The sequence below is a fragment of the Idiotropiscis lumnitzeri genome, unplaced genomic scaffold, assembly GCF_059441095.1.
Source record: "Idiotropiscis lumnitzeri isolate Australia: NSW breed Sydney's pygmy pipehorse unplaced genomic scaffold, RoL_Ilum_1.0 HiC_scaffold_175, whole genome shotgun sequence".
NCBI classification, from domain to species: domain Eukaryota; kingdom Metazoa; phylum Chordata; class Actinopteri; order Syngnathiformes; family Syngnathidae; genus Idiotropiscis; species Idiotropiscis lumnitzeri.
This window is the reverse complement of record NW_028283713.1, coordinates 26,291-314,648: the sequence shown is the minus strand read 5'-3', so window position 1 is coordinate 314,648 and position 288,358 is coordinate 26,291. Positions and strand designations below refer to the sequence as shown.

At 42.5% G+C, this 288,358-nt stretch overlaps 2 long non-coding RNA genes across 4 annotated transcripts; both read right to left on the bottom strand.

The window, feature by feature from the left end:
- Positions 1-98,839: 98,839 nt before the first annotated feature.
- Positions 98,840-105,698, bottom strand: LOC148314963 (uncharacterized). 2 transcript variants are annotated; one of them, XR_015841380.1, is made up of 7 exons: positions 105,534-105,698; positions 104,756-104,875; positions 104,021-104,155; positions 102,583-102,771; positions 100,188-100,283; positions 99,074-99,290; positions 98,840-98,969 (listed from the first exon to the last, which is right to left on the bottom strand). It is a non-coding gene; the product is annotated as an uncharacterized LOC148314963 (long non-coding RNA). The 2 variants fall into 2 exon arrangements; XR_015841379.1 differs by having other exon boundaries at positions 99,074-99,226; positions 105,534-105,696.
- A 143,513-nt stretch (positions 105,699-249,211) lies between these two features.
- On the bottom strand, positions 249,212-250,485 carry LOC148314962 (uncharacterized). Of its 2 annotated transcripts, XR_015841378.1 has the most exons (3): positions 250,251-250,485; positions 250,107-250,173; positions 249,212-249,573 (listed from the first exon to the last, which is right to left on the bottom strand). It is a non-coding gene; the product is annotated as an uncharacterized LOC148314962 (long non-coding RNA). The 2 variants fall into 2 exon arrangements; XR_015841377.1 differs by having other exon boundaries at positions 250,107-250,485.
- Between the last annotated feature and the right edge of the window lie 37,873 nt (positions 250,486-288,358).

Sequence of the window (288,358 nt, the reverse complement as noted above, 5' to 3'; positions counted from 1 at the left end):
TTACATTGGAAACGTTTGGTTTAGCTGTTATAAAAGTTTGGGTTTTTAGTCCTGTAAATGCATTTTCAGCTCGCGCTGTACACATTTGCTATGAGAGGCATTATCTCATAAGGGAAATATTGGACAATCAAATTAATGACTGCCCAGGCTTCAGGATGTCTTTTTACACTATATAAAGGTGGAAATTTACATTGGAAACGTTTAGTTTAGCTGTTATAAAAGTTTGTTTTTTTAGTGCTGAAAATGCATTTTCATATCGCACTGTACACATTTGCTATGTGAGGCATTATCTCATAAGGGAAATACTGGACAATCAAATTAATGACTTCCCAGGCTTCAGGATGCCTTTTTACACTCTATAAATGTGGAAATTTACATTGGAAACGTTTGGTTTAGCTGTTAATGAAGTTTCGTTTTTTTAGTGCTGAAAATTCATTGTCTGCTGGCTCTGTACACTTTTTCTAAGTGTTGCAATATCTCATGAAGGAAATACTGGACAATCAAATTAATGACTTTCCAGGCTTCAGGATGCCTTTCTACACTATATAAAGGTGGAAATTTACATTGGAAACGTTTGGTTTAGCTGTTATAAAAGTTTGTTTTTTTAGTGCTGTAAATGCATTTTCAGCTCGCGCTGTACACATTTGCTATGAGAGGCATTATATCATAAGGGAAATATTGGACAATCAAATTAATGACTGCCCAGGCTTCAGGATGTCTTTTTACACTATATAAAGGTGGAAATTTACATTGGAAACGTTTAGTTTAGCTGTAATGAAGTTTCGTTTTTTTAGTGCTGAAAATTCATTGTCTGCTGGCGCTGTACACTTTTTCTAAGTGTTGCAATATCTCATGAAGGAAATACTGGACAATCAAATTAATGACTTTCCAGGCTTCAGGATGCCTTTCTACACTATATAAAGGTGGAAATTTACATTGGAAACGTTTGGTTTAGCTGTTATAAAAGTTTGGTTTTTTAGTGCTGTAAATGCATTTTCAGCTCGCGCTGTACACATTTGCTATGAGAGGCATTATCTCATAAGGGAAATATTGGACAATCAAATTAATGGCTGCCCAGGCTTCAGGATGTCTTTTTACACTATATAAATGTGGAAATTTACATTGGAAACGTTTGGTTTAGCTGTTAATGAAGTTTCGTTTTTTTAGTGCTGAAAATTCATTGTCTGCTGGCGCTGTACACTTTTTCTAAGTGTTGCAATATCTCATGAAGGAAATACTGGACAATCAAATTAATGAGTTTCCAGGCTTCAGGATGCCTTTCTACACTATATAAAGGTGGAAATTTACATTGGAAACGTTTGGTTTAGCTGTTATAAAAGTTTGTTTTTTTAGTGCTGTAAATGCATTTTCAGCTCGCGCTGTACACATTTGCTATGAGAGGCATTATCTCATAAGGGAAATATTGGACAATCAAATTAATGACTGCCCAGGCTTCAGGATGTCTTTTTACACTATATAAAGGTGGAAATTTACATTGGAAACGTTTAGTTTAGCTGTTATAAAAGTTTGTTTTTTTAGTGCTGTAAATGCATTTTCAGCTCGCGCTGTACACATTTGCTATGTGAGGCATTATCTCATAAGGGAAATACTGGACAATCAAATTAATGACTGCCCAGGCTTCAGGATGTCTTTTTACACTATATAAAGGTGGAAATTTACATTGGAAACGTTTGGTTTAGCTGTTATAAAAGTTTGGTTTTTTAGTGCTGAAAATGCATTTTCAGCTCGCACTGTACACATTTGCTATGTGAGGCATTATCTCATAAGGGAAATACTGGACAATCAAATTAATGACTTCCCAGGCTTCAGGATGCCCTTTTACACTCTATAAATGTGGAAATTTACATTGGAAACGTTTGGTTTAGCTGTTAATGAAGTTTCGTTTTTTTAGTGCTGAAAATTCATTGTCTGCTGGCGCTGTACACTTTTTCTAAGTGTTGCAATATCTCATGAAGGAAATACTGGACAATCAAATTAATGACTTTCCAGGCTTCAGGATGCCTTTCTACACTATATAAATGTGGAAATTTACATTGGAAACGTTTGGTTTAGCTGTTATAAAAGTTTGGTTTTTTAGTGCTGTAAATGCATTTTCAGCTCGCGCTGTACACATTTGCTATGAGAGGCATTATCTCATAAGGGAAGTATTGGACAATCAAATTAATGACTGCCCAGGCTTCAGGATGTCTTTTTACACTATATAAACGTGGAAATTTACATTGGAAACGTTTAGTTTAGCTGTTAATGAAGTTTCGTTTTTTTAGTGCTGAAAATTCATTGTCTGCTGGCGCTGTGCACTTTTTCTAAGTGTTGCAATATCTCATGAAGGAAATACTGGACAATCAAATTAATGACTTTCCAGGCTTCAGGATGCCTTTCTACACTATATAAAGGTAGAAATTTACATTGGAAACGTTTGGTTTAGCTGTTATAAAAGTTTGGTTTTTTAGTGCTGTAAATGCATTTTCAGCTCGCGCTGTACACATTTGCTATGAGAGGCATTATCTCATAAGGGAAATATTGGACAATCAAATTAATGACTGCCCAGGCTTCAGGATGTCTTTTTACACTATATAAAGGTGGAAATTTACATTGGAAACGTTTGGTTTAGCTGTTATAAAAGTTTGGTTTTTTAGTGCTGTAAATGCATTTTCAGCTCGCGCTGTACACATTTGCTATGAGAGGCATTATCTCATGAGGGAAATATTGGACAATCAAATTAATGGCTGCCCAGGCTTCAGGATGTCTTTTTACACTATATAAAGGTGGAAATTTACATTGGAAACGTTTAGTTTAGCTGTTAATGAAGTTTCGGTTTTTTAGTGCTGAAAATTCATTGTCTCCTGGCGCTGTACACTTTTTCTAAGTGTTGCAATATCTCATGAAGGAAATACTGGACAATCAAATTAATGACTTTCCAGGCTTCAGGATGCCTTTCTACACTATATAAAGGTGGAAATTTACATTGGAAACGTTTGGTTTAGCTGTTATAAAAGTTTGGTTTTTTAGTGCTGTAAATGCATTTTCAGCTCGCGCTGTACACATTTGCTATGAGAGGCATTATCTCATAAGGGAAATATTGGACAATCAAATTAATGACTGCCCAGGCTTCAGGATGTCTTTTTACACTATATAAAGGTGGAATTTACATTGGAAACGTTTGGTTTAGCTGTTATAAAAGTTTGGTTTTTTAGTGCTGAAAATGCATTTTCAGCTCGCACTGTACACATTTGCTATGTGAGGCATTATCTCATGAAGGAAATACTGGACAATCAAATTAATGACTTTCCAGGCTTCAGGATGCCTTTTTACACTATATAAAGGTGGAAATTTACATTGGAAACGTTTGGTTTAGCTGTTATAAAAGTTTGGTTTTTTAGTGCTGTAAATGCATTTTCAGCTCGCGCTGTACACATTTGCTATGAGAGGCATTATCTCATAAAGGAAATATTGGACAATCGAATTAATTACTGCCCAGGCTTCAGGATGTCTTTTTACACTATATAAAGGTGGAAATTTACATTGGAAACGTTTGGTTTAGCTGTTATAAAAGTTTGGTTTTTTAGTGCTGAAAATGCATTTTCAGCTCGCACTGTACACATTTGCTATGTGAGGCATTATCTCATAAGGGAAATACTGGACAATCAAATTAATGACTTCCCAGGCTTCAGTATGCCTTTTTACACTCTATAAATGTGGAAATTTACATTGGAAACGTTTGGTTTAGCTGTTAATGAAGTTTCGTTTTTTTAGTGCTGAAAATTCATTGTCTGCTGGCGCTGTACACCTTTTCTAAGTGTTACAATATCTCATGAAGGAAATACTGGACAATCAAATTAATGACTTTCCAGGCTTCAAGATGCCTTTCTACACTATATAAAGGTGGAAATTTACATTGGAAACGTTTGGTTTAGCTGTTATAAAAGTTTGGGTTTTTAGTCCTGTAAATGCATTTTCAGCTCGCGCTGTACACATTTGCTATGAGAGGCATTATCTCATAAGGGAAATATTGGACAATCAAATTAATGACTGCCCAGGCTTCAGGATGTCTTTTTACACTATATAAAGGTGGAAATTTACATTGGAAACGTTTAGTTTAGCTGTTATAAAAGTTTGTTTTTTTAGTGCTGTAAATGCATTTTCAGCTCGCGCTGTACACATTTGCTATGTGAGGCATTATCTCATAAGGGAAATACTGGACAATCAAATTAATGACTTCCCAGGCTTCAGGATGCCCTTTTACACTCTATAAATGTGGAAATTTACATTGGAAACGTTTGGTTTAGCTGTTAATGAAGTTTCGTTTTTTTAGTGCTGAAAATTCATTGTCTGCTGGCGCTGTACACTTTTTCTAAGTGTTGCAATATCTCATGAAGGAAATACTGGACAATCAAATTAATGACTTTCCAGGCTTCAGGATGCCTTTCTACACTATATAAATGTGGAAATTTACATTGGAAACGTTTGGTTTAGCTGTTATAAAAGTTTGGTTTTTTAGTGCTGTAAATGCATTTTCAGCTCGCGCTGTACACATTTGCTATGAGAGGCATTATCTCATAAGGGAAATATTGGACAATCAAATTAATGACTGCCCAGGCTTCAGGATGTCTTTTTACACTATATAAAGGTGGAAATTTACATTGGAAACGTTTAGTTTAGCTGTTAATGAAGTTTCGTTTTTTTAGTGCTGAAAATTCATTGTCTGCTGGCGCTGTGCACTTTTTCTAAGTGTTGCAATATCTCATGAAGGAAATACTGGACAATCAAATTAATGACTTTCCAGGCTTCAGGATGCCTTTCTACACTATATAAAGGTAGAAATTTACATTGGAAACGTTTGGTTTAGCTGTTATAAAAGTTTGGTTTTTTAGTGCTGTAAATGCATTTTCAGCTCGCGCTGTACACATTTGCTATGAGAGGCATTATCTCATAAGGGAAATATTGGACAATCAAATTAATGACTGCCCAGGCTTCAGGATGTCTTTTTACACTATATAAAGGTGGAAATTTACATTGGAAACGTTTGGTTTAGCTGTTATAAAAGTTTGGTTTTTTAGTGCTGTAAATGCATTTTCAGCTCGCGCTGTACACATTTGCTATGAGAGGCATTATCTCATGAGGGAAATATTGGACAATCAAATTAATGGCTGCCCAGGCTTCAGGATGTCTTTTTACACTATATAAAGGTGGAAATTTACATTGGAAACGTTTAGTTTAGCTGTTAATGAAGTTTCGGTTTTTTAGTGCTGAAAATTCATTGTCTCCTGGCGCTGTACACTTTTTCTAAGTGTTGCAATATCTCATGAAGGAAATACTGGACAATCAAATTAATGACTTTCCAGGCTTCAGGATGCCTTTCTACACTATATAAAGGTGGAAATTTACATTGGAAACGTTTGGTTTAGCTGTTATAAAAGTTTGGTTTTTTAGTGCTGTAAATGCATTTTCAGCTCGCGCTGTACACATTTGCTATGAGAGGCATTATCTCATAAGGGAAATATTGGACAATCAAATTAATGACTGCCCAGGCTTCAGGATGTCTTTTTACACTATATAAAGGTGGAATTTACATTGGAAACGTTTGGTTTAGCTGTTATAAAAGTTTGGTTTTTTAGTGCTGAAAATGCATTTTCAGCTCGCACTGTACACATTTGCTATGTGAGGCATTATCTCATGAAGGAAATACTGGACAATCAAATTAATGACTTTCCAGGCTTCAGGATGCCTTTTTACACTATATAAAGGTGGAAATTTACATTGGAAACGTTTGGTTTAGCTGTTATAAAAGTTTGGTTTTTTAGTGCTGTAAATGCATTTTCAGCTCGCGCTGTACACATTTGCTATGAGAGGCATTATCTCATAAAGGAAATATTGGACAATCGAATTAATGACTGCCCAGGCTTCAGGATGTCTTTTTACACTATATAAAGGTGGAAATTTACATTGGAAACGTTTGGTTTAGCTGTTATAAAAGTTTGGTTTTTTAGTGCTGAAAATGCATTTTCAGCTCGCACTGTACACATTTGCTATGTGAGGCATTATCTCATAAGGGAAATACTGGACAATCAAATTAATGACTTCCCAGGCTTCAGTATGCCTTTTTACACTCTATAAATGTGGAAATTTACATTGGAAACGTTTGGTTTAGCTGTTAATGAAGTTTCGTTTTTTTAGTGCTGAAAATTCATTGTCTGCTGGCGCTGTACACCTTTTCTAAGTGTTACAATATCTCATGAAGGAAATACTGGACAATCAAATTAATGACTTTCCAGGCTTCAAGATGCCTTTCTACACTATATAAAGGTGGAAATTTACATTGGAAACGTTTGGTTTAGCTGTTATAAAAGTTTGGGTTTTTAGTCCTGTAAATGCATTTTCAGCTCGCGCTGTACACATTTGCTATGAGAGGCATTATCTCATAAGGGAAATATTGGACAATCAAATTAATGACTGCCCAGGCTTCAGGATGTCTTTTTACACTATATAAAGGTGGAAATTTACATTGGAAACGTTTAGTTTAGCTGTTATAAAAGTTTGTTTTTTTAGTGCTGTAAATGCATTTTCAGCTCGCGCTGTACACATTTGCTATGTGAGGCATTATTCTCATAAGGGAAATACTGGACAATCAAATTAATGACTGCCCAGGCTTCAGGATGCCTTTTTACACTCTATAAATGTGGAAATTTACATTGGAAACGTTTGGTTTAGCTGTTAATGAAGTTTCGTTTTTTTAGTGCTGAAAATTCATTGTCTGCTGGCGCTGTACACTTTTTCTAAGTGTTGCAATATCTCATGAAGGAAATACTGGAAAATCAAATTAATGACTTTCCAGGCTTCAGGATGCCTTTCTACACTATATAAAGGTGGAAATTTACATTGGAAACGTTTGGTTTAGCTGTTATAAAAGTTTGTTTTTTTAGTGCTGTAAATGCATTTTCAGCTCGCGCTGTACACATTTGCTATGAGAGGCATTATATCATAAGGGAAATATTGGACAATCAAATTAATGACTGCCCAGGCTTCAGGATGTCTTTTTACACTATATAAAGGTGGAAATTTACATTGGAAACGTTTAGTTTAGCTGTAATGAAGTTTCGTTTTTTTAGTGCTGAAAATTCATTGTCTGCTGGCGCTGTACACTTTTTCTAAGTGTTGCAATAACTCATGAAGGAAATACTGGACAATCAAATTAATGACTTTCCAGGCTTCAGGATGCCTTTCTACACTATATAAAGGTAGAAATTTACATTGGAAACGTTTGGTTTAGCTGTTATAAAAGTTTGGTTTTTTAGTGCTGTAAATGCATTTTCAGCTCGCGCTGTACACATTTGCTATGAGAGGCATTATCTCATAAGGGAAATATTGGACAATCAAATTAATGACTGCCCAGGCTTCAGGATGTCTTTTTACACTATATAAAGGTGGAAATTTACATTGGAAACGTTTGGTTTAGCTGTTATAAAAGTTTGGTTTTTTAGTGCTGTAAATGCATTTTCAGCTCGCGCTGTACACATTTGCTATGAGAGGCATTATCTCATAAGGGAAATATTGGACAATCAAATTAATGGCTGCCCAGGCTTCAGGATGTCTTTTTACACTATATAAATGTGGAAATTTACATTGGAAACGTTTGGTTTAGCTGTTAATGAAGTTTCGTTTTTTTAGTGCTGAAAATTCATTGTCTGCTGGCGCTGTACACTTTTTCTAAGTGTTGCAATATCTCATGAAGGAAATACTGGACAATCAAATTAATGAGTTTCCAGGCTTCAGGATGCCTTTCTACACTATATAAAGGTGGAAATTTACATTGGAAACGTTTGGTTTAGCTGTTATAAAAGTTTGTTTTTTTAGTGCTGTAAATGCATTTTCAGCTCGCGCTGTACACATTTGCTATGAGAGGCATTATCTCATAAGGGAAATATTGGACAATTAAATTAATGACTGCCCAGGCTTCAGGATGTCTTTTTACACTATATAAAGGTGGAAATTTACATTGGAAACGTTTGGTTTAGCTGTTATAAAAGTTTGGTTTTTTAGTGCTGAAAATGCATTTTCAGCTCGCACTGTACACATTTGCTATGTGAGGCATTATCTCATAAGGGAAATACTGGACAATCAAATTAATGACTTCCCAGGCTTCAGGATGCCCTTTTACACTCTATAAATGTGGAAATTTACATTGGAAACGTTTGGTTTAGCTGTTAATGAAGTTTCGTTTTTTTAGTGCTGAAAATTCATTGTCTGCTGGCGCTGTACACTTTTTCTAAGTGTTGCAATATCTCATGAAGGAAATACTGGACAATCAAATTAATGACTTTCCAGGCTTCAGGATGCCTTTCTACACTATATAAATGTGGAAATTTACATTGGAAACGTTTGGTTTAGCTGTTATAAAAGTTTGGTTTTTTAGTGCTGTAAATGCATTTTCAGCTCGCGCTGTACACATTTGCTATGAGAGGCATTATCTCATAAGGGAAATATTGGACAATCAAATTAATGACTGCCCAGGCTTCAGCATGTCTTTTTACACTATATAAAGGTGGAAATTTACATTGGAAACGTTTAGTTTAGCTGTTAATGAAGTTTCGTTTTTTTAGTGCTGAAAATTCATTGTCTGCTGGCGCTGTACACTTTTTCTAAGTGTTGCAATATCTCATGAAGGAAATACTGGACAATCAAATTAATGACTTTCCAGGCTTCAGGATGCCTTTCTACACTATATAAAGGTAGAAATTTACATTGGAAACGTTTGGTTTAGCTGTTATAAAAGTTTGGTTTTTTAGTGCTGTAAATGCATTTTCAGCTCGCGCTGTACACATTTGCTATGAGAGGCATTATCTCATAAGGGAAATATTGGACAATCAAATTAATGACTGCCCAGGCTTCAGGATGTCTTTTTACACTATATAAAGGTGGAAATTTACATTGGAAACGTTTGGTTTAGCTGTTATAAAAGTTTGGTTTTTTAGTGCTGTAAATGCATTTTCAGCTCGCGCTGTACACATTTGCTATGAGAGGCATTATCTCATGAGGGAAATATTGGACAATCAAATTAATGGCTGCCCAGGCTTCAGGATGTCTTTTTACACTATATAAAGGTGGAAATTTACATTGGAAACGTTTAGTTTAGCTGTTAATGAAGTTTCGGTTTTTTAGTGCTGAAAATTCATTGTCTCCTGGCGCTGTACACTTTTTCTAAGTGTTGCAATATCTCATGAAGGAAATACTGGACAATCAAATTAATGACTTTCCAGGCTTCAGGATGCCTTTCTACACTATATAAAGGTGGAAATTTACATTGGAAACGTTTGGTTTAGCTGTTATAAAAGTTTGGTTTTTTAGTGCTGTAAATGCATTTTCAGCTCGCGCTGTACACATTTGCTATGAGAGGCATTATCTCATAAGGGAAATATTGGACAATCAAATTAATGACTGCCCAGGCTTCAGGATGTCTTTTTACACTATATAAAGGTGGAATTTACATTGGAAACGTTTGGTTTAGCTGTTATAAAAGTTTGGTTTTTTAGTGCTGAAAATGCATTTTCAGCTCGCACTGTACACATTTGCTATGTGAGGCATTATCTCATGAAGGAAATACTGGACAATCAAATTAATGACTTTCCAGGCTTCAGGATGCCTTTTTACACTATATAAAGGTGGAAATTTACATTGGAAACGTTTGGTTTAGCTGTTATAAAAGTTTGGTTTTTTAGTGCTGTAAATGCATTTTCAGCTCGCGCTGTACACATTTGCTATGAGAGGCATTATCTCATAAAGGAAATATTGGACAATCGAATTAATGACTGCCCAGGCTTCAGGATGTCTTTTTACACTATATAAAGGTGGAAATTTACATTGGAAACGTTTGGTTTAGCTGTTATAAAAGTTTGTTTTTTTAGTGCTGAAAATGCATTTTCAGCTCGCACTGTACACATTTGCTATGTGAGGCATTATCTCATAAGGGAAATACTGGACAATCAAATTAATGACTTCCCAGGCTTCAGGATGCCTTTTTACACTCTATAAATGTGGAAATTTACATTGGAAACGTTTGGTTTAGCTGTTATAAAAGTTTGGTTTTTTAGTGCTGTAAATGCATTTTCAGCTCGCGCTGTACACATTTGCTATGAGAGGCATTATCTCATAAGGGAAATATTGGACAATCAAATTAATGACTGCCCAGGCTTCAGGATGTCTTTTTACACTATATAAAGGTGGAAATTTACATTGGAAACGTTTGGTTTAGCTGTTATAAAAGTTTGGTTTTTTAGTGCTGTAAATGCATTTTCAGCTCGCGCTGTACACATTTGCTATGAGAGGCATTATCTCATAAGGGAAATATTGGACAATCAAATTAATGACTGCCCAGGCTTCAGGATGTCTTTTTACACTATATAAAGGTGGAATTTACATTGGAAACGTTTGGTTTAGCTGTTATAAAAGTTTGGTTTTTTAGTGCTGAAAATGCATTTTCAGCTCGCACTGTACACATTTGCTATGTGAGGCATTATCTCATGAAGGAAATACTGGACAATCAAATTAATGACTTTCCAGGCTTCAGGATGCCTTTTTACACTATATAAAGGTGGAAATTTACATTGGAAACGTTTGGTTTAGCTGTTATAAAAGTTTGGTTTTTTAGTGCTGTAAATGCATTTTCAGCTCGCGCTGTACACATTTGCTATGAGAGGCATTATCTCATAAAGGAAATATTGGACAATCGAATTAATGACTGCCCAGGCTTCAGGATGTCTTTTTACACTATATAAAGGTGGAAATTTACATTGGAAACGTTTGGTTTAGCTGTTATAAAAGTTTGGTTTTTTAGTGCTGAAAATGCATTTTCAGCTCGCACTGTACACATTTGCTATGTGAGGCATTATCTCATAAGGGAAATACTGGACAATCAAATTAATGACTTCCCAGGCTTCAGGATGCCTTTTTACACTCTATAAATGTGGAAATTTACATTGGAAACGTTTGGTTTAGCTGTTAATGAAGTTTCGTTTTTTTAGTGCTGAAAATTCATTGTCTGCTGGCGCTGTACACCTTTTCTAAGTGTTACAATATCTCATGAAGGAAATACTGGACAATCAAATTAATGACTTTCCAGGCTTCAAGATGCCTTTCTACACTATATAAAGGTGGAAATTTACATTGGAAACGTTTGGTTTAGCTGTTATAAAAGTTTGGGTTTTTAGTCCTGTAAATGCATTTTCAGCTCGCGCTGTACACATTTGCTATGAGAGGCATTATCTCATAAGGGAAATATTGGACAATCAAATTAATGACTGCCCAGGCTTCAGGATGTCTTTTTACACTATATAAAGGTGGAAATTTACATTGGAAACGTTTAGTTTAGCTGTTATAAAAGTTTGTTTTTTTAGTGCTGTAAATGCATTTTCAGCTCGCGCTGTACACATTTGCTATGTGAGGCATTATTCTCATAAGGGAAATACTGGACAATCAAATTAATGACTGCCCAGGCTTCAGGATGTCTTTTTACACTATATAAAGGTGGAAATTTACATTGGAAACGTTTGGTTTAGCTGTTATAAAAGTTTGGTTTTTTAGTGCTGTAAATGCATTTTCAGCTCGCGCTGTACACATTTGCTATGAGAGGCATTATCTCATAAGGGAAATATTGGACAATCAAATTAATGACTGCCCAGGCTTCAGGATGTCTTTTTACACTATATAAAGGTGGAATTTACATTGGAAACGTTTGGTTTAGCTGTTATAAAAGTTTGTTTTTTTAGTGCTGAAAATGCATTTTCAGCTCGCACTGTACACATTTGCTATGTGAGGCATTATCTCATGAAGGAAATACTGGACAATCAAATTAATGACTTTCCAGGCTTCAGGATGCCTTTTTACACTATATAAAGGTGGAAATTTACATTGGAAACGTTTGGTTTAGCTGTTATAAAAGTTTGGTTTTTTAGTGCTGTAAATGCATTTTCAGCTCGCGCTGTACACATTTGCTATGAGAGGCATTATCTCATAAAGGAAATATTGGACAATCGAATTAATGACTGCCCAGGCTTCAGGATGTCTTTTTACACTATATAAAGGTGGAAATTTACATTGGAAACGTTTGGTTTAGCTGTTATAAAAGTTTGTTTTTTTAGTGCTGAAAATGCATTTTCAGCTCGCACTGTACACATTTGCTATGTGAGGCATTATCTCATAAGGGAAATACTGGACAATCAAATTAATGACTTCCCAGGCTTCAGGATGCCTTTTTACACTCTATAAATGTGGAAATTTACATTGGAAACGTTTGGTTTAGCTGTTAATGAAGTTTCGTTTTTTTAGTGCTGAAAATTCATTGTCTGCTGGCGCTGTACACCTTTTCTAAGTGTTGCAATATCTCATGAAGGAAATACTGGACAATCAAATTAATGACTTTCCAGGCTTCAGGATGCCTTTCTACACTATATAAAGGTGGAAATTTACATTGGAAACGTTTGGTTTAGCTGTTATAAAAGTTTGGTTTTTTAGTGCTGTAAATGCATTTTCAGCTCGCGCTGTACACATTTGCTATGAGAGGCATTATCTCATAAGGGAAATATTGGACAATCAAATTAATGACTGCCCAGGCTTCAGGATGTCTTTTTACACTATATAAAGGTGGAAATTTACATTGGAAACGTTTGGTTTAGCTGTTATAAAAGTTTGGTTTTTTAGTGCTGTAAATGCATTTTCAGCTCGCGCTGTACACATTTGCTTGAGAGGCATTATCTCATAAGGGAAATATTGGACAATCAAATTAATGACTGCCCAGGCTTCAGGATGTCTTTTTACACTATATAAAGGTGGAATTTACATTGGAAACGTTTGGTTTAGCTGTTATAAAAGTTTGGTTTTTTAGTGCTGAAAATGCATTTTCAGCTCGCACTGTACACATTTGCTATGTGAGGCATTATCTCATGAAGGAAATACTGGACAATCAAATTAATGACTTTCCAGGCTTCAGGATGCCTTTTTACACTATATAAAGGTGGAAATTTACATTGGAAACGTTTGGTTTAGCTGTTATAAAAGTTTGGTTTTTTAGTGCTGTAAATGCATTTTCAGCTCGCGCTGTACACATTTGCTATGAGAGGCATTATCTCATAAAGGAAATATTAGACAATCGAATTAATGACTGTCCAGGCTTCAGGATGTCTTTTTACACTATATAAAGGTGGAAATTTACATTGGAAACGTTTGGTTTAGCTGTTATAAAAGTTTGGTTTTTTAGTGCTGAAAATGCATTTTCAGCTCGCACTGTACACATTTGCTATGTGAGGCATTATCTCATAAGGGAAATACTGGACAATCAAATTAATGACTTCCCAGGCTTCAGGATGCCTTTTTACACTCTATAAATGTGGAAATTTACATTGGAAACGTTTGGTTTAGCTGTTAATGAAGTTTCGTTTTTTTAGTGCTGAAAATTCATTGTCTGCTGGCGCTGTACACCTTTTCTAAGTGTTGCAATATCTCATGAAGGAAATACTGGACAATCAAATTAATGACTTTCCAGGCTTCAAGATGCCTTTCTACACTATATAAAGGTGGAAATTTACATTGGAAACGTTTGGTTTAGCTGTTATAAAAGTTTGGGTTTTTAGTCCTGTAAATGCATTTTCAGCTCGCGCTGTACACATTTGCTATGAGAGGCATTATCTCATAAGGGAAATATTGGACAATCAAATTAATGACTGCCCAGGCTTCAGGATGTCTTTTTACACTATATAAAGGTGGAAATTTACATTGGAAACGTTTAGTTTAGCTGTTATAAAAGTTTGTTTTTTTAGTGCTGTAAATGCATTTTCAGCTCGCGCTGTACACATTTGCTATGTGAGGCATTATTCTCATAAGGGAAATACTGGACAATCAAATTAATGACTGCCCAGGCTTCAGGATGTCTTTTTACACTATATAAAGGTGGAAATTTACATTGGAAACGTTTGGTTTAGCTGTTAATGAAGTTTCGTTTTTTTAGTGCTGAAAATTCATTGTCTGCTGGCGCTGTACACTTTTTCTAAGTGTTGCAATATCTCATGAAGGAAATACTGGACAATAAAATTAATGACTTTCCAGGCTTCAGGATGCCTTTCTACACTATATAAATGTGGAAATTTACATTGGAAACGTTTGGTTTAGCTGTTATAAAAGTTTGTTTTTTTAGTGCTGTAAATGCATTTTCAGCTCGCGCTGTACACATTTGCTATGAGAGGCATTATCTCATAAGGGAAATATTGGACAATCAAATTAATGACTGCCCAGGCTTCAGGATGTCTTTTTACACTATATAAAGGTGGAAATTTACATTGGAAACGTTTGGTTTAGCTGTGATAAAAGTTTGGTTTTTTTAGTGCTGAAATGCATTTTCAGCTCGCACTGTACACATTTGCTATGTGAGGCATTATCTCATAAGGGAAATACTGGACAATCAAATTAATGACTGCCCAGGCTTCAGGATGTCTTTTTACACTATCTAAAGGTGGAAATTTACATTGGAAACGTTTGGTTTAGCTGTTATAAAAGTTTGGTTTTTTAGTGCTGTAAATGCATTTTCAGCTCGCGCTGTACACATTTGCTATGAGAGGCATTATCTCATAAGGGAAATATTGGACAATCAAATTAATGACTGCCCAGGCTTCAGGATGTCTTTTTACACTATATAAAGGTGGAAATTTACATTGGAAACGTTTAGTTTAGCTGTTATAAAAGTTTGGTTTTTTAGTGCTGTAAATGCATTTTCAGCTCGCGCTGTACACATTTGCTATGTGAGGCATTATCTCATAAGGGAAATACTGGACAATCAAATTAATGACTGCCCAGGCTTCAGGATGTCTTTTTACACTATATAAAGGTGGAAATTTACATTGGAAACGTTTGGTTTAGCTGTTATAAAAGTTTGGTTTTTTAGTGCTGAAAATGCATTTTCAGCTCGCACTGTACACATTTGCTATGTGAGGCATTATCTCATAAGGGAAATACTGGACAATCAAATTAATGACTTCCCAGGCTTCAGAATGCCCTTTTACACTCTATAAATGTGGAAATTTACATTGGAAACGTTTGGTTTAGCTGTTAATGAAGTTTCGTTTTTTTAGTGCTGAAAATTCATTGTCTGCTGGCGCTGTACACTTTTTCTAAGTGTTGCAATATCTCATGAAGGAAATACTGGACAATCAAATTAATGACTTTCCAGGCTTCAGGATGCCTTTCTACACTATATAAATGTGGAAATTTACATTGGAAACGTTTGGTTTAGCTGTTATAAAAGTTTGGTTTTTTAGTGCTGTAAATGCATTTTCAGCTCGCGCTGTACACATTTGCTATGAGAGGCATTATCTCATAAGGGAAATATTGGACAATCAAATTAATGACTGCCCAGGCTTCAGGATGTCTTTTTACACTATATAAAGGTGGAAATTTACATTGGAAACCTTTAGTTTAGCTGTTAATGAAGTTTCGTTTTTTTAGTGCTGAAAATTCATTGTCTGCTGGCGCTGTACACTTTTTCTAAGTGTTGCAATATCTCATGAAGGAAATACTGGACAATCAAATTAATGACTTTCCAGGCTTCAGGATGCCTTTCTACACTATATAAAGGTAGAAATTTACATTGGAAACGTTTGGTTTAGCTGTTATAAAAGTTTGGTTTTTTAGTGCTGTAAATGCATTTTCAGCTCGCGCTGTACACATTTGCTATGAGAGGCATTATCTCATGAGGGAAATATTGGACAATCAAATTAATGGCTGCCCAGGCTTCAGGATGTCTTTTTACACTATATAAAGGTGGAAATTTACATTGGAAACGTTTAGTTTAGCTGTTAATGAAGTTTCGGTTTTTTAGTGCTGAAAATTCATTGTCTCCTGGCGCTGTACACTTTTTCTAAGTGTTGCAATATCTCATGAAGGAAATACTGGACAATCAAATTAATGACTTTCCAGGCTTCAGGATGCCTTTCTACACTATATAAAGGTGGAAATTTACATTGGAAACGTTTGGTTTAGCTGTTATAAAAGTTTGGTTTTTTAGTGCTGTAAATGCATTTTCAGCTCGCGCTGTACACATTTGCTATGAGAGGCATTATCTCATAAGGGAAATATTGGACAATCAAATTAATGACTGCCCAGGCTTCAGGATGTCTTTTTACACTATATAAAGGTGGAATTTACATTGGAAACGTTTGGTTTAGCTGTTATAAAAGTTTGTTTTTTTAGTGCTGAAAATGCATTTTCAGCTCGCACTGTACACATTTGCTATGTGAGGCATTATCTCATGAAGGAAATACTGGACAATCAAATTAATGACTTTCCAGGCTTCAGGATGCCTTTTTACACTATATAAAGGTGGAAATTTACATTGGAAACGTTTGGTTTAGCTGTTATAAAAGTTTGGTTTTTTAGTGCTGTAAATGCATTTTCAGCTCGCGCTGTACACATTTGCTATGAGAGGCATTATCTCATAAAGGAAATATTGGACAATCGAATTAATGACTGCCCAGGCTTCAGGATGTCTTTTTACACTATATAAAGGTGGAGATTTACATTGGAAACGTTTGGTTTAGCTGTTATAAAAGTTTGTTTTTTTAGTGCTGAAAATGCATTTTCAGCTCGCACTGTACACATTTGCTATGTGAGGCATTATCTCATAAGGGAAATACTGGACAATCAAATTAATGACTTCCCAGGCTTCAGGATGCCTTTTTACACTCTATAAATGTGGAAATTTACATTGGAAACGTTTGGTTTAGCTGTTAATGAAGTTTCGTTTTTTTAGTGCTGAAAATTCATTGTCTGCTGGCGCTGTACACCTTTTCTAAGTGTTGCAATATCTCATGAAGGAAATACTGGACAATCAAATTAATGACTTTCCAGGCTTCAGGATGCCTTTCTACACTATATAAAGGTGGAAATTTACATTGGAAACGTTTGGTTTAGCTGTTATAAAAGTTTGGTTTTTTAGTGCTGTAAATGCATTTTCAGCTCGCGCTGTACACATTTGCTTGAGAGGCATTATCTCATAAGGGAAATATTGGACAATCAAATTAATGACTGCCCAGGCTTCAGGATGTCTTTTTACACTATATAAAGGTGGAATTTACATTGGAAACGTTTGGTTTAGCTGTTATAAAAGTTTGGTTTTTTAGTGCTGAAAATGCATTTTCAGCTCGCACTGTACACATTTGCTATGTGAGGCATTATCTCATGAAGGAAATACTGGACAATCAAATTAATGACTTTCCAGGCTTCAGGATGCCTTTTTACACTATATAAAGGTGGAAATTTACATTGGAAACGTTTGGTTTAGCTGTTATAAAAGTTTGGTTTTTTAGTGCTGTAAATGCATTTTCAGCTCGCGCTGTACACATTTGCTATGAGAGGCATTATCTCATAAAGGAAATATTAGACAATCGAATTAATGACTGTCCAGGCTTCAGGATGTCTTTTTACACTATATAAAGGTGGAAATTTACATTGGAAACGTTTGGTTTAGCTGTTATAAAAGTTTGGTTTTTTAGTGCTGAAAATGCATTTTCAGCTCGCACTGTACACATTTGCTATGTGAGGCATTATCTCATAAGGGAAATACTGGACAATCAAATTAATGACTTCCCAGGCTTCAGGATGCCTTTTTACACTCTATAAATGTGGAAATTTACATTGGAAACGTTTGGTTTAGCTGTTAATGAAGTTTCGTTTTTTTAGTGCTGAAAATTCATTGTCTGCTGGCGCTGTACACCTTTTCTAAGTGTTGCAATATCTCATGAAGGAAATACTGGACAATCAAATTAATGACTTTCCAGGCTTCAAGATGCCTTTCTACACTATATAAAGGTGGAAATTTACATTGGAAACGTTTGGTTTAGCTGTTATAAAAGTTTGGGTTTTTAGTCCTGTAAATGCATTTTCAGCTCGCGCTGTACACATTTGCTATGAGAGGCATTATCTCATAAGGGAAATATTGGACAATCAAATTAATGACTGCCCAGGCTTCAGGATGTCTTTTTACACTATATAAAGGTGGAAATTTACATTGGAAACGTTTAGTTTAGCTGTTATAAAAGTTTGTTTTTTTAGTGCTGTAAATGCATTTTCAGCTCGCGCTGTACACATTTGCTATGTGAGGCATTATTCTCATAAGGGAAATACTGGACAATCAAATTAATGACTGCCCAGGCTTCAGGATGTCTTTTTACACTATATAAAGGTGGAAATTTACATTGGAAACGTTTGGTTTAGCTGTTATAAAAGTTTGGTTTTTTAGTGCTGAAAATGCATTTTCAGCTCGCACTGTACACATTTGCTATGTGAGGCATTATCTCATAAGGGAAATACTGGACAATCAAATTAATGACTTCCCAGGCTTCAGGATGCCTTTTTACACTCTATAAATGTGGAAATTTACATTGGAAACGTTTGGTTTAGCTGTTAATGAAGTTTCGTTTTTTTAGTGCTGAAAATTCATTGTCTGCTGGCGCTGTACACTTTTTCTAAGTGTTGCAATATCTCATGAAGGAAATACTGGACAATAAAATTAATGACTTTCCAGGCTTCAGGATGCCTTTCTACACTATATAAATGTGGAAATTTACATTGGAAACGTTTGGTTTAGCTGTTATAAAAGTTTGTTTTTTTAGTGCTGTAAATGCATTTTCAGCTCGCGCTGTACACATTTGCTATGAGAGGCATTATCTCATAAGGGAAATATTGGACAATCAAATTAATGACTGCCCAGGCTTCAGGATGTCTTTTTACACTATATAAAGGTGGAAATTTACATTGGAAACGTTTGGTTTAGCTGTGATAAAAGTTTGGTTTTTTTAGTGCTGAAATGCATTTTCAGCTCGCACTGTACACATTTGCTATGTGAGGCATTATCTCATAAGGGAAATACTGGACAATCAAATTAATGACTGCCCAGGCTTCAGGATGTCTTTTTACACTATCTAAAGGTGGAAATTTACATTGGAAACGTTTGGTTTAGCTGTTATAAAAGTTTGGTTTTTTAGTGCTGTAAATGCATTTTCAGCTCGCGCTGTACACATTTGCTATGAGAGGCATTATCTCATAAGGGAAATATTGGACAATCAAATTAATGACTGCCCAGGCTTCAGGATGTCTTTTTACACTATATAAAGGTGGAAATTTACATTGGAAACGTTTAGTTTAGCTGTTATAAAAGTTTGTTTTTTTAGTGCTGTAAATGCATTTTCAGCTCGCGCTGTACACATTTGCTATGTGAGGCATTATCTCATAAGGGAAATACTGGACAATCAAATTAATGACTGCCCAGGCTTCAGGATGTCTTTTTACACTATATAAAGGTGGAAATTTACATTGGAAACGTTTGGTTTAGCTGTTATAAAAGTTTGGTTTTTTAGTGCTGAAAATGCATTTTCAGCTCGCACTGTACACATTTGCTATGTGAGGCATTATCTCATAAGGGAAATACTGGACAATCAAATTAATGACTTCCCAGGCTTCAGAATGCCCTTTTACACTCTATAAATGTGGAAATTTACATTGGAAACGTTTGGTTTAGCTGTTAATGAAGTTTCGTTTTTTTAGTGCTGAAAATTCATTGTCTGCTGGCGCTGTACACTTTTTCTAAGTGTTGCAATATCTCATGAAGGAAATACTGGACAATCAAATTAATGACTTTCCAGGCTTCAGGATGCCTTTCTACACTATATAAATGTGGAAATTTACATTGGAAACGTTTGGTTTAGCTGTTATAAAAGTTTGGTTTTTTAGTGCTGTAAATGCATTTTCAGCTCGCGCTGTACACATTTGCTATGAGAGGCATTATCTCATAAGGGAAATATTGGACAATCAAATTAATGACTGCCCAGGCTTCAGGATGTCTTTTTACACTATATAAAGGTGGAAATTTACATTGGAAACGTTTAGTTTAGCTGTTAATGAAGTTTCGTTTTTTTAGTGCTGAAAATTCATTGTCTGCTGGCGCTGTACACTTTTTCTAAGTGTTGCAATATCTCATGAAGGAAATACTGGACAATCAAATTAATGACTTTCCAGGCTTCAGGATGCCTTTCTACACTATATAAAGGTAGAAATTTACATTGGAAACGTTTGGTTTAGCTGTTATAAAAGTTTGGTTTTTTAGTGCTGTAAATGCATTTTCAGCTCGCGCTGTACACATTTGCTATGAGAGGCATTATCTCATGAGGGAAATATTGGACAATCAAATTAATGGCTGCCCAGGCTTCAGGATGTCTTTTTACACTATATAAAGGTGGAAATTTACATTGGAAACGTTTAGTTTAGCTGTTAATGAAGTTTCGGTTTTTTAGTGCTGAAAATTCATTGTCTCCTGGCGCTGTACACTTTTTCTAAGTGTTGCAATATCTCATGAAGGAAATACTGGACAATCAAATTAATGACTTTCCAGGCTTCAGGATGCCTTTCTACACTATATAAAGGTGGAAATTTACATTGGAAACGTTTGGTTTAGCTGTTATAAAAGTTTGGTTTTTTAGTGCTGTAAATGCATTTTCAGCTCGCGCTGTACACATTTGCTATGAGAGGCATTATCTCATAAGGGAAATATTGGACAATCAAATTAATGACTGCCCAGGCTTCAGGATGTCTTTTTACACTATATAAAGGTGGAATTTACATTGGAAACGTTTGGTTTAGCTGTTATAAAAGTTTGTTTTTTTAGTGCTGAAAATGCATTTTCAGCTCGCACTGTACACATTTGCTATGTGAGGCATTATCTCATGAAGGAAATACTGGACAATCAAATTAATGACTTTCCAGGCTTCAGGATGCCTTTTTACACTATATAAAGGTGGAAATTTACATTGGAAACGTTTGGTTTAGCTGTTATAAAAGTTTGGTTTTTTAGTGCTGTAAATGCATTTTCAGCTCGCGCTGTACACATTTGCTATGAGAGGCATTATCTCATAAAGGAAATATTGGACAATCGAATTAATGACTGCCCAGGCTTCAGGATGTCTTTTTACACTATATAAAGGTGGAAATTTACATTGGAAACGTTTGGTTTAGCTGTTATAAAAGTTTGTTTTTTTAGTGCTGAAAATGCATTTTCAGCTCGCACTGTACACATTTGCTATGTGAGGCATTATCTCATAAGGGAAATACTGGACAATCAAATTAATGACTTCCCAGGCTTCAGGATGCCTTTTTACACTCTATAAATGTGGAAATTTACATTGGAAACGTTTGGTTTAGCTGTTAATGAAGTTTCGTTTTTTTAGTGCTGAAAATTCATTGTCTGCTGGCGCTGTACACCTTTTCTAAGTGTTGCAATATCTCATGAAGGAAATACTGGACAATCAAATTAATGACTTTCCAGGCTTCAGGATGCCTTTCTACACTATATAAAGGTGGAAATTTACATTGGAAACGTTTGGTTTAGCTGTTATAAAAGTTTGGTTTTTTAGTGCTGTAAATGCATTTTCAGCTCGCGCTGTACACATTTGCTATGAGAGGCATTATCTCATAAGGGAAATATTGGACAATCAAATTAATGACTGCCCAGGCTTCAGGATGTCTTTTTACACTATATAAAGGTGGAAATTTACATTGGAAACGTTTGGTTTAGCTGTTATAAAAGTTTGGTTTTTTAGTGCTGTAAATGCATTTTCAGCTCGCGCTGTACACATTTGCTTGAGAGGCATTATCTCATAAGGGAAATATTGGACAATCAAATTAATGACTGCCCAGGCTTCAGGATGTCTTTTTACACTATATAAAGGTGGAATTTACATTGGAAACGTTTGGTTTAGCTGTTATAAAAGTTTGGTTTTTTAGTGCTGAAAATGCATTTTCAGCTCGCACTGTACACATTTGCTATGTGAGGCATTATCTCATGAAGGAAATACTGGACAATCAAATTAATGACTTTCCAGGCTTCAGGATGCCTTTTTACACTATATAAAGGTGGAAATTTACATTGGAAACGTTTGGTTTAGCTGTTATAAAAGTTTGGTTTTTTAGTGCTGTAAATGCATTTTCAGCTCGCGCTGTACACATTTGCTATGAGAGGCATTATCTCATAAAGGAAATATTAGACAATCGAATTAATGACTGTCCAGGCTTCAGGATGTCTTTTTACACTATATAAAGGTGGAAATTTACATTGGAAACGTTTGGTTTAGCTGTTATAAAAGTTTGGTTTTTTAGTGCTGAAAATGCATTTTCAGCTCGCACTGTACACATTTGCTATGTGAGGCATTATCTCATAAGGGAAATACTGGACAATCAAATTAATGACTTCCCAGGCTTCAGGATGCCTTTTTACACTCTATAAATGTGGAAATTTACATTGGAAACGTTTGGTTTAGCTGTTAATGAAGTTTCGTTTTTTTAGTGCTGAAAATTCATTGTCTGCTGGCGCTGTACACCTTTTCTAAGTGTTGCAATATCTCATGAAGGAAATACTGGACAATCAAATTAATGACTTTCCAGGCTTCAAGATGCCTTTCTACACTATATAAAGGTGGAAATTTACATTGGAAACGTTTGGTTTAGCTGTTATAAAAGTTTGGGTTTTTAGTCCTGTAAATGCATTTTCAGCTCGCGCTGTACACATTTGCTATGAGAGGCATTATCTCATAAGGGAAATATTGGACAATCAAATTAATGACTGCCCAGGCTTCAGGATGTCTTTTTACACTATATAAAGGTGGAAATTTACATTGGAAACGTTTAGTTTAGCTGTTATAAAAGTTTGTTTTTTTAGTGCTGTAAATGCATTTTCAGCTCGCGCTGTACACATTTGCTATGTGAGGCATTATTCTCATAAGGGAAATACTGGACAATCAAATTAATGACTGCCCAGGCTTCAGGATGTCTTTTTACACTATATAAAGGTGGAAATTTACATTGGAAACGTTTGGTTTAGCTGTTATAAAAGTTTGGTTTTTTAGTGCTGAAAATGCATTTTCAGCTCGCACTGTACACATTTGCTATGTGAGGCATTATCTCATAAGGGAAATACTGGACAATCAAATTAATGACTTCCCAGGCTTCAGGATGCCTTTTTACACTCTATAAATGTGGAAATTTACATTGGAAACGTTTGGTTTAGCTGTTAATGAAGTTTCGTTTTTTTAGTGCTGAAAATTCATTGTCTGCTGGCGCTGTACACTTTTTCTAAGTGTTGCAATATCTCATGAAGGAAATACTGGACAATCAAATTAATGACTTTCCAGGCTTCAGGATGCCTTTCTACACTATATAAAGGTGGAAATTTACATTGGAAACGTTTGGTTTAGCTGTTATAAAAGTTTGGTTTTTTAGTGCTGTAAATGCATTTTCAGCTCGCGCTGTACACATTTGCTATGAGAGGCATTATATCATAAGGGAAATATTGGACAATCAAATTAATGACTGCCCAGACTTCAGGATGTCTTTTTACACTATATAAAGGTGGAAATTTACATTGGAAACGTTTAGTTTAGCTGTTAATAAAGTTTCGTTTTTTTAGTGCTGAAAATTCATTGTCTGCTGGCGCTGTACACTTTTTCTAAGTGTTGCAATATCTCATGAAGGAAATACTGGACAATCAAATTAATGACTTTCCAGGCTTCAGGATGCCTTTCTACACTATATAAAGGTAGAAATTTACATTGGAAACGTTTGGTTTAGCTGTTATAAAAGTTTGGTTTTTTAGTGCTGTAAATGCATTTTCAGCTCGCGCTGTACACATTTGCTATGAGAGGCATTATCTCATAAGGGAAATATTGGACAATCAAATTAATGACTGCCCAGGCTTCAGGATGTCTTTTTACACTATATAAAGGTGGAAATTTACATTGGAAACGTTTGGTTTAGCTGTTATAAAAGTTTGGTTTTTTAGTGCTGTAAATGCATTTTCAGCTCGCGCTGTACACATTTGCTATGAGAGGCCTTATCTCATAAGGGAAATATTGGACAATCAAATTAATGGCTGCCCAGGCTTCAGGATGTCTTTTTACACTATATAAATGTGGAAATTTACATTGGAAACGTTTGGTTTAGCTGTTAATGAAGTTTCGTTTTTTTAGTGCTGAAAATTCATTGTCTGCTGGCGCTGTACACTTTTTCTAAGTGTTGCAATATCTCATGAAGGAAATACTGGACAATCAAATTAATGACTTTCCAGGCTTCAGGATGCCTTTCTACACTATATAAAGGTGGAAATTTACATTGGAAACGTTTGGTTTAGCTGTTATAAAAGTTTGTTTTTTTAGTGCTGTAAATGCATTTTCAGCTCGCGCTGTACACATTTGCTATGAGAGGCATTATCTCATCAGGGAAATATTGGACAATCAAATTAATGACTGCCCAGGCTTCAGGATGTCTTTTTACACTATATAAAGGTGGAAATTTACATTGGAAACGTTTAGTTTAGCTGTTATAAAAGTTTGTTTTTTTAGTGCTGTAAATGCATTTTCAGCTCGCGCTGTACACATTTGCTATGTGAGGCATTATCTCATAAGGGAAATACTGGACAATCAAATTAATGACTGCCCAGGCTTCAGGATGTCTTTTTACACTATATAAAGGTGGAAATTTACATTGGAAACGTTTGGTTTAGCTGTTATAAAAGTTTGGTTTTTTAGTGCTGAAAATGCATTTTCAGCTCGCACTGTACACATTTGCTATGTGAGGCATTATCTCATAAGGGAAATACTGGACAATCAAATTAATGACTTCCCAGGCTTCAGGATGCCCTTTTACACTCTATAAATGTGGAAATTTACATTGGAAACGTTTGGTTTAGCTGTTAATGAAGTTTCGTTTTTTTAGTGCTGAAAATTCATTGTCTGCTGGCGCTGTACACTTTTTCTAAGTGTTGCAATATCTCATGAAGGAAATACTGGACAATAAAATTAATGACTTTCCAGGCTTCAGGATGCCTTTCTACACTATATAAATGTGGAAATTTACATTGGAAACGTTTGGTTTAGCTGTTATAAAAGTTTGGTTTTTTAGTGCTGTAAATGCATTTTCAGCTCGCGCTGTACACATTTGCTATGAGAGGCATTATCTCATAAGGGAAATATTGGACAATCAAATTAATGACTGCCCAGGCTTCAGGATGTCTTTTTACACTATATAAAGGTGGAAATTTACATTGGAAACGTTTAGTTTAGCTGTTAATGAAGTTTCGTTTTTTAGTGCTGAAAATTCATTGTCTGCTGGCGCTGTACACTTTTTCTAAGTGTTGCAATATCTCATGAAGGAAATACTGGACAATCAAATTAATGACTTTCCAGGCTTCAGGATGCCTTTCTACACTATATAAAGGTAGAAATTTACATTGGAAACGTTTGGTTTAGCTGTTATAAAAGTTTGGTTTTTTAGTGCTGTAAATGCATTTTCAGCTCGCGCTGTACACATTTGCTATGTGAGGCATTATCTCATAAGGGAAATACTGGACAATCAAATTAATGACTTCCCAGGCTTCAGGATGTCTTTTTACACTATATAAAGGTGGAAATTTACATTGGAAACGTTTGGTTTAGCTGTTATAAAAGTTTGTTTTTTTAGTGCTGAAAATGCATTTTCAGCTCGCACTGTACACATTTGCTATGTGAGGCATTATCTCATAAGGGAAATACTGGACAATCAAATTAATGACTTCCCAGGCTTCAGGATGCCTTTTTACACTCTATAAATGTGGAAATTTACATTGGAAACGTTTGGTTTAGCTGTTAATGAAGTTTCGTTTTTTTAGTGCTGAAAATTCATTGTCTGCTGGCGCTGTACACTTTTTCTAAGTGTTGCAATATCTCATGAAGGAAATACTGGACAATCAAATTAATGACTTTCCAGGCTTCAGTATGCCTTTCTACACTATATAAAGGTGGAAATTTACATTGGAAACGTTTGGTTTAGCTGTTATAAAAGTTTGGTTTTTTAGTGCTGAAAATGCATTTTCAGCTCGCACTGTACACATTTGCTATGTGAGGCATTATCTCATAAGGGAAATACTGGACAATCAAATTAATGACTTCCCAGGCTTCAGGATGCCTTTTTACACTCTATAAATGTGGAAATTTACATTGGAAACGTTTGGTTTAGCTGTTAATGAAGTTTCGTTTTTTTAGTGCTGAAAATTCATTGTCTGCTAGCGCTGTACACTTTTTCTAAGTGTTGCAATATCTCATGAAGGAAATACTGGACAATCAAATTAATGACTTCCCAGGCTTCAGGATGCCTTTATACACTATATAAAGGTGGAAATTTACATTGGAAACGTTTGGTTTAGCTGTTATAAAAGTTTGGTTTTTTAGTGCTGTAAATGCATTTTCAGCTCGCGCTGTACACATTTGCTATGAGAGGCATTATCTCATAAGGGAAATATTGGACAATCAAATTAATGACTGCCCAGGCTTCAGGATGTCTTTTTACACTATATAAAGGTGGAAATTTACATTGGAAACGTTTGGTTTAGCTGTGATAAAAGTTTGGTTTTTTTAGTGCTGAAAATGCATTTTCAGCTCGCACTGTACACATTTGCTATGTGAGGCATTATCTCATAAGGGAAATACTGGACAATCAAATTAATGACTGCCCAGGCTTCAGGATGTCTTTTTACACTATCTAAAGGTGGAAATTTACATTGGAAACGTTTGGTTTAGCTGTTATAAAAGTTTGGTTTTTTAGTGCTGAAAATGCATTTTCAGCTCGCACTGTACACATTTGCTATGTGAGGCATTATCTCATAAGGGAAATACTGGACAATCAAATTAATGACTTACCAGGCTTCAGGATGCCTTTTTACACTCTATAAATGTGGAAATTTACATTGGAAACGTTTGGTTTAGCTGTTAATGAAGTTTCGTTTTTTAAGTGCTGAAAATTCATTGTCTGCTGGCGCTGTACACTTTTTCTAAGTGTTGCAATATCTCATGAAGGAAATACTGGACAATCAAATTAATGACTTTCCAGGCTTCAGGATGCCTTTCTACACTATATAAAGGTGGAAATTTACATTGGAAACGTTTGGTTTAGCTGTTATAAAAGTTTGGTTTTTTAGTGCTGTAAATGCATTTTCAGCTCGCGCTGTACACATTTGCTATGAGAGGCATTATCTCATAAGGGAAATATTGGACAATCAAATTAATGACTGCCCAGGCTTCAGGATGTCTTTTTACACTATATAAAGGTGGAAATTTACATTGGAAACGTTTGGTTTAGCTGTTATAAAAGTTTGGTTTTTTAGTGCTGTAAATGCATTTTCAGCTCGCGCTGTACACATTTGCTATGAGAGGCATTATCTCATAAGGGAAATATTGGACAATCAAATGAATGACTGCCCAGGCTTCAGGATGTCTTTCTACACTATATAAAGGTGGAAATTTACATTGGAAACGTTTGGTTTAGCTGTTATAAAAGTTTGGTTTTTTAGTGCTGAAAATGCATTTTCAGCTCGCACTGTACACATTTGCTATGTGAGGCATTATCTCATAAGGGAAATACTGGACAATCAAATTAATGACTTCCCAGGCTTCAGGATACCTTTTTACACTCTATAAATGTGGAAATTTACATTGGAAACGTTTGGTTTAGCTGTTAATGAAGTTTCGTTTTTTTAGTGCTGAAAATTCATTGTCTGCTAGCGCTGTACACTTTTTCTAAGTGTTGCAATATCTCATGAAGGAAATACTGGACAATCAAATTAATGACTTTCCAGGCTTCAGGATGCCTTTCTACACTATATAAAGGTGGAAATTTACATTGGAAACGTTTGGTTTAGCTGTTATAAAAGTTTGGTTTTTTAGTGCTGTAAATGCATTTTCAGCTCGCGCTGTACACATTTGCTATGAGAGGCATTATCTCATAAGGGAAATATTGGACAATCAAATTAATGACTGCCCAGGCTTCAGGATGTCTTTTTACACTATATAAAGGTGGAAATTTACATTGGAAACGTTTGGTTTAGCTGTGATAAAAGTTTGGTTTTTTTAGTGCTGAAAATGCATTTTCAGCTCGCACTGTACACATTTGCTATGTGAGGCATTATCTCATAAGGGAAATACTGGACAATCAAATTAATGACTGCCCAGGCTTCAGGATGTCTTTTTACACTATCTAAAGGTGGAAATTTACATTGGAAACGTTTGGTTTAGCTGTTATAAAAGTTTGGTTTTTTAGTGCTGAAAATGCATTTTCAGCTCGCACTGTACACATTTGCTATGTGAGGCATTATCTCATAAGGGAAATACTGGACAATCAAATTAATGACTTACCAGGCTTCAGGATGCCTTTTTACACTCTATAAATGTGGAAATTTACATTGGAAACGTTTGGTTTAGCTGTTAATGAAGTTTCGTTTTTTAAGTGCTGAAAATTCATTGTCTGCTGGCGCTGTACACTTTTTCTAAGTGTTGCAATATCTCATGAAGGAAATACTGGACAATCAAATTAATGACTTTCCAGGCTTCAGGATGCCTTTCTACACTATATAAAGGTGGAAATTTACATTTGAAACGTTTGGTTTAGCTGTTATAAAAGTTTGGTTTTTTAGTGCTGTAAATGCATTTTCAGCTCGCGCTGTACACATTTGCTATGAGAGGCATTATCTCATAAGGGAAATATTGGACAATCAAATTAATGACTGCCCAGGCTTCAGGATGTCTTTTTACACTATATAAAGGTGGAAATATACATTGGAAACGTTTAGTTTAGCTGTTAATGAAGTTTCGTTTTTTTAGTGCTGAAAATTCATTGTCTGCTGGCGCTGTACACTTTTTCTAAGTGTTGCAATATCTCATGAAGGAAATACTGGACAATCAAATTAATGACTTTCCAGGCTTCAGGATGCCTTTCTACACTATATAAAGGTGGAAATTTACATTGGAAACGTTTGGTTTAGCTGTTATAAAAGTTTGGTTTTTTAGTGCTGTAAATGCATTTTCAGCTCGCGCTGTACACATTTTCTATGAGAGGCATTATCTCATAAGGGAAATATTGGACAATCAAATTAATGACTGCCCAGGCTTCAGGATGTCTTTTTACACTATATAAAGGTGGAAATTTACATTGGAAACGTTTGGTTTAGCTGTTATAAAAGTTTGGTTTTTTAGTGCTGTAAATGCATTTTCAGCTCGCGCTGTACACATTTGCTATGAGAGGCATTATCTCATAAGGGAAATATTGGACAATCAAATGAATGACTGCCCAGGCTTCAGGATGTCTTTCTACACTATATAAAGGTGGAAATTTACATTGGAAACGTTTGGTTTAGCTGTTATAAAAGTTTGGTTTTTTAGTGCTGAAAATGCATTTTCAGCTCGCACTGTACACATTTGCTATGTGAGGCATTATCTCATAAGGGAAATACTGGACAATCAAATTAATGACTTCCCAGGCTTCAGGATACCTTTTTACACTCTATAAATGTGGAAATTTACATTGGAAACGTTTGGTTTAGCTGTTAATGAAGTTTCGTTTTTTTAGTGCTGAAAATTCATTGTCTGCTAGCGCTGTACACTTTTTCTAAGTGTTGCAATATCTCATGAAGGAAATACTGGACAATCAAATTAATGACTTTCCAGGCTTCAGGATGCCTTTCTACACTATATAAAGGTGGAAATTTACATTGGAAACGTTTGGTTTAGCTGTTATAAAAGTTTGGTTTTTTAGTGCTGTAAATGCATTTTCAGCTCGCGCTGTACACATTTGCTATGAGAGGCATTATCTCATAAGGGAAATATTGGACAATCAAATTAATGACTGCCCAGGCTTCAGGATGTCTTTTTACACTATATAAAGGTGGAAATTTACATTGGAAACGTTTGGTTTAGCTGTGATAAAAGTTTGGTTTTTTTAGTGCTGAAAATGCATTTTCAGCTCGCACTGTACACATTTGCTATGTGAGGCATTATCTCATAAGGGAAATACTGGACAATCAAATTAATGACTGCCCAGGCTTCAGGATGTCTTTTTACACTATCTAAAGGTGGAAATTTACATTGGAAACGTTTGGTTTAGCTGTTATAAAAGTTTGGTTTTTTAGTGCTGAAAATGCATTTTCAGCTCGCACTGTACACATTTGCTATGTGAGGCATTATCTCATAAGGGAAATACTGGACAATCAAATTAATGACTTACCAGGCTTCAGGATGCCTTTTTACACTCTATAAATGTGGAAATTTACATTGGAAACGTTTGGTTTAGCTGTTAATGAAGTTTCGTTTTTTAAGTGCTGAAAATTCATTGTCTGCTGGCGCTGTACACTTTTTCTAAGTGTTGCAATATCTCATGAAGGAAATACTGGACAATCAAATTAATGACTTTCCAGGCTTCAGGATGCCTTTCTACACTATATAAAGGTGGAAATTTACATTTGAAACGTTTGGTTTAGCTGTTATAAAAGTTTGGTTTTTTTAGTGCTGTAAATGCATTTTCAGCTCGCGCTGTACACATTTGCTATGAGAGGCATTATCTCATAAGGGAAATATTGGACAATCAAATTAATGACTGCCCAGGCTTCAGGATGTCTTTTTACACTATATAAAGGTGGAAATATACATTGGAAACGTTTAGTTTAGCTGTTAATGAAGTTTCGTTTTTTTAGTGCTGAAAATTCATTGTCTGCTGGCGCTGTACACTTTTTCTAAGTGTTGCAATATCTCATGAAGGAAATACTGGACAATCAAATTAATGACTTTCCAGGCTTCAGGATGCCTTTCTACACTATATAAAGGTGGAAATTTACATTGGAAACGTTTGGTTTAGCTGTTATAAAAGTTTGGTTTTTTAGTGCTGTAAATGCATTTTCAGCTCGCGCTGTACACATTTGCTATGAGAGGCATTATCTCATAAGGGAAATATTGGACAATCAAATTAATGACTGCCCAGGCTTCAGGATGTCTTTTTACACTATATAAAGGTGGAAATTTACATTGGAAACGTTTGGTTTAGCTGTTATAAAAGTTTGGTTTTTTAGTGCTGTAAATGCATTTTCAGCTCGCGCTGTACACATTTGCTATGAGAGGCATTATCTCATAAGGGAAATATTGGACAATCAAATGAATGACTGCCCAGGCTTCAGGATGTCTTTTTACACTATATAAAGGTGGAAATTTACATTGGAAACGTTTGGTTTAGCTGTTATAAAAGTTTGGTTTTTTAGTGCTGAAAATGCATTTTCAGCTCGCACTGTACACATTTGCTATGTGAGGCATTATCTCATAAGGGAAATACTGGACAATCAAATTAATGACTTCCCAGGCTTCAGGATGCCTTTTTACACTCTATAAATGTGGAAATTTACATTGGAAACGTTTGGTTTAGCTGTTAATGAAGTTTCGTTTTTTAGTGCTGAAAATTCATTGTCTGCTGGCGCTGTACACTTTTTCTAAGTGTTGCAATATCTCATGAAGGAAATACTGGACAATCAAATTAATGACTTTCCAGGCTTCAGGATGCCTTTTTACACTATATAAAGGTGGAAATTTACATTGGAAACGTTTGGTTTAGCTGTTATAAAAGTTTGGTTTTTTAGTGCTGTAAATGCATTTTCAGCTCGCGCTGTACACATTTGCTATGAGAGGCATTATCTCATAAGGGAAATATTGGACAATCAAATTAATGACTGCCCAGGCTTCAGGATGTCTTTTTACACTATATAAAGGTGGAAATTTACATTGGAAACGTTTGGTTTAGCTGTGATAAAAGTTTGGTTTTTTTAGTGCTGAAATGCATTTTCAGCTCGCACTGTACACATTTGCTATGTGAGGCATTATCTCATAAGGGAAATACTGGACAATCAAATTAATGACTGCCCAGGCTTCAGGATGTCTTTTTACACTATCTAAAGGTGGAAATTTACATTGGAAACGTTTGGTTTAGCTGTTATAAAAGTTTGGTTTTTTAGTGCTGTAAATGCATTTTCAGCTCGCGCTGTACACATTTGCTATGAGAGGCATTATCTCATAAGGGAAATATTGGACAATCAAATTAATGACTGCCCAGGCTTCAGGATGTCTTTTTACACTATATAAAGGTGGAAATTTACATTGGAAACGTTTAGTTTAGCTGTTATAAAAGTTTGTTTTTTTAGTGCTGTAAATGCATTTTCAGCTCGCGCTGTACACATTTGCTATGTGAGGCATTATCTCATAAGGGAAATACTGGACAATCAAATTAATGACTGCCCAGGCTTCAGGATGTCTTTTTACACTATATAAAGGTGGAAATTTACATTGGAAACGTTTGGTTTAGCTGTTATAAAAGTTTGGTTTTTTAGTGCTGAAAATGCATTTTCAGCTCGCACTGTACACATTTGCTATGTGAGGCATTATCTCATAAGGGAAATACTGGACAATCAAATTAATGACTTCCCAGGCTTCAGAATGCCCTTTTACACTCTATAAATGTGGAAATTTACATTGGAAACGTTTGGTTTAGCTGTTAATGAAGTTTCGTTTTTTTAGTGCTGAAAATTCATTGTCTGCTGGCGCTGTACACTTTTTCTAAGTGTTGCAATATCTCATGAAGGAAATACTGGACAATCAAATTAATGACTTTCCAGGCTTCAGGATGCCTTTCTACACTATATAAATGTGGAAATTTACATTGGAAACGTTTGGTTTAGCTGTTATAAAAGTTTGGTTTTTTAGTGCTGTAAATGCATTTTCAGCTCGCGCTGTACACATTTGCTATGAGAGGCATTATCTCATAAGGGAAATATTGGACAATCAAATTAATGACTGCCCAGGCTTCAGGATGTCTTTTTACACTATATAAAGGTGGAAATTTACATTGGAAACGTTTAGTTTAGCTGTTAATGAAGTTTCGTTTTTTTAGTGCTGAAAATTCATTGTCTGCTGGCGCTGTACACTTTTTCTAAGTGTTGCAATATCTCATGAAGGAAATACTGGACAATCAAATTAATGACTTTCCAGGCTTCAGGATGCCTTTCTACACTATATAAAGGTAGAAATTTACATTGGAAACGTTTGGTTTAGCTGTTATAAAAGTTTGGTTTTTTAGTGCTGTAAATGCATTTTCAGCTCGCGCTGTACACATTTGCTATGAGAGGCATTATCTCATAAGGGAAATATTGGACAATCAAATTAATGACTGCCCAGGCTTCAGGATGTCTTTTTACACTATATAAAGGTGGAAATTTACATTGGAAACGTTTGGTTTAGCTGTTATAAAAGTTTGGTTTTTTAGTGCTGTAAATGCATTTTCAGCTCGCGCTGTACACATTTGCTATGAGAGGCATTATCTCATGAGGGAAATATTGGACAATCAAATTAATGGCTGCCCAGGCTTCAGGATGTCTTTTTACACTATATAAAGGTGGAAATTTACATTGGAAACGTTTAGTTTAGCTGTTAATGAAGTTTCGGTTTTTTAGTGCTGAAAATTCATTGTCTCCTGGCGCTGTACACTTTTTCTAAGTGTTGCAATATCTCATGAAGGAAATACTGGACAATCAAATTAATGACTTTCCAGGCTTCAGGATGCCTTTCTACACTATATAAAGGTGGAAATTTACATTGGAAACGTTTGGTTTAGCTGTTATAAAAGTTTGGTTTTTTAGTGCTGTAAATGCATTTTCAGCTCGCGCTGTACACATTTGCTATGAGAGGCATTATCTCATAAGGGAAATATTGGACAATCAAATTAATGACTGCCCAGGCTTCAGGATGTCTTTTTACACTATATAAAGGTGGAATTTACATTGGAAACGTTTGGTTTAGCTGTTATAAAAGTTTGTTTTTTTAGTGCTGAAAATGCATTTTCAGCTCGCACTGTACACATTTGCTATGTGAGGCATTATCTCATGAAGGAAATACTGGACAATCAAATTAATGACTTTCCAGGCTTCAGGATGCCTTTTTACACTATATAAAGGTGGAAATTTACATTGGAAACGTTTGGTTTAGCTGTTATAAAAGTTTGGTTTTTTAGTGCTGTAAATGCATTTTCAGCTCGCGCTGTACACATTTGCTATGAGAGGCATTATCTCATAAAGGAAATATTGGACAATCGAATTAATGACTGCCCAGGCTTCAGGATGTCTTTTTACACTATATAAAGGTGGAAATTTACATTGGAAACGTTTGGTTTAGCTGTTATAAAAGTTTGTTTTTTTAGTGCTGAAAATGCATTTTCAGCTCGCACTGTACACATTTGCTATGTGAGGCATTATCTCATAAGGGAAATACTGGACAATCAAATTAATGACTTCCCAGGCTTCAGGATGCCTTTTTACACTCTATAAATGTGGAAATTTACATTGGAAACGTTTGGTTTAGCTGTTAATGAAGTTTCGTTTTTTTAGTGCTGAAAATTCATTGTCTGCTGGCGCTGTACACCTTTTCTAAGTGTTGCAATATCTCATGAAGGAAATACTGGACAATCAAATTAATGACTTTCCAGGCTTCAGGATGCCTTTCTACACTATATAAAGGTGGAAATTTACATTGGAAACGTTTGGTTTAGCTGTTATAAAAATTTGGTTTTTTAGTGCTGTAAATGCATTTTCAGCTCGCGCTGTACACATTTGCTATGAGAGGCATTATCTCATAAGGGAAATATTGGACAATCAAATTAATGACTGCCCAGGCTTCAGGATGTCTTTTTACACTATATAAAGGTGGAAATTTACATTGGAAACGTTTGGTTTAGCTGTTATAAAAGTTTGGTTTTTTAGTGCTGTAAATGCATTTTCAGCTCGCGCTGTACACATTTGCTTGAGAGGCATTATCTCATAAGGGAAATATTGGACAATCAAATTAATGACTGCCCAGGCTTCAGGATGTCTTTTTACACTATATAAAGGTGGAATTTACATTGGAAACGTTTGGTTTAGCTGTTATAAAAGTTTGGTTTTTTAGTGCTGAAAATGCATTTTCAGCTCGCACTGTACACATTTGCTATGTGAGGCATTATCTCATGAAGGAAATACTGGACAATCAAATTAATGACTTTCCAGGCTTCAGGATGCCTTTTTACACTATATAAAGGTGGAAATTTACATTGGAAACGTTTGGTTTAGCTGTTATAAAAGTTTGGTTTTTTAGTGCTGTAAATGCATTTTCAGCTCGCGCTGTACACATTTGCTATGAGAGGCATTATCTCATAAAGGAAATATTAGACAATCGAATTAATGACTGCCCAGGCTTCAGGATGTCTTTTTACACTATATAAAGGTGGAAATTTACATTGGAAACGTTTGGTTTAGCTGTTATAAAAGTTTGGTTTTTTAGTGCTGAAAATGCATTTTCAGCTCGCACTGTACATATTTGCTATGTGAGGCATTATCTCATAAGGGAAATACTGGACAATCAAATTAATGACTTCCCAGGCTTCAGGATGCCTTTTTACACTCTATAAATGTGGAAATTTACATTGGAAACGTTTGGTTTAGCTGTTAATGAAGTTTCGTTTTTTTAGTGCTGAAAATTCATTGTCTGCTGGCGCTGTACACCTTTTCTAAGTGTTGCAATATCTCATGAAGGAAATACTGGACAATCAAATTAATGACTTTCCAGGCTTCAAGATGCCTTTCTACACTATATAAAGGTGGAAATTTACATTGGAAACGTTTGGTTTAGCTGTTATAAAAGTTTGGGTTTTTAGTCCTGTAAATGCATTTTCAGCTCGCGCTGTACACATTTGCTATGAGAGGCATTATCTCATAAGGGAAATATTGGACAATCAAATTAATGACTGCCCAGGCTTCAGGATGTCTTTTTACACTATATAAAGGTGGAAATTTACATTGGAAACGTTTAGTTTAGCTGTTATAAAAGTTTGTTTTTTTAGTGCTGTAAATGCATTTTCAGCTCGCGCTGTACACATTTGCTATGTGAGGCATTATTCTCATAAGGGAAATACTGGACAATCAAATTAATGACTGCCCAGGCTTCAGGATGTCTTTTTACACTATATAAAGGTGGAAATTTACATTGGAAACGTTTGGTTTAGCTGTTATAAAAGTTTGGTTTTTTAGTGCTGAAAATGCATTTTCAGCTCGCACTGTACACATTTGCTATGTGAGGCATTATCTCATAAGGGAAATACTGGACAATCAAATTAATGACTTCCCAGGCTTCAGGATGCCTTTTTACACTCTATAAATGTGGAAATTTACATTGGAAACGTTTGGTTTAGCTGTTAATGAAGTTTCGTTTTTTTAGTGCTGAAAATTCATTGTCTGCTGGCGCTGTACACTTTTTCTAAGTGTTGCAATATCTCATGAAGGAAATACTGGACAATCAAATTAATGACTTTCCAGGCTTCAGGATGCCTTTCTACACTATATAAAGGTGGAAATTTACATTGGAAACGTTTGGTTTAGCTGTTATAAAAGTTTGGTTTTTTAGTGCTGTAAATGCATTTTCAGCTCGCGCTGTACACATTTGCTATGAGAGGCATTATATCATAAGGGAAATATTGGACAATCAAATTAATGACTGCCCAGACTTCAGGATGTCTTTTTACACTATATAAAGGTGGAAATTTACATTGGAAACGTTTAGTTTAGCTGTTAATAAAGTTTCGTTTTTTTAGTGCTGAAAATTCATTGTCTGCTGGCGCTGTACACTTTTTCTAAGTGTTGCAATATCTCATGAAGGAAATACTGGACAATCAAATTAATGACTTTCCAGGCTTCAGGATGCCTTTCTACACTATATAAAGGTAGAAATTTACATTGGAAACGTTTGGTTTAGCTGTTATAAAAGTTTGGTTTTTTAGTGCTGTAAATGCATTTTCAGCTCGCGCTGTACACATTTGCTATGAGAGGCATTATCTCATAAGGGAAATATTGGACAATCAAATTAATGACTGCCCAGGCTTCAGGATGTCTTTTTACACTATATAAAGGTGGAAATTTACATTGGAAACGTTTGGTTTAGCTGTTATAAAAGTTTGGTTTTTTAGTGCTGTAAATGCATTTTCAGCTCGCGCTGTACACATTTGCTATGAGAGGCCTTATCTCATAAGGGAAATATTGGACAATCAAATTAATGGCTGCCCAGGCTTCAGGATGTCTTTTTACACTATATAAATGTGGAAATTTACATTGGAAACGTTTGGTTTAGCTGTTAATGAAGTTTCGTTTTTTAGTGCTGAAAATTCATTGTCTGCTGGCGCTGTACACTTTTTCTAAGTGTTGCAATATCTCATGAAGGAAATACTGGACAATCAAATTAATGACTTTCCAGGCTTCAGGATGCCTTTCTACACTATATAAAGGTGGACATTTACATTGGAAACGTTTGGTTTACCTGTTATAAAAGTTTGTTTTTTTAGTGCTGTAAATGCATTTTCAGCTCGCGCTGTACACATTTGCTATGAGAGGCATTATCTCATAAGGGAAATATTGGACAATCAAATTAATGACTGCCCAGGCTTCAGGATGTCTTTTTACACTATATAAAGGTGGAAATATACATTGGAAACGTTTAGTTTAGCTGTTAATGAAGTTTCGTTTTTTTAGTGCTGAAAATTCATTTGTCTGCTGGCGCTGTACACTTTTTCTAAGTGTTGCAATATCTCATGAAGGAAATACTGGACAATCAAATTAATGACTTTCCAGGCTTCAGTATGCCTTTCTACACTATATAAAGGTGGAAATTTACATTGGAAACGTTTGGTTTAGCTGTTATAAAAGTTTGGTTTTTTAGTGCTGAAAATGCATTTTCAGCTCGCACTGTACACATTTGCTATGTGAGGCATTATCTCATAAGGGAAATACTGGACAATCAAATTAATGACTTCCCAGGCTTCAGGATGCCTTTTTACACTCTATAAATGTGGAAATTTACATTGGAAACGTTTGGTTTAGCTGTTAATGAAGTTTCGTTTTTTTAGTGCTGAAAATTCATTGTCTGCTAGCGCTGTACACTTTTTCTAAGTGTTGCAATATCTCATGAAGGAAATACTGGACAATCAAATTAATGACTTTCCAGGCTTCAGGATGCCTTTATACACTATATAAAGGTGGAAATTTACATTGGAAACGTTTGGTTTAGCTGTTATAAAAGTTTGGTTTTTTAGTGCTGTAAATGCATTTTCAGCTCGCGCTGTACACATTTGCTATGAGAGGCATTATCTCATAAGGGAAATATTGGACAATCAAATTAATGACTGCCCAGGCTTCGGGATGTCTTTTTACACTATATAAAGGTGGAAATTTACATTGGAAACGTTTGGTTTAGCTGTGATAAAAGTTTGGTTTTTTTAGTGCTGAAAATGCATTTTCAGCTCGCACTGTACACATTTGCTATGTGAGGCATTATCTCATAAGGGAAATACTGGACAATCAAATTAATGACTGCCCAGGCTTCAGGATGTCTTTTTACACTATCTAAAGGTGGAAATTTACATTGGAAACGTTTGGTTTAGCTGTTATAAAAGTTTGGTTTTTTAGTGCTGAAAATGCATTTTCAGCTCGCACTGTACACATTTGCTATGTGAGGCATTATCTCATAAGGGAAATACTGGACAATCAAATTAATGACTTACCAGGCTTCAGGATGCCTTTTTACACTCTATAAATGTGGAAATTTACATTGGAAACGTTTGGTTTAGCTGTTAATGAAGTTTCGTTTTTTAAGTGCTGAAAATTCATTGTCTGCTGGCGCTGTACACTTTTTCTAAGTGTTGCAATATCTCATGAAGGAAATACTGGACAATCAAATTAATGACTTTCCAGGCTTCAGGATGCCTTTCTACACTATATAAAGGTGGAAATTTACATTTGAAACGTTTGGTTTAGCTGTTATAAAAGTTTGGTTTTTTAGTGCTGTAAATGCATTTTCAGCTCGCGCTGTACACATTTGCTATGAGAGGCATTATCTCATAAGGGAAATATTGGACAATCAAATTAATGACTGCCCAGGCTTCAGGATGTCTTTTTACACTATATAAAGGTGGAAATATACATTGGAAACGTTTAGTTTAGCTGTTAATGAAGTTTCGTTTTTTTAGTGCTGAAAATTCATTGTCTGCTGGCGCTGTACACTTTTTCTAAGTGTTGCAATATCTCATGAAGGAAATACTGGACAATCAAATTAATGACTTTCCAGGCTTCAGGATGCCTTTCTACACTATATAAAGGTGGAAATTTACATTGGAAACGTTTGGTTTAGCTGTTATAAAAGTTTGGTTTTTTAGTGCTGTAAATGCATTTTCAGCTCGCGCTGTACACATTTGCTATGAGAGGCATTATCTCATAAGGGAAATATTGGACAATCAAATTAATGACTGCCCAGGCTTCAGGATGTCTTTTTACACTATATAAAGGTGGAAATTTACATTGGAAACGTTTGGTTTAGCTGTTATAAAAGTTTGGTTTTTTAGTGCTGTAAATGCATTTTCAGCTCGCGCTGTACACATTTGCTATGAGAGGCATTATCTCATAAGGGAAATATTGGACAATCAAATGAATGACTGCCCAGGCTTCAGGATGTCTTTCTACACTATATAAAGGTGGAAATTTACATTGGAAACGTTTGGTTTAGCTGTTATAAAAGTTTGGTTTTTTAGTGCTGAAAATGCATTTTCAGCTCGCACTGTACACATTTGCTATGTGAGGCATTATCTCATAAGGGAAATACTGGACAATCAAATTAATGACTTCCCAGGCTTCAGGATACCTTTTTACACTCTATAAATGTGGAAATTTACATTGGAAACGTTTGGTTTAGCTGTTAATGAAGTTTCGTTTTTTTAGTGCTGAAAATTCATTGTCTGCTAGCGCTGTACACTTTTTCTAAGTGTTGCAATATCTCATGAAGGAAATACTGGACAATCAAATTAATGACTTTCCAGGCTTCAGGATGCCTTTCTACACTATATAAAGGTGGAAATTTACATTGGAAACGTTTGGTTTAGCTGTTATAAAAGTTTGGTTTTTTAGTGCTGTAAATGCATTTTCAGCTCGCGCTGTACACATTTGCTATGAGAGGCATTATCTCATAAGGGAAATACTGGACAATCAAATTAATGACTTCCCAGGCTTCAGGATGCCTTTTTACACTCTATAAATGTGGAAATTTACATTGGAAACGTTTGGTTTAGCTGTTAATGAAGTTTCGTTTTTTTAGTGCTGAAAATTCATTGTCTGCTGGCGCTGTACACCTTTTCTAAGTGTTGCAATATCTCATGAAGGAAATACTGGACAATCAAATTAATGACTTTCCAGGCTTCAGGATGCCTTTCTACACTATATAAAGGTGGAAATTTACATTGGAAACGTTTGGTTTAGCTGTTATAAAAATTTGGTTTTTTAGTGCTGTAAATGCATTTTCAGCTCGCGCTGTACACATTTGCTATGAGAGGCATTATCTCATAAGGGAAATATTGGACAATCAAATTAATGACTGCCCAGGCTTCAGGATGTCTTTTTACACTATATAAAGGTGGAAATTTACATTGGAAACGTTTGGTTTAGCTGTTATAAAAGTTTGGTTTTTTAGTGCTGTAAATGCATTTTCAGCTCGCGCTGTACACATTTGCTTGAGAGGCATTATCTCATAAGGGAAATATTGGACAATCAAATTAATGACTGCCCAGGCTTCAGGATGTCTTTTTACACTATATAAAGGTGGAATTTACATTGGAAACGTTTGGTTTAGCTGTTATAAAAGTTTGGTTTTTTAGTGCTGAAAATGCATTTTCAGCTCGCACTGTACACATTTGCTATGTGAGGCATTATCTCATGAAGGAAATACTGGACAATCAAATTAATGACTTTCCAGGCTTCAGGATGCCTTTTTACACTATATAAAGGTGGAAATTTACATTGGAAACGTTTGGTTTAGCTGTTATAAAAGTTTGGTTTTTTAGTGCTGTAAATGCATTTTCAGCTCGCGCTGTACACATTTGCTATGAGAGGCATTATCTCATAAAGGAAATATTAGACAATCGAATTAATGACTGCCCAGGCTTCAGGATGTCTTTTTACACTATATAAAGGTGGAAATTTACATTGGAAACGTTTGGTTTAGCTGTTATAAAAGTTTGGTTTTTTAGTGCTGAAAATGCATTTTCAGCTCGCACTGTACATATTTGCTATGTGAGGCATTATCTCATAAGGGAAATACTGGACAATCAAATTAATGACTTCCCAGGCTTCAGGATGCCTTTTTACACTCTATAAATGTGGAAATTTACATTGGAAACGTTTGGTTTAGCTGTTAATGAAGTTTCGTTTTTTTAGTGCTGAAAATTCATTGTCTGCTGGCGCTGTACACCTTTTCTAAGTGTTGCAATATCTCATGAAGGAAATACTGGACAATCAAATTAATGACTTTCCAGGCTTCAAGATGCCTTTCTACACTATATAAAGGTGGAAATTTACATTGGAAACGTTTGGTTTAGCTGTTATAAAAGTTTGGGTTTTTAGTCCTGTAAATGCATTTTCAGCTCGCGCTGTACACATTTGCTATGAGAGGCATTATCTCATAAGGGAAATATTGGACAATCAAATTAATGACTGCCCAGGCTTCAGGATGTCTTTTTACACTATATAAAGGTGGAAATTTACATTGGAAACGTTTAGTTTAGCTGTTATAAAAGTTTGTTTTTTTAGTGCTGTAAATGCATTTTCAGCTCGCGCTGTACACATTTGCTATGTGAGGCATTATTCTCATAAGGGAAATACTGGACAATCAAATTAATGACTGCCCAGGCTTCAGGATGTCTTTTTACACTATATAAAGGTGGAAATTTACATTGGAAACGTTTGGTTTAGCTGTTATAAAAGTTTGGTTTTTTAGTGCTGAAAATGCATTTTCAGCTCGCACTGTACACATTTGCTATGTGAGGCATTATCTCATAAGGGAAATACTGGACAATCAAATTAATGACTTCCCAGGCTTCAGGATGCCTTTTTACACTCTATAAATGTGGAAATTTACATTGGAAACGTTTGGTTTAGCTGTTAATGAAGTTTCGTTTTTTTAGTGCTGAAAATTCATTGTCTGCTGGCGCTGTACACTTTTTCTAAGTGTTGCAATATCTCATGAAGGAAATACTGGACAATCAAATTAATGACTTTCCAGGCTTCAGGATGCCTTTCTACACTATATAAAGGTGGAAATTTACATTGGAAACGTTTGGTTTAGCTGTTATAAAAGTTTGGTTTTTTAGTGCTGTAAATGCATTTTCAGCTCGCGCTGTACACATTTGCTATGAGAGGCATTATATCATAAGGGAAATATTGGACAATCAAATTAATGACTGCCCAGACTTCAGGATGTCTTTTTACACTATATAAAGGTGGAAATTTACATTGGAAACGTTTAGTTTAGCTGTTAATAAAGTTTCGTTTTTTTAGTGCTGAAAATTCATTGTCTGCTGGCGCTGTACACTTTTTCTAAGTGTTGCAATATCTCATGAAGGAAATACTGGACAATCAAATTAATGACTTTCCAGGCTTCAGGATGCCTTTCTACACTATATAAAGGTAGAAATTTACATTGGAAACGTTTGGTTTAGCTGTTATAAAAGTTTGGTTTTTTAGTGCTGTAAATGCATTTTCAGCTCGCGCTGTACACATTTGCTATGAGAGGCATTATCTCATAAGGGAAATATTGGACAATCAAATTAATGACTGCCCAGGCTTCAGGATGTCTTTTTACACTATATAAAGGTGGAAATTTACATTGGAAACGTTTGGTTTAGCTGTTATAAAAGTTTGGTTTTTTAGTGCTGTAAATGCATTTTCAGCTCGCGCTGTACACATTTGCTATGAGAGGCCTTATCTCATAAGGGAAATATTGGACAATCAAATTAATGGCTGCCCAGGCTTCAGGATGTCTTTTTACACTATATAAATGTGGAAATTTACATTGGAAACGTTTGGTTTAGCTGTTAATGAAGTTTCGTTTTTTAGTGCTGAAAATTCATTGTCTGCTGGCGCTGTACACTTTTTCTAAGTGTTGCAATATCTCATGAAGGAAATACTGGACAATCAAATTAATGACTTTCCAGGCTTCAGGATGCCTTTCTACACTATATAAAGGTGGACATTTACATTGGAAACGTTTGGTTTACCTGTTATAAAAGTTTGTTTTTTTAGTGCTGTAAATGCATTTTCAGCTCGCGCTGTACACATTTGCTATGAGAGGCATTATCTCATAAGGGAAATATTGGACAATCAAATTAATGACTGCCCAGGCTTCAGGATGTCTTTTTACACTATATAAAGGTGGAAATATACATTGGAAACGTTTAGTTTAGCTGTTAATGAAGTTTCGTTTTTTTAGTGCTGAAAATTCATTTGTCTGCTGGCGCTGTACACTTTTTCTAAGTGTTGCAATATCTCATGAAGGAAATACTGGACAATCAAATTAATGACTTTCCAGGCTTCAGTATGCCTTTCTACACTATATAAAGGTGGAAATTTACATTGGAAACGTTTGGTTTAGCTGTTATAAAAGTTTGGTTTTTTAGTGCTGAAAATGCATTTTCAGCTCGCACTGTACACATTTGCTATGTGAGGCATTATCTCATAAGGGAAATACTGGACAATCAAATTAATGACTTCCCAGGCTTCAGGATGCCTTTTTACACTCTATAAATGTGGAAATTTACATTGGAAACGTTTGGTTTAGCTGTTAATGAAGTTTCGTTTTTTTAGTGCTGAAAATTCATTGTCTGCTAGCGCTGTACACTTTTTCTAAGTGTTGCAATATCTCATGAAGGAAATACTGGACAATCAAATTAATGACTTTCCAGGCTTCAGGATGCCTTTATACACTATATAAAGGTGGAAATTTACATTGGAAACGTTTGGTTTAGCTGTTATAAAAGTTTGGTTTTTTAGTGCTGTAAATGCATTTTCAGCTCGCGCTGTACACATTTGCTATGAGAGGCATTATCTCATAAGGGAAATATTGGACAATCAAATTAATGACTGCCCAGGCTTCGGGATGTCTTTTTACACTATATAAAGGTGGAAATTTACATTGGAAACGTTTGGTTTAGCTGTGATAAAAGTTTGGTTTTTTTAGTGCTGAAAATGCATTTTCAGCTCGCACTGTACACATTTGCTATGTGAGGCATTATCTCATAAGGGAAATACTGGACAATCAAATTAATGACTGCCCAGGCTTCAGGATGTCTTTTTACACTATCTAAAGGTGGAAATTTACATTGGAAACGTTTGGTTTAGCTGTTATAAAAGTTTGGTTTTTTAGTGCTGAAAATGCATTTTCAGCTCGCACTGTACACATTTGCTATGTGAGGCATTATCTCATAAGGGAAATACTGGACAATCAAATTAATGACTTACCAGGCTTCAGGATGCCTTTTTACACTCTATAAATGTGGAAATTTACATTGGAAACGTTTGGTTTAGCTGTTAATGAAGTTTCGTTTTTTAAGTGCTGAAAATTCATTGTCTGCTGGCGCTGTACACTTTTTCTAAGTGTTGCAATATCTCATGAAGGAAATACTGGACAATCAAATTAATGACTTTCCAGGCTTCAGGATGCCTTTCTACACTATATAAAGGTGGAAATTTACATTTGAAACGTTTGGTTTAGCTGTTATAAAAGTTTGGTTTTTTAGTGCTGTAAATGCATTTTCAGCTCGCGCTGTACACATTTGCTATGAGAGGCATTATCTCATAAGGGAAATATTGGACAATCAAATTAATGACTGCCCAGGCTTCAGGATGTCTTTTTACACTATATAAAGGTGGAAATATACATTGGAAACGTTTAGTTTAGCTGTTAATGAAGTTTCGTTTTTTTAGTGCTGAAAATTCATTGTCTGCTGGCGCTGTACACTTTTTCTAAGTGTTGCAATATCTCATGAAGGAAATACTGGACAATCAAATTAATGACTTTCCAGGCTTCAGGATGCCTTTCTACACTATATAAAGGTGGAAATTTACATTGGAAACGTTTGGTTTAGCTGTTATAAAAGTTTGGTTTTTTAGTGCTGTAAATGCATTTTCAGCTCGCGCTGTACACATTTGCTATGAGAGGCATTATCTCATAAGGGAAATATTGGACAATCAAATTAATGACTGCCCAGGCTTCAGGATGTCTTTTTACACTATATAAAGGTGGAAATTTACATTGGAAACGTTTGGTTTAGCTGTTATAAAAGTTTGGTTTTTTAGTGCTGTAAATGCATTTTCAGCTCGCGCTGTACACATTTGCTATGAGAGGCATTATCTCATAAGGGAAATATTGGACAATCAAATGAATGACTGCCCAGGCTTCAGGATGTCTTTCTACACTATATAAAGGTGGAAATTTACATTGGAAACGTTTGGTTTAGCTGTTATAAAAGTTTGGTTTTTTAGTGCTGAAAATGCATTTTCAGCTCGCACTGTACACATTTGCTATGTGAGGCATTATCTCATAAGGGAAATACTGGACAATCAAATTAATGACTTCCCAGGCTTCAGGATACCTTTTTACACTCTATAAATGTGGAAATTTACATTGGAAACGTTTGGTTTAGCTGTTAATGAAGTTTCGTTTTTTTAGTGCTGAAAATTCATTGTCTGCTAGCGCTGTACACTTTTTCTAAGTGTTGCAATATCTCATGAAGGAAATACTGGACAATCAAATTAATGACTTTCCAGGCTTCAGGATGCCTTTCTACACTATATAAAGGTGGAAATTTACATTGGAAACGTTTGGTTTAGCTGTTATAAAAGTTTGGTTTTTTAGTGCTGTAAATGCATTTTCAGCTCGCGCTGTACACATTTGCTATGAGAGGCATTATCTCATAAGGGAAATATTGGACAATCAAATTAATGACTGCCCAGGCTTCAGGATGTCTTTTTACACTATATAAAGGTGGAAATTTACATTGGAAACGTTTGGTTTAGCTGTGATAAAAGTTTGGTTTTTTTAGTGCTGAAAATGCATTTTCAGCTCGCACTGTACACATTTGCTATGTGAGGCATTATCTCATAAGGGAAATACTGGACAATCAAATTAATGACTGCCCAGGCTTCAGGATGTCTTTTTACACTATCTAAAGGTGGAAATTTACATTGGAAACGTTTGGTTTAGCTGTTATAAAAGTTTGGTTTTTTAGTGCTGAAAATGCATTTTCAGCTCGCACTGTACACATTTGCTATGTGAGGCATTATCTCATAAGGGAAATACTGGACAATCAAATTAATGACTTACCAGGCTTCAGGATGCCTTTTTACACTCTATAAATGTGGAAATTTACATTGGAAACGTTTGGTTTAGCTGTTAATGAAGTTTCGTTTTTTAAGTGCTGAAAATTCATTGTCTGCTGGCGCTGTACACTTTTTCTAAGTGTTGCAATATCTCATGAAGGAAATACTGGACAATCAAATTAATGACTTTCCAGGCTTCAGGATGCCTTTCTACACTATATAAAGGTGGAAATTTACATTTGAAACGTTTGGTTTAGCTGTTATAAAAGTTTGGTTTTTTAGTGCTGTCTATGAGAGGCATTATCTCATAAGGGAAATATTGGACAATCAAATTAATGACTGCCCAGGCTTCAGGATGTCTTTTTACACTATATAAAGGTGGAAATATACATTGGAAACGTTTAGTTTAGCTGTTAATGAAGTTTCGTTTTTTTAGTGCTGAAAATTCATTGTCTGCTGGCGCTGTACACTTTTTCTAAGTGTTGCAATATCTCATGAAGGAAATACTGGACAATCAAATTAATGACTTTCCAGGCTTCAGGATGCCTTTCTACACTATATAAAGGTGGAAATTTACATTGGAAACGTTTGGTTTAGCTGTTATAAAAGTTTGGTTTTTTAGTGCTGTAAATGCATTTTCAGCTCGCGCTGTACACATTTGCTATGAGAGGCATTATCTCATAAGGGAAATATTGGACAATCAAATTAATGACTGCCCAGGCTTCAGGATGTCTTTTTACACTATATAAAGGTGGAAATTTACATTGGAAACGTTTGGTTTAGCTGTTATAAAAGTTTGGTTTTTTAGTGCTGTAAATGCATTTTCAGCTCGCGCTGTACACATTTGCTATGAGAGGCATTATCTCATAAGGGAAATATTGGACAATCAAATGAATGACTGCCCAGGCTTCAGGATGTCTTTCTACACTATATAAAGGTGGAAATTTACATTGGAAACGTTTGGTTTAGCTGTTATAAAAGTTTGGTTTTTTAGTGCTGAAAATGCATTTTCAGCTCGCACTGTACACATTTGCTATGTGAGGCATTATCTCATAAGGGAAATACTGGACAATCAAATTAATGACTTCCCAGGCTTCAGGATACCTTTTTACACTCTATAAATGTGGAAATTTACATTGGAAACGTTTGGTTTAGCTGTTAATGAAGTTTCGTTTTTTTAGTGCTGAAAATTCATTGTCTGCTAGCGCTGTACACTTTTTCTAAGTGTTGCAATATCTCATGAAGGAAATACTGGACAATCAAATTAATGACTTTCCAGGCTTCAGGATGCCTTTCTACACTATATAAAGGTGGAAATTTACATTGGAAACGTTTGGTTTAGCTGTTATAAAAGTTTGGTTTTTTAGTGCTGTAAATGCATTTTCAGCTCGCGCTGTACACATTTGCTATGAGAGGCATTATCTCATAAGGGAAATATTGGACAATCAAATTAATGACTGCCCAGGCTTCAGGATGTCTTTTTACACTATATAAAGGTGGAAATTTACATTGGAAACGTTTGGTTTAGCTGTGATAAAAGTTTGGTTTTTTTAGTGCTGAAAATGCATTTTCAGCTCGCACTGTACACATTTGCTATGTGAGGCATTATCTCATAAGGGAAATACTGGACAATCAAATTAATGACTGCCCAGGCTTCAGGATGTCTTTTTACACTATCTAAAGGTGGAAATTTACATTGGAAACGTTTGGTTTAGCTGTTATAAAAGTTTGGTTTTTTAGTGCTGAAAATGCATTTTCAGCTCGCACTGTACACATTTGCTATGTGAGGCATTATCTCATAAGGGAAATACTGGACAATCAAATTAATGACTTACCAGGCTTCAGGATGCCTTTTTACACTCTATAAATGTGGAAATTTACATTGGAAACGTTTGGTTTAGCTGTTAATGAAGTTTCGTTTTTTAAGTGCTGAAAATTCATTGTCTGCTGGCGCTGTACACTTTTTCTAAGTGTTGCAATATCTCATGAAGGAAATACTGGACAATCAAATTAATGACTTTCCAGGCTTCAGGATGCCTTTCTACACTATATAAAGGTGGAAATTTACATTTGAAACGTTTGGTTTAGCTGTTATAAAAGTTTGGTTTTTTTAGTGCTGTAAATGCATTTTCAGCTCGCGCTGTACACATTTGCTATGAGAGGCATTATCTCATAAGGGAAATATTGGACAATCAAATTAATGACTGCCCAGGCTTCAGGATGTCTTTTTACACTATATAAAGGTGGAAATATACATTGGAAACGTTTAGTTTAGCTGTTAATGAAGTTTCGTTTTTTTAGTGCTGAAAATTCATTGTCTGCTGGCGCTGTACACTTTTTCTAAGTGTTGCAATATCTCATGAAGGAAATACTGGACAATCAAATTAATGACTTTCCAGGCTTCAGGATGCCTTTCTACACTATATAAAGGTGGAAATTTACATTGGAAACGTTTGGTTTAGCTGTTATAAAAGTTTGGTTTTTTAGTGCTGTAAATGCATTTTCAGCTCGCGCTGTACACATTTGCTATGAGAGGCATTATCTCATAAGGGAAATATTGGACAATCAAATTAATGACTGCCCAGGCTTCAGGATGTCTTTTTACACTATATAAAGGTGGAAATTTACATTGGAAACGTTTGGTTTAGCTGTTATAAAAGTTTGGTTTTTTAGTGCTGTAAATGCATTTTCAGCTCGCGCTGTACACATTTGCTATGAGAGGCATTATCTCATAAGGGAAATATTGGACAATCAAATGAATGACTGCCCAGGCTTCAGGATGTCTTTTTACACTATATAAAGGTGGAAATTTACATTGGAAACGTTTGGTTTAGCTGTTATAAAAGTTTGGTTTTTTAGTGCTGAAAATGCATTTTCAGCTCGCACTGTACACATTTGCTATGTGAGGCATTATCTCATAAGGGAAATACTGGACAATCAAATTAATGACTTCCCAGGCTTCAGGATGCCTTTTTACACTCTATAAATGTGGAAATTTACATTGGAAACGTTTGGTTTAGCTGTTAATGAAGTTTCGTTTTTTAGTGCTGAAAATTCATTGTCTGCTGGCGCTGTACACTTTTTCTAAGTGTTGCAATATCTCATGAAGGAAATACTGGACAATCAAATTAATGACTTTCCAGGCTTCAGGATGCCTTTTTACACTATATAAAGGTGGAAATTTACATTGGAAACGTTTGGTTTAGCTGTTATAAAAGTTTGGTTTTTTAGTGCTGTAAATGCATTTTCAGCTCGCGCTGTACACATTTGCTATGAGAGGCATTATCTCATAAGGGAAATATTGGACAATCAAATTAATGACTGCCCAGGCTTCAGGATGTCTTTTTACACTATATAAAGGTGGAAATTTACATTGGAAACGTTTAGTTTAGCTGTTATAAAAGTTTGTTTTTTTAGTGCTGTAAATGCATTTTCAGCACTAAAAAAACATACTTTTATAACAGCTAAACCAAACGTTTCCAATGTAAATTTCCACCTTTATATAGTGTAAAAAGACATCCTGAAGCCTGGGCAGTCATTAATTTGATTGTCCAATATTTCCCTTATGAGATAATGCCTCTCATAGAAAATGTGTACAGCGCGAGCTGAAAATGCATTTACAGCACTAAAAAACCAAACTTTTATAACAGCTAAACCAAACGTTTCCAATGTAAATTTCCACCTTTATATAGTGTAAAAAAACATCCTGAAGCCTGGGCAGTCATTAATTTGATTGTCCAATATTTCCCTTATGAGATAATGCCTCTCATAGCAAATGTGTACAGCGCGAGCTGAAAATGCATTTACAGCACTAAAAAACCAAACTTTTATAACAGCTAAACCAAACGTTTCCAATGTAAATTTCCACCTTTATATAGTGTAGAAAGGCATCCTGAAGCCTGGAAAGTCATTAATTTGATTGTCCAGTATTTCCTACATGAGATATTGCAACACTTAGAAAAAGTGTACAGCGCCAGCAGACAATGAATTTGCAGCACTAAAAAAACGAAACTTCATTTACAGCTAAACCAAACGTTTCCAATGTAAATTTCCACATTTATATAGTGTAAAAAGGCATCCTGAAGCCTGGGAAGTCATTAATTTGATTATCCAGTATTTCCCTTATGAGATAATGCCTCACATAGCAAATGTGTACAGCGCGAGCTGAAAATGCATTTACAGCACTAAAAAAACAAACTTTTATAACAGCTAAACTAAACGTTTCCAATGTAAATTTTCACCTTTATATAGTGTAAAAAGACATCCTGAAGCCTGGGCAGTCATTAATTTGATTGTCCAATATTTTCCTTATGAGATAATGCCTCTCATAGCAAATGTGTACAGCGCGAGCTGAAAATGCATTTACAGCACTAAAAAACCAAACTTTTATAACAGCTAAACCAAACGTTTCCAATGTAAATTTCCACAATTATATAGTGTAAAAAGGTCTCCTGAAGCCTGGGAAGTCATTAATTTGATTGTCCAGCATTTCCATTATGAGATAATGTCTCACATAGCAAATGTGTACAGCGCGAGCTGAAAATGCATTTACAGCACTAAAAAACCAAACTTTTATAACAGCTAAACCAAACGTTTACAATGTAAATTTCCACCTTTATACAGTGTAAAAAGGCATCCTGAAGCCTGGAAAGTCATTAATTTGATTGTCCAGTATTTCCTTCATGAGAAAATGCAACACTTAGAAAAAGTGTACAGCGCCAGCAGACAATGAATTTGCAGCACTAAAAAAACGAAACTTCATTAACAGCTAAACCAAACGTTTCCAATGTAAATTTCCACATTTATATAGTGTAAAAAGGCATCCTGAAGCCTGGGAAGTCATTAATTTGATTGTCCATTATTTCCCTTATGAGATAATGCCTCACATAGCAAATGTGTACAGCGCGAGCTGAAAATGCATTTACAGCACTAAAAAAACAAACTTTTATAACAGCTAAACTAAACGTTTCCAATGTAAATTTCCACCTCTATATAGTGTAAAAAGGTCTCCTGAAGCCTGGTAAGTCATTAATTTGATTGTCCAGTATTTCCCTTATGGGATAATGCCTCACATAGCAAATGTGTACAGCGCGAGCTGAAAATGCATTTACAGCACTAAAAAAACAAACGTTTATAACAGCTAAACCAAACGTTTCCAATGTAAATTTCCACCTTTATATAGTGTAAAAAGGCATCCTGAAGCCTGGAAAGTCATTAATTTGATTGTCCAGTATTTCCTTCATGAGATATTGCAACACTTAGAAAAAGTGTACAGCACCAGCAGACAATGAATTTGCAGCACTAAAAAAACGAAACTTCATTAACAGCTAAACCAAACGTTTCCAATGTAAATTTCCACATTTATATCGTGTAAAAAGGCATCCTGAAGCCTGGGAAGTCATTAATTTGATTGTCCAGTATTTCCCTTATGAGATAATGCCTCACATAGCAAATGTGTACAGCGCGAGCTGAAAATGCATTTACAGCACTAAAAAAACTAACTTTTATAACAGCTAAACTAAACGTTTCCAATGTAAATTTCCACCTTTATATAGTGTAAAAAAGACATCCTGAAGCCTGGGCAGTCATTAATTTGATTGTCCAATATTTCCCTTATGAGATAATGCCTCACATAGCATTTACAGCACTAAAAAACCAAACTTTTATAACAGCTAAACCAAACGTGTCCAATGTAAATTTCCACCTTTATATAGTGTAGAAAGGCATCCTGAAGCCTGGAAAGTCATGAATTTGATTGTCCAGTATTTCCTTCATGAGATATTGCAACACTTAGAAAAAGTGTCCAGCGCCAGCAGACAATGAATTTGCAGCACTAAAAAAACGAAACTTCATTTCCAGCTAAACCAAACGTTTCCAATGTAAATTTCCACATTTATATAGTGTAAAAAGGCATCCTGAAGCCTGGGAAGTCATTAATTTGATTGTCCAGTATTTCCCTTATGAGATAATGCCTCACATAGCAAATGTGTACAGCGCGAGCTGAAAATGCATTTACAGCACTAAAAAAACAAACTTTTATAACAGCTAAACTAAACGTTTCCAATGTAAATTTTCACCTTTATATAGTGTAAAAAGACATCCTGAAGCCTGGGCAGTCATTAATTTGATTGTCCAATATTTCCCTTATGAGATAATGCCTCTCATAGCAAATATGTACAGCGCGAGCTGAAAATGCATTTACAGCACTAAAAAACCAAACTTTTATAACAGCTAAACCAAACGTTTCCAATGTAAATTTCCACCTTTATAGAGTGTAGAAAGGCATCCTGAAGCCTGGAAAGTCATTAATTTGATTGTCCAGTATTTCCTTCATGAGATATTGCAACACTTAGAAAAAGTGTACAGCGCCAGCAGACAATGAATTTGCAGCACTAAAAAAACGAAACTTCATTAACAGCTAAACCAAACGTTTCCAATGTAAATTTCCACCTTTATATAGTGTAGAAAGGCATCCTGAAGCCTGGGCAGTCATTAATTTGATTGTCCAATATTTCCCTTATGAGATAATGCCTCTCATAGCAAATGTGTACAGCGTGAGCTGAAAATGCATTTACAGCACAAAAAAAACAAACTTTTATAACAGCTAAACCAAACGTTTCCAATGTAAATTTCCACCTTTATATAGTGTAAAAAGACATCCTGAAGCCTGGGAAGTCATTAATTTGATTGACCAGTATTTCCCTTATGAGATAATGCCTCACCATAGCAAATGTGTACAGCGCGAGCTGAAAATGCATTTACAGCACTAAAAAACCAAACTTTTATAACAGCTAAACCAAACGTTTCCAATGTAAATTTCCACCTTTATACAGTGTAAAAAGGCATCCTGAAGCCTGGGAAGTCATTAATTTGATTGTCCAGTATTTCCCTTTTGAGATAATGCCTCACATAGCAAATGTGTACAGCGCGAGCTGAAAATGCATTTACAGCACTAAAAAACCAAACTTTTATAACAGCTAAACCAAACGTTTCCAATGTAAATTTCCACCTTTATATAGTGTAAAAAGGCATCCTGAAGCCTGGGAAGTCATTAATTTGATTGTCCAGTATTTCCCTTATGAGATAATGCCTCACATAGCAAATGTGTACAGCGCGAGCTGAGAATGCATTTACAGCACTAAAAAAACAAAATTTTATAACAGCTAAACCAAACGTTTCCAATGTAAATTTCCACCTTTATATAGTGTAGAAAGGCATCCTGAAGCCTGGAAAGTCATTAATTTGATTGTCCAGTATTTCCTTCATGAGATATTGCAACACTTAGAAAAAGTGTACAGCGCCAGCAGACAATGAATTTGCAGCACTAAAAAAACGAAACTTCATTAACAGCTAAACCAAACGTTTCCAATGTAAATTTCCACATTTATATAGTGTAAAAAGGCATCCTGAAGCCTGGGAAGTCATTAATTTGATTGTCCAGTATTTCCTTCATGAGATATTGCAACACTTAGAAAAAGTGTACAGCGCCAGCAGACAATGAATTTGCAGCACTAAAAAAACGAAACTTCATTAACAGCTAAACCAAACGTTTCCAATGTAAATTTCCACATTTATATAGTGTAAAAATGCATCCTGAAGCCTGGGAAGTCATTAATTTCTTTGTCCAGTATTTCCTTCATGAGATACAGCAACACTTAGAAAAAGTCTGTGTGACAGCCTGGAGAGACTGCTGACAGGAGGGAATAGACCCCACTGGGGCTGACATGGGCTAGCTACCCATGCTGGCAGTCTCTGACACTGTGTTCAGTTTGTTGGAGACACCCGCCAAGTGCTACAGAAAGTCTACAAAGAATGACACCCCTACAGCCTGCGAGAGCGGGGGCGCAAGATGGCTCAATGACTGACCACACGGTTACAGACCTAGGAACAAACATGACTACGAGCAAGAACACGGTGCATGAGACAATGGCAGCAGGACACTCACTTCAGGTCTGCACCTGTGGCTGGGCAAAAGTAACATCAGTTACAGGGTTGAAGATCCACCAAGGAAAGAAGCGGTGTTTGGGAAAGCCGAGTCAAGGGCCTCGCATTGACCAATACTTCTTACGAAGTAATGCGTCAAATCAGTCGAGTGAAGCACAGCGACGGGAAAAAACCCAAAGTTCGCAGAGCATCAGCCCCCCTGTCACTGAGGAGGGTATTATAAACACAGAATTGCAGGAGGTAGAACCCACCCAGCCACAGAGACCTCCCAAAGAGAACAAGATCAAAGGGCACAGACAGAGTGTGAGGTGGCCCAAAACTATTGAGAAGAGAGAGTGGGAAACCGTCAATAACGACCTGGTGAAAATGTTGGAGCAACAAGTGGGCACTGCAGAGAGAAAGCTGGAACACATCGGTGACATCATCTACCACTATGGAGAGGAGCGCTTTGGAGTGAACAGCTGGAAAACCACCAACAAAATACCACCACCAACCAAACCTAGGAGGCAACAAGAGATAGAGAGACTGATCAGGGAAAGAAGGGACCTGCGGAAACAGTGGAGAAAAGCCTCTGATCCAGAGAGAGAAGGTCTCATGCTGCTCCATGGGGACATCAAGCTCCGGTTGAAAACCTTACGAAGAGCAGAGAACTTGAGGAAACTTCGCAGGAAGAAGGAACACACAAGAACCCTGTTCTATAAAAATCCCTTCAAGTTTGTCAAAGATCTCTTCGCTAAGGACAAAAGCGGGTTCCTGCAAACTTCAAAGAAGGAACTTGAAGAGCACCTGGAAAAGGTCTACCAAGACACGAAAAGGCATGAACAGCTAGCCATCCCACATGATATCCCCCCCATTCGACCACCAGAGGTCAACATCGAGACCGGCCCTCCAAAATGGAAAGAAGTGGAGAACATGGTGGGCGTGCAAGATCAGGATCTGCACCAGGACCAAATGGAGTGTCATATAAGCTCTACAAGAACTCACCAGATGTCCTACGCTATCTTTGGAGGCTAATGAGAATCGTCTGGCAGAAGGGGATAATACCAAAGGCATGGCGAAGGGCTGGAGGTGTACTAATTCCAAAAGAGAAGGACGCAGATATCAGTCAATTTCGGCCAATCAGCCTTCTCAACGTTGAAGGGAAAATCTTTTTCAGCGTCTTGACACACACCACCTACCTGGAGAAAAAACGAGTACATTGACACATCCGTACAAAAGGCTGGAATTTCTGGATTCTCTGGCTGCTTGGAGCACACCAGTATGATCTGGCATCAGATTCAAGCAGCGAAGAAGAACAAAGGGGATCTTCATGTCATCTTTCTCGACCTAGCCAATGCCTTTGGTTCAGTTCCGCATAGCCTTCTCTGGGAGTCCTTCAACTTCTTCCGCGTTCCAACATCCATCACTACCTTGGTAAAATCCTACTTTGAAGACCTGCAGCTGTGCTTCACAACACCCGACTTCAAAACATCATGGCAGCAAGTAGAAGTAGGCATCATGGCAGGTTGCACGATCTCACCCCTGGCCTTTACAATGGCCATGGAGGTCATCATCAGGGCCTCAAAATGGGTGGCGGGGTGAGCGAACCAGGAACGGGATCCGCCTTCCACCGTCCGAGTATATATGGACGACATGACCACTCTGACCACCACTGCAGCTTGCACCAGGCGGCTACTTGGTAAGCTGCAGGAAAACATCAGCTGGGCCCGGATGAAAATCAAGCCGAACAAGTCACGTAGCATCTCGATAATCAAGGGAGAGCTAAAAGACGTGAAGTTCTGCATTGGTGACGAACCAATACCAACGGTGGCAGAACAACCTGTCAAAAGCCTGGGCAGATGGTATGACTCAAGTCTTAAGGATAAAAACCAGGTGCAGCAGCTAAGACAGGATATCATCAACGACCTGAACAACATCAACAAGACTCCACTACCAGGGAAGCTCAAGCTCTGGTGTCTGCAATTTGGGCTTCTCCCTCTCGTGATGTGGCCACTCACTGTCTACGAGGTCCCACTAACAACTGTGGAGAAGATGGAGCGAGCCATCACAGTATATGTGAAACAGTGGCTTGGTGTCCCACGCTGTCTGAATAACATCAGCCTCTATGGCAAAGGAGTCCTCGAACTGCCCATCACAAGTCTCACTGAAGAATACAAGTGCTCTAAAGTGAGACTACAGATGACGCTGACGGACTCCAGAGACCGGACCATCAGTGAAACGGCACCACCCCTGTCAACTGCACGGAAATGGACACCATCCAGTGCAGTGCAGCATGCCACAGCAGCCCTGAGGCACAGCGATATTGTGGGACACGTCCAGAGGGGAAGAGGAGGCTTTGGCCTTACAGCAAGCAAACCAACTTGGTGTAAGGCCTCAACCGTAGAGAGGAAAAAAATGGTCGTGGAGGAGGTGCGCCGCCAGGAAGAGGCTGAAAGGTCTGCAAAGGCTGTCTCACTTGCCAAGCAGGGACAGTGGATGAGGTGGGAAGGCCTGGAGAAAAGAAAGCTTGGCTGGAGGGATCTCTGGGAGATGGAAGCTAGCAACATCAGCTTCATCATCAGAGCTACCAATGACGTGCTGCCATCCCCAAAAAACCTCCACCAGTGGTATGGCGAAGATCCAACCTGTGCCCTCTGCCCAACACCAGCAACTCTCAAACACATCCTGACTGGTTGTAAGACCAGCCTCACACAAGGCCGCTATACCTGGAGGCACAACCAGGTCCTCAAGAGCTTGGCAGCAGTGCTTGAAAGCAGGAGAACTACCATCAACTCCTTGCCCTTAAGAGCCACCACTACCATTACAGCACCAAAATTTGTCCGAGAGGGACAGGAAAAGCCCAACCATCCTTTTCTCAAGCCAGAAGTTGGTCAGCTAACCAAGGCTCGGGATTGGAAGATGCTGGTCGATATAGGTCAGCAACTAATCTTCCCAGCAGAGATTGCAACCACCACCCTAAGGCCAGACTTAGTGCTGTGGTCCCATTCATTGAAGACTGTCTACATTGCAGAGCTCACAGTCCCGTGGGAAAATGCAGTTGAAGAGGCCTATGAGCGTAAGAAGTTGCGCTACACTGAACTGGCGGCGGACGCACAACAACGAGGGTGGAAAGCCAAGGTCTATCCCGTCGAAGTTGGATGCAGAGGGTTTCTGGCCTCATCAACCATCAAGCTGCTGAAAGACCTGGGAATCCATGGACAGGCTCTGCGGCACACAGTCAGATCGCTCTCTAAAGCGGCTGAAAGAAGCAGCCAGTGGATCTGGATGAAGAGGAAGGACCCCTACTGGGCTCATAGATCAGCAACATGACCCCCGTCCCCCCTCCCCATCCCACCACTAATCTGCGTCATCCCACTTGAGTACCCAGGGCAGAACCATCCACCACAGTTAATTGGGCATGGGACATAAGCGCGGGCGTGATCAACCGGCCGCTGGCCACCATCGATGAGGGTGTCTAGTGATAAAGGCCGAAACACCCAGTGATTTGATGGAACACTACTGACGATGTGTCCCAAATTGACATCTTTCCCATTCCAACCATGAGACACAACCCCCATGCCACTCTCCATAGCAAGCCTAACCTCATGAGAATACCATCTATCGGCACAATGGACAGTTTACCATCACGTCCATGTTTTTATGATTCTGCTATGTGAGGCATTATCTCATAAGGGAAATACTGGACAATCAAATTAATGACTGTCCAGGCTTCAGGATGTCTTTTTCCACGATATAAAGGTGGAATCTTTTATTGGAAACGTTTGGTTTAGCTGTTATAGAAGTTTGGGTTTTTATTGTGCTGCAAATGCATTTTCAGCTTGCGCTGTGCACATTTGCAAAGTGAGGCAATATCTCATAAGGGAAATACTGGACAATCAAATTAATGACTGTCCAGTCTTCAGTATGTCAGTTTACACTATATAAAGGAAGAAATTTACATTGGAAACGTTGAATTAAGCTGTTATAGAAATGTGGTAGTTTAGTACTGCAAATGCATTTTCAGCTCGCGCTGTACACATTTTCTAAGTGAAGCATTATCTCATGAGGGAAAGACTGGACAATCAAATTAATGACTGTCCAGTCTTCAGTATGTCAGTTTACACTATTGTTAGGTTGAAGATATATTTTATCCCATATTTTACTCTATTAGTATTGCAAAAGAATTGTTCCACAGCGTGACCTATGTTTGACCATATGGATGAGAAGACTTCAAGAGAAGCGGATGCCTGAAGACAGGATGAACGTCTACAACATCAAAGGAGGTGTGCCGAGACACACCTCTGAACCAAAAGGACTGAGACTTTAGTGCCAGAGCACTAAAAGGCATATCTGCCTTTTCAATCAGTAAATGACTGCCATTGATGTCTGTCTTTCCTCTTGTGTCTGAAATGTTTACATGTTCCTGCTGGTGCTCCCCCCTTCGTTCCTTAGTGCAAATACATTGTATTGTTTAGGGACTTCCCAAATAAAATAGAGGGCTCGGCGGAGTGTGCTCCAGAACGAAGTTGGAGATGTAACTGAGCACACCTCCGTTCGTTCTCCTCGCGAGTAAAAGATCAACTCTTGTCTTCCTTTCATTCATTTTGCCTTTGTTCAGTGAATGCTTAGGTGATTGAACCTGACATTATTTTGGTCCTTCGAGCGGGAAGCCAAGATACCTGAGGATTCCAGCGGGTGTGGTGAACTCCAGAAAGACCATGGCCATGGCAGGCTCACTAGAGAGAGCCTAAAAATCCTTTTCCAGGACTGGACCTCACCCCACCAGCTGGGATCTGACGGTTGACGGCGATCCAATGGAGGGAAGACAACAGTGGTGAGATATTTTTTTTTAGGGGGGAAGTGACTGACTGGAGGTCATTGCGCGTTAAGAATAAATAAATAAGTGTTCAGAATAAATAAATGAGCATTAAGAATAAATAAATAAAAATAAAACATAAAAAAGAAAAAAAAGCAAAGAAAGACATGAAGTAGAGATGAAATAAGAAAAGAGAAAGAAAGAAAGATAGAGAAAAGAGAAAGAAATTGTGTATAGATAAGAAATCCTGTGCATACTAGTCGATGGCAGGTCCATGAAGGACAGTGGAGTGAGAAATAAAAAAACCCTGTGAATACTAGTCAATGGCAGGTATATGACGGCGGAGTCCGAGAAATTCCGTGGAGAAAGTAGGACGGCGGAGTCTGTGTGTACACTTAAATTCCGTGTGTGAATGTTTGCGCAAACCGTATGTAAAGTGAGTGAACGGTGTGATTGGGGATTACAAATACCACTTGGTATTTTATCCGATGTAATACAGTAGGGTTGTACACAGCAGACTGGTGTGGATGCAAAGGCAATAATTCTCCACCTGAAAAGGTTGAATTGAGAATTACCACAACAGGAAATTTGAGTTGCTGTCCTACTGATGAGAAACCAGTTTTTAGAACACCTTAGGTGTTGACAAACTGGTCCAAATTTTCTAAAATGGGGATATTAGGTAGTAAAATAAAACCCAGGGATACGCTGCAGTGTAGAGATTGGAAGTTCATCGAAAAACAGGATCCTGATAAAACTCAGTATTTAGATACATGGATAACTGAACATGGCTTTAATGGTCAGTTAAATACACAAAAAATAGCCGCATTGCAGGGATCAATCATAGGAAAGACGAAAAAGACCCCAAAAAGATGAAGAAAAATGGCTTTGAGGAAACAGAATATTGGATGAGGGTAGCCTTAAAAAGAGAAGAGGGATACAGGAAACAAAAAGAGAATGAAAACAAAATAAGCAAAGGAAAGGAATGCGAAAAGTCAGATAGAGCAAATTACACTGAAATAGGAAGAGTAAAACAAAAGGATGATGAGACTTTTGAGCAACACAAAGTGAGAATGACAGCTGTGTTTAAAAATCACAGCGGGCTACAGGAAAATGGTAATGTAAATGGGCCATTTCAACAGCAGTTGAAGAATGCTTTACATGCAGGCTCAAGAGAGGTAATTCATAAGTGGGTAAATAAACATTTCATTTGCCTGCCAACAGGTACCCTGGAGGAGTATGTAAATCACGCCCTCCATGCTGAGAAGATAGAAAATAAAAAGAAGCAGAGGTCTATAGACAGGACAGGTCAGGTAGGACAGGTAGGACAGGAGGTCTTTTATCGAGGTGGAAAGGGCCTAGGTAGCTTTAGAGGACAAAGGGGCAGACGACAGAAAGGAGGAAGAATAGGAAGAGGAGCAAACAGGCAAAATACATCAGGCTGCTGGCGTTGTGGTAAAGAAGGCCATATAGCAAGAGATTGCCCTGAGAAAAAGCAACCTTCAGCATGACTAGGATAGGAAGCATCTAAACAGGATTTAGAGGCTGATCAAGGAACAGATGAGTTTCTAGATGAAGAGGTCCTCCTAAATTTACAAGAGATATTGGCCTTTGATGAAATAACTGAGCTGAAATAACCTTATTGGTAAATGGGTCACCAATTACCTTTTTATGTGACACTGGTGCATGTAGGATTGCTTGTAATAAATTAATTCCAAATGATAGAGCAAGAGAAATGTGTCATAGTCAGATTTGCAAGTGGAAAACTGTCTAGAGTAACAGAATTAGAACCTGCGTGGTTGAGGGACCCAGAAGGACACTGAGTTGGTTGCATGAATTGAAATTAGGTTTACTTTTACAGAACAATGAGAGCCCAAGTTGTGGGGATGTGATTAATTTACAGAAAAAGATTATTGATGGCACAATTTATACTTACATGATCCGACAGACAAGGTATATCATTCTGATGATGGGTTTTACTTAATTGTATACTTGTGTCTTTTTCAGAAAGAGAGGAGTAGGTGTTGTGAAATCTTAATTGAATGAAGAAGTGAGCATGAGAAACCCTTGTAGGAGCATAGGTGTTTCCTGATTTTGTAGTTTTTGATTTGATACCTTGATAGTTTTGAGTGGCTTTGGTAAGGCTACAGTGAATTTGGAAAATTAAAAAAAAAAAAGGAGTGAGGAAAGTTTGACAGAGGGCAATGGGTATTGGTGTAATCGTAACTCATGAGTGTGCTGTAACAAAGAGTTAACAGCTCTTTGAAGTTAGATGCTCGTTCCCAAGTAGGGGGAGGAAGTCAGAGAGAGAGTTTGGTGATTGAAGAAGGTGTGACTTGAACAAATGAATAAGGATAAGAATTAGGTTCTGCTGTAAGGATGATTTGAAGAAATAAATATGTTATGTTTCATACTTCAGTTGATGATCTTTCTATTAAGGTAACTGTAGTTAGTAACTGGAATGAAATGCACAGATGGAAATGACACGGGAAAAAAAGATGGTAATTTGATAAGAAGGGCTAGTATTTACATTAGAAATAGAAATAGAAATAGAAATAGAAATCCCTTTATTGTCATTGTACTCAAGTGTGCAACGAGATTAGAGGGCTCCCCTCTCCAGTGCAATACAACAATAATACAGACAAATATATAAATTAGATAAATAAATAAGACTGAATAGGGCATATAGAAACACATCACAATGCTGTTTTGCAAGGTTAGGGTGGTCTCGTGTGTGTGTGAGAGTTCAGTATGGAGATGGCTCTCGGAAAGAAACTGTTTCTCAGTCTATTGGTCCTTGATTTGATGCATCTGTAGCGCCTGCCAGAGGGCAACAGGTCGAACAGGTGTGAGTTTGGGTGGGTATTGTCTTTGACGATGTTGAGAGCCCTTCTGAGGCACCGGGCGGTGTAGATGTCCGACAGCGAGGGGAGAGGGCAGCCAATAATCCTTTGCGCTGTTTTGACTGTCCTCTGGAGCCTCACTCTGTCCGCCTCAGTGCAGCCGCTGTACCAGGTGGAGACAGAGTACGTCAGCAGGCTCTCGATGGACGAGTGGTAGAAGGCCAGCAGCAGCTTCCTGTCCAGGTTGAATTTCCTGAGGACTCTCAGGAAGTGCAGACGTTGGCGGACCTTCTTTACCACTGCTGTGGTGTTGTGACTCCAAGAAAGGTCATCGGAGATCTGTACTCCCAGGAACTTGAACGTGTGGACCCTCTCCACACACACGCCTTCGATGCAGAGGGGGGGCGGCAGCGTCTTGTTCCTCCTGAAGTCGACGACAATCTCCTTTGTTTTAGCAGAGTTAAGGTGCAGTCTGTTGTCCTTGCACCAAGTTGTCAGTCTCTTTACCTCCTCTCTGTAGGCTGTCTCGTAACCTTCCGAGATCAGACCGACCACTGTCGTGTCGTCAGCAAACTTGACGATGGTGTTGTTGCCGTGGGCCGGGCTGCAGTCGTAGGTGTAGAGGGCGTACAGGAGAGGGCTCAGCACGCATCCTTGGGGGGAACCGGTGCTCAGCATGAGGGTGGAGGACGTGTAGGGGCCGAGCAACACAGTCTGGGGTCTGTTGGTCAGAAAGTCCTTAATCCAGATGCGTGTGAGGGCAGGGAGGCCGAGAGTGTCCAGTTTGGCGACGAGGATGTCTGGGATGATCGTGTTGAATGCCGAGCTGTAGTCCACAAAGAGCATCCTTGCATAGCTCCGCTGTTGTTCCAGGTGGCCCAGTACACCATGCAGAGCAGTGTCGATGGCGTCCTCAGTGGATCTGTTAGCCCGGTATGCAAACTGGTAGGGGTCCAGAGTGGGAGGAAGGCAGTCCCTGATGTGCTGGAGAACCAGCCTCTCGAAGCACTTCATAATGACTGGTGTGAGAGCAACAGGACGGTAGTCATTCAGGTGGACGGCTGGTGACTTTTTGGGGACAGGAATAATGGTGGAGGTTTTCAAGCAGGAGGGGATGACTGCCTGAGCCAGGGAGCGGTTGAAGATCCTGCAGAAAACATGTGACAGTTGGTGGGCACATGCTCTGAGGACCTTGCCTGGTATTCCGTCGGATCCAGTAGCTTTTCCTGGGGTTGACCGTGTTCCTCTACGATGAGTGGGGGGGAGTTGGAGCTTGAAGTGCGGGGGTGTGATGGTTGGGGCGAGTCAAAGCGAGCGAAGAAGCAGTTAAGCTCCTCTGCCAGCGATGCACTCGGGTCTACAGAGGTCGTGCTGCTGCCACGGAAGTTGGTGATGCTCCGTAGACCCTGCCACACCTCCCGTGGTCTGTTACTGGCAAGGTGGGCCTCCAGCCTCCCCTTGTAGGTTGCCTTTGCTAGCTTGATGCCTTTGCTCAGGTCAGCACGAGCCACCCTGTACTGGGCTTTGTCGCCTGACCTGAAGGCAGCGTCACGGGCCTAGAGGAGAGCGCGAACCCTGCTGGACATCCAGGGCTTCGCATTTGGGAAGGTCCGTATAGTCTTTTGTTGGGACACAGTTTCCATGCAGAACTTGATGTAGTCCAGTACACAATGCGTGTAGACATCAAGGTCCTGATGATCAAAGAGGTCCCAGTTTGTGTCATGAAAGCAGTCCTGTAATTCACTCATGGCGTCGTCACGCCAGGTTTTCACAGTCTTTGTGGTAGGCCTGAATCTGCGCCTGAGAGGGGTGTACGCAGGTGCGAGCTGCAAGGACAGGTGGTCTGACTGGCCGAGGGGGGCGAGTGGGAGGGCTCTGTATGCGTGCTTGATGTTCGAGTACACATGGTCGAGAGTGTTGTCTCCCCTCGTCGGGCACTTGACATGCTGGTGAAACTCTGGGAGTACAGTCTTTAAATTGGCCTTATTAAAGTCTCCCGCTACAATGTGACCGCCATCAGGGTGCGCCCGCTGTTTATTGATGACGCACGCGAGTAGCGAGAGCGCCGTGCTAGTGCTAGCGTCGGGAGGGATGTAAACAGCTGTGAGAATCACTACCGTTAGCTCCCTCGGGAGAAAATAAGGCCGGCATTTAACGGACATGAACTCGATGTCGGGGGAAGAGTGCTTCTCGACGATCGTGCTATCGCCGCACCAGTTCTCATGCACGTAAACACAGAGCCCCCCGCCCCTCCTCTTACCGGTGTCCCTCGTCCGATCCGCGCGATGTAGCGAGCGCCCGGCCAGCTGGATGCTAGCGTCGGGGACGTCTGCGTGCAGCCAGGTTTCCGTGACGACGATCACACTGCTATCGCGCACATAGCGGTTTCCCAGGATTTGTAATCCCAGGTCGTCGATTTTGTGGACCACGGATCTGGCGTTGGTGAGGTGCAGACTCGGTAGTGGTTGCCTATGGGGCTGCCGTCGCAGCCGTTGCAAGACACCGGACCTGCAGCCTCGCTTCTGCTTCCTCTCTCTGCGTCGCCTGCGCCGCCTCCCGGTCCCGATGACCAGCCACGGTGAGCCGGGCAGCCTCGCCAGTTCGTTCGGAATTTTGCGATCATAGCAAAATTCCTCTGTGATGGTTATTTCGCATCGATATCCAATGTTCACGATGTCCTGGCGGGTATATCGATGTTGTGCCTCAGTTGATGCCAATAAGAGCAAGCAAACACTAATAAAAAGTAATAAGGAGCACTGTGAGGGGGAGCTGTTAGCCGCTGCGTCCATGCGCGCCGCCATCTTAACATCCAAGGAATTAAAGCAGAGAAGAAATTAGAGACTACAAATAACATTGATGTGTACTTGTTCACTTTGAGGTAGAACTGGTTGAAGTAAAATGAGTCATAAAGTTAGAAAAATAGGAAATAAAAATAAAATTAACATGCTTAAGATTAACAAATTATTGTAAAGTCTGAGTTCCAAATTATGCAGAAATTACTGTGCCACTGAGTAAAATGATGAATGAGGAAAACCTCTAAATGACATTGTCCTTACACTGGACTGATAAAGCATATTCAGCTTTTGTGAAAGGAAACAAGTGTTCGTATTAAGTATGGCACTGACCCTTTGTCCAGATGCAAAAGGCCTTAGTTTTAGTGTAGAAACATGGAGATAAGATGAAACCAATCGCATACTTCTATTCCAAACTAGACAACGTAGAATGTGCATTGAAGCACTGCATGAGAACAGTTAATGCAGTATCTATTGCTGTAGATATAAGATTAAGATAAAGATGGTCTTTTATTAGTCCCACAATCTGGAAATTGCAGAAACAAGTGCAACCATAGTTTTGTTCCATCCTCTGGTTTTGAGAGTACCACGTGCGGTTTCTGCATTGCTTTTGCTGATGAACATGACGTTTTTGTCACCGGCGGGACATTTATAGTGTATGAATACATTGTTATCAAAACCACATCTGATTATAGAGAGATGTACAACATTAAACCCGGCTGTCATTATTATGTCAGGAGGATGGTACAAAACTAGATTGTTATGAGTTAGTAGAAAAAAGTAACCAAAAGTAAAGGCATCAAAAAGATTCGCCTTCAGAAAACGGAGAAGTGCTATTTGTAGATGGAAATAAATAAATAAATAAATAAATAAAATACTGTAGTTGTATCAAATGACACTGGGAAAAAGAACTTAGCAGTTACTCCTCAAATTACTCAGCTCATGCAACAGAATTAGTATCTTAAACAAAAGCGTGTAAACTAAAGAGAGTAAATTGTGTTACTATTTACACATATAGTCGTCTTAAAATGTGTAGCGCATACATTGCATAAGTGTTTTCCTTGAATACACATTGCAGACAATACAGCTAAAGAAGCTGTTGCGGACATACACGTTTTAGTGATAGAAGTCCCAAAGTTAAACAAAGGCTTTGGAGGAAAATGGTGTAACATCGCTACGTGATCTCTGTATGACCAAACAATAATCTTTACAAATGGGCTGCTATATTGAGTCATGGGATAACACATGTCTCAACAGGGGAAATGGTGCATCAGATATTACGTTATTATACGGCTTACGGCTTTAATGCTTATTCGAAACATTTTTGTAGGGCATGTTTAACGTGTGCGAAACACAATTCACAAGGTAATTTGAGTCCACGCAGAGGACGCTTTCCTACACCACAATATCCATTTCAAATTATTCATATGGACTTATTTGATAAAAACCAAAGTGAAGAAAAAAAATAAAATAAATGTTTGGTCATCATAGATGTGAATTCGAAATGGTTAGAACTCTTTCTAACCAACAAATCCAGATGCATTGACAGTGGCAAAAGTACTTTGTAAGGATATCATTCCGAGATATGGTATTCCTGAAAATAATAAACAGTGATAATAGTACCCATTTTGTTAACTAACTTGTGAAAGAGATAGGAATGTTTCACGTTGATTTGAAAGATAATTGTGCTTACCACCCTCAAAGCTCTGGATTGGTGAAAAGAATGAACAAAAAAAAAAAAAGTGAAAAGGCTAAGCATTGAGGAAACGGGGAGGCAGTGGACACAGTGTATGGAAATTAGTAAAACTGTTTGTAAAAACGACAAGCACTGTGACTTTCCATTGAATGTTATGCGAGTCGCCTCTCTGTCCACTTTTAAACCTCGCTTGAAGATGAATATTCGGGCCTTTGACTCAGCATGAGACTGTTGCTGTTCTGTTGTTTTTCTGGTATCTACTGTAAATGTGTTTATGTGAGTTAATTTGAGTTATATACAGAGAGTTGCACTGTATTGTATTTCATTGTATTTAGGACCGAGACGTTGTAAAACATTGCTTGGAAGGCCTTATAGAATACCTCAAATTTAAGAACAAATGGGAAATAGATGCTGAAGCAACTTTAGCTGACTACATGTGAAAAGTGTTAGAAAAACAAAGACAGGCACAAATTTAGAGTGGTGAGGATCTTTCTGTCTCCTAGCAGGGCACTAAACTAGTGGAGCCAGGAGACTGGATGCTTGAAAGAAGTTTGAAGATAAGACATATGTAATTACCCAAGGGGGAATGCCATGTTTAGTTTTATTGACAGCTCTCACAGCTGTAAATATAGTAGAAGAGTCAACATTGGTTCATTTGACACATGTAAAAAGGTCATTTTGGTTGAAATCTCCTACAAAGGAGATGAGCGGAAGTCTGATGATAGGGTGGTCTTATTTCATAAGACACCAGACTAAGTAGAGGGGATATTTCAGACAAAATGACCCTGAAGTGGTTAAAAGCAGCTGTTCTATGTTGGATGTATACAATTTTATTCTGATATTTTTGTTGTTGTGTTATATGTGGGAACAACCCAGAGTTACATAAACAAACTATGATGTGACTATAGTACAATACCAACAGTAAGAATCCCAATTACTAATCAAAATGGATTTGCAAACACCAAGCAGATAATTGAAAAAAAAAAAGTGATGGGACATATTTGTGGAGCTTGGACGACATGTTGATAGATTTGAGTTGGAACCATGAGTAATACTCAAGTGGGCAACTATTGGTCCACAGAACAAAGTTACAGGAGAAAGTCTGTACTTTCGTGAAAAGATAGCAATTGGACAACGAGATATCCAAAATAAGCAAATGAAATTGTATTATTGATATTATATTAATGCTTATCTTGATAATACATGTATGGATTGGGTCAGCGTGTATCCTGTGACTAGAGTTGATGTAGATGAACATGTTTTCTATGATAGTTGCTCTTGAAAATTTAAATAGCATTAATGTTGCTGACAGAGCTAAGCGGTTAGGAATCTTTTCACCACCACTGTGTCTGGTTTTGATAGTGGTTGAAATAAACTTCAATCCACTATCAAGAGGGGAAATCTGGTGGTGGTGTGGATATGATAGATCATTTGATAAATCACCCAAAAATGTAAAAGGTTTTGAGACTTAGTGCATATCTGTATGTGTTTTTCATAACTAGGCCCTGCTTATAAATTATTGGTAGTTTCTGAAGAGTGCCATTTCACAAAATGTAATTGATTGATCGTAAATGGTATGTTTTATATTGTTTGTTAATAAACTGTGTGAACTGTCCAATGTCATGACAGGACATCGGTGACGTTAAAAAAGAGAAAGCAGAGTATCACGGCAAAAAAAAAAAAAAAAATGATTCAACATACATGGAAGCCATCGGTGTTCTCCTTAGTGTAAGTAAGTAAGTAAGTGTAAATTAACAGATCAAGTAACAGGATTTGAGTCCTCGAACGAAGAACAAAGAACGCAGACAGGTCAACTGCATCATCACAACGTGCAAAAATTAGGTAATTGGACGCAAAGTGGGTTTGAAACTGTGCATGAACGGCTATCAACCAATCTCTAATGGCATTCCGAAACAGGATGACTGTTGATGTATTGTTGGATGAGAGAGGTGGTGTTTGTGCTATGTTCGGTGAACAATGTTGCACATTTATTCCCAACAACACAGCGGTGGGTGGTCGTCTAACCAGGGCCATAGAGGTCTCAGGACTCTTCATGGTAAAATGAAAGGACAACTGGTCTGTGTATATATATATATATACACATATATATACACATATATATATATATATATATATATATATATATATATATTTGTTACTTTGGAATAAAGACATTAAATTGATGTAATTTTGTTTTAGAAAAATGCTGTAGTTTTTCTTCTCTGAATACAACCTACAAACGGTTAAAAAGGACATTCTGAAATGGTTTTTTTTTGGGCTATCAAATATTTAGTTTGACACTCAAACCGCACACTATTCGTGTCAATTTGTTTGGTTCTATCTCCATGAGTATTTTTTTGTGGTGCATCAAAAGCGTGTTTTAACTTACTTAGGTAAGACAGGTTTAGTGGAGAGATGAGGCCAAACAGCATCACACATCTATGTGCAAGAGATGGCAACTGACAAAGAACCTTCACACCTACAATAACTGCCCCGATGTAATGTGGTGGCTGAAGATCCTCTTCCTCCCGGACAACAAACACCACCATGGTGCACTTGGCAGGCTCTTGATCCAATTCATCCTACAGACCACCATGATAAAAGACAAATTCATTAGAGTTATTTAGATGAAATTTTTTTCCACCATGAAAAAAAAACAAACAACATATATATGTGTGTGTGTGTGTGTGTGTGTGTGTGTGTGTGTGTGTGTGTGTTTATATATATATATATATATATATATTTTTTTTTTTTTTGAAGCATCTTTCAGGACACTCAAGGCCGCTGTACAGAGTAAAATACGAAAGTAAAAACACAAATACGGGTAGAAACACCAACACGTAAATCAAGCAGGATAAAATACAATAAAGTGGATGAGGGACATATCTGGAATTGGAGAGAGTAATTAAGGCGGAACAGATTGGTTTTGAGTTTAGTTTTAAACACAGGGAGGGTGGTGCAATTACAGAGGTCAGGTGGAGAGAGTTCCAGAGCTGGAGAACCGAATCGCTGAAGGCTCTGTCCCCCATGGTGGCAGGCAAGGGGTGGAGTGAGGAGGATGAAGACCGGAGAGCGCGGGATGGAGTGGGAATATGGATGATGTCTGAAAGGTAGGGAGGGGCGAGGTTGTGAAGAGATTTGAAAGTCATGTGTCATGTCATTATCCACACCGCTTATCCGGTACAGGGTCACGGGAGGGTGCTGGAGCCTATCCCAGCTGACTACGGGCGAAAGGCGCACTACACCCTGAACTGGTCGCCAGCCATAGATTTGAAAATATATAGAAGAATTTTGAAAATGATTTGTTGATTGACTGGAAGCCAGTGGATCTGCTGAAGGATGGGGGGTTGATGTGATAGGTGGAAGGTGATTGGAATCCATTGCACATCCTTGAGGCACCCTAAAGCTCCCGTATGTCTGTCACTGAGTCTTGAATTTTTACTTAGTAAACTGAATTTGAGCATATGCAGTATTGAATTTTTGGTGAGGAGACCTTTTTTTTGAGGAATTAAAAACGCATTTTAAAGTCCTACATTCAAGTTTATTGGGATATAGTTCTTAACAAAAACATTATGATCGAAAAATTCAGAATCAAATTAAAAATATACAATTTATGTAATTCGAATTCAGTTTTTCAATTCAATAATTCAGTGTTCAATTCAAAACATTCAGGTTTCAATTCAAATATCAAAGTTAAGATATTCACATTCAAATAACCAATATTCAGATTTAGTTTCAAGTGGGACAAATATCAGACCATAGTCCAGCAATTAATCCAAACTCTGTGTCAAATTAAGTGATGATTGTACTGCCTTTATTATTTTAGAGGAGGAGTAATACCTGCTGCTGTATCTTCTAGTGCTGGACGATTAATCAAAATTTAAATCGTGATTTAGATTTCTTAATTTTGAAAATGTTCTAATTGAGGGAAAAATGTTTCAGATTAAGAAAGAGTTCAAACAAATTACATATGTTCAATTTGAGAGAACCTGGCTAACCAAGATGGAACTTTACACCCTGGAATTGAAGGAGATACTTGGAAAAAAAGGCCGAGTTACTGGCACTGAAATAAGACCTATGCTCAGTTCACTCAGTCATGTAAGAGGGTTGTGTTTTATTACTGCAAATAGAATTTGCATCAAACAATTTTGGATAAGTCCATCATAAGCATTAACAGAATAAAACAATAAAAGATCTGTTAGAGCTTATGGATATCTTGCTATTTTTTTTATTTAAAGTTGAGATGCACTTTTTGGGATGTAAGCAATGCATATGTGAGCTTTTATTTATTTAAGACACTTAATCATCTTGTGTCTTTTTAAATAGCAAAACGTTGAAGCTGGAAGGGAGGGCATAATCCATTCCTTGATGAAATTCCTCGGACAGTCTGCAGAGGAACTCATCACGGACTACCAGGTAAATTACAACAGTATTACGTTTTTAAAGCTGCAATTAACTCATAGACTGTGCAGCAAACATTTTTATTTGTCACAATATTCAAATAAATTAATTGCTGCCAGTATGTGACCTGCTCTGGCTAAAGGGTTGGCATTTGGCAAAGGTTACTTTCGGGTAATTGACAAAATAAATCAGAAGGTCCAAAGTTTCGATTTTGAGATTTCGACAAAAATCCTATCCTTGAGGTTGAGGTTTCTATTTTAATTTCCGTTTTCATTGCCCTTTTTATTTATTTTTTGATTCTCATATATGCTGTTATAAACATGTAATGCAGATTGCAAATACTGTCACATATCACTGGTGTCCGGCTGAAACATGTTGTCATAATTTGAGTAATTTCATGTTTTTCTAGATCTAATCTATTGGTCAATCCACACGAGTGGGTGTTACTTGTAAATATTACTGACCAATCTCAAATGTTGAAAATGGTTTGCTCTCTTTGGATGATGCAGTGTTAATGATTGCAAAAACGTGCCATTGGAAGTCTCCTGCAAGGTGAAGATTCTGGAGCTTCTTGGATACTGCCTGAAGACAGCGATATTCAGAACTATAAAAAGCAAACACAAATTTGGGACATTATGCACCTAACCATGGATGTATATGCTCTTTCAGGAAGTCAGCAGAGAACAAGCAAAAGAGGACCAGGCCAAGCAAGTACTGAAGGTCTATGTCAGGGGTGTCAAACTCATTTTTATGGACGGGCCACATCGTAGTTGTGGTTTCCCTCAGAGGGACTGTGAACCCATATAAATTGATTGGAAAGCCAGTTTTGAAATCAGAAGCTAGTAAGTAATTGTTCAACAATTTTTCAATTTTTTTTAAAAGGGGAGGATTGGTAACAAATAATTGGCAATATCTCATATCTCAGTGTTGTTGTGAAGAAAATATGCTAGAAACAGGAAGTTGATGCAGATGATTTGCCCTTTGCGGGCAACATAAAATTAGGTTGTGGGCCAGATCTGGCCCCGGGCCTTGAGTTTGACACACGTACTCTATGTCTTCCAAGCAAGTGAGGGACAAGAAGACACATCCCATGCCTCTGTTTCCATTGTTGCTTAAGAAAATGAGGTTGTGGAAATGTTGCCAGTCTCCTGCTCATGGGAATTAACTATGCGCTGAACTTACTAAATTTGCAGTACCCGTTTGAGGTGCATCAGAAGCTCTTTCTTGAGATAGATGGCCTGAAACTTGCACTCGGAGTCCATTCCCTGACTCTCCATTGAATGTTAGGCAAGCCCCCTCTCTGTCCACTTTTAAAACGTTTTGAAGACACATTTTTATTCTTTAGCTTTCGACTCAACATGTGACTGTCGTTGTTCTTCTTGTATCTACTGTACGTGTTTTAATTTGTGTTCTAATTTCCTGCTAATTTATACAACACCGTATGAAAAACACTTTGTTACAGCTCCAACTATTATAATTGCAAGTTATTTGTACATGGGTATTTCTTGTTTCGTGGACTAATACTGTGCGCAAATGCAAATGCTCGGCCTTTTATCACAAAAAATGTCCGAAGGGCAAGATCTTAATTCCTCCTCTAATATAAAACCTTCCCGAAGAACAAATCGTATAATTCTAACTTGCTAGATTTAGTCCAATGCACGATACATTTAGGCTAACTCGACGTCGCTCCAGTCAGTAAAGCACGCTTTATAGTTCACCAAAATGCATACCGTGAAATTCTTACCTTGTTTATGCGACGAGGATATTATCCCGTAAGGAGTTACACTGACGCTGTACTGCTTCTTTTTGTATTTCTCTGTTCAGGTCGTCCCTCCCGCATTTCGCCCAAAGTCAGACGGGATAGGCGGCAGCACCTCCCCGCAAGCCAGTACAAGATAGGCGGTGTGGAAGATAAAGATAACACGTCCCTCCGTTTGGATCGGGTATTGTGTTTTCTTTAGAGCTTTTGGTTCGTGTGCACTGTGCAACACAGTCTGAGCGCAAATACAAATGCTCGGCCTTTTATAAATAAATAAAAAATCCGAAGAACAAGACCATCCTCGTCTAATATAAAACCTTCCCGATGAACGAACCTTATAAAACTTGCCCTCCGTCACAGCAAAACAATTTCTGCAACAATTTCATAATCCATTTGTAAAAAGACAACGGTAAGATTTCGTCCAGTGTACGATCAGTTTAAGCAAACTGGGTTTAGCTAGTCAGTAAAACACTCTTTATAGTGTAGCAACGTTAGTAACGCTAAATTCTTACCTAGTTTATGAGACGAGTGCTGTACTTGACTATTTTTTGTAATTTATTATTATTATTTTTTTTTAATGCTTTATAGAGCAAATTGCACCTATGACAGTTGTTATTACCACAGAAGCCATCTCAAATGGTTGCAAACTCTGAGGGTGACTTTGAACCGGAAGTCCCGCCTCAATCGTCATCTGATTGACAGCGGAATCCTGGAGCCAGAGAAGAGAAAAGAATCAGACACGAAGTTGAAGAAGCGAAAAAAAATAAACATCGAATCTCCAAGTTCTCGCAACGAGGGTGACTGTTGGGGTCTGGAGAAGTGACCGGGAGATGGAGAGCCCCGTATTTTGGTCTTGGTAAGAGGGTAACTCACTTGATGTTGACGAGGGAACCTATGCCGCTATGCTATATACCGACGTGAAAAAACTACGGCCCGGGGGCCACATGCGGCCCGTTAAACGTTTTAATCCGGCCCGCCGAATTTGAAAAAAAAAAAAAAAACCTTGTTAATGTTTTATTTTCAAAATAGTGTGGTTTTTCAAAGACAAGCTTTTGTTCACTTTCATTTAAAATTAAATGTATTTTTTTTCTCAGATGAGATGAGGTTACCAAAACACTCCATCCATCTGCTCCTGGTCCAGCCCCTCTGTCAAATTTTAGAACCCATTGTGGCCCGCCAATAAAAAAGTTTTCCCACCCCTGCTATATACTATAAGCTATGTTAATGTCGTCAGGCCATTATAGAGTATTTCTTCTGACATTTTGAAGGAGAAATAATACTCAACGTTTTATTTTTTTATGATGTTTGAGGCATTCTGACTGAAATACAGTTCAATTGAGGTTACCAGTAGTCATTTCCATTACCTGTCAATGTAAATTAGAATGTAACTTACTACAGTGAACCCTCGGTTATCGCGGTTAATGGGGACCGAGACCACCCGCGAAAACTGAAAATCCGCGAAGTAGCGGCGCACCTTCAAAAATGCTTAAAAAAAAAAAAAGTGCGAAGTAGCGGCGCACCTTCAAAAATGCTTTAAAAAAAAGTGCGAAGTAGCGGCGCACCTTCAAAAATGCTTAAAAAAATAAATAAATAAAATAATAATATATATATATATATATATATATATATATATATATATACGGGTAGAGAGAGAGAGGGTGAAATTCATGTTATAACAAAAAAAAAAAATTATTAAAACATTTTTTTATTCCCCAGCCATTATTTTTGTATTTATTCAATTACTTCTTTTTGTATTTATTTAATTACTTCGACTTTTACCTGCTGGTACGCCGTCCGGTGTGCCCTGGCATTCTTCATTTATTTATTCATTTATTCATTCATAACTGACAGCCTCGCGCTCCGCTCATGCCCGGGCGGAAGGTGTTCCTCTTCGGCTTAACAACCACGCACGCCGGCCGGTCTCCTCCGGAGCTCTCGCACGGTCCCGAACGGAGCGAAATGTCGCCCCGCTAGTGCCCGGGCGGAAGTTGTTCCTCTTCGGCTTAACTGCCACGCACGCTGGCCGGAGCTCTGGTACGGTCCGAACCGCGCGAAACGTCGCCCCAAATCGTGCCCGGGGGAACGTGCTCTTCTTTGTCCACTCTCCTCTTCGCCCACGTTCTTCTTCGGCGGACGCCGGCCGTCTAACCACTCCAGCGCCCCGTCGTGCCGCTCGGCGAAACTACAATGCCCCCGAATATTTTTTAGACCCGCGAAGCACTGAACCCGCGAAAGGTGAACCGCGAAGTAGCGAGGGTTCACTGTATTGCAACCAGATACCTATAAAATGTCATTTAATTTGCACTGTTTTGATCGCCACTGTTTTGCTCATTGAACAACAAATGAAAAGATGAATCATACACAGTGTTTGTAAAGATAATTGTCAATGTTTTATTAAATGAAATTCCAATGTAAAATTGTGTAATATTGTGTTATATAATGGGTCTACAACATACATTTCTCACAGACAAGTAGAGCTTTTTCTCATGAAATGTGTTGAAAAAAAACTAACATTTGAACATTGTTTTGCGTTACAACATCCGTGTTTACTGGTCATAAATTATTAACTTAAGTTTAATATACACTACACGAGCTGGGTAGCCACCACGCCTCAACCACCATAACAAGTTCGCTAACCCTTTAAGTCGAACGAGGTAGCTAACATATCGGGTTCAATTTGTACCAAAAATATGCTGTTGTGCCTTGTGTCTCTGTATATGTCGTCATGACGTGTCATTTGACAAAGCCTTGTGTCGATGTTAGTTGTCGATGTAACAGTCTATGTTAGATGTCAATGTATGTCTATGTTAGATCTCAATGTGTCGATGTTAGATGTCAATCTATGTGTCTATATTAGATGTGTTTATGTTAGATGTCTATGTAAATGTTTGTTAGATGTCGATGTGTGTAAGATGTCTATGTAGAGGTTGGTTAGATGTCGATGTCTATGTAAATGTTTATGATGGATGTCGATGTGTCTGTTAGATGTCCGTGTTTGTTAGATGTGATTGTAATGGTTTATGTTATAGACGTCAATGTAAGTGTCAATGTTAGATGCCCATGCATGTTTGTTAGATGTCGATATATGTGTCATTGTTACATTTCAACGTAAATGTTGTTCGTGCAAGTTTCCAGTCCTCCAGCCACGTGACATCATGCGCGTCAAAGTGATAACTCGTACATTTCACGGAGGAAAAAAAAACAGACACCATTGGTAGTTTTGACCGGGAAAAAAAAAAATCATTTATTTTTTTCGAACACCTCATGTCTCTTTCAGCGTAAGAATAAACATGACACGACCAAAATAAAATATACCAACACAGGCAAATATTTAAGGAGCACTCAAGAGATACACTTCAGCTCATTTAATCCCACCTATTTTTACTAACGCAAACCCTTCAATTCTAGCGCCCACAGAATAGTGTGCTATAATGCTATAAAAATATGGAGCCTTTACCTGACAGCGTTTGAATATAACTGAATTCCCATTGCTCACGAAAAACTGAGAAACTAAGAACAAACATTTCAAGCACAAGCTTGACTTGACTTCAACAGTTCTATTTTTTCTTTTGTGACAGCTCAGACATCAAAATAATGCTTTCCTTCTATAAAATAAAAACAGCATGACAAAAGGTGCTGAAATAAACTATATACGGAAGTGCGTGAGTGACAGTGTGTGCATGTGTTTTTGCAACGCATGTGTACACCCCGCCATACAAATTACACAATTCGTTGGGTATGTGGTATACACTTAAAAACAATTGCCTTGGAGCAAGTGAACACAACACGTCTCACACTGTATACATGCTGTAGAAGGGCTGGGCGATATGACCTCAAATCAATATCGCGAGAAATCGAGCAATTTTACCTCGATAACGATAAATGCACAATAAATTCCCACGTGGACTAAAATCAAAATAAATGCAGGAATTGCATATTGACTGTTTTTTTTATTGACCAACTGGTACACTTTACTTTCAATGAAAAATAAAAGTACAAAAATCATTTGTATGAACATTCCAAATAGCTTGCAGGGTTCGCGGTTAACTTTAAAAACTGCTTGCCCATAGGGCAAGTGCCACTAAAATTTGCCTTGCCCGAGTGGCCAAATTACTTGCCCGACTTGGGCAAGTGACAATTTTTTTTCTCTAAGAATAAAATGTTTATGGTTGTAAAATGTGCGCCACAAATGTAAATAAACATATAATCTGATAAGCATAAATTAATCTTGTTTTCATCATCAACCATGAAACCCTACTCACAAGAGCAAATGTATCATCCTGTGCAGTTATTGAAAATGTTAATTGTAGTTTTAATAATTAACAAATCTGCATGTTAAATTGGGAAAATGATATTACAGCAATCCAGATGATCAATTTTAAGTCCAGGAGAGCGTATTAATTGAGGAATCACATGAGTAAATTATGAGTGTGGCAAATTTGTGTATTCCTTTAAGACCAGTGCCTGTGGTGCTGCCTCCATAAGTTTCATAGCATAAACAGAACACAGTCACTGACACTATGTCAGGTCACATCATGGAGCTAATGAATTAACAGCCAATAATCAAATATTACTCCCTTCCTTACTCACAACTGAATTGTCTACTTAAAAATATTCGAGCTATTTTAGTCATGTCAGAGGAATCCGAAATGTTCGGATTTGAACGAACTCGTCGCCACTCGTAAACATGCGCAGAAGGTAAGAAAACTTCCGGCTGTCAATTTTCGGCCAAAATATCGTAGGTTTTTGTTGTGTTTTTCAAACTTCAAATGAGGATGCTACGACAGCGAGTTCCAATACTGCGGGATTTATTGACGTCCACTTTAACTCGACATTCACTGAACTAACTGATCCCCGTAGCGCCCGCCCATTACCCCCGATAAGGCCAATGGACCATACCAAAACATAAGGGGTTGTCTGGGTTAAACCATCACCATACAGTGCACACAAACAGATCACACCACCGTTTTCGTCAAAATTAAAGATATTTGGCTGCTTTAAAAAATGCTTGCCCGGTCGGGCAAGTTGCCCATAATTTTACCTTGCCCGTGGCCAAATTTCACTTGCCCCGGGCAATCGGGAAGCGGTTAACCGCGAACCCTGAGCTTGCTTTGCATGACTTGAACAATGTCACAAAGAAAAATGGTACCTCTTGCGAAATCTTTTTCTGCAAATAGATTGCGCCAAGATGCTCTCATGATGTAAATAATGGCAAATAAAAAAACGCGAAATAAAATGAAAGAAAATGTCAATGCAAGCCAAATAAACAAGTGGGTATTATCGGGGAAAATGTGCCGTCTCGAGTACTCTGCTGCGCAGTCGCCACTTGTCATCTATGTAATGCACAGTTAGGCTCAATCAGGGATCCATGTTGCGACCCGACCACAAGTCGGATGTAGATGCAAAATGCTTGACATGTCTAAGCTCCCGGCCCGATGTAGTCCATATCGGGAAATACGGCTTTCGTGAAGCGTTTAAATCCTGTGCGCGCCACGTAACTAGAGGAGCTTTATCTTTAGCTATGTGCTAGGCTATCGCGTCCACCTCTGAGACGTTCTCTCGTATGGTGTCGCCTCCGTTCATGGGCTGTTGTCACTTGTCGAACCTTGCTTCTCACTTTGAACTTTCAGCACAGCATGGTTGTGTTGTGGGTGGTGAGAAAGCTTCTGGATTTGAATCGCCAGCAACGAGAGCGACAGACGGGTGGAGTCACATGACTAGAGGCGCTGTAGCGGTCTTAAAGGGGCATGAACATTGCCGCAGACAAAAGGCTTTTCTTTTTTTATTCATCGAATTTACCGACATGGGCAAAATGATTTCGGTCATTGTAATAAATTTCGGTAACGGTAAATTTTCGGTTTATTATTTAGGACCGAGACGTTGTAAAACATTGCTTGGAAGGCCTTATAGAATACCTCAAATTTAAGAACAAATGGGAAATAGATGCTGAAGCAACTTTAGCTGACTACATGTGAAAAGTGTTAGAAAAACAAAGACAGGCACAAATTTAGAGTGGTGAGGATCTTTCTGTCTCCTAGCAGGGCACTAAACTAGTGGAGCCAGGAGACTGGATGCTTGAAAGAAGTTTGAAGATAAGACATATGTAATTACCCAAGGGGGAATGCCATGTTTAGTTTTATTGACAGCTCTCACAGCTGTAAATATAGTAGAAGAGTCAACATTGGTTCATTTGACACATGTAAAAAGGTCATTTTGGTTGAAATCTCCTACAAAGGAGATGAGCGGAAGTCTGATGATAGGGTGGTCTTATTTCATAAGACACCAGACTAAGTAGAGGGGATATTTCAGACAAAATGACCCTGAAGTGGTTAAAAGCAGCTGTTCTATGTTGGATGTATACAATTTTATTCTGATATTTTTGTTGTTGTGTTATATGTGGGAACAACCCAGAGTTACATAAACAAACTATGATGTGACTATAGTACAATACCAACAGTAAGAATCCCAATTACTAATCAAAATGGATTTGCAAACACCAAGCAGATAATTGAAAAAAAAAAAGTGATGGGACATATTTGTGGAGCTTGGACGACATGTTGATAGATTTGAGTTGGAACCATGAGTAATACTCAAGTGGGCAACTATTGGTCCACAGAACAAAGTTACAGGAGAAAGTCTGTACTTTCGTGAAAAGATAGCAATTGGACAACGAGATATCCAAAATAAGCAAATGAAATTGTATTATTGATATTATATTAATGCTTATCTTGATAATACATGTATGGATTGGGTCAGCGTGTATCCTGTGACTAGAGTTGATGTAGATGAACATGTTTTCTATGATAGTTGCTCTTGAAAATTTAAATAGCATTAATGTTGCTGACAGAGCTAAGCGGTTAGGAATCTTTTCACCACCACTGTGTCTGGTTTTGATAGTGGTTGAAATAAACTTCAATCCACTATCAAGAGGGGAAATCTGGTGGTGGTGTGGATATGATAGATCATTTGATAAATCACCCAAAAATGTAAAAGGTTTTGAGACTTAGTGCATATCTGTATGTGTTTTTCATAACTAGGCCCTGCTTATAAATTATTGGTAGTTTCTGAAGAGTGCCATTTCACAAAATGTAATTGATTGATCGTAAATGGTATGTTTTATATTGTTTGTTAATAAACTGTGTGAACTGTCCAATGTCATGACAGGACATCGGTGACGTTAAAAAAGAGAAAGCAGAGTATCACGGCAAAAAAAAAAAAAAAAATGATTCAACATACATGGAAGCCATCGGTGTTCTCCTTAGTGTAAGTAAGTAAGTAAGTGTAAATTAACAGATCAAGTAACAGGATTTGAGTCCTCGAACGAAGAACAAAGAACGCAGACAGGTCAACTGCATCATCACAACGTGCAAAAATTAGGTAATTGGACGCAAAGTGGGTTTGAAACTGTGCATGAACGGCTATCAACCAATCTCTAATGGCATTCCGAAACAGGATGACTGTTGATGTATTGTTGGATGAGAGAGGTGGTGTTTGTGCTATGTTCGGTGAACAATGTTGCACATTTATTCCCAACAACACAGCGGTGGGTGGTCGTCTAACCAGGGCCATAGAGGTCTCAGGACTCTTCATGGTAAAATGAAAGGACAACTGGTCTGTGTATATATATATATACACATATATATACACATATATATATATATATATATATATATATATATATATATATATATTTGTTACTTTGGAATAAAGACATTAAATTGATGTAATTTTGTTTTAGAAAAATGCTGTAGTTTTTCTTCTCTGAATACAACCTACAAACGGTTAAAAAGGACATTCTGAAATGGTTTTTTTTTGGGCTATCAAATATTTAGTTTGACACTCAAACCGCACACTATTCGTGTCAATTTGTTTGGTTCTATCTCCATGAGTATTTTTTTGTGGTGCATCAAAAGCGTGTTTTAACTTACTTAGGTAAGACAGGTTTAGTGGAGAGATGAGGCCAAACAGCATCACACATCTATGTGCAAGAGATGGCAACTGACAAAGAACCTTCACACCTACAATAACTGCCCCGATGTAATGTGGTGGCTGAAGATCCTCTTCCTCCCGGACAACAAACACCACCATGGTGCACTTGGCAGGCTCTTGATCCAATTCATCCTACAGACCACCATGATAAAAGACAAATTCATTAGAGTTATTTAGATGAAATTTTTTTCCACCATGAAAAAAAAACAAACAACATATATATGTGTGTGTGTGTGTGTGTGTGTGTGTGTGTGTGTGTGTGTTTATATATATATTTTTTTTTTTTTTTTTTTTGAAGCATCTTTCAGGACACTCAAGGCCGCTGTACAGAGTAAAATACGAAAGTAAAAACACAAATACGGGTAGAAACACCAACACGTAAATCAAGCAGGATAAAATACAATAAAGTGGATGAGGGACATATCTGGAATTGGAGAGAGTAATTAAGGCGGAACAGATTGGTTTTGAGTTTAGTTTTAAACACAGGGAGGGTGGTGCAATTACAGAGGTCAGGTGGAGAGAGTTCCAGAGCTGGAGAACCGAATCGCTGAAGGCTCTGTCCCCCATGGTGGCAGGCAAGGGGTGGAGTGAGGAGGATGAAGACCGGAGAGCGCGGGATGGAGTGGGAATATGGATGATGTCTGAAAGGTAGGGAGGGGCGAGGTTGTGAAGAGATTTGAAAGTCATGTGTCATGTCATTATCCACACCGCTTATCCGGTACAGGGTCACGGGAGGGTGCTGGAGCCTATCCCAGCTGACTACGGGCGAAAGGCGCACTACACCCTGAACTGGTCGCCAGCCATAGATTTGAAAATATATAGAAGAATTTTGAAAATGATTTGTTGATTGACTGGAAGCCAGTGGATCTGCTGAAGGATGGGGGGTTGATGTGATAGGTGGAAGGTGATTGGAATCCATTGCACATCCTTGAGGCACCCTAAAGCTCCCGTATGTCTGTCACTGAGTCTTGAATTTTTACTTAGTAAACTGAATTTGAGCATATGCAGTATTGAATTTTTGGTGAGGAGACCTTTTTTTTGAGGAATTAAAAACGCATTTTAAAGTCCTACATTCAAGTTTATTGGGATATAGTTCTTAACAAAAACATTATGATCGAAAAATTCAGAATCAAATTAAAAATATACAATTTATGTAATTCGAATTCAGTTTTTCAATTCAATAATTCAGTGTTCAATTCAAAACATTCAGGTTTCAATTCAAATATCAAAGTTAAGATATTCACATTCAAATAACCAATATTCAGATTTAGTTTCAAGTGGGACAAATATCAGACCATAGTCCAGCAATTAATCCAAACTCTGTGTCAAATTAAGTGATGATTGTACTGCCTTTATTATTTTAGAGGAGGAGTAATACCTGCTGCTGTATCTTCTAGTGCTGGACGATTAATCAAAATTTAAATCGTGATTTAGATTTCTTAATTTTGAAAATGTTCTAATTGAGGGAAAAATGTTTCAGATCAAGAAAGAGTTCAAACAAATTACATATGTTCAATTTGAGAGAACCTGGCTAACCAAGATGGAACTTTACACCCTGGAATTGAAGGAGATACTTGGAAAAAAAGGCCGAGTTACTGGCACTGAAATAAGACCTATGCTCAGTTCACTCAGTCATGTAAGAGGGTTGTGTTTTATTACTGCAAATAGAATTTGCATCAAACAATTTTGGATAAGTCCATCATAAGCATTAACAGAATAAAACAATAAAAGATCTGTTAGAGCTTATGGATATCTTGCTATTTTTTTTATTTAAAGTTGAGATGCACTTTTTGGGATGTAAGCAATGCATATGTGAGCTTTTATTTATTTAAGACACTTAATCATCTTGTGTCTTTTTAAATAGCAAAACGTTGAAGCTGGAAGGGAGGGCATAATCCATTCCTTGATGAAATTCCTCGGACAGTCTGCAGAGGAACTCATCACGGACTACCAGGTAAATTACAACAGTATTACGTTTTTAAAGCTGCAATTAACTCATAGACTGTGCAGCAAACATTTTTATTTGTCACAATATTCAAATAAATTAATTGCTGCCAGTATGTGACCTGCTCTGGCTAAAGGGTTGGCATTTGGCAAAGGTTACTTTCGGGTAATTGACAAAATAAATCAGAAGGTCCAAAGTTTCGATTTTGAGATTTCGACAAAAATCCTATCCTTGAGGTTGAGGTTTCTATTTTAATTTCCGTTTTCATTGCCCTTTTTATTTATTTTTTGATTCTCATATATGCTGTTATAAACATGTAATGCAGATTGCAAATACTGTCACATATCACTGGTGTCCGGCTGAAACATGTTGTCATAATTTGAGTAATTTCATGTTTTTCTAGATCTAATCTATTGGTCAATCCACACGAGTGGGTGTTACTTGTAAATATTACTGACCAATCTCAAATGTTGAAAATGGTTTGCTCTCTTTGGATGATGCAGTGTTAATGATTGCAAAAACGTGCCATTGGAAGTCTCCTGCAAGGTGAAGATTCTGGAGCTTCTTGGATACTGCCTGAAGACAGCGATATTCAGAACTATAAAAAGCAAACACAAATTTGGGACATTATGCACCTAACCATGGATGTATATGCTCTTTCAGGAAGTCAGCAGAGAACAAGCAAAAGAGGACCAGGCCAAGCAAGTACTGAAGGTCTATGTCAGGGGTGTCAAACTCATTTTTATGGACGGGCCACATCGTAGTTGTGGTTTCCCTCAGAGGGACTGTGAACCCATATAAATTGATTGGAAAGCCAGTTTTGAAATCAGAAGCTAGTAAGTAATTGTTCAACAATTTTTCAATTTTTTTTAAAAGGGGAGGATTGGTAACAAATAATTGGCAATATCTCATATCTCAGTGTTGTTGTGAAGAAAATATGCTAGAAACAGGAAGTTGATGCAGATGATTTGCCCTTTGCGGGCAACATAAAATTAGGTTGTGGGCCAGATCTGGCCCCGGGCCTTGAGTTTGACACACGTACTCTATGTCTTCCAAGCAAGTGAGGGACAAGAAGACACATCCCATGCCTCTGTTTCCATTGTTGCTTAAGAAAATGAGGTTGTGGAAATGTTGCCAGTCTCCTGCTCATGGGAATTAACTATGCGCTGAACTTACTAAATTTGCAGTACCCGTTTGAGGTGCATCAGAAGCTCTTTCTTGAGATAGATGGCCTGAAACTTGCACTCGGAGTCCATTCCCTGACTCTCCATTGAATGTTAGGCAAGCCCCCTCTCTGTCCACTTTTAAAACGTTTTGAAGACACATTTTTATTCTTTAGCTTTCGACTCAACATGTGACTGTCGTTGTTCTTCTTGTATCTACTGTACGTGTTTTAATTTGTGTTCTAATTTCCTGCTAATTTATACAACACCGTATGAAAAACACTTTGTTACAGCTCCAACTATTATAATTGCAAGTTATTTGTACATGGGTATTTCTTGTTTCGTGGACTAATACTGTGCGCAAATGCAAATGCTCGGCCTTTTATCACAAAAAATGTCCGAAGGGCAAGATCTTAATTCCTCCTCTAATATAAAACCTTCCCGAAGAACAAATCGTATAATTCTAACTTGCTAGATTTAGTCCAATGCACGATACATTTAGGCTAACTCGACGTCGCTCCAGTCAGTAAAGCACGCTTTATAGTTCACCAAAATGCATACCGTGAAATTCTTACCTTGTTTATGCGACGAGGATATTATCCCGTAAGGAGTTACACTGACGCTGTACTGCTTCTTTTTGTATTTCTCTGTTCAGGTCGTCCCTCCCGCATTTCGCCCAAAGTCAGACGGGATAGGCGGCAGCACCTCCCCGCAAGCCAGTACAAGATAGGCGGTGTGGAAGATAAAGATAACACGTCCCTCCGTTTGGATCGGGTATTGTGTTTTCTTTAGAGCTTTTGGTTCGTGTGCACTGTGCAACACAGTCTGAGCGCAAATACAAATGCTCGGCCTTTTATAAATAAATAAAAAATCCGAAGAACAAGACCATCCTCGTCTAATATAAAACCTTCCCGATGAACGAACCTTATAAAACTTGCCCTCCGTCACAGCAAAACAATTTCTGCAACAATTTCATAATCCATTTGTAAAAAGACAACGGTAAGATTTCGTCCAGTGTACGATCAGTTTAAGCAAACTGGGTTTAGCTAGTCAGTAAAACACTCTTTATAGTGTAGCAACGTTAGTAACGCTAAATTCTTACCTAGTTTATGAGACGAGTGCTGTACTTGACTATTTTTTGTAATTTATTATTATTATTTTTTTTTAATGCTTTATAGAGCAAATTGCACCTATGACAGTTGTTATTACCACAGAAGCCATCTCAAATGGTTGCAAACTCTGAGGGTGACTTTGAACCGGAAGTCCCGCCTCAATCGTCATCTGATTGACAGCGGAATCCTGGAGCCAGAGAAGAGAAAAGAATCAGACACGAAGTTGAAGAAGCGAAAAAAAATAAACATCGAATCTCCAAGTTCTCGCAACGAGGGTGACTGTTGGGGTCTGGAGAAGTGACCGGGAGATGGAGAGCCCCGTATTTTGGTCTTGGTAAGAGGGTAACTCACTTGATGTTGACGAGGGAACCTATGCCGCTATGCTATATACCGACGTGAAAAAACTACGGCCCGGGGGCCACATGCGGCCCGTTAAACGTTTTAATCCGGCCCGCCGAATTTGAAAAAAAAAAAAAAAACCTTGTTAATGTTTTATTTTCAAAATAGTGTGGTTTTTCAAAGACAAGCTTTTGTTCACTTTCATTTAAAATTAAATGTATTTTTTTTCTCAGATGAGATGAGGTTACCAAAACACTCCATCCATCTGCTCCTGGTCCAGCCCCTCTGTCAAATTTTAGAACCCATTGTGGCCCGCCAATAAAAAAGTTTTCCCACCCCTGCTATATACTATAAGCTATGTTAATGTCGTCAGGCCATTATAGAGTATTTCTTCTGACATTTTGAAGGAGAAATAATACTCAACGTTTTATTTTTTTATGATGTTTGAGGCATTCTGACTGAAATACAGTTCAATTGAGGTTACCAGTAGTCATTTCCATTACCTGTCAATGTAAATTAGAATGTAACTTACTACAGTGAACCCTCGGTTATCGCGGTTAATGGGGACCGAGACCACCCGCGAAAACTGAAAATCCGCGAAGTAGCGGCGCACCTTCAAAAATGCTTAAAAAAAAAAAAAGTGCGAAGTAGCGGCGCACCTTCAAAAATGCTTTAAAAAAAAGTGCGAAGTAGCGGCGCACCTTCAAAAATGCTTAAAAAAATAAATAAATAAAATAATAATATATATATATATATATATATATATATATATATATATATACGGGTAGAGAGAGAGAGGGTGAAATTCATGTTATAACAAAAAAAAAAAATTATTAAAACATTTTTTTATTCCCCAGCCATTATTTTTGTATTTATTCAATTACTTCTTTTTGTATTTATTTAATTACTTCGACTTTTACCTGCTGGTACGCCGTCCGGTGTGCCCTGGCATTCTTCATTTATTTATTCATTTATTCATTCATAACTGACAGCCTCGCGCTCCGCTCATGCCCGGGCGGAAGGTGTTCCTCTTCGGCTTAACAACCACGCACGCCGGCCGGTCTCCTCCGGAGCTCTCGCACGGTCCCGAACGGAGCGAAATGTCGCCCCGCTAGTGCCCGGGCGGAAGTTGTTCCTCTTCGGCTTAACTGCCACGCACGCTGGCCGGAGCTCTGGTACGGTCCGAACCGCGCGAAACGTCGCCCCAAATCGTGCCCGGGGGAACGTGCTCTTCTTTGTCCACTCTCCTCTTCGCCCACGTTCTTCTTCGGCGGACGCCGGCCGTCTAACCACTCCAGCGCCCCGTCGTGCCGCTCGGCGAAACTACAATGCCCCCGAATATTTTTTAGACCCGCGAAGCACTGAACCCGCGAAAGGTGAACCGCGAAGTAGCGAGGGTTCACTGTATTGCAACCAGATACCTATAAAATGTCATTTAATTTGCACTGTTTTGATCGCCACTGTTTTGCTCATTGAACAACAAATGAAAAGATGAATCATACACAGTGTTTGTAAAGATAATTGTCAATGTTTTATTAAATGAAATTCCAATGTAAAATTGTGTAATATTGTGTTATATAATGGGTCTACAACATACATTTCTCACAGACAAGTAGAGCTTTTTCTCATGAAATGTGTTGAAAAAAAACTAACATTTGAACATTGTTTTGCGTTACAACATCCGTGTTTACTGGTCATAAATTATTAACTTAAGTTTAATATACACTACACGAGCTGGGTAGCCACCACGCCTCAACCACCATAACAAGTTCGCTAACCCTTTAAGTCGAACGAGGTAGCTAACATATCGGGTTCAATTTGTACCAAAAATATGCTGTTGTGCCTTGTGTCTCTGTATATGTCGTCATGACGTGTCATTTGACAAAGCCTTGTGTCGATGTTAGTTGTCGATGTAACAGTCTATGTTAGATGTCAATGTATGTCTATGTTAGATCTCAATGTGTCGATGTTAGATGTCAATCTATGTGTCTATATTAGATGTGTTTATGTTAGATGTCTATGTAAATGTTTGTTAGATGTCGATGTGTGTAAGATGTCTATGTAGAGGTTGGTTAGATGTCGATGTCTATGTAAATGTTTATGATGGATGTCGATGTGTCTGTTAGATGTCCGTGTTTGTTAGATGTGATTGTAATGGTTTATGTTATAGACGTCAATGTAAGTGTCAATGTTAGATGCCCATGCATGTTTGTTAGATGTCGATATATGTGTCATTGTTACATTTCAACGTAAATGTTGTTCGTGCAAGTTTCCAGTCCTCCAGCCACGTGACATCATGCGCGTCAAAGTGATAACTCGTACATTTCACGGAGGAAAAAAAAACAGACACCATTGGTAGTTTTGACCGGGAAAAAAAAAAATCATTTATTTTTTTCGAACACCTCATGTCTCTTTCAGCGTAAGAATAAACATGACACGACCAAAATAAAATATACCAACACAGGCAAATATTTAAGGAGCACTCAAGAGATACACTTCAGCTCATTTAATCCCACCTATTTTTACTAACGCAAACCCTTCAATTCTAGCGCCCACAGAATAGTGTGCTATAATGCTATAAAAATATGGAGCCTTTACCTGACAGCGTTTGAATATAACTGAATTCCCATTGCTCACGAAAAACTGAGAAACTAAGAACAAACATTTCAAGCACAAGCTTGACTTGACTTCAACAGTTCTATTTTTTCTTTTGTGACAGCTCAGACATCAAAATAATGCTTTCCTTCTATAAAATAAAAACAGCATGACAAAAGGTGCTGAAATAAACTATATACGGAAGTGCGTGAGTGACAGTGTGTGCATGTGTTTTTGCAACGCATGTGTACACCCCGCCATACAAATTACACAATTCGTTGGGTATGTGGTAAACACTTAAAAACAATTGCCTTGGAGCAAGTGAACACAACACGTCTCACACTGTATACATGCTGTAGAAGGGCTGGGCGATATGACCTCAAATCAATATCGCGAGAAATCGAGCAATTTTACCTCGATAACGATAAATGCACAATAAATTCCCACGTGGACTAAAATCAAAATAAATGCAGGAATTGCATATTGACTGTTTTTTTTATTGACCAACTGGTACACTTTACTTTCAATGAAAAATAAAAGTACAAAAATCATTTGTATGAACATTCCAAATAGCTTGCAGGGTTCGCGGTTAACTTTAAAAACTGCTTGCCCATAGGGCAAGTGCCACTAAAATTTGCCTTGCCCGAGTGGCCAAATTACTTGCCCGACTTGGGCAAGTGACAATTTTTTTTCTCTAAGAATAAAATGTTTATGGTTGTAAAATGTGCGCCACAAATGTAAATAAACATATAATCTGATAAGCATAAATTAATCTTGTTTTCATCATCAACCATGAAACCCTACTCACAAGAGCAAATGTATCATCCTGTGCAGTTATTGAAAATGTTAATTGTAGTTTTAATAATTAACAAATCTGCATGTTAAATTGGGAAAATGATATTACAGCAATCCAGATGATCAATTTTAAGTCCAGGAGAGCGTATTAATTGAGGAATCACATGAGTAAATTATGAGTGTGGCAAATTTGTGTATTCCTTTAAGACCAGTGCCTGTGGTGCTGCCTCCATAAGTTTCATAGCATAAACAGAACACAGTCACTGACACTATGTCAGGTCACATCATGGAGCTAATGAATTAACAGCCAATAATCAAATATTACTCCCTTCCTTACTCACAACTGAATTGTCTACTTAAAAATATTCGAGCTATTTTAGTCATGTCAGAGGAATCCGAAATGTTCGGATTTGAACGAACTCGTCGCCACTCGTAAACATGCGCAGAAGGTAAGAAAACTTCCGGCTGTCAATTTTCGGCCAAAATATCGTAGGTTTTTGTTGTGTTTTTCAAACTTCAAATGAGGATGCTACGACAGCGAGTTCCAATACTGCGGGATTTATTGACGTCCACTTTAACTCGACATTCACTGAACTAACTGATCCCCGTAGCGCCCGCCCATTACCCCCGATAAGGCCAATGGACCATACCAAAACATAAGGGGTTGTCTGGGTTAAACCATCACCATACAGTGCACACAAACAGATCACACCACCGTTTTCGTCAAAATTAAAGATATTTGGCTGCTTTAAAAAATGCTTGCCCGGTCGGGCAAGTTGCCCATAATTTTACCTTGCCCGTGGCCAAATTTCACTTGCCCCGGGCAATCGGGAAGCGGTTAACCGCGAACCCTGAGCTTGCTTTGCATGACTTGAACAATGTCACAAAGAAAAATGGTACCTCTTGCGAAATCTTTTTCTGCAAATAGATTGCGCCAAGATGCTCTCATGATGTAAATAATGGCAAATAAAAAAACGCGAAATAAAATGAAAGAAAATGTCAATGCAAGCCAAATAAACAAGTGGGTATTATCGGGGAAAATGTGCCGTCTCGAGTACTCTGCTGCGCAGTCGCCACTTGTCATCTATGTAATGCACAGTTAGGCTCAATCAGGGATCCATGTTGCGACCCGACCACAAGTCGGATGTAGATGCAAAATGCTTGACATGTCTAAGCTCCCGGCCCGATGTAGTCCATATCGGGAAATACGGCTTTCGTGAAGCGTTTAAATCCTGTGCGCGCCACGTAACTAGAGGAGCTTTATCTTTAGCTATGTGCTAGGCTATCGCGTCCACCTCTGAGACGTTCTCTCGTATGGTGTCGCCTCCGTTCATGGGCTGTTGTCACTTGTCGAACCTTGCTTCTCACTTTGAACTTTCAGCACAGCATGGTTGTGTTGTGGGTGGTGAGAAAGCTTCTGGATTTGAATCGCCAGCAACGAGAGCGACAGACGGGTGGAGTCACATGACTAGAGGCGCTGTAGCGGTCTTAAAGGGGCATGAACATTGCCGCAGACAAAAGGCTTTTCTTTTTTTATTCATCGAATTTACCGACATGGGCAAAATGATTTCGGTCATTGTAATAAATTTCGGTAACGGTAAATTTTCGGTTTATCGCCCAGCCCTATGCTGTAGCATGGCTTTCTTTGCCGTGGGTGTCAAATATTTTACTTTGTTTTCAGAGTGCTTACAGACCTCTTGGTTTTGCCTCAAAATAATTGTCTGCAAAGCAGTCTGTGCCATCCGCATCATTGATGTGCAGGAGTAGCTTGTTGGTAATAAATAGCTGCAAGAAGTCCGCTGTTTGCCGCAGCATCCAGTGGTCCAGCGCTCGCAGTGAAAGTCTTGTCTGGCAGCCCGAACCATCCCCAAACATTTCGAGATGCACGCCCACTAAATTCCAGAAATATAAACATGGACAAACTTGACATTCTTCCAGATTCTGTCTCTTTGCATTGTTTTGAAGTTACTCCTGCAACTTTTCCACTTCTTCGATCCTCCCCATTGTCTGAAAAAGAAGTGTATATTTTGATTTGAAATAATGACCTCAACATACCAATACATTTGTTTATCATCTGAACTGGATTATTTTGAAACAACATTTGGGATGGACATCTGGGATTTGTTGTTGTGTATATTCAGAGTAATCCTTTTCTTGTATATAGCTAAAGCAATAGTCGCTGGCCTTGAAAATGGGTACAAGACTTGACCAAATTAAGATGCCATAAGGTCTAATTTGCCCCTTCTCTACCACAACCGATTTAGAGGCCATTAGTAACAGATTTGAGAAGACCACTTTTAAAGATATGAAGCCAGAGCTCGGCACCGGACCCATTTTTATTATTTATTATAATTTTAATGTATTATTGAGCAAATGACACAATATGTCAGTAGTGATTACCACAGAAGTCATGTCAAAATAGTGCAAATTCTGAGGTCGACTTCAAATCAGACAGGCGGAGACGAGCGCCAGAGAAGAGATGAGAATCAGAAGAGATGTTGAAGAAGCTAATAACAAAAAAACACATCAAATCTCCATGTAGTAGCAACGGGGATGGCTCATGGGGTCAGGAGAAGTGAGCGGGAGATGGGGAGTATGAGGTGCCGTTGGGGACAAAAGTCAGGAATCGCTTCACACTTCTGAAATGCACTCTTACACACCAGTGAAATTGTTGTTGCTCATGCATACTTATGAAACGCTATCATACATACGAGTGAAACGCTCTCATACACACTAGTGAAATAGTTGTTGCTCATACACTCGTCAAATGCGCTCATACACATAGGTGAAACATTCTCATACACACCAGTGAAAGGCGCTCAGGCACAATTGTGAAATTATTGTTATTCATAAATACAACTGAAACATGCTCATGCCCATACACGAGTGAAATGCTTTCATACAAACACCCACACTGTTGAAAATGCTGTCATGAACACAAGATCGCTTACAAATACTAAAATGTAAAAATTAATCATTTATTTAGCAGGGATGCATGGTGGGCGACTTGTTAGCACGATGGTCTCACAATGCAGAGGTCGCGGGATTGATTCCGGCTTTCCTGTTTGGAGTTTGCATGTTTCCCACACGCCTGCGTGGGTTCTCCGGTTTCCTCCCACATTCCAAACACATGCATGGCAGGTTGTTTGGACACCCTAAATTGGTGTGAGTGTGAGCGCGGATGGTTGTTTGTCTTTGTGTGACCTGCGATTGGCTGGCAACCAGTTTAGGGTGTACCCCACCTACTGCCCCAAGATAGCTGGGATAGGCTCCAGCACCCCCCGCAACCCTTGTGAGGAGAAGCCGTACAGATAATGGATGGTGGGATGGCATTCATAATGGACGGCCGCCACGGTGGGCGACTTGTGAGCACGATGGTCTCACAATGCAGAGGTTGTGGGATCGATTCCGGCTCCGGCCTTCCTGTGTAGAGTTTGCATGTTCTCCCAAGCCTGCGTAGTTTTCTCTGAGTTCGCCAGTTTCCTCGCACATTGCAAAAACATGCATCCATTTACTCTGATGCCAATGTTTTCTGTACCTTATGGCAGATTTTTCTCTTTGCCGAAGACTATTAGCACTTGTAGAGCGAGGACCTGTGCCACAGTCGTCAACTGCACCCTAAAATCAGATCATTTTGTATTTTAGACATTACACACTACACAGTTAAAGATGGTCCAAAAAAGAAAAATGGATTAATGTATTTCAACTTACATAATACTCTTTAAAGAGCTGACCAGCTCATTCCCAGAGGTACGTATTGGGGCGTATTGGTCGTCTTTACAGAAGACTCCAGGAGGTAACTCGGGTTTGACCTTCAGCCACAACAGAGTGTTGGGTGTGAGTGCTTCCAAGTCGTTGAGGTCGGAAGATGTCCTTGTGATAGGCCTGCTGTTTATAACTGCTTCAGCCTCACCAAGCAAGGTATATTGACTTTCTTCACCCGAAATTTGTTCTTTTACAGTGACATTCAGGATTTTTCTCACAGACCAAATAAGTCGCTCACAGCTTCCTCCGTGGTGGGAACCTGCTGGGGGATTGCTATGCCACTGAATACCTTTTTGCAGCAAGTGTTTCTTGATTTACTTAGTGTTCCATTCTTTGATTGATTTCTTCATTTCACTGTCAGCTGATCTAAAGTTGGTTCCGTTATCAGAATACATCTCTCTCACTTGTCCTCTTCTGACAAGAAATCTTCGGATTGCGTTGAGACAAGCATCTGTGTCACGTGAAGATGCAATTTCCAGATGTACGGCTCGTACAGCGAGACATGTAAAAATCACGCCGTATCTCTTTACTTGTCCTCTAACCCTACTTACTTAGAATGGACCAAAATAATCAACGCCAATTCTCTTGAAAGGCGGATCGTCAGGTAGCACTCTTCTGATGACTCTAGCAGCTCGAGGTATCCAAAACTGTTGATGCAGATTAGCCATCATGTGGTTCCTTCCAGCGTGAGCTGTAATCTCATGAATGTATCTCAGGACTAGCTTTGTGTTATGTGAATCCTTGGCAAGATGGCTTGCTGTTTTGCTGTTTCAGGCATGGCTGCGTGGCTCAACTGTCCACCAACCCTCATGACACCATCTTGAAATACTATATTGAACTTGTAAAGTGGGCTACTTTTCTTCACCCTTTTTTGTTTTTCAAATATGGCTAAATCTTTTTTGAAACTTCGCCTTTGACAGTATTTCACAAGTTCTCTTTCTGCTTTATCCAAGTCGTCGCAGGTCAAATACTTTCCTTTGACAGTTCTCTTGAATAAATTCATCTTGCCTTCTTCACCTAATGTGATTAACTCCTTTCTATTTTTCCTTTACTCTGTCAGTAAGTCTTTCAGCTTTAGAAACCAGGCTACGGCCTGCTTCAATGCTGTCCAAGACGAATAATGGTTCATCCACTGGCCCAGAGAATCTTTGGGCTACAGTGACTGAATTACATGCACTTGAGTCACTCATTTGACCTCCAGGTCATTAATTGGTAATTTGAAGTGGTTTTTGTGTTTAACTAAATTCCTGGACACTGCTTGATTTTTTTCAGAGCTGTACAACCACTAGAAAGGGTGGTTCCCACAATGTGAGTTTTGCTCAGGTGGCCCAACAATGTCACAAAAACAAGTAGGGGGGTGTGTGTGTGTTTGTATAAGCTACATGTTGGGGACCAACATCGGACAGCACACCCACTGTAGGGGACCAAAATTTTTGTGGGGACCAAAAATCTGGGCCCCACAAAAAAGAGCATTGAATTCAGTGATAAGAAGCTCAGGGGGAGGTCCTGTCAAAGTTTCAGGGCTTCCCAGGAAGGTCACAAAAACAAGACGAGTGTGTAGAATGGTGTGCGGAAGTGCAGTACTCGGGACCGACCACTAGACGGTCGGTCCCGGTACTGCACTTACGCACACTTCACACACTCGGCTGGTCTGCGCATGTGCAGGACAGTCTGCTTTATGTCAGGCAGCCACCCTCCCCTCCCCCACAGCCCAACCCGAAAAATTGAGATGTTAGTTAAGTATTTATTCCTATTATTGAGTGAGATTACATATTTTTACTTGGCAGCTGGCACAACAGCTAAGCTTGGAGCACAGTTATTGCAAAATAAAATAAATAAACAGTAACAACAATAACGATTGTTAATATTGTTATACTTTATAGCGTAACCTATTTATACTAATTTTCTGTATGCAATTTCAAGTGCAACTAATATAGTTGTGCATATAGATAGCCACCAAACTCCATACATTAGATAAAAATAAGAGCCACGATGTTAACCAATTAACAGTTCAAGAAAAAAGCAGACATCCAAGAACTTGCTTTGTTACTTTTGCGTGGCCAGAACTACAAACCCCAAAGCAGAGCAAACCCAAAACATCAGAGAAAGTACAATACTTTTGTCAAGGAGTGGTGCTGCTGCTTTGCGATCGCTGCCACCATAGTGAACGCGCTCCCACATTCGTGCACACGCACACATGCCACACACCTGTTTTCCACGTCCTGTCAGTCCACTCCGTCGGTCCACATTTATTTCGTTGGTCAGCCATCACGGTTGGGTGCGCACTAGATCGCTGTTAAACCATCTTCTACGCCACAGTCCTCGTGTTCAACAAACATTTCTCCCGAATTCGCCTACCATGCACAACTCTCCACTTTCAAACCGAGCGCCGCTGTTACTTCCGGGTTTTTAGCGCCAAGCACTTGACGCTAGCGTGTGACGTCATGGCGAAATACTAGGTTTTAAAATAAAAATTTTCTTTTTTTTGTACAGTCTAAGTGCATGGGGTTATGATAGATCGAATGAGTATACCTTTATGTACTCACTAACATTTATGTTGATCATAAAATGTTGTTTTGATGAAGAAAACTGTTATTTTTTAGAATCAATTGGCTTAGGGCACTTGGGCAAACTACGGCCCGGGGGCCACTTGTGGCCCGTTAAACGTTTCAATCCAGCCCCCCAAACTTGAAAAAAATTAAATGAATAAGCCTTGTTAATGGTTTATTTTCTAAATACTGTGGTTTTTCAAAGACATATATATTGTTGTAATGCTTTTGTTCACTTTCGTTTAAAATTAAATGTATTTTAGGACTCATTGTGCCCCCCCCCCCTCCCAATCAAAAAGTTTGCCCATCCCTGGCATAGTGGATGGGCCGAGGAGTTTAAAAGGCACACATCATGCATTTTTCAGTCAGTTTTAGCCAGGGCTTGGTATGGGGAAGACCAGCTGGTTTACATGGAATCATTAAATTTTCCCAAGTTTTATTTAAGTTAATTGGACAAAACAAAAAAACGCAATATTCTTCTGCCAGAGAGTATGTAATATTCTTCTGCCATTTTATTGTAGAGGGCCATTTTGAGCCCCTAACAATATTATTCAACCAAGAGATCATGAGTCGTCGCCCAATTACTTTCTGAAGTCAGCTGGGATGTCACGGCTGTGACCCTCGTGAGGATAAAGTGGTTCAGATGGAAAAGTAGGACTAAGGGCTTTTTCTCAGGTTTCCATGCGCAAATCCATGTATATTAGGTTAATTGGAGACTCTAAATTCTCTACTCATCAAATGACATTCGTGACCCTGATGGATAGATAAAATAGATTATTAATCTGCCATGGGAAGTCCAAGGTGTCTGGTAGAAAGAAATGCATTCATACACTCATTACACAGTCAACCAAGCAAAGACACAAAGCCTAGGGCAGGGGCGGGCAAACTTTTTGATTGGAGGACCACAATGGGTTCTAAAATATGACAGAGGGGCCGGACCAGGAGCAGATGGATGGAGTGTTTTGGAAACCTCACCTCATCTGAGAAAAAAAATACATTTAATTTTATATGAAAGTGAATAAAAGCATTCCAACAATAATATTTTTCTTTGAAAACCACAGTGTTTAGAAAATAAAACATTAACAAGGTTTATTCATTAAATTTTTTTCAAGTTCGGCGGCCCGGATTAAAACTTTTAACGGGCCGCATGTGGCCCCCGGGCCGCAGTTTGCCCTCGCCTGGCCTAGGGCATAAACACATACATGTAATATCCAATCCGCTTATTCTCACAAGGATAGCGTGCTGGAGCCTACCCAGCTGTCAACGGGCAGTAGGCGGGGCACACCCTGAAGTGGTTGCCAGCCAATCGCAGGGCACGCAAAGACGAACAACCATCTGCGCTCAAACTCACTCACAAATGCAACCTCCACACAGGAAAGCTGGGTCCCGGGATCGAACCCTGAACCTTGGGACTGCGAGCCGGATGTCCTAACCAGTCTTAACTCATTAAATACCAGCCATTTTCACTGGAGCAACCCACTCAATCCCAGAGTTTTCCTGGGTTTTGACTAATATTGCAAGGCCCACAGAATATTGTATTCTAATGCTATATAGACATGGAGCACACCCGAAGAAAGATGAGACTCTCTTCTTTCAACAGAAAAAAAATGTTTGTTCCTATCTTTTTCCATTCTTGAACAATCGGCATTTGAAAATAGCTAAATTTCATGAAAACTCCAATCCCTGGGGAAAAAACTGAGAAAATGAGCTTTTTGTAAACTGATGCATTTTGACCATAATTTGAACTTTGACACTATTATTTATGGCTTTTATGACACCTCTAACATCTAAATAATGCATGCCTTCTATAAAATAACAAAAAAAAGCACAAAAAATATGTTTTTGATAAAATAAATTTATTTGCACATAACACTAAACGACTGAACTGTTGAACTATGTACAAAAATGAAATACATCAGTGTCATACATACTTTTTTTTTGTGTGATATAAAATAAAACAGTTGCCTTGATGCAAGGGCACACAACATAGTTCACACCACATTCTTGTTTCACTCCGTTTGCCTTTGCGCAAACAGACCCGACACTTTCGTTGTGGTCTGGCTTTGCTGGTCCGTGGAAAATAGGCGAGCTTGTGTTTGTCCACTGGGGTTTGTGTGAAAATAATTGTCTGGGAAGTGATTGCTGGCATCCGCGATGTGCTGCAGAAGCTCATCCATGAGAAACAGCTGCAGGAAATCAGCTGGCTCCTCAGACTCCAAATGGGCAGCGGCATTCAGTGGTCCAGGGGTTGCTGTAAAGTCGATTTTCCTCGGTTGCCATCCAGTGTGACGCCATCCGGAACCACTGCTTCCTGATGCACAACCTGTAAATTACAGAAATATAAACAATTGGAAATATATATTTATTGCTGCATTTTATTGCTGGCGTGTGAAGTTTCATATTATAATTTACCTTTCTTTACACCAACAAGACGAGGAGGAACTTTCTTGCCGCGGGATGCACAATCTGTGAATTTTAGAAAGTATGCATGATTACCACACCATTCAGTATTGTTGTTTCCTCGTCGGGGAGGAGATACGCTTGCGTCTAACTGCACATTTATGCGACATTTTCTGCCCGCAAGATGCATGATATGTACAATAAAAGCATGAGGGGTAAAACCACATGTTCAATGGTAACTTGCGAGCGCTTACCTCCTCGTTCGGGGGGATCTGGTGAGGACTCTCAGCTGCTTTGGCTATTGTCCGAAGGCAGGCGATGCAGGCCGCAAGGCACGCGCACCCTCTTTAAACGCCTGTTTGTTGTGACGACGACAAAGCGTCATCCTCTCAACCAAAGCGTCTCCATCGCCTTGATGCTTTTAGGAAGCTTTTTTTTACAAAAAAGCATTCCTCGATCGTCATTTGCTTGGAGGATTTCATTGCTAACGCTACTAATGCGACTGCTGCTAGTGCTGCCGATGCTGCTGCTACCCACGCTGCTCTCCACACTTATAAGTCTACCCCAGGATCCCGCCCCCCATTTGTACCTCTGGCGCAGATTCAAGGCGGATCTTTTGCACCTCTGCCCCCTGCTGGGTGATTTTTACATGATTCACAATGCGGACATGGCTGATTCTCAGTCAGAGGTTGCATCAGACCCTTATGTACACTATGACGTAAAAAAGACAGGAAACGTACTTATACGTCTTTGGTAGAGGGCGCCATTGCATTAAAAGACGTCTTTGTACGTCTAAGGGAGTAAATGAGTTGAACAAAGTACAGGGTCCTTCACCTGACTACAGATGATCTTCTGGGGACTTTATTTGGTTTTAATCACTTTTGGGGTCTGTATCTATGCACACTCCCTGGTTTTGCTACCTTCCCGGGTACCACATACACACTGCTTAGTTTCTCTGCCTTCGTGGGTACCACATACATATTGCTTGGTTTCTCTGCCTTCCTGGGTACGACATACACACTGCCTGGTTTTGCTACCTTCCTGGGTACCAGTCACACAAACGTCAGACGACTCAGCACATACCGACTGTCTCAGCACTACACACTTTCACTCCAAGGCAGTGCTGTGAACCAACTTACTGACAAGAGGTAGTATTTAGAATTTTAAAAAGTGCTTGAAAGGTTTTGTTCATGTAAAACCAACAGATTATGACATTATTATTATTATTTAAATCAGTATTAAACAGCATCAGCATAGGTTAAAGATATTATACAGACTATATACGATAAAAAAATACTAAACCACCCTTGCTTTTCCGTCATTTCTTGTATAAGTTAACACACAGATGTATAACATTTGTTTATACAAATATAACGATTAAAAAGTAGCTGATTAGAGTTTTAATTTTGTATTCATTAATCTGTAATAAAAATGGACATATTTTGGTTAATAAAATTAACAAGAAATAAAAGTAAAGGGTGTTCTAATACTTTTTTCAAGATTGTCCTAACATACATTTAATGTTTACAGTATATGTCTTCGGAAGAAGCGCAGCATTAGATTTTTTTTTTTGTTCTCTCTCTTTGACTTCTGAATTTGAATTTCTGTCACAGATGTGCTTGAATTCTATTTTGGATGATTTGTGTTAAACTGCACAAATATTTGAAGAGCCATAGAATTCAAGAATCACACCAGTGCTGCTACTCCTCCGAACGGGTGAACGCCCTTGATTAACAACCTGCGTTGAGGTGGCTTTTGAGATTCGTGGTGTGGGAGAAAAATCTCTGAAGGCATTCTTAGACTTCAAGAGAGGGTCCACAATTTTCAAAGATTCACTTCCGTCTGAATCAGAGGCCTCACTTGTATCCGGAATATATTCATCTCCACTGTCATCTGAGTTGGAGTAATAATGCTTATCCATTCCAAAGTCAGCCTGTTTTTTTAATCTAAAAAACAACAACAACGAAATATAAAGGATAGAAGGCAGGAGACCAATAAAATATATGCAATTTGCTTGTAAGATTCCCTGAAATCTATATGGGTTGTTTACCTGTATACTTTTGGTCCTCCTGAGCCTTGGGATAGTAATATGGTCTGGGTCTGAGGCGCAAAGTTCAGGGGCAGGATTTGACAATGATTCGTCAGAATCTGTGTCGTTATTCCAAGGAAGATTCAGCCCATATTTTTTGTCCAAGGGAGGAGACTGGGTTGCATCAGAGTCCAAGAGAAAATTGAGAACCCATTAAATACTTAATCCCCAGAGGAATCTGCACAGAAAAAGGTCTTAATTCTATTTGAAAAAAAAAAAAAAACTAAAATATTGATGAATGATATGACAAAATAATGTAATAACAAAATTAATTGACCGTAACAAAAAGCTCCCGGGAGGAAAACTACATTAAATGTTTTTTTAACAGGGCAGTGAAAATATTGGAAAATAAAAACGATAATAAATAAAATAATATAAAAAAAGAATTCAATGTGTATCGATGGACCCATATGAAATACTTATATCGCTATGTACTTATCAGCCATATCGCCCAGCCCAATATGTAACTGCAACTTCAAAACCTCGGGCCATAACAGGATTGTAACATGGGATGCATATCTTCATTCCTAAATTTGTAGATCCCGAGGAGGCTGCTCAATGGTCCTGGTAATCTAAACCTCAACCAATTCGGTCACAGCCAATGTTCTCCATCCTTGTTAAGAAGTTTTGAAATGATTTAATAGATATACTATTGCAAACTATACCAGAATTTTAGACATTTTAAACTTTTGATCACAATTTTACCTATTTTCTAAAAATCTGAAGAATCCACATGCCAAATCACCTGCTGTAGACACATAGGTTCTGTTCTGACAGATAATTCAGTTACAGGTTGTGTACTTAAAGCCAATAAGAGGGCAATGCAGCAGTCGACAACCTGACGAAAGCTTAAGTCTCCCAATGAGAGAACTGTAGTGGCTGGTAGGTTCTTAGATTGTAACATAGTAAAGACATATACTAGGCATAACTGTATATCATATGATGATGAGGGAAAATATTATTAGCTACGATTTATGTCCAGATATATTAGAAAACTTGTCCAACCAGCACAGGTCTATCTAACTGTAATTTTAACATCTCAAGACACGACAGGATGACCACATGATACGCATACCTCCTTTTCAGAGTCTGTCAAAACTTGAGAAGGCTGCTTCGATGTTCTGGTGGCATCAACCTCAGCCGATTCAGTCATTGTCGGTTGTCCTCCATCCTAATGAACAAGTTGAATATTAATTTAATGAATTAAAAAAAGAAAATGGATCAGAATTTTACACATTTTAGGCTTTGGCCACCCAAAACAAAAACTAACAAGTTCACGAATGAAACAAAACCAATTACTTTAGCGCATGACAATTAATCTTCAGTAGAGATATGTTGTGACTGATATTTCAGTCACAGGTTGTCTTTTGAACGCCACCAGGGGCGCAATGGAGCACAGGACAGCCAAAAGTCTTCTTGTCGGACACCTGTAGTGGCTGGTAGGTTCTAAGATTATAACATAGTAAAGGCACATACAACTCCTAACTGTATTTCATATGATAATGAAGGAAAAGATGATTAGCTATGATTTATGTCAACAATAAAAATGGCTCTACGGGGTCCCCACAAACACAAACCTGACAGTTGGGTGTCAGATGGCCAACATACCTGACACGCAATTCAACTCAACTGGACCCCACAACACAAGAAAAAGCTGAGTGAGCCTCAAACCAGACATACACATTCACTGACAAATATCCTGTGACACCAGATATATTAGAAGTCTTGTCTAATCAGCACACGTCTATCTAACTGCAATTTTAACATCTCGAGACACGACAGGATGAGTACACGATACGCATACCTCCATTTCTGAGTCTGTAAAGCCTGGAGGAGGCTGCTTCGATGTTTTAGTAGCATCATAAATTTATTGAATTAATTATATTTGAGGTTGGATTAGATTTTTACACATTTTAAGCCTTAGCCACCCAAAACAAAACATAAGCTCATGAATGAAATAAAACTAATTAATTTCGCCCATGCCAATTAATCTTCTGTAGACACGTGTTGTGACCAGTGTTGTTTTTGGCAGGCATTTTAGATTTTGTCCAAGTCATTTGGACAAAGTGCTGATTTGTTTACATCACATTTAGTCATCCCAATTCGTTATAGTTTTAGTCCAGTTTTAGTCAACGAAAACTAAAAAAAGGGTTTTAGTCCAGTTTTAATCGACGGAAACGCAAAAAAAGTTTTACCCTAGTTTTCGTCAATTTATTCACAAAGGTTTTAGTCCAAGCGGCACGGTGGCCCAACTGGTTAGCAGGATGGCCTCACAATATTGAGGTCGTAGGTACGATTCTGGCTCCGGCCTTCCTGCGTGGGTTTCCTCTGGGTAATTCGGTTTCCTCCCATATTCTTAAAACATGCATGGCAAGTTGCTTGGACACTCTAATTGCCCCTAGGCATGAGTGTGAGCGTGGATGGTTGTTCGTCTATGTATGCCCTGCGATTGGCTGGACACCAATTCAAGGGTGTACCTCGCCTACTGCCGAAGACAGCTGGGATCGGCTCCAACACCCCCCGCGACCCTAGTGAGGAGAAGCGGTACAGATAACGGATGGATGGATGGATGGGTTTAAGTCCATTTGAGTTAAAACAAGGCATTCAAGGTTTCCACCCAAGACCCACCCCAAGACTTTTGGATGGACTACAAAGGATTCTTCATTACAAACAGAAAAAAGTGGCAACAGTGGAATCAATGCTCACTGCTCCAAAATAAGCAGAGAAGCAAAACATTTTGTTGGGCAACTGTTGTGGCTTTATTTCACTAAAAGCAACATAAAATAATTTATGAACCACATGCTAACAATTTTGTCTCGTCAACGAAAAAAATTCATGTACATCACGTCATGTTTTCGTCATAAAAGAACCTCGTTTAGCTTGTCATCGTCATTAAAAAAGGGGCGTTAACGAAGTATTTTCGTCATAGTCATCAGTGACGAAAACAACACTGGTTGTGACTGATATTTCAGTCCCAGGTTGTCTCCTGAACACCACCAATTGGGCAAGGGGGCGCAGGAAAGCCTGGGGTCTTCTATTTTTACAGTATAGAAAGGCTAAATATCAAATTGAAACAGTGTTTTATATCATGAATATACAGGGTTGGTGCTGGTTCTGGTAGGGAAACCACAACATAAAGATGTCCTTAATTAGTCCCACAATGGGGATATTTGCAATATGGCATATGATGGCCTAACAGGGCCACCGCCCAGAAAAGAGTAACGCAGAACTTTGTAATACTGTCACTCCCTGACCAGTTCGTTGTTCCTGAAGAGCCAAACTTTGACTCAGACCCACAAATTTGAATTACAGATAGTGGACAATGGAGAACTCCCCCAGTCAGTCAGCATGTTCAACTTCCATAGAAACCTCAACATACATTTATTAGATTGCCAAACTAATTGGAAACTACATCACCAGAACACCACAAGTGGGCTCTGTTATTGTACTTAAAGATGCATCTTACAAACCTGTGTTCTCCAAGGCCAGCTGGTCCATAGTCTTAAGTTATTTCTTCGCCAACATCAATGTCTCGGAGCGCAAACAGACAGAGGTGTGGTCTGTCCTCTGTTGTCTTCTTCTTCATTTTACAGTTGGGGTGCATGTGGTCATCATTAACCAGTCTTCCCAGACTGCCATCTTCTTGAGCGGCATCAACACTTAAAATAGATTTAAAAAAAAAAAAACAATTATTCAATCAATGTCAGAAATTAATCTTTGAGACAATCTTGTGTACACAAAACATAAAAATAGGAAATCCACAATTTTTAAATCTTCTAAATCAAATCATACAAGAAATTTCTATTGGAATCAGACCCTATAAACAGCTTGTCTTTGAGACTTCATGGTCTATATTTTCATTTGTACAGATTCAACGCATGAATAAAAGTAATTACCGTATTTTCGCAGTCATAAGCAAACAAAGCGCCCTGTCAGTCGATGCGTCCATTAAATGGACAAAGTACCACTCACGTCCATCAGCCCTTGTCATCAACGAGCTGTTGGAAGTGCATGTTAGCACACCCTGCTGGGCAAAGAGTGAGTTGTCCATGCTTACAATCGACCGTGACAAATACACCATCTGACTATAATGTTTGGGTGATGGTGTTGGAAAAAGCTGGACAAAGGGCAGCTGTCCACAATGTTTTAGTCTGTCTTATCATTTATGTTATTGCAAGCAAGAAACGTCCCAGGTTTAGACAACAGACAAAAAGTCCAAAGCATAACAGCACATCTCTTTAAACAGCCATGCAAATCTCTCTAAACAGCTATGGGATTGTGGGTCTCTGCTCCCAGAATGCATTGCTTGAATTAGCTAAGGCTGAGTGGCTTTTGTATTATTTTCATTTTTTTGGGGTATATTGATGGCATGAGAGATACATGTTTGTGTTAATCTTATTTCTATGTTTCATTGTTTGCTTGTATGATGAGTTTTTTATTTTTTTTTGAAACCGTGACTCTAAGGAGTGTGGTGAGCAGCCAAGTCCCTCCCCTGACGTTGCTTTGTAGGCTATTGCCAATGCACCTAATATTGGCCTGAGCCATTGTCAGCTATTGTCAATAGAGACTTGGCGTCTGCTGCAACAATGGGGTGATTGCTCATGTTATTGGGGCATAGTAGGCTGCTATCGGCTGTGTCAGTGTGGGCAGCTCTGCCAAGTTCATGCTATGCTAACAGCAGCTGTGCTATCGTCTTGTCAGGCGGTGCGTCCAGTATATGTTACAAAGACAGAAATAGCGGCCTCAACAGGTGTTGCGCCCTTTGACACGGCGCGTCTTTTGGGTGCGAAAATACGGTATACATTTTTGCTTAGAGAATGATTTTTCCCCTAACACTTATGGGATGAGTATGTGTTGATTTTTTTAAATAAAAACAAAAATAAGATAACATCTCAATCTTTGCCTCACCTCCAAAAAGACAGTGCCTCTTCCATCCATCTTCCTGCGTTGAGATTTATCAGAATCTATCAATTTTCCTCTGTACTCCATAATAAAGAATAAAGTCATCTTTCCTGAAAGGGGCCTTGGTAAATACTCCTCGACCTAGTTAACAGGGAAATCAAGATAGCTTCGTCATATTTTTAAGCACACAAATAAGGAGTCATCATATTCATTTGGGCCACTATACTAATGTAGGGTGGTTTGAAACATTGCTTCTTGTGAGGGATAGAGCAGAGCCCTTCTTTATGATTTTAAAGGAACAGACCAGCCAAAATTCATTTTCCAGCATTGCATTAGCCAGTATGTATTAGGACTGAAAGTACAAATGTCAATGGCACCTGGTTACGTAAAAAAAAAACTTTAAGATTATTTAGTTTCATAACAATGACATACACTGTATACACAGTCATATTGGATCGCGTCACGTGATCTCTGTGACGTATAACGTGCTTTACACTAGACTATCAATATCGGACTTGTTCACCGGTCTATTGTGGTATAAAAATGCCGGAGGGCGTCATCAAGTACAGCCTTAATTTAGATAGAACTCCTACCATCAGGTTTCACGCTCACTGAAATAACTTGAAACTGACAAAAGAAAAGTTCAAGACACTCTTAATGTAAAATAACCACTTAAAAAACGATGTCAGCTTGCTTATCAGAAAACAATAATATATCTTAGCAAAAGCGTTAACATCATACCTTTAAATGAGTTTATATACTTCGCTTCTAACTCTGCAGTCTTGTCCAGACCCTTGACTGCATGTTCAATAGTATCCTGCTTTGGGGACTTCCTGCATCTCAGGGAAGGCATTGTTTATTCTATAAAGAAAAAAGACAGTTTTGTGTTGAGAATTATTAATACTATAGGCTAAATGGAGTTTTAACAATATCAGTGTAAGAAAAATAAATTATAAATTAAAAAAATATCAATCCCTCCATCCCAATTAACGATTTCAACCATAATAGTTTATATTGAAGTTTAAACAACAGACAGACAGATTTATGCAGTGTGACTACAAAAATCTTACCAAAATTGCATTCACAGTAACCTTTGCTTTAAGAATCATGTAATTAACCAGTGAACATCGTGTCTTACACAAAAATTAATGACAGAAATTATCATGGTACTTGCATTCTGTTGTTCTATAACAAAAGTGCAAGCTGTTAGCTCCGCAAAGCTAACGCAACAAGCTAGCGTCCCTCGTGCTCACATTCAATGCAAACCTGACCACCGGATGAAAATACGCGTCGGTTTAGTTCTTTAAATGAGTAAAAGCACCATGACGTTTTATAATTATTCAATGCTTAACTGGAGCTCGTCAATTATGTCGATGTAGGAGCACATGTTTGCTAGGCCAGTGTTGTAGGCCCACATCCATGGTGCTACTTTGTATAGTGTTTTCCACACAACTATCTCTAACCATGAACAAATGCACTCGAGGCATGTTTTGAATAAAAACAAACGAAAAACACTTACCTCTCCGTTTCAACAGCAGTTCGAACTTCGAAGTGGTGATATTCTCCAGCGTTAAGCACCTGCTCGAACTGCGAATAGGTCAAATTCAACAGCGTCTTTTTTCTGTCTTAATAAGGACGCGATGAGAGGAGGAGCGCTTGCCTTTTCGTCAGCACGCCCCGCGCGGGAGGTGCTGCTTTATCACTCTCTATCTGTGCCCGCCCGCCGGCATGTCGATAGGAAAATAATATTCCTTCAAACATTACTTTCATCTTCTTAACGTTTTGTAGTGAATTTAACAGGTTCACCACTTTTTTCAAATACACCAATGGAAAACAGGTCTTAATTGAGGAAACATACAAAGAGCGTCTCACAAACACCTTATGATGAGCAATGTAATTTGATCACGTTTTTTGTCACTGCCTGGACGTCGGTTCACTGGCCTGGTGGCAGTGGCTTGTAGACACTGTCACTGAGTGGGAACGGATCTCAAGGTGGGTCAAACTAACCCAAGCAGTGGATCGGTCCGTTTTTTAAATTTATTAATTTTTTTATTTTATGTATTTATTTATTATTTAATACAAGGGCTTCGGCTCACTACCAGTGGGCGGGACCAAAGAATTTGGGTTTCCTTTGAGCTAGGAGGCAGTCAAAGGCAGTCCAATCCCCGGCAACATAAAGCGCCTAGCTCTGGGGACATGGAATGTCATTTCTCTGGTGGGGAATGAACCCGAGCTGGTGTGTGACTAGACCAGTGGTTCTCAATTATTTCCTGTCATGCCCCCCCTACCAAGAAGAAAACAATTCGCACCCCCCCACCACAATTTTTTTTTACATTTCGTACTAATGTACATGTTCTTTGCATATTAATGTTAGATTGTCAATAAAATATCTTACCTTAACAAAGCTAAATTGATAAAAAAAAACATCATTTTGAGAACGACTATTGTGAGGATCTCGAAACTCAGTACTCTGTGGTGCTAATATTGATGAGATGATAAATATGTTGAAGCCACAGAACAAAAAGATTAGATATTGTTTGGAAATTAATGACGTACATAACAAAGGAATATCAGCCTTGATTGGAGTACATTACTGCATTTAAATTTTTAATAAAAACGAAACAATTATTGATGTTATGACCACTATGAAGAATTTAAAAAAACAATATATAGGGATAATTATAGTTTTCATTTTGTTATGTTTAGTCTGTTCATGTTGCATTATTTTTATGACAAAGATGATGGTTAATCGTAGGTTTGTTGCCCAAATGTACCGTTACAACCTGATTAATGTTGAGAATGACGAACTCAAACTGGACACTAAAACGTAAAAACACATGGACTTCTTGCCCCTGTCCACACACGTGCACACACACACACACCATACACGAAGATCCGGGAGGTAAGGACGGCTGTCCTCTCCTACAACGAGGCAAGGGCCTCCACCAAGTCACCCCAGGGACAAGTTTTATTCCCTGATGGTCATCAAATTATGAGGATCTCATTCTACGCCGGAAGGGAGGAGGGGAATTTTTCCCTAATGTGAGGTTTTCGCTCCTCCACTGATGATCACACTGTTGTATGATTTCATTATGATGATCTGTCTTAAAGCCGTAAGGACATGATTTTTAAATCCACAACAGGGGGGAAATGTAAGATGGGCTGAGGATAGGTAATCAGTTTGTGTATTCATAATCATGTTTTTATACACTCATTAATGTTTAACACACACAGAGACACTTACTTGTTATTTTAACACACACACACACAGACACCGTATCCTGAAGATGTGTTTAGTTAAACTGACCTTGGGTTATGATTTTCTGCCTGCTGGAGTCCCTGGTGATTAGTTATTGATGCTTTAGTTAAACTGACCTTTATACCGTGAGTTATTGATGTTTTCTGTCTCTTGGTGATTAGTTGTTGATGCTTTTCTGTCTTCTGGTGATTAGTTATTGATGAGTTAGTTTCAATAAAAAGGCAGAACGGAGGGTGAGAGTCAGAGGGTGTGCGGGATTGAACTGGCAAGACGGCTGTTTCGCCTCCTGGCTCCCTCTCCCATTCTGAATGGCACAAAACGAAAACTTTAGTAAGTTATTTCAGTCTAAAAAAGGCGTCAGGGCATTTTTAAACCGGACAGTAAGTCGTCACTGTCTTGGTTCCTTTTTGTGCCTTGACCCATCCCGGAATTATTGAAAGGATGCAGTCCTATTTACAGGCCCCAGTGACACCCCAGGTTTCTGTTGTTTGTACGAGGGCGCTTAATAGGTACTGCTATTCACAATCGTCTTAGGCTGTTTCTTTGCAGAAGTTTATGGACAATGTGTAGTGCTGTAGGATGCAGTCTAGAGCATTCTTGACATTGAAGCTTTTGTTTCCAGCAACTGCTAATGCGACCGTGCATCAAACATGCAAAACACAGACCCTTGCTCCTCAAGAAGTCAATCTTATCCTTGTGATGCTTTCTCCTAAATTCCTTACAAATTGTGAGACTGTTGCTCTCCATTACAATTAGCACATGGTTTGGCAATAGCATCCACTGAAACAGGTTCTGCCTTTGGCGTGGTGGTTTTGTTGTTTTCCATCTTGGCGGGCACAATGACTGTTGTGAAGACTTTCTTTGATTTTGGTGTTTCTGTGTGTTGTGATTTTGTTTTCTGTTTTATAGAATCTTTCGTGCTTGTCAACAAAGTCAACAAAATCCTTAAACTTCACTCTTCTATTTGTTCTTTCTTGGAGATTGCAGGCAAATTTTCTCCAAGATTCTATAAGTCTGTATGGAAGTTTGTTTGCCAATGCCTTTATATTAGCCATGTTGTCCAAGTCCTCCATGTAATTAACATCTGCCATTATGTTCAAACAGCCCATAAGGAATAATGTGAAAGACTGAAGTGCAACACCATCTTCAGACTTGATTGTTGGCCAATCCATGGCTTCCTTTAAATATGCTTCTGCTATCATGAAGTCATCACCATAAAACTCCTTCAAGATTTGTTTTGCTTTGGTATATCCTGTCAGAGGTTCCATATGGATGCAGCTCTTCACCAACTCATGTGGTTGTTCACTAGTATACTGCAGCTAAAATTGAAGATGATCACGGTTATCACTTGTACGGCCTTCAATCCCATGTTCAATGGCACCTATACAGGTTTTATAATGCAGAGGGTCGCCTTTAAACGTAGGAATGGAAAGTTCGGGAAGTAGCGATGCTTTTTGACTCTTTGCTAAGTATTCTGCGACACTGGCTTGCTGTGAGATTGCTTGGCAAAGGCCATCAAGCACATGTCCCTGTTGTTCTCTACTTTCTGTCTGATGTGGAAATCTAGCCATTGGAATAGTCGAAGTGGGAGCATTTCAGGTCAACACTGCTTGTTGCTCTGATAGGCTGTGATGGTAATTGAATGTTTTTCCTTGTTTAAATTGTAACACACTCATCAGGAATGTGGATACCATCCTCCTGGGTATTTTCATATCTTCTGAAGACATCCAATTTAGCATCAGACTCAGGGAGTGCCGTTTGCATTGCATGCATTTGCTTCTTTGCCTTAATTGCAGCTTCTTCTTGCTCAAGTGCCAACCTTTGTTGTAAATCAGCAGCCTTTGCCTTTAAACATGCTCGTTCCATTTGAGCCTTTAATTTAATTGAAGACGTTGACAGAAGTGAGCTTCTGTCTGTTAGATTCTTTACTTCTACTTCTATGGGTGTAGTTAGTTGATGCAGATCTACTATCATCAGGTGATATTTGTTTATTGCATCCTTCCTCTGCACGTTTCAAAACGTCCTTCTTCCATTGCTCACATTTCCATTAATTACATTTTTTGGATCAAACCAGTTATTTTGGTCATCGGCAAAATCCTCTTCAGTCTTTAAATTTTGCACACCGGAATTGAGGTCCACAAATTCTTGCTCCATGCCGCTAAAGCAAACACGAAGCTCAGTTTTTTACAGCGTCAACATTTGCATCATCCTCCATCAATTGTTCAATTTGACGTTGCATGGAGGTCAATTGAGCAAATTTGCACCTGCGTGCCTGCATCCGTTTAGGCTTGTGATCTTCTACAGCTTTTCTCCGTCATTTTTAATGTCCGCTTTCCACTGTCTTGTTCCTCCATGTCAATCCACAATCAAGCAAACAAAAACGTCAAACTGACTGTAGCGTCTCAATTTGTAGGTCAGCTGAATGACGATCAAAGTTTTAAGCAGTTTACTCACGCACCTGTTACGTGCACGTCCTTGTTAACTCGCGATGCTTGTCAAGTATGGACGCATGCTAACAGCTAGCAGCTCATTGTCCCGACTGGAAAGTTGCTCCTTAGCTGTGATGTGCCTAGGGTTACACTATCTATCATTAACAAACACAGCCAGCCCTCCTCTTTCCTCTTTCCAGTGTCCTGTCCGCAAGTAGTATTTGGAAGCCGTCAAATTCCACGACGGTGTCCGGCGTTAGGTCTGTTAGCCATGAATCCGTGAACATCAGCAAGCTAGCTCATTGGAAGTTCCTCTCGTGCCGCGTCCATTTTCTTGGGAAGGTATCTAACATTTCCCATAAAAACGGACAGGAGGACGGGGTGGTCACGCCTCCTCTTTGCCTGGCGTTTCGCCCCCGCGCGACATCCCCCGTCTCTTCCTCCTCAACTCGTGGGGGATATCGGGTCTCGCTCCGGGAGTCGGCACGGGGTTAGCACGAAGTGCTAACAGCTGATCTCTTGTGTAAACGATTGATCCGTAGCTCCCAGTGACATCTCCGGACACGATCACGCAAAAAACAGCCCCCAGCAGCAATAAAACCACCGCAATTTGGATGTCCATTGCTGCGATGAGGTAAAATAAATAAAACTGGGTAAAGGAAAAAACACGCGAAAAAGGCTCAAATAGTGAGCCGTGCTGCTTTAGCAGGTAGCCACTCGCGTGGTGACGGAACCGTAAAAACAAATGTGGTCCCATCAAAATCTGATGGGATATTTAAAAATAAAAGCGTGAAAATTTGCTTATTTGTCTGTCGTCACCAATGATTAAAAAAATTAAAATCATTACAAAATCCTCAAGCTATCGTGATACCAGACAAGTTCTGCGGGACACCAGACCACCCCAGTTGTCCACAAAAAGTGGTCACTTCAAAATTTGATGTGGCATTTAAAAATAAAAAAATCACCTGAAATATGCACTGTGATCAACACTGATTTAAAAGAAAAATCTTTAAAAAATATCCTCAAACTATCGTGATACCAAACCAGGATTGGGGATACTAGACCACACCAGCTGTCCACCAAAAGTGGTCACATCAAAATGTGATGTGGCACTTCAAAATAAAAGTAGCCTGAAATTCGCTTATTTCACGGTCATCACCACTGAGTTAAAAAAAAAATAGCTCGAGCTATCGTGATACCAGACCAGTTTTGTGGGACACGAGACTACCCCAGCTGTCCATAAAAAGTGGTCCCATCGAAATCTAATTTGTAATTTCAAACTAAAAGTTGCCTGAAATCTGCACATTTCACTGTCATCATGCCTGACTTTAAAATTTCATTAAAAAATATCCTCTAGCTATGGTAATACCAAACCAGGTTTGGAGGACACAAGACAACACAGCTTTCCACCAAAAGTAGTCCCATCAAAATGTAAGGAGGCATTTTAAAATAAAAGAGCTGGAGCTGTCGTAATACCAGACTAGTTTTGTTGGACACTAGACGACCCCAGCTGTTCATCAAAAATGGTCCCATCAAAATCTGATGTGTAATTTCACAATAAAAAAAAACCCACCTGAAATATGCACATTTCATTGTCATCAACACTGATTTTAAAATAATCATTTCAAAATACCCTCGAGCTATCGTGATATCAGACCCATTTTGGGGAACACTAGACAACCCCAGTTGTCCATCAAATGCGGTCCCACCAAAATGTGATACGGCATTTCAAAATAAAAGTAGCCTTAAATCAGCATACATCACTGTTATCAGGCCTGACTAAAATATCATGACAAAATATCCTCCAGCTATCATGATACCAGACAAGACATATTTCACTGTCATCACCATTGATTTAAAAAAATTAATTAAAAACTAGAGCTGCGAGCAGCTATAAAGGGCCCTCGCCACCCGGACAACGTTGGGGTACTGGCACGTTGGAAATGTGAAATATTTCCGAGAAATAACGTGAGGAATCTTCAAGAGGAATTTGCTTGTAGTTAAAGTTAGAGCAGCTTTTGTTTTCAAAGCCTCGTCAATGTTTGAAGTAAATTTGTTGGCAGGCACTACAGGTGCATCAAATCAAAGACTAATAGACTGAAAAACATTTTCTTTCCGAGAGCCATCACCATTCTGAACTCTCACACACATGCACACACACACGACCACCCTTACCTTGCTGAACAGCGACGTATTGTGTTGTATTTCTCCAATTTCATACTATTTTCCATCACAATATTTATTCTCTTATTTATCTAATTTATATATTTGATTAAATTATTGTTGTATTGCACTGGAGAGGGGAGCTCCCTAATCTTGTTGCACACTGTACAATGACAATAAAAGGATTTCGGATTCTGATAAATTTAGAATGGCCGACTTCCTGTTCAATTTAGCATACGGCTCCATGAGACTTTTTATTAGGTCTTGGCTTTGTACACATCAAATTTTCAGTTTGGTGAAACAGAGATATGGGGCTGTTTTTTTTTGTTGTTTTTTTTTCTAGGGGGCGATAGCGAGCCATTTTTAAACAACTGTACGACAAAATAATAAAATATTGTGAATATTGAATCAACTCCCGGTTGAGTGGACGCTGGCACGTTTGGCTGCCACTGCTCACCGGTAACTCTCAGAAATTTTTTGGATCCGCTTGTTGTACCTGCTTTAGCAGTTTACAATCCCTCCAGTTACAGTGATTTTATTTATTATTATCTGTATGTTGAGCGATCCCGATTCTCATGAATGCCACCCACCGATTGCATAGTCGCTGACGCGTCTACTGTGGCTAAAGTTTAGCTTACCTATCAAAGTTAGCACCTGTCTGCCATGTGGACCCGCAGGCCAGTCTGCTTCTCGCACTTCTGCCTGTTCCTGTCATGTCATCAACCTGTGTCAGGACAACTTCAATCCACTGCCGCTGAACTCCGCTGGATTTACCGACACATGCCCGAGGGAAACGCACCACCACCACTGCTCCTCCTCCCGAACATCGCTCGTCGACCCTTGAAGGATTGTATGGCAATTACCGGCATTTTAAACATTTATGGGACAGAATGTCAATTATTTAATTTAGCAGGTTTATATTTACTGAATATGCTATGATCGCAAAATTCCGGACGAACTCGCGAGGCTGCCCGGCTCACCGTGGCTTGTCATCGGGACCGGGAGGCGGCGCAGGCGACGCAGAGAGAGGAAGCAGAAGCGGGGCTGCAGGTCCGGTGTCTTGCAACGGCTGCGACGGCAGCCCCATAGGCAACCACTGCCGAGTCTGTACCTCACCAACGCCAGATCCGTGGTCCACAAAATCGACGACCTGGGATTACAAATCCTGGGAAACCGCTATGTGCGAGACAGCAGTGTGATCGTCGTCACGGAATCCTGGCTGCACGCAGACGTCCCCGATGCTAGCATCCAGCTGGCCGGGCGCTCGCTACATCGCGCGGATCGGACAAGGGACACCGGTAAGAGACGGGGCGGGGTGGCTCTGTGTTTACGTGCATGAGAACTGGTGCGGCGATAGCACGATCGTCGAGAAGCACTCTTCCCCCGACATCGAGTTCATGTCCGTTAAATGCCGGCCTTATTTTCTCCCGAGGGAGCTAACGGTCGTGATTGTCACAGCTGTTTACATCCCTCCCGACGCTAGCACTAGCACGGCGCTCTCGCTACTCGCGTGCATCATCAATAAACATCAGCGGGCCCACCCTGATGGCGTTCACGTAGTAGCGGGAGACTTTAATAAGGCCAATTTAAAGACTGTACTCCCAGAGTTTCACCAGCATGTCAAGTGCCCAACGAGGGGAGACAACACTCTCGACCATGTGTACTCGAACATCAAGCACGCATACAGGGCCCTCCCACTCGCCCCCCTCGGCCAGTCAGACCACCTGTCCTTGCAGCTCGCACCTGCATACATCCCTCTCAGGCGCAGATTCAGGCCCACCACAAAGACTGTGAAAACCTGGCGTGACGGCGCCATGAGTGAATTACAGGACTGCTTTCAAGACACAAACTGGGGCCTCTTTGATCATCAGGACCTTGATGTCTACACACATTGTGTAGTGGACTACATCAAGTTCTGCATGGAAACTGTGTCCCTACACAGGACTATACGGACCTTCCCAAATGCGAAGCCCTGGATGTCCAGCAGGGTTCGCTCTCTCCTCAAGGCCCGTGACGCTGCCTTCAGGTCAGGCGACAAAGCCCAGTACAGGGTGGCTCGTGCTGACCTGAGCAAAGGCATCAAGCTAGCCAAGGCAACCTACAAGGGGAGGCTGGAGGCCCACCTTGCCAGTAACAGACCACGGGAGGTGTGGCAGGGTCTACGGAGCATCACCAACTTCCGTGGCAGCAGCACGACCTCTGCAGACCCGAGTGCATCGCTGGCAGAGGAGCTTAACTGCTTCTTTGCTCGCTTTGACTCGCCCCAACCGTCACACCCCCGCACTTCATGCTCCAACTCCCCCACACTCACCGTAGAGGAACACGATGTGAGGCGCGCGCTCCTGGCTGTTAACCCCAGGAAAGCTACTGGACCCGACGGAATACCAGGCAAGGTCCTCAAAACATGTGCCCACCAACTGTCACATGTATTCTGCAGGATCTTCAACCGCTCCCTGGCTCAAGCAGTCATCCCCTCCTGCTTGAAAACTTCCACCATTATTCCTGTCCCCAAAAAGTCACCAGCCGTCCACCTGAATGACTACCGTCCTGTTGCTCTCACACCAGTCATCATGAAGTGCTTCGAGAGGCTGGTTCTCCAGCACATCAGGGACTGCCTTCCTCCCACTCTGGACCCCTACCAGTTTGCATACTGGGCTAACAGATCCACTGAGGACGCCATCAACACTGCTCTGCATGTTGTGCTGGGCCACCTGGAACAACAGCAGAGCTATGCAAGGATGCTCTTTGTGGACTACAGCTTGGCATTCAACACAATCATCCCAGACATCCACGTCGCCAAACTTGACATTCTCGGCCTCCCTGCCCTCACACGCATCTGGATTAAGGACTTTCTGACCAACAGACCCCAGACTGTGTTGCTCGGCCCCTACACGTCCTCCACCTGCATGCTGAGCACCGGTTCCCCTCAAGGATGCGTGCTGAGCCCTCTCCTATACGCCCTCTACACCTACGACTGCAGCCCGGCCCATGGCAACAACACCATCGTCAAGTTTGCTGACGACGCGACAGTGGTCGGTCTGATCTCGGAAGGTGACGAGACAGCCTACAGAGAGGAGGTAAAGAGACTGACAGCTTGGTGCAAGGACAACAGACTGCACCTTAACACTGCAAAAACAAAGGAGATTGTCGTCGGAGGAACAAGACGGTGCCGCCCCCCCTCTGCATCGAAGGCGTGTGTGTGGAGAGGGTCTACACGTTCAAGTTCCTGGGAGTACAGATCTCCGACGACCTTTCTTGGACTCACAACACCACAGCAGTGGTAAAGAAGGTCCACCAGCGTCTGCACTTCCTGAGAGTCCTCAGGAAATTCAACCTGGACAGGAAGCTGCTGCTAGCCTTCTACCACTCGTCCATTGAGAGCCTGTTGACGTACTGTGTCTCCACCTGGTACAGCGGCTGCACTGAGGCCGACAGAGTGAGGCTCCAGAGGACAGTAAAAACAGCGCAAAGGATTATTGGCTGCCCTCTCCCCTCACTGTCGGACATCTACACCGCCCGGTGCCTCAGAAGGGCTCTCAACATCGTCAAAGACAATACCCACCCAAACTCACACCTGTTCGACCTGTTGCCCTCTGGCAGGCGCTACAGATGCATCAAATCGAGGACCAATAGACTGAGAAACAGTTGCTTTCCGAGAGCCATCTCCATTCTGAACTCTCACACACACACGAGAACACCCTTACCTTGCAGAACAGCATCGTGATGTGTTTTTATATACCCTATTCTGTACTAAATTCCATTGCACTCTCTTATTTATTAATCTAATTTATATATTTGTCTGTCTTATTGTTGTATTGCACTGGAGAGGGGAGCCTTCTAATCTCGTTGCACACTTGAGTACAATGACAATAAAGGGATTTCTAATTCTAATTCTAATTCTACTACGCATAGGAATGACTGATTGTAGTCATGGTCTTTACTGATTTATGATATTATTTTCACATGCTAAAGTTATATTACTTAGTTTATAAATGTGTGAACATAGTATTTTCATGACCTACACTCACATTCACATCATACATATTCAGTCTGCACATTACAAACTGATGACAAGCCAGACAGCACTTCATGGACAAATATGACAAAGCACATTCTCCACATAGGACATAGAGATGCAAACATACCAAATTGGGCACTGGATTTAGTTTTAAAATCGCTGCATTGGCTCCCCGTGTGTTTCAGGATTGATTTTAAGGTTCTTCAATTAGTTTTTAAATGCCTTAACGGTCTTGGGCCATCCTCGCGGACCCTGAGGTCCTCTGGCACCGGCCTGTTAATTATTCCTCGGGTGAGGACTGGAACACATGGCGAGGCTGCATTCAGCCATTCTGGTCCTCGTCTATGGAATAGCCTGCCGGAGGACATCAGGTCCGCAGAGACTGTTGATATTTTTAAAAGGAGGCTCAAGACCAGACCTGGGCATTGCACGGCCCGCGGGCCACATCCGGCCCGCCGGGTGGCACTGACTGGCCCGTTTGACAGACCTGGGCATTGTATGGCCCGGGCCACATACCTTTGGTTGACTCTGACCGCGAGTGTAAGGTTAATTGGAAATTTCAAAATAAACATACTTTTTAATTTCACCTCATTCATGGGCGAAAGCTGCACTGCTTTTATTCTGAAATTGTTTTTTTTTTTTATTCCCGCACAATGTGCGTCGCACATAATGACGTAATGCGTTTATCAAGACATGCGCGCGATTGAATCACAACAAGACAACGTTCGTCCTCAAAAATGTCCGCTCAGGCTACAAAAAGAAAGGTAGATGCCGAATGTAGAATTTTCAACAAAAATTGGACAGCGAAGTATTTATTTACTGAAGTTAGAGGTAAAGCTGTGTGTTTAGTTTGCGGGGAGCAGATCGCCGTGTTGAAGGACTACAATTTGAGTCGGCATTACCAGACGAAACATGCAGAGAAATATAAAAACGGCACCAGATAACAATGAACTGGGACACTTTTTCTCAAAATCACAGTTCAGTGACAGTCAATATGTTGTATCATGCTTAATGTTTGGTGCAAAAAGACAATATTGTGATGTCTTTAAAATGCTCAGAACCTTTACACAACTATCCAACAGTATATGGAACTCAAAATGTGTTTTGAAGTGAATGTGACAGAATATGTTTACTAATATGAGTCACAAATAGTAAAAAATGTTAATATTTTGTCTACCATTGTGTTGAGAAATTTGAATGAATACATTTTTGTAAGGCAACCTCATTTTTTCAGTTTATTTGGTATTTAGTTTCATTGCTTAACTTTAATGCCAGCTTGTCAAAACAGTGCTATTTACTGCTTTTTAAAAAAGAAATACAATTAATATTATGCAGAATTGAGTTCAGCCTTTTGGCCCGGCCCTCCACAATATTTAATGTTTCTTATGTGGCCCCATGGAAAAAATAATTGCCCACCCCTGCTCAAGACTCACCTTTTTTGTTTGGCTTTTAAATAATTTATCTTAGTCTTTTAATTCAGGATTGTCATTTTATATATTATCATTGTCTTTAATTTTTTTTAGCTTCTTTGTCTTTTAGTATCATCATTTTTCTTATATATTTTAGCTGCGTCGTTTTATATTATTGTCTTTTAATTTTTAGCTTCTTCTCTGTCTTTTAGTATCATAATTTTTCTTATATATTTTAGCTTCGTCTTTTTATATTATTGTCCTTTAATTTTTAGCTTCTTTTTTGTTTAGCATTATCATTTTCTTTTATATATTTTAGCTCCAGTGTTTCCTCAAGGGGGGCCTCCGCGCTGGGAGGTGTGGCTGGCCTTCTCACAGGGGGCTTCATCCCGGAGGCTCCTTAGGCCCGGCGGACCGGGGCCCTCTGCACTATGTGTAGGGTCTACCCCGGTCAGTCTGGGCTAGGGGTCTGTGTGTTGGCGCAGCTCCCTGTGGGCGTGAGCCGTCATCCCTCTCAGCGCGGATGACCTACCCTGGGTACATTTTCTCATATGGTTTCTCTGTGCCTTACCCTGTCTTTCTACTAAGATGGTTTATTAAGTTGTGTGAATGCGAGTGTTCTGTGTGTGTGCGAGTTCAGGCGTGTATGTGGATGTGTCTTGTGTTTATGTTGAGTGGGTGGAATGGGTTTTAGTTTTTCGTTGTAATTTGGATGTTTTTATTGTACAGCACTTTGAGCCGCATTTTATGTATGAAAAGTGCTCTTATAAATAAAATTTGATTGATTGATTGGAGGGTTCAAGGGGACGCCATTGCAAAAACACATTCTGAAAGACATAATTTGATTTTGGAGCACACATACATGCACACTGACAAGATTACAGGGGAATACCAGCAGGAGAGACGGAGAGACTGCCCGCCGGAGAAGGCCAGCCGTGGAATACCAGTCTTGGGGACCAGCTGGGAATCAACCATCCAGACAATGATTAATCTGGAGAGGACCTTCCCTTGGACGTAGACCCGTGCCGGGGGAAGAATGTGAGGCTGGGCTGAGATAACGCACGACTCTTTTCGACTGTGCTTGCCCAAGTACATTTTCTCATGAGATTAAGAAAAAGCCGCTCAGTACTATTTCCTGAACCTCCGGCCTATTTCCTACCTACCATTCATTTCAAAAGTCCTAGATAATGTAGTCGCCACTCAACTCCACTCTCATCTCACCTGCAATAACCCTTTCAGTCCGGTTTCCGTGCACTTCACAGCACTGAATCAACTCTACTCAAGGTCACCTCTGCTCTCCTCATTGCAGCTGACTCAGATTCATTCTCCATTGTCATCCTTCTTAACCTGACTGCGGCCTTTGACACCATCTCACACACCATCCTTCTCAAAAGACTTTCTTCCATCGGCATCACCCACACCGCCCTCAACTGGTTCCATTCATACTTCAAAGACCGCACTCAGTTCATCCAGCTTAAATATTTCTCATCAAAGTCCCTCCCAGTCACCTCAGGTTTGCCCCAAGGCTCGGTCCTGGCCCCCCTATTATTTATCATATACCTCCTTCCCCTTGGCAGCATTTTCCGAAAATTCAATATCGCTTTCCATTGCTTCGCGGATGACACCCAGCTCTAGTTCTCCTGCAAACCCAGCATATCACTCCCTCCCACCTCCGTCACCTCCTGTCTATCTGAAATCAATGACTGGTTTTCTAATAATTTCATGAGGCTTAACAGCGACAAAACAGAAGTTATTCTTTTCAGTACAAAATCAATACAATCCAAAGTTGGCAGTTTTCCCATTCCTGTTGGCCCCTCCATTGTTTTCCCATCCCCTCAGGTCAAGAGTCTGGGTGTCATCCTTGACAGCACTCTATCTTTCCATAAGCATAATAACACAACCCGGTCAGCCTACTTCCATCTGCACAATATCAGTCAACACCGCCCCTCCCTTTTTCCCTCATCCACTTCTATTCTGGTCCAAGTCGAGTCAAGTCAATTTTATGTGTATAGCCCTTAATCACAGACAGTCTCAAAGGGCTTTACATAACCACAATCAACATCCACTGATCTTAACCCCCAGGAGGGCAAGGAAAAACTCAAAACCCCATTGGGGGAAAAGTGAGAAAACTTGAGAAGGGACCACAGATGGGGGGGAAACCCCCTTCCAGGATGACCAGGCTGCTTTGGATGCCAAGTGGGCAACATTTGACACATACAATGATGCTATACAATGTTAGATGAGATAATGTGAGAGTCAATTAAATGAAGTGCTGCAGGAAGATGACTTTAGTGGAGTGGGTCCTCATCCAGGACCGTAATCGCCATGGCAGCATATCCGAGGTTGAGCCTTTGATCTTGAAATAGTCAGTTTGGGGTAAATTCAGAACAGCCACTTCCAAGTGAATCACCATCACCTAATTCCCAAGCCGTGGAATTGGGAACAGAAAAAAAAGAACAGAAATAGTAAACAGGCCAACAAGTAGTTCAACGAAGTGCTGAAATATAGGGAAATCAGAAGAGGTGCTGCATGAAGACGACTTCGGCAGAGAAGGTCCCTCCCCGGTTGGTCAGTGCCGTAATCTTCATAGCAGGTCACCATCACCTAATTCCCAAGCAGGGGAAGAGGGGGCAGAAAAGAGGAGAAGCGGCAGTAAACAGGCCAACAAATAATTAAATTAGATGCTAAAGTATATAAATAAATGTCGCGCTGCAGGAAGACGACATCACTGGAACAGGTGCATGCCCAGTTTGTCAATGCCTTAAATTTCCTAGTGGGTCACCGTCACCTAATCCCCCAGCCGGGGAAAAGGGGGCAGAAAAGAGAAGATAAGAGAAAAAGCGGCAGTAAACAGGCCAACAAATAGTTCAACTAAATGCACAAGAGTATAAATGCGTCTTTAATAGTGTTTTGAACATTTCTACTGAGGTGGCGCCTCTAATACCTGAGGGTAGTACATTCCAAAGCATTGGTGCCCGAATAGAGAACGCTCTAGAACCTGTGGACTTCTTTTTGGCTCGCGGGATCACTAAAAGACCAGCATTTTGTGAGCGAAGGTTTCGGGACGGAACATATGGTACCACGAGGTCAACGAGATAGGAAGGTGCTAAGCCATGCAATATTTTATAGGCAAGTAGCAGAACTTTAAAATCACATCTCAAGTGGACCGGAAGCCAATTCAAATTGGCAAGTATCGGGGTAATATGATCAAACTTTCTCGTTCTAGTCAAGAGTCTAGCTGCTGCATTTTGAACTAACTTTTAATACTAGACATGGGGAGACCCGAGAGCAAAACGTTACAATAGTCGAGGCGAGACGTAACAAACGCATGGATTAAGATTTTTGCATCACAAGTTGATAGAATTGGGCGAATTTTAGCAATGTTACGCAGATGAACAAATGCAGTTCTAGTAATATTTTTAATGTGCATTTGAAACGACATAGTTGTGTCAAATATAAGACCGAGATTTTTTATTGAATCCTTTTGGGCAATTTATCGATACTCATAGTGGTGTCTTTGAAAAAGGTACAGATGACGCGCTGGTCCAATGATCAGCATCTCGGTTTTATCTGAGTTAAGACGCAAAAAATTGAAAGACATTCATAGTTTAATTTCGGCAAGGCATGCCTCTAATTTATAGCAATCACACGGATTCGTTATATCCAACGGCATGTATAATTGCGTATCATCAGCATAACAATGAAAACTAATGTGATATTTCCGTATAATATCACCAAGCGGTAGCATCTAGTACCAATCCCTGCGGAACTCCGCGTGTGATCTTACAAAGATCAGAAGACGCATTGCCATGAATTACACGGTGCGTCGTCTCCGACAGATACGAATTAATCCAAGAAAGCGCTGAACCTGAAATGCCAACACAAGTTTCAAGGCGTTTTAATAATATGTTATGATCAAGTGTCAAAAGCGGCGCCAAGATCGAGTAAGAGTAATACAGTGAACCCTCGGTTATCGCGGTTAATGGGGACCTCGTAGCGGTCGCTGCTCGGGCCCTAATAATAATTTCTACAAAAACAATAGGGACCTCGCCGCCGTCGCAGCTCGGGCCCTAATAACAATTTCTAGAAAAACAATAGGGACATCGCAGCGGCCACTGCTCGGGCCCTAATAATAATAATAAAAATAATAATGATTTCCACAAAAACAATGGGGACCTCGTAGCGGTCGCTGCTCGGGCCCTAATAATAATTTCTACAAAAACAATAGGGACCTTGCCGCGGTCGCTGCTCGGGCCCCAATAATAATTTCTACACAAAGTCCATTGTGGTGACCCGCCCCCTTTTAAGTAAATTCAAAGTGGCCGACTTCCTGTAAAACCTAGCTCATTGCTCCAAGAGACTTTTTTGTAGGTCTTGGTCTTATACATACAGTGAACCCTCGCTACTTCGCGGTTCACCTTTCGTGGGTTCAGTGCTTCGCGGGTCTAAAAAATATTCGGGGGCATTGTAGTTTCGCCGAGCGGCACGACAGGGCGCTGGAGCGGTTAGACGGCCGGCGTGCGCCGAAGAAGAGCGTGGGCGAAGAGGAGAGTGGACGAAGAAGAGCACGTTCCCCCGGACACGATCGGTGGCGACGTTTCGCGCGGTTCGGACCGTACCAGAGCTCCGGCCGGCGTGCGTGGCAGTTAAGCCGTAGAGGAGCACCTTCCTGTTAAGGATGTTTCTATCAAAACAAGCCTGAACAAATGAATCAACCAGCCAAGATTGTCTGTCATTTACGCGTGGGGCAGCCCTCGAACTCCGAGGCGAAGCCAGCATGTTCGACTGCACACATGGTTTTTATTTGCATCAGCATAAGCAATTTGAATATGCAATACATACAGAATGGAAAACTTGACATTTGACTCCATCCCACTTGCCCACCCTCTTCCTGCCTATTCTAACGGTTTCAGCTTACAAGACACCTTTTGTTCATACTTCTGCTTATTCTAACAGCAAAAGTTCACTCTGAACTTCATTTGACCTGTGTAGTGTATTTTCACAAGGCTTAACGTGTTGAACTTATTTTATGGCCATGACGATATTGTTGCTTTAGAAATACCAAGCCTTGTGTTGGACCTCCCTAAATGCAGAAGTTACAGCCTTAAGAGGCCTCGGGCCCCAACATTATCTACGAAGGGTTAAAGAGGTCATCAACACCCCAAGGGAGGTGTTTACAGAAAAGGGTTCTGGCGTTGGGGAGTCACATTCGCGAGGAGGCCGTACCTGGCACCCGTAGCTGTCGAAAGTTTAATTAGAGGCCAGAAAGATACGAATGCATGTGCAACAAAGGGGGCCTGTAAGATTAGTTATAGTTTGAAACTTGCTAAGATGACAAACTAAACAACAAAACTAACAGATGAACATACAAACTTAAATTTCTTTAACATATCCCTCCTGTTTATCAAGTTTCAAATCTCATCATCAAAGGCTGTCGCTTGAGGGGGGAGAAAAACTACCCAAAAACTCAAAAATTCTTGGAGAAAAGGGTAGAAACCCATGCCCCGAACGAGAAGCCCAAAAAAATAATAACAATTAAAAGATAATAAAGCAAAGCTAATGCAGTTTTTGGTCCAATACATGTATGTACAAAATAAACCCGGAACATCAAACATTCACAACTGCAACTCTTTTCTGTGATGCAAGTTACATGAATCAGTGACCTTGAGCGTTTTTTCAGAGGCTGCAGGTTTTATTTGATGTGCGTGTAGTCAGCAGTCTGCGCCTGTGCAACTCGTCTGCGTTTGACGTTGTCCTGGTCTCGAGGTTGTGCGCTGACCAGGCACAGCCCTGCAAGGAAGTAGATGATGCATCTGGTCGACAGGGCAGTGCCCAGTTGCTGTTCGGCGGCTTGCTCCATCCTTCCGAGAGGGGTGTGTTTGCCACGGAAAACCCTCTTTCCAACTGTGGTCTTTTGTTGGTACATTGGAGTGTACGTGGTGGAGATCCTCTCCAAGGGACTTGCGTCGCTCAGCCTTCAGCAGGGACCGGAGAAGCTTGCACTGCGACTGATGGTTCCAGCCGCCACGCCCCTCGACCTTTGCTGCCGTCGGGGTCACTGCAATCACCTGATGAGGGCCGTCCCAGCGTTCACTGTCCCAACGAGGTCGTTTCAGCACCTTGAGGAAGAGTTGGTCTCCCACATGGACGTGGTTTATCTGTGGATCAAAACACACTGGCCAGTAATTGTGGTCAAACATGTCTTTCATGTGGACTGGGACAGATGTGCCAGTTGCTGGTGGTTCTGATGAACCTGAGAGTCTATGTGTGAGGCCATATAGGATAAAAAGGGGATAGTGTCCTTCCTTCGGCTGGCACTATCCTCATTGCTGTGATTGAAACACAGTCTGGCCATTGTCTCTTTTTTTTTTCTCTTTGTCTTGATAAGTCAGTTCCATTCGTGCGTTCCACAAGTCCTGCAGACTGTATGCAAAATGACGCTTTGAGTCAATTTTGCAACAACTGTCCCACTTGTTACAAACATTATTCACAAAATGCATCATTTTCACTTTAAATCACTCTTGAAATTCCAAATGTCAGGATAATTCGATTACACAACACTTTTTCCAACTGTTTTAACATCATCATGTGTTGTTGGAAACAACGTAATCCATTTTGAAAACACATTAATTATAACCAAACAATATTGCAACCCAAACAACTAACACTTTGTCTAAAAAAAAGTTTTTTGTTGAAAAGTCTATATGTGGGAACAATTTCATATCATACTTCCCCCTGTTGACACACATGTGTCACTCATGTTACTCCTCTACTCCTCAGCAATGTTTGCACCTTTTTTCTCCCAATGTGTGCATTCAATTAGTGGTGTATTTTTCCCTGGCGTGAGATCAAATTGTCAAGTTGATTTGCTGCGTGTGTGTGTGTGTGTGTGTGTGCATTACCCCTTGCTGCATTGTCAGCGAGGCAGTATTCAATTGTAATCGTTTCATTTTCTGTTCAGAAAATTTTGCATTTACAAATACTTATTTAGACGTGCTTTATGCACAACTTTTCTTTCATCTTTTGTGATTTTTTAAAACGCCGTTTGCCCAATGTCGACAGAACACATAAACATATATCTTGGCAGTCAGTCCAAATTGTAAAATGTTTTTTAGAAAACATCTTACAATTCTGGATCAGCACAGAAGTTTCTGCTGCTTGTCCTGCACATACAGATTTTAATATCCCTTGAAACAAAATGCTTTGTTAAAAAAAAAATTCCCACCCCTTTGCGGCCGTCAAAAAACTGTCTCTCCAGTCGGGAGAAAGGTGTCCAAGAGGTCAGGTCGCTGTTTGGTGGTAATTTGGACTCGGCTTCCACAGTCGTGTGGTGTGCCTTCTACTGGTGCGGGAAAAAGTGACGCTGGGCTGAGCGCACCTTATCAGTGTAATGTGACAATTAGGTCGCCGTGCAATGTGAATGTGGTGGGTGAAGGCTGCTTGATCCAATTGTTGTGACTAATATGCAAGTGATTTCATGAGCCCTGCGCGTCTGCAGCCACACAAGGTCATGAAACCATTTTTTGCAGTCACTGTTTGCTCAAATGGCTCATAGTAATTTGGTAGTGCTAATACATCTTAATCAATGAGTTCACACTTGACAAGTTCAAAAGCTTGTCAACCTCAAGTGTTCAAACATTTTTTTTTTCCTCAAATGTCATTGGCTTGTCATAAATGATGTCCAGCAATAGTCGTGTGATTTCTAAGTACTTTGCAATCCATGCCTGGCAATAATTGCGTACACCTATAAGGGACATCATTTACTTCTTTGTTATTGGTTTTAGGGCTCGGGCAACGCCTTCTTTTTGCTTGTCACCAAAAATGCGCCCCTTTTCAGTCAAAATGCGGCCTAAATATGTGACTTCCTTTTTTAACAGCTGCATCTCATCGGTTCAGTTTGATGACGCATTAAGTAATTCTCGAGGTCAAACATATGTTTAATATCTTCCTCAATGTCCTCACTGTTGTCACTGTCAGAGGGGGAATCCAGAGGTTTGGACATCAACTCGCAGTCCGAAGCCCCACTGGGGTCCCGGCCTAGTCATTCATTTTCCCAATCGTACACTTCCTTAAAACAAGTTCTCAAACCCTTCATTCATTATGTAAATTACTCGTCTTCTCCTTGGCCGCCCTCGTGTGCAAGCCTATCCTAGACGCTCACAGCAGAAAAAGAAGGGAGGGGGGGGGCCTCACTGTTCATACGCCAATCACGCGGTCCCCAGGCAACCAAGCTGCCAGGGGTTACGCCCCCTACCAAAGGCTCCAGTTTACTGGCCACTCCTCCCTGCCAATTTACGAGCAGGCAATCTCAAGCCAATGGCAACAGCTCCTTCCCCCTAAACTTTCCGCTCGTTCCAATTCACTTACGCTTTCCTTCTGGCATCTGCCCAACCTACTTTACCTCTCAGTCATCTCCAACCCCCTCTTAACTTTCCGCACATCCTATTTCACTTACGCTTTTCCTTCTCAACCTACCTTGCCTCTCAGTTAGAGAACCAAATTCTGCCCCCGCACCTCAGGTTTGACACCACTTAAAATTCAAAATCAGGAAACACCTATGCTTTTGCAAAGATTCCTCATGTTCACTTTCAAAACCTTCATTCCATCTTTCATAACACCTACTTCTCTCTTTCAATTCATGCAACCAACTCAGTGTCTTACATCCCTCAACCACATAGGTTCTCATTCTGTTACTCTATACAGTTTTCCACTTGCAAATCTGCCTATGACACCTTTCTCACTTGCCCTATCATTTGGACTTCATCAATCCTTTCTATGGAACATTAATTGTTCCTTTCCCTTTTCTACACATTCTTTTTCTTTCTTTACACATTCCTTTTCTTTTCTTATTAACTTCCAATCTCTACACTGCAAAGTTTCCCTGGACTTTACTATACTACCCAATACCCCAATTTTAGAAAATTGGACCAGTTTGTCAACACCTAGGGTGTTCTAAAAACTGGTTTCTCATCAGTAGGACAGCAACTCAATTTTCCTGTTGTGGCAATTCTCACTTCAACTTTTTCAGGTGGAGATTTCTTGTCTATTACATCCACAACAGTCTGCTGTTTATAATCCTACTGTATTACATGGGATAAAATACCAAGTGGTATTAGTAATCCCCAATCGCACACACTCCAGCTCACTGACTCAATCCCCACCCTTTCTCTTCTTTGTTCTCACACACACACATAGTCAGACTCAGACATATACACGGGCCCACAAAACAACACACACAGTTCTCAACATTGAACAGCTACAAACGAGAAGCTAATCAATATTTTTCAATTTCAACTAACCTACATTTTTCCTTTATTTCAAATTCGGAAAGTTGACAGTTAACTTCCTTCATCAATTCTGCCGCCATTTCTGACAGTCTTAATTGTTATGGTGTCTAGTTATGGTTCCTCAGTGTTGAGAAAAATTCAAATTGCCTGACTTTGGGTTGAATACCAAGCTTCTACTCCCAATTTGGAGCGGGTATTCCTGGGTGTTTTTACTCACAACCCTCGGTCAGTTTTAGATTTCTCAAACGTTGGACATTCATACAATACACATACACACTCACAGATTGATCAGTTCTGTGTCTGTGAAAATAGATAAACTATTTTCGTCTTCTATAAATAACAAACGTTGTACTATCACTTCCAAATATAGTAATAATTACATCTGTACTCTACCAGAAATAAGGACCCCTAAATCTGTCTTCCAGAAAAAACAACAGTTAATTCTGTACTATCCGAGCAGATATAATCAACTACACTTGTACTCTCTACCAGACAAGGAATGCCTTAATCTGCCTTCCAGAATAAACAACAGTTAATTCTGTACTGTCCGAGTCTTCCAACAAGTCTTCCAAAATAGCAAAGTTAAATCTGTATTTCTTCCAGAAAATAGCTAAGCTAAGATGTACTATCTCTTCGGGTAAAGGAACTCCCTGAAACCCTACTATCCTTCAAAAACCCAAAAAAGTTTTTTACTATCTGTTGTATACAACCACTGACCTGTGACAATCTCTCCGCTGGTCGAGACACTCGCGGTTCATGGATGAAGTCTGTGTTCTCTCCGGTGGAGGATGGCCGAGGACCGGCCTCCTGGAAGAGAGGACTTTTCACGATGGCGCCGTTTTCAGTCGTCGTCAATCGTCCACCGCAGATCACACGTTTTCATCCGGCATTCGAAGGACCAAGTAATGTTAAGGATGTTTCTATCAAAACAAGCCTGAACAAATGAATCAACCAGCCAAGATTGTCTGTCATTTCCGCGCGGGGCAGCCCTCGAACTCCGAGGCGAAGCCAGCGTGTTCGACTGCACACATGGTTTTTATTTGCATCAGCATAAGCAATTTGAATATGCAATACATACAGAATGGAAAACTTGACATTTGACTCCATCCCACTTGCCCACCCTCTTCCTGCCTATTCTAACGGTTTCAGCTTACAAGACACCTTTTGTTCATACTTCTGCTTATTCTAACAGCAAAAGGGAGCATGTTCACTCTGAACTTCATTTGACCTGTGTAGTGTATTTTCACAAGGCTTAACATGTTGAACTTATTTTATGGCCATGACGATATTGTTGCTTTAGAAATACCAAGCCTTGTGTTGGACCTCCCTAAATGCATAAGTTACAGCCTTAAGAGGCCTCGGGCCCCAACATTATCTACGAAGGGTTAAAGAGGTCATCAACACCCCAAGGGAGGTGTTTACAGAAAAGGGTTCTGGCGTTGGGGAGTCACATTCGCGATGAGGCCGTACCTGGCACCCGTAGCTGTCGAAAGTTTAATTAGAGGCCAGAAAGATACGAATGCATGTGCAACAAAGGGGGCCTGTAAGATTAGTTATAGTTTGAAACTTGCTAAGATGACAAACTAAACAACAAAACTAACAGATGAACATACAAACTTAAATTTCTTTAACACTTCCCCGGGCACGGGCGGTGCCAAGCGGCCCCTAAGTTTAACCAAATGGAAGCTCCGGAGGAGGAGGGCATGCTCGCGTCACAGTAAGCCGAAGAGGAGCACCTTCCCCTGGCACGGTCGGTTCCAAGCGGCCCCTAAGTTTAACCGAATGGAAGCTCCGGAGGAGGAGGGCATGCTCGCGTCACAGTAAGCCGAAGAGGAGCACCTTCCCCGGGCACGGGCGGTTCCAAGCGGCCCCTACGTTTAACTGAATGGAAGCTCCGGAGGAGGAGGGCATGCTCGCGTCACAGTAAGCCGAAGAGGAGCACCTTCCCCGGGCACGGGCGGTGCCAAGCGGCCCCTAAGTTTAACCGAATGGAAGTTCCGGGGGAGGAGGTCGGGCGTGTGTCACAGTTAAGCCGAATTGGAGCACCTCTTCCGCCCGGGCACGAGCGGAGCGCGAGGCTGTCCGTTATGAAAGAATAAATAAATAAAGAATGCCACCTTTTTTTCACAGGGCACACCGGACGGCGTACCATCAGGTTAAAGTCGGAGTAATTAAATAAATACAAAAAGAATGGCTGGGGAATAAAAAAATAATAAGTTTTAATAATAATTTGGTTTTTTTGTTATAACATGAATTTCACTCTCTCTCTCTCTCTCTCTCCCCGTATATATATATATATATATAAATATAAATATTTATATATTTATTATATATATTGTGTATTTTTTTTAAGCATTTTTGAAGGTGCGCCGCTACTTCGCGGATTTTCAGTTTTCGCGGGTGGTCTCGGTCCCCATTAACCGCGATAACCGAGGGTTCACTGTACTCCATAAAATTTACAAAAAGCGAGGTGAAACACTCAACCAGGGCTGCTTTTTTGAACATTTCTCGAGGGCCATGGCGAGCCATTTAAAAAAAGCTGCACAACTAACGTATAAAATATTGATAAATTTGCTCTGCCTGATGTGTGTGTCAAGTTTCACGAGTTGTCGTTCATATTTAGAACCTCATAATCAGCGTTGTTTTATTGCCGAACCGTGCAATGCCACTCCCACAACTTTTCACGAAAAAGGATGAATTTCGTATTGTGACATCCTCATGGCCGAAACAGTCCTCCGAGCATATATGAGGGCGACCTTGTTGAGTTGCACGGAGAAAAACATCCAAGAAAATAACTTGTATTAGCTTTTACCAGTTGGTGGCGCTACTACTACGATGAAAAATAAGTTGGTAGATGTCTTCAGGGCTGAAGTATCCTCAAATGTGTACAACTTCGAGAAGATAGGATCATCTGAGTCATGTTGCCGGAGCTTTTGTTGCCACAAAGTACAATCGGACTTTTCAGCACCGTAATAGCCACGCCTTTTGCCAAAACGTCACAAACTCGGCAGAGAGTAAGATCATTGTCTTGAGTCTTTTCTGACTAATTTTCAGTCGGATTCGTCAAAAGGGCACCGTGCAGTACGTGAAAATTAAAATAAAAACAAATTTTTGATTCCACTTGGCGGCGCTGTGTGTATAACAAAATAATAACATTAAGATGTCTTCAGGTCGGGACATTTTATTTACAGGTGAAGGTTTGGATTTTTAGGAGCATGTGCAGGGGAGTTATTAAGCATTCATTTATTTGTATTAGGTTCATTTTGTCTTCTTATTATTGATATTTGACTGATTCATTAAAAGCAGACAATTATGTTTTAGGTAAATTTTTTACCTGACATGTTTCGGCGAGTCTTTCGCCTTCTTCAGAGTGTCGCATGATGGTGTCTTGAGACCCGTCTTTATCAGCTGATGTTCCATGAGGGTGTGACTTACCTGTCAAAAAAATTAAAAATCAGAGCAGTAAAAGAATAAGCACAACATGAACATTACAAATCAGCAATCACTGACCACTGCAAAAGGGAAAACCACATCATGGACCGGGAGAAGGGCAGGGTCATCCGCACCGAAGAGAACAAACAACAGCGCTGGATCAGAGAGGCCATTGAGATCTGCAAGCGAGGCATAAAAACCATGAACAGAGACAAGGGAGCCTTCATCCTCTCTACCACCTGGAGCAGCATCTTGGCGGAGTGAACGGACAGCGGGGGTGTGACTTGCCTTCATTCTTGTGACAGGTAAGTCACGCCTCATTGAACATCAGCTGATAAAGACGGGTCACAATACACCATCATGTGACACTCTGAAGAAGGCGAAAGACTTTCGTATTGTGACATCCTCAAGGCCTAAACACTCATCCGAGCAAATATAAGGTAGATTTTGTGAACCTGCCCGGAGAAAAACATCAACGAAAATAATTTGTATTTGTTTTAACCAGTTGGTGGCGCTACCACTGCGATCAAAAATAAGTTGGCAGCCGTCTTCAGGGCCTGAATATCCTCAAATGTGAAAAATTTCGAGAAGATGGATCATCTGAATCATTTTGCAGGAACTTTTGTTGCCACGGAGAATAATCAGACTCTGCGGCACCGCAATAGCCACGCCCTTCGAAGGAAAGTCACAAAAATAGGGATAGCGTAAGATCAATGTCTTGAGTCTTTTCTAGCCAATTTTCAATCGGATTCGTTAAAAGGGCACCGTGCAGTACGTCAAAATGTAAAAAATGATATTGATTGGCGCAAGGTGTATAACAGAATATAAACATATAGATGTCTTCAGGTACAGACTCTTTATGTACATGTGAAGTTTTGGATTTTTAGCAGCATGTGCATGAGAGTTATTAAGCATTTTGTCCATTGCGGCGAAGGAAATCTTAAGTGAAAACTTCGAAGCCCCGCCCCCGTCATATAGTATTTCGGAAACAAAAGATTTTAGCCCCAGTGTTTGTCCCAGGTCTTAAGATGCTACAGACAGAATTTTAAGGCAATCAGATGAAGCCTTTAGGATCAGGGTGCAAAAGAATGACCCATGTAAACATGCAAAAAAGGGCAAAAGTCGGACTTTCAAAAATTCATAACTCACTTCCTGTTCATATTAGACGTTAAAATATCAAATTTTTCGCCATGCCCGATGAGACTGCCAAGTTTGGTGAGTTTTTGTGCATGTTTCGGGGGTCAAAAATGCGATCGAACAATCGGAAAAATAATAATAATAATAATTTCAACAAAAACAATAGCGACTTCGCAGCGGTCGCTGCTCAGGCCCTAATAATAATAATAATAATAATATTAAAAGTAATAATATTTTCTACAAAAACAATAGGGACCTCGCAGCCGTCGCAGCTCGGGCCCTAATAACAATTTCTAGAAAAACGATAGGGACATCGCAGCGGTCACTGCTCGGGCCCTAATAATAATAATAATAATAATTTCCACAAAAACAATGGGGACCTCGTAGCGGTTGCTGCTCGGGCCCTAATAATAATTTCTACATAAACAATAGGGACCTCGCCGCGGTCGCTGCTCGGGCCCCAATAATAATTTCTACACAAAGTCCATTGTGGTGACCCGCCCCTTTTAAGTAAATTCAAAATGGCCGACTTCCTGTAAAACCTAGCTCATTGCTCCAAGAGACTTTTTTGTAGGTCTTGGTCTTATACATACAGCGAACCCTCGCTACTTCGCGGTTCACCTTTCGCGGGTTCAGTGCTTCGCGGTGTTGGAATTTATCTTTATATCAATGTTAGAATTTAACTTTAACCCAATGTAAACTCAAATAAGTAATCTGACTCCAATTTGCGACCTTACCCAACTCCCACACATCCAACAATATGCGCGCTCGTTCTGCAATAGAAAGGTATCAGGAAGCCGGCATTTTCACACACGAGTGGATTTATTCCTAACACACAAATCTACAACTTGAGTTTGGGTCCCTCTCAATACAGCTCTACACCTCTCATACCACCAGCGAATGTGTTCTACCCCCGAGTTGCCCAGTCCTGATTCATACTATACAACATGCAAAATGGCACAGACAAAGGCATCCTGGCATGATTCTATTGGCTATGTGTATTGCAGTTAACTTTAGCTCGCTCTCATTGGTCTTTCTCCTCCCGCCGAATCCCGTGGCTCCTCCTGCGTGCGATTCCCCCGATGGCCGCTCCTTCCCGGAGTCATCTCGTCTCGCTCAGCACCTTCTGTTTCTAAAACATTCCATTCTTGCACAACCCCCGCAACCAGTTTCTCGCCACCAGTCACACTCTCAGCATTTTACAATATCACATTTTCATACATTGGATGCACCAACATCTAATGAACTATGTTAAGCTCAAACTCTTATATTCCTTTAATAGTCAAAAGTATGAAATCCTTTAAGTGTAACTGAAGTTTAGACCATGCTAATGACCAGACATTCAGGAGAGGAATGCAGGAAGATTAGATCACAGCTGCACCACAGGAGGTGTGAACGAGACCCCTCTGAAACAATGGACTTCCATGCCAGGATCACAAAAGTGGCTCCGAGCCGTCTAACCTTTGTTCAGTTTTAAATTGACTGCCATTTACATTATCCTTTAATCCCTCTCATGACCTCAGACATCTGAGGTCATCACTAGAACACCTTGTTTCATTGCTGCACACGAGCTCGACATCACTTGCCATAAAACTAAAACACATCAAACAATTAGTAAAAGAATAAGAATCAGTAGAAAATTTCCTTCCCTCCTTATGGCCTCAGGTCCCCGAGGCCATCTTTCCATACTCACATCCTGGACTCCCGGAGGGCCACGCTACCTCCGCCTCCTGGGGGTCCTTTTGAGGGATCATCATGTACTGACCCCCAGGAGGGAGTGGCCCCAACGTGCGTTCTATTGTCTTAACAGTTAATGATCTGATACATGGAATACAGCAACATCCGCATAACACCATAATAGCGGCAAACACAGCGATAGAAATCAGTACTGATGCAATCAGGCTTTTATATTTACCAAAGATGTTGAACCAGTCAGAATACCAACTGGTGTCCACACCTGAGTGCTCCTTCATTTTGTTACTTAGCGTGCGCAGACCCTCCAATGCCTTGGTAAGGCGACCGTCAGGAGATGTATTGTTGGGAATCAGAGTACAACACTGATCCCCAAAATACCACACACCCCTCCTCTTTCGGCTAACAACATATCTAAGCTTATTCTGTTCTGGAATGCCATAAGAGACGTGGCAGCCAATTGCTCATGCACTGCCTGGAGTGCTGAGGTGGTAAAATTCGCCAATCGTTGGACATTATAGTGGACATAATTAATCCGGTCCACATTTTTGTTTACTGTAACGAACAGGAAAAGGCTCTCCCATCCTGCCGCAATTTGATCCACCAATTTATACTCGTCAGGGATCCCTCTTGGAACTCCAATTGCATCTATATACGTGGGATCTCCTGCATTCAACCATTCTTGCATGTCCCTTCTCTTCCTGTTAAGGAAGGGGATTCTTCCCCATTGTCCAACACCTTCCCACTCCATTTTGGCCAGATCTAAGGCTGTCACACTAACTGGCATGATCAGCGTTACCAGGGCGCACTTACCTGAGGCATTGGTGGGAAGCCTATCGTACAGCACTTTCTCTCCACACCACAGCCAAACATCATCACGAGCGAGAGGGATTCCTACTGGCAAAGACACATTTTCATTACACCATGACTCCTGGAGATTTCCAATCCCAGGACCAGTCCCATTTAACTTTTAGGCAGGTGAACTTTTGTTTTGCAACTTGGGTGTCAAAAATAGGCTCTTTCTTTTTTATTCCCACATCATTCCATGGGTGTGTCCAATTAAAATTGTACCCAAGTGTTCACCTGTGTCGGTTGTTTACATTTCAGATTTAGCAGTAGTTGTTGTGTCTGTGTCAGCGTCTTACCATCATCTCGCTCTGCTCCATACCATACCATTCCATTACATGCTCCTTTCGCTCCATCACTTCTGTCATCCCGCATCCTATGTTCAAACGCAAACATCGTCCACACAAAGCACACGCCAGCAGGTAAAATAGTCAATAAGTTAAACATTTGCATCGTCATCGTCTTTGTTCAGACTCGAAAGTGTCTGACTTTGATCCAATTCATGCCATCTACACATTCCCTCTCTTGACCTGCCCGTCCGGGCGGTCAACCCCTAAGCTCAACCATGGCGGGCACAAATACTGGGGCCGGGCGCAACTGTGAGCTATGGTACCACTTTTGTCCTGTAGTTCCCAATTGGATGGCGTGTCAGGTTCTAGCCAGAACTCTAAACTGTCCTTATCAGCGAGATCGAGTCCACCTCCGGGAAAGCACCCGGAGGTTGATGTACGGAGCGAAGGCCGACTCCAGTGATGCTGAGTTCCCTGAGTTCAAATATCTAACTGTGTTCCGAGATTACAAATTAAGCCTCGAGCTAACGCTCCAATTTTGACTGTTAATTGACAAATTTTAAAGCAACACAAATGAAATAGTAACCATTTATGCTTAAAATAAAAAATCCCAAAACTATAATAACGCAGATACCGAATTAAACCTCTATTTTTTATTTATTTTTTTTTTTTATGGGAAGAAAAGGTGCCCTACAAGACATAGACAGCTCCAAGACCGCTGCAGTCTTCACCTCCTATTGTCTCATGATTGGCTCAATCCACCTACAGGCTGTGCCCACACTGATTCTGTCAACTGGGGGAGGGGGTAGAGACAGTAAAAACATCGCGGAGCTGTGGAGCCGAGCCCCAACTCAGTCGGGCCCCGGGTCCACAACACCTCTAGCAGAGACACACACAGAACTACCATTTCCGAGCGACCCTTCCCTGGAAATTTTGAAATTTAGTAATGTTCCCAAAACCAAAGAATTTGTAGTCGGTGCTGATATATGATCTCCCGATTGTGCAACAACTATGGGGTCTAGATCTCTAGTATGATGACGCTCATCAATATTCAATGCGATTTGTGGCTCGGCGAAAGTAAACAATTCATACCATTTCCGCTGCTCAGGGACAAGGCACGCGTGCGAGGCAACGCCAGTAGACATAACAAATATATAATTCTAACGCAAGATGCACTCATGACTAAATTTGGATGAGTGCATTTTTGATAAACCAAATCATGTTTGTGATCACATGTACAATGTGATATGTCAATTGGTGAATTGAAAGGGTGGCGGTTGCTAAACCACTCAGACCAGAGCAAGAACAGGGCATACCCACCGCGGGAGGATGGGAACCAGGTTTCAGAGCTGCCCTCAAATGTTTCAGTTCAGTTTAGCCACTGGGAAGGAAGAGAGCACGACATATGCTCCCTCCGACGGATGTGCAGAGTCAAGTTCAGTCCCATCCGGGAATGCCACTCGAATTCCAGTGTTCGTTCAGTCAATGGCAGTGACTCAGGCACTCTTGAGAGTCCACATGGCTCAGTGGGGGTTGCGGAAGGAGCTCATAGCTCGCCCCAATATCCAGCACCATCGAAAACTTGTCCATCCACCGTCCCCGGACTGCTAGGACCTGCTAGTCCTCGAATGCTGAAGCTCCGCTGCCCCCTGTCATGGAATGGGGTACGAGCGGGTTTGTGTCAAGTGCGTTGGGAGTGGGTAACGGTGGCGCCCCCTGCGCTGGTGGAGCTCTTTGTGACAGATATGGCACCGGAGGATGGCACATTCCAGAAAGTGGCTCGGCATGGACAGCTCATCACCCAGTGACCCCACACCCCGCAGCCAGAGCACACCCCACTCACAACCCCCGTCTGTAATCACCCATACCTCTTTTACTGCAATCCCAACCTCGTTGACTGGCCTGCTATGGACAGCAGCCAGTCTGCTGTGGCGCTGCGTCACCCGAACCTTGCCCAGAAGCAGCAGAAGTGGAAGGAGCAGCTGCCTCCTTTTTTCTTATCTCTCTTGGCCTTCTAAACCTGCAAGTACAACAATTTTAGTCACGCTCCTTAATCCAATCCCATATATTCCTTTTCTGATGTCGTGCAAAATTAGGTACAAAATGTGTTCTACTTAGGCCGATTAGCATTATTTCATTCATGGACTATTTCGCCTGATGTCTGCCACTGGAAGGTGCACGCCCTTGTGGACGGCCAACTGGAACAGCTGTGTAATGTCGACATTATTGGATGGGTCACTGCCGGAAGTCTCACTCCATTCATGTCTCGCCCTGGCCACATAGACCAGGCCTGTCTCCCTTTTCCCCACCTGAAAGACACAGCAACATCGACCCCAACGGGCCAGAAATATCTGATGCACGGCACAGCCAATCTCACCTGAGGTGTCCCCATTTAGCTGGTGACCATCATGCTGGTCAGCAGATCTGGCCTCGGCCTCAAGTGAGGATAGTTCCTCTGAAATAAATTTTGTCCCGCCTGTAACTCTGTATAAACCTCTTAGTCTGGTGTCTCCTTTGTAGGAGATTTCAACCAACGTGACCTCTTTACAACGTGTGACCTCTTTACAACATGTCGAATAAACCAATGTTGACCTTTCTGCTATCTTTACAGCTGTGAGAGCTGTTACTAACGCCTCCTTCCCCCTTGGGTAATTACAAATGTCTTATCTTCAAACTTCCTACAAGCACCCAGTATCCTGGCTTCACCCATTTTGTGCCCCTGCTGGGAGACAGAAAGATCCTTGTCACTCTAAATTTGCGCCTGTCTTTTGTTTTCCTAACACTTTTCACATATGGTCAACTAAAGTTGCTTCAACCTCTATTTCCCATTTGTTCTTAAATTTGAGGTATTCCATAAGTTCTTCCAAACAGTGTTTTACAATGTCTTAGTCCTAAATACAATGAACTACGTTACAATGAAAATATCAGAATAACATTCATACATCCAACATGAGACACGTGCTTGAGACCACTTCAGGGTCATTTTTGTCTGAAATATCTCCTCTACAACAACTTACCCTTGCGTTAAGTGAGTAATTTTCCATAAAAACAGTGCCACTAATTCGACATTAACTTCAAGTATCACTGCTGTGGTGCTGTATTATATGGAAAAGTCTAAACAATCCAAGAAAATTTTGCCCTATCCTGGACTGGGTGTGTGTTATCTAGTCGCGCATCCAATGTGAATATGTCTTATATCTCCCTCCTTGTTGAGGAGAACCTCTGGGATGGTAGTGGTGAGGCGCTATTTGAAGCAGTCTCTGGCCTTCTGGTCACACTGGTCACATGTCACCTCAAACCTGTGGACAGAACTGGACGAGTGGCACTTGCCAGTGAGAATGAGAAGGGGTAAATTATCTTCCTTCCAAAACTTTCAGTTTTGCATAAATTTTGTGTAATAACGTCAATCAATCATTCACTTGATGCTTGAATTTAATTACTCCAATCTATCTCCAAAAACAATTTCAAAATCAATACTCGGGAGTGCAATAGGGATTCAGGTTGATCAGGCCTGTCCACCCATCGCATCCTAAGTACTGTAAGGGCTTGCCGGTGACCTCAAACAATTTTCTGTCCTGAGGCCCGTCCCTACAACATTCACTCAAACCACATATGCATACAAACACTTTTCTTTCACACTGTCATTCACCAAACGATACTTTCCAATTCCACACAGAGACCCCTCCCTTGGCGCGTCCGCCTTGATTTCACTGAGATTTGTGCTGGCAGATCCATAATTTTGCCTTAATTTAGCCAGCGTATGCCAAAATTTACAACTGTGGGTCTCTGGATTTTCCCATTCACTCCCCGTGAAGTTGTTTCTCCTCTCCTGGACGCAGCTGACGAAACTGCACCTGTGACATCAAACAGCTCATAGATGCGAATGTTAGCAGTCTGGTATTTATGGAATGATGTCATATCCTCTAAAATTGTCATGTCAGCGTTCGCGTCGTACAGTCAAACAAAAACATCTGTCTTCCACCTTTGTCACATTTAATACACATCAGTTAATAAATCATCTACAAAACTATTTAGTCCAACTTTAAATTTGGTAAACCAATCTCCAATGGCTAGATATTCCCCTTTCCAAAGATTTTCTTTCAACATGTTCATAGAATACTTCACTTAAAACTTATCCCAAAACCATAATCCCTTTGCTTAAAATTTAAATTTTAATAAGATTGTCGCCGCCCTGCTGTTCCTCAGGCATCCCCTGCATGTTTCAGTGTTTAACTTGTGTTCTAATTCCCTGCTAATTTGTATTTATTGTTAGGTTGAATACATATATTTTATCCCGTACCATACTACACTAGCACTGTAAAAAACTGCTCCACACCTCAATGAGAGGCAGATGCCTGAAGATTAGATCAACGTCTGCAACATCGAGGGGGGTGCCGCGACACACCTCTGAAACAAAAGGACTGTGACCTTCTTTCGAGAGCACCAAAAGGCATATCTTCCTTTTCAATCAGTTAACGACTGCCATTGATGCCTGTTTTTCCTCTTGTGTCTGAAATGTTTACATGTTCCTGCTGGTGCTTCCCCCCCCCGGGGCCAGCACGGGCGTCTCCACACTCCCCTGCTGTTCTCCGCGCACCCTCTCTCTCATTATTCACAGCCTGTTCGATCAATTGTATGGTCGCTGGTGTCATCTGTGAATCGTTATCTTTTGCATCTCAAACCATTCTGCTCCCCCCCCATTAATGGCGCCGTCGGATCGGGCGGCGGCTCAAACACATACTGTTGCGAGTCTGGCAACTGTGGATGAATGCCTCTCAGACATTCCGTCTTTTCTTCCGCTTTTTCAATCACTTCATCCTCTTTCTCTGACTTCCTCCCCCTACTTGGGAACGAGCATCTAACTTCAAAGAGCTGTTAACTCTTTGTTAGAGCACACTCATGATTTTACGATTACACCTATACTCATTGCCTTCTGTAAAATCTTTCTCACTCTTATTTTTTTCCTTTAATTTTCCAAATTCACTGTAGCCTTACCAAAGCCACTCAACCAATCAAGGTATCAAATCACAAACTACAAAGTCAGGAACCACCTATGCTCTTGCAAAGTTTTCTCATGCTCTCAAAAGCTTCATTCAATTATGATTTCTTAACACCAATCTTTTTTCTTTGTGTCATTTCCATCTGTGCATTTCATTCCAGTTACTAATTACAGTTACCTTAATAGAAAGACCATCAACTAAAGTATGAAACATAAAATATTTATTTCTTCAATTCCTCCTTACAGCAGACCCTAATTCTTATCCTTTTCATTTGTTCAAGTCATCATCCTCCTTTCAATGGAACATTAATTGTTCCTTTCTCTTTTCTTATTGAACTTCCAATCTCTACACTGACACAATTTCTTCTCTTTTCTCTAGCTTTCTTTCTTTCTCTTTTCTTATTTCATCCCTACTTCATGTTTTTCTTCTCTTTTTTATGTTTCATTTTTATGAATTTATCCTTAATCTCCGTGCCACACCCGAGACCACTATCACACTTACTCTCCTTCGCCATCTTGAAATCCACTCGTGTGTGTCCCAACCACTTCTTACGCACTTCTTACAATTTTAGCCTTCACATTCACACAGCTTCCACACAGACACGTAAATCCCAGATTTTAAACCGTGTCCCGATACGTAAATCCCAGATTTTATACCGTATCTTAACCACGAATAGTTCCAAACTATTCTAGTAGGTAAATCCCAGATTTTACACTACTATCGTCCACACTTTTACACTTATTTATTTATACATTTTAACGCCGTTCCACTCCGCCTTCCTCTTATAATTTAGCGTTGCCAATATGCAGAATTTGAAAAGGATCTGCTTACCTTATGTCACTGTGGGCCCAAGAGGAAGGCCGGTCAGAAGTGTGGCTCCTTTATCCTTTAATCTCTATCAGGTCGTCACCTGGTGTGGACGTGGGCCCCAGGCCCGAGTCCCAGACTCTTGTGGTTTTTCCTGAAGCCCCAGGCTTCCTTTGAGCCCCAGGCTCTTGAAGCCCCAGGCTTCTTTTCTTTTCTTAGAGTCCCAGACTCTCTTTGAAGTCCCAGACTTCTATTACCTCTCATGCATCCCGTCGGCGTCACCATAAATTGTTGGAATTTATCTTTATATCAATGTTAGAATTTAACTTTAACCCAATGTAAACTCAAATAAGTAATCTGACTCCAATTTGCGACCTTACCCAACTCCCACACATCCAACAATATGCGCGCTCGTTCTGCAATAGAAAGGTATCAGGAAGCCGGCATTTTCACACACGAGTGGATTTATTCCTAACACACAAATCTACAACTTGAGTTTGGGTCCCTCTCAATACAGCTCTACACCTCTCATACCACCAGCGAATGTGTTCTACCCCCGAGTTGCCCAGTCCTGATTCATACTATACAACATGCAAAATGGCACAGACAAAGGCATCCTGGCATGATTCTATTGGCTATGTGTATTGCAGTTAACTTTAGCTCGCTCTCATTGGTCTTTCTCCTCCCGCCGAATCCCGTGGCTCCTCCTGCGTGCGATTCCCCCGATGGCCGCTCCTTCCCGGAGTCATCTCGTCTCGCTCAGCACCTTCTGTTTCTAAAACATTCCATTCTTGCACAACCCCCGCAACCAGTTTCTCGCCACCAGTCACACTCTCAGCATTTTACAATATCACATTTTCATACATTGGATGCACCAACATCTAATGAACTATGTTAAGCTCAAACTCTTATATTCCTTTAATAGTCAAAAGTATGAAATCCTTTAAGTGTAACTGAAGTTTAGACCATGCTAATGACCAGACATTCAGGAGAGGAATGCAGGAAGATTAGATCACAGCTGCACCACAGGAGGTGTGAACGAGACCCCTCTGAAACAATGGACTTCCATGCCAGGATCACAAAAGTGGCTCCGAGCCGTCTAACCTTTGTTCAGTTTTAAATTGACTGCCATTTACATTATCCTTTAGCGGGTATAAAAAATATTCGGGGGCATTGTAGTTTCGCCGAGCGGCACGACGGGGCGCTGGAGCGGTTAGACGGCCGGCGTGCGCCGAAGAAGAGCGTGGGCGAAGAGGAGAGTGGACGAAGAAGAGCACGTTCCCCCGGACACGATCGGTGGCGACGTTTCGCGCGGTTCGGACCGTACCAGGGCTCCGGCCGGCGTGCGTGGCAGTTAAGCCGTAGAGGAGCACCGTCCCCGGGCACGGGCGGTGCCAAGCGGCCCCTAAGTTTAACCGAATGGAAGCTCTGGAGGAGGAGGGCATGCTCGCGTCACAGTAAGCCGAAGAGGAGCACCTTCCCCGGGCACGGGCGGTTCCAAGCGGCCCCTAAGTTTAAGCAAATGGAAGCTCCGGAGGAGGAGGGCATGCTCGCGTCACAGTAAGCCGAAGAGGAGCACCTTCGCCGGGCACGGGCGGTTCCAAGCGGCCCCTAAGTTTAACCGAATGGAAGCTCCGGAGGAGGCGGGCATGCTCGCGTCACAGTAAGCCGAAGAGGAGCACCTTCCCCGGGCACGGGCGGTGCCAAGCGGCCCCTAAGTTTAACCGAATGGAAGCTCCGGGGGAGGAGGGCGGGCGTGTGTCACAGTTAAGCCGAATTGGAACACCTCTTCCGCCCGGGCACGAACGGAGCGCGAAGCTGTCAGTTATGAATGAATAAATGAATAAATAAATAAATAAATAAAGAATGCCACCTTTCATTTCACAGGGAACACCGGACGGCGTACCAGCAGGTAAAAGTCGGAGTAATTAAATAAATACAAAAAGAATGGCTGGGGAATAAAAAAATAATACGTTTTAATAATAATTTGTTTTTTTTGTTATAACATGAATTTCACTCTCTCTCTCTCTCTCTCTCCCCGTATATATATATACATACATATATATATATATATATACATATATGTATATATATATATATATGTATATATATATATACATATATATATATATACATATATACATATATATATATATATATATATACATATATACATATATATATACATATATATATATATATATACATATATATATACATATATATATATATATATATATACATATATACATATATATATACATATATACATATATACATATATACATATATATATATATATATACATATATACATATATATATACATATATATATATATATATATATGTATATATATATATACATATATATATATATACATATATACATATATATATATATATATATATACATATATACATATATATATACATATATATATATATATATACATATATATATACATATATATATATATATATATATACATATATACATATATATATACATATATACATATATACATATATACATATATATATATATATATACATATATACATATATATATACATATATATATATATATATATATATATTATATATATTGTATATTTTTTTAAGCATTTTTGAAGGTGCGCCGCTACTTCGCGGATTTTCAGTTTTCGCGGGTGGTCTCTGTCCCCATTAACCGCGATAACCGAGGATTCACTGTACTCCATAAAATTTACAAAAAGCGAGGTGAAACACTCAACCAGGGCTGCTTTTTTTAACGTTTCTCGAGGGCCATGGCGAGCCATTTCAAAAAAGCTGCACAACTAACGTATAAAATATTGATAAATTTGCTCTGCCTGATGTGTGTGTAAAGTTTCACGAGTTGTCGTTCATATTTAGAACCTCATAATCAGCGTTGTTTTATTGCCGAACAGTGCAATGCCACTCCCACAACTTTTCACGAAAAAGGATGAATTTCGTATTGTGACATCCTCATGGCCGAAACAGTCATCCGAGCATATATGAGGGCGACCTTGTTGAGTTGCACGGAGAAAAACATCCAAGAAAATAACTTGTATTAGCTTTTACCAGTTGGTGGCGCTACTACTACGATGAAAAATAAGTTGGTAGATGTCTTCAGGGCTGAAGTATCCTCAAATGTGTACAACTTCGAGAAGATAGGATCATCTGAGTCATGTTGCCGGAGCTTTTGTTGCCACAAAGTACAATCGGATTTTTCAGCACCGTAATAGCCACGCCTTTTGCCAAAACGTCACAAAATTCGGCACAGAGTAAGATCATTGTCTTGAGTCTTTTCTGACTAATTTTCAGTCGGATTCGTCAAAAGGGCACCGTGCAGTACGTGAAAATTAAAATAAAAACAAATTTTTGATTCCACTTGGCGGCGCTGTGTGTATAACAAAATAATAACATTAAGATGTCTTCAGGTCGGGACGTTTTATTTACAGGTGAAGGTTTGGATTTTTAGGAGCATGTGCAGGGGCGTTATTAAGCATTCATTTATTTGTATTAGGTTCATTTTGTCTTCTTATTATTGATATTTGACTGATTCATTAAAAGCAGACAATTATGTTTTAGGTTAATTTTTTACCTGACATGTTTCGGCGAGTCTTTCGCCTTCTTCAGAGTGTCGCATGATGGTGTCTTGAGACCCGTCTTTATCAGCTGATGTTCCATGAGGGTGTGACTTACCTGTCAAAAAAATGAAAAATCAGAGCAGTAAAAGAACAAGCACAACATGAACATTACAAATCAGCAATCACTGACCACTGCAAAAGGGAAAACCACATCATGGACCGGGAGAAGGGCAGGGTCATCCGCACCGAAGAGAACAAACAACAGCGCTGGATCAGAGAGGCCATTGAGATCTGCAAGCGAGGCATAAAAACCATGAACAGAGACAAGGGAGCCTTCATCCTCTCTACCACCTGGAGCAGCATCTTGGCGGAGTGAACGGACAGCGGGGGGCGTGACTTGCCTTCATTCTTGTGACAGGTAAGTCACGCCCTCATGGAACATCAGCTGATAAAGACGGGCCACAAGACACCATCATGTGACACTCTGAAGAAGGCGAAAGACTTTCGTATTGTGACATCCTCAAGGCTTAAACACTCATCCGAGCAAATATAAGGTAGATTTTGTTAACCTGCCCGGAGAAAAACATCAACGAAAATAATTTGTATTTGTTTTAACCAGTTGGTGGCGCTACCACTGCGATCAAAAATAAGTTGGCAGCCGTCTTCAGGGCCTGAATATCCTCAAATGTGAAAAATTTCAAGAAGATGGATCATCTGAATCATTTTGCAGGAACTTTTGTTGCCACGGAGAATAATCAGACTCTGCGGCACCGTAATAGCCACGCCCTTCGAAGGAAAGTCACAAAACTAGGGATAGAGTAAGATCAATGTCTTGAGTCCTTTCTAGCCAATTTTCAATCGGATTCGTTAAAAGGGCACCGTGCAGTACGTCAAAATGTAAAAAATGATATTGATTGGCGCAAGGTGTATAACTGAATATAAACATATAGATGTTTTCAGGTACCGACTCTTTATGTACATGTGAAGTTTTGGATTTTTAGCAGGATGTGCAAGAGAGTTATTAAGCATTAGTCCATTGCGGCGAAGGAAATCTTAAGTGAAAACTTCGAAGCCCCGCCCCCGTCATATAGTATTTCGGAAACAAAAAATTTTAGCCCCAGTGTTTGTCCCAGGTCTTAAGATGCTACAGACAGAATTTTAAGGCAATCAGATGAAGCCTTTAGAATCAGGGTGCAAAAGAATGACCCCTGTAAACATGCAAAAAAGGGCAAAAGTCGGACTTTCAAAAATTCAAAACTCACTTCCTATTCATATTAGACATTAAAATATCAAATTTTTCGCCATGCCCGATGAGACTGCCAAGTTTGGTGAATTTTTGTGCATGTTTCGGGGGTCAAAAATGCAATCGAACAATCGGAAAAATAATAATAATAATAATTTCTACAAAAACAATAGGGACTTCGCAGCGGTCGCTGCTCAGGCCCTAATAATAATAATAATAATAAGAGAAGATAAGATAAGATGTCCTTTATTAGTCCCACAATGGGGAAATTTGAAAGTAATAATATTTTCTACAAAAACAATAGGGACCTCGCAGCCGTCGCAGCTCGGGCCCTAATAACAATAGGGACCTCGCAGCGGTCACTGCTCGGGCCCTAATAATATTAATAATAATAATTTCCACAAAAACAATGGGGACCTCGTAGCGGTCGCTGCTCGGGCCCTAATAATAATTTCTACATAAACAATAGGGACCTCGCCGCGGTCGCTGCTCGGGCCCCAATAATAATTTCTACACAAAGTCCATTGTGGTGACCCGCCCCCTTTTAAGTAAATTCAAAATGGCCGACTTCCTGTAAAACCTAGCTCATTGCTCCAAGAGACTTTTTTGTAGGTCTTGGTCTTATACATACAGTGAACCCTCGCTACTTCGCGGTTCACCTTTCGCGGGTTCAGTGCTTCGCGGGTATAAAAAATATTCGGGGGCATTGTAGTTTCGCCGAGCGGCACGACGGGGCGCTGGAGCGGTTAGACGGCCGGCGTGCGCCGAAGAAGAGCGTGGGCGAAGAGGAGAGTGGACGAAGAAGAGCACGTTCCCCCGGACACGATCGGTGGCGACGTTTCGCGCGGTTCGGACCGTACCAGAGCTCCGGCCGGCGTGCGTGGCAGTTAAGCCGTAGAGGAGCACCTTCCCCGGGCACGGGCGGTGCCAAGCGGCCCCTAAGTTTAATGGAATGGAAGCTCCGGAGGAGGAGGAGGGCATGCTCGCGTCACAGTAAGCCGAAGAGGAGCACCTTCCCCGGGCACGGGCGGTTCCAAGCGGCCCCTAAGTTTAACCGAATGGAAGCTCCGGAGGAGGAGGGCATGCTCGCGACACAGTAAGCCGAAGAGGAGCACCTTCCCCGGGCACGGGCGGTGCCAAGCGGCCCCTAAGTTTAACCGAATGGAAGCTCCGGGGGAGGAGGGTGGGCGTGTGTCACAGTTAAGCCGAATTGGAGCACCTCTTCCGCCCGGGCACGAGCGGAGCGCGAAGCTGTCAGTTATGAATGAATAAATGAATAAATAAATAAATAAATAAAGAATGGCACCTTTCATTGCACAGGGCACACCGGACGGCGTACCAGCAGGTAAAAGTCGGAGTAATTAAATAAATACAAAAAGAATGGCTGGGGAATAAAAAAATAATACGTTTTAATAATAATTTGTTTTTTTTGTTATAACATGAATTTCACTCTCTCTCTCCCCGTATATATATATATATATATATATATATATATATATATATATTGTATTTTTTTTTTAAGCATTTTTGAAGGTGCGCCGCTACTTCTGGATTTTCAGTTTTCGCGGGTGGTCTCGGTCCCCATTAACCGCGATAACCGAGGGTTCACTGTACTCCATAAAATTTACAAAAAGCGAGGTGAAACACTCAACCAGGGCTGCTCTGCATGTTGTGCTGGGCCACCTGGAACAACAGCGGAGCTATGCAAGGATGCTCTTTGTGGACTACAGCTCGGCATTCAACACGATCATCCCAGACATCCTCGTCGCCAAACTGGACACTCTCGGCCTCCCTGCCCTCACACACATCTGGATTAAGGACTTTCTGACCAACAGACCCCAGACTGTGTTGCTCGGCCCCTACACGTCCTCCACCCTCATGGTGAGCACCGGTTCCCCCCAAGGATGCGTGCTGAGCCCTCTCCTGTACGCCCTCTACACCTACGACTGCAGCCCGGCCCACGGCAACAACACCATCGTCAAGTTTGCTGACGACACGACAGTGGTCGGTCTGATCTCGGAAGGTGACGAGACAGCCTACAGAGAGGAGGTAGGGAGACTGACAACTTGGTGCAAGGACAACAGACTGCACCTTAACTCTGCTAAAACAAAGGAGATTGTCGTCGACTTCAGGAGGAACAAGACGCTGCCGCCCCCCCTCTGCATCGAAGGCGTGTGTGTGGAGAGGGTCCACACGTTCAAGTTCCTGGGAGTACAGATCTCCGATGACCTTTCTTGGAGTCACAACACCACAGCAGTGGTAAAGAAGGTCCGCCAACGTCTGCACTTCCTGAGAGTCCTCAGGAAATTCAACCTGGACAGGAAGCTGCTGCTGGCCTTCTACCACTCGTCCATCGAGAGCCTGCTGACGTACTGTGTCTCCACCTGGTACAGCGGCTGCACTGAGGCGGACAGAGTGAGGCTCCAGAGGACAGTCAAAACAGCGCAAAGGATTATTGGCTGCCCTCTCCCCTCGCTGTCGGACATCTACACCGCCCGGTGCCTCAGAAGGGCTCTCAACATCGTCAAAGACAATACCCACCCAAACTCACACCTGTTCGACCGGTTGCCCTCTGGCAGGCGCTACAGATGCATCAAATCAAGGACCAATAGACTGAGAAACAGTTTCTTTCCGAGAGCCATCTCCATACTGAACTCTCACACACACACAAGACCACCCTAACCTTGCAAAACAGCATTGTGATGTGTTTCTATATGCCCTATTCAGTACTGAATTCCATTGCACTGTCTTATTTATTTATCTAATTTATATATTGTCTGTATTATTGTTGTATTGCACTGGAGAGGGGAGCCCTCTAATCTCGTTGCACACTTGGGTACAATGACAATAAAGGGATTTCTATTTCTATTCTATTCTTTTTTTAACTTTTCTCGAGGGCCATGGCGAGCCATTTCAAAAAAGCTGCACAACTAACGTATAAAATATTGATAAATTTGCTCTGCCTGATGTGTGTGTAAAGTTTCACGAGTTGTCGTTCATATTTAGAACCTCATAATCAGCGTTGTTTTATTGCCGAACAGTGCAATGCCACTCCCACAACTTTTCACGAAAAAGGATGAATTTCGTATTGTGACATCCTCATGGCCGAAACAGTCATCCGAGCATATATGAGGGCGACCTTGTTGAGTTGCACGGAGAAAAACATCCAAGAAAATAACTTAATAACTATTAGCTTTTACCAGTTGGTGGCGCTACTACTACGATGAAAAATAAGTTGGTAGATGTCTTCAGGGCTGAAGTATCCTCAAATGTGTACAACTTCGAGAAGATAGGATCATCTGAGTCATGTTGCCGGAGCTTTTGTTGCCACAAAGTACAATCGGACTTTTCAGCACCGTAATAGCCACGCCTTTTGCCAAAACGTCACAAAATTCGGCAGAGAGTAAGATCATTGTCTTGAGTCTTTTCTGACTAATTTTCAGTCGGATTCGTCAAAAGGGCACCATGCAGTACGTGAAAATTAAAATAAAAACACATTTTTGATTCCACTTGGCGGCGCTGTGTGTATAACAAAATAATAACATTAAGATGTCTTCAGGTCGGGACGTTTTATTTACAGGTGAAGGTTTGGATTTTTAGGAGCATGTGCAGGGGCGTTATTAAGCATTCATTTATTTGTATTAGGTTCATTTTGTCTTCTTATTATTGATATTTGACTGATTCATTAAAAGCAGACAATTATGTTTTAGGTTAATTTTTTACCTGACATGTTTCGGCGAGTCTTTCGCCTTCTTCAGAGTGTCGCATGATGGTGTCTTGAGACCCGTCTTTATCAGCTGATGTTCCATGTGGGTGTGACTTACCTGTCAAAAAAATGAAAAATCAGAGCAGTAAAAGAACAAGCACTGTCAGGACTCGCCGGTCGGCGAGGAGGAGGTGGACCCAAAAGGCGAGGAGGCAGAGAGGTCAGTAACGTGAAGGGAATTTATTAACTGAAACAACCAGGGCAAACAATGTGGCAGGGTGAAAAATAACAAAAGACAAACTTAACGTGACCAGACTGGGAGGCAGGGCGAGGAACAACACTGAAAGACGGGAACGAAGAGGGGAACCAGAGCATGAACATGAACAAGGAGCAGAACGTGAACAAAGGTGGTCGTGGCTGTCCGTGATTTTCGGCAATGACCCGACACTGGGTTGAGAGCATGGAAGGCTTAAGTAGTCCGGTAATCAGGGGAGCAGATGGGGAGCAGGTGTGTGATCGTTGATGAGGAGCAGGTGCGTGGCTGGTGAGGGCGAGGTGCTGAGGGGAAACGCCCCTGCTCAGCTGATCAAAACAGACAGGAAAAGGCACATGGCAGGAAGGAGGGGAGAAAATAACAACAAAAACAATAACAAAAACCGCATGCATATGAAAACAATAACAAAAGGCTGTCATGCCCGACGCGGATCATGATAGTACCCCCCCCTCAAGGGACGGATTCCAGACGTCCCAAAAAAAAGGAAAAGAAAAGAAAAGGAAAACCATGTCTAAGAACGAGGGTGGGCGGAAGGGGTCGGGAGGTGGGTCAACGACCCGTGATCGAGACCGGTCTGGCGGATTCCCGGGAGGCCAGACCAGCGAGTCTTTTCGTGACCCTTCAGGGGGCCGTGAGGGTGGCCAGGCCAGTGCGTCCCATTGGGGCCATTCAGGCGGACGTCCGGAACGACCCGAACGCCACATGAAGTCCGCTGATGGAGCTGGGGCGAGGAGCGGCGGCAGGCCATGGAACGTCGCCGAGTCAGGAACGTGGCGCGGCGGCTGGTCGTTGAACCCTGCCGAGACAGGAACGTGGAGCGGCGGCAGATTGTCGAGCCCCGCCGAGACAGGAACGTGGAGCGGCGGCTGGTCGTCGAGCCCCGCCGAGACAGGAACGCGGAGCGGCGGCTGGTCGTCGAGCCCCGCCGAGACAGGAACGCGGAGCGGCGGCTGGTCGTCGAGCCCCGCCGAGACAGGAACGCGGAGCGGCGGCTGGTCGTCGAGCCCCGCCGAGACAGGAATGCGGAGCGGCGGCTGGTCGTCGAGCCCCGCCGAGTCAGGAACGCGGAGCGGCGGCTGGTCGTCGAGCCCCGCCGAGTCAGGAACGTGGAGCGGCGGCTGGTCGTCGAACCCCGCCGAGTCAGGAACGCGGAGCGGCGGCTGGTCGTCGAGCGTCGCCGAGACAGGAACGTGGAGCGGCGGCTGGTCGTCGAGCCCCGCCGAGGCGGGAGCGTGGAGCGGCGGCTGGTCGTCGAGCGTCGCCGAGACCGGAACGTGGAGCGACGGCTGGTCGTCGAACCCCGCCGCGTCAGGAACGTGGAGCGGCGGCTGGTCGTCGAACACCGCCGAGACCGGAACGTGGGGCGGCGGCCCATCGTTGAACCCCGCCGACACAGGAACGCGGAGCGACGGCTGGTCGTCGATCCCTGCCGAGACAAGAACATGGAGCGGCGGTGGGTCGTCGTCCACCGCCGAGGCAGGAACCAAGAGCGGCCGCGGGCCGTCGATCGCCGCCGGGGCCAAGGCGAGCAGTGGCGACGGGTCGTCGGATGCTGCCGCGGCCAGAGCGGGGCGCGGTGGTGGGTCCTCGTGCGTCGCCGAGACTGAGGCGTGACGCGGCGGCGGACCGTCGTCCATCGCGGGCACCGGAACCGGGAGCGGCGGCTGGTCGTCGACCCCTGCCGAGACAAGAATGTGGAGCGGCGGTGGGTCGCCGTCCACCGCCGAGGCAGAAACCAGGAGCGGCCGTGGGTCGTCGAGCGCTGCCGGAGCCAAGGCGAGCAGTGGCGACGGGTCGTCGGATGCTGCCGAGGCCAGAGCGGGGTGCGATGGTGGGTCGTCGTGCGTCGCCGAGGCTGAGGCGTGACTCGGCGGCGGACCGTCGTCCATCGCAGGCACCGGGACCGGGAGCGGCGGCGCTTCATCAGGCGCCGCTGGGACCGATACGGCAGGCGACTGCTCGTCGTCCACCACGGGTGCAGGGACCGGGAGTGACGGCTGCGGGCCGTGTTCTGCCAAAACGTGAGCTTGGAGCGGAGGCAAGGCGTGCCCCACCGGAACATGGGCTTGGGACGGACGCACAACGTGCTCCGCCGGAACGTGAGCTTGGGACGGACGCGCAGCGTGCTCCTCCTGAACGTGAACCTGGGTCGGAAGCAGGGTGTGCTTCCCCTGAACGTGGACTTGGGACGGACGCACAACGTGCTCCGCCTGAACGTGAGAAGAAGGCGAAAGACTTTCGTATTGTGACATCCTCAAGGCCTAAACACTCATCCGATCAAAAATAAGTTGGCAGCCGTCTTCAGGGCCTGAATATCCTCAAATGTGAAAAATTTCGAGAAGATGGATCATCTGAATCATTTTGCAGGAACTTTTGTTGCCACGGAGAATAATCAGACTCTGCGGCACCGTAATAGCCACGCCCTTCGAAGGAAAGTCACAAAAATAGGGAAAGAGTAAGATCAATGTCTTGAGTCTTTTCTAGCCAATTTTCAATCGGATTCGTTAAAAGGGCACCGTGCAGGACGTCAAAATGTAAAAAATGATATTGATTGGCGCAAGGTGTATAACAGAATATAAACATATAGATGTCTTCAGGTACCGACTCTTGATGTACATGTGAAGTTTTGGATTTTTAGCAGCATGTGCAAGAGAGTTATTAAGCATTTTGTCCATTGCGGCGAAGGAAATCTTAAGTGAAAACTTCGAAGCCCCGCCCCCGTCATATAGTATTTCGGAAACAAAAAATTTTAGCCCCAGTGTTTGTCCCAGGTCTTAAGATGCTACAGACAGAATTTTAAGGCAATCAGATGAAGCCTTTAGGATCAGGGTGCAAAAGAATGACCCCTGTAAACATGCAAAAAAGGGCAAAAGTCGGACTTTCAAAAATTCATAACTCACTTCCTGTTCATATTAGACGTTAAAATATCAAATTTTTCGCCATGCCCGATGAGACTGCCAAGTTTGGTGAATTTTTGTGCATGTTTCGGGGGTCAAAAATGCAATCGAACAATCGGAAAAATAATAATAATAATAATTTCTACAAAAACAACAGGGACTTCGCAGCGGTCGCTGCTCAGGCCCTAATAATAATAATAATAATAATAATAAAAGTATTAATATTTTCTACAAAAACAATAGGGACCTCGCAGCCGTCGCAGCTCGGGCCCTAATAACAATTTCTAGAAAAACAATAGGGACCTCGCAGCGGTCACTGCTCGGGCCCTAATAATAATAATAATAATAATTTCCACAAAAACAATGGGGACCTCGTAGCGGTCGCTGCTCGGGCCCTAATAATAATTTCTACATAAACAATAGGGACCTCGCCGCGGTCGCTGCTCGGGCCCCAATAATAATTTCTACACAAAGTCCATTGTGGTGACCCGCCCCTTTTAAGTAAATTCAAAATGGCCGACTTCCTGTAAAACCTAGCTCATTGCTCCAAGAGACTTTTTTTGTAGGTCTTGGTCTTATACATACAGTGAACCCTCGCTACTTCGCGGTTCACCTTTCGCGGGTTCAGTGCTTCGCGGGTATAAAAAATATTCGGGGGCATTGTAGTTTCGCCGAGCGGCACGACGGGCGCTGGAGCGGTTAGACGGCCGGCGTGCGCCGAAGAAGAGCGTGGGCGAAGAGGAGAGTGGACGAAGAAGAGCACGTTCCCCCGGACACGATCGGTGGCGACGTTTCGCGCGGTTCGGACCGTACCAGAGCTCCGGCCGGCGTGCGTGGCAGTTAAGCCGTAGAGGAGCACCTTCCCCGGGCACGGGCGGTGCCAAGCGGCCCCTAAGTTTAACCGAATGGAAGCTCCGGAGGAGGAGGGCATGCTCGCGTCACAGTAAGCCGAAGAGGAGCACCTTCCCCGGGCACGGGCGGTTCCAAGCGGCCCCTAAGTTTAACCAAATGGAAGCTCCGGAGGAGGAGGGCATGCTCGCGTCACAGTAAGCCGAAGAGGAGCACCTTCGCCGGGCACGGGCGGTTCCAAGCGGCCCCTAAGTTTAACCGAATGGAAGCTCCGGAGGAGGCGGGCATGCTCGCGTCACAGTAAGCCGAAGAGGAGCACCTTCCCCGGGCACGGGCGGTGCCAAGCGGCCCCTAAGTTTAACCGAATGGAAGCTCCGGGGGAGGAGGGCGGGCGTGTGTCACAGTTAAGCCGAATTGGAACACCTCTTCCGCCCGGGCACGAACGGAGCGCGAAGCTGTCAGTTATGAATGAATAAATGAATAAATAAATAAATAAATAAAGAATGCCACCTTTCATTTCACAGGGCACACCGGACGGCGTACCAGCAGGTAATAGTCGGAGTAATTAAATAAATACAAAAAGAATGGCTGGGGAATAAAAAAATAATACGTTTTAATAATAATTTGTTTTTTTTGTTATAACATGAATTTCACTCTCTCTCTCTCTCTGTATATATATATATATATATATCTATATATATATATCTATATATATATATATATATATATATTTATTATATATATTGTATTTTTTTTTTAGCATTTTTGAAGGTGCGCCGCTACTTCGCGGATTTTCAGTTTCCGCGGGTGGTCTCGGTCCCCATTAACCGCGACAACCGAGGGTTCACTGTACTCCATAAAATTTACAAAAAGCGAGGTGAAACACTCAACCAGGGCTGCTTTTTTGAACATTTCTCGAGGGCCATGGCGAGCCATTTAAAAAAAGCTGCACAACTAACGTATAAAATATTGATAAATTTGCTCTGCCTGATGTGTGTGTCAAGTTTCACGAGTTGTCGTTCATATTTAGAACCTCATAATCAGCGTTGTTTTATTGCCGGACAGTGCAATGCCACTCCCACAACTTTTCACGAAAAAGGATGAATTTCGTATTGTGACATCCTCATGGACGAAACAGTCCTCCGAGCATATATGAGGGCGACCTTGTTGAGTTGCACGGAGAAAAACATCCAAGAAAATAACTTGTATTAGCTTTTACCAGTTGGTGGCGCTACTACTACGATGAAAAATAAGTTGGTAGATGTCTTCAGGGTTGAAGTATCCTCAAATGTGTACAACTTCGAGAAGATAGGATCATCTCAGTCATGTTGCCGGAGCTTTTGTTGCCACAAAGTACAATCGGACTTTTCAGCACCGTAATAGCCACGCCTTTTGCCAAAACGTCACAAAACTCGGCAGAGAGTAAGATCATTGTCTTGAGTCTTTTCTGACTAATTTTCAGTCGGATTCGTCAAAAGGGCACCGTGCAGTACGTGAAAATTTAAATAAAAACAAATTTTTTATTCCACTTGGCGGCGCTGTGTGTATAACAAAATAATAACATAAAGATGTCTTCAGGTCGGGACATTTTATTTACAGGTGAAGGTTTGGATTTTTAGGAGCATGTGCAGGGGAGTTATTAAGCATTCATTTATTTGTATTAGGTTCATTTTGTCTTCTTATTATTGATATTTGACAGATTCATTAAAAGCAGACAATTATGTTTTCGGTAAATTTTTTACCTGACATGTTTCGGCGAGTCTTTCGCCTTCTTCAGAGTGTCGCATGATGGTGTCTTGAGACCCGTCTTTATCAGCTGATGTTCCATGAGGGTGTGACTTACCTGTCAAAAAAATGAAAAATCAGAGCAGTAAAAGAACAAGCACAACATGAACATTACAAATCAGCAATCACTGACCACTTCAAAAGGGAAAACCACATCATGGACCGGGAGAAGGGCAGGGTCATCCGCACAGAAGAGAACAAACAACAGCGCTGGATCAGAGAGGCCATTGAGATCTGCAAGCGAGGCATAAAAACCATGAACAGAGACAAGGGAGCCTTCATCCTCTCTACCACCTGGACCAGCATCTTGGCGGAGTTAACGGACAGCGGGGGGCGTGACTTGCCTTCATTCTTGTGACAGGTAAGTCACGCCCTCATGGAACATCAGCTGATAAAGACGGGCCACAAGACACCATCATGTGACACTCTGAAGAAGGCGAAAGACTTTCGTATTGTGACATCCTCAAGGCCTAAACACTCATCCGAGCAAATATAAGGTAGATTTTGTTAACCTGCCCGGAGAAAAACATCAACGAAAATAATTTGTATTTGTTTTAACCAGTTGGTGGCGCTACCACTGCGATCAAAAATAAGTTGGCAGCCGTCTTCAGGGCCTGAATATCCTCAAATGTGAAAAATTTCGAGAAGATGGATCATCTGAATCATTTTGCAGGAACTTTTGTTGCCACGGAGAATAATCAGACTCTGCGGCACCGTAATAGCCACGCCCTTCGAAGGAAAGTCACAAAAATAGGGATAGAGTAAGATCAATGTCTTGAGTCTTTTCTAGCCAATTTTCAATCGGATTCGTTAAAAGGGCACCGTGCAGTACGTCAAAATGTAAAAAATTATATTGATTGGCGCAAGGTGTATAACTGAATATAAACATATAGATGTCTTCAGGTACCGACTCTTTATGTACATGTGAAGTTTTGGATTTTTAGCAGCATGTGCAAGAGAGTTATTAAGCATTTTGTCCATTGCGGCGAAGGAAATCTTAAGTGAAAACTTCGAAGCCCCGCCCCCGTCATATAGTATTTCGGAAACAAAAAGTTTTAGCCCCAGTGTTTGTCCCAGGTCTTAAGATGCTACAGACAGAATTTTAAGGCAATCAGATGAAGCCTTTAGGATCAGGGTGCAAAAGAATGACCCCTGTAAACATGCAAAAAAGGGCAAAAGTCGGACTTTCAAAAATTCATAACTCACTTCCTGTTCATATTAGACGTTAAAATATCAAATTTTTCGCCATGCCCGATGAGACTGCCAAGTTTGGTGAGTTTTTGTGCATGTTTCGGGGGTCAAAAATGCAATCGAACAATCGGAAAAATAATAATAATAATAATTTCTACAAAAACAATAGGGACTTCGCAGCGGTCGCTGCTCAGGCCCTAATAATAATAATAATAATAATAATAATAAAAGTAATAATATTTTCTACAAAAACAATAGGGACCTCGCAGCCGTCGCAGCTTGGGCCCTAATAACAATTTCTAGAAAAACAATAGGGACCTCGCAGCGGTCACTGCTCGGGCCCTAATAATAATAATAATAATAATTTCCACAAAAACAATGGGGACCTCGTAGCGGTCGCTGCTCGGGCCCTAATAATAATTTCTACATAAACAATAGGGACCTCGCCGCGGTCGCTGCTCGGGCCCCAATAATAATTTCTACACAAAGTCCATTGTGGTGACCCGCCCCCTTTTAAGTAAATTCAAAATGGCCGACTTCCTGTAAAACCTAGCTTATTGCTCCAAGAGACTTTTTTGTAGGTCTTGGTCTTATACATACAGTGAACCCTCGCTACTTCGCGGTTCACCTTTCGCGGGTTCAGTGCTTCGCGGGTATAAAAAATATTCGGGGGCATTGTAGTTTCGCCGAGCGGCACGACGGGGCGCTGGAGCGGTTAGACGGCCGGCGTGCGCCGAAGAAGAGCGTGGGCGAAGAGGAGAGTGGACGAAGAAGAGCACGTTCCCCCGGACACGATCGGTGACGACGTTTCGCGCGGTTCGGACCGTACCAGAGCTCCGGCCGGCATGTGTGGCAGTTAAGCCGTAGAGGAGCACCTTCCCCGGGCACGGGCGGTGCCAAGCGGCCCCTAAGTTTAACCGAATGGAAGCTCCGGAGGAGGAGGGCATGCTCGCGTCACAGTAAGCCGAAGAGGAGCACCTTCCCCGGGCACGGGCGGTTCCAAGCGGCCCCTAAGTTTAACCGAATGGAAGCTCCGGAGGAGGAGGGCATGCTCGCGACACAGTAAGCCGAAGAGGAGCACCTTCCCCGGGCACGGGCGGTGCCAAGCGGCCCCTAAGTTTAACCGAATGGAAGCTCCGGGGGAGGAGGGTGGGCGTGTGTCACAGTTAAGCCGAATTGGAGCACCTCTTCCGCCCGGGCACGAGCGGAGCGCGAAGCTGTCAGTTATGAATGAATAAATGAATAAATAAATAAATAAATAAAGAATGCCACCTTTCATTTCACTGGGCACACCGGACGGCGTACCAGCAGGTAAAAGTCGGAGTAATTAAATAAATACAAAAAGAATGGCTGGGGAATAAAAAAATAATACGTTTTAATAATAATTTGTTTTTTTTGTTATAACATGAATTTCACTCTCTCTCTCCCCGTATATATATATATATATATATATATATTGTATTTTTTTTTAAGCATTTTTGAAGGTGCGCCGCTACTTCGCGGATTTTCAGTTTTCGCGGGTGGTCTCGGTCCCAACTAACCGCGATAACCGAGGGTTCACTGTACTCCACAAAATTTACAAAAAGCGAGGTGAAACACTCAACCAGGGCTGCTCTGCATGTTGTGCTGGGCCACCTGGAACAACAGCGGAGCTATGCAAGGATGCTCTTTGTGGACTACAGCTCGGCATTCAACACGATCATCCCAGACATCCTCGTCGCCAAACTGGACACTCTCGGCCTCCCTGCCCTCACACACATCTGGATTAAGGACTTTCTGACCAACAGACCCCAGACTGTGTTGCTCGGCCCCTACACGTCCTCCACCCTCATGGTGAGCACCGGTTCCCCCCAAGGATGCGTGCTGAGCCCTCTCCTGTACGCCCTCTACACCTACGACTGCAGCCCGGCCCACGGCAACAACACCATCGTCAAGTTTGCTGACGACACGACAGTGGTCGGTCTGATCTCGGAAGGTGACGAGACAGCCTACAGAGAGGAGGTAGGGAGACTGACAACTTGGTGCAAGGACAACAGACTGCACCTTAACTCTGCTAAAACAAAGGAGATTGTCGTCGACTTCAGGAGGAACAAGACGCTGCCGCCCCCCCTCTGCATCGAAGGCGTGTGTGTGGAGAGGGTCCACACGTTCAAGTTCCTGGGAGTACAGATCTCCGATGACCTTTCTTGGAGTCACAACACCACAGCAGTGGTAAAGAAGGTCCGCCAACGTCTGCACTTCCTGAGAGTCCTCAGGAAATTCAACCTGGACAGGAAGCTGCTGCTGGCCTTCTACCACTCGTCCATCGAGAGCCTGCTGACGTACTGTGTCTCCACCTGGTACAGCGGCTGCACTGAGGCGGACAGAGTGAGGCTCCAGAGGACAGTCAAAACAGCGCAAAGGATTATTGGCTGCCCTCTCCCCTCGCTGTCGGACATCTACACTGCCCGGTGCCTCAGAAGGGCTCTCAACATCGTCAAAGACAATACCCACCCAAACTCACACCTGTTCGACCGGTTGCCCTCTGGCAGGCGCTACAGATGCATCAAATCAAGGACCAATAGACTGAGAAACAGTTTCTTTCCGAGAGCCATCTCCATACTGAACTCTCACACACACACACGAGACCACCCTAACCTTGCAAAACAGCATTGTGATGTGTTTCTATATGCCCTATTCAGTACTGAATTCCATTGCACTGTCTTATTTATTTATCTAATTTATATATTGTCTGTATTATTGTTGTATTGCACTGGAGAGGGGAGCCCTCTAATCTCGTTGCACACTTGAGTACAATAACAATAAAGGGATTTCTATTTCTATTCTATTCTTTTTTTAACTTTTCTCGAGGGCCATGGCGAGCCATTTCAAAAAAGCTGCACAACTAACGTATAAAATATTGATAAATTTGCTCTGCCTGATGTGTGTGTAAAGTTTCACGAGTTGTCGTTCATATTTAGAACCTCATAATCAGCGTTGTTTTATTGCCGAACAGTGCAATGCCACTCCCACAACTTTTCACGAAAAAGGATGAATTTCGTATTGTGACATCCTCATGACCGAAACAGTCATCCGAGCATATATGAGGGCGACCTTGTTGAGTTGCACGGAGAAAAACATCCAAGAAAATAACTTGTATTAGCTTTTACCAGTTGGTGGCGCTACTACTACGATGAAAAATAAGTTGGTAGATGTCTTCAGGGCTGAAGTATCCTCAAATGTGTACAACTTCGAGAAGATAGGATCATCTGAGTCATGTTGCCGGAGCTTTTGTTGCCACAAAGTACAATCGGACTTTTCAGCACCGTAATAGCCACGCCTTTTGCCAAAACGTCACAAAATTCGGCAGAGAGTAAGATCATTGTCTTGAGTCTTTTCTGACTAATTTTCAGTCGGATTCGTCAAAAGGGCACCGTGCAGTACGTGAAAATTAAAATAAAAACACATTTTTGATTCCACTTGGCGGCGCTGTGTGTATAACAAAATAATAACATTAAGATGTCTTCAGGTCGGGACGTTTTATTTACAGGTGAAGGTTTGGATTTTTAGGAGCATGTGCAGGGGCGTTATTAAGCATTCATTTATTTGTATTAGGTTCATTTTGTCTTCTTATTATTGATATTTGACTGATTCATTAAAAGCAGACAATTATGTTTTAGGTTAATTTTTTACCTGACATGTTTCGGCGAGTCTTTCGCCTTCTTCAGAGTGTCGCATGATGGTGTCTTGAGACCCGTCTTTATCAGCTGATGTTCCATGTGGGTGTGACTTACCTGTCAAAAAAATGAAAAAATCAGAGCAGTAAAAGAACAAGCACAACATGAACATTACAAATCAGCAATCACTGACCACTGCAAAAGGGAAAACCACATCATGGACCGGGAGAAGGGCAGGGTCATCCGCACCGAAGAGAACAAACAACAGCGCTGGATCAGAGAGGCCATTGAGATCTGCAAGCGAGGCATAAAAACCATGAACAGAGACAAGGGAGCCTTCATCCTCTCTACCACCTGGAGCAGCATCTTGGCGGAGTGAACGGACAGCGGGGGGCGTGACTTGCCTTCATTCTTGTGACAGGTAAGTCACGCCCTCATGGAACATCAGCTGATAAAGACGGGTCACAAGACACCATCATGTGACACTCTGAAGAAGGCGAAAGACTTTCGTATTGTGACATCCTCAAGGCCTAAACACTCATCCGAGCAAATATAAGGTAGATTTTGTTAACCTGCCCGGAGAAAAAAATCAACGAAAATAATTTGTATTTGTTTTAACCAGTTGGTGGCGCTACCACTGCGATCAAAAATAAGTTGGCAGCCGTCTTCAGGGCCTGAATATCCTCAAATGTGAAAAATTTTGAGAAGATGGATCATCTGAATCATTTTGCAGGAACTTTTGTTGCCACGGAGAATAATCAGACTCTGCGGCACCGTAATAGCCACGCCCTTCGAAGGAAAGTCACAAAAATAGGGATAGAGTAAGATCAATGTCTTGAGTCTTTTCTAGCCAATTTTCAATCGGATTCGTTAAAAGGGCACCGTGCAGTACGTCAAAATGTAAAAAATTATATTGATTGGCGCAAGGTGTATAACAGAATATAAACATATAGATGTCTTCAGGTACCGACTCTTTATGTACATGTGAAGTTTTGGATTTTTAGCAGCATGTGCAGGAGAGTTATTAAGCATTTTGTCCATTGCGGCGAAGGAAATCTTAAGTGAAAACTTTGAAGCCCCGCCCCCGTCATATAGTATTTCGGAAACAAAAGATTTTAGCCCCAATTTTAGCCCCAGTGTTTGTCCCAGGTCTTAAGATGCTACAGACAGAATTTTAAGGCAATCAGATGAAGCCTTTAGGATCAGGGTGCAAAAGAATGACCCCTGTAAACATGCAAAAAAGGGCAAAAGTCGGACTTTCAAAAATTCATAACTCACTTCCTGTTCATATTAGACGTTTAAAATATCAAATTTCTCGCCATGCCCGATGAGACTGCCAAGTTTGGTGAGTTTTTGTGCATGTTTCGGGGGTCAAAAATGCAATCGAACAATCGGAAAAATAATAATAATAATAATTTCTACAAAAACAACAGGGACTTCGCAGCGGTCGCTGCTCAGGCCCTAATAATAATAATAATAATAATAATAAAAGTAATAATATTTTCTACAAAAACAATAGGGACCTCGCAGCCGTCGCAGCTCGGGCCCGAATAACAATTTCTAGAAAAACAATAGGGACCTCGCAGCGGTCACTGCTCGGGCCCTAATAATAATAATAATAATAATTTCCACAAAAACAATGGGGACCTCGTAGCGGTCGCTGCTCGGGCCCTAATAATAATTTCTACAAAAACAATAGGGACCTCGCCGCGGTCGCTGCTCGGGCCCCAATAATAATTTCTACACAAAGTCCATTGTGGTGACCCGCCCCCTTTTAAGTAAATTCAAAATGGCCGACTTCCTGTAAAACCTAGCTCATTGCTCCAAGAGACTTTTTTGTAGGTCTTGGTCTTATACATACAGTGAACCCTCGCTACTTGGCGGTTCACCTTTCGCGGGTTCAGTGCTTCGCGGGTCTAAAAAATATTCGGGGGCATTGTAGTTTCGCCGAGCGGCACGACGGGGCGCTGGAGCGGTTAGACGGCCGGTGTGCGCCGAAGAAGAGCGTGGGCGAAGAGGAGAGTGGACGAAGAAGAGCACGTTCCCCCGGACACGATCGGTGGCGACGTTTCGCGCGGTTCGGACAGTACCAGAGCTCCGGCCGGCGTGCGTAGCAGTTAAGCCGTAGAGGAGAACCTTCCCCGGGCACGGGCGGTGCCAAGCGGCCCCTAAGTTTAACCGAATGGAAGCTCCGGAGGAGGAGGGCATGCTCGCGTCACAGTAAGCCGAAGAGGAGCACCTTCCCCGGGCACGGGCGATTCCAAGCGGCCCCTAAGTTTAACCGAATGGAAGCTCCGGAGGAGGAGGGCATGCTCGCGTCACAGTAAGCCGAAGAGGAGCACCTTCCCCGGGCACGGGCGGTGCCAAGCGGCCCCCAAGTTTAACCGAATGGAAGCTCCGGGGGAGGAGGGCGGGTGTGTGTCACAGTTAAGCCGAATTGGAGCACCTCTTCCGCCCGGGCACGAGCGGAGCGCGAAGCTGTCAGTTATGAATGTATAAAAGAATAAATAAATAAATGAATAAAGAATGCCACCTTTCATTTCACAGGGCACACCGGACGGCGTACCAGCAGGTAAAAGTCGGAGTAATTAAATAAATACAAAAAGAATGGCTGGGGAATAAAAAAATAATACGTTTTAATAATAATTTGTTTTTTTTGTTATAACATGAATTTCACTCTCTCTCTCCCCGTATATATATATATATATATATATATATATATATATATATAAGCATTTTTGAAGGTGCGCCGCTACTTCGCGGATTTTCAGTTTTCGCGGGTGGTCTCTGTCCCCATTAACCGCGATTACCGAGGGTTCACTGTACTCCATAAAATTTACAAAAAGCGAGGTGAAACACTCAACCAGGGCTGCTTTTTTTAACATTTCTCGAGGGCCATGGCGAGCCATTTCAAAAAAGCTGCACAACTAACGTATAAAATATTGATAAATTTGCTCGGCCTGATGTGTGTGTAAAGTTTCACGAGTTGTCGTTCATATTTAGAACCTCATAATCAGCGTTGTTTTATTGCCGAACAGTGCAATGCCACTCCCACAACTTTTCACGAAAAAGGATGAATTTCGTATTGTGACATCCTCATGGCCGAAACAGTCCTCCGAGCATATATGAGGGCGACCTTGTTGAGTTGCACGGAGAAAAACATCCAAGAAAATAACTTGTATTAGCTTTTACCAGTTGGTGGCGCTACTACTACGATGAAAAATAAGTTGGTAGATGTCTTCAGGGCTGAAGTATCCTCAAATGTGTACAACTTCGAGAAGATAGGATCATCTGAGTCATGTTGCCGGAGCTTTTGTTGCCACAAAGTACAATCGGACTTTTCAGCACCGTAATAGCCACGCCTTTTGCCAAAACGTCACAAAACTCGGCAGAGAGTAAGATCATTGTCTTGAGTCTTTTCTGACTAATTTTCAGTCGGATTCGTCAAAAGGGCACGTTGCAGTACGTGAAAATTAAAATAAAAACAAATTTTTGATTCCACTTGGCGGCGCTGTGTGTATAACAAAATAATAACATTAAGATGTCTTCAGGTCGGGACATTTTATTTACAGGTGAAGGTTTGGATTTTTAGGAGCATGTGCAGGGGAGTTATTAAGCATTCATTTATTTGTATTAGGTTCATTTTGTCTTCTTATTATTGATATTTGACAGATTCATTAAAAGCAGACAATTATGTTTTCGGTAAATTTTTTACCTGACATGTTTCGGCGAGTCTTTCGCCTTCTTCAGAGTGTCGCATGATGGTGTCTTGAGACCCGTCTTTATCAGCTGATGTTCCATGAGGGTGTGACTTACCTGTCAAAAAAATGAAAAATCAGAGCAGTAAAAGAACAAGCACAACATGTACATTACAAATCAGCAATCACTGACCACTGCAAAAGGGAAAACCACATCATGGACCGGGAGAAGGGCAGGGTCATCCGCACAGAAGAGAACAAACAACAGCGCTGGATCAGAGAGGCCATTGAGATCTGCAAGCGAGGCATAAAAACCATGAACAGAGACAAGGTTGCCTTCATCCTCTCTACCACCTGGACCAGCATCTTGGCGGAGTTAACGGACAGCGGGGGGCGTGACTTGCCTTCATTCTTGTGACAGGTAAGTCACGCCCTCATGGAACATCAGCTGATAAAGACGGGCCACAAGACACCATCATGTGACACTCTGAAGAAGGCGAAAGACTTTCGTATTGTGACATCCTCAAGGCCTAAACACTCATCCGAGCAAATATAAGGTAGATTTTGTGAACCTGCCCGGAGAAAAACATCAACGAAAATAATTTGTATTTGTTTTAACCAGTTGGTGGCGCTACCACTGCGATCAAAAATAAGTTGGCAGCCGTCTTCAGGGCCTGAATATCCTCAAATGTGAAAAATTTCGAGAAGATGGATCATCTGAATCATTTTGCAGGAACTTTTGTTGCCACGGAGAATAATCAGACTCTGCGGCACCGCAATAGCCACGCCCTTCGAAGGAAAGTCACAAAAATAGGGATAGAGTAAGATCAATGTCTTGAGTCTTTTCTAGCCAATTTTCAATCGGATTCGTTAAAAGGCACCGTGCAGTACGTCAAAATGTAAAAAATGATATTGATTGGCGCAAGGTGTATAACAGAATATAAACATATAGATGTCTTCAGGTACAGACTCTTTATGTACATGTGAGGTTTTGGATTTTTAGCAGCATGTGCAGGAGAGTTATTAAGCATTTTGTCCATTGCGGCGAAGGAAATCTTAAGTGAAAACTTTGAAGCCCCGCCCCGTCATATAGTATTTCGGAAACAAAAGATTTTAGCCCCAGTGTTTGTCCCAGGTCTTAAGATGCTACAGACAGAATTTTAAGGCAATCAGATGAAGCCTTTAGGATCAGGGTGCAAAAGAATGACCCCTGTAAACATGCAAAAAAGGGCAAAAGTCGGACTTTCAAAAATTCATAACTCACTTCCTGTTCATATTAGACGTTAAAATATCAAATTTCTCGCCATGCCCGATGAGACTGCCAAGTTTGGTGAGTTTTTGTGCATGTTTCGGGGTCAAAAATGCGATCGTACAATCGGAAAAATAATAATAATAATAATTTCTACAAAAACAACAGGGACTTCGCAGCGGTCGCTGCTCAGGCCCTAATAATAATAATAATAATAATAATAAAAGTAATAATATTTTCTACAAAAACAATAGGGACCTCGCAGCCGTCGCAGCTCGGGCCCTAATAACAATTTCTAGAAAAACAATAGGGACCTCGCAGCGGTCACTGCTCGGGCCCTAATAATAATAATAATAATAATTTCCACAAAAACAATGGGGACCTCGTAGCGGTCGCTGCTCGGGCCCTAATAATAATTTCTACATAAACAATAGGGACCTCGCCGCGGTCGCTGCTCGGGCCCCAATAATAATTTCTACACAAAGTCCATTGTGGTGACCCGCCCCTTTTAAGTAAATTCAAAATGGCCGACTTCCTGTAAAACCTAGCTCATTGCTCCAAGAGACTTTTTTGTAGGTCTTGGTCTTATACATACAGTGAACCCTCGCTACTTCGCGGTTCACCTTTCGCGGGTTCAGTGCTTCGCGGGTATAAAAAATATTCGGGGGCATTGTAGTTTCGCCGAGCGGCACGACGGGCGCTGGAGCGGTTAGACGGCCGGCGTGCGCCGAAGAAGAGCGTGGGCGAAGAGGAGAGTGGACGAAGAAGAGCACGTTCCCCCGGACACGATCGGTAGCGACGTTTCGCGCGGTTCGGACCGTACCAGGGCTCCGGCCGGCGTGCGTGGCAGTTAAGCCGTAGAGGAGCACCGTCCCCGGGCACGGGCGGTGCCAAGCGGCCCCTAAGTATAACCGAATGGAAGCTCCGGAGGAGGAGGGCATGCTCGCGTCACAGTAAGCCGAAGAGGAGCACCTTCCCCAGGCACGGGCGGTTCCAAGCGGCCCCTAAGTTTAACCAAATGGACGCTCCGGAGGAGGAGGGCATGCTCGCGTCACAGTAAGCCGAAGAGGAGCACCTTTGCCGGGCACGGGCGGTTCCAAGCGGCCCCTAAGTTTAACCGAATGGAAGCTCCGGAGGAGGCGGGCATGCTCGCGTCACAGTAAGCCGAAGAGGAGCACCTTCCCCGGGCACGGGCGGTGCCAAGCGGCCCCTAAGTTTAACCGAATGGAAGCTCCGGGGGAGGAGGGCGGGCGTGTGTCACAGTTAAGCCGAATTGGAACACCTCTTCCGCCCGGACACGAACGGAGCGCGAAGCTGTCAGTTATGAATGAATAAATGAATAAATAAATAAATAATTAAAGAATGCCACCTTTCATTTCACAGGGAACACCGGACGGCGTACCAGCAGGTAAAAGTCGGAGTAATTAAATAAATACAAAAAGAATGGCTGGGGAATAAAAAAATAATACGTTTTAATAATAATTTGGTTTTTTTGTTATAACATGAATTTCACTCTCTCTCTCTCTCTCTCTCTCCCCCGTATATATATATATATATATATATATATATATATATATATATATATATATATATATATATATATATATATATATATATATATATATATATATAGATATATATATTTATTATATATATTGTATTTTCTTTTAAGCATTTTTGAAGGTGCGCCGCTACTCCGCGGATTTTCAGTTTCCGCGGGTGGTCTCGGTCCCCATTAACCGCGATAACCGAGGGTTCACTGTACTCCATAAAATTTACAAAAAGCGAGGTGAAACACTCAACCAGGGCTGCTTTTTTGAACATTTCTCGAGGGCCATGGCGAGCCATTTCAAAAAAGCTGCACAACTAACGTATAAAATATTTATAAATTTGCTCTGCCTGATGTGTGTGTCAAGTTTCACGAGTTGTCGTTCATATTTAGAACCTCATAATCAGCGTTGTTTTATTGCCAAACAGTGCAATGCCACTCCCACAACTTTTCACGAAAAAGGATGAATTTCGTATTGTGACATCCTCATGGCCGAAACAGTCCTCCGAGCATATATGAGGGCGACCTTGTTGAGTTGCACGGAGAAAAACATCCAAGAAAATAACTTGTATTAGCTTTTACCAGTTGGTGGCGCTACTACTACGATGAAAAATAAGTTGGTAGATGTCTTCAGGGCTGAAGTATCCTCAAATGTGTACAACTTCGAGAAGATAGGATCATCTGAGTTGTTGCCACAAAGTACAATCGGACTTTTCAGCACCGTAATAGCCACGCCTTTTGCCAAAACTTCACAAAACTCGGCAGAGAGTAAGATCATTGTCTTGAGTCTTTTCTGACTAATTTTCAGTCGGATTCGTCAAAAGGGCACGTTGCAGTACGTGAAAATTAAAATAAAAACAAATTTTTGATTCCACTTGGCGGCGCTGTGTGTATAACAAAATAATAACATTAAGATGTCTTCAGGTCGGGACATTTTATTTACAGGTGAAGGTTTGGATTTTTAGGAGCATGTGCAGGGGAGTTATTAAGCATTCATTTATTTGTATTAGGTTCATTTTGTCTTCTTATTATTGATATTTGACAGATTCATTAAAAGCAGACAATTATGTTTTCGGTAAATTTTTTACCTGACATGTTTCGGCGAGTCTTTCGCCTTCTTCAGAGTGTCGCATGATGGTGTCTTGAGACCCGTCTTTATCAGCTGATGTTCCATGAGGGTGTGACTTACCTGTCAAAAAAATGAAAAATCAGAGCAGTAAAAGAACAAGCACAACATGAACATTACAAATCAGCAATCACTGACCACTGCAAAAGGGAAAACCACATCATGGACCGGGAGAAGGGCAGGGTCATCCGCACAGAAGAGAACAAACAACAGCGCTGGATCAGAGAGGCCATTGAGATCTGCAAGCGAGGCATAAAAACCATGAACAGAGACAAGGTTGCCTTCATCCTCTCTACCACCTGGACCAGCATCTTGGCGGAGTTAACGGACAGCGGGGGGCGTGACTTGCCTTCATTCTTGTGACAGGTAAGTCACGCCCTCATGGAACATCAGCTGATAAAGACGGGCCACAAGACACCATCATGTGACACTCTGAAGAAGGCGAAAGACTTTCGTATTGTGACATCCTCAAGGCCTAAACACTCATCCGAGCAAATATAAGGTAGATTTTGTGAACCTGCCCGGAGAAAAACATCAACGAAAATAATTTGTATTTGTTTTAACCAGTTGGTGGCGCTACCACTGCGATCAAAAATAAGTTAGCAGCCGTCTTCAGGGCCTGAATATCCTCAAATGTGAAAAATTTCGAGAAGATGGATCATCTGAATCATTTTGCAGGAACTTTTGTTGCCACGGAGAATAATCAGACTCTGCGGCACCGCAATAGCCACGCCCTTCGAAGGAAAGTCACAAAAATAGGGATAGCGTAAGATCAATGTCTTGAGTCTTTTCTAGCCAATTTTCAATCGGATTCGTTAAAAGGGCACCGTGCAGTACGTCAAAATGTAAAAAATGATATTGATTGGCGCAAGGTGTATAACAGAATATAAACATATAGATGTCTTCAGGTACCGACTCTTTATGTACATGTGAAGTTTTGGATTTTTAGCAGCATGTGCATGAGAGTTATTAAGCATTTTGTCCATTGCGGCGAAGGAAATCTTAAGTGAAAACTTTGAAGCCCCGCCCCCGTCATATAGTATTTCGGAAACAAAAGATTTTAGCCCCAGTGTTTGTCCCAGGTCTTAAGATGCTACAGACAGAATTTTAAGGCAATCAGATGAAGCCTTTAGGATCAGGGTGCAAAAGAATGACCCCTGTAAACATGCAAAAAAGGGCAAAAGTCGGACTTTCAAAAATTCATAACTCACTTCCTGTTCATATTAGACGTTAAAATATCAAATTTTTCACCATGCCCGATGAGACTGCCAAGTTTGGTGAGTTTTTGTGCATGTTTCGGGGGTCAAAAATGCGATCGAACAATCGGAAAAATAATAATAATAATAATTTCAACAAAAACAATAGCGACTTCGCAGCGGTCGCTGCTCAGGCCCTAATAATAATAATAATAATAATAATAAAAGTAATAATATTTTCTACAAAAACAATAGGGACCTCGCAGCCGTCGCAGCTCGGGCCCTAATAACAATTTTCTAGAAAAACGATAGGGACCTCGCAGCGGTCACTGCTCGGGCCCTAATAATAATAATAATAATAATAATTTCCACAAAAACAATGGGGACCTCGTAGCGGTCGCTGCTCGGGCCCTAATAATAATTTCTACATAAACAATAGGGACCTCGCCGCGGTCGCTGCTCGGGCCCCAATAATAATTTCTACACAAAGTCCATTGTGGTGACCCGCCCCCTTTTAAGTAAATTCAAAATGGCCGACTTCCTGTAAAACCTAGCTTATTGCTCCAAGAGACTTTTTTGTAGGTCTTGGTCTTATACATACAGTGAACCCTCGCTACTTCGCGGTTCACCTTTCGCGGGTTCAGTGCTTCGCGGGTATAAAAAATATTCGGGGGCATTGTAGTTTCGCCGAGCGGCACGACGGGCGCTGGAGCGGTTAGACGGCCGGCGTGCGCCGAAGAAGAGCGTGGGCGAAGAGGAGAGTGGACGAAGAAGAGGACGTTCCCCCGGACACGATCGGTGGCGACGTTTCGCGCGGTTCGGACCGTACCAGGGCTCCGGCCGGCGTGCGTGGCAGTTAAGCCGTAGAGGAGCACCGTCCCCGGGCACGGGCGGTGCCAAGCGGCCCCTAAGTTTAACCGAATGGAAGCTCTGGAGGAGGAGGGCATGCTCGCGTCACAGTAAGCCGAAGAGGAGCACCTTCCCCGGGCACGGGCGGTTCCAAGCGGCCCCTAAGTTTAACCAAATGGAAGCTCCGGAGGAGGAGGGCATGCTCGTGTCACAGTAAGCCGAAGAGGAGCACCTTCGCCGGGCACGGGCGGTTCCAAGCGGCCCCTAAGTTTAACCGAATGGAAGCTCCGGAGGAGGCGGGCATGCTCGCGTCACAGTAAGCCGAAGAGGAGCACCTTCCCCGGGCACGGGCGGTGCCAAGCGGCCCCTAAGTTTAACCGAATGGAAGCTCCGGGGGAGGAGGGCGGGCGTGTGTCACAGTTCAGCCGAATTGGAACACCTCTTCCGCCCGGGCACGAACGGAGCGCGAAGCTGTCAGTTATGAATGAATAAATGAATAAATAAATAAATAAATAAAGAATGCCACCTTTCATTTCACAGGGAACACCGGACGGCGTACCAGCAGGTAAAAGTCGGAGTAATTGTCACGATCGTGCCTTTGTGTTGCAGCCGAGTGGGCGTGGTCGACGGCGCGTTGCTCGGCAACGCGGCCACGAGCGGACGCGTTCGCGAGACGGCCCAGCTGCAACCCATCATGCCTTGATTACGGACTATTTAAGCCTCCGACACGCAGGTTTGCGTGTCGGATTATTGACCTACTTGCTCTCGCCTTGTGCCTTGCTACAGTCTTTGCCAACTTTGCTCCGTGTATTTGTCGTGTATGTTGTTACCTTGTTTATTTCTACAGCTACGTTTCGGCTCGCTTTGTGTTTTTTCGATGATTGGATTTAACCTTACCCTTTGGAGGAAGGACATTCTTGTTTTCGGTTTTCTTGCATTGCAAGCTCCTTTTGTTACTCGTTTTGCTTTTCCTGGGGGAAGATTGTTCCCCCAGCGTTTCCCGTTCACGTCTCCCGACGTCTGTAAGTATAGACCCTCTATTATTATTGATAGCAACCCTCCTTGCCTATCGCCTGCCAATTGTTTTTTGCCGGCCACAATAAATATTGTTCCTACCGTATTTTCCCTTGTCTGCGCTTTAAGGATCCACCCACACCGCTTCCCAGACCCGGCTGGGGAGCGATCCTCACAGAATAATCCGACCATGGATTCTGCAGACAAGGAGAAAATTTTTCATGCCTTGACCAGCCAAGGACGCCTAGTGGGCCAACAGGCGACCGAGCTCGCGACCCTGCGCGTCGCGGTCGGCCAACTGGTCCAGCAACTCATGAGCCTAGGGGCCCGACTGAGTACCCCAGTTCACCCTGCCTCGCCGGTTCCCAACCCGGTCGATCCCCCTTCCGGGGCTCCGCCCCCAGGTTACCCGGTTAAGGAGCCTAACCTGGCTCATCCCGACCGCTACGGCGGAGAGCCTGGCCTTTGCGGCCCATTTATTCATCATTGTAGGCTGATTTTTGACCAGCAGCCCCGAACCTATGCGCTAGACAGCTCAAAAGTAGCATTTATGATGAGCCTCCTGACTGGTCAAGCGAGTGCATGGGCCATGGCCGTGAGCAACACGCGTCCCGAGATCAGCTCCTCGTTCCCCGCCTTTCTGAACGAGTTCCAGCGAGTGTTCCACCACCCGATCCGCGGGAAGGAGGCCGGAGCGGAATTACTGGACTGTATCCAGGGGGCACGGTCTGTTGCCGAGTACTCGATCACCTTCCGCACCCGAGCAGCGGAGAGTGGATTCGACGACTGCGCCCTGAGGTCCGTTTTCCGGAGGGGTCTGAACCCGGCCCTCAAGGACGAGCAGGCAGCCCGCGACGACGCCGAGACGCTGGAGGAGCTGATCACCCTGGCGATTCGTCTGGACAACCGCCTTCGAGAGCGTCGTCGAGAGCGAGGGGTGGAGCAGCGCCACGCCGAGCCGCCACGATTCCGGTTACCCGAACCTGCGCCCGCCGACGAGCCCATGCAGATGGGGGCCAGCCGCCTGGCGTCGCGGGAGCACCCTCGAGAGCAGGCGAGGGAGCAGCGCCGCTCGACCCATCCTCACACTCGGTCTCCCGGGTGGCCGCCCGTCGACGAGCCCAGGGGGGCGCCTCCGCGCCGTCCGGACCTACGAGAGAGGCAGCGCCGGCGCAGCACAGGGGCGTGCTTCTACTGCGGTCAACAGGGACACAGAGTAGCAGAGTGCGCGGAGATGGCCGACCGCCTAGAGTCATCCCCTCGTCGCCCCGCTCACTGCGAGTCCGCGGGGCGCACCTCCGCGGCTCCAGGTCCCCGGCAAGAACAGCCCGCCAGCGCGGCGGAGGGACAGGACAGTGCCGGGACCACCCTGAGACTTGAGATGGACGGAGAAATCACAGGGCTTAACGGGAGTGTTAAAGTTTGCGCGCTGATTGACTCCGGGGCCGATGACTGCTTTATAGACGCGGGTTTAGTGGCCCAACTCGGTTGTGAGGTCACCGAGCTCCACAAATCGGAGAAACTTTATGACCTCGATGGTCGCGTGCTGGCCGACATCCGACGGCTAACCGAACCTCTTACGCTGAAGTTGTCAGGCAACCACATCGAAAGGCGTTCGTTTTTTGTCATGCCCGCCAGGTCCGCCCCAGTCGTATTGGGAATCCCATGGCTAACCGCACACAACCCGGTCATCGACTGGAGCCGGCTCTCCCTCCAGAATTGGAGCCCTTTTTGCTACGCGCACTGCCTACGGTCAGCCGGAGAGGGCGTGCGGCCCCCGAGGTAGAAATCGAGCTTGAAAACGTGCCTAGCGTTTACCACGACCTCCGCGCCGTTTTTAGCAAAGAAAAAGCCAAATCACTTCCGCCGCACCGCCCATACGACTGCGCGATCGACCTAGTGCCCGACCCCGTCCTGCCGTCGGTACGGTTGTACAAGGTCTCGCAACCCGAGCAGGCGGCGATGAAGGATTACATAACGGAATCCCTCGCGGCGGGATTGATACGACCATCCACGTCTCCGGTAGGAGCCGGGCTCTTCTTTGTAGAAAAGAAAGATAAATCCCTCCGCCCCTGCGTCGATTACAAGGAACTAAACGCGATCACTGTTAAAAATCGCTACCCACTGCCCCTCCTGGACTCGGCCTTCGCTCCTCTGCAATCCGCGACAGTCTTTTCAAAATTAGACCTCCGCAGCGCGTACCACCTGGTCCGCATTAGAGAAGGGGATGAGTGGAAGACCGCGTTTAAAACCCCACTGGGACATTTTGAGTACCTGGTCATGCCCTTTGGGTTATCAAATGCACCCGCGGTGTTCCAAGCTCTCATTAATGACGTCCTCAGGGATATGCTCAATGTTTGTTGTTTTGTCTACCTGGACGATATCCTTATTTTCTCTCGGTCCCTAAAAGAACACCACCTCCACGTGCGATCCATTTTACAACGACTCCTAGAAAACAAATTATACGTTAAGGCAGAAAAATGTGAATTCCACAAAACCTCGGTTTCGTTCCTAGGATTCATAGTAGAAAACGGGCAATTAAAGGCCGACCCGGCCAAGACGCGCGCCGTCGTGGAGTGGCCGGTGCCCACTACACGCAAACAGCTGCAGAGATTCCTAGGGTTCGCGAATTTCTATCGCCGCTTCATCAAAGACTATAGCCGCCGGGCGCTGCCGCTCACTCGCCTCACCTCGACGAAGATTCGTTTCGCCTGGGACAGGGAAGCCGAGGGGGCGTTCGCGGATTTAAAAAAGGCATTCACAAACCCTCCCGTATTGCACCACCCTAACACCGATCTTCCTTTTGTTGTAGAGGTGGACGCCTCTGATTCGGGAGTGGGGGCCGTCCTGTCGCAGCAGTCCCCGGTCGACCAACGTCTGCATCCCTGCGCCTTTTTCTCTCGCTGCCTCTCCCCAGCGGAGGCCAACTACGATGTGGGCAACCGAGAACTCCTGGCCGTGATCCTGGCCCTGCAGGAATGGCGGCACTGGCTGGAGGGCACCCAGGAGCCATTCATCATTTTTACGGACCACAAGAACCTGTCATACATCCGCCACATGAAAAGACTGAACCCCCGGCTGGCGCGGTGGGCCTTGATCCTCAGCCGCTTCAATTATACCATGACTTACCGGCCGGGGGCACGCAACACCAAACCCGACGCACTGTCACGCATCCACGACGCCTGGGAAGACGAAGAGGGGCCGGCGAGCGTGGTGCCCAGTCATCGCTTGGTGGGGGGCCTGCAATGGGAGATCGAGCGGCGAATCCGAGAAGCCCAGGAGGAAAGTGGGGCGCCAACGGAGTGTCCTCCCGGGCGCCTGTTCGTGCCGACTCGAGACCGGGCGGAGGTGATCCAGTGGGGCCATGCCTCCAAGTTGGCCTGCCACCCGGGCATACGCCGCACCCTGGGCCTGATCGCCCAACGCTTTTGGTGGCCGTCGCTCAAAAGAGACGTGACGGCGTACATACAAGCCTGTCCACAATGCGCTGCCAGCAAGGCATCGCACCAGCCCCCGGCGGGCCTACTGCACCCGCTTCCCGTTCCGGCGCGCCCCTGGTCCAACATTTCACTGGACTTTGTCACTGGCCTGCCCGTTTCCCGCGGGCAAACGGTCGTCTTGACCATAGTGGACCGCTTCTCCAAGGCCGCCCATTTCGTTGCGCTACCCAAGCTCCCGACAGCCCTCGAAACAGCCAACCTGCTGGTCCAACACGTGGTTCGACTCCATGGCATCCCGGACGACTTGGTGTCCGACCGAGGCCCGCAGTTCGTCTCCCAGGTATGGAAGAAATTCTGCCAGTGCCTCGGGGCTACATCCAGTCTCTCCTCAGGCTACCACCCGCAGACCAACGGGCAATCGGAGCGCGCCAATCAGGACCTTGAGTCCGCGCTCCGCTGCGTCTGCATGGACCAGCCGGCCACCTGGGTCGATCATCTGCCATGGATCGAGTACGCTCACAATACTCTGATCTCCTCAGCCACAGGTCAATCACCATTCCAGACCGCCTACGGGTACCAACCTCCGCTGTTTCCGTCCCAACCCGGTTCTGAAGAGGTACCCTCGGTCCAGCAGCACCTAAAGCGAGCCCACCGGGCATGGAAAGAGGCTCGGGCCGCCCTGTCACGCACCACGCAGCGGAACCGGCGCATCGCTGACCGTCGCCGCCGTCCAGCCCCGGGCTACAAGATCGGCGACAAGGTATGGCTGTCCACACGAGACCTTAATCTGGCTGGATCATCCCGCAAGCTAGGGCCACGTTACGTGGGCCCGTTCGAAGTCGCAGCCATCATCAACCCGGTCTCGGTCCGCCTCAAATTACCCCCCACCATGAAGATACACCCCGTGTTCCACGTGTCTTTCATCAAGCCGGCCCCTACCTGCCCGCTGGTTCCGCCCGCCGCCCCGCCACCGCCTCCTAGGATCATTGACGGCGACCCAGTCTACACGGTAAAGGAGATCTTGGACTCCAGGCGCAGGGGAAGGGGGACTCAGTACCTGGTCGACTGGGAGGGCTATGGCCCAGAAGAACGGCAATGGATCCCTCGCTCCTGGATCATGTGTCCATCTCTACTACGAGATTACCACAACGCCCACCCAACGAAACCAGGTAGTACGCCAAGGGGCGTCCGTTAAGGGGGGGGTACTGTCACGATCGTGCCTTTGTGTTGCAGCCGAGTGGGCGTGGTCGACGGCGCGTTGCTCGGCAACGCGGCCACGAGCGGACGCGTTCGCGAGACGGCCCAGCTGCAACCCATCATGCCTTGATTACGGACTATTTAAGCCTCCGACACGCAAACCTGCGTGTCGGATTATTGACCTACTTGCTCTCGCCTTGTGCCTTGCTACAGTCTTTGCCAACTTTGCTCCGTGTATTTGTCGTGTATGTTGTTACCTTGTTTATTTCTACAGCTACGTTTCGGCTCGCTTTGTGTTTTTTCGATGATTGGATTTAACCTTACCCTTTGGAGGAAGGACATTCTTGTTTTCGGTTTTCTTGCATTGCAAGCTCCTTTTGTTACTCGTTTTGCTTTTCCTGGGGGAAGATTGTTCCCCCAGCGTTTTCCGTTCACGTCTCCCGACGTCTGTAAGTATAGACCCTCTATTATTATTGATAGCAACCCTCCTTGCCTATCGCCTGCCAATTGTTTTTTGCCGGCCACAATAAATATTGTTCCTACCAAATTTTCCCTTGTCTGCGCTTTAAGGATCCACCCACACCGCTTCCCAGCCCCGGCTGGGGAGCGATCCTCACAGTAATTAAATAAATACAAAAAGAATGGCTGGGGAATAAAAAAATAATACGTTTTAATAATAATTTGTTTTTTTTGTTATAACATGAATTTCACTCTCTCTCTCTCTCTCTCTCCCCGTATATATATATATACATATATATATATATATATATATATGTACATATATATGTACATATATATATATATATATATACATATATATATATATATATATATATATATTTATTATATATATTGTATTTTCTTTTAAGCATTTTTGAAGGTGCGCCGCTACTTCGCGGATTTTCAGTTTCCGCGGGTGGTCTCGGTCCCCATTAACCGCGATAACCGAGGGTTCACTGTACTCCATAAAATTTACAAAAAGCGAGGTGAAACACTCAACCAGGGCTGCTTTTTTGAACATTTCTCGAGGGCCATGGCGAGCCATTTCAAAAAAGCTGCACAACTAACGTATAAAATATTGATAAATTTGCTCTGCCTGATGTGTGTGTCAAGTTTCACGAGTTGTCGTTCATATTTAGAACCTCATAATCAGCGTTGTTTTATTGCCAAAAAGTGCAATGCCACTCCCACAACTTTTCACGAAAAAGGATGAATTTCGTATTGTGACATCCTCATGGCCGAAACAGTCCTCCGAGCATATATGAGGGCGACCTTGTTGAGTTGCACGGAGAAAAACATCCAAGAAAATAACTTGTATTAGCTTTTACCAGTTGGTGGCGATACTACTACGATGAAAAATAAGTTGGTAGATGTCTTCAGGGCTGAAGTATCCTCAAATGTGTACAACTTCGAGAAGATAGGATCATCTGAGTCATGTTGCCGGAGCTTTTGTTGCCACAAAGTACAATCGGACTTTTCAGCACCGTAATTGCCACGCCTTTTGCCAAAACGTCACAAAACTCGGCAGAGAGTAAGATCATTGTCTTGAGTCTTTTCTGACTAATTTTCAGTCGGATTCGTCAAAAGGGCACCGTGCAGTACGTGAAAATTAAAATAAAAACAAATTTTTGATTCCACTTGGCGGCGCTGTGTGTATAACAAAATAATAACATTAAGATGTCTTCAGGTCGGGACATTTTATTTACAGGTGAATGTTTGGATTTTTAGGAGCATGTGCAGGGGAGTTATTAAGCATTCATTTATTTGTATTAGGTTCATTTTGTCTTCTTATTATTGATATTTGACAGATTCATTAAAAGCAGACAATTATGTTTTCGGTAAAATTTTTTACCTGACATGTTTCGGCGAGTCTTTCGCCTTCTTCAGAGTGTCGCATGATGGTGTCTTGAGACCCGTCTTTATCAGCTGATGTTCCATGAGGGTGTGACTTACCTGTCAAAAAAATGAAAAATCAGAGCAGTAAAAGAACAAGCACAACATGAATATTACAAATCAGCAATCACTGACCACTGCAAAAGGGAAAACCACATCATGGACCGGGAGAAGGGTAGGGTCATCGGCACCGAAGAGAACAAACAACAGCGCTGGATCAGAGAGGCCATTGAGATCTGCAAGCGAGGCATAAAAACCATGAACAGAGACAAGGGAGCCTTCATCCTCTCTACCACCTGGAGCAGCATCTTGGCGGAGTTAACGGACAGCGGGGGGCGTGACTTGCCTTCATTCTTGTGACAGGTAAGTCACGCCCTCATGGAACATCAGCTGATAAAGACGGGCCACAAGACACCATCATGTGACACTCTGAAGAAGGCGAAAGACTTTCGTATTGTGACATCCTCAAGGCCTAAACACTCATCCGAGCAAATATAAGGTAGATTTTGTTAACCTGCCCGGAGAAAAACATCAACGAAAATAATTTGTATTTGTTTTAACCAGTTGGTGGCGCTACCACTGCGATCAAAAATAAGTTGGCAGCCGTCTTCAGGGCCTGAATATCCTCAAATGTGAAAAATTTCGAGAAGATGGATCATCTGAATCATTTTGCAGGAACTTTTGTTGCCACGGAGAATAATCAGACTCTGCGGCACCGTAATAGCCACGCCCTTCGAAGGAAAGTCACAAAAATAGGGATAGAGTAAGATCAATGTCTTGAGTCTTTTCTAGCCAATTTTCAATCGGATTCGTTAAAAGGGCACCGTGCAGTACGTCAAAATGTAAAAAATGATATTGATTGGCGCAAGGTGTATAACTGAATATAAACATATAGATGTCTTCAGGTACCGACTCTTTATGTACATGTGAAGTTTTGGATTTTTAGCAGCATGTGCAAGAGAGTTATTAAGCATTTTGTCCATTGCGGCGAAGGAAATCTTAAGTGAAAACTTCGAAGCCCCGCCCCCGTCATATAGTATTTCGGAAACAAAAAATTTTAGCCCCAGTGTTTGTCCCAGGTCTTAAGATGCTACAGACAGAATTTTAAGGCAATCAGATGAAGCCTTTAGGATCAGGGTGCAAAAGAATGACCCCTGTAAACATGCAAAAAAGGGCAAAAGTCGGACTTTCAAAAATTCATAACTCACTTCCTGTTCATATTAGACGTTAAAATATCAAATTTTTCGCCATGCCCGATGAGACTGCCAAGTTTGGTGAATTTTTGTGCATGTTTCGGGGGTCAAAAATGCAATCGAACAATCGGAAAAATAATAATAATAATAATTTCTACAAAAACAATAGGGACTTCGCAGCGGTCGCTGCTCAGGCCCTAATAATAATAATAATAATAATAATAATAATAAAAGTAATAATATTTTCTACAAAAACAGTAGGGACCTCGCAGCCGTCGCAGCTTGGGCCCTAATAACAATTTCTAGAAAAACAATAGGGACCTCGCAGCGGTCACTGCTCGGGCCCTAATAATAATAATAATAAAAATAATAATAATTTCCACAAAAACAATGGGGACCTCGTAGCGGTCGCTGCTCGGGCCCTAATAATAATTTCTACATAAACAATAGGGACCTCGCCGCGGTCGCTGCTCGGGCCCCAATAATAATTTCTACACAAAGTCCATTGTGGTGACCCGCCCCTTTTAAGTAAATTCAAAATGGCCGACTTCCTGTAAAACCTAGCTCATTGCTCCAAGAGACTTTTTTGTAGGTCTTGGTCTTATACATACAGTGAACCCTCGCTACTTCGCGGTTCACCTTTCGCGGGTTCAGTGCTTCGCGGGTATAAAAAATATTCGGGGGCATTGTAGTTTCGCCGAGCGGCACGACGGGCGCTGGAGCGGTTAGACGGCCGGCGTGCGCCGAAGAAGAGCGTGGGCGAAGAGGAGAGTGGACGAAGAAGAGCACGTTCCCCCGGACACGATCGGTGGCGACGTTTCGCGCGGTTCGGACCGTACCAGAGCTCCGGCCGGCGTGCGTGGCAGTTAAGCCGTAGAGGAGCACCTTCCCCGGGCACGGGCGGTGCCAAGCAGCCCCTAAGTTTAACCGAATGGAAGCTCCGGAGGAGGAGGGCATGCTCGCGTCACAGTAAGCCAAAGAGGAGCACCTTCCCCGGGCACGGGCGGTTCCAAGCGGCCCCTAAGTTTAACCGAATGGAAGCTCCGGAGGAGGCGGGCATGCTCGCGTCACAGTAAGCCGAAGAGGAGCACCTTCCCCGGGCACGGGCGGTGCCAAGCGGCCCCTAAGTTTAACCGAATGGAAGCTCCGGGGCAGGAGGGCGGGCGTGTGTCACAGTAAAGCCGAATTGGAACACCTCTTCCGCCCGGGCACGAACGGAGCGCGAAGCTGTCAGTTATGAATGAATAAATGAATAAATAAATAAATAAATAAAGAATGCCACCTTTCATTTCACAGGGCACACCGGACGGCGTACCAGCAGGTAAAAGTCGGAGTAATTAAATAAATACAAAAAGAATGGCTGGGGAATAAAAAAATAATACGTTTTAATAATAATTTGGTTTTTTTGTTATAACATGAATTTCACTCTCTCTCTCTGTCTATATATACATATATATATATATATATATATATATATATATTTATTATATATATTGTATTTTTTTTTAAGCATTTTTGAAGGTGCGCCGCTACTTCGCGGATTTTCAGTTTTCGCGGGTGGTTTCTGTCCCCATTAACCGCGATAACCGAGGGTTCACTGTACTCCATAAAATTTACAAAAAGCAAGGTGAAACACTCAACCAGGGCTGCTTTTTTTAACATTTCTCGAGGGCCATGGCGAGCCATTTCAAAAAAGCTGCACAACTAACGTATAAAATATTGATAAATTTGCTCTGCCTGATGTGTGTGTAAAGTTTCACGAGTTGTCGTTCATATTTAGAACCTCATAATCAGCGTTGTTTTATTGCCGAACAGTGCAATGCCACTCCCACAACTTTTCACGAAAAAGGATGAATTTCGTATTGTGACATCCTCATGGCCGAAACAGTCCTCCGAGCATATATGAGGGCGACCTTGTTGAGTTGCACGGAGAAAAACATCCAAGAAAATAACTTGTATTAGCTTTTACCAGTTGGTGGCGCTACTACTACGATGAAAAATAAGTTGGTAGATGTCTTCAGGGCTGAAGTATCCTCAAATGTGTACAACTTCGAGAAGATAGGATCATCTGAGTCATGTTGCCGGAGCTTTTGTTGCCACAGAGTACAATCTGACTTTTCAGCACCGTAATAGCCACGCCTTTTGCCAAAACGTCACAAAATTCGGCAGAGAGTAAGATCATTGTCTTGAGTCTTTTCTGACTAATTTTCAGTCGGATTCGTCAAAAGGGCACCGTGCAGTATGTGAAAATTAAAATAAAAACACATTTTTGATTCCACTTGGCGGCGCTGTGTGTATAACAAAATAATAACATTAAGATGTCTTCAGGTCGGGACGTTTTATTTACAGGTGAAGGTTTGGATTTTTAGGAGCATGTGCAGGGGAGTTATTAAGCATTCATTTATTTGTATTAGGTTCATTTTGTCTTCTTATTATTGATATTTGACAGATTCATTAAAAGCAGACAATTATGTTTTAGGTTAATTTTTTACCTGACATGTTTCGGCGAGTCTTTCGCCTTCTTCAGAGTGTCGCATGATGGTGTCTTGAGACCCGTCTTTATCAGCTGATGTTCCATGAGGGTGTGACTTACCTGTCAAAAAAATTAAAAATCAGAGCAGTAAAAGAACAAGCACAACATGAACATTACAAATCAGCAATCACTGACCACTGCAAAAGGGAAAACCACATCATGGACCGGGAGAAGGGCAGGGTCATCCGCACCGAAGAGAACAAACAACAGCGCTGGATCAGAGAGGCCATTGAGATCTGCAAGCGAGGCATAAAAACCATGAACAGAGACAAGGGAGCCTTCATCCTCTCTACCACCTGGAGCAGCATCTTGGCAGAGTGAACGGACAGCGGGGGGCGTGACTTGCCTTCATTCTTGTGACAGGTAAGTCACGCCCTCATGGAACATCAGCTGATAAAGACGGGTCACAAGACACCATCATGTGACACTCTGAAGAAGGCGAAAGACTTTCGTATTGTGACATCCTCAAGGCCTAAACACTCATCCGAGCAAATATAAGGTAGATTTTGTTAACCTGCCCGGAGAAAAACATAAACGAAAATAATTTGTATTTGTTTTAACCAGTTGGTGGCGCTACCACTGCGATCAAAAATAAGTTGGCAGCCGTCTTCAGGGCCTGAATATCCTCAAATGTGAAAAATTTCGAGAAGATGGATCATCTGAATCATTTTGCAGGAACTTTTGTTGCCACGGAGATTAATCAGACTCTGCGGCACCGTAATAGCCACGCCCTTCGAAGGAAAGTCACAAAAATAGGGATAGAGTAAGATCAATGTCTTGAGTCTTTTCTAGCCAATTTTCAATCGGATTCGTTAAAAGGGCACCGTGCAGTACGTCAAAATGTAAAAAATTATATTGATTGGCGCAAGGTGTATAACTGAATATAAACATATAGATGTCTTCAGGTACCGACTCTTTATGTACATGTGAAGTTTTGGATTTTTAGCTGCATGTGCAGGAGAGTTATTAAGCATTTTGTCCATTGCGGCGAAGGAAATCTTAAGTGAAAACTTCGAAGCCCCGCCCCCGTTCATATAGTATTTCGGAAACAAAAAATTTTAGCCCCAGTGTTTGTCCCAGGTCTTAAGATGCTACAGACAGAATTTTAAGGCAATCAGATGAAGCCTTTAGGATCAGGGTGCAAAAGAATGACCCCTGTAAACATGCAAAAAAGGGCAAAAGTCGGACTTTCAAAAATTCATAACTCACTTCCTGTTCATATTAGACGTTAAAATATCAAATTTTTCGCCATGCCCGATGAGACTGCCAAGTTTGGTGAATTTTTGTGCATGTTTCGGGGGTCAAAAATGCGATCGAACAATCGGAAAAATAATAATAAGAATAATTTCTACAAAAACAACAGGGACTTCGCAGTGGTCGCTGCTCAGGCCCTAATAATAATAATAATAATAATAATAAAAGTAATAATATTTTCTACAAAAACAATAGGGACCTCGCAGCCGTCGCAGCTCGGGCCCTAATAACAATTTCTAGAAAAACAATAGGGACCTCGCAGCGGTCACTGCTCGGGCCCTAATAATAATTTCTACATAAACAATAGGGACCTCGCCGCGGTCGCTGCTCGGGCCCCAATAATAATTTCTACACAAAGTCCATTGTGGTGACCCGCCCCCTTTTAATAAATTCAAAATGGCCGACTTCCTGTAAAACCTAGCTCATTGCTCCAAGAGACTTTTTTTGTAGGTCTTGGTCTTATACATACAGTGAACCCTCGCTACTTCGCGGTTCACCTTTCGCGGGTTCAGTGCTTCGCGGGTATAAAAAATATTCGGGGGCATTGTAGTTTCGCCGAGCGGCACGACGGGGCGCTGGAGCGGTTAGACGGCCGGCGTGCGCCGAAGAAGAGCGTGGGCGAAGAGGAGAGTGGACGAAGAAGAGCACGTTCCCCTGGACACGATCGGTGGCGACGTTTCGCGCGGTTCGGACCGTACCAGAGCTCCGGCCGGCGTGCGTGGCAGTTAAGCCGTAGAGGAGCACCTTCCCCGGGCACGGGCGGTGCCAAGCGGCCCCTAAGTTTAACCGAATGGAAGCTCCGGAGGAGGAGGGCATGCTCGCGTCACAGTAAGCCGAAGAGGAGCACCTTCCCCGGGCACGGGCGGTTCCAAGCGGCCCCTAAGTTTAACCGAATGGAAGCTCCCGGAGGAGGAGGGCATGCTCGCGACACAGTAAGCCGAAGAGGAGCACCTTCCCCGGGCACGGGCGGTGCCAAGCGGCCCCTAAGTTTAACCGAATGGAAGCTCCGGGGGAGGAGGGTGGGCGTGTGTCACAGTTAAGCCGAATTGGAGCACCTCTTCCGCCCGGGCACGAGCGGAGCGCGAAGCTGTCAGTTATGAATGAATAAATGAATAAATAAATAAATAAATAAAGAATGGCACCTTTCATTTCACAGGGCACACCAGACGGCGTACCAGCAGGTAAAAGTCTGAGTAATTAAATAAATACAAAAAGAATGGCTGGGGAATAAAAAAATAATATGTTTTAATAATAATTTGTTTTTTTTGTTATAACATGAATTTCACTCTCTCTCTCCCCGTATATATATATATATATATATATATATATATATATATATATATATATATATTGTATTTTTTTTTAAAGCATTTTTGAAGGTGCGCCGCTACTTCGCGGATTTTCAGTTTTCGCGGGTGGTCTCGGTCCCCATTAACCGCGATAACCGAGGGTTCACTGTACCCCATAAAATTTACAAAAAGCGAGGTGAAATACTCAACCAGGGCTGCTCTGCATGTTGTGCTGGGCCACCTGGAACAACAGCGGAGCTATGCAAGGATGCTCTTTGTGGACTACAGCTCGGCATTCAACACGATCATCCCAGACATCCTCGTCGCCAAACTGGACACTCTCGGCCTCCCTGCCCTCACACGCATCTGGATTAAGGACTTTCTGACCAACAGACCCCAGACTGTGTTGCTCGGCCCCTACACGTCCTCCACCCTCATGCTGAGCACCGGTTCCCCCCAAGGATGCGTGCTGAGCCCTCTCCTGTACGCCCTCTACACCTACGACTGCAGCCCGGCCCACGGCAACAACACCATCGTCAAGTTTGCTGACGACATGACAGTGGTCGGTCTGATCTCGGAAGGTGACGAGACAGCCTACAGAGAGGAGGTAGGGAGACTGACAACTTGGTGCAAGGACAACAGACTGCACCTTAACTCTGCTAAAACAAAGGAGATTGTCGTCGACTTCAGGAGGAACAAGACGCTGCCGCCCCGCCCCTGCATCGAAGGCGTGTGTGTGGAGAGGGTCCACACGTTCAAGTTCCTGGGAGTACAGATCTCCGATGACCTTTCTTGGAGTCACAACACCACAGCAGTGGTAAAGAAGGTCCGCCAACGTCTGCACTTCCTGAGAGTCCTCAGGAAATTCAACCTGGACAGGAAGCTGCTGCTGGCCTTCTACCACTCGTCCATCGAGAGCCTGCTGACGTACTGTGTCTCCACCTGGTACAGCGGCTGCACTGAGGCGGACAGAGTGAGGCTCCAGAGGACAGTCAAAACAGCGCAAAGGATTATTGGCTGCCCTCTCCCCTCGCTGTCGGACATCTACACCGCCCGGTGCCTCAGAAGGGCTCTCAACATCGTCAAAGACAATACCCACCCAAACTCACACCTGTTCGACCTGTTGCCCTCTGGCAGGCGCTACAGATGCATCAAATCAAGGACCAATAGACTGAGAAACAGTTTCTTTCCGAGAGCCATCTCCATACTGAACTCTCACACACACACGAGACCACCCTAACCTTGCAAAACAGCATTGTGATGTGTTTCTATATGCCCTATTCAGTACTGAATTCCATTGCACTGTCTTATTTATTTATCTAATTTATATATTGTCTGTATTATTGTTGTATTGCACTGGAGAGGGGAGCCCTCTAATCTCGTTGCACACTTGAGTACAATGACAATAAAGGGATTTCTATTTCTATTCTATTCTTTTTTTAACTTTTCTCGAGGGCCATGGCGAGCCATTTCAAAATAGCTGCACAACTAACGTATAAAATATTGATAAATTTGCTCTGCCTGATGTGTGTGTAAAGTTTCACGAGTTGTCGTTCATATTTAGAACCTCATAATCAGCGTTGTTTTATTGCCGAACAGTGCAATGCCACTCCCACAACTTTTCACGAAAAAGGATGAATTTCGTATTGTGACATCCTCATGGCCGAAACAGTCATCCGAGCATATATGAGGGCGACCTTGTTGAGTTGCACGGAGAAAAACATCCAAGAAAATAACTTGTATTAGCTTTTACCAGTTGGTGGCGCTACTACTACGATGAAAAATAAGTTGGTAGATGTCTTCAGGGCTGAGGTATCCTCAAATGTGTACAACTTCGAGAAGATAGGATCATCTGAGTCATGTTGCCGGAGCTTTTGTTGCCACAAAGTACAATCGGATTTTTCAGCACCGTAATAGCCACGCCTTTTGCCAAAACGTCACAAAATTCGGCAGAGAGTAAGATCATTGTCTTGAGTCTTTTCTGACTAATTTTCAGTCGGATTCGTCAAAAGGGCACCGTGCAGTACGTGAAAATTAAAATAAAAACAAATTTTTGATTCCACTTGGCGGCGCTGTGTGTATAACAAAATAATAACATTAAGATGTCTTCAGGTCGGGACGTTTTATTTACAGGTGAAGGTTTGGATTTTTAGGAGCATGTGCAGGGGCGTTATTAAGCATTCATTTATTTGTATTAGGTTCATTTTGTCTTCTTATTATTGATATTTGACTGATTCATTAAAAGCAGACAATTATGTTTTAGGTTAATTTTTTACCTGACATGTTTCGGCGAGTCTTTCGCCTTCTTCAGAGTGTCGCATGATGGTGTCTTGAGACCCGTCTTTATCAGCTGATGTTCCATGAGGGTGTGACTTACCTGTCAAAAAAATGAAAAATCAGAGCAGTAAAAGAACAAGCACAACATGAACATTACAAATCAGCAATCACTGACCACTGCAAAAGGGAAAACCACATCATGGACCGGGAGAAGGGCAGGGTCATCCGCACCGAAGAGAACAAACAACAGCGCTGGATCAGAGAGGCCATTGAGATCTGCAAGCGAGGCATAAAAACCATGAACAGAGACAAGGGAGCCTTCATCCTCTCTACCACCTGGAGCAGCATCTTGGCGGAGTGAACGGACAGCGGGGGGCGTGACTTGCCTTCATTCTTGTGACAGGTAAGTCACGCCCTCATGGAACATCAGCTGATAAAGACGGGCCACAAGACACCATCATGTGACACTCTGAAGAAGGCGAAAGACTTTCGTATTGTGACATCCTCAAGGCCTAAACACTCATCCGATCAAAAATAAGTTGGCAGCCGTCTTCAGGGCCTGAATATCCTCAAATGTGAAAAATTTCGAGAAGATGGATCATCTGAATCATTTTGCAGGAACTTTTGTTGCCACGGAGATTAATCAGACTCTGCGGCACCGTAATAGCCACGCCCTTCGAAGGAAAGTCACAAAAATAGGGATAGAGTAAGATCAATGTCTTGAGTCTTTTCTAGCCAATTTTCAATCGGATTCGTTAAAAGGGCACCGTGCAGTACGTCAAAATGTAAAAAATGATATTGATTGGCGCAAGGTGTATAACTGAATATAAACATATAGATGTCTTCAGGTACCGACTCTTTATGTACATGTGAAGTTTTGGATTTTTAGCAGCATGTGCAGGAGAGTTATTAAGCATTTTGTCCATTGCGGCGAAGGAAATCTTAAGTGAAAACTTCGAAGCCCCGCCGCCGTTCATATAGTATTTCGGAAACAAAAAATTTTAGCCCCAGTGTTTGTCCCAGGTCTTAAGATGCTACAGACAGAATTTTAAGGCAATCAGATGAAGCCTTTAGGATCAGGGTGCAAAAGAATGACCCCTGTAAACATGCAAAAAAGGGCAAAAGTCGGACTTTCAAAAATTCATAACTCACTTCCTGTTCATATTAGACGTTAAAATATCAAATTTTTCGCCATGCCCGATGAGACTGCCAAGTTTGGTGAATTTTTGTGCATGTTTCGGGGGTCAAAAATGCGATCGAACAATCGGAAAAATAATAATAATAATAATTTCTACAAAAACAATAGGGACTTCGCAGCGGTCGCTGCTCAGGCCCTAATAATAATAATAATAATAAAAGTAATAATATTTTCTACAAAAACAATAGGGACCTCGCAGCCGTCGCAGCTCGGGCCCTAATAACAATTTCTAGAAAAACAATAGGGACCTCGCAGCGGTCACTGCTCGGGCCCTAATAATAATAATAATAATAATTTCCACAAAAACAATGGGGACCTCGTAGCGGTCGCTGCTCGGGCCCTAATAATAATTTCTACAAAAACAATAGGGACCTCTCCGCGGTCGCTGCTCGGGCCCCAATAATAATTTCTACACAAAGTCCATTGTGGTGACCCGCCCCCTTTTAAGTAAATTCAAAATGGCCGACTTCCTGTAAAACCTAGCTCATTGCTCCAAGAGATTTTTTTGTAGGTCTTGGTCTTATACATACAGTGAACCCTCGCTACTTGGCGGTTCACCTTTCGCGGGTTCAGTGTTTCGCGGGTCTAAAAAATATTCGGGGGCATTGTAGTTTCGCCGAGCGGCACGACGGGGTGCTGGAGCGGTTAGACGGCCGGCGTGCGCCGAAGAAGAGCGTGGGCGAAGAGGAGAGTGGACGAAGAAGAGCACGTTCCCCCGGACACGATGGGTGGCGACGTTTCGCGCGGTTCGGACAGTACCAGAGCTCCGGCCGGCGTGCGTGGCAGTTAAGCCGTAGAGGAGCACCTTCCCCGGGCACGGGCGGTGCCAAGCGGCCCCTAAGTTTAACCGAATGGAAGCTCCGGAGGAGGAGGGCATGCTCGCGTCACAGTAAGCCGAAGAGGAGCACCTTCCCCGGGCACGGGCGGTTCCAAGCGGCCCCTAAGTTTAACCGAATGGAAGCTCCGGAGGAGGAGGGCATGCTCGCGTCACAGTAAGCCGAAGAGGAGCACCTTCCCCGGGCACGGGCGGTTCCAAGCGGCCCCTAAGTTTAACCGAATGGAAGCTCCGGAGGAGGAGGGCATGCTCGCGTCACAGTAAGCCGAAGAGGAGCACCTTCCCCGGGCACGGGCGGTGCCAAGCGGCCCCTAAGTTTAACCGAATGGAAGCTCCGGGGGAGGAGGGCGGGTGTGTGTCACAGTTAAGCCGAATTGGAGCACCTCTTCCGCCCGGGCACGAGCGGAGCGCGAAGCTGTCAGTTATGAATGTATAAAAGAATAAATAAATAAATACATAAAGAATGCCACCTTTCATTTCACAGGGCACACCGGACGGCGTACCAGCAGGTAAAAGTCGGAGTAATTAAATAAATACAAAAAGAATGGCTGGGGAATAAAAAAATAATACGTTTTAATAATAATTTGTTTTTTTTGTTATAACATGAATTTCACTCTCTCTCTCCCCGTATATATATATATATATATATATATATATATATATTTATTATATATATTGTATATTTTTTTAAGCATTTTTGAAGGTGCGCCGCTACTTCGCGGATTTTCAGTTTTCGCGGGTGGTCTCTGTCCCCATTAACCGCGATAACCGAGGATTCACTGTACTCCATAAAATTTACAAAAAGCGAGGTGAAACACTCAACCAGGGCTGCTTTTTTTAACATTTCTCGAGGGCCATGGCGAGCCATTTCAAAAAAGCTGCACAACTAACGTATAAAATATTGATAAATTTGCTCGGCCTGATGTGTGTGTAAAGTTTCACGAGTTGTCGTTCATATTTAGAACCTCATAATCAGCGTTGTTTTATTGCCGAACAGTGCAATGCCACTCCCACAACTTTACAAGAAAAAGGACGAATTTCGTATTGTGACATCCTCATGGCCGAAACAGTCATCCGAGCATATATGAGGGCGACCTTGTTGAGTTGCACGGAGAAAAACATCCAAGAAAATAACTTGTATTAGCTTTTACCAGTTGGTGGCGCTACTACTACGATAAAAAATAAGTTGGTAGATGTCTTCAGGGCTGAAGTATCCTCAAATGTGTACAACTTCGAGAAGATAGGATCATCTGAGTCATGTTGCCGGAGCTTTTATTGCCACAGAGTACAATCTGACTTTTCAGCACCGTAATAGCCACGCCTTTTGCCAAAACGTCACAAAATTCGGCAGAGAGTAAGATCATTGTCTTGAGTCTTTTCTGACTAATTTTCAGTCGGATTCGTCAAAAGGGCACCGTGCATAATGTGAAAATTTAAATAAAAACAAATTTTTGATTCCACTTGGCGGCGCTGTGTGTATAACAAAATAATAACATTAAGATGTCTTCAGGTCGGGACGTTTTATTTACAGGTGAAGGTTTGGATTTTTAGGAGCATGTGCAGGGGAGTTATTAAGCATTCGTTTATTTGTATTAGGTTCATTTTGTCTTCTTATTATTGATATTTGACTGATTCATTAAAAGCAGACAATTATGTTTTAGGTTAATTTTTTACCTGACATGTTTCGGCGAGTCTTTCGCCTTCTTCAGAGTGTCGCATGATGGTGTCTTGAGACCCGTCTTTATCAGCTGATGTTCCATGAGGGTGTGACTTACCTGTCAAAAAAATGAAAAATCAGAGCAGTAAAAGAACAAGCACAACATGAACATTACAAATCAGCAATCACTGACCACTGCAAAAGGGAAAACCACATCATGGACCGGGAGAAGGGCAGGGTCATCCGCACCGAAGAGAACAAACAACAGCGCTGGATCAGAGAGGCCATTGAGATCTGCAAGCGAGGCATAAAAACCATGAACAGAGACAAGGGAGCCTTCATCCTCTCTACCACCTGGAGCAGCATCTTGGCGGAGTGAACGGACAGCGGGGGGCGTGACTTGCCTTCATTCTTGTGAATGGTAAGTCACGCCCTCATGGAACATCAGCTGATAAAGACGGGCCACAAGACACCATCATGTGACACTCTGAAGAAGACGAAAGACTTTCGTATTGTGACATCCTCAAGGCTTAAACACTCATCCGAGCAAATTTAAGGTAGATTTTGTGAACCTGCCCGGAGAAAAACATCAACGAAAATAATTTGTATTTGTTTTAACCAGTTGGTGGCGCTACCACTGCGATCAAAAATAAGTTGGCAGCCGTCTTCAGGGCCTGAATATCCTCAAATGTGAAAAATTTCAAGAAGATGGATCATCTGAATCATTTTGCAGGAACTTTTGTTGCCACGGAGAATAATCAGACTCTGCGGCACCGTAATAGCCACGCCCTTCGAAGGAAAGTCACAAAAATAGGGATAGAGTAAGATCAATGTCTTGAGTCTTTTCTAGCCAATTTTCAATCGGATTCGTTAAAAGGGCACCGTGCAGTACGTCAAAATGTAAAAAATGATATTGATTGGCGCAAGGTGTATAACTGAATATAAACATATAGATGTTTTCAGGTACCGACTCTTTATGTACATGTGAAGTTTTGGATTTTTAGCAGCATGTGCAAGAGAGTTATTAAGCATTTTGTCCATTGCGGCGAAGGAAATCTTAAGTGAAAACTTCGAAGCCCCGCCCCCGTCATATAGTATTTTGGAAACAAAAAATTTTAGCCCCAGTGTTTGTCCCAGGTCTTAAGATGCTACAGACAGAATTTTAAGGCAATCAGATGAAGCCTTTAGGATCAGGGTGCAAAAGAATGACCCCAGTAAAGATGCAAAAAAGGGCAAAAGTCGGACTTTCAAAAATTCATAACTCACTTCCTATTCATATTAGACATTAAAATATCACATTTTTCGCCATGCCCGATGAGACTGCCAAGTTTGGTGAATTTTTGTGCATGTTTCGGGGGTCAAAAATGCAATCGAACAATCGGAAAAATAATAATAATAATAATTTCTACAAAAACAATAGGGACTTCGCAGCGGTCGCTGCTCAGGCCCTAATAATAATAATAATAATAAGAGAAGATAAGATAAGATGTCCTTTATTAGTCCCACAATGGGGAAATTTGAAAGTAATAATATTTTCTACAAAAACAATAGGGACCTCGCAGCCGTCGCAGCTCGGGCCCTAATAACAATTTCTAGAAAAACAATAGGGACCTCGCAGCGGTCACTGCTCGGGCCCTAATAATAATAATAATAATAATTTCCACAAAAACAATGGGGACCTCGTAGCGGTCGCTGCTCGGGCCCTAATAATAATTTCTACATAAACAATAGGGACCTCGCCGCGGTCGCTGCTCGGGCCCCAATAATAATTTCTACACGAAGTCCATTGAGGTGACCCGCCCCCTTTTAATAAATTCAAAATGGCCGACTTCCTGTAAAACCTAGCTCATTGCTCCAAGAGACTTTTTTGTAGGTCTTGGTCTTATACATACAGTGAACCCTCGCTACTTCGCGGTTCACCTTTCGCGGGTTCAGTGCTTCGCGGGTATAAAAAATATTCGGGGGCATTGTAGTTTCGCCGAGCGGCACGACGGGGCGCTGGAGCGGTTAGACGGCCGGCGTGCGCCGAAGAAGAGCGTGGGCGAAGAGGAGAGTGGACGAAGAAGAGCACGTTCCCCCGGACACGATCGGTGGCGACGTTTCGCGCGGTTCGGACCGTACCAGAGCTCCGGCCGGCGTGCGTGGCAGTTAAGCCGTAGAGGAGCACCTTCCCCGGGCACGGGCGGTGCCAAGCGGCCCCTAAGTTTAACCGAATGGAAGCTCCGGAGGAGGAGGGCATGCTCGCGTCACAGTAAGCCGAAGAGGAGCACCTTCCCCGGGCACGGGCGGTTCCAAGCGGCCCCTAAGTTTAACCGAATGGAAGCTCCGGAGGAGGAGGGCATGCTCGCGACACAGTAAGCCGAAGAGGAGCACCTTCCCCGGGCACGGGCGGTGCCAAGCGGCCCCTAAGTTTAACCGAATGGAAGCTCCGGGGGAGGAGGGTGGGCGTGTGTCACAGTTAAGCCGAATTGGAGCACCTCTTCCGCCCGGGCACGAGCGGAGCGCGAAGCTGTCAGTTATGAATGAATAAATGAATAAATAAATAAATAAATAAAGAATGGCACCTTTCATTTCACAGGGCACACCAGACGGCGTACCAGCAGGTAAAAGTCTGAGTAATTAAATAAATACAAAAAGAATGGCTGGGGAATAAAAAAATAATACGTTTTAATAATAATTTGTTTTTTTTGTTATAACATGAATTTCACTCTCTCTCTCCCCGTATATATATATATATATATATATATATATATATATATATATATATATTGTATTTTTTTTTTAAGCATTTTTGAAGGTGCGCCGCTACTTCGCGGATTTTCAGTTTTCGCGGGTGGTCTCGGTCCCCATTAACCGCGATAACCGAGGGTTCACTGTACTCCATAAAATTTACAAAAAGCGAGGTGAAACACTCAACCAGGGCTGCTCTGCATGTTGTGCTGGGCCACCTGGAACAACAGCGGAGCTATGCAAGGATGCTCTTTGTGGACTACAGCTCGGCATTCAACACGATCATCCCAGACATCCTCGTCGCCAAACTGGACACTCTCGGCCTCCCTGCCCTCACACGCATCTGGATTAAGGACTTTCTGACCAACAGACCCCAGACTGTGTTGCTCGGCCCCTACACGTCCTCCACCCTCATGCTGAGCACCGGTTCCCCCCAAGGATGCGTGCTGAGCCCTCTCCTGTACGCCCTCTACACCTACGACTGCAGCCCGGCCCACGGCAACAACACCATCGTCAAGTTTGCTGACGACACGACAGTGGTCGGTCTGATCTCGGAAGGTGACGAGACAGCCTACAGAGAGGAGGTAGGGAGACTGACAACTTGGTGCAAGGAGAACAGACTGCACCTTAACTCTGCTAAAACAAAGGAGATTGTCGTCGACTTCAGGAGGAACAAGACGCTGCCGCCCCCCCTCTGCATCGAAGGCGTGTGTGTGGAGAGGGTCCACACGTTCAAGTTCCTGGGAGTACAGATCTCCGATGACCTTTCTTGGAGTCACAACACCACAGCAGTGGTAAAGAAGGTCCGCCAACGTCTGCACTTCCTGAGAGTCCTCAGGAAATTCAACCTGGACAGGAAGCTGCTGCTGGCCTTCTACCACTCGTCCATCGAGAGCCTGCTGACGTACTGTGTCTCCACCTGGTACAGCGGCTGCACTGAGGCGGACAGAGTGAGGCTCCAGAGGACAGTCAAAACAGTGCAAAGGATTATTGGCTGCCCTCTCCCCTCGCTGTCGGACATCTACACCGCCCGGTGCCTCAGAAGGGCTCTCAACATCGTCAAAGACAATACCCACCCAAACTCACACCTGTTCGACCTGTTGCCCTCTGGCAGGCGCTACAGATGCATCAAATCAAGGACCAATAGACTGAGAAACAGTTTCTTTCCGAGAGCCATCTCCATACTGAACTCTCACACACACACGAGACCACCCTAACCTTGCAAAACAGCATTGTGATGTGTTTCTATATGCCCTATTCAGTACTGAATTCCATTGCACTGTCTTATTTATTTATCTAATTTATCTATTGTCTGTATTATTGTTGTATTGCACTGGAGAGGGGAGCCCTCTAATCTCGTTGCACACTTGAGTACAATGACAATAAAGGGATTTCTATTTCTATTCTATTCTTTTTTTAACTTTTCTCGAGGGCCATGGCGAGCCATTTCAAAAAAGCTGCACAACTAACGTATAAAATATTGATAAATTTGCTCTGCCTGATGTGTGTGTAAAGTTTCACGAGTTGTCGTTCATATTTAGAACCTCATAATCAGCGTTGTTTTATTGCCGAACAGTGCAATGCCACTCCCACAACTTTTCACGAAAAAGGATGAATTTCGTATTGTGACATCCTCATGGCCGAAACAGTCATCCGAGCATATATGAGGGCGACCTTGTTGAGTTGCACGGAGAAAAACATCCAAGAAAATAACTTGTATTAGCTTTTACCAGTTGGTGGCGCTACTACTACGATGAAAAATAAGTTGGTAGATGTCTTCAGGGCTGAGGTATCCTCAAATGTGTACAACTTCGAGAAGATAGGATCATCTGAGTCATGTTGCCGGAGCTTTTGTTGCCACAAAGTACAATCGGATTTTTCAGCACCGTAATAGCCACGCCTTTTGCCAAAACGTCACAAAATTCGGCAGAGAGTAAGATCATTGTCTTGAGTCTTTTCTGACTAATTTTCAGTCGGATTCGTCAAAAGGGCACCGTGCAGTATGTGAAAATTAAAATAAAAACAAATTTTTGATTCCACTTGGCGGCGCTGTGTGTATAACAAAATAATAACATTAAGATGTCTTCAGGTCGGGACGTTTTATTTACAGGTGAAGGTTTGGATTTTTAGGAGCATGTGCAGGGGCGTTATTAAGCATTCATTTATTTGTATTAGGTTCATTTTGTCTTCTTATTATTGATATTTGACTGATTCATTAAAAGCAGACAATTATGTTTTAGGTTAATTTTTTACCTGACATGTTTCGGCGAGTCTTTCGCCTTCTTCAGAGTGTCGCATGATGGTGTCTTGAGACCCGTCTTTATCAGCTGATGTTCCATGAGGGTGTGACTTACCTGTCAAAAAAATGAAAAATCAGAGCAGTAAAAGAACAAGCACAACATGAACATTACAAATCAGCAATCACTGACCACTGCAAAAGGGAAAACCACATCATGGACCGGGAGAAGGGCAGGGTCATCCGCACCGAAGAGAACAAACAACAGCGCTGGATCAGAGAGGCCATTGAGATCTGCAAGCGAGGCATAAAAACCATGAACAGAGACAAGGGAGCCTTCATCCTCTCTACCACCTGGAGCAGCATCTTGGCGGAGTGAACGGACAGCGGGGGGCGTGACTTGCCTTCATTCTTGTGACAGGTAAGTCACGCCCTCATGGAACATCAGCTGATAAAGACGGGCCACAAGACACCATCATGTGACACTCTGAAGAAGGCGAAAGACTTTCGTATTGTGACATCCTCAAGGCCTAAACACTCATCCGATCAAAAATAAGTTGGCAGCCGTCTTCAGGGCCTGAATATCCTCAAATGTGAAAAATTTCGAGAAGATGGATCATCTGAATCATTTTGCAGGAACTTTTGTTGCCACGGAGATTAATCAGACTCTGCGGCACCGTAATAGCCACGCCCTTCGAAGGAAAGTCACAAAAATAGGGATAGAGTAAGATCAATGTCTTGAGTCTTTTCTAGCCAATTTTCAATCGGATTCGTTAAAAGGGCACCGTGCAGTACGTCAAAATGTAAAAAATGATATTGATTGGCGCAAGGTGTATAACTGAATATAAACATATAGATGTCTTCAGGTACCGACTCTTTATGTACATGTGAAGTTTTGGATTTTTAGCAGCATGTGCAGGAGAGTTATTAAGCATTTTGTCCATTGCGGCGAAGGAAATCTTAAGTGAAAACTTCGAAGCCCCGCCCCCGTTCATATAGTATTTCGGAAACAAAAAATTTTAGCCCCAGTGTTTGTCCCAGGTCTTAAGATGCTACAGACAGAATTTTAAGGCAATCAGATGAAGCCTTTAGGATCAGGGTGCAAAAGAATGACCCCTGTAAACATGCAAAAAAGGGCAAAAGTCGGACTTTCAAAAATTCATAACTCACTTCCTGTTCATATTAGACGTTAAAATATCAAATTTTCCGCCATGCCCGATGAGACTGCCAAGTTTGGTGAATTTTTGTGCATGTTTCGGGGGTCAAAAATGCGATCGAACAATCGGAAAAATAATAATAATAATAATTCCTACAAAAACAATAGGGACTTCGCAGCGGTCGCTGCTCAGGCCCTAATAATAATAATAATAATAAAAGTAATAATATTTTCTACAAAAACAATAGGGACCTCGCAGCCGTCGCAGCTCGGGCCCTAATAACAATTTCTAGAAAAACAATAGGGACCTCGCAGCGGTCACTGCTCGGGCCCTAATAATAATAATAATAATAATTTCCACAAAAACAATGGGGACCTCGTAGCGGTCGCTGCTCGGGCCCTAATAATAATTTCTACAAAAACAATAGGGACCTCTCCGCGGTCGCTGCTCGGGCCCCAATAATAATTTCTACACAAAGTCCATTGTGGTGACCCGCCCCCTTTTAAGTAAATTCAAAATGGCCGACTTCCTGTAAAACCTAGCTCATTGCTCCAAGAGACTTTTTTGTAGGTCTTGGTCTTATACATACAGTGAACCCTCGCTACTTGGCGGTTCACCTTTCGCGGGTTCAGTGTTTCGCGGGTCTAAAAAATATTCGGGGGCATTGTAGTTTCGCCGAGCGGCACGACGGGGTGCTGGAGCGGTTAGACGGCCGGCGTGCGCCGAAGAAGAGCGTGGGCGAAGAGGAGAGTGGACGAAGAAGAGCACGTTCCCCCGGACACGATGGGTGGCGACGTTTCGCGCGGTTCGGACAGTACCAGAGCTCCGGCCGGCGTGCGTGGCAGTTAAGCCGTAGAGGAGCACCTTCCCCGGGCACGGGCGGTGCCAAGCGGCCCCTAAGTTTAACCGAATGGAAGCTCCGGAGGAGGAGGGCATGCTCGCGTCACAGTAAGCCGAAGAGGAGCACCTTCCCCGGGCACGGGCGGTTCCAAGCGGCCCCTAAGTTTAACCGAATGGAAGCTCCGGAGGAGGAGGGCATGCTCGCGTCACAGTAAGCCGAAGAGGAGCACCTTCCCCGGGCACGGGCGGTTCCAAGCGGCCCCTAAGTTTAACCGAATGGAAGCTCCGGAGGAGGAGGGCATGCTCGCGTCACAGTAAGCCGAAGAGGAGCACCTTCCCCGGGCACGGGCGGTGCCAAGCGGCCCCTAAGTTTAACCGAATGGAAGCTCCGGGGGAGGAGGGCGGGTGTGTGTCACAGTTAAGCCGAATTGGAGCACCTCTTCCGCCCGGGCACGAGCGGAGCGCGAAGCTGTCAGTTATGAATGTATAAAAGAATAAATAAATAAATACATAAAGAATGCCACCTTTCATTTCACAGGGCACACCGGACGGCGTACCAGCAGGTAAAAGTCGGAGTAATTAAATAAATACAAAAAGAATGGCTGGGGAATAAAAAAATAATACGTTTTAATAATAATTTGTTTTTTTTGTTATAACATGAATTTCACTCTCTCTCTCCCCGTATATATATATATATATATATATATATATATATATATATATATTTATTATATATATTGTATATTTTTTTTAAGCATTTTTGAAGGTGCGCCGCTACTTCGCGGATTTTCAGTTTTCGCGGGTGGTCTCTGTCCCCATTAACCGCGATAACCGAGGATTCACTGTACTCCATAAAATTTACAAAAAGCGAGGTGAAACACTCAACCAGGGCTGCTTTTTTTAACATTTCTCGAGGGCCATGGCGAGCCATTTCAAAAAAGCTGCACAACTAACGTATAAAATATTGATAAATTTGCTCGGCCTGATGTGTGTGTAAAGTTTCACGAGTTGTCGTTCATATTTAGAACCTCATAATCAGCGTTGTTTTATTGCCGAACAGTGCAATGCCACTCCCACAACTTTACAAGAAAAAGGACGAATTTCGTATTGTGACATCCTCATGGCCGAAACAGTCATCCGAGCATATATGAGGGCGACCTTGTTGAGTTGCACGGAGAAAAACATCCAAGAAAATAACTTGTATTAGCTTTTACCAGTTGGTGGCGCTACTACTACGATAAAAAATAAGTTGGTAGATGTCTTCAGGGCTGAAGTATCCTCAAATGTGTACAACTTCGAGAAGATAGGATCATCCGAGTCATGTTGCCGGAGCTTTTATTGCCACAGAGTACAATCTGACTTTTCAGCACCGTAATAGCCACGCCTTTTGCCAAAACGTCACAAAATTCGGCAGAGAGTAAGATCATTGTCTTGAGTCTTTTCTGACTAATTTTCAGTCGGATTCGTCAAAAGGGCACCGTGCATAATGTGAAAATTTAAATAAAAACAAATTTTTGATTCCACTTGGCGGCGCTGTGTGTATAACAAAATAATAACATTAAGATGTCTTCAGGTCGGGACGTTTTATTTACAGGTGAAGGTTTGGATTTTTAGGAGCATGTGCAGGGGAGTTATTAAGCATTCGTTTATTTGTATTAGGTTCATTTTGTCTTCTTATTATTGATATTTGACTGATTCATTAAAAGCAGACAATTATGTTTTAGGTTAATTTTTTACCTGACATGTTTCGGCGAGTCTTTCGCCTTCTTCAGAGTGTCGCATGATGGTGTCTTGAGACCCGTCTTTATCAGCTGATGTTCCATGAGGGTGTGACTTACCTGTCAAAAAAATGAAAAATCAGAGCAGTAAAAGAACAAGCACAACATGAACATTACAAATCAGCAATCACTGACCACTGCAAAAGGGAAAACCACATCATGGACCGGGAGAAGGGCAGGGTCATCCGCACAGAAGAGAACAAACAACAGCGCTGGATCAGAGAGGCCATTGAGATCTGCAAGCGAGGCATAAAAACCATGAACAGAGACAAGGTTGCCTTCATCCTCTCTACCACCTGGACCAGCATCTTGGCGGAGTTAACGGACAGCGGGGGGCGTGACTTGCCTTCATTCTTGTGACAGGTAAGTCACGCCCTCATGGAACATCAGCTGATAAAGACGGGCCACAAGACACCATCATGTGACACTCTGAAGAAGGCGAAAGACTTTCGTATTGTGACATCCTCAAGGCCTAAACACTCATCCGAGCAAATATAAGGTAGATTTTGTGAACCTGCCCGGAGAAAAACATCAACGAAAATAATTTGTATTTGTTTTAACCAGTTGGTGGCGCTACCACTGCGATCAAAAATAAGTTGGCAGCCGTCTTCAGGGCCTGAATATCCTCAAATGTGAAAAATTTCGAGAAGATGGATCATCTGAATCATTTTGCAGGAACTTTTGTTGCCACGGAGAATAATCAGACTCTGCGGCACCGCAATAGCCACGCCCTTCGAAGGAAAGTCACAAAAATAGGGATAGCGTAAGATCAATGTCTTGAGTCTTTTCTAGCCAATTTTCAATCGGATTCGTTAAAAGGGCACCGTGCAGTACGTCAAAATGTAAAAAATGATATTGATTGGCGCAAGGTGTATAACAGAATATAAACATATAGATGTCTTCAGGTACCGACTCTTTATGTACATGTGAAGTTTTGGATTTTTAGCAGCATGTGCATGAGAGTTATTAAGCATTTTGTCCATTGCGGCGAAGGAAATCTTAAGTGAAAACTTTGAAGCCCCGCCCCCGTCATATAGTATTTCGGAAACAAAAGATTTTAGCCCCAGTGTTTGTCCCAGGTCTTAAGATGCTACAGACAGAATTTTAAGGCAATCAGATGAAGCCTTTAGGATCAGGGTGCAAAAGAATGACCCCTGTAAACATGCAAAAAAGGGCAAAAGTCGGACTTTCAAAAATTCATAACTCACTTCCTGTTCATATTAGACGTTAAAATATCAAATTTTTCACCATGCCCGATGAGACTGCCAAGTTTGGTGAGTTTTTGTGCATGTTTCGGGGGTCAAAAATGCGATCGAACAATCGGAAAAATAATAATAATAATAATTTCAACAAAAACAATAGCGACTTCGCAGCGGTCGCTGCTCAGGCCCTAATAATAATAATAATAATAATAATAAAAGTAATAATATTTTCTACAAAAACAATAGGGACCTCGCAGCCGTCGCAGCTCGGGCCCTAATAACAATTTCTAGAAAAACGATAGGGACCTTGCAGCGGTCACTGCTCGGGCCCTAATAATAATAATAATAATAATAATTTCCACAAAAACAATGGGGACCTCGTAGCGGTCGCTGCTCGGGCCCTAATAATAATTTCTACATAAACAATAGGGACCTCGCCGCGGTCGCTGCTCGGGCCCCAATAATAATTTCTACACAAAGTCCATTGTGGTGACCCGCCCCCTTTTAAGTAAATTCAAAATGGCCGACTTCCTGTAAAACCTAGCTTATTGCTCCAAGAGACTTTTTTGTAGGTCTTGGTCTTATACATACAGTGAACCCTCGCTACTTCGCGGTTCACCTTTCGCGGGTTCAGTGCTTCGCGGGTATAAAAAATATTCGGGGGCATTGTAGTTTCGCCGAGCGGCACGACGGGCGCTGGAGCGGTTAGACGGCCGGCGTGCGCCGAAGAAGAGCGTGGGCGAAGAGGAGAGTGGACGAAGAAGAGCACGTTCCCCCGGACACGATCGGTGGCGACGTTTCGCGCGGTTCGGACCGTACCAGGGCTCCGGCCGGCGTGCGTGGCAGTTAAGCCGTAGAGGAGCACCATCCCCGGGCACGGGCGGTGCCAAGCGGCCCCTAAGTTTAACCGAATGGAAGCTCTGGAGGAGGAGGGCATGCTCGCGTCACAGTAAGCCGAAGAGGAGCACCTTCCCCGGGCACGGGCGGTTCCAAGCGGCCCCTAAGTTTAACCAAATGGAAGCTCCGGAGGAGGAGGGCATGCTCGCGTCACAGTAAGCCGAAGAGGAGCACCTTCGCCGGGCACGGGCGGTTCCAAGCGGCCCCTAAGTTTAACCGAATGGAAGCTCCGGAGGAGGCGGGCATGCTCGCGTCACAGTAAGCCGAAGAGGAGCACCTTCCCCGGGCACGGGCGGTGCCAAGCGGCCCCTAAGTTTAACCGAATGGAAGCTCCGGGGGAGGAGGGCGGGCGTGTGTCACAGTTAAGCCGAATTGGAACACCTCTTCCGCCCGGGCACGAACGGAGCGCGAAGCTGTCAGTTATGAATGAATAAATGAATAAATAAATAAATAAATAAAGAATGCCACCTTTCATTTCACAGGGAACACCGGACGGCGTACCAGCAGGTAAAAGTCGGAGTAATTAAATAAATACAAAAAGAATGGCTGGGGAATAAAAAAATAATACGTTTTAATAATAATTTGTTTTTTTTGTTATAACATGAATTTCACTCCCTCTCTCTCTCTCTCTCCCCGTATATATATATATACATATATATATATATATATACATATATATATACATATATATATACATATATATATATACATATATATATATACATATATATATACATATATATATATACATATATATATATATATATATATATATATATTTATTATATATATTGTATTTTCTTTTAAGCATTTTTGAAGGTGCGCCGCTACTTCGCGGATTTTCAGTTTCCGCGGGTGGTCTCGGTCCCCATTAACCGCGATAACTGAGGGTTCACTGTACTCCATAAAATTTACAAAAAGCGAGGTGAAACACTCAACCAGGGCTGCTTTTTTGAACATTTCTCGAGGGCCATGGCGAGCCATTTCAAAAAAGCTGCACAACTAACGTATAAAATATTGATAAATTTGCTCTGCCTGATGTGTGTCTCAAGTTTCACGAGTTGTCGTTCATATTTAGAACCTCATAATCAGCGTTGTTTTATTGCCAAAAAGTGCAATGCCACTCCCACAACTTTTCACGAAAAAGGATGAATTTCGTATTGTGACATCCTCATGGCCGAAACAGTCCTCCGAGCATATATGAGGGCGACCTTGTTGAGTTGCACGGAGAAAAACATCCAAGAAAATAACTTGTATTAGCTTTTACCAGTTGGTGGCGCTACTACTACGACGAAAAATAAGTTGGTAGATGTCTTCAGGGCTGAAGTATCCTCAAATGTGTACAACTTCGAGAAGATAGGATCATCTGAGTCATGTTGCCGGAGCTTTTGTTGCCACAAAGTACAATCGGAATTTTCAGCACCGTAATTGCCACGCCTTTTGCCAAAACGTCACAAAACTCGGCAGAGAGTAAGATCATTGTCTTGAGTCTTTTCTGACTAATTTTCAGTCGGATTCGTCAAAAGGGCACCGTGCAGTACGTGAAAATTAAAATAAAAACAAATTTTTGATTCCACTTGGCGGCGCTGTGTGTATAACAAAATAATAACATTAAGATGTCTTCAGGTCGGGACATTTTATTTACAGGTGAATGTTTGGATTTTTAGGAGCATGTGCAGCGGAGTTATTAAGCATTCATTTATTTGTATTAGGTTCATTTTGTCTTCTTATTATTGATATTTGACAGATTCATTAAAAGCAGACAATTATGTTTTCGGTAAAATTTTTTACCTGACATGTTTCGGCGAGTCTTTCGCCTTCTTCAGAGTGTCGCATGATGGTGTCTTGAGACCCGTCTTTATCAGCTGATGTTCCATGAGGGTGTGACTTACCTGTCAAAAAAATGAAAAATCAGAGCAGTAAAAGAACAAGCACAACATGAACATTACAAATCAGCAATCACTGACCACTGCAAAAGGGAAAACCACATCATGGACCGGGAGAAGGGCAGGGTCATCGGCACCGAAGAGAACAAACAACAGCGCTGGATCAGAGAGGCCATTGAGATCTGCAAGCGAGGCATAAAAACCATGAACAGAGACAAGGGAGCCTTCATCCTCTCTACCACCTGGAGCAGCATCTTGGCGGAGTTAACGGACAGCGGGGGGCGTGACTTGCCTTCATTCTTGTGACAGGTAAGTCACGCCCTCATGGAACATCAGCTGATAAAGACGGGCCACAAGACACCATCATGTGACACTCTGAAGAAGGCGAAAGACTTTCGTATTGTGACATCCTCAAGGCCTAAACACTCATCCGAGCAAATATAAGGTAGATTTTGTTAACCTGCCCGGAGAAAAACATCAACGAAAATAATTTGTATTTGTTTTAACCAGTTGGTGGCGCTACCACTGCGATCAAAAATAAGTTGGCAGCCGTCTTCAGGGCCTGAATATCCTCAAATGTGAAAAATTTCGAGAAGATGGATCATCTGAATCATTTTGCAGGAACTTTTGTTGCCACGGAGAATAATCAGACTCTGCGGCACCGTAATAGCCACGCCCTTCGAAGGAAAGTCACAAAAATAGGGATAGAGTAAGATCAATGTCTTGAGTCTTTTCTAGCCAATTTTCAATCGGATTCGTTAAAAGGGCACCGTGCAGTACGTCAAAATGTAAAAAATTATATTGATTGGCGCAAGGTGTATAACTGAATATAAACATATAGATGTCTTCAGGTACCGACTCTTTATGTACATGTGAAGTTTTGGATTTTTAGCAGCATGTGCAAGAGAGTTATTAAGCATTTTGTCCATTGCGGCGAAGGAAATCTTAAGTGAAAACTTCGAAGCCCCGCCCCCGTCATATAGTATTTCGGAAACAAAAAATTTTAGTCCCAGTGTTTGTCCCAGGTCTTAAGATGCTACAGACAGAATTTTAAGGCAATCAGATGAAGCCTTTAGGATCAGGGTGCAAAAGAATGACCCCTGTAAACATGCAAAAAAGGGCAAAAGTCGGACTTTCAAAAATTCATAACTCACTTCCTGTTCATATTAGACGTTAAAATATCAAATTTTTCGCCATGCCCGATGAGACTGCCAAGTTTGGTGAATTTTTGTGCATGTTTCGGGGGACAAAAATGCAATCGAACAATCGGAAAAATAATAATAATAATAATTTCTACAAAAACAATAGGGACTTCGCAGCGGTCGCTGCTCAGGCCCTAATAATAATAATAATAATAATAATAATAAAAGTAATAATATTTTCTACAAAAACAGTAGGGACCTCGCAGCCGTCGCAGCTTGGGCCCTAATAACAATTTCTAGAAAAACAATAGGGACCTCGCAGCGGTCACTGCTCGGGCCCTAATAATAATAATAATAAAAATAATAATAATTTCCACAAAAACAATGGGGACCTCGTAGCGGTCGCTGCTCGGGCCCTAATAATAATTTCTACATAAACAATAGGGACCTCGCCGCGGTCGCTGCTCGGGCCCCAATAATAATTTCTACACAAAGTCCATTGTGGTGACCCGCCCCTTTTAAGTAAATTCAAAATGGCCGACTTCCTGTAAAACCTAGCTCATTGCTCCAAGAGACTTTTTTGTAGGTCTTGGTCTTATACATACGGTGAACCCTCGCTACTTCGCGGTTCACCTTTCGCGGGTTCAGTGCTTCGCGGGTATAAAAAATATTCGGGGGCATTGTAGTTTCGCCGAGCGGCACGACGGGCGCTGGAGCGGTTAGACGGCCGGCGTGCGCCGAAGAAGAGCGTGGGCGAAGAGGAGAGTGGACGAAGAAGAGCACGTTCCCCCGGACACGATCGGTGGCGACGTTTCGCGCGGTTCGGACCGTACCAGAGCTCCGGCCGGCGTGCGTGGCAGTTAAGCCGTAGAGGAGCACCTTCCCCGGGCACGGGCGGTGCCAAGCGGCCCCTAAGTTTAACCGAATGGAAGCTCCGGAGGAGGAGGGCATGCTCGCGTCACAGTAAGCCAAAGAGGAGCACCTTCCCCGGGCACGGGCGGTTCCAAGCGGCCCCTAAGTTTAACCGAATGGAAGCTCCGGAGGAGGCGGGCATGCTCGCGTCACAGTAAGCCGAAGAGGAGCACCTTCCCCGGGCACGAGCGGTGCCAAGCGGCCCCTAAGTTTAACCGAATGGAAGCTCCGGGGCAGGAGGGCGGGCGTGTGTCACAGTAAAGCCGAATTGGAACACCTCTTCCGCCCGGGCACGAACGGAGCGCGAAGCTGTCAGTTATGAATGAATAAATGAATAAATAAATAAATAAAGAAAGAATGCCACCTTTCATTTCACAGGGCACACCGGACGGCGTACCAGCAGGTAAAAGTCGGAGTAATTAAATAAATACAAAAAGAATGGCTGGGGAATAAAAAAATAATACGTTTTAATAATAATTTGGTTTTTTTGTTATAACATGAATTTCACTCTCTCTCTCTGTCTATATATATATATATATATATATATATATATATATATATATATATATATATATATATTTATTATATATATTGTATTTTTTTTTAAGCATTTTTGAAGGTGCGCCGCTACTTCGCGGATTTTCAGTTTTCGCGGGTGGTCTCTGTCCCCATTAACCGCGATAACCGAGGGTTCACTGTACTCCATAAAATTTACAAAAAGCAAGGTGAAACACTCAACCAGGGCTGCTTTTTTTAACATTTCTCGAGGGCCATGGCGAGCCATTTCAAAAAAGCTGCACAACTAACATATAAAATATTGATAAATTTGCTCTGCCTGATGTGTGTGTAAAGTTTCACGAGTTGTCGTTCATATTTAGAACCTCATAATCAGCGTTGTTTTATTGCCGAACAGTGCAATGCCACTCCCACAACTTTTCACGAAAAAGGATGAATTTCGTATTGTGACATCCTCATGGCCGAAACAGTCATCCGAGCATATATGAGGGCGACCTTGTTGAGTTGCACGGAGAAAAACATCCAAGAAAATAACTTGTATTAGCTTTTACCAGTTGGTGGCGCTACTACTACGATGAAAAATAAGTTGGTAGATGTCTTCAGGGCTGAAGTATCCTCAAATGTGTACAACTTCGAGAAGATAGGATCATCTGAGTCATGTTGCCGGAGCTTTTGTTGCCACAAAGTACAATCGGATTTTTCAGCACCGTAATAGCCACGCCTTTTGCCAAAACGTCACAAAATTCGGCAGAGAGTAAGATCATTGTCTTGAGTCTTTTCTGACTAATTTTCAGTCGGATTCGTCAAAAGGGCACCGTGCAGTACGTGAAAATTAAAATAAAAACACATTTTTGATTCCACTTGGCGGCGCTGTGTGTATAACAAAATAATAACATTAAGATGTCTTCAGGTCGGGACGTTTTATTTACAGGTGAAGGTTTGGATTTTTAGGAGCATGTGCAGGGGCGTTATTAAGCATTCATTTATTTGTATTAGGTTCATTTTGTCTTCTTATTATTGATATTTGACTGATTCATTAAAAGCAGACAATTATGTTTTAGGTTAATTTTTTACCTGACATGTTTCGGCGAGTCTTTCGCCTTCTTCAGAGTGTCGCATGATGGTGTCTTGAGACCCGTCTTTATCAGCTGATGTTCCATGAGGGTGTGACTTACCTGTCAAAAAAATGAAAAATCAGAGCAGTAAAAGAACAAGCACAACATGAACATTACAAATCAGCAATCACTGACCACTGCAAAAGGGAAAACCACATCATGGACCGGGAGAAGGGCAGGGTCATCCGCACCGAAGAGAACAAACAACAGCGCTGGATCAGAGAGGCCATTGAGATCTGCAAGCGAGGCATAAAAACCATGAACAGAGACAAGGGAGCCTTCATCCTCTCTACCACCTGGAGCAGCATCTTGGCGGAGTGAACGGACAGCGGGGGGCGTGACTTGCCTTCATTCTTGTGACAGGTAAGTCACGCCCTCATGGAACATCAGCTGATAAAGACGGGCCACAAGACACCATCATGTGACACTCTGAAGAAGGCGAAAGACTTTCGTATTGTGACATCCTCAAGGCCTAAACACTCATCCGATCAAAAATAAGTTGGCAGCCGTCTTCAGGGCCTGAATATCCTCAAATGTGAAAAATTTCGAGAAGATGGATCATCTGAATCATTTTGCAGGAACTTTTGTTGCCACGGAGATTAATCAGACTCTGCGGCACCGTAATAGCCACGCCCTTCGAAGGAAAGTCACAAAAATAGGGATAGAGTAAGATCAATGTCTTGAGTCTTTTCTAGCCAATTTTCAATCGGATTCGTTAAAAGGGCACCGTGCAGTACGTCAAAATGTAAAAAATGATATTGATTGGCGCAAGGTGTATAACTGAATATAAACATATAGATGTCTTCAGGTACCGACTCTTTATGTACATGTGAAGTTTTGGATTTTTAGCAGCATGTGCAGGAGAGTTATTAAGCATTTTGTCCATTGCGGCGAAGGAAATCTTAAGTGAAAACTTCGAAGCCCCGCCCCCGTTCATATAGTATTTCGGAAACAAAAACTTTTAGCCCCAGTGTTTGTCCCAGGTCTTAAGATGCTACAGACAGAATTTTAAGGCAATCAGATGAAGCCTTGAGGATCAGGGTGCAAAAGAATGACCCCTGTAAACATGCAAAAAAGGGCAAAAGTCGGACTTTCAAAAATTCATAACTCACTTCCTGTTCATATTAGACGTTAAAATATATAATTTTTCGCCATGCCCGATGAGACTGCCAAGTTTGGTGAATTTTTGTGCATGTTTCGGGGGTCAAAAATGCGATCGAACAATCGGAAAAATAATGATAATAATAATTTCTACAAAAACAATAGGGACTTCGCAGCGGTCGCTGCTCAGGCCCTAATAATAATAATAATAATAAAAGTAATAATATTTTCTACAAAAACAATAGGGACCTCGCAGCGGTCACTGCTCGGGCCCTAATAATAATAATAATAATAATTTCCACAAAAACAATGGGGACCTCGTAGCGGTCGCTGCTCGGGCCCTAATAATAATTTCTACAAAAACAATAGGGACCTCGCCGCGGTCGCTGCTCGGGCCCCAATAATAATTTCTACACAAAGTCCATTGTGGTGACCCGCCCCCTTTTAAGTAAATTCAAAATGGCCGACTTCCTGTAAAACCTAGCTCATTGCTCCAAGAGACTTTTTTGTAGGTCTTGGTCTTATACATACAGTGAACCCTCGCTACTTGGCGGTTCACCTTTCGCGGGTTCAGTGCTTCGCGGGTATAAAAAATATTCGGGGGCATTGTAGTTTCGCCGAGCGGCACGACGGGGCGCTGGAGCGGTTAGACGGCCGGTGTGCGCCGAAGAAGAGCGTGGGCGAAGAGGAGAGTGGACGAAGAAGAGCACGTTCCCCCGGACACGATCGGTGGCGACGTTTCGCGCGGTTCGGACAGTACCAGAGCTCCGGCCGGCGTGCGTGGCAGTTAAGCCGTAGAGGAGAACCTTCCCCGGGCACGGGCGGTTCCAAGCGGCCCCTAAGTTTAACCGAATGGAAGCTCCGGAGGAGGCGGGCATGCTCGCGTCACAGTAAGCCGAAGAGGAGCACCTTCCCCGGGCACGGGCGGTTCCAAGCGGCCCCTAAGTTTAACCGAATGGAAGCTCCGGAGGAGGAGGGCATGCTCGCGTCACAGTAAGCCGAAGAGGAGCACCTTCCCCGGGCACGGGCGGTGCCAAGCGGCCCCTAAGTTTAACCGAATGGAAGCTCCGGGGGAGGAGGGCGAGTGTGTGTCACAGTTAAGCCGAATTGGAGCACCTCTTCCGCCCGGGCACGAGCGGAGCGCGAAGCTGTCAGTTATGAATGTATAAAAGAATAAATAAATAAAGAATGCCACCTTTCATTTCACAGGGCACACCGGACGGCGTACCAGCAGGTAAAAGTCGGAGTAATTAAATAAATACAAAAAGAATGGCTGGGGAATAAAAAAATACGTTTTAATAATAATTTGTTTTTTTTGTTATAACATGAATTTCACTCTCTCTCTCCCCGTATATATGTATATATATGTATATATATATATATATATATATATATATATATATATATATATATATATATATATATATATATATATTTCTATATTTCTATATTTATTATATATATTGTATATTTTTTTAAGCATTTTTGAAGGTGCGCCGCTACTTCGCGGATTTTCAGTTTTCGCGGGTGGTCTCTGTCCCCATTAACCGCGATAACCGAGGGTTCACTGTACTCCATAAAATTTACAAAAAGCGAGGTGAAACACTCAACCAGGGCTGCTTTTTTTAACATTTCTCGAGGGCCATGGCGAGCCATTTCAAAAAAGCTGCACAACTAACGTATAAAATATTGATAAATTTGCTCTGCCTGATGTGTGTGTAAAGTTTCACGAGTTGTCGTTCATATTTAGAACCTCATAATCAGCGTTGTTTTATTGCCGAACAGTGCAATGCCACTCCCACAACTTTACACGAAAAAGGACGAATTTCGTATTGTGACATCCTCATGGCCGAAACAGTCATCCGAGCATATATGAGGGCGACCTTGTTGAGTTGCACGGAGAAAAACATCCAAGAAAATAACTTGTATTAGCTTTTACCAGTTGGTGGCGGTACTACTACGATGAAAAATAAGTTGGTAGATGTCTTCAGGGCTGAAGTATCCTCAAATGTGTACGACTTCGAGAAGATAGGATCATCTGAGTCATGTTGCCGGAGCTTTTGTTGCCACAGAGTACAATCTGACTTTTCAGCACCGTAATAGCCACGCCTTTTGCCAAAACGTCACAAAATTCGGCAGAGAGTAAGATCATTGTCTTGAGTCTTTTCTGACTAATTTTCAGTCGGATTTGTCAAAAGGGCACCGTGCAGGATGTGAAAATTAAAATAAAAACACATTTTTGATTCCACTTGGCGGCGCTGTGTGTATAACAAAATAATAACATTAAGATGTCTTCAGGTCGGGACGTTTTATTTACAGGTGAAGGTTTGGATTTTTAGGAGCATGTGCAGGGGAGTTATTAAGCATTCATTTATTTGTATTAGGTTCATTTTGTCTTCTTATTATTGATATTTGACTGATTCATTAAAAGCAGACAATTATGTTTTAGGTTAATTTTTTACCTGACATGTTTCGGCGAGTCTTTCGCCTTCTTCAGAGTGTCGCATGATGGTGTCTTGAGACCCGTCTTTATCAGCTGATGTTCCATGAGGGTGTGACTTACCTGTCAAAAAAATGAAAAATCAGAGCAGGAAAAGAACAAGCACAACATGAACATTACAAATCAGCAATCACTGACCACTGCAAAAGGGAAAACCACATCATGGACCGGGAGAAGGGCAGGGTCATCCGCACCGAAGAGAACAAACAACAGCGCTGGATCAGAGAGGCCATTGAGATCTGCAAGCGAGGCATAAAAACCATGAACAGAGACAAGGGAGCCTTCATCCTCTCTACCACCTAGAGCAGCATCTTGGCGGAGTGAACGGACAGCGGGGGGTGTGACTTGCCTTCATTCTTGTGACAGGTAAGTCACGCCCTCATGGAACATCAGCTGATAAAGACGGGTCACAAGACACCATCATGTGACACTCTGAAGAAGGCGAAAGACTTTCGTATTGTGACATCCTCAAGGCCTAAACACTCATCCGAGCAAATATAAGGTAGATTTTGTGAACCTGCCCGGAGAAAAACATCAACGAAAATAATTTGTATTTGTTTTAACCAGTTGGTGGCGCTACCACTGCGATCAAAAATAAGTTGGCAGCCGTCTTCAGGGCCTGAATATCCTCAAATGTGAAAAATTTCGAGAAGATGGATCATCTGAATCATTTTGCAGGAACTTTTGTTGCCACGGAGAATAATCAGACTCTGCGGCACCGGAATAGCCACGCCCTTCGAAGGAAAGTCACAAAAATAGGGATAGAGTAAGATCAATGTCTTGAGTCTTTTCCAGCCAATTTTCAATCGGATTCGTTAAAAGGGCACCGTGCAGTACGTCAAAATGTAAAAAATTATATTGATTGGCGCAAGGTGTATAACAGAATATACACATATGGATGTCTTCAGGTACCGACTCTTTATGTACATGTGTAGTTTTGGATTTTTAGCAGCATGTGCAGGAGAGTTATTAAGCATTTTGTCCACTGCGGCGAAGGAAATCTTAAGTGAAAACTTTGAAGCCCCGCCCCCGTCATATAGTATTTCGGAAACAAAAGATTTTAGCCCCAGTGTTTGTCCCAGGTCTTAAGATGCTACAGACAGAATTTTAAGGCAATCAGATGAAGCCTTTAGGATCAGGGTGCAAAAGAATGACCCCTGTAAACATGCAAAAAAGGGCAAAAGTCGGACTTTCAAAAATTCATAACTCACTTCCTGTTCATATTAGACGTTTAAAATATCAAATTTCTCGCTATGCCCGATGAGACTGCCAAGTTTGGTGAGTTTTTGTGCATGTTTCGGGGGTCAAAAATGCGATCGTACAATCGGAAAAATAATAATAATAATAATTTCTACAAAAACAACAGGGACTTCGCAGCGGTCGCTGCTCAGGCCCTAATAATAATAATAATAATAATAATAATAATAATAAAAGTAATAATATTTTCTACAAAAACAATAGGGACCTCGCAGCCGTCGCAGCTCGGGCCCTAATAACAATTTCTAGAAAAACAATAGGGACCTCGCAGCGGTCACTGCTCGGGCCCTAATAATAATAATAATAATAATTTCCACAAAAACAATGGGGACCTCGTAGCGGTCGCTGCTCGGGCCCTAATAATAATTTCTACAAAAACAATAGGGACATCGCCGCGGTCGCTGCTCGGGCCCCAATAATAATTTCTACACAAAGTCCATTGTGGTGACCCGCCCCCTTTTAAGTAAATTCAAAATGGCCGACTTCCTGTAAAACCTAGCTCATTGCTCCAAGAGACTTTTTTGTAGGTCTTGGTCTTATACATACAGTGAACCCTCGCTACTTGGCGGTTCACCTTTCGCGGGTTCAGTGCTTCGCGGGTCTAAAAAATATTCGGGGGCATTATAGTTTCGCCGAGCGGCACGACGGGGCGCTGGAGCGGTTAGACGGCCGGTGTGCGCCGAAGAAGAGCGTGGGCGAAGAGGAGAGTGGACGAAGAAGAGCACGTTCCCCCGGACACGATCGGTGGCGACGATTCGCGCGGTTCGGACAGTACCAGAGCTCCGGCCGGCGTGCGTGGCAGTTAAGCCGTAGAGGAGAACCTTCCCAGGGCACGGGCGGTGCCAAGCGGCCCCTAAGTTTAACCGAATGGAAGCTCCGGAGGAGGAGGGCATGCTCGCGTCACAGTAAGCCGAAGAGGAGCACCTTCCCCGGGCACGGGCGGTTCCAAGCGGCCCCTAAGTTTAACCGAATGGAAGCTCCGGAGGAGGAGGGCATGCTCGCGTCACAGTAAGCCGAAGAGGAGCACCTTCCCCGGGCACGGGCGGTGCCAAGCGGCCCCTAAGTTTAACCGAATGGAAGCTCCGGGGGAGGAGGGCGGGTGTGTGTCACAGTTAAGCCGAATTGGAGCACCTCTTCCGCCCGGGCACGAGCGGAGCGCGAAGCTGTCAGTTATGAATGTATAGAAGAATAAATAAATAAAGAATGCCACCTTTCATTTCACAGGGCACACCGGACGGCGTACCAGCAGGTAAAAGTCGGAGTAATTAAATAAATACAAAAAGAATGGCTGGGGAATAAAAAAATAATACGTTTTAATAATAATTTGGTTTTTTTGTTATAACATGAATTTCACTCTCTCTCTCTCTCTCTCTCTCCCCCCGTATATATATATATATATATATATATATATATATATATATATATATATATATATATATATATATATATATATATATATATATTTATTATATATATTGTATTTTCTTTTAAGCATTTTTGAAGGTGCGCCGCTACTCCGCGGATTTTCAGTTTCCGCGGGTGGTCTCGGTCCCCATTAACCGCGATAACCGAGGGTTCACTGTACTCCATAAAATTTACAAAAAGCGAGGTGAAACACTCAACCAGGGCTGCTTTTTTGAACATTTCTCGAGGGCCATGGCGAGCCATTTCAAAAAAGCTGCACAACTAACGTATAAAATATTTATAAATTTGCTCTGCCTGATGTGTGTGTCAAGTTTCACGAGTTGTCGTTCATATTTAGAACCTCATAATCAGCGTTGTTTTATTGCCAAACAGTGCAATGCCACTCCCACAACTTTTCACGAAAAAGGATGAATTTCGTATTGTGACATCCTCATGGCCGAAACAGTCCTCCGAGCATATATGAGGGCGACCTTGTTGAGTTGCACGGAGAAAAACATCCAAGAAAATAACTTGTATTAGCTTTTACCAGTTGGTGGCGCTACTACTACGATGAAAAATAAGTTGGTAGATATCTTCAGGGCTGAAGTATCCTCAAATGTGTACAACTTCGAGAAGATAGGATCATCTGAGTCATGTTGCCGGAGCTTTTGTTGCCACAAAGTACAATCGGACTTTTCAGCACCGTAATAGCCACGCCTTTTGCCAAAACGTCACAAAACTCGGCAGAGAGTAAGATCATTGTCTTGAGTCTTTTCTGACTAATTTTCAGTCGGATTCGTCAAAAGGGCACGTTGCAGTACGTGAAAATTAAAATAAAAACAAATTTTTGATTCCACTTGGCGGCGCTGTGTGTATAACAAAATAATAACATTAAGATGTCTTCAGGTCGGGACATTTTATTTACAGGTGAAGGTTTGGATTTTTAGGAGCATGTGCAGGGGAGTTATTAAGCATTCATTTATTTGTATTAGGTTCATTTTGTCTTCTTATTATTGATATTTGACAGATTCATTAAAAGCAGACAATTATGTTTTCGGTAAATTTTTTACCTGACATGTTTCGGCGAGTCTTTCGCCTTCTTCAGAGTGTCGCATGATGGTGTCTTGAGACCCGTCTTTATCAGCTGATGTTCCATGAGGGTGTGACTTACCTGTCAAAAAAATGAAAAATCAGAGCAGTAAAAGAACAAGCACAACATGAACATTACAAATCAGCAATCACTGACCACTGCAAAAGGGAAAACCACATCATGGACCGGGAGAAGGGCAGGGTCATCCGCACAGAAGAGAACAAACAACAGCGCTGGATCAGAGAGGCCATTGAGATCTGCAAGCGAGGCATAAAAACCATGAACAGAGACAAGGTTGCCTTCATCCTCTCTACCACCTGGACCAGCATCTTGGCGGAGTTAACGGACAGCGGGGGGCGTGACTTGCCTTCATTCTTGTGACAGGTAAGTCACGCCCTCATGGAACATCAGCTGATAAAGACGGGCCACAAGACACCATCATGTGACACTCTGAAGAAGGCGAAAGACTTTCGTATTGTGACATCCTCAAGGCCTAAACACTCATCCGAGCAAATATAAGGTAGATTTTGTTAACCTGCCCGGAGAAAAACATCAACGAAAATAATTTGTATTTGTTTTAACCAGTTGGTGGCGCTACCACTGCGATCAAAAATAAGTTGGCAGCCGTCTTCAGGGCCTGAATATCCTCAAATGTGAAAAATTTCGAGAAGATGGATCATCTGAATCATTTTGCAGGAACTTTTGTTGCCACGGAGAATAATCAGACTCTGCGGCACCGTAATAGCCACGCCCTTCGAAGGAAAGTCACAAAAATAGGGATAGAGTAAGATCAATGTCTTGAGTCTTTTCTAGCCAATTTTCAATCGGATTCGTTAAAAGGGCACCGTGCAGTACGTCAAAATGTAAAAAATGATATTGATTGGCGCAAGGTGTATAACTGAATATAAACATATAGATGTCTTCAGGTACCGACTCTTTATGTACATGTGAAGTTTTGGATTTTTAGCAGCATGTGCAAGAGAGTTATTAAGCATTTTGTCCATTGCGGCGAAGGAAATCTTAAGTGAAAACTTCGAAGCCCCGCCCCCGTCATATAGTATTTCGGAAACAAAAAATTTTAGTCCCAGTGTTTGTCCCAGGTCTTAAGATGCTACAGACAGAATTTTAAGGCAATCAGATGAAGCCTTTAGGATCAGGGTGCAAAAGAATGACCCCTGTAAACATGCAAAAAAGGGCAAAAGTCGGACTTTCAAAAATTCATAACTCACTTCCTGTTCATATTAGACGTTAAAATATCAAATTTTTCGCCATGCCTGATGAGACTGCCAAGTTTGGTGAATTTTTGTGCATGTTTCGGAGGACAAAAATGCAATCGAACAATCGGAAAAATAATAATAATAATAATTTCTACAAAAACAATAGGGACTTCGCAGCGGTCGCTGCTCAGGCCCTAATAATAATAATAATAATAATAATAATAATAAAAGTAATAATATTTTCTCACAAAAACAGTAGGGACCTCGCAGCCGTCGCAGCTTGGGCCCTAATAACAATTTCTAGAAAAACAATAGGGACCTCGCAGCGGTCACTGCTCGGGCCCTAATAATAATAATAATAAAAATAATAATTTCCACAAAAACAATGGGGACCTCGTAGCGGTCGCTGCTCGGGCCCTAATAATAATTTCTACATAAACAATAGGGACCTCGCCGCGGTCGCTGCTCGGGCCCCAATAATAGAAATAGAAATAGAAATAGAAATCCCTTTATTGTCATTGTACTCAAGTGTGCAACGAGATTAGAGGGCTCCCCTCTCCAGTGCAATACAACAATAATACAGACAAATATATAAATTAGATAAATAAAGAAGACAGTGCAATGGAATTCAGTGCTGAATAGGGCATATAGAAACACATCACAATGCTGTTTTGCGAGGTTAGGGTGGTCTCGTGTGTGTGTGAGAGTTCAGTATGGAGATGGCTCTGGGAAAGAAACTGTTTCTCAGTCTATTGGTCCTATAATAATTTCTACACAAAGTCCATTGTGGTGACCCGCCCCTTTTAAGTAAATTCAAAATGGCCGACTTCCTGTAAAACCTAGCTCATTGCTCCAAGAGACTTTTTTGTAGGTCTTGGTCTTATACATACGGTGAACCCTCGCTACTTCGCGGTTCACCTTTCGCGGGTTCAGTGCTTCGCGGGTATAAAAAATATTCGGGGGCATTGTAGTTTCGCCGAGCGGCACGACGGGCGCTGGAGCGGTTAGACGGCCGGCGTGCGCCGAAGAAGAGCGTGGGCGAAGAGGAGAGTGGACGAAGAAGAGCACGTTCCCCCGGACACGATCGGTGGCGACGTTTCGCGCGGTTCGGACCGTACCAGAGCTCCGGCCGGCGTGCGTGGCAGTTAAGCCGTAGAGGAGCACCTTCCCCGGGCACGGGCGGTGCCAAGCGGCCCCTAAGTTTAACCGAATGGAAGCTCCGGAGGAGGAGGGCATGCTCGCGTCACAGTAAGCCAAAGAGGAGCACCTTCCCCGGGCACGGGCGGTTCCAAGCGGCCCCTAAGTTTAACCGAATGGAAGCTCCGGAGGAGGCGGGCATGCTCGCGTCACAGTAAGCCGAAGAGGAGCACCTTCCCCGGGCACGGGCGGTGCCAAGCGGCCCCTAAGTTTAACCGAATGGAAGCTCCGGGGCAGGAGGGCGGGCGTGTGTCACAGTAAAGCCGAATTGGAACACCTCTTCCGCCCGGGCACGAACGGAGCGCGAAGCTGTCAGTTATGAATGAATAAATGAATAAATAAATAAATAAATAAAGAATGCCACCTTTCATTTCACAGGGCACACCGGACGGCGTACCAGCAGGTAAAAGTCGGAGTAATTAAATAAATACAAAAAGAATGGCTGGGGAATAAAAAAATAATACGTTTTAATAATAATTTGTTTTTTTTGTTATAACATGAATTTCACTCTCTCTCTCTGTCTATATATATATATATATATATATATATATATATATATATATATATATATATTTATTATATATATTGTATTTTTTTTTAAGCATTTTTGAAGGTGCGCCGCTACTTCGCGGATTTTCAGTTTTCGCGGGTGGTCTCTGTCCCCATTAACCGCGATAACCGAGGGTTCACTGTACTCCATAAAATTTACAAAAAGCAAGGTGAAACACTCAACCAGGGCTGCTTTTTTTAACATTTCTCGAGGGCCATGGCGAGCCATTTCAAAAAAGCTGCACAACTAACGTATAAAATATTGATAAATTTGCTCTGCCTGATGTGTGTGTAAAGTTTCACGAGTTGTCGTTCATATTTAGAACCTCATAATCAGCGTTGTTTTATTGCCGAACAGTGCAATGCCACTCCCACAACTTTTCACGAAAAAGGATGAATTTCGTATTGTGACATCCTCATGGCCGAAACAGTCATCCGAGCATATATGAGGGCGACCTTGTTGAGTTGCACGGAGAAAAACATCCAAGAAAATAACTTGTATTAGCTTTTACCAGTTGGTGGCGCTACTACTACGATGAAAAATAAGTTGGTAGATGTCTTCAGGGCTGAAGTATCCTCAAATGTGTACAACTTCGAGAAGATAGGATCATCTGAGTCATGTTGCCGGAGCTTTTGTTGCCACAAAGTACAATCGGATTTTCAGCACCGTAATAGCCACGCCTTTTGCCAAAACGTCACAAAATTCGGCAGAGAGTAAGATCATTGTCTTGAGTCTTTTCTGACTAATTTTCAGTCGGATTCGTCAAAAGGGCACCGTGCAGTACGTGAAAATTAAAATAAAAACACATTTTTGATTCCACTTGGCGGCGCTGTGTGTATAACAAAATAATAACATTAAGATGTCTTCAGGTCGGGACGTTTTATTTACAGGTGAAGGTTTGGATTTTTAGGAGCATGTGCAGGGGCGTTATTAAGCATTCATTTATTTGTATTAGGTTCATTTTGTCTTCTTATTATTGATATTTGACTGATTCATTAAAAGCAGACAATTATGTTTTAGGTTAATTTTTTACCTGACATGTTTCGGCGAGTCTTTCGCCTTCTTCAGAGTGTCGCATGATGGTGTCTTGAGACCCGTCTTTATCAGCTGATGTTCCATGAGGGTGTGACTTACCTGTCAAAAAAATGAAAAATCAGAGCAGTAAAAGAACAAGCACAACATGAACATTACAAATCAGCAATCACTGACCACTGCAAAAGGGAAAACCACATCATGGACCGGGAGAAGGGCAGGGTCATCCGCACCGAAGAGAACAAACAACAGCGCTGGATCAGAGAGGCCATTGAGATCTGCAAGCGAGGCATAAAAACCATGAACAGAGACAAGGGAGCCTTCATCCTCTCTACCACCTGGACCAGCATCTTGGCGGAGTGAACGGACAGCGGGGGGCGTGACTTGCCTTCATTCTTGTGACAGGTAAGTCACGCCCTCATGGAACATCAGCTGATAAAGACGGGCCCACAAGACACCATCATGTGACACTCTGAAGAAGGCGAAAGACTTTCGTATTGTGACATCCTCAAGGCCTAAACACTCATCCGATCAAAAATAAGTTGGCAGCCGTCTTCAGGGCCTGAATATCCTCAAATGTGAAAAATTTCGAGAAGATGGATCATCTGAATCATTTTGCAGGAACTTTTGTTGCCACGGAGAATAATCAGACTCTGCGGCACCGTAATAGCCACGCCCTTCGAAGGAAAGTCACAAAAATAGGGATAGAGTAAGATCAATGTCTTGAGTCTTTTCTAGCCAATTTTCAATCGGATTCGTTAAAAGGGCACCGTGCAGTACGTCAAAATGTAAAAAATGATATTGATTGGCGCAAGGTGTATAACTGAATATAAACATATAGATGTCTTCAGGTACCGACTCTTTATGTACATGTGAAGTTTTGGATTTTTAGCAGCATGTGCAGGAGAGTTATTAAGCATTTTGTCCATTGCGGCGAAGGAAATCTTAAGTGAAAACTTCGAAGCCCCGCCCCCGTTCATATAGTATTTCGGAAACAAAAAATTTTAGCCCCAGTGTTTGTCCCAGGTCTTAAGATGCTACAGACAGAATTTTAAGGCAATCAGATGAAGCCTTTAGGATCAGGGTGCAAAAGAATGACCCCTGTAAACATGCAAAAAAGGGCAAAAGTCGAACTTTCAAAAATTCATAACTCACTTCCTGTTCATATTAGACGTTAAAATATCAAATTTTTCGCCATGCCCGATGAGACTGCCAAGTTTGGTGAATTTTTGTGCATGTTTCGGGGGTCAAAAATGCGATCGAACAATCGGAAAAATAATGATAATAATAATTTCTACAAAAACAATAGGGACTTCGCAGCGGTCGCTGCTCAGGCCCTAATAATAATAATAATAATAAAAGTAATAATATTTTCTACAAAAACAATAGGGACCTCGCAGCCGTCGCAGCTCGGGCCCTAATAACAATTTCTAGAAAAACAATAGGGACCTCGCAGCGGTCACTGCTCGGGCCCTAATAATAATAATAATAATAATTTCCACAAAAACAATGGGGACCTCGTAGCGGTCGCTGCTCGGGCCCTAATAATAATTTCTACAAAAACAATAGGGACCTCGCCGCGGTCGCTGCTCGGGCCCCAATAATAATTTCTACACAAAGTCCATTGTGGTGACCCGCCCCCTTTTAAGTAAATTCAAAATGGCCGACTTCCTGTAAAACCTAGCTCATTGCTCCAAGAGACTTTTTTGTAGGTCTTGGTCTTATACATACAGTGAACCCTCGCTACTTGGCGGTTCACCTTTCGCGGGTTCAGTGCTTCGCGGGTCTAAAAAATATTCGGGGGCATTGTAGTTTCGCCGAGCGGCACGACGGGGCGCTGGAGCGGTTAGACGGCCGGTGTGCGCCGAAGAAGAGCGTGGGCGAAGAGGAGAGTGGACGAAGAAGAGCACGTTCCCCCGGACACGATCGGTGGCGACGTTTCGCGCGGTTCGGACAGTACCAGAGCTCCGGCCGGCGTGCGTGGCAGTTAAGCCGTAGAGGAGAACCTTCCCCGGGCACGGGCGGTGCCAAGCGGCCCCTAAGTTTAACCGAATGGAAGCTCCGGAGGAGGAGGGCATGCTCGCGTCACAGTAAGCCGAAGAGGAGCACCTTCCCCGGGCACGGGCGGTTCCAAGCGGCCCCTAAGTTTAACCGAATGGAAGCTCCGGAGGAGGCGGGCATGCTCACGTCACAGTAAGCCGAAGAGGAGCACCTTCCCCGGGCACGGGCGGTGCCAAGCGGCCCCTAAGTTTAACCGAATGGAAGCTCCGGGGGAGGAGGGCGAGTGTGTGTCACAGTTAAGCCGAATTGGAGCACCTCTTCCGCCCGGGCACGAGCGGAGCGCGAAGCTGTCAGTTATGAATGTATAAAAGAATAAATAAATAAAGAATGCCACCTTTCATTTCACAGGGCACACCGGACGGCGTACCAGCAGGTAAAAGTCGGAGTAATTAAATAAATACAAAAAGAATGGCTGGGGAATAAAAAAATAATACGTTTTAATAATAATTTGGTTTTTTTGTTATAACATGAATTTCACTCTCTCTCTCCCCGTATATATGTGTATATATATATATATATATATATATATATATATATATATATTTCTATATTTATTATATATATTGTATATTTTTTTAAGCATTTTTGAAGGTGCGCCGCTACTTCGCGGATTTTCAGTTTTCGCGGGTGGTCTCTGTCCCCATTAACCGCGATAACCGAGGGTTCACTGTACTCCATAAAATTTACAAAAAGCGAGGTGAAACACTCAACCAGGGCTGCTTTTTTTAACATTTCTCGAGGGCCATGGCGAGCCATTTCAAAAAAGCTGCACAACTAACGTATAAAATATTGATAAATTTGCTCGGCCTGATGTGTGTGTAAAGTTTCACGAGTTGTCGTTCATATTTAGAACCTCATAATCAGCGTTGTTTTATTGCCGAACAGTGCAATGCCACTCTCACAACTTTACACGAAAAAGGACGAATTTCGTATTGTGACATCCTCATGGCCGAAACAGTCATCCGAGCATATATGAGGGCGACCTTGTTGAGTTGCACGGAGAAAAACATCCAAGAAAATAACTTGTATTAGCTTTTACCAGTTGGTGGCGGTACTACTACGATGAAAAATAAGTTGGTAGATGTCTTCAGGGCTGAAGTATCCTCAAATGTGTACGACTTCGAGAAGATAGGATCATCTGAGTCATGTTGCCGGAGCTTTTGTTGCCACAGAGTACAATCTGACTTTTCAGCACCGTAATAGCCACGCCTTTTGCCAAAACGTCACAAAATTCGGCAGAGAGTAAGATCATTGTCTTGAGTCTTTTCTGACTAATTTTCAGTCGGATTTGTCAAAAGGGCACCGTGCAGGATGTGAAAATTAAAATAAAAACACATTTTTGATTCCACTTGGCGGCGCTGTGTGTATAACAAAATAATAACATTAAGATGTCTTCAGGTCGGGACGTTTTATTTACAGGTGAAGGTTTGGATTTTTAGGAGCATGTGCAGGGGAGTTATTAAGCATTCATTTATTTGTATTAGGTTCATTTTGTCTTCTTATTATTGATATTTGACTGATTCATTAAAAGCAGACAATTATGTTTTAGGTTAATTTTTTACCTGACATGTTTCGGCGAGTCTTTCGCCTTCTTCAGAGTGTCGCATGATGGTGTCTTGAGACCCGTCTTTATCAGCTGATGTTCCATGAGGGTGTGACTTACCTGTCAAAAAAATGAAAAATCAGAGCAGGAAAAGAACAAGCACAACATGAACATTACAAATCAGCAATCACTGACCACTGCAAAAGGGAAAACCACATCATGGACCGGGAGAAGGGCAGGGTCATCCGCACCGAAGAGAACAAACAACAGCGCTGGATCAGAGAGGCCATTGAGATCTGCAAGCGAGGCATAAAAACCATGAACAGAGACAAGGGAGCCTTCATCCTCTCTACCACCTAGAGCAGCATCTTGGCGGAGTGAACGGACAGCGGGGGGTGTGACTTGCCTTCATTCTTGTGACAGGTTAAATCACGCCCTCATGGAACATCAGCTGATAAAGACGGGTCACAAGACACCATCATGTGACACTCTGAAGAAGGCGAAAGACTTTCGTATTGTGACATCCTCAAGGCCTAAACACTCATCCGAGCAAATATAAGGTAGATTTTGTGAACCTGCCCGGAGAAAAACATCAACGAAAATAATTTGTATTTGTTTTAACCAGTTGGTGGCGCTACCACTGCGATCAAAAATAAGTTGGCAGCCGTCTTCAGGGCCTGAATATCCTCAAATGTGAAAAATTTCGAGAAGATGGATCATCTGAATCATTTTGCAGGAACTTTTGTTGCCACGGAGAATAATCAGACTCTGCGGCACCGCAATAGCCACGCCCTTCGAAGGAAAGTCACAAAAATAGGGATAGAGTAAGATCAATGTCTTGAGTCTTTTCTAGCCAATTTTCAATCGGATTCGTTAAAAGGGCACCGTGCAGTACGTCAAAATGTAAAAAATTATATTGATTGGCGCAAGGTGTATAACAGAATATAAACATATAGATGTCTTCAGGTACCGACTCTTTATGTACATGTGAAGTTTTGGATTTTTAGCAGCATGTGCAGGAGAGTTATTAAGCATTTTGTCCACTGCGGCGAAGGAAATCTTAAGTGAAAACTTTGAAGCCCCGCCCCCGTCATATAGTATTTCGGAAACAAAAGATTTTAGCCCCAGTGTTTGTCCCAGGTCTTAAGATGCTACAGACAGAATTTTAAGGCAATCAGATGAAGCCTTTAGGATCAGGGTGCAAAAGAATGACCCCTGTAAACATGCAAAAAAGGGCAAAAGTCGGACTTTCAAAAATTCATAACTCACTTCCTGTTCATATTAGACGTTTAAAATATCAAATTTCTCGCTATGCCCGATGAGACTGCCAAGTTTGGTGAGTTTTTGTGCATGTTTCGGGGGTCAAAAATGCGATCGTACAATCGGAAATATAATAATAATAATAATTTCTACAAAAACAACAGGGACTTCGCAGCGGTCGCTGCTCAGGCCCTAATAATAATAATAATAATAATAATAATAATAAAAGTAATAATATTTTCTACAAAAACAATAGGGACCTCGCAGCCGTCGCAGCTCGGGCCCTAATAACAATTTCTAGAAAAACAATAGGGACCTCGCAGCGGTCACTGCTCGGGCCCTAATAATAATAATAATAATAATTTCCACAAAAACAATGGGGACCTCGTAGCGGTCGCTGCTCGGGCCCTAATAATAATTTCTACATAAACAATAGGAACCTCGCCGCGGTCGCTGCTCGGGCCCCAATAATAATTTCTACACAAAGTCCATTGTGGTGACCCGCCCCTTTTAAGTAAATTCAAAATGGCCGACTTCCTGTAAAACCTAGCTCATTGCTCCAAGAGACTTTTTTGTAGGTCTTGGTCTTATACATACAGTGAACCCTCGCTACTTCGCGGTTCACCTTTCGCGGGTTCAGTGCTTCGCGGGTATAAAAAATATTCGGGGGCATTGTAGTTTCGCCGAGCGGCACGACGGGGCGCTGGAGCGGTTAGACGGCCGGCGTGCGCCGAAGAAGAGCGTGGGCGAAGAGGAGAGTGGACGAAGAAGAGCACGTTCTCCCGGACACGATCGGTGGCGACGTTTCGCGCGGTTCGGACCGTACCAGGGCTCCGGCCGGCGTGCGTGGCAGTTAAGCCGTAGAGGAGCACCGTCCCCGGGCACGGGCGGTGCCAAGCGGCCCCTAAGTTTAACCGAATGGAAGCTCCGGAGGAGGAGGGCATGCTCGCGTCACAGTAAGCCGAAGAGGAGCACCTTCCCCGGGCACGGGCGGTTCCAAGCGGCCCCTAAGTTTAACCAAATGGAAGCTCCGGAGGAGGAGGGCATGCTCGCGTCACAGTAAGCCGAAGAGGAGCACCTTTGCCGGGCACGGGCGGTTCCAAGCGGCCCCTAAGTTTAACCGAATGGAAGCTCCGGAGGAGGCGGGCATGCTCACGTCACAGTAAGCCGAAGAGGAGCACCTTCCCCGGGCACGGGCGGTGCCAAGCGGCCCCTAAGTTTAACCGAATGAAAGCTCCGGGGGAGGAGGGCGGGCGTGTGTCACAGTTAAGCCGAATTGGAACACCTCTTCCGCCCGGGCACGAACGGAGCGCGAAGCTGTCAGTTATGAATGAATAAATGAATAAATAAATAAATAATTAAAGAATGCCACCTTTCATTTCACAGGGAACACCGGACGGCGTACCAGCAGGTAAAAGTCGGAGTAATTAAATAAATACAAAAAGAATGGCTGGGGAATAAAAAAATAATACGTTTTAATAATAATTTGGTTTTTTTGTTATAACATGAATTTCACTCTCTCTCTCCCCGTATATATGTATATATATATATATATCTATATATATATATATATATATATATATATATATATATATATATTTCTATATTTATTATATATATTGTATATTTTTTTAAGCATTTTTGAAGGTGCGCCGCTACTTCGCGGATTTTCAGTTTTCGCGGGTGGTCTCTGTCCCCATTAACCGCGATAACCGAGGGTTCACTGTACTCCATAAAATTTACAAAAAGCGAGGTGAAACACTCAACCAGGGCTGCTTTTTTTAACATTTCTCGAGGGCCATGGCGAGCCATTTCAAAAAAGCTGCACAACTAACGTATAAAATATTGATAAATTTGCTCGGCCTGATGTGTGTGTAAAGTTTCACGAGTTGTCGTTCATATTTAGAACCTCATAATCAGCGTTGTTTTATTGCCGAACAGTGCAATGCCACTCCCACAACTTTACACGAAAAAGGACGAATTTCGTATTGTGACATCCTCATGGCCGAAACAGTCATCCGAGCATATATGAGGGCGACCTTGTTGAGTTGCACGGAGAAAAACATCCAAGAAAATAACTTGTATTAGCTTTTACCAGTTGGTGGCGGTACTACTACGATGAAAAATAAGTTGGTAGATGTCTTCAGGGCTGAAGTATCCTCAAATGTGTACGACTTCGAGAAGATAGGATCATCTGAGTCATGTTGCCGGAGCTTTTGTTGCCACAGAGTACAATCTGACTTTTCAGCACCGTAATAGCCACGCCTTTTGCCAAAACGTCACAAAATTCGGCAGAGAGTAAGATCATTGTCTTGAGTCTTTTCTGACTAATTTTCAGTCGGATTTGTCAAAAGGGCACCGTGCAGGATGTGAAAATTAAAATAAAAACACATTTTTGATTCCACTTGGCGGCGCTGTGTGTATAACAAAATAATAACATTAAGATGTCTTCAGGTCGGGACGTTTTATTTACAGGTGAAGGTTTGGATTTTTAGGAGCATGTGCAGGGGAGTTATTAAGCATTCATTTATTTGTATTAGGTTCATTTTGTCTTCTTATTATTGATATTTGACTGATTCATTAAAAGCAGACAATTATGTTTTAGGTTAATTTTTTACCTGACATGTTTCGGCGAGTCTTTCGCCTTCTTCAGAGTGTCGCATGATGGTGTCTTGAGACCCGTCTTTATCAGCTGATGTTCCATGAGGGTGTGACTTACCTGTCAAAAAAATGAAAAATCAGAGCAGGAAAAGAACAAGCACAACATGAACATTACAAATCAGCAATCACTGACCACTGCAAAAGGGAAAACCACATCATGGACCGGGAGAAGGGCAGGGTCATCCGCACCGAAGAGAACAAACAACAGCGCTGGATCAGAGAGGCCATTGAGATCTGCAAGCGAGGCATAAAAACCATGAACAGAGACAAGGGAGCCTTCATCCTCTCTACCACCTAGAGCAGCATCTTGGCGGAGTGAACGGACAGCGGGGGGTGTGACTTGCCTTCATTCTTGTGACAGGTAAGTCACGCCCTCATGGAACATCAGCTGATAAAGACGGGTCACAAGACACCATCATGTGACACTCTGAAGAAGGTGAAAGACTTTCGTATTGTGACATCCTCAAGGCCTAAACACTCATCCGAGCAAATATAAGGTAGATTTTGTGAACCTGCCCGGAGAAAAACATCAACGAAAATAATTTGTATTTGTTTTAACCAGTTGGTGGCGCTACCACTGCGATCAAAAATAAGTTGGCAGCCGTCTTCAGGGCCTGAATATCCTCAAATGTGAAAAATTTTGAGAAGATGGATCATCTGAATCATTTTGCAGGAACTTTTGTTGCCACGGAGAATAATCAGACTCTGCGGCACCGCAATAGCCACGCCCTTCGAAGGAAAGTCACAAAAATAGGGATAGAGTAAGATCAATGTCTTGAGTCTTTTCTAGCCAATTTTCAATCGGATTCGTTAAAAGGGCACCGTGCAGTACGTCAAAATGTAAAAAATTATATTGATTAGCGCAAGGTGTATAACAGAATATAAACATATAGATGTCTTCAGGTACCGACTCTTTATGTACATGTGAAGTTTTGGATTTTTAGCAGCATGTGCAGGAGAGTTATTAAGCATTTTGTCCACTGCGGCGAAGGAAATCTTAAGTGAAAACTTTGAAGCCCCGCCCCCGTCATATAGTATTTCGGAAACAAAAGATTTTAGCCCCAGTGTTTGTCCCAGGTCTTAAGATGCTACAGACAGAATTTTAAGGCAATCAGATGAAGCCTTTAGGATCAGGGTGCAAAAGAATGACCACTGTAAACATGCAAAAAAGGGCAAAAGTCGGACTTTCAAAAATTCATAACTCACTTCCTGTTCATATTAGACGTTTAAAATATCAAATTTCTCGCTATGCCCGATGAGACTGCCAAGTTTGGTGAGTTTTTGTGCATGTTTCGGGGGTCAAAAATGCGATCGTACAATCGGAAAAATAATAATAATAATAATTTCTACAAAAACAACAGGGACTTCGCAGCGGTCGCTGCTCAGGCCCTAATAATAATAATAATAATAAGAAAAGTAATAATATTTTCTAGAAAAACAATAGGGACCTCGCAGCCGTCGCAGCTCGGGCCCTAATAACAATTTCTAGAAAAACAATAGGGACCTCGCAGCGGTCACTGCTCGGGCCCTAATAATAATAATAATAATAATTTCCACAAAAACAATGGGGACCTCGTAGCGGTCGCTGCTCGGGCCCTAATAATAATTTCTACATAAACAATAGGAACCTCGCCGCGGTCGCTGCTCGGGCCCCAATAATAATTTCTACACAAAGTCCATTGTGGTGACCCGCCCCTTTTAAGTAAATTCAAAATGGCCGACTTCCTGTAAAACCTAGCTCATTGCTCCAAGAGACTTTTTTGTAGGTCTTGGTCTTATACATACAGTGAACCCTCGCTACTTCGCGGTTCACCTTTCGCGGGTTCAGTGCTTCGCGGGTATAAAAAATATTCGGGGGCATTGTAGTTTCGCCGAGCGGCACGACGGGGCGCTGGAGCGGTTAGACGGCCGGCGTGCGCCGAAGAAGAGCGTGGGCGAAGAGGAGAGTGGACGAAGAAGAGCACGTTCCCCCGGACACGATCGGTGGCGACGTTTCGCGCGGTTCGGACCGTACCAGGGCTCCGGCCGGCGTGCGTGGCAGTTAAGCCGTAGAGGAGCACCGTCCCCGGGCACGGGCGGTGCCAAGCGGCCCCTAAGTTTAACCGAATGGAAGCTCCGGAGGAGGAGGGCATGCTCGCGTCACAGTAAGCCGAAGAGGAGCACCTTCCCCGGGCACGGGCGGTTCCAAGCGGCCCCTAAGTTTAACCAAATGGAAGCTCCGGAGGAGGAGGGCATGCTCGCGTCACAGTAAGCCGAAGAGGAGCACCTTTGCCGGGCACGGGCGGTTCCAAGCGGCCCCTAAGTTTAACCGAATGGAAGCTCCGGAGGAGGCGGGCATGCTCGCGTCACAGTAAGCCGAAGAGGAGCACCTTCCCCGGGCACGGGCGGTGCCAAGCGGCCCCTAAGTTTAACCGAATGGAAGCTCCGGGGGAGGAGGGCGGGCGTGTGTCACAGTTAAGCCGAATTGGAACACCTCTTCCGCCCGGGCACGAACGGAGCGCGAAGCTGTCAGTTATGAATGAATAAATGAATAAATAAATAAATAATTAAAGAATGCCACCTTTCATTTCACAGGGAACACCGGACGGCGTACCAGCAGGTAAAAGTCGGAGTAATTAAATAAATACAAAAAGAATGGCTGGGGAATAAAAAAATAATACGTTTTAATAATAATTTGTTTTTTTTGTTATAACATGAATTTCACTCTCTCTCTCTCTCTCTCTCCCCATATATATATATATATATATATATATATATATATATATATATTTATTATATATATTGTATTTTCTTTTAAGCATTTTTGAAGGTGCGCCGCTACTTCGCGGATTTTCAGTTTCCGCGGGTGGTCTCGGTCCCCATTAACCGCGATAACCGAGGGTTCACTGTACTCCATAAAATTTACAAAAAGCGAGGTGAAACACTCAACCAGGGCTGCTTTTTTGAATATTTCTCGAGGGCCATGGCGAGCCATTTAAAAAAAGCTGCACAACTAACGTATAAAATATTGATAAATTTGCTCTGCCTGATGTGTGTGTCAAGTTTCACGAGTTGTCGTTCATATTTAGAACCTCATAATCAGCGTTGTTTTATTGCCAAACAGTGCAATGCCACTCCCACAACTTTTCACGAAAAAGGATGAATTTCGTATTGTGACATCCTCATGGCCGAAACAGTCCTCCGAGCATATATGAGGGCGACCTTGTTGAGTTGCACGGAGAAAAACATCCAAGAAAATAACTTGTATTAGCTTTTACCAGTTGGTGGCGCTACTACTACGATGAAAAATAAGTTGGTAGATGTCTTCAGGGCTGAAGTATCCTCAAATGTGTACAACTTCGAGAAGATAGGATCATCTGAGTCATGTTGGCGGAGCTTTTGTTGCCACAAAGTACAATCGGACTTTTCAGCACCGTAATAGCCACGCCTTTTGCCAAAACGTCACAAAACTCGGCAGAGAGTAAGATCATTGTCTTGAGTCTTTTCTGACTAATTTTCAGTCGGATTCGTCAAAAGGGCACGGTGCAGTACGTGAAAATTAAAATAAAAACAAATTTTTTATTCCACTTGGCGGCGCTGTGTGTATAACAAAATAATAACATTAAGATGTCTTCAGGTCGGGACATTTTATTTACAGGTGAAGGTTTGGATTTTTAGGAGCATGTGCAGGGGAGTTATTAAGCATTCATTTATTTGTATTAGGTTCATTTTGTCTTCTTATGATTGATATTTGACAGATTCATTAAAAGCAGACAATTATGTTTTCGGTAAATTTTTTACCTGACATGTTTCGGCGAGTCTTTCGCCTTCTTCAGAGTGTCGCATGATGGTGTCTTGAGACCCGTCTTTATCAGCTGATGTTCCATGAGGGTGTGACTTACCTGTCAAAAAAATGAAAAATCAGAGCAGTAAAAGAACAAGCACAACATGAACATTACAAATCAGCAATCACTGACCACTGGAAAAGGGAAAACCACATCATGGACCGGGAGAAGGGCAGGGTCATCCGCACAGAAGAGAACAAACAACAGCGCTGGATCAGAGAGGCCATTGAGATCTGCAAGCGAGGCATAAAAACCATGAACAGAGACAAGGGAGCCTTCATCCTCTCTACCACCTGGACCAGCATCTTGGCGGAGTTAACGGACAGCGGGGGACGTGACTTGCCTTCATTCTTGTGACAGGTAAGTCACGCCCTCATGGAACATCAGCTGATAAAGACGGGCCACAAGACACCATCATGTGACACTCTGAAGAAGGCGAAAGACTTTCGTATTGTGACATCCTCAAGGCTGAAACACTCATCCGAGCAAATATAAGGTAGATTTTGTTCACCTGCCCGGAGAAAAACATCAACGAAAATAATTTGTATTTGTTTTAACCAGTTGGTGGCGCTACCACTGCGATCAAAAATAAGTTGGCAGCCGTCTTCAGGGCCTGAATATCCTCAAATGTGAAAAATTTCGAGAAGATGGATCATCTGAATCATTTTGCAGGAACTTTTGTTGCCACGGAGAATAATCAGACTCTGCGGCACCGTAATAGCCACGCCCTTCGAAGGAAAGTCACAAAAATAGGGATAGAGTAAGATCAATGTCTTGAGTCTTTTCTAGCCAATTTTCAATCGGATTCGTTAAAAGGGCACCGTGCAGTTCGTCAAAATGTAAAAAATGATATTGATTGGCGCAAGGTGTATAACTGAATATAAACATATAGATGTCTTCAGGTACCGACTCTTTATGTACATGTGAAGTTTTGGATTTTTAGCAGCATGTGCAAGAGAGTTATTAAGCATTTTGTCCATTGCGGCGAAGGAAATCTTAAGTGAAAACTTCGAAGCCCCGCCCCCGTCATATAGTATTTCGGAAACAAAAAGTTTTAGCCCCAGTGTTTGTCCCAGGTCTTAAGATGCTACAGACAGAATTTTAAGGCAATCAGATGAAGCCTTTAGGATCAGGGTGCAAAAGAATGACCCCTGTAAACATGCAAAAAAGGGCAAAAGTCGGACTTTCAAAAATTCATAACTCACTTCCTGTTCATATTAGACGTTAAAATATAAAATTTTTCGCCATGCCCGATGAGACTGCCAAGTTTGGTGAATTTTTGTGCATGTTTCGGGGGTCAAAAATGCAATCGAACAATCGGAAAAATAATAATAATAATAATTTCTACAAAAACAATAGGGACTTCGCAGCGGTCGCTGCTCAGGCCCTAATAATAATAATAATAATAAGAGAAGATAAGATAAGATGTCCTTTATTAGTCCCACAATGGGGAAATTTGAAAGTAATAATATTTTCTACAAAAACAATAGGGACCTCGCAGCCGTCGCAGCTCGGGCCCTAATAACAATTTCTAGAAAAACAATAGGGACCTCGCAGCGGTCACTGCTCGGGCCCTAATAATAATTTCCACAAAAACAATGGGGACCTCGTAGCGGTCGCTGCTCGGGCCCTAATAATAATTTCTACATAAACAATAGGGACCTCGCCGCGGTCGCTGCTCGGGCCCCAATAATAATTTCTACACAAAGTCCATTGTGGTGACCCGCCCCTTTTAAGTAAATTCAAAATGGCCGACTTCCTGTAAAACCTAGCTCATTGCTCCAAGAGACTTTTTTGTAGGTCTTGGTCTTATACATACAGTGAACCCTCGATACTTCGCGGTTCACCTTTCGCGGGTTCAGTGCTTCGCGGGTATAAAAAATATTCGGGGGCATTGTAGTTTCGCCGAGCGGCACGACGGGCGCTGGAGCGGTTAGACGGCCGGCGTGCGCCGAAGAAGAGCGTGGGCGAAGAAGAGCGTGGGCGAAGAGGAGAGTGGACGAAGAAGAGCACGTTCCCCCGGACACGATCGGTGGCGACGTTTCGCGCGGTTCGGACCGTACCAGAGCTCCGGCCGGCGTGCGTGGCAGTTAAGCCGTAGAGGAGCACCTTCCCCGGGCACGGGCGGTGCCAAGCGGCCCCTAAGTTTAACCGAATGGAAGCTCCGGAGGAGGAGGGCATGCTCGCGTCACAGTAAGCCGAAGAGGAGCACCTTCCCCGGGCACGGGCGGTTCCAAGCGGCCCCTAAGTTTAACCAAATGGAAGCTCCGGAGGAGGAGGGCATGCTCGCGTCACAGTAAGCCGAAGAGGAGCACCTTTGCCGGGCACGGGCGGTTCCAAGCGGCCCCTAAGTTTAACCGAATGGAAGCTCCGGAGGAGGCGGGCATGCTCGCGTCACAGTAAGCCGAAGAGGAGCACCTTCCCCGGGCACGGGCGGTGCCAAGCGGCCCCTAAGTTTAACCGAATGGAAGCTCCGGGGGAGGAGGGCGGGCGTGTGTCACAGTTAAGCCGAATTGGAACACCTCTTCCGCCCGGGCACGAACGGAGCGCGAAGCTGTCAGTTATGAATGAATAAATGAATAAATAAATAAATAAATAAAGAATGCCACCTTTCATTTCACAGGGCACACCGGACGGCGTACCAGCAGGTAAAAGTCGGAGTAATTAAATAAATACAAAAAGAATGGCTGGGGAATAAAAAAATAATAAGTTTTAATAATTTGGTTTTTTTGTTATAACATGAATTTCACTCTCTCTCTCTCTCTGTATATATATATATATATCTATATCTATATCTATATATATATATATTTATTATATATATTGTATTTTTTTTTAAGCATTTTTGAAGGTGCGCCGCTACTTCGCGGATTTTCAGTTTCCGCGGGTGGTCTCGGTCCCCATTAACCGCGACAACCGAGGGTTCACTGTACTCCATAAAATTTACAAAAAGCGAGGTGAAACACTCAACCAGGGCTGCTTTTTTGAACATTTCTCGAGGGCCATGGCGAGCCATTTCAAAAAAGCTGCACAACTAACGTATAAAATATTGATAAATTTGCTCTGCCTGATGTGTGTGTAAAGTTTCACGAGTTGTCGTTCATATTTAGAACCTCATAATCAGCGTTGTTTTATTGCCGAACAGTGCAATGCCACTCCCACAACTTTTCACGAAAAAGAATGAATTTCGTATTGTGACATCCTCATGGCCGAAACAGTCATCCGAGCATATATGAGGGCGACCTTGTTGAGTTGCACGGAGAAAAACATCCAAGAAAATAACTTGTATTAGCTTTTACCAGTTGGTGGCGCTACTACTACGATGAAAAATAAGTTGGTAGATGTCTTCAGGGCTGAAGTATCCTCAAATGTGTACAACTTCGAGAAGATAGGATCATCTGAGTCATGTTGCCGGAGCTTTTGTTGCCACAAAGTACAATCGGACTTTTCAGCACCGTAATAGCCACGCCTTTTGCCAAAACGTCACAAAATTCGGCAGAGAGTAAGATCATTGTCTTGAGTCTTTTCTGACTAATTTTCAGTCGGATTCGTCAAAAGGGCACCGTGCAGTACGTGAAAATTAAAATAAAAACACATTTTTGATTCCACTTGGCGGCGCTGTGTGTATAACAAAATAATAACATTAAGATGTCTTCAGGTCGGGACGTTTTATTTACAGGTGAAGGTTTGGATTTTTAGGAGCATGTGCAGGGGCGTTATTAAGCATTCATTTATTTGTATTAGGTTCATTTTGTCTTCTTATTATTGATATTTCACTGATTCATTAAAAGCAGACAATTATGTTTTAGGTTAATTTTTTACCTGACATGTTTCGGCGAGTCTTTCGCCTTCTTCAGAGTGTCGCATGATGGTGTCTTGAGACCCGTCTTTATCAGCTGATGTTCCATGTGGGTGTGACTTACCTGTCAAAAAAATGAAAAATCAGAGCAGTAAAAGAACAAGCACTGTCAGGACTCGCCGGTCGGCGAGGAGGAGGTGGACCCAAAAGGCGAGGAGGCAGAGAGGTCAGTAACGTGAAGGGAATTTATTAACTGAAACAACCAGGGCAAACAATGTGGCAGGGTGAAAAATAACAAAAGACAAACTTAACGTGACCAGACTGGGAGGCAGGGCGAGGAACAACACTGAAAGACGGGAACGAAGAGGGGAACCAGAGCATGAACATGAACAAGGAGCAGAACGTGAACAAAGGTGGTCGTGGCTGTCCGTGATTTTCGGCAATGACCCGACACTGGGTTGAGAGCATGGAAGGCTTTAGTAGTCCGGTAATCAGGGGAGCAGATGGGGAGCAGGTGTGTGATCGTTGATGAGGAGCAGGTGCGTGGCTGGTGAGGGCAAGGTGCTGAGGGGAAACGCCCCTGCTCAGCTGATCAAAACAGACAGGAAAAGGCACATGGCAGGAAGGAGGGGAGAAAATAACAACAAAAACAATAACAAAAAAACCGCATGCATATGAAAACAATAACAAAAGGCTGTCATGCCTGACGCGGATCATGACAGTACCCCCCCCTCAAGGGACGGATTCCAGACGTCCCAAAAAAAAGGAAAAGAAAAGAAAAGGAAAACCATGTCCAAGAACGAGGGTGGGCGGAAGGGGTCGGGAGGTGGGTCAACGACCCGTGATCGAGACCGGTCTGGCGGATTCCCGGGAGGCCAGACCAGCGAGTCTTTTCGTGACCCTTCAGGGGGCCGTGAGGGTGGCCAGCCCAGTGCGTCCCATTGGGGCCATTCAGGCGGACGTCCGGAACGACCCGAACGCCACATGAAGTCCGCTGATGGAGCTGGGGCGAGGAGCGGCGGCAGGCCATGGAACGTCGCCGAGTCAGGAACGTGGCGCGGCGGCTGGTCGTTGAACCCTGCCGAGACAGGAACGTGGAGCGGCGGCAGATTGTCGAGCCCCGCCGAGACAGGAACGTGGAGCGGCGGCTGGTCGTCGAGCCCCGCCGAGACAGGAACGCGGAGCGGCGGCTGGTCGTCGAGCCCCGCCGAGACAGGAACGCGGAGCGGCGGCTGGTCGTCGAGCCCCGCCGAGTCAGGAACGCGGAGCGGCGGCTGGTCGTCGAGCCCCGCCGAGTCAGGAACGCGGAGCGGCGGCTGGTCGTCGAGCCCCGCCGAGACAGGAACGCGGAGCGGCGGCTGGTCGTCGAGCCCCGCCGAGTCAGGAACGTGGAGCGGCGGCTGGTCGTCGAACCCCGCCGAGTCAGGAACGTGGAGCGGCGGCTGGTCGTCGAGCGTCGTCGAGACAGGAACGTGGAGCGGCGGCTGGTCGTCGAGCCCCGCCGAGGCGGGAGCGTGGAGCGGCGGCTGGTCGTCGAGCGTCGCCGAGACCGGAACGTGGAGCGACGGCTGGTCGTCGAACCCCGCCGCGTCAGGAACGTGGAGCGGCGGCTGGTCGTCGAACACCGCCGAGACCGGAACGTGGGGCGGCGGCCCATCGTTGAACCCCGCCGACACAGGAACGCGGAGCGACGGCTGGTCGTCGATCCCTGCCGAGACAAGAACATGGAGCGGCGGTGGGTCGTCGTCCACCGCCGAGGCAGGAACCAAGAGCGGCCGCGGGCCGTCGAGCGCCGCCGGGGCCAAGGCGAGCAGTGGCGACGGGTCGTCGGATGCTGCCGCGGCCAGAGCGGGGCGCGGTGGTGGGTCCTCGTGCGTCGCCGAGACTGAGGCGTGACGCGGCGGCGGACCGTCGTCCATCGCGGGCACTGGAACCGGGAGCGGCGGCTGGTCGTCGACCCCTGCCGAGACAAGAATGTGGAGCGGCGGTGGGTCGCCGTCCACCGCCGAGGCAGAAACCAGGAGCGGCCGTGGGTCGTCGAGCGCTGCCGGAGCCAAGGCGAGCAGTGGCGACGGGTCGTCGGATGCTGCCGAGGCCAGAGCGGGGTGCGATGGTGGGTCGTCGTGCGTCGCCGAGGCTGAGGCGTGACTCGGCGGCGGACCGTCGTCCATCGCAGGCACCGGGACCGGTTGCGGCGGCGCTTCATCAGGCGCCGCTGGGACCGATACGGCAGGCGACTGCTCGTCGTCCACCACGGGTGCAGGGACCGGGAGTGACGGCTGCGGGCCGTGTTCTGCCAAAACGTGAGCTTGGAGCGGAGGCAAGGCGTGCCCCACCGGAACATGGGCTTGGGACGGACGCACAACGTGCTCCGCCGGAACGTGAGCTTGGGACGGACGCGCAGCGTGCTCCTCCTGAACGTGAACCTGGGTCGGAAGCAGGGTGTGCTTCCCCTGAACGTGGACTTGGGACGGACGCACAACGTGCTCCGCCTGAACGTGAGCTTGGGACGGACGCACAGCGTGCTCCGCCTGAACGTGAGCTTGGGACGGACGCACAGCGTGCTCCGCCTGAACGTGAACTAGGGACGGACGCCGGACGGGCTCCGCGTGAACGTGAACTTGGGTCGGGGGCAGGATGTGCTCCGCCTGAACGTGAACTTGGTTCGGGCGCACAGCGTGCTCCGCTGGATCGGGAGCTGGGATCGCCATTGGGGCCCCGGGACGGGGCTCGGCCGCTGACGGGGAGCCGGGACACGGCTCAGCAGCTGGCGGGGAGCCGGGACTGAGCTCAGCAGCTGGCGGGGAGCCGGGACTGGGCTCAGCAGCTGGCGGGGAGCCGGGACTGGGCTCAGCAGCTGGCGGGAAGCCGGGACTGGGCTCAGCAGCTGGCGGGGAGCCGGGACTGGGCTCAGCAGCTGGCGGGGAGCCGGGACAGGGCTCAGCAGCTGGCGGGGAGCCGGGACAGGGCTCAGCAGCTGGCGGGGAGCCGGGACAGGGCTCAGCAGCTGGCGGGGAGCCGGGACAGGGCTCAGCAGCTGGCGGGGAGCCGGGACAGGGCTCAGCAGCTGGCGGGGAGCCGGAACGGGGCTCGGCCGCCTTCGAGGAGTCGGCACGGGACTCTGGAGGCTGCGGCTCGCATGGAGGCGGCGGGGTCCGTGCAGCGGGAGCTGCATTGGTCACTGCTGCAGGCGTGGAGGCGACAGCGGGCCGGGTGCAGCAGTCGATCCGGGCACAGCCGAACCGGGGGCCCTGATCCCTGTCAGCCTGCCGCCATAGGGAATCAGGAAAACGGGAGACCTGAGGGACCGTGACTGCGGGGGCTGGTGAACGCGAGCTAGGAGACGCCAGGGGAGCGTGATCCGGTGCTGAAACTGATGGTGAACGATGTGCGCGACGTGACCGTGACTTCCGGGATTTGGGACGTGAAGCGCGCGAGGGGGAGTGGGAGGTGGTCGCGAAAAACTCAAATGGCTCGGGGGGAGGAAGGTGACGGCTCAAAAATAACTCCGCGTTGCGCTGAGCGACTAAGAGAGTGGCAATATATTCAAAATCATAGTCGTGATCTGGATCGGAAAAAATGTGAGGGGCAAGGTGCTCAAAATCAAACTCGTGACCGGACTTACTCGAACCGTGAGGGGGTGAAAGGGCTTGGTGCTCAAAATCGTCCTCGTAATCCGAATCTATGATCAGGTGAGGGGGTATGACAGGCTGGTAATCGGTGCTGTAATCGGGGGGCAAAAGGGGAGAAACAGACGTCGAGCGGAAAATGGAACCTACTTGAAGGACACGGGGTTGGTCGGCAGGCTGAGGGGGGTTGTCCGTCCGGCGGCGTCATGGACGCCTCTCGCTGGGTCCTTCTTTGGTCGGGTCATTCTGTCAGGACTCGCCGGTCGGCGAGGAGGAGGTGGACCCAAAAGGCGAGGAGGCAGAGAGGTCAGAAACGTGAAGGGAATTTATTAACTGAAACAACCAGGGCAAACAATGTGGCAGGGTGAAAAATAACAAAAGACAAACTTAACGTGACCAGACTGGGAGGCAGGGCGAGGAACAACACTGAAAGACGGGAACGAAGAGGGGAACCAGAGCATGAACATGAACAAGGAGCAGAACGTGAACAAAGGTGGTCGTGGCTGTCCGTGATTTTCGGCAATGACCCGACACTGGGTTGAGAGCATGGAAGGCTTAAGTAGTCCGGTAATCAGGGGAGCAGATGGGGAGCAGGTGTGTGATCGTTGATGAGGAGCAGGTGCGTGGCTGGTGAGGGCGAGGTGCTGAGGGGAAACGCCCCTGCTCAGCTGATCAAAACAGACAGGAAAAGGCACATGGCAGGAAGGAGGGGAGAAAATAACAACAAAAACAATAACAAAAACCGCATGCATATGAAAACAATAACAAAAGGCTGTCATGCCCGACGCGGATCATGACAAGCACAACATGAACATTACAAATCAGCAATCACTGACCACTGCAAAAGGGAAAACCACATCATGGACCGGGAGAAGGGCAGGGTCATCCGCACCGAAGAGAACAAACAACAGCGCTGGATCAGAGAGGCCATTGAGATCTGCAAGCGAGGCATAAAAACCATGAACAGAGACAAGGGAGCCTTCATCCTCTCTACCACCTGGAGCAGCATCTTGGCGGAGTGAACGGACAGCGGGGGGCGTGACTTGCCTTCATTCTTGTGACAGGTAAGTCACGCCCTCATGGAACATCAGCTGATAAAGACGGGTCACAAGACACCATCATGTGACACTCTGAAGAAGGCGAAAGACTTTCGTATTGTGACATCCTCAAGGCCTAAACACTCATCCGAGCAAATATAAGGTAGATTTTGTTAACCTGCCCGGAGAAAAAAATCAACGAAAATAATTTGTATTTGTTTTAACCAGTTGGTGGCGCTACCACTGCGATCAAAAATAAGTTGGCAGCCGTCTTCAGGGCCTGAATATCCTCAAATGTGAAAAATTTCGAGAAGATGGATCATCTGAATCATTTTGCAGGAACTTTTGTTGCCACGGAGAATAATCAGACTCTGCGGCACCGTAATAGCCACGCCCTTCGAAGGAAAGTCACAAAAATAGGGATAGAGTAAGATCAATGTCTTGAGTCCTTTCTAGCCAATTTTCAATCGGATTCGTTAAAAGGGCACCGTGCAGTACGTCAAAATGTAAAAAATGATATTGATTGGCGCAAGGTGTATAACTGAATATAAACATATAGATGTCTTCAGGTACCGACTCTTTATGTACATGTGAAGTTTTGGATTTTTAGCAGCATGTGCAAGAGAGTTATTAAGCATTTTGTCCATTGCGGCGAAGGAAATCTTAAGTGAAAACTTTGAAGCCCCGCCCCCGTCATATAGTATTTCGGAAACAAAAAGTTTTAGCCCCAGTGTTTGTCCCAGGTCTTAAGATGCTACAGACAGAATTTTAAGGCAATCAGATGAAGCCTTTAGGATCAGGGTGCAAAAGAATGACCCCTGTAAACATGCAAAAAAGGGCAAAAGTCGGACTTTCAAAAATTCATAACTCACTTCCTGTTCATATTAGACGTTAAAATATCAAATTTTTCGCCATGCCCGATGAGACTGCCAAGTGTGGTGAATTTTTGTGCATGTTTCGGGGTCAAAAATGCAATCGAACAATCGGAAAAATAATAATAATAATAATTTCTACAAAAACAACAGGGACTTCGCAGCGGTCGCTGCTCAGGCCCTAATAATAATAATAATAATAATAATAAAAGTAATAATATTTTCTACAAAAACAATAGGGACCTCGCAGCCGTCGCAGCTCGGGCCCTAATAACAATTTCTAGAAAAACAATAGGGACCTCGCAGCGGTCACTGCTCGGGCCCTAATAATAATAATAATAATAATTTCCACAAAAACAATGGGGACCTCGTAGCGGTCGCTGCTCGGGCCCTAATAATAATTTCTCCATAAACAATAGGGACCTCGCCGCGGTCGCTGCTCGGGCCCCAATAATAATTTCTACACAAAGTCCATTGTGGTGACCCGCCCCTTTTAAGTAAATTCAAAATGGCCGACTTCCTGTAAAACCTAGCTCATTGCTCCAAGAGACTTTTTTGTAGGTCTTGGTCTTATACATACAGTGAACCCTCGCTACTTCGCGGTTCACCTTTCGCGGGTTCAGTGCTTCGCGGGTATAAAAAAATATTCGGGGGCATTGTAGTTTCGCCGAGCGGCACGACGGGCGCTGGAGCGGTTAGACGGCCGGCGTGCGCCGAAGAAGAGCGTGGGCGAAGAGGAGAGTGGACGAAGAAGAGCACGTTCCCCGGACACGATCGGTGGCGACGTTTCGCGCGGTTCGGACCGTACCAAGGCTCCGGCCGGCGTGCGTGGCAGTTAAGCCGTAGAGGAGCACCGTCCCCGGGCACGGGCGGTGCCAAGCGGCCCCTAAGTTTAACCGAATGGAAGCTCCGGAGGAGGAGGGCATGCTCGCGTCACAGTAAGCCGAAGAGGAGCACCTTCCCCAGGCACGGGCGGTTCCAAGCGGCCCCTAAGTTTAACCAAATGGAAGCTCCGGAGGAGGAGGGCATGCTCGCGTCACAGTAAGCCGAAGAGGAGCACCTTTGCTGGGCACGGGCGGTTCCAAGCGGCCCCTAAGTTTAACCGAATGGAAGCTCCGGAGGAGGCGGGCATGCTCGCGTCACAGTAAGCCGAAGAGGAGCACCTTCCCCGGGCACGGGCGGTGCCAAGCGGCCCCTAAGTTTAACCGAATGGAAGCTCCGGGGGAGGAGGGCGGGCGTGTGTCACAGTTAAGCCGAATTGGAACACCTCTTCCGCCCGGACACGAACGGAGCGCGAAGCTGTCAGTTATGAATGAATAAATGAATAAATAAATAAATAATTAAAGAAAGCCACCTTTCATTTCACAGGGAACACCGGACGGCGTACCAGCAGGTAAAAGTCGGAGTAATTAAATAAATACAAAAAGAATGGCTGGGGAATAAAAAAATAATACGTTTTAATAATAATTTGGTTTTTTTGTTATAACATGAATTTCACTCTCTCTCTCTCTCTCTCCCCGTATATATATATATATATATATATATATATATATATATATATATATATATATATATATATATATATATATATATATATATTTATTATATATATTGTATTTTCTTTTAAGCATTTTTGAAGGTGCGCCGCTACTTTGCGGATTTTCAGTTTCCGCGGGTGGTCTCGGTCCCCATTAACCGCGATAACCGAGGGTTCACTGTACTCCATAAAATTTACAAAAAGCGAGGTGAAACACTCAACCAGGGCTGCTTTTTTGAACATTTCTCGAGGGCCATGGCGAGCCATTTCAAAAAAGCTGCACAACTAACGTATAAAATATTGATAAATTTGCTCTGCCTGATGTGTGTGTCAAGTTTCACGAGTTGTCGTTCATATTTAGAACCTCATAATCAGCGTTGTTTTATTGCCAAACAGTGCAATGCCACTCCCACAACTTTTCACGAAAAAGGATGAATTTCGTATTGTGACATCCTCATGGCCGAAACAGTCCTCCGAGCATATATGAGGGCGACCTTGTTGAGTTGCACGGAGAAAAACATCCAAGAAAATAACTTGTATTAGCTTTTACCAGTTGGTGGCGCTACTACTACGATGAAAAATAAGTTGGTAGATGTCTTCAGGGCTGAAGTATCCTCAAATGTGTACAACTTCGAGAAGATAGGATCATCTGAGTCATGTTGCCGGAGCTTTTGTTGCCACAAAGTACAATCGGACTTTTCAGCACCGTAATAGCCACGCCTTTTGCCAAAACGTCACAAAACTCGGCAGAGAGTAAGATCATTGTCTTGAGTCTTTTCTGACTAATTTTCAGTCGGATTCGTCAAAAGGGCACGGTGCAGTACGTGAAAATTAAAATAAAAACACATTTTTGATTCCACTTGGCGGCGCTGTGTGTATAACAAAATAATAACATTAAGATGTCTTCAGGTCGGGACATTTTATTTACAGGTGAAGGTTTGGATTTTTAGGAGCATGTGCAGGGGAGTTATTAAGCATTCATTTATTTGTATTAGGTTCATTTTGTCTTCTTATTATTGATATTTGACAGATTCATTAAAAGCAGACAATTATGTTTTCGGTAAATTTTTTACCTGACATGTTTCGGCGAGTCTTTCGCCTTCTTCAGAGTGTCGCATGATGGTGTCTTGAGACCCGTCTTTATCAGCTGATGTTCCATGAGGGTGTGACTTACCTGTCAAAAAAATGAAAAATCAGAGCAGTAAAAGAACAAGCACAACATGAACATTACAAATCAGCAATCACTGACCACTGCAAAAGGGAAAACCACATCATGGACCGGGAGAAGGGCAGGGTCATCCGCACAGAAGAGAACAAACAACAGCGCTGGATCAGAGAGGCCATTGAGATCTGCAAGCAAGGCATAAAAACCATGAACAGAGACAAGGGAGCCTTCATCCTCTCTACCACCTGGACCAGCATCTTGGCGGAGTTAACGGACAGCGGGGGGCGTGACTTGCCTTCATTCTTGTGACAGGTAAGTCACGCCCTCATGGAACATCAGCTGATAAAGACGGGCCACAAGACACCATCATGTGACACTCTGAAGAAGGCGAAAGACTTTCGTATTGTGACATCCTCAAGGCCTAAACACTCATCCGAGCAAATATAAGGTAGATTTTGTTAACCTGCCCGGAGAAAAACATCAACGAAAATAATTTGTATTTGTTTTAACCAGTTGGTGGCGCTACCACTGCGATCAAAAATAAGTTGGCAGCCGTCTTCAGGGCCTGAATATCCTCAAATGTGAAAAATTTCGAGAAGATGGATCATCTGAATCATTTTGCAGGAACTTTTGTTGCCACGGAGAATAATCAGACTCTGCGGCACCGTAATAGCCACGCCCTTCGAAGGAAAGTCACAAAAATAGGGATAGAGTAAGATCAATGTCTTGAGTCCTTTCTAGCCAATTTTCAATCGGATTCGTTAAAAGGGCACCGTGCAGTACGTCAAAATGTAAAAAATGATATTGATTGGCGCAAGGTGTATAACTGAATATAAACATATAGATGTCTTCAGGTACCGACTCTTTATGTACATGTGAAGTTTTGGATTTTTAGCAGCATGTGCAAGAGAGTTATTAAGCATTTTGTCCATTGCGGCGAAGGAAATCTTAAGTGAAAACTTTGAAGCCCCGCCCCCGTCATATAGTATTTCGGAAACAAAAAGTTTTAGCCCCAGTGTTTGTCCCAGGTCTTAAGATGCTACAGACAGAATTTTAAGGCAATCAGATGAAGCCTTTAGGATCAGGGTGCAAAAGAATGACCCCTGTAAACATGCAAAAAAGGACAAAAGTCGGACTTTCAAAAATTCATAACTCACTTCCTGTTCATATTAGACGTTAAAATATCAAATTTTTCGCCATGCCCGATGAGACTGCCAAGTGTGGTGAATTTTTGTGCATGTTTCGGGGTCAAAAATGCAATCGAACAATCGGAAAAATAATAATAATAATAATTTCTACAAAAACAATAGGGACTTCGCAGCGGTCGCTGCTCAGGCCCTAATAATAATAATAATAATAATAATAATAAAAGTAATAATATTTTCTACAAAAACAATAGGGACCTCGCAGCCGTCGCAGCTCGGGCCCTAATAATAATTTCTACATAAACAATAGGGACCTCGCCGCGGTCGCTGCTCGGGCCCCAATAATAATTTCTACACAAAGTCCATTGTGGTGACCCGCCCCTTTTAAGTAAATTCAAAATGGCCGACTTCCTGTAAAACCTAGCTCATTGCTCCAAGAGACTTTTTTGTAGGTCTTGGTCTTATACATACAGTGAACCCTCGCTACTTCGCGGTTCACCTTTCGCGGGTTCAGTGCTTCGCGGGTATAAAAAATATTCGGGGGCATTGTAGTTTCGCCGAGCGGCACGACGGGCGCTGGAGCGGTTAGACGGCCGGCGTGCGCCGAAGAAGAGCGTGGGCGAAGAGGAGAGTGGACGAAGAAGAGCACGTTCCCCCGGACACGATCGGTGGCGACGTTTCGCGCGGTTCGGACCGTACCAGAGCTCCGGCCGGCGTGCGTGGCAGTTAAGCCGTAGAGGAGCACCTTCCCCGGGCACGGGCGGTGCCAAGCGGCCCCAAAGTTTAACCAAATGGAAGCTCCGGAGGAGGAGGGCATGCTCGCGTCACAGTAAGCCGAAGAGGAGCACCTTCCCCAGGCACGGGCGGTTCCAAGCGGCCCCTAAGTTTAACCAAATGGAAGCTCCGGAGGAGGAGGGCATGCTCGCGTCACAGTAAGCCGAAGAGTAGCACCTTCGCCGGGCACGGGCGGTTCCAAGCGGCCCCTAAGTTTAATCGAATGGAAGCTCCGGAGGAGGCGGGCATGCTCGCGTCACAGTAAGCCGAAGAGGAGCACCTTCCCCGGGCACGGGCGGTGCCAAGCGGCCCCTAAGTTTAACCGAATGGAAGCTCCGGGGGAGGAGGGCGGGCGTGTGTCACAGTTAAGCCGAATTGGAACACCTCTTCCGCCCGGGCACGAACGGAGCGCGAAGCTGTCAGTTATGAATGAATAAATGAATAAATAAATAAATAAATAAAGAATGCCACCTTTCATTTCACAGGGCACACCGGACGGCGTACCAGCAGGTAAAAGTCGGAGTAATTAAATAAATACAAAAAGAATGGCTGGGGAATAAAAAAATAATACGTTTTAATAATAATTTGTTTTTTTTGTTATAACATGAATTTCACTCTCTCTCTCTCTCCTCGTATATATATATATATATATATATATAAATATATATATATATATATATTTATATATTTATTATATATATTGTATTTTTTTTTAAGCATTTTTGAAGGTGCGCCGCTACTTCGCGGATTTTCAGTTTTTGCGGGTGGTCTCGGTCCCCATTATAATATAATAATAATAATATAATATTCCCTTTATTAGTCCCACAATGGGGAAATTTGAGATTCGAACCCAGGCCTCGTGGGGAGACTGGGTCCTGAACGCGGCGCCTTAGACCACTCGGCCATCCTGGCAGCCATAATAATACTAATATTCCCATTATTAGTCCCACAATGGGGAAATTCGAGATTCGAACCCAGGCCTCCTGGGGAGACTGGGTCCTGAACGCGGCGCCTTCGACCACTCGGCCATCCTGGCAGCCAAAGAAATCATGCGAGGCACATCAGGTGGGGATCGAACCCGCGCCGATAATACGTGCTTGCACTGCAATTCTTGTCATTGACCATTCGACCATTTTAACATTAACCGCGATAACCGAGGGTTCACTGTACTCCATAAAATTTACAAAAAGCGAGGTGAAACACTCAACCAGGGCTGCTTTTTTGAACATTTCTCGAGGGCCATGGCGAGCCATTTCAAAAAAGCTGCACAACTAACGTATAAAATATTGATAAATTTGCTCTGCCTGATGTGTGTGTAAAGTTTCACGAGTTGTCGTTCATATTTAGAACCTCATAATCAGCGTTGTTTTATTGCCGAACAGTGCAATGCCACTCCCACAACTTTTCACGAAAAAGGATGAATTACGTATTGTGACATCCTCATGGCCGAAACAGTCATCCGAGCATATATGAGGGCGACCTTGTTGAGTTGCACGGAGAAAAACATCCAAGAAAATAACTTGTATTAGCTTTTACCAGTTGGTGGCGCTACTACTACGATGAAAAATAAGTTGGTAGATGTCTTCAGGGCTGAAGTATCCTCAAATGTGTACAACTTCGAGAAGATAGGATCATCTGAGTCATGTTGCCGGAGCTTTTGTTGCCACAAAGTACAATCGGACTTTTCAGCACCGTAATAGCCACGCCTTTTGCCAAAACGTCACAAAATTCGGCAGAGAGTAAGATCATTGTCTTGAGTCTTTTCTGACTAATTTTCAGTCGGATTCGTCAAAAGGGCACCGTGCAGTACGTGAAAATTAAAATAAAAACACATTTTTGATTCCACTTGGCGGCGCTGTGTGTATAACAAAATAATAACATTAAGATGTCTTCAGGTCGGGACGTTTTATTTACAGGTGAAGGTTTGGATTTTTAGGAGCATGTGCAGGGGAGTTATTAAGCATTCATTTATTTGTATTAGGTTCATTTTGTCTTCTTATTATTGATATTTGACTGATTCATTATAAGCAGACAATTATGTTTTAGGTTAATTTTTTACCTGACATGTTTCGGCGAGTCTTTCGCCTTCTTCAGAGTGTCGCATGATGGTGTCTTGAGACCCGTCTTTATCAGCTGATGTTCCATGAGGGTGTGACTTACCTGTCAAAAAAATGACAAATCAGAGCAGTAAAAGAACAAGCACAACATGAAAATTACAAATCAGCAATCACTGACCACTGCAAAAGGGAAAACCACATCATGGACCGGGAGAAGGGCAGGGTCATCCGCACCGAAGAGAACAAACAACAGCGCTGGATCAGAGAGGCCATTGAGATCTGCAAGCGAGGCATAAAAACCATGAACAGAGACAAGGGAGCCTTCATCCTCTCTACCACCTGGAGCAGCATTTTGGCGGAGTGAACGGACAGCGGGGGGCGTGACTTGCCTTCATTCTTGTGACAGGTAAGTCACGCCCTCATGGAACATCAGCTGATAAAGACGGGCCACAAGACACCATCATGTGACACTCTGAAGAAGGCGAAAGACTTTCGTATTGTGACATCCTCATGGCCGAAACAGTCATCCGAGCATATATGAGGGCGACCTTGTTGAGTTGCACAGAGAAAAACATCCAAGAAAATAACTTGTATTAGCTTTTACCAGTTGGTGGCGCTACTACTACGATGAAAAATAAGTTGGTAGATGTCTTCAGGGCTGAAGTATCCTCAAATGTGTACAACTTCGAGAAGATAGGATCATCTGAGTCATGTTGCCGGAGCTTTTGTTGCCACAAAGTACAATCGGACTTTTCAGCACCGTAATAGCCACGCCTTTTGCCAAAACGTCACAAAATTCGGCAGAGAGTAAGATCATTGTCTTGAGTCTTTTCTGACTAATTTTCAGTCGGATTCGTTAAAAGGGCACCGTGCAGTACGTGAAAATTAAAATAAAAACACATTTTTGATTCCACTTGGCGGCGCTGTGTGTATAACAAAATAATAACATTAAGATGTCTTCAGGTCGGGACGTTTTATTTACAGGTGAAGGTTTGGATTTTTAGGAGCATGTGCAGGGGAGTTATTAAGCATTCATTTATTTGTATTAGGTTCATTTTGTCTTCTTATTATTGATATTTGACTGATTCATTAAAAGCAGACAATTATGTTTTAGGTTAATTTTTTACCTGACATGTTTCGGCGAGTCTTTCGCCTTCTTCAGAGTGTCGCATGATGGTGTCTTGAGACCCGTCCGTCTTTATCAGCTGATGTTCCATGAGGGTGTGACTTACCTGTCAAAAAAATGAAAAATCAGAGCAGTAAAAGAACAAGCACAACATGAACATTACAAATCAGCAATCACTGACCACTGCAAAAGGGAAAACCACATCATGGACCGGGAGAAGGGCAGGGTCATCCGCACCGAAGAGAACAAACAACAGCGCTGGATCAGAGAGGCCATTGAGATCTGCAAGCGAGGCATAAAAACCATGAACAGAGACAAGGGAGCCTTCATCCTCTCTACCACCTGGAGCAGCATCTTGGCGGAGTGAACGGACAGCGGGGGGTGTGACTTGCCTTCATTCTTGTGACAGGTAAGTCACGCCCTCATGGAACATCAGCTGATAAAGACAGGTCACAAGAGACCATCATGTGACACTCTGAAGAAGGCGAAAGACTTTCGTATTGTGACATGCTCAAGGCCTAAACACTCATCCGAGCAAATATAAGGTAGATTTTGTTAACCTGCCCGGAGAAAAACATCAACGAAAATAATTTGTATTTGTTTTAACCAGTTGGTGGCGCTACCACTGCGATCAAAAATAAGTTGGCAGCCGTCTTCAGGGCCTGAATATCCTCAAATGTGAAAAATTTCGAGAAGATGGATCATCTGAATCATTTTGCAGGAACTTTTGTTGCCACGGAGAATAATCAGACTCTGCGGCACCGTAATAGCCACGCCCTTCGAAGGAAAGTCACAAAAATAGGGATAGAGTAAGATCAATGTCTTGAGTCTTTTCTAGCCAATTTTCAATCGGATTCGTTAAAAGGGCACCGTGCAGTACGTCAAAATGTAAAAAATGATATTGATTGGCGCAAGGTGTATAACAGAATATAAACATATAGATGTCTTCAGGTACCGACTCTTTATGTACATGTGAAGTTTTGGATTTTTAGCAGCATGTGCAGGAGAGTTATTAAGCATTTTGTCCATTGCGGCGAAGGAAATCTTAAGTGAAAACTTTGAAGCCCCGCCCCCGTCATATCGTATTTCGGAAACAAAAGATTTTAGCCCCAGTGTTTGTCCCAGGTCTTAAGATGCTACAGACAGAATTTTAAGGCAATCAGATGAAGCCTTTAGGATCAGGGTGCAAAAGAATGACCCCTGTAAACATGCAAAAAAGGGCAAAAGTCGGACTTTCAAAAATTCATAACTCACTTCCTGTTCATATTAGACGTTAAAATATCAAATTTCTCGCCATGCCCGATGAGACTGCCAAGTTTGGTGAGTTTTTGTGCATGTTTCGGGGGTCAAAAATGCGATCGAACAATCGGAAAAATAATAATAATAATAATTTCTACAAAAACAATAGGGACTTCGCAGCGGTCGCTGCTCAGGCCCTAATAATAATAATAATAATAATAATAAAAGTAATAATATTTTCTACAAAAACAATAGGGACCTCGCCGCAGTCGCGGCTCGGGCCCCAATAATAATTTCTACACAAAGTCCATTGTGGTGACCCGCCCCCTTTTAAGTAAATTCAAAATGGCCAACTTCCTGTAAAACCTCTCATTGCTCCAAGAGACTTTTTTGTAGGTCTTGGTCTTATACATACAGTGAACCCTCGCTACTTCGCGGTTCACCTTTCGCGGGTTCAGTGCTTCGCGGGTATAAAAAATATTCGGGGGCATTGTAGTTTCGCCGAGCGGCACGACGGGCGCTGGAGCGGTTAGACGGCCGGCGTGCGCCGAAGAAGAGCGTGGGCGAAGAGGAGAGTGGACGAAGAAGAGCACGTTCCCCCGGACAGGATCGGTGACGACGTTTCGCGCGGTTCGGACCGTACCAGAGCTCCGGCCGGCGTGCGTGGCAGTTAAGCCGTAGAGGAGCACCTTCCCCGGGCACGGGCGGTGCCAAGCGGCCCCTAAGTTTAACCGAATGGAAGCTCCGGAGGAGGAGGGCATGCTCGCGTCACAGTAAGCCGAAGAGGAGCACCTTCCCCGGGCACGGGCGGTTCCAAGCGGCCCCTAAGTTTAACCGAATGGAAGCTCCGGAGGAGGAGGGCATGCTCGCGACACAGTAAGCCGAAGAGGAGCACCTTCCCCGGGCACGGGCGGTGCCAAGCGGCCCCTAAGTTTAACCGAATGGAAGCTCCGGGGGAGGAGGGTGGGCGTGTGTCACAGTTAAGCCGAATTGGAGCACCTCTTCCGCCCGGGCACGAGCGGAGCGCGAAGCTGTCAGTTATGAATGAATAAATGAATAAATAAATAAAGAATGGCACCTTTCATTTCACAGGGCACACCAGACGGCGTACCAGCAGGTAAAAGTCTGAGTAATTAAATAAATACAAAAAGAATGGCTGGGGAATAAAAAAATAATACGTTTTAATAATAATTTGGTTTTTTTGTTATAACATGAATTTCACTCTCTCTCTCTCTCCCCGTATATATATATATATATATATATATATATATATATATATTATATATATTGTATTTTTTTTTAAGCATTTTTGAAGGTGCGCCGCTACTTCGCGGATTTTCAGTTTTCGCGGGTGGTCTCGTTCCCCATTAACCGCGATAACCGAGGGTTCACTGTACTCCATAAAATTTACAAAAAGCGAGGTGAAACACTCAACCAGGGCTGTTTTTTTTAACATTTCTCGAGGGCCATGGCGAGCCATTTCAAAAAAGCTGCACAACTAACGTATAAAATATTGATAAATTTGCGCTGCCTGATGTGTGTGTAAAGTTTCACGAGTTGTCGTTCATATTTAGAACCTCATAATCAGCGTTGTTTTATTGCCGAACAGTGCAATGCCACTCCCACAACTTTTCACGAAAAAGGATGAATTTCGTATTGTGACATCCTCATGGCCGAAACAGTCATCCGAGCATATATGAGGGCGACCTTGTTGAGTTGCACGGAGAAAAACATCCAAAAAAATAACTTGTATTAGCTTTTACCAGTTGGTGGCGCTACTACTACGATGAAAAATAAGTTGGTGGATGTCTTCAGGGCTGAAGTATCCTCAAATGTGTACAACTTCGAGAAGATAGTATCATCTGAGTAATGTTGCCGGAGCTTTTGTTGCCACAGAGTACAATCGGACTTTTCAGCACCGTAATAGCCACGCCTTTTGCCAAAACGTCACAAAATTCGGCAGAGAGTAAGTGAGTCTTTTCTGACTAATTTTCAGTCGGATTCGTCAAAAGGGCACCGTGCAGTACGTGAAAATTAAAATAAAAACAAATTTTTGATTCCACTTGGCGGCACTGTGTGTATAACAAAATAATAACATTAAGATGTCTTCAGGTCGGGACGTTTTATTTACAGGTGAAGGTTTGGATTTTTAGGAGCATGTGCAGGGGAGTTATTAAGCATTCATTTATTTGTATTAGGTTCATTTTGTCTTATTATTGATATTTGACTGATTCATTAAAAGCAGACAATTATGTTTTAGGTTAATTTTTTACCTGACATGTTTCGGCGAGTCTTTCGCCTTCTTCAGAGTGTCGCATGATGGTGTCTTGAGACCCGTCTTTATCAGCTGATGTTCCATGAGGGTGTGACTTACCTGTCAAAAAAATTAAAAAATCAGAGCAGTAAAAGAACAAGCACAACATGAACATTACAAATCAGCAATCACTGACCACTGCAAAAGGGAAAAGCACATCATGGACTGGGAGAAGGGCAGGGTCATCCGCACCGGAGAGAACAAACTACAGCGCTGGATCAAAGAAGCAATTGAGATCTGCAAGCGAGGCATAAAAACCATGAACAGAGACAAGGGAGACTTCATCCTCTCTACCACCTGGAGCAGCATCTTGGCGGAGTGAACGGACAGCGGGGGGCGTGACTTGCCTTCATTCTTGTGACAGGTAAGGCACGCCTTCATGGAACATCAGCTGATAAAGACTGGTCACAAGACACCATCACAGGGTTCGAAGTTAACTTTAAAAACTGCTTCCCCATAGGGCAAGTGCCACTAAAATTTGCCTTGCCCGAGTGGCCAAATTACTTGCCCAACTTGGGCAAGTGACAATTTTTTTTCTCTTGCCCTGAGTGACTTTTTGTATGACAAAGTGTCTAATTACAAATTGCATGAATTTTTTGTTCGGACAGTTCCCGCCTAGAAAGAATTAAAAATACGTTACAATCATAAGTGTTGCTTATATAAAAATGTATCATGTATTAACACATTAATTAGGTGTCTGCTGACCCAGGATTATGTTATTAAGATAAGATGTCCTTTATTAGTCCCACAATGGGGAAATTTGAGGTGTTACAGCAGCAAAGATATAGAGAAAAGGCTCAATAGTGAGCCACGCTGCTGTAAACAGGCAGCCACTCGCGCGGCGCCGGAACCGGTTGTTATGTAACCCCCGATTACTTAAAGATAGTGTTAGTTTGATATTTAATAAATTGGACCAGACTCTAGATTCTCGAAGGCTACAATAGTGATAATTGATAGGTGTGTGAATGAAATAGCTGGAGGCAGAAATGAGCAACAACAATAACTGTATTAACATGGAAAACAAAACAATTATTTACAAATTCACAGCCGGCATCATATACATAAAATAAATCACAAATCCCAAAAATTAGAAATAATAATCCCAAAGTCCTACTGAGCTCAGTAATATTTTGTTTAAGTCAGTCAATGTTCTTTCCGGTAGTCTTGGGGAAAAAAGTCTTGTCGTGGTGGTAATTAGGTGTGTTACCACGTGATGTTCACAAAGAAGTTGGTGAAGACTGTGGTTCCTTTATCGCAGATGTGGTTCTGGGCTCAGGCTCGCCATCTCCATCAAAGGAGAATCCATTCAGTTTCGGATCTTGGTTTAATGCCAAGACAAAAAACCCAGCCTGCATAACAATAATGAAATTATTGTATGCAGCTAATAAGTCTATTATCAGTTTCCAGTATCATCAGTCGCTATAGCTCTATAGTTTTCAATTATCATAAATACTGCATCTAAATATCACATTTATAACAGTTATTAATTTACATGCATGTTTTCCAAATTGTCATTGTAACACATGAAATGAACTCATGAGCTAACAATAAACACATTTCTCAATATGTCCAATTTCTCAATAACCATGTTTTATGGTTTACATATCAATCACTTCAATAAAGAAATAATTGTATAACAAACATAACTGAGTCAATTCAACATTTCACTTTTAACACATATTACATCAAAATGAGCAGTTATACATTTGTTTGTCAACATAAACCTTGCTTTAGAAAGACCTTAAAACAAGTAAAATCAACTCTTTCACTGTAAACAAGCAGTACATTTCCACTCGCGATTAGCATTAGCTTAACGTTAGCTTAGCGTTAGCCTCACATAAACGTTTTTACGACAGTCCATAGCAAGTGCATGGCGACTCACCAATACGACGTTCAAGTACGAACACGGTCGAATTGTCACAGACCCTCAGTTCTCACTGGTATCCACACTTGAGATAAAACATTTCCCAATTAACATTTTATTATTGGTCACATTTATATCAACTTCAATAAGTATTTCACTCACCGAACGGCACATTAGCATTAGATATCGTCACGCAACCTTTCAGTAGGGTGTCCAGGCGTAAAAGAACGATATACACAGCTAATCTCGAGATAGCATCTCGAGAAGGCGGGACAACTTGACTTTGACGAATCAGAAAGTCATAATCAGATGAATGACACTCCAAACAGGAAATCAAGTAGACGAGAGATATACACTTCCTCTTAACACAATAAATGTTTTTTCAAAATAAAATGGTGTTTTCTCTACTGGGTTACATTATGTTATGTTATATATCAAAGAGAATGTGGAATGACACTGAACGATGGAAGGTGGAAGCATGTGGAAAGATCGTGAATGACATTGAATGATTTGGAATGACACTGAAAGATTTTGAATAATACTGAATGACACTGAATGAAGTAAAACTCTCTGGGAACGGGCCAATTCAAGATAGCTGCCGCACTGTGGGGGAGGCTTTGGTACCAAATTTGGAAAGAGACCCAAACGGTTGGGTCCATTTTATATCAGTGTGGGGGTGAAACGTTGGTCTTGGCGGAGCTGTCTGAATATTGGAGAAGTGAGAAGACAAAGTAAAACAGAACAATTAAAATCACTCTTCAAATACATATTGTTTGGTAAGCAGAGCATGATTTACAGCTCACCATTTTATTGCATGCACCAAGCATGTTATACATTTTTCTGTCCACGGGATGGCGTAGTCAAGAAAAATGAAGCATCTCGAAGCCCATTCGTGTGTGAAGTATTTCCCTGCAGGGCTTGGCTGCTTTATGGGGCTTCATTTTGCCATCACTAGTTTTAGATAGTTTTAATTTTTGAAAGAGCATTTTCATTTTACAGTGAACCCTCGCTACTTCGCGGTTCACCTTTCGCGGGTTCAGTGCTTCGCGGGTCTAAAAAATATTCGGGGGCATTGTAGTTTCGCCGAGCGGCACGACGGGGCGCTGGAGCTGTTAGACGGCCGGCATGCGCCGAAGAAGAGCGTGGGCGAAGAGGAGAGTGGACGAAGAAGAGCACGTTCCCCCGGGCACGATTTGGGGCGACGTTTCGCGCGGTTCGGACCGTACCAGAGCTCCGGCCAGCGTGCGTGGCAGTTAAGCCGAAGAGGAACAACTTCCGCCCGGGCACTAGCGGGGCGACATTTCGCTCTGTTCGGGAGCGTACGAGAGCTCCGGAGGAGGCCGGCCGGCGTGCGTGGCAGTTAAGCCGAAGAGGAGCACCTTCCCCGGGCACGGGCGGTGTCAAGCGGCCCCTAAGTTTAACCGAATGGAAGCTCCGGAGGAGGAGGGCATGCTCGCGTCACAGTTAAGCCGAAGAGAAGCACCTTCCCCGGGCACGGGCGGTGCCAAGCGGCCCTTAAGTTTAACCGAATGGAAGCTCCGGGGGAGGAGGGCGGGCGTGTGTCACAGTTAAGCCGAATAGGAGCACCTTCCCCGGGCACGGGCGGGGCGAAATGAAACCGAGTTCAATCGAACGGAGACACGCTTCGGGGGAGCAGGTCCGGCGTGCATGACAATTAAGCCGAAGAGGAGCACCTCTTCCGCCCGAGCACGAGCGGAGCGCGAGGCTGTCAGTTATGAATGAATAAATGAATAAAAAAAATAAATGAAGAATGCCACCTTTCATTTCACAGGGCACACCGGACGGCGTACCAGCAGGTAAAGGTCGAAGCAATTAAAAAAATACAAAAAGAAGTAATTGAATAAATACAAAAATAATGGCTGGGAAATAAAAAAATAATAAGTTTTAATAATATTTTTTTTTTTTGTTATAGCATGAATTTCACTCTCTCTCTCTCTACCCGTGTATATATATATATATATATATATATTTATTAATTTTTTTTTTTTAAACATTTTTGAAGGTGCACCACTACTTCGCACTTTTTTTTTTAAGCATTTTTGAAGGTGCGCCGCTACTTCGCAGATTTTCAGTTTTCGCGGGTGGTCTCGGTCCCCATTAACCGCGATAACCGAGGGTTCACTGTATTTTTTTCATTATCGAATTTTATTTTTTTCTATTCAAGTTTTGAGTTCATTTTCGTTTACTAAAATAACCTTGGGCTGCAACTACTATCACAGCAACGGCTCATTATATTTTGGCTGCTAAATATGCCAATTTGTCAGAGAGAAGACCGTGACAAAGAATGGCCCAATCGCAATAAACACTCTACACCATACGTTCCTCGTTGACGTGTACATGGGGTGTTGCAGAGCACAGGTTCCAAGCGTACCGATATTGCAAAATTGGGACAATGCGTGTGACGACACCAACTTCCGCCTCCTATGTCATCGAGCTTGGCGGCACGTTATCATTATGTATTTATTTGTAACAATTTTGACGTGACGTTGAGAGTGATATTAAAACTTAAGTAATGTGGTAGTTAGGAAAAAACCCTGGCTTGGGACCCACCGGAACAAGCTATAGCTTCATTTATACTATTTGAGGCGCTCTCACAATCTGCGGCGCATGCACACAAGGTCGCTAAGTACGCTAGCTGCACTCGGACAAAACACGTAGGTGACTTTAAAAGAGTGACCGAAATTGCACACATGCAACTGTTTATCATAATGTCATAATTCGATATGTACATTTGAAGAGAATTTTTTTCAGCATGGGCACAAGAATTCCACCGAACATCGCCAGTTCAATGGGATTTTGGTTAAGTCCGCAAATAATTGTGGACAATATACTTTGGCTGCGCGCTCGAATAATTTTACTCGTATATACTTCAATGAGGGTGTAGTGTGGGTATCGGGATCTTTAACACGCCCTAACACGAAGCTGACTCTCCAACCGCCACAGCATTTTAATGACGAAATTATAAAATAAACAAAAACACTGTTCAACAACATAAAATAAAATAAAAAATCACATCATACTTACATTTATAAACTTTAATCCTCAAGAACATTATTCTCAGGTTGACCGAAAGACGAGGACACGGGAGCGCCTCGGGCATGTTCTTCTTCCTTGTGTAGGCGAATGACATTTTAAGGTGCTTGTCCGCCACCTGCTGTGCTGAACTATGTATTAAATAAGAAAAGCAAATTGTTGAATGTTTTTTCCCCAATGAAGACTGAATTGTAAAATACCCGGAAATGGCTTTTCTGTTTTATTGTGCATTTAAAAAAAATTCAGATTGTCCTTTTTTGTTGAGATAATTGTTGAATATTGAAATTGCACATGTAACTGGTAATTTAGTTTTAGATATTATTTGAACCAGTGGAGGGCCATGCATTTCCCACCTGGGCCTTCAATGAAGTCCTACTTCGTCCTACTTGAATAAATCCCCCTCATAATACCATAATTTATGACACCACGGGTGGACAAACAATATACAGAAAAGCACTTAGACAGCACTGACCGAGTGTTGGACGATATAGCTTCTCTTGAAAGGTCCGTGTTGAAAATGGCCTCGCAAGTGAATCTTCAATTTCTAAAGATAAAGATGTCTTTTAATTGTCCCATAACGGGGACATTTGCAGTGTTACAGCAGCAAAGATATACATCACACAGTGGCACCGACGTAATGTAGCCGTTAATGTATAACATTGGCAGCAGGCATTCATAAAAAGCATGCAAATATACACAGTATATACGTATATACACAGATCCCCATGTATATACACACTTACAGCCCACAACATATACAAGTGTAAGGAAACACTCCTAATGCCTGTCTATGGTTCAGAGGGGAAATAAATAAAAACGCTGCAATGATAAAAAAAAATACTGAATGATTGAAAATACTGCAATGATAAAAATACTGCAAGAATAAAAGTACTGTACCCAGCCAACATGTCCAACTGGGCCCCAAATGGGGTAAATGCGGGATTCCTGGGTACCAAGTGGGAATGGGCTAGAAGTGGGCAATGGTACAGGGTTCCATGTGGGCGCCATCTGGGATTGGTGGGCATGGGCTTAAACTGGGCAAATGTTGTGGGTGCAATACGGGTTGTGTATGGGCTAAGTGGGCATGGGTTAGAACTGGTAAAGATAAAGATAAAGATGTCCTTTATTAGTCCCACAATGGGGAAATTTGAGGTGTTACAGCAGCAAAGATATAGCTCACACAGAGTCGGCGGCGTAATGTAGCCGTTAATGTATAACATTAGCAGCAGACATTCATAAAAAGCATGCAAATATACACAGTATAAACGTATCTAAGTGTAAGGAAACACTCCTAATGTCTGTCCATTATACAGAGGGGAAAATGCTGTAATGATAAAAACTACTGAATCTACTACTGAAACCATTTATAGGTCCTATTTGGGTTATGTGTGGGCTAAGTGGGCATGGGTTAGAACTGGTCAACCATGTGAGGGTCTCATATGGGCTGTATATGGGCCAAGTGGGCATGGGTTAGAGCTGGTCAACCATGTCTGGGTCCTATTTGGGTTATGTGTGGGCTAAGTGGGCATGGGTTAGAAGTGGTCACCATTTATCGGTCCTGTTTGGGTTATGTGTGGGATAAGTGGGCATAGGTTAGAGCTGGTCAACCATGTCTGGGTCCTGTATGGGTTATAGATGAGCTAAGCGGGCATGGGTTTGAAAATTTGTTCTGTAGCCTTTTTGATATTTAATGCATGCTATGCTAATAGTAACCACCCGAAGACTATTCTCAGTAGAACTATTCAATGGATGCCAAAACGATAGAGACATGGCCATGGAGCCTATGCTGCGAGATTGTGAAAGGACTAAAATAAGTGTAGGATTTTTGAGGACCAGAAGTCAGCTTTTATTAGGTTTGACATTGATTTAACTTATGGAACAATGCAAATTATGGTCGGGTTGTTGTTGGACTTTTTCCGCTTTTGACTAAGGGACGGGTGTTTTTATTTTCTGGGACTCTTTAGAACAAGCGGCACGGTGGCGGACTGGTTAGCAAGTCCGCATCACAGTACAGAAGTGCAAGGTTCTCCCTGTGCCTGCTAGGGTTTTCGCCGGTTTCCTCCCACTTTCCAAAAACATTCATGATAGGTTGATTGGTCACTGGTCCAAGGTCTGAGTGTGAGAGCGGATGGTTGCTTGTCTCTGTGTGCCCTGCGATTGACTGGCAACCAGTTCAGGGTGTACCCTGTCGACTGCCCGAAGACAGCTGGGATAGGCTCCAGCACTCCCGGGGACCCTTGTGAGGACAAGAAGCAGTACAGAGGATTGATTGATTTATTAAAATTAAAATTAAATTCATGTATTTATCTATGCTAAATTTAACAAGGCTGGACGTTATATTTTGTGAATTTACATGTACCCCCAACTGTGACTTAATAACCCTTAAGGGACAAGATAACATTTTATAATATTCCAGACAGCTAAGATTGTCATCTATGAACTATTTGACAAGGCAGGTCCAGCATTGTCAGCCACATCCAACAGTCAACACAGTTACTTTTTTTTTAATAAACAAAATCAACATTATTAATTAATGTTATTTTATTAATTCTGTATGCTGTGAAAGATCTTTATTCAAAGTATATTTGAAGTTATTTCTACCTTATTGCTTGATTTTTGTAGATTCAAGTTGGAGTTGTCAAAATTACAGATTCTTTTGAAGGCAGCATATTCAAACTGTGAGAAAAGGAGCGAATGCAAGCTACGCGGTCTTTGAGGTGCGGCAGAAGAGCTGAAAGCACGGTGAGTCCCGAACGATAATTGAATTAATTAATTAATCTTGGGTAAATGTCTGGCTCTCATTTTTTAGACTTACTTTACAATGTGTTTTGTAATTTTTCAAGGTTGCCTGTGTTGGAAAACTGCTTGGTGCGTTAGCTAAAACACAGTATGCTAAAATGATAAGTGACGAGAACACAGAGGGTATATCAACAACGTACGTACTCGAATTATTTTGGGGAAAACTTAAGTACATTATAATCACCCTTTTAATAATACTGATAAGCGTTGTGTGTTTTATTTATTTTTATGAGGACCTTTACAACGAGCTACATATTGTTAGCATTGGGCCTACGACGCTAAACACAGTGTCCCTCGATCTCTCTCCAAAATTCTCCAAAAGACTTAAGCTTTCACTCAAATTAATACAATCTACTCCACTAGCTCATTTAAGGCTTTTTTGTGATGTGTTTGATTTGGGTAAGTAAAGCAAAACATATTAACTGTTGAATGTTGCCTGTTATTTAAATAATAGAAATTCAAGATGAAAGTTGAACAGATATTGAAATGCTAGATTGGCTCATTCAGAATCATGCCACAATGTGCTTTGTATGTTTTGTGTGTGGGTTTATCAAGCTCTAATTCAATGCAGTGTCCAAAACGAGCGCGCATAATTGTTGGATGAATGTTGGTTAATAGAGTCACATAATAGTTAAAATTCCAACAGTTGAACAGATGTTGAAATGCTAGATTGGCTCATTCAGAATCATGCCACAATGTGCTTTGTATGTTTTGTGTGTAGGCTTATCAAGCTCTAATTCAATGCAGTGTTGAGCTGCATTTGAGAGGAACTACGTAAGTAACTAATGTGGAAAAATTGTGACTTCTTTGTGTACTTTTATTTTGAATATTCAAATTTTGTGGGTAAAGGTTAGAGAAAATAAGTTAAAAATGAGAGCTGTACAGGTATTTAAGTTTTTGGTTTGTAAAATACCCGAATGTGGGTTTCAGCAGGTGAGGCAATGATTGGACAGAGCAAAAGCTATGCTCCAAAATAGAAGTGATTACACCTTCACTAGACTAACCTGCAGCTAATTACATAATTATAAAATTAACACTTTAACCTGGCTTCCCCATCACAGATGTATTCTTTTAAATGCAAAGCTTTTTGTTCTAGCTTTTGTTGTTAAATGACATTCATGCCCAAGTGTCTATGCATCCATTGCAGGGATGTTTTCTCAAGTGACGAGTCTGAAGCCTGTGATGACGAAGTACCATCTACACCTCCCCATGGATTGTCACAGAGAAAAAGCTTCCTAACCAAGAGAGGCGCTGCAGAAGGTCCTTGAGTACGTCCAACGTGTTGAGTCTGTGAGTCTACTGCAGGATCTAATGCAGGTATGAAAATGATGAAATTTTAATGTATTATCTTCAAAATTATAAATAATTATTTAATTTCTTGAAATATAAAATTAGGTACCCTAAACCCAAGTAGGAACCCCAGTCCCAGTACATTCCTGATTCTGGAGCTACAGAGATCAAACCATCCTACTGTATCACTAAATAGCCCCACCTCTAAAACCCTGATTCGGAAGGCCGAGTTGAAAGACTTCAGAGTTCAAGATGGTCAACTGCAACTATGATAAGCCGAATGTGTTCACCCCAAGTCGGAAACTGAGAAAAAGACTCAATTTTCACATGATTTCAGTCCCTTCTATATTTAAAAGAATGTATTGGGGCTCTAAAAATGTGAAATATTTTTACAAGTATTTCTTTTACTACTCATAGGCAGTTTCATAATAATAGTACAATTTGGCATCGTGTATTGTTTTTTGGTTCCATTCAAAATGCACAAGACGTATAGACATATTTTGTTTGTGGATCGCTGCAGCATCACACGAGCGCACAGAGACAAACGTGGCAGCAACTTAAAACAATTAAAATATCGAATCGAAATCGAGAACTGAAAATCAAAAATCGAATCGGGGCTTGAGTGAATCGTTACCTCCCTAATCATAATCATTTTGGTAGAATGTTGGGCTCTTGCCCTTTGAGTGTATATGGCGTTACCGAAGCTGTTCACTTAATCGACAATTCCTTTCCTGTGACGTTTATCATACCCAGTTTAACTGCCAAAATATTTTTAAGTGTGTGATAATTATCTGGATCGAGTGACACCCATGTTATAATGGTTGCAGGTATTGGTGGATTGGACGATAGTGTCAGAACAATGATGGCGTTCATCATGACAAATCCTCTGTCTCTGAAGTACAATCTCTTTGGACATCGTAGCAAGAACAAGCGCCGAGACCTGCCTTTTTCTGATGTTCTATACGGTAATATATATATATATATTTTTTTTTTTAAGGGATTGTGGTGTGAAGACATTTCAGCATGTCCCATAAGGTTTCACAATCATTAAATAGCTTTACTAAGTTGGCTTCTTGTCTTTTTTGTTTTAGGAGCACTGAAAAGGAATGGAGCCACAAAGGACATCAACGAGAAGGACACAGGCAACCCTGTCCAAGTGGTTCATGGGAGCTTGTGATCAAGGTGGGAATAGGGCAGTTCGAGCTCGGAGATCTCAAGGCAACTGTCAGGTTTAAAACGTCCTGACGCCATTTTTAGACTGAAGGTGGCATAAATCCAGACCAAACCAGTTAGAGTTTTGTTTTTGACCATTCGCGAATGGGAGAGGAAGTCAGGAGGTGAAGCAAGCGTCTTGCCAGTTCAATCTCGCGCACTCTCTCTCACTCTCTACCACCCGTTCGGTCTTTTATCAGCAACCTAAGCAGACAATGGAGGTCTGTCTGAAATTCTAGCAGGCAGGCAGGAAGCAATCAACCACAGTAGTCAGTCAGGAATTCGAAACTAAAGTGTGTGCGTGTGTTCCAGTTGTGCGCGTGTGTGCTAAAGCAATAATGTGAGTGTCTGTGTGTGTGTGCGCAATTATAACTGATACAAATAGTGTATAAAAACATGATTAGAAATACACAAACTATTTACATATCCTCATCCCATCTCACATTCCCCCGTTTGTGGGTTTAAATCATGTCCTTACGGCTTTAAGACAGATCATCATAATGAAATCATACAACAGTGTGGTCATCCGTGGAGGGGCGAAAACCCTCAGTAGGGACAAAATTCCCCTCCTCTCTTCCGGCGTGGAACGAGATTCTCATGGTATGTTGGTCACTTGGGAATAAAACATAAAAAAACTTCAATATACCTAGTGAAAAATAACAAAACTGTCTCCACGCAGAGCTTGTCTCCACGCAGAGCTTGTCTCTGCGGCGACTTGATGGAGGCCCTTGCCTCGTTGTAGGAGGGGACAGCCGTCTTTACCTCCCGGATCTTCGTGTGTGGTGTATGTGTGTGCATGTGTGGGGGCAGGGGCAAAAGGGTCCATGTGTTATTTAGGTTTCAGTGTCCAGTTCGAGTTTGTCATTGTCCAGTTCGAATTCGTCATTCTCAACATCAATCAGGTTGTAATGGTACATTTGGGCAACAAACATGCAGTTAATAATCATCTTTGTCATAAGAATAATGCAACATGAACAGACTACACATAACAAAAATGAAAACCATAATTATCCCGATATATTGTCTTTCAAATTCTTCGTAGTGGTCATAACATCAATAATTGTTTCATTTTATTAAAAATGTAAATGCAGTAATGTTCTCCAATCAAGGCTAAAATTCTTTATGTACGTCATTAATTTCCAAACAATATCTAATCTTTTTGTTCTGTGGCTTCAACATTCGTATCTGTGGCTGGTTGTGCGGTTCCGATGTGCGTGTGGTCCGATATTGTGACTCAGGTGGGCTCCTGTTCGAGGGATTCGCGTTGCTCGGCCTTTAGCTGGAAACCGGAGAAGCTTGTACTGCAACTGGTGGATCCAGCTGCCACGCCCCGCGACCTTTGCTGCCGTCGGGGTCACTGCAATCATCTGGCGAGGGCCATCTCAGCAGTCACTTGTCCCAACGAAGTCGTTTCAGCACCTTGAAGAAGAGTTGGTCTCCCACACGGACGTGATTTCTCTGTGGATCAGAACACACTGGCCAGTAATTGCGTCTTTTTTTTTTTTTTCTTTTTGGTCAAAACATGTTTCCCATGTGGACTGGGACTGATGTGCCAGTCGCTGGTGGTTCTGATGAACCTGAGAGTCGATAGGGGATAGTGTCCTAACTTCGGCTGGCACTATCCTCATTGCTGTGATTGAAACACAGTCTGGTCATTATCTCCTTTTTTTCCCTCATATTCTTGATAAGTCTGCCCTTAACAGTCCCATTAGTGCGTTCCACAAGTCCTGCAGACTGTATGCACAATGACGCTTTGAGTCAATTTTGCAACAACTGTCCCACTTGTTACAACATCATTCACAAAATGCATAATTTTCACTTCAAATCACTTCTTGAAATTCCAAATGTCAGGATAATTTGTGTTAGGTTGAAGATGTATTTTATCCCATATTTTACTCTATTAGTATTGCAAAAGAATTGTTCCACAGCGTGACCCATGTTTGACCATATGGATGAGAAGACTTCACAGAGAAGCGGATGCCTGAAGACTGGATCAACGTCTGCAACATCAAAGGAGGTGTGCTGAGACACACCTCTGAAACAAAAGGACTGAGACTTTAGTACCAGAGCACTAAAAGGGCATATCTGCCTTTTCAATCAGTGGATGACTGCCATTGATGTCTGTCTTTCCTCTTGTGTCTGAGATGTTTACATGTTCCTGCTGGTGCTCCCCCCTTCATCCCTTAGTGCAAATACATTGTATTGTTAGGGACTTCCCTAATAAAATAGAGGGCTCGGCGGAGTGTGCTCCAGAACGAATTTGGAGATGTAACTGAGCACACCTCTGTTCGTTCTCCTCGCGAGTAAAAGATCAACTCTTGTCTTCCTTCCATTCATTTAGCCTATGTTCAGTGAATGCTTAGGTGATTGAACCTGACAATTTGATTACACAACACTTTTTCCAACTGTTTTAGCATCAACATATGTTGTCGGAAACAACTTAATCCATTTTGAAAACATATGAATTACAACCAAACAATATTGCATCTCAAACAAATAACACTGTCTAAAAAAAAGTTTTTTGTTGAAAAGTCTGTATGTGGGAACAATTTCATATCATACTACCCCTCTCTTGACACATGGTTATGCTCGTGTGTCACTCTTATTACTTTTCCAATCAATGAATTAGGCAGCCAGGATTTGCCATCTGCCAATTTGCTGATCCTGTCCTCAGCAATGTTTGCACCTTTGTTCTCCCAATTTGTGCGTTCAATTACTGGTACCTTTTTCCCTGGCGTGGGATCAAATTGTCAAGTTGATTTTCTGCGTGTGTGTGCGTGTGGGGGTGTGTTCATTTTCCCTTTTAGCTGCGCTGTGTCGATATAAAGGCGAGGCAGTTTCCAATTGTAATTGTGTCATTTTCTGTTAAGTGAATTTTGCGTTCACAAATAACTATTTTAGACGTGCTTTATGCACAACTTTTCTTTTCCTGTTGTGGTTTTTAAAGCCCAATGTCGACAGAACGCATGAACATTTATCTTGACTGTCAGTCCACATTGTAACCATACAACTCATACAAGATGGGAAACCCCAAATTTTAATTAGCTCACACCCGCCTACGCTCTTCCTGCTTATCCTAACAATCTCTTATCCGTTGGTATCACAATGTTAGTACTCCCATCGCATAAAAGTCAGTTTGATTTCAGGCTGCGACCTTGGTTCTCAAACACTTTTACTTCTTATCAGTCTGGAATGCGCACCTGGTCTGTGTTACAAGTCTGAGTTCCTCCAGTCGGGAGGAAGGTCAAGTCGCGGTTTGGTGATAATTTGGACGGCTCCACAGTCGTGTGGTGCCTCCTAGATGATGCGGGGAAAAAATGACGCTGGGCTGAAATGCACCGCAACTTATCAGTATAATGTGTCCCTGTGACAATTAGGCCGGCGTGCAATGTGAATGTGGTGGGAAAAGAATGTAATTTTTTGATTCCTTAAAGCAGCAGTGAAAGCTCTTAATCACACTCTAAGTGGTTCTCTGCCACGAAATCCAAATTGTTGTGACTAAATATGCAAATGAATTCATTTTGCCCTGGTTCCTGCAGTAACCCAGGCTAATGAAGTCATTTTTTGCAGTCACTGTTTTGCTCAAATGGCTTATAATAATTTGGTAGTGCGTTAAGATGCTTTGTCGATACAATCTTGTAGTGTATCTTCACAAGTTCCAACATACACAACCCATTCCATGGCCATGACGATACTGTTTTAAAGATTACCAAGGCTTGTTGGACCTTTCTCTGCCACATAAATTACAGCCCTGAGAGGCACTGGGCCTCAACTTTATCTATGAAGGGTCAGGGATTTAATGGGGGTCACCGAGGCGTCCCAAGGAAAGTTTTTACAGAAAAGTGGTCTGGCAATATCTTTTCTCTTTCTTATCACTGACAATGCGCCCCTTTAAAGTTTTGACGTTTGTTTGAATTCGCCCGTGCTTATTAATTCTATTGAAGTCCAATTTTGTCAGTGTATCACGGCCTAATGAGTAAAACGCATGTTGATGTAGAACTCCTTCTACACACACTTTTATGTTTGACTTTTTACGTCACGTGATCCTCCATTGCTACCACAACTCGTCCTGAAAAGTTAATGTTTTGTAACAAGACTTACTGCTTCCTCCTTTCTTTCTTTTCTTTTTCCTTCCTTCTGCAACACGTTCATGCTTTCTGTGCATAATTTAGAATTTTCTTTTCCATTTTACAAGTTGGCCAATTTAAATTAGGTTGTTTTATTTGAAAAGCATGTAATTCCTTTTTTTTCCCCTTTTCACCTAATCACAAATTTCTTATCACAAAAATGAACATGTTAATTCTATTTTATTTCCTATTTTTCCAATCTTGTGACTCATTTCACTTCAACCAGTTCTACCTTAAAGTGGACAAGTACACATCAATGTTTTTTGTAGTTTCTATTTTCTTCTCTGCTTTAATGAAAATTATAGCCCTTCTAGCCAAATTTTTCCTGTGTCATTTCTATCTCTGCATTTCATTCCATTTCTGGCCTACCTTAATACTAAAACAAAAATGCTCTTTCAAAAATTAAAACTATCTAAAACTAGTGATGGCAAAATGAAGCCCATAAAGCAGCCAAGCCCTGCAGGGAAATACTTCACACACGAATGGGCTTCGAGATGCTTCATTTTTCTTGACTACGCCATCCCATGGACAGAAAAATGTATAACATGCTTGGTGCATGCAATAAAATGGTGAGCTGTAAATCATGCTCTGCCCACCAAACAATATGTATTTGAAGAGTGATTTTAATTGTTCTGTTTTACTTTGTCTTCTAACTTCTCCAATATTCAGACAGCTCCGCCGAGACCAACGTTTCACCCCCACACTGATATAAAATGGACCCAACCGTTTGGGTCTCTTTCCAAATTTGGTACCAAAGCCTCCCCCACAGTGCGGCAGCTATCTTGAATTGGCCCGTTCCCAGAAAGTTTTACTTCATTCAGTGTCATTCAGTATTATTCAAAATCTTTCAGTGTCATTCCAAATCATTCAATGTCATTCACAATCTTTCCACATCCTTCCACCTTCCATCGTTCAGTGTCATTCCACATTCTCTTTCATATATAACATAACATAACAATAACATAATCCTGGGTCAGCAGACACCTAATTAATGTGTTAATACATGATACATTTTTCTATAAGCAACCCTTATGATTGTAACGTATTTTTAATTCTTTCTAGGCGGGAACTGTCCGAACAAAAAATTCATGCAATTTGTAATTAGACACTTTGTCATACAAAAAGTCACTCAGGGCAAGAGAAAAAAAATTGTCACTTGCCCAAGTTGGGCAAGTAATTTGGCCACTCGGGCAAGGCAAATTTTAGTGGCACTTGCCCTATGGGCAAGCAGTTTTTAAAGTTAACTTCGAACCCTGTGATGGTGTCTTGTGACCTGTCTTTATCAGCTGATGTTCCATGAAGGCGTGCCTTACCTGTCACAAGAATGAAGGCAAGTCACGCCCCCCGCTGTCCATTCACTCCGCCAAGACGCTGCTCCAGGTGGTAGAGAGGATGAAGGCTCCCTTGTCTCTGTTCATGGTTTTTATGCCTCGCTTGCAGATCTCAATGGCCTCTCTGATCCAGCGCTGTAGTTTGTTCTCTTCTGTGCGGATGACCCTGCCCTTCTCCCGGTCCATGATGTGGTTTTCCCTTTTGCAGTGGTCAGTGATTGCTGATTTGTAATGTTCATGTTGTGCTTGTTCTTTTACTGCTCTGATTTTTTAATTTTTTTGACAGGTAAGTCACACCCTCATGGAACATCAGCTGATAAAGACTGGTCTCAAGACACCATCATGCGACACTCTGAAGAAGGCGAAAGACTCGCCGAAACATGTCAGGTAAAAAATTAACCTAAAACATAAATGTCTGCTTTTAATGAATCAGTCAAATATCAATAATAAGAAGACAAAATGAACCTAATACAAATAAATGAATGCTTAATAACTCCCCTGCACATGCTCCTAAAAATCCAAACCTTCACCTGTAAATAAAACGTCCCGACCTGAAGACATCTTAATGTTATTATTTTGTTTTACACACAGCGCCGCCAAGTGGAATCAAAAATTTGTTTTTATTTTAATTTTCACGTACTGCACGGTGCCCTTCTGACGAATCCGACTGAAAATTAGTCAGAAAAGACTCAAGACAATGATCTTACTCTCTGCCGAATTTTGTGACGTTTTGGCAAAAGGCGTGGCTATTACGGTGCTGAAAAGTCCGATTGTACTTTGTGACAACAAAAGCTCCGGCAACATGACTCAGATGATCCTATCTTCTCGAAGTTGTACACATTTGAGGATACTTCAGCCCTGAAGACTTCTACCAACTTATTTTTCATCGTAGTTGTAGCGCCACCAACTGGTAAAAGCTAATACAAGTTATTTTCTTGGATGTTTTTCTCCGTGCAACTCAACAAGGTCGCCCTCATATATGCTCGGATTACTGTTTCGGCCATGAGGATGTCACAATACGAAATTCGTCCTTTTTCGTGAAAGGTTGTGGGAGTGGCATTGCACTGTTCGGCAATAAAACAACGCTGATTATGAGGTTGTAAATATGAACGACAACTCGTGAAACTTTACACACACATCAGGCCGAGCAAATTTATAAATATATATATATATATATATATATATATATATATATATATATATATATATATATATATGGGGAGAGAGAGAGTGAAATTCATGTTACAACAAAAAAAACAAATTATTATTAAAACATATTATTTTTTATTTCCCCAGCCATTCTTTTTGTATTTATTTAATTACTCCGACTTTTACCTGCTGGTACGCCGTCCGGTGTGCCCTGTGAAATGAAAGGTGGCATTCTTTATTTATTTATTCATTTATTCATTCATAACTGACAGCCTCGCGCTCCGCTCGTGCCCGGGCGGAAGAGGTGCTCCAATTCGGCTTAACTGTGACACACGCCCGCCCTCCTCCCCCGGAACTTCCATTCGGTTAAACTTAGGGGCCGCTTGGCACCGCCCGTGCCCGGGGAAGGTGCTCCTCTTCGGCTTACTGTGACGCGAGCATGCCCTCCTCCTCCGGAGCTTCCATTCAGTTAAACTTAGGGGCCGCTTGAAACCGCCCGTGCCCGGGGAAGGTGCTTCTCTTCGGCTTACTGTGACGCGAGCATCCCCTCCTCCTCCGGAGCTTCCATTCGGTTAAACTTAGGGGCCGCTTGGAACCGCCCGTGCCCGTGGAAGGTGCTCCTCTTCGGCTTACTGTGACGCGAGCATGCCCTCCTCCTCCGGAGCTTCCATTCGGTTAAACTTAGGGGCCGCTTGGCACCGCCCGTGCCCGGGGAAGGTGTTCCTCTACGGCTTAACTGCCACGCACGCCGGCCGGAGCTCTGGTACGGTTCAAACCGCGCGAAACGTCGCCACCGATCGTGTCCGGGGGAACGTGCTCTTCTTCGTCCACTCTCCTCTTCGCCCACGCTCTTCTTCGGCGCACGCCGGCCGTCTAACTGCTCTAGCGCCCCGTCGTGCCGCTCGGCGAAACTACAATGCCCCCGAATATTTTTTAGACCCGCGAAGCACTGAACCCGCGAAAGGTGAACCGCGAAGTAGCGAGGGTTCACTGTATGTATAAGACCAAGACCTACAAAAAAGTCTCTTGGAGCAATGAGCTAGGTTTTACAGGAAGTCGGCCATTTTTAATTTACTTAAAAGGGGGCGGGTCACCACAATGGACTTTGTGTAGAAATTATTATTGGGGCCCGAGCAGCGACGGCGGCGAGGTCCCTATTGTTTTTGAAGAAATTATTATTAGGGCCCGAGCAGCGACCGCTACGAGGTCCCCATTGTTTTTGTGGAAATTATTATTATTTTTATTATTATTATTAGGGCCCGAGCAGTGACCGCTGCGAGGTCCCTATTGTTTTTCTAGAAATTGTTATTAGGGCCCGAGCTGCGACGGCTGCGAGGTCCCTATTGTTTTTGTAGAAAATATTATTACTTTTATTATTAATAATATTATTATTATTATTATTATAAGGGCCTGAGCAGCGACCGCTGCGAAGTCCCTATTGTTTTTGTAGAAATTATTATTATTATTATTTTTCCGATTGTTCGATCGCATTTTTGACCCCCGAAACATGCACAAAAACTCACCAAACTTGGCAGTCTCATCGGGCATGGCGAAAAATTTGATATTTTAACGTCTAATATGAACAGGAAGTGAGTTATGAATTTTTGAAAGTCCGACTTTTGCCCTTTTTTGCATGTTTACAGGGGTCATTCTTTTGCACCCTGATCCTAAAGGCTTCATCTGATTGCCTTAAAATTCTGTCTGTAGCATCTGAAGACCTGGGACAAACACTGGGGCTAAAATTTTTTGTTTCCGAAATACTATATGACAGGGGCGGGGCTTTAAAGTTTTCACTTAAGATTTCTTTCGCCGCAATGGACAAAATGCTTAATAACTCTCCTGCACATGCTGCTAAAAATCCAAAACTTCACATGTACATAAAGAGTCTGTACCTGAAGACATCTATATGTTTATATTCAGTTATACACCTTGCGCCAATCAATATCATTTTTTACATTTTGACGTACTGCACGGTGCCCTTTTAACGAATCTGATTGAAAATTGGCTAGAAAAGACTCAAGACATTGATCTTACTCTATCCCTATTTTTGTGACTTTCCTTCGAAGGGCGTGGCTATTACGGTGCCGCAGAGTCTGATTATTCTCCGTGGCAACAAAAGTTCCTGCAAAATGATTCAGATGATCCATCTTCTCGAAATTTTTCACATTTGAGGATATTCAGGCCCTGAAGACGGCTGCCAACTTATTTTTGATCGCAGTGGTAGCGCCACCAACTGGTTAAAACAAATACAAATTATTTTCGTTGATGTTTTTCTCCGGGCAGGTTAACAAAATCTACCTTATATTTGCTCGGATGAGTGTTTAGGCCTTGAGCATGTCACAATACAAAAGTCTTTCGCCTTCTTCAGAGTGTCACATGATGGTGTCTTGTGACCCGTCTTTATCAGCTGATGTTCCATGAGGGCGTGACTTACCTGTCACAAGAATGAAGGCAAGTCACGCCCCCCGCTGTCCGTTCACTCCGCCAAGATGCTGGTCCAGGTGGTGGAGAGGATGAAGGCTCCCTTGTCTCTGTTCATGGTTTTTATGCCTCGCTTGCAGATCTCAATGGCCTCTCTGATCCAGCGCTGTTGTTTGTTCTCTTCTGTGCGGATGACCCTGCCCTTCTCCCGGTCCATGATGTGGTTTTCCCTTTTGCAGTGGTCAGTGATTGCTGATTTGTAATGTTCATGTTGTGCTTGTTCTTTTACTGCTCTGATTTTTTTCATTTTTTTGACAGGTAAGCCACACCCTCATGGAACATCAGCTCAAGACACCATCATGCGACACTCTGAAGAAGGCGAAAGACTCGCCGAAACATGTCAGGTAAAAAATTAACCTAAAACATAATTGTCTGCTTTTAATGAATCAGTCAAATATCAATAATAAGAAGACAAAATGAACCTAATACAAATAAATGAATGCTTAATAACTCCCCTGCACATGCTCCTAAAAATCCAAACCTTCACCTGTAAATAAAACGTCCCGACCTGAAGACATCTTAATGTTATTATTTTGTTATACACACAGTGCCGCCAAGTGGAATCAAAAAATTTTTTTTATTTTAATTTTCACGTACTGCACGGTGCCCTTTTGACGAATCCGACTGAAAATTAGTCAGAAAAGACTCTAGACAATGATCTTACTCTCTGCCGAATTTTGTGACGTTTTGGCAAAAGGCGTGGCTATTACGGTGCTGAAAAGTCCGATTGTACTCTGTGGCAACAAAAGCTCCAGCAACATGACTCAGATGATCCTATCTTCTCGAAGTTGCACACATTTGAGGATACTTAAGCCCTGAAGACATCTACCAACTTATTTTTCATCGTAGTAGTAGCGCCACCAACTGCTAATAGCTAATACAAGTTATTTTCTTGGATGTTTTTCTCCGTGCAACTCAACAAGGTCGCCCTCATATATGCTCGGATGACTGTTTCGGGCCATAAGGATGTCATAATACGAAATTTGTCCTTTTTCATGAAAAGTTGTGGGAGTGGCATTGCACTGTTCGGCAATAAAACTACGCTGATTATGAGGTTCTAAATATGAACAACAACTCGTGAAACTTTACACACACATCAGGCCGAGCAAATTTATCAATATTTTATACGTTAGTTGTGCAGCTTTTTTGAAATGGCTCACCATGGCCCTCGAGAAATGTTCAAAAAAGCAGCCCTGGTTGAGTGTTTCACCTCGCTTTTTGTAAATTTTATGGAGTACAGTGAACCCTCGGTTATCGCGGTTAATGGGGACCGAGACCATCCGCGAAAACTGAAAATCCGCGAAGTAGAGGCGCACCTTCAAAAATGCTTTAAAAAAATATACAATATATATAATAAATATATAAATATATATATATATATATATATATATATATATATATATATATATATATATACGGGGGGAGAGAGAGAGAGAGAGAGTGAAATTCATGTTATAACAAAAAAAACAAATTATTATTAAAACTTATTATTTTTTTATTCCCCAACCATTCTTTTTGTATTTATTTAATTACTCCGACTTTTACCTGCTGGTACGCCGTCCGGTGTGCCCTGTGAAATGAAAGGTGGCATTCTTTATTTATTTATTCATTTATTCATTCATAACTGACAGCCTCGCGCTCCGCTCGTGCCCGGGCAGAAGAGGTGCTCCAATTCGGCTTAACTGTGACACACGCCCGCCCTCCTCCCCCGGAGCTTCCATTCGGTTAAACTTAGGGGCCGCTTGGCACCGCCCGTGCCCGGGGAAGGTGCTCCTCTTCGGCTTACTGTGACGCGAGCATGCCCTCCTCCTCCGGAGCTTCCATTCGGTTAAACTTAGGGGCCGCTTGGAACCGCCCGTGCCCGGGGAAGGTGCTCCTCTTCGGCTTACTGTGACGCGAGCATGCCCTCCTCCTCCGGAGCTTCCATTCGGTTAAACTCAGGGGCCGCTTGGAACCGCCCGTGCCCGGGGAAGGTGCTCCTCTACGGCTTAACTGCCACGCACGCCGGCCGGTGCTCTGGTACGGTCCGAACCGCGCAAAACGTCGCCACCGATCGTGTCCGGGGGAACGTGCTCTTCTTCGTCCACTCTCCTCTTCGCCCACGCTCTTCTTCGGCGCCCGCCGGCCGTCTAACCGCTCCAGCGCCCCGTCGTGCCGCTCGGCGAAACTACAATGCCCCCGAATATTTTTTAGACCCGCGAAGCACTGAACCCGCGAAAGGTGAACCTCGAAGTAGCGAGGGTTCACTGTATGTATAAGACCAAGACCTACAAAAAAGTCTCTTGGAGCAATGAGCTAGGTTTTACAGGAAGTCGGCCATTTTGAATTTACTTAAAAGGGGGCGGGTCTCCACAATGGACTTTGTGTAGAAATTATTATTGGGGCCCGAGCAGCGACCGCGGCGAGGTCCCTATTGTTTTTGTAGTAATTATTATTACTTTTATTATTATTATTATTATTATTATTAGGGCCTGAGCAGCGACCGCTGCGAAGTCCCTATAGTTTTTGTAGAAATTATTATTATTATTATTTTTCCGATTGTTCGATCGCATTTTTGACCCCCGAAACATGCACAAAAACTCACCAAACTTGGCAGTCTCATCGGGCATGGCGAAAAATTTGATATTTTTTAACGTCTAATATGAACAGGAAGTGAGTTATGAATTTTTGAAAGTCCGACTTTTGCCCTTTTTTGCATGTTTACAGGGGTCATTCTTTTGCACCCTGATCCTAAAGGCTTCATCTGATTGCCTTAAAGTTCTGTCTGGAGCATCTTAAGACCTGGGACAAACACTGGGGCTAAAATTTTTTGTTTCCGAAATACTATATGACGGGGGCGGGGCTTCAAAGTTTTCACTTAAGATTTCCTTCGCCGCAATGGACAAAATGCTTAATAACTCTCCTGCACGTGCTGCTAAAAATCCAAAACTTCACATGTACATAAAGAGTCGGTACCTGAAGACATCTATATGTTTATATTCAGTTATACACCTTGCGCCAATCAATATAAATTTTTACATTTTGACGTACTGCACGGTGCCCTTTTAACGAATCCGATTGAAAATTGGCTAGAAAAGACTCAAGACATTGATCTTACTCTATCCCTATTTTTATGACTTTCCTTCAAAGGGCGTGGCTATTACGGTGCCGCAGAGTCTGATTATTCTCCGTGGCAACAAAAGTTCCTGCAAAATGATTCAGATGATCCATCTTCTGGAAATCTTTCACATTTGAGGATATTCAGGCCCTGAAGACGGCTGCCAACTTATTTTTGATCGCAGTGGTAGCGCCACCAACTGGTTAAAACAAATACAAATTATTTTCGTTGATGTTTTTCTCCGGGCAGGTTAACAAAATCTACCTTATATTTGCTCGGATGAGTGTTTAGGCCTTGAGCATGTCACAATACGAAAGTCTTTCGCCTTCTTCAGAGTGTCACATGATGGTGTCTTGTGACCCGTCTTTATCAGCTGATGTTCCATGAGGGCGTGACTTGCCTGTCACAAGAATGAAGGCAAGTCACGCCCCCCGCTGTCCGTTCACTCCGCCAAGATGCTGGTCCAGGTGGTAGAGAGGATGAAGGCTCCCTTGTCTCTGTTCATGGTTTTTATGCCTCGCTTGCAGATCTCAATGGCCTCTCTGATCCAGCGCTGTTGTTTGTTCTCTTCTGTGCGGATGACCCTGCCCTTCTCCCGGTCCATGATGTGGTTTTCCCTTTTGCAGTGGTCAGTGATTGCTGATTTGTAATGTTCATGTTGTGCTTGTTCTTTTACTGCTCTGATTTTTTCATTTTTTTGACAGGTAAGTCACACCCTCATGGAACATCAGCTAAAGACACCATCATGCGACACTCTGAAGAAGGCGAAAGACTCGCCGAAACATGTCAGGTAAAAAATTAACCTAAAACATAATTGTCTGCTTTTAATGAATCAGTCAAATATCAATAATAAGAAGACAAAATGAACCTAATACAAATAAATGAATGCTTAATAACTCCCCTGCACATGCTCCTAAAAATCCAAACCTTCACCTGTAAATAAAACGTCCCGACCTGAAGACATCTTAATGTTATTATTTTGTTATACACACAGTGCCGCCAAGTGGAATCAAAAATTTGTTTTTATTTTAATTTTCACGTACTGCATGGTGCCCTTTTGACGAATCCGACTGAAAATTAGTCAGAAAAGACTCAAGACAATGATCTTACTCTCTGCCGAATTTTGTGACGTTTTGGCAAAAGGCGTGGCTATTAAGGTGCTGAAAAGTCCAATTGTACTCTGTGGCAACAAAAGCTCCGGCAACATGACTCAGATGATCCTATCTTCTCGAAGTTGTACACATTTGAGGATACTTCAGCCCTGAAGACATCCACCAACTTATTTTACATCGTAGTAGTAGCGCCACCAACTGGTAAAAGCTAATACAAGTTATTTTCTTGGATGTTTTTCTCCGTGCAACTCAACAAGGTCGCCCTCATATATGCTCGGATGACTGTTTCGGCCATGAGGATGTCACAATACGAAATTCGTGATTTTTCGTGAAAAGTTGTGGGAGTGGCATTGCACTGTTCGGCAATAAAACAAAGCTGATTATGAGGTTCTAAATATGAACGACAACTCGTAAAACTTTACACACACATCAGGCCGAGCAAATTTATCAATATTTTATACGTTAGTTGTGCAGCTTTTTTGAAATGGCTCGCCATGGCCCTCGAGAAATGTTAAAAAAAGCAGCTCTGGTTGAGTGTTTCACCTCGCTTTTTGTAAATTTTATGGAGTACAGTGAACCCTCGGTTATCGCGGTTAATGGGGACAGAGACCACCCGCGAAAACTGAAAATCCGCGAAGTAGCGGCGCACCTTCAAAAATGCTTAAAAAAAATATACAATATATATAATAAATATATATATATATATATATATATATATATATATATATATATATATATATATACGGGGAGAGAGAGAGTGACATTCATTTTTTAACAAAAAAACCAAATTATTATTAAAACGTATTATTTTTTTATTCCCCAGCCATTCTTTTTGTATTTATTTAATTACTCCGACTTTTACCTGCTGGTACGCCGTCCGGTGTGCCCTGTGAAATGAAAGGTGGCATTCTTTATTTATTTATTCATTTATTCATTCATAACTGACAGCCTCGCGCTCCGCTCGTGCCCGGGCGGAAGAGGTGCTCCAATTCGGCTTAACTGTGACACACGCCCGCCCTCCTCCCCCGGAACTTCCATTCGGTTAAACTTAGGGGCCGCTTGGCACCGCCCGTGCCCGGGGAAGGTGCTCCTCTTCGGCTTACTGTGACGCGAGCATGCCCTCCTCCTCCGGAGCTTCCATTCAGTTAAACTTAGGGGCCGCTTGGAACCGCCCGTGCCCGGGGAAGGTGCTCCTCTTCGGCTTACTGTGACGCGAGCATGCCCTCCTCCTCCGGAGCTTCCATTCGGTTAAACTTAGGGGCCGCTTGGAACCGCCCGTGCCCGGGGAAGGTGCTCCTCTTCGGCTTACTGTGACGCGAGCATGCCCTCCTCCTCCGGAGCTTCCATTCGGTTAAACTTAGGGGCCGCTTGGCACCGCCCGTGCCCGGGGAAGGTGCTCCTCTACGGCTTAACTGCCACGCACGCCGGCCGGAGCTCTGGTACGGTCCGAACCGCGCGAAACGTCGCCACCGATCGTGTCCGGGAGAACGTGCTCTTCTTCGTCCACTCTCCTCTTCGCCCACGCTCTTCTTCGGCGCACGCCGGCCGTCTAACCGCTCCAGCGCCCCGTCGTGCCGCTCGGCGAAACTACAATGCCCCCGAATATTTTTTAGACCCGCGAAGCACTGAACCCGCGAAAGGTGAACCGCGAAGTAGCGAGGGTTCACTGTATGTATAAGACCAAGACCTACAAAAAAGTCTCTTGGAGCAATGAGCTAGGTTTTACAGGAAGTCGGCCATTTTGAATTTACTTAAAAGGGGGCGGGTCACCACAATGGACTTTGTGTAGAAATTATTATTGGGGCCCGAGCAGCGACGGCGGCGAGGTCCCTATTGTTTTTGTAGAAATTATTATTAGGGCCTGAGCAGCGACCGCTACGAGGTCCCCATTGTTTTTGTGGAAATTATTATTATTTTTATTATTATTATTATTAGGGCCCGAGCAGTGACCGCTGCGAGGTCCCTATTGTTTTTCTAGAAATTGTTATTAGGGCCCGAGCTGCGACGGCTGCGAGGTCCCTATTGTTTTTGTAGAAAATATTATTACTTTTATTATTATTAATATTATTATTATTATTATTAGGGCCTGAGCAGCGACCGCTGCGAAGTCCCTATTGTTTTTGTAGAAATTATTATTATTATTATTTTTCCGATTGTTCGATCGCATTTTTGACCCCCGAAACATGCACAAAAACTCACAAAACTTGGCAGTCTCATCGGGAATGGCGAAAAATTTGATATTTTAACGTCTAATATGAACAGGAAGTGAGTTATGAATTTTTGAAAGTCCGACTTTTGCCCTTTTTTGCATGTTTACAGGGGTCATTCTTTTGCACCCTGATCCTAAAGGCTTCATCTGATTGCCTTAAAATTCTGTCTGTAGCATCTGAAGACCTGGGACAAACACTGGGGCTAAAATTTTTTGTTTCCGAAATACTATATGACGGGGCCGGGGCTTCAAAGTTTTCACTTAAGATTTCCTTCGCCGCAATGGACAAAATGCTTAATAACTCTCCTGCACATGCTGCTAAAAATCCAAAACTTCACATGTACATAAAAAGTCTGTACCTGAAGACATCTATATGTTTATATTCAGTTATACACCTTGCGCCAATCAATATCATTTTTTACATTTTGACGTACTGCACGGTGCCCTTTTAACGAATCTGATTGAAAATTGGCTAGAAAAGACTCAAGACATTGATCTTACTCTATCCCTATTTTTGTGACTTTCCTTCGAAGGGCGTGGCTATTACGGTGCCGCAGAGTCTGATTATTCTCCGTGGCAACAAAAGTTCCTGCAAAATGATTCAGATGATCCATCTTCTCGAAATTTTTCACATTTGAGGATATTCAGGCCCTGAAGACGGCTGCCAACTTATTTTTGATCGCAGTGGTAGCGCCACCAACTGGTTAAAACAAATACAAATTATTTTCGTTGATGTTTTTCTCCGGGCAGGTTAACAAAATCTACCTTATATTTGCTCGGATGAGTGTTTAGGCCTTGAGCATGTCACAATACAAAAGTCTTTCGCCTTCTTCAGAGTGTCACATGATGGTGTCTTGTGACCCGTCTTTATCAGCTGATGTTCCATGAGGGCGTGACTTACCTGTCACAAGAATGAAGGCAAGTCACGCCCCCCGCTGTCCGTTCACTCCGCCAAGATGCTGGTCCAGGTGGTGGAGAGGATGAAGGCTCCCTTGTCTCTGTTCATGGTTTTTATGCCTCGCTTGCAGATCTCAATGGCCTCTCTGATCCAGCGCTGTTGTTTGTTCTCTTCTGTGCGGATGACCCTGCCCTTCTCCCGGTCCATGATGTGGTTTTCCCTTTTGCAGTGGTCAGTGATTGCTGATTTGTAATGTTCATGTTGTGCTTGTTCTTTTACTGCTCTGATTTTTTTCATTTTTTTGACAGGTAAGCCACACCCTCATGGAACATCAGCTCAAGACACCATCATGCGACACTCTGAAGAAGGCGAAAGACTCGCCGAAACATGTCAGGTAAAAAATTATCCTAAAACATAATTGTCTGCTTTTAATGAATCAGTCAAATATCAATAATAAGAAGACAAAATGAACCTAATACAAATAAATGAATGCTTAATAACTCCCCTGCACATGCTCCTAAAAATCCAAACCTTCACCTGTAAATAAAACGTCCCGACCTGAAGACATCTTGATGTTATTATTTTGTTATACACACAGTGCCGCCAAGTGGAATCAAAAATTTGTTTTTATTTAAATTTTCACGTACTGCACGGTGCCCTTTTGACGAATCCGACTGAAAATTAGTCAGAAAAGACTCAAGACAATGATCTTACTCTCTGCCGAATTTTGTGACGTTTTGGCAAAAGGCGTGGCTATTAAGGTGCTGAAAAGTCCGATTGTACTTTGTGGCAACAAAAGCTCCGGCAACATGACTCAGATGATCCTATCTTCTCGAAGTTGTACACATTTGAGGATACTTCAGCCCTGAAGACATCTACCAACTTATTTTACATCGTAGTAGTAGCGCCACCAACTGGTAAAAGCTAATACAAGTTATTTTCTTGGATGTTTTTCTCCGTGCAACTCAACAAGGTCGCCCTCATATATGCTCGGAGGACTGTTTCGGCCATGAGGATGTCACAATACGAAATTCATCCTTTTTCGTGAAAAGTTGTGGGAGTGGCATTGCACTTTTTGGCAATAAAACAACGCTGATTATGAGGTTCTAAATATGAACGACAACTCGTGAAACTTGAGACACACATCAGGCCGAGCAAATTTATCAATATTTTATAAGTTAGTTGTGCAGCTTTTTTGAAATGGCTCGCCATGGCCCTCGAGAAATGTTAAAAAAAAGCAGCTCTGGTTGAGTGTTTCACCTCGCTTTTTGTAAATTTTATGGAGTACAGTGAACCCTCGGTTATCGCGGTTAATGGGGACCGAGACCACCCGCGAAAACTGAAAATCCGCGAAGTAGCGGCGCACCTTCAAAAATGCAAAAAAAAAAATATACAATATATATAATAAATATATAAATATATATATATATATATATATATATATATATACGGGGGGAGAGAGAGTGAAATTCATGTTATAACAAAAAAACCAAATTATTATTAAAACGTATTATTTTTTTATTCCCCAGCCATTCTTTTTGTATTTATTTAATTACTCCGACTTTTACCTGCTGGTACGCCGTCCGGTGTGCCCTGTGAAATGAAAGGTGGCATTCTTTATTTATTTATTCATTTATTCATTCATAACTGACAGCCTCGCGCTCCGCTCGTGCCCGGGCGGAAGAGGTGCTCCAATTCGGCTTAACTGTGACACACGCCCGCCCTCCTCCCCCGGAACTTCCATTCGGTTAAACTTAGGGGCCGCTTGGCACCGCCCGTGCCCGGGGAAGGTGCTCCTCTTCGGCTTACTGTGACGCGAGCATGCCCTCCTCCTCCGGAGCTTCCATTCAGTTAAACTTAGGGGCCGCTTGGAACCGCCCGTGCCCGGGGAAGGTGCTCCTCTTCGGCTTACTGTGACGCGAGCATGCCCTCCTCCTCCGGAGCTTCCATTCGGTTAACCTTAGGGGCCGCTTGGAACCGCCCGTGCCCGGGGAAGGTGCTCCTCTTCGGCTTACTGTGACGCGAGCATGCCCTCCTCCTCCGGAGCTTCCATTCGGTTAAACTTAGGGGCCGCTTGGCACCGCCCGTGCCCGGGGAAGGTGCTCCTCTACGGCTTAACTGCCACGCACGCCGGCCGGAGCTCTGGTACGGTCCGAACCGCGCGAAACGTCGCCACCGATTGTGTCCGGGAGAACGTGCTCTTCTTCGTCCACTCTCCTCTTCGCCCACGCTCTTCTTCGGCGCACGCCGGCCGTCTAACCGCTCCAGCGCCCCGTCGTGCCGCTCGGCGAAACTACAATGCCCCCGAATATTTTTTAGACCCGCGAAGCACTGAACCCGCGAAAGGTGAACCGCGAAGTAGCGAGGGTTCACTGTATGTATAAGACCAAGACCTACAAAAAAGTCTCTTGGAGCAATGAGCTAGGTTTTACAGGAAGTCGGCCATTTTGAATTTACTTAAAAGGGGGCGGGTCACCACAATGGACTTTGTGTAGAAATTATTATTGGGGCCCAAGCAGCGACGGCGGCGAGGTCCCTATTGTTTTTGTAGAAATTATTATTAGGGCCTGAGCAGCGACCGCTACGAGGTCCCCATTGTTTTTGTGGAAATTATTATTATTTTTATTATTATTATTATTAGGGCCCGAGCAGTGACCGCTGCGAGGTCCCTATTGTTTTTCTAGAAATTGTTATTAGGGCCCGAGCTGCGACGGCTGCGAGGTCCCTATTGTTTTTGTAGAAAATATTATTACTTTTATTATTATTAATAATATTATTATTATTATTATTAGGGCCTGAGCAGCGACCGCTGCGAAGTCCCTATTGTTTTTGTAGAAATTATTATTATTATTATTTTTCCGATTGTTCGATCGCATTTTTGACCCCCGAAACATGCACAAAAACTCACCAAACTTGGCAGTCTCATCGGGCATGGCGAAAAATTTGATATTTTAACGTCTAATATGAACAGGAAGTGAGTTATGAATTTTTGAAAGTCCGACTTTTGCCCTTTTTTGCATGTTTACAGGGGTCATTCTTTTGCACCCTGATCCTAAAGGCTTCATCTGATTGCCTTAAAATTCTGTCTGTAGCATCTGAAGACCTGGGACAAACACTGGGGCTAAAATTTTTTGTTTCCGAAATACTATATGACGGGGGCGGGGCATCAAAGTTTTCACTTAAGATTTCCTTCGCCGCAATGGACAAAATGCTTAATAACTCTCCTGCACATGCTGCTAAAAATCCAAAACTTCACATGTACATAAAGAGTCTGTACCTGAAGACATCTATATGTTTATATTCAGTTATACACCTTGCGCCAATCAATATCATTTTTTACATTTTGACGTACTGCACGGTGCCCTTTTAACGAATCTGATTGAAAATTGGCTAGAAAAGACTCAAGACATTGCTCTTACTCTATCCCTATTTTTGTGACTTTCCTTCGAAGGGCGTGGCTATTACGGTGCCGCAGAGTCTGATTATTCTCCGTGGCAACAAAAGTTCCTGCAAAATGATTCAGATGATCCATCTTCTCGAAATTTTTCACATTTGAGGATATTCAGGCCCTGAAGACGGCTGCCAACTTATTTTTGATCGCAGTGGTAGCGCCACCAACTGGTTAAAACAAATACAAATTATTTTCGTTGATGTTTTTCTCCGGGCAGGTGAACAAAATCTACCTTATATTTGCTCGGATGAGTGTTTAGGCCTTGAGCATGTCACAATACGAAAGTCTTTCGCCTTCTTCAGAGTGTCACATGATGCTGTCTTGTGACCCGTCTTTATCAGCTGATGTTCCATGAGGGCGTGACTTACCTGTCACAAGAATGAAGGCAAGTCACGCCCCCCGCTGTCCGTTCACTCCGCCAAGATGCTGGTCCAGGTGGTAGAGAGGATGAAGGCTCCCTTGTCTCTGTTCATGGTTTTTATGCCTCGCTTGCAGATCTCAATGGCCTCTCTGATCCAGCGCTGTTGTTTGTTCTCTTCTGTGCGGATGACCCTGCCCTTCTCCCGGTCCATGATGTGGTTTTCCCTTTTGCAGTGGTCAGTGATTGCTGATTTGTAATGTTCATGTTGTGCTTGTTCTTTTACTGCTCTGATTTTTTTCATTTTTTTGACAGGTAAGTCACACCCTCATGGAACATCAGCTGATAAAGACGGGTCTCAAGACACCATCATGCGACACTCTGAAGAAGGCGAAAGACTCGCCGAAACATGTCAGGTAAAAAATTAACCTAAAACATAATTGTCTGCTTTTAATGAATCAGTCAAATATCAATAATAAGAAGACAAAATGAACCTAATACAAATAAATGAATGCTTAATAACTCCCCTGCACATGCTCCTAAAAATCCAAACCTTCACCTGTAAATAAAACGTCCCGACCTGAAGACATCTTAATGTTATTATTTTGTTATACACACAGTGCCGCCAAGTGGAATCAAAAAATTTTTTTTATTTTAATTTTCACGTACTGCACGGTGCCCTTTTGACGAATCCGACTGAAAATTAGTCAGAAAAGACTCAAGACAATGATCTTACTCTCTGCCGAATTTTGTGACGTTTTGGCAAAAGGCGTGGCTATTAAGGTGCTGAAAAGTCCGATTGTACTCTGTGGCAACAAAAGCTCCGGCAACATGACTCAGATGATCCTATCTTCTCGAAGTTGTACACTTTTGAGGATACTTCAGCCCTGAAGACATCTACCAACTTATTTTACATCGTAGTAGTAGCGCCACCAACTGGTAAAAGCTAATACAAGTTATTTTCTTGGATGTTTTTCTCCGTGCAACTCAACAAGGTCGCCCTCATATATGCTCGGATGACTGTTTCGGCCATGAGGATGTCACAATACGAAATTCGTGATTTTTCGTGAAAAGTTGTGGGAGTGGCATTGCACTGTTCGGCAATAAAACAAAGCTGATTATGAGGTTCTAAATATGAACGACAACTCGTAAAACTTTACACACACATCAGGCCGAGCAAATTTATCAATATTTTATAAGTTAGTTGTGCAGCTTTTTTGAAATGGCTCGCCATGGCCCTCGAGAAATGTTTAAAAAAAGCAGCTCTGGTTGAGTGTTTCACCTCGCTTTTTGTAAATTTTATGGAGTACAGTGAACCCTCGGTTATCGCGGTTAATGGGGACCGAGACCACCCGCGAAAACTGAAAATCCGCGAAGTAGCGGCGCACCTTCAAAAATGCTTAAAAAAAATATACAATATATATAATAAATATATATATATATATATATATATATATATATATATATATATATATATATATACGGGGAGAGAGAGAGTGAAATTCATGTTATAACAAAAAAACCAAATTATTATTAAAACGTATTATTTTTTTATTCCCCAGCCATTCTTTTAGTATTTATTTAATTACTCCGACTTTTACCTGCTGGTACGCCGTCCGGTGTGCCCTGTGAAATGAAAGGTGGCATTCTTTATTTATTTATTCATTTATTCATTCATAACTGACAGCCTCGCGCTCCGCTCGTGCCCGGGCGGAAGAGGTGCTCCAATTCGGCTTAACTGTGACACACGCCCGCCCTCCTCCCCCGGAACTTCCATTCGGTTAAACTTAGGGGCCGCTTGGCACCGCCCGTGCCCGGGGAAGGTGCTCCTCTTCGGCTTACTGTGACGCGAGCATGCCCTCCTCCTCCGGAGCTTCCATTCAGTTAAACTTAGGGGCCGCTTGGAACCGCCCGTGCCCGGGGAAGGTGCTCCTCTTCGGCTTACTGTGACGCGAGCATGCCCTCCTCCTCCGGAGCTTCCATTCGGTTAACCTTAGGGGCCGCTTGGAACCGCCCGTGCCCGGGGAAGGTGCTCCTCTTCGGCTTACTGTGACGCGAGCATGCCCTCCTCCTCCGGAGCTTCCATTCGGTTAAACTTAGGGGCCGCTTGGCACCGCCCGTGCCCGGGGAAGGTGCTCCTCTACGGCTTAACTGCCACGCACGCCGGCCGGAGCTCTGGTACGGTCCGAACCGCGCGAAACGTCGCCACCGATTGTGTCCGGGAGAACGTGCTCTTCTTCGTCCACTCTCCTCTTCGCCCACGCTCTTCTTCGGCGCACGCCGGCCGTCTAACCGCTCCAGCGCCCCGTCGTGCCGCTCGGCGAAACTACAATGCCCCCGAATATTTTTTAGACCCACGAAGCACTGAACCCGCGAAAGGTGAACCGCGAAGTAGCGAGGGTTCACTGTATGTATAAGACCAAGACCTACAAAAAAGTCTCTTGGAGCAATGAGCTAGGTTTTACAGGAAGTCGGCCATTTTGAATTTACTTAAAAGGGGGCGGGTCACCACAATGGACTTTGTGTAGAAATTATTATTGGGGCCCGAGCAGCGACGGCGGCGAGGTCCCTATTGTTTTTGTAGAAATTATTATTAGGGCCTGAGCAGCGACCGCTACGAGGTCCCCATTGTTTTTGTGGAAATTATTATTATTTTTATTATTATTATTATTAGGGCCCGAGCAGTGACCGCTGCGAGGTCCCTATTGTTTTTCTAGAAATTGTTATTAGGGCCCGAGCTGCGACGGCTGCGAGGTCCCTATTGTTTTTGTAGAAAATATTATTACTTTTATTATTATTAATAATATTATTATTATTATTATTAGGGCCTGAGCAGCGACCGCTGCGAAGTCCCTATTGTTTTTGTAGAAATTATTATTATTATTATTTTTCCGATTGTTCGATCGCATTTTTGACCCCCGAAACATGCACAAAAACTCACCAAACTTGGCAGTCTCATCGGGCATGGCGAAAAATTTGATATTTTAACGTCTAATATGAACAGGAAGTGAGTTATGAATTTTTGAAAGTCCGACTTTTGCCCTTTTTTGCATGTTTACAGGGGTCATTCTTTTGCACCCTGATCCTAAAGGCTTCATCTGATTGCCTTAAAATTCTGTCTGTAGCATCTGAAGACCTGGGACAAACACTGGGGCTAAAATTTTTTGTTTCCGAAATACTATATGACGGGGGCGGGGCTTCAAAGTTTTCACTTAAGATTTCCTTCGCCGCAATGGACAAAATGCTTAATAACTCTCCTGCACATGCTGCTAAAAATCCAAAACTTCACATGTACATAAAAAGTCTGTACCTGAAGACATCTATATGTTTATATTCAGTTATACACCTTGAGCCAATCAATATCATTTTTTACATTTTTACGTACTGCACGGTGCCCTTTTAACGAATCTGATTGAAAATTGGCTAGAAAAGACTCAAGACATTGATCTTACTCTATCCCTATTTTTGTGACTTTCCTTCGAAGGGCGTGGCTATTACGGTGCCGCAGAGTCTGATTATTCTCCGTGGCAACAAAAGTTCCTGCAAAATGATTCAGATGATCCATCTTCTCGAAATTTTTCACATTTGAGGATATTCAGGCCCTGAAGACGGCTGCCAACTTATTTTTGATCGCAGTGGTAGCGCCACCAACTGGTTAAAACAAATACAAATTATTTTCGTTGATGTTTTTCTCCGGGCAGGTGAACAAAATCTACCTTATATTTGCTCGGATGAGTGTTTAGGCCTTGAGCATGTCACAATACGAAAGTCTTTCGCCTTCTTCAGAGTGTCACATGATGCTGTCTTGTGACCCGTCTTTATCAGCTGATGTTCCATGAGGGCGTGACTTACCTGTCACAAGAATGAAGGCAAGTCACGCCCCCCGCTGTCCGTTCACTCCGCCAAGATGCTGGTCCAGGTGGTAGAGAGGATGAAGGCTCCCTTGTCTCTGTTCATGGTTTTTATGCCTCGCTTGCAGATCTCAATGGCCTCTCTGATCCAGCGCTGTTGTTTGTTCTCTTCTGTGCGGATGACCCTGCCCTTCTCCCGGTCCATGATGTGGTTTTCCCTTTTGCAGTGGTCAGTGATTGCTGATTTGTAATGTTCATGTTGTGCTTGTTCTTTTACTGCTCTGATTTTTTTCATTTTTTTGACAGGTAAGTCACACCCTCATGGAACATCAGCTGATAAAGACGGGTCTCAAGACACCATCATGCGACACTCTGAAGAAGGCGAAAGACTCGCCGAAACATGTCAGGTAAAAAATTAACCTAAAACATAATTGTCTGCTTTTAATGAATCAGTCAAATATCAATAATAAGAAGACAAAATGAACCTAATACAAATAAATGAATGCTTAATAACTCCCCTGCACATGCTCCTAAAAATCCAAACCTTCACCTGTAAATAAAACGTCCCGACCTGAAGACATCTTAATGTTATTATTTTGTTATACACACAGTGCCGCCAAGTGGAATCAAAAAATTTTTTTTATTTTAATTTTCACGTACTGCACGGTGCCCTTTTGACGAATCCGACTGAAAATTAGTCAGAAAAGACTCAAGACAATGATCTTACTCTCTGCCGAATTTTGTGACGTTTTGGCAAAAGGCGTGGCTATTAAGGTGCTGAAAAGTCCGATTGTACTCTGTGGCAACAAAAGCTCCGGCAACATGACTCAGATGATCCTATCTTCTCGAAGTTGTACACTTTTGAGGATACTTCAGCCCTGAAGACATCTACCAACTTATTTTACATCGTAGTAGTAGCGCCACCAACTGGTAAAAGCTAATACAAGTTATTTTCTTGGATGTTTTTCTCCGTGCAACTCAACAAGGTCGCCCTCATATATGCTCGGATGACTGTTTCGGCCATGAGGATGTCACAATACGAAATTAGTCCTTTTTCGTGAAAAGTTGTGGGAGTGGCATTGCACTGTTCGGCAATAAAACAACGCTGATTATGAGGTTCTAAATATGAACGACAACTCGTGAAACTTTACACACACATCAGGCCGAGCAAATTTATCAATATTTTATACGTTAGTTGTGCAGCTTTTTTGAAATGGCTCGCCATGGCCCTCGAGAAATGTTAAAAAAAGCAGCTCTGGTTGAGTGTTTCACCTCGCTTTTTGTAAATTTTATGGAGTACAGTGAACCCTCGGTTATCGCGGTTAATGGGGACAGAGACCACCCGCGAAAACTGAAAATCCGCGAAGTAGCGGCGCACCTTCAAAAATGCTTAAAAAAAATATACAATATATATAATAAATATATATATATATATATATATATATATATACGGGGAGAGAGAGAGTGAAATTCATTTTATAACAAAAAAACCAAATTATTATTAAAACGTATTATTTTTTTATTCCCCAGCCATTCTTTTTGTATTTATTTAATTACTCCGACTTTTACCTGCTGGTACGCCGTCCGGTGTGCCCTGTGAAATGAAAGGTGGCATTCTTTATTTATTTATTCATTTATTCATTCATAACTGACAGCCTCGCGCTCCGCTCGTGCCCGGGCGGAAGAGGTGCTCCAATTCGGCTTAACTGTGACACACGCCCGCCCTCCTCCCCCGGAACTTCCATTCGGTTAAACTTAGGGGCCGCTTGGCACCGCCCGTGCCCGGGGAAGGTGCTCCTCTTCGGCTTACTGTGACGCGAGCATGCCCTCCTCCTCCGGAGCTTCCATTCAGTTAAACTTAGGGGCCGCTTGGAACCGCCCGTGCCCGGGGAAGGTGCTCCTCTTCGGCTTACTGTGACGCGAGCATGCCCTCCTCCTCCGGAGCTTCCATTCGGTTAAACTTAGGGGCCGCTTGGCACCGCCCGTGCCCGGGGAAGGTGCTCCTCTACGGCTTAACTGCCACGCACGCCGGCCGGAGCTCTGGTACGGTCCGAACCGCGCGAAACGTCGCCACCGATCGTGTCCGGGAGAACGTGCTCTTCTTCGTCCACTCTTCTCTTCGCCCACGCTCTTCTTCGGCGCACGCCGGCCGTCTAACCGCTTCAGCGCCCCGTCGTGCCGCTCGGCGAAACTACAATGCCCCCGAATATTTTTTAGACCCGCGAAGCACTGAACCCGCGAAAGGTGAACCGCGAAGTAGCGAGGGTTCACTGTATGTATAAGACCAAGACCTACAAAAAAGTCTCTTGGAGCAATGAGCTAGGTTTTACAGGAAGTCGGCCATTTTGAATTTACTTAAAAGGGGCGGGTCACCACAATGGACTTTGTGTAGAAATTATTATTGGGGCCCGAGCAGCGACCGCGGCGAGGTCCCTATTGTTTTTGTAGAAAATATTATTACTTTTATTATTATTATTATTATTATTATTATTAGGGCCTGAGCAGCGACCGCTGCGAAGTCCCTATTGTTTTTGTAGAAATTAGTATTATTATTATTTTTCCGATTGTTCGATCGCATTTTTGACCCCCGAAACATGCACAAAAACTCACCAAACTTGGCAGTCTCATCGGGCATGGCGAAAAATTTTATATTTTTTAACGTCTAATATGAACAGGAAGTGAGTTATGAATTTTTGAAAGTCCGACTTTTGCCCTTTTTTGCATGTTTACAGGGGTCATTCTTTTGCACCCTGATCCTAAAGGCTTCATCTGATTGCCTTAAAGTTCTGTCTGGAGCATCTTAAGACCTGGGACAAACACTGGGGCTAAAATTTTTTGTTTCCGAAATACTATATGACGGGGGCGGGGCTTCAAAGTTTTCACTTAAGATTTCCTTCGCCGCAATGGACAAAATGCTTAATAACTCTCCTGCACATGCTGCTAAAAATCCAAAACTTCACATGTACATAAAAAGTCTGTACCTGAAGACATCTATATGTTTATATTCAGTTATACACCTTGAGCCAATCAATATCATTTTTTACATTTTTACGTACTGCACGGTGCCCTTTTAACGAATCTGATTGAAAATTGGCTAGAAAAGACTCAAGACATTGATCTTACTCTATCCCTATTTTTGTGACTTTCCTTCGAAGGGCGTGGCTATTACGGTGCCGCAGAGTCTGATTATTCTCCGTGGCAACAAAAGTTCCTGCAAAATGATTCAGATGATCCATCTTCTCGAAATTTTTCACATTTGAGGATATTCAGGCCCTGAAGACGGCTGCCAACTTATTTTTGATCGCAGTGGTAGCGCCACCAACTGGTTAAAACAAATACAAATTATTTTCGTTGATGTTTTTCTCCGGGCAGGTGAACAAAATCTACCTTATATTTGCTCGGATGAGTGTTTAGGCCTTGAGCATGTCACAATACGAAAGTCTTTCGCCTTCTTCAGAGTGTCACATGATGCTGTCTTGTGACCCGTCTTTATCAGCTGATGTTCCATGAGGGCGTGACTTACCTGTCACAAGAATGAAGGCAAGTCACGCCCCCCGCTGTCCGTTCACTCCGCCAAGATGCTGGTCCAGGTGGTAGAGAGGATGAAGGCTCCCTTGTCTCTGTTCATGGTTTTTATGCCTCGCTTGCAGATCTCAATGGCCTCTCTGATCCAGCGCTGTTGTTTGTTCTCTTCTGTGCGGATGACCCTGCCCTTCTCCCGGTCCATGATGTGGTTTTCCCTTTTGCAGTGGTCAGTGATTGCTGATTTGTAATGTTCATGTTGTGCTTGTTCTTTTACTGCTCTGATTTTTTTCATTTTTTTGACAGGTAAGTCACACCCTCATGGAACATCAGCTGATAAAGACGGGTCTCAAGACACCATCATGCGACACTCTGAAGAAGGCGAAAGACTCGCCGAAACATGTCAGGTAAAAAATTAACCTAAAACATAATTGTCTGCTTTTAATGAATCAGTCAAATATCAATAATAAGAAGACAAAATGAACCTAATACAAATAAATGAATGCTTAATAACTCCCCTGCACATGCTCCTAAAAATCCAAACCTTCACCTGTAAATAAAACGTCCCGACCTGAAGACATCTTAATGTTATTATTTTGTTATACACACAGTGCCGCCAAGTGGAATCAAAAAATTTTTTTTATTTTAATTTTCACGTACTGCACGGTGCCCTTTTGACGAATCCGACTGAAAATTAGTCAGAAAAGACTCAAGACAATGATCTTACTCTCTGCCGAATTTTGTGACGTTTTGGCAAAAGGCGTGGCTATTAAGGTGCTGAAAAGTCCGATTGTACTCTGTGGCAACAAAAGCTCCGGCAACATGACTCAGATGATCCTATCTTCTCGAAGTTGTACACTTTTGAGGATACTTCAGCCCTGAAGACATCTACCAACTTATTTTACATCGTAGTAGTAGCGCCACCAACTGGTAAAAGCTAATACAAGTTATTTTCTTGGATGTTTTTCTCCGTGCAACTCAACAAGGTCGCCCTCATATATGCTCGGATGACTGTTTCGGCCATGAGGATGTCACAATACGAAATTAGTCCTTTTTCGTGAAAAGTTGTGGGAGTGGCATTGCACTGTTCGGCAATAAAACAACGCTGATTATGAGGTTCTAAATATGAACGACAACTCGTGAAACTTTACACACACATCAGGCCGAGCAAATTTATCAATATTTTATACGTTAGTTGTGCAGCTTTTTTGAAATGGCTCGCCATGGCCCTCGAGAAATGTTAAAAAAAGCAGCTCTGGTTGAGTGTTTCACCTCGCTTTTTGTAAATTTTATGGAGTACAGTGAACCCTCGGTTATCGCGGTTAATGGGGACAGAGACCACCCGCGAAAACTGAAAATCCGCGAAGTAGCGGCGCACCTTCAAAAATGCTTAAAAAAAATATACAATATATATAATAAATATATATATATATATATATATATATATATACGGGGAGAGAGAGAGTGAAATTCATTTTATAACAAAAAAACCAAATTATTATTAAAACGTATTATTTTTTTATTCCCCAGCCATTCTTTTTGTATTTATTTAATTACTCCGACTTTTACCTGCTGGTACGCCGTCCGGTGTGCCCTGTGAAATGAAAGGTGGCATTCTTTATTTATTTATTCATTTATTCATTCATAACTGACAGCCTCGCGCTCCGCTCGTGCCCGGGCGGAAGAGGTGCTCCAATTCGGCTTAACTGTGACACACGCCCGCCCTCCTCCCCCGGAACTTCCATTCGGTTAAACTTAGGGGCCGCTTGGCACCGCCCGTGCCCGGGGAAGGTGCTCCTCTTCGGCTTACTGTGACGCGAGCATGCCCTCCTCCTCCGGAGCTTCCATTCAGTTAAACTTAGGGGCCGCTTGGAACCGCCCGTGCCCGGGGAAGGTGCTCCTCTTCGGCTTACTGTGACGCGAGCATGCCCTCCTCCTCCGGAGCTTCCATTCGGTTAAACTTAGGGGCCGCTTGGCACCGCCCGTGCCCGGGGAAGGTGCTCCTCTACGGCTTAACTGCCACGCACGCCGGCCGGAGCTCTGGTACGGTCCGAACCGCGCGAAACGTCGCCACCGATCGTGTCCGGGAGAACGTGCTCTTCTTCGTCCACTCTTCTCTTCGCCCACGCTCTTCTTCGGCGCACGCCGGCCGTCTAACCGCTTCAGCGCCCCGTCGTGCCGCTCGGCGAAACTACAATGCCCCCGAATATTTTTTAGACCCGCGAAGCACTGAACCCGCGAAAGGTGAACCGCGAAGTAGCGAGGGTTCACTGTATGTATAAGACCAAGACCTACAAAAAAGTCTCTTGGAGCAATGAGCTAGGTTTTA